The sequence below is a fragment of the Mirounga angustirostris genome, unplaced genomic scaffold (genome assembly GCF_029215605.1).
Source record: "Mirounga angustirostris isolate CCGP_5_RB_7025 unplaced genomic scaffold, mMirAng1.0.hap1 SCAF_4, whole genome shotgun sequence".
NCBI classification, from domain to species: Eukaryota; Metazoa; Chordata; class Mammalia; order Carnivora; family Phocidae; genus Mirounga; species Mirounga angustirostris.
The window spans coordinates 70171201-70459558 of record NW_026991712.1 but is presented as its reverse complement, the minus strand read 5'-3'; the positions used below and the strand labels follow the sequence as shown (position 1 = coordinate 70459558).

Below are 288358 nucleotides of genomic sequence, written 5' to 3'. Positions count from 1 at the left end.
GTCCAAACTGGGATGTGCTGTCACGAGGAAAATACACACTGGATTTCAGAAACAGCACAAAAAAATGAACAAAAGATTTCATTCATGGTTTCAATATTGATTATATGCTTAAATAATAATGATTTGGATATATTATGTTAAACAATGTATATTATTAAAGTCAATGAATTCAGTATTTTTTTTAATCTGGCTACAAGAAAATTTAGAATTCCACAAGTTTTAATCTGGCTACAAGAAAATTTAGAATTCCACAAGTTGCATTGTATTTCTAAGAGACAACACCGCTCTAGACCAAATTTGTAAAAAGTGTAACAATTGGCTCCACAAAATTCCTATAAAAAAATTCTATAACCTCTGCTTGAGTATTTCCAATGGCAAGGAACCCACAGCATTTTCATATTTGAACAGCACTTTCATATATTGAATCAAGATCTGCTTTGCTGTAACTTCCTGGGGTTTTTTGGTTTGTTTTCCCTTTATCCTGGTTCTGACCTCTTAAACCACAGAGAAGAAGGACAACTCTTTGCTTCATGACATTTCTGTAATACTGTATAACTTGAATCACTGTCAACAATGTATCTTATCTTTGTCAGGTGGAAAATATCCCCAGTGCAATAATACTCTGTCTTCCCTGGGCTGAAAATATCCTACAGTCTCCCCACCCCCACCATCATTTGTCCATACAATGCATGATTTCAAGAGTTTCTACTTTCCCGGTTACTCCATGCTAAATACTCTCCTCCTTGGCAATGTCTCTCCTATAGGAAACATGGTCCAAATCCTTGGAAATGGGCCAAACTGATTTCTCTATCCTCTCAGGGGAGCTCAGAGCATTGTTAGCAGATCCTCTGGGGTTATCTAATTCAATAGGGGTGTGCTCTTCTGATTGCCTTTGATTGTGGCTATTTTACAAATCTGTAGGGATAGACTTTAAGTTATAGAAAATGGGTAACAATGCAAATGTTCGCCCAGAGCCCATAGCAATGCAAATGATTACTGTTCGTGCCAATGCAAATGGGTTTTGTCTGGCAGAGGACATAAATCTCTGTTAAGTCAAAATCTCATTTTAAGTAGATTTTAATTAATGAGTTAAATAAAACACTTAACACCTGTTTGTTTTCTTTTTGTGATTTCACCTTTCAGAAAATGATGCTTTAACACTTCGGAGACAGGCTTCCCAGAGCACAGTAGGATATACCAAATGTGGTCTGAGTACAGTGCACTCTCCCATGCCTGCCTGGTTACTGAACACCCCATAACTCCAGAGCTTTCTAACAACCTCATTAGCACTCATTAGCACCTACTGACACACTGAGTCTATGGTGAAACAGAACATTTACTTCTTTTCTTCACAGATGGCACTCCAGCCAAGTTTCCCCTATCCTGTACCTTTTGTTTTATAACTCAAATACTAGATTTTTTTTTTTGACATTATATCTTTTAAATTTAACGTTGAGAATTTGAGCACATCATTCCAGCCCGAGGATACCACTGTCACTTCATGGATCTTTTGATCAAAGTGCAAAACACACGCCAAAACCACTCAGAACTTGGGGAGGCTTTTGGTAATCAAGATCTAACTCCACGGTTAGGATGAGGGAGATGAAGGGAACTAGAAGCAAGTTCAAGCAGAGGCTGAGGAAGGTTTTGTGGGGCCTGAAACTTAGACGATTTAGGAGTGTGGGATCCTTCTCGGGAAGAATAATGCAAAATTGTCTACCCTTCTTTTATGTGATATCATACTTCAGTAAAATTACTGTCTTCAAAAACATATAAAATTAAGAATATGAAACTGCTGGAGCCTCTCCAAGAGCCTTGCAAGGGACGCCAGGAAACCGAGGGACCCTGAGCCCAAGCTTCTGCTCTGAAAGTCAGTTAGCTTATGGGCATAGAGAAAGTCAGTACCTGGTGCTGCTGACTTGTCCTCAGTACCTGGTGCTGCTGCTGACTTGTCCTCAGTACCTGCTGCTGCTGACTTTATGCACAGGTCACATTCATGTCTGTGGCTCCCTACCTCTTTCAAAAGATATGTATAAAACAACATGCACCTATTTTTTTTTAGAATCACTTAAAAATTATTCTGAGCTTATAAATAAGCCTCATAGATAGCTGTTTCCTAGTGCCTGAAGTTAACTCGGTTTTTTCCCCAGAGTAAAACCATAGGGAAATTGCTCTGAAATTGACAGGTAGGTGAAATTGAGGTGAAATGTATCAAAACAATGTCTTACTTTTTTTTTTTTAAGATTTTGTTTATTTATTTGACAGAGAGAGAGACAATGAGAGAGAGAACACAAGCAGGAGAAGGGGGAGAGGGAGAAGCAGGCTTCCTGCTGACCAGGGAGCCCGATGAAGGGCTCGATCCCAGGACCCTGGGATCATGACCTGAGGTGAAGGCAGACGCTTAACGACTGAGCCACCCAGCCCCCCCACCATGTTTTACTTTTGTAATTAAAAACACTCATAGGAATTTTCAAAAGAAAGGGATTCAGGGCCCTCCAGGGAGGCCAGAAGAGCATCCTAGTTCCCTTGGAGGTCACTTCCCATGCAACATTTGTGGGTGATGATGAGCCAGCAAAACCAGCCTTCTCACCCTGTCCTATTTTCACCTTCCAATTCAATATTTATCAACACATTAAAAGAAATATTCGAAGGCCCTGAAAGTAAAGACAGGTCACAAAAGGAAGGCTAGAAGGGCGCCTGGGTGGCTCAGTCGGCTAAGCGTCCAACTCTTGATTTCTGCTCAGGTCATGATCTCAGGGTCCTGGGATCCAGCCCCACAGTGGGCTCACCTTCACCACTTGTTAGTTGTATAACCTTGAAAGATTACTTAAACTGCCTGAACCTCAGTTTCCCCATCTGTCAAATGCTGTAAAATAGGGATAATAGCAACATTTCCCTTATGTGGTAATGGAGATAATACGTTTAAAGAGTTTAGTGCACTGCCCAGTATGCCCTGAGTGCTTAGGAAAAGGTTAAGGGCTATTATAAAGTTTGTCACTTGTCATTTTGTATTACAGTGACTTTTTAACAGTTACATTGAAATATAATTTACATAACATAATATATACTTGTTTAAACTGTACAAGTCAATGGTTTTTAGTATACTCGCAGAGTCATGCAAACATCACCATCATCTAAGTAGAGAACATTTGTATCATCTCAAAAAGAAATCTATTAGCAGTCACTACCATTTCCTTCGCCTGGAAGAACCTCCAGTACAATGTTGAATACAAGTGGTGAGAGTGGGAGGAAGTTCCCTTCTATTCCTAGTTTGCTAAATGTCTATCATGAAAAGGTGGTGGATTTTGTCACCTATTTTTCTGGGTCTATTAAGATGATCGTGTACTTTTTTGTCTTTTATTCTATCAATAGAATATATTACTAATTTTATTGATTTTCTGATATTAAACCAACCTTGTGCTCCTGCAATAAATCCTACTTGCTCATGGTATATAATCATTTTTATATTTGGTTTGCTAGTTTTTTGCTGAGTATTCAAAGATAAGAATGTATGCCTTAATTAGGTCCAAATAGCTAGGTGCATAACACACATTGTAACATGTGTCCAGAGGAGCTAAAACTAGAAGTCACATCCTGCTGTTAGTAAAGGATAAAAGGGCCAAACTTACTTAGAGCAGAAACTCTCCCTGGAGTAATTATGTTAGAGAAATCTTCTGGGTTTTGCATTATCAGAACTACTAGGCACCGCTTTCAAACCTGGTATAAATAATGCAAAAATGTATTTGGTAAATTAAATATATATATATATACATATATATATACATATATATATATATATACACACAGCTATATACAAAGGGCTCTCTGTGAATATCAATTGATGGTGTTAAATAATGTAAAGAGAAAAATGCCTGAGAAAAAGAAAGAGATGTCTAGGCCTTGAGAGAGGTTAAGAAATAGAAATAGTGGTGAATCGAACATCGATTCATTCATTTTAAAAGCATTTGCTGATCACCTACTTGTGCCAGACTCTGAAGGGATAACAGAAAGACCAAGATACAGACCTTGTTCCCAAAGACCCATAGTCTAGTGTGGAAGGCAGAGTGATAAACAAATAATTACACTGCAGAGTAATAAGCCCAGAGTTGAATATGTGCAAGGCTCAGAGGCAGCCCAGAAGAGGGAGTAAAGAAATAATGGGCGAGATCTGGAGAAATGAGTCAAGTAGGCCTTGGTAATCAGTCCATAAGTTTATTATTTAAAGAAGTTCTAGAACTTCATGACTATGTGACACTGAGCTTTAGAAAAGCATATTTAACCAATGCTTATATGGCACTTAATTGCTAAGTGCCAGTTACTGTTCCAAGCATTCTGCAATTATTAATTCAATTACAATCCAGTGGGGTAGTACTATTATCACTCCCATTTTACAGATAAGAAAGTTGCGTCTCTGAGAGGTTAAGAAAGTTGTATGATTTCGGGGCACCTGGGTGGCTCAGGCGTTAAGCGTCTGCCTTCGGCTCAGGTCATGATCCCAGGGTCCTGGGATCAAGCCCCACATCGGGCTTCCTGCTCAGCGGGAAGCCTGCTTCTCCCTCTCCCACTGCCCCTGCTTGTGTGCCCTCTCTCGCTGTGTCTCTCTGTCAAATAAATAAATAAAATCTTTAAAAAAAAAAAAGAAATTTGTATGATTCATTTTGTTTATCGGTGAACCTAGGCATTCTAGCTGCAGGTTCCATGATTTCACTGCTATGCTGTGCTGCTATAAGAACTTGAGTTTTAATCTAATCTGTTTCCCAGGAAGTACTTCTAAAATTAGTTCCCTAGCAATCTTGTTAAAAAGCACATTCAGATTTAGTAGGTCCAGTTTGGGGTCTGATATTCTGCATTCCTTTTTTGCTTTTTTCTTCTTCTTTTTTTTTTTTAATATTCTGCATGTCTAACAAACTCCCAGATGATTCTAGTGCTGGTCTTCCAAGAGACTAGGATCTGCTGTAGTTTTTTGTTTTTTGTTTTATGATCTTATTTATTTATTTGACAGAGAGAGAGAGCACACAAGCAGGGGGAGCAGCAGAGGGAGAGGGAGAAGCAGGTTCTTGGCCAAGCAGGGAGCCTAACATGGGGCTCCATCCCAGGACCCTGGGATCATTACCCAAGCTGAAAGCGGACGCTTAGTGGACTGAGCCACCCAGGCACCCCTGTAGTTTTGGGTTGTTTTAGTATGATATATTTATAGATTTTTTTTTTCTCCACGTCCACTCCTGTGCTTGTGGGGAAATTATGTGCCAATTTCACATCACCAGCATGAATACTTTTGGCTCCAACCAACAACCTCTAGCACCTGCATGTCCTGTGTTTAAGCACACGAATGGAGCAAGCTAGTCAACAGAGGGAAAGATCTCTTAGGCAAAACGCAGGGACAGAATCGGGGAAGCAGGAAGAAGAAAAGAAGTTTGGGAGTAGATACCAAGGCTCTTGTGAAAGTTTGATGTGTGGGTGTTTCTATATGTGTGTATACATCCCTTTCTGGGTTTCAATTCCAAAACGGATAAACTATCTCCAGGTCTTATAATCCAAGCGTTCATTCTATACACACATGTTCCTTAGTCTACTGGAAACTATTGCTATTGCTAACATGAGATGAGATCATTGTGAGTATCTGTGCATCATCACTGGGTACATATTCATCTCCTCTATATGGATTACTAGAACTTCGATCACGATTTCCGTTGACTAACAAAACTGACTTTTCCACAATACCTCATTTATTTTACAACTGCACTTCTTCCAAAGTTCCATTAGTGATTCTACAGTATCCTCATTTCACCTTGTAAACAGGCAATTTCTCTTTTCTTGGCATAATTCAAATTTACCCCCAATCTTTGACTACAAATGATTTCTGAAGGCTTTGCATGGGGAAATCTTACTTCTTTTGAGGAATCTGAGTCATGGACCACTGTCTAAGAATCCAGTATATGCCAGTGGGTTATTTCACAACTCATGGCAAATTCCCAAAATTTAAATGAGAGAAAACAGTTGTAGCTCAAGAAATCATTTTTATTTGATTTGATTATTTTTTAAAGATTTTATTTATTTTTTTATTTGGGAAAGAGAGCGTGAGCATGAGCTGGGGGGAGGGGCAGAGGGAGAGGGGGAAGCAGACTCCCCGCTGAGCAGGGAGCCCAATGCGGGACTCCATCTCAGGACCCTGGGATCATGACCTGAGCCGAAGGCAAACGCTTAACCAACTGAGCCACCCAGGTGCCCCAAGAAATCATTTTGATTTTAAAAAATGATTGCTTTATATTTGGCCAAGTGATATCGTGATGCGGTGGGTGAGGTTCACAGAATGCTCAAGCAGAGCCAGGTGCTGTTTTGCATATGTTAATTTCCTCATGCCTAAGCACCCGGCAGGACCGTGCTCCATGTATTCCTGATTGTTAGGCACTCTGAAACAGCTAACCAGCTCTAGTCCTTATAAATAAGGGACACATGCTTGCTGGTGCACAATAACTGTTATTGCCATCTAATTTTTGTTTGAGTAAGCAAAGGCAAAGAGAGGTGAAGCGAATTGCCCAAGGTTGCACAGCTGGTAACTCTGAGACCCAGAACCTAAAGCCAGGAAGGTGAGATCTAGAGCCAAGCTCGAAACCACCAGGTTTTGTTGTGTCTCAAGAGTGAACAAAACCAGGGAAGAGTCCTTATCAAAAAGAGAAATCGTGGCCTCATTTATAGGTAAACTGTGCCTTAAAGCCAACAAAGTAAAATGTGTAACGAGTCAGCCAAAGGTTTTCCTACAAAGCTGCAGGAAATGGAATCATTGCTTTTCTAAGAGCAAGAGCACCACAGGCCTGGCCTTGGCCTCTGCCCCGAATGAAGGGAACTAGAAGGGCTGGAGACTCCCATGGAAAAAAGCAGATGAGGTGTCCCATTGCTGGAAAGCAGCTCTGTAAGAAATGGAAGCGGGTGCGTGGAGAAGTCCAGAGGCAGCCCTCCTACAGACAGTATGAGCTGTAGGAGTTGGAGGGCTTAGCCAGTGAGTAAGGCAATTCATGAGGATGAAGCCTCCCCTGCATATAAATCCTCTCACTGTGGCCATTTCCCTCAAAAACTTGTTTAAATTCCTACCCTCCTACTAAACTGTAGGCATCTGGTTACTGTTGTTCAATGGCAGCCAGTTGTAGGTTTCTTGCTTTAGTCAGATTTGGTCAGTGGGAGGTCGGGAAGCCAATCCATGAATGCTGTAAGGAGACAAAAATGGTGCTTGTCCTTTGTTATCTATTGCTGATTCATGGATTACTCGAAAATTCAGGGGCTTGAAAAAACTGATCATCTCATATCTTCCATGGTTTGGGGATCTGGGCACAGCTTGGATGCCACCTCTGGTTCTGGCAAGGCTATAGTCGGGGGTGGGCTGGGGCTGCTGTCATCTCATGGTTCCACTGGATCAGGTTCTGCTTCCAGCCTCCCTCACGTGGCCGTTGGCAGCCTCAGTCCTTGCTAACTGTTGGTCGGAGACAGTCCTTGCTAACTGTTGATCCTTTTTCACGTGGACCTCTCCACAGGGTAGCTCACAACATGGCTGCCAGTTTCCCTGAGAGAGAGAGTCAAGACAAATCCAGAGCCTTTTAAAAACTTAACCTTGGAAGAAGCATCCCGTCACCTCTGCCCCATTCTGTTTGCTAGAAAGGAGTCCAAAAATCCAGCCTCTACTCAGGAAGGGGATAATAGGAGGCCTTGAGTACCACTGGGGCTGCCTTAGAGGCCAAAGGGAGACAGAGACCGTGAAAGATGTGATGAGGGAAACGTCTTATCTAAGCCTAAAATCATGATTTATAACACAAACACACTTCTCTGCATATCTAAGCTGCAAGAACTCAATCATATTATTCAAATATATAAGAAAAATGCATGATGTTTTCTTACCTTTTGTCTGAGTTCTCTGCACATCCTCAGCAATTTTCCTTCCCTGCTGCACCACTTGACTCTTGAGAGTCCCAGCATCGGTGACCTATCATTCGTTGAGCTACCAGTATTTGGGGCACGCATGTAAATAGGGTAGTAATTTATCATCCATATTGGGACATTTGGAGAGAATACTGTTCCTAATTATATAGGGACAACAGGCAAACCAGGATGCCTAGTCACCTACTCTTAGGCCAAGGCAGTGCTTTAGGGGGTGCCTCTCCCCCTTCCACTCCCCTTCTCCCCCCGTCCCCCATCGTTTCCTTCCTTCATTCACTCTTCACTGGATCTCTCCATACCACTGATTTTAAAGGTGATCTGCGGGGGGAGGGAGCACCTGGGTGGCTCAGTGGGTTAAGCGGCTGCCTTCAGCTCAGGTCATGATCCCAGGGTGCTGGGATCGAGCCCCATGTCAGTCTCCCTGCTTAGTGGGGAGCCTGCTTCTCCCTCTCCCTTTCCCTCTGCCTCTGCCCCTTCCCCCCTACTTGTGCTCTCTCTGTCTCTCTCTCAAATAAATAAATAAAATCTTTTCAAAAAATATATATAATAAATAAAATAATATATAATATATAATAAATAAAAGCAAGCTGGAAACAGAAGCATCATCCATGAGCAGCACTGCTGATTTATGCTCCCCTGGTCTGTAGGACATGTTGCTCTCAGCTCTCCTGGAAATCTTTTTCTCCAGCTGCCTTTGAAGATGAAGAGAGAAGCCCACACAGTGCTCCCCGCCATGACTTGGGTTCCAAGCCCCACCCTGTCCTTTCACTGTTGTGTTTACCTGACACTTTGGCCACTACTGGGCATGTCCTCCTTCCCATTGCCAATAACTCAGGAAGTGTATGTGTGTGTGTGTGTGCGCGCGCGTTCGTCTGCCTGTGACGTATGTACATGTGTAGGAGAGGTGTGCCTATATGTGTGGTGTGTGTGCATGTCTGTGTGTAGTATGGATGTGCAAGCGTGGGTGTGGTGTGTGCGTGTGAGACTGTGTGTCTGTGTATGTATGCCTGTGTGTACGTGGAGTGTCCCTGGTCAGAGTATCAGAAATTGGAAAGGATTAAGAGTCATACTGTCAGTATTGCTGGGTTGATTTTCTTTTTTTTTTAAGATTTTCTTTTTTTATTTTAGAGAGGGAGAGAGCGGGAGAGAGTGAGGGGGAGGGGCGGAGGGAGAGGGAGAGAGAGTCTTAAGCAGACTCCCTGCTGATCCGGAGCCCCATGTGGGACTCAATCCCAGGACCCTGAGATCACAACCTGAGCTGAAACCAAGAGTCAGGTGCTTAACCAACCGCACCACCCAGGCACCCCGATTTTCATTTTTATAAAGCATTTCTTAAGCATCTCCTTGAACAGAATATCTATTGTACCAACATTTTATGGTATTTTTTATTTTATTTTTTTAAAGATTTTATTCATTTATTTGTCAGAAAGAGAGAGAGTGCACCAGCAGGGGGAGTGGTGGGCAGAGGGAGCAGACATTCCGCTGAGCAGGGAGCCGGATGCGGGGCTCGATCCCAGGACCCTGGGATCATGACCCAAGCTGAAGGCTGACGCTTAACGACAGAGCCACCAGGCGCCCCTAATCTTATCCCTCTTTAAGGAAACAATTTTTTTCAAATTCTTTTAACTACCACCAGTGGATAGGTATTAGCCAGATTGATTTTAGATAGATAAAATTTAGGAAACCGCAACCATCAACTGAATTATTCATTAAAATAATACTATTTCCCATGTATTGTTAACTCTCCCATCTTTCTTAGTAAACATCCTTTAACTCATTCTAAGAAAGCATGTGCATGAACGGAAGAATATTCTCTTAAAACTGAAAAAGAAATTTCTTATGATCTTAATAGCAATCATTTCTGGATCATAAACTCAAGAGCAATCCAAATTGAAATTAACAATTACAGTTTCTAATGATCTAGAGAAACCATATGTCTTTTTAACTGTTCAGTTGTTCAGGACAAATGAGCACAAAGGTGTTTTTTTCCTTTTTCTCCACTCATCCAAATTGAATTGGCAACAAATATGAAATCATTTTTCAGAGCTATTACAGAGTGCACGTACAGTATTATCAACTATAGTCTAGACTGCTATTAGTTTTGTAGCAAGGAAATATTTCTATCATATGGTCCTTATCAAGAAACTTAAATAGAAGGATTGATAACTGGTGGATAATATCTTCTCATAAGCTAGCTTTTAAATGGGTCACATTGTTCTCCATTGCATTGGAAACTGAAAATAGATGTTCTATCAGCAATGTTTGTGAAAAATAGCACATTATCGGGAACTGGTAGGGGTAGGGGAACAGTATATTTCTTTACAAATTGAGTTTCCAGCAGAACCATAAAGTTTTTAAATCTGACAGGAGCTTTACAACTCATCCATTCCGAGCGCCTCATTTTCTATCTGAGGCAAATGACATCCAGAAATATTAAGGGACCAACGTAAAACAACCATTTAGTATCAGAATTATAATTTCAACTACGAAAATTCCTGTTTCATCCTAAATTCATTGTATATAATTTTTTTCTGAATAAAGACAGAGTGGAGAAAAAGAGTTTTCCCTTGGATTATCTTCTGCCATAAACATCCTTTAAGATTCTATAGATTCTACCCCTGATGATTCTTCACTATAATGGAAGTTGAAATGGGAGAACAAAGCAGAGAAACCATTTTTCCTCTAAATGAAATGGAAGCTGCTGTCTCTCCCCCTCCTGGCCCACAGGATATGGCCCCTGCAATGGTATCAGGCCATGCCCTTTCCCCTTTCCCCTCACCCCACAGGTGCTACTACAATTGTCCCTTCTTCGAGGACCCAAGGGGAACAGTGTCCTCAGCTTCAGCCACTTCAGTCTCCCTGCAGTCAGACGTTGAGGGACGGAAAAAGGAATCAGGAGAGACTTTTCTCTCCCTGCTCCAAAAGGACCTGTTCCTGCCTCCCTAGAACCAAGGTGACAGTCAAGCCCAGTCTAAAGCCAGCCTGCAAAAGCAGCTATTGACCAAGATCGAATACCCCTAGTACCAGACTGCTTCTGACCTCTAGGCTTCCCCACCATTTACTAAATACATTACAGGTTGTATTTCATGTATTTCAGGCCTGAAGGGGCTGAAAGAGTGAAAGCTTTGTGTTCAGAACACATTAAATCAAGTTCCAATTTAAAACAACCTTTTTCCGGTCTCCGGCTTGCTAAGAACCATTTTGGAAAAGCAAGAAAATGAATAGCTGGAAGGCTAAGCAATTAGTATTTTTTTTTCCCCTACATACTTGGTCTCCTGCATCTCAGCTCAAGGACATACAGGGAGACTCTGGGCTCTGCTAAATTAGTAGCTAGTGGAAGTCCCTTGATAAATTAAAAAGAAATGAATTAATATCAGCGCTTTGTAAGGTGAGGCCCGAAGCACCTCTCCGGCAGAGAGAACTTAGGGTGACCCAGTTATGATTATAATGAAGAGCTGAACAGGATGATATTCCCAACAGAATTTTAAAACTTAGAAGCCTGAGCAGTAATGGAAACCCATATATAAACAATAGCTAACATCTACAGAGCATGAAATGTCTGGCACACACTTTGCAAAGCTATTTACAAGCATTATCTCATTTATCCTCATTACAGCCCTGAGAGATAGGTTCGATTACTATCTCCAGTTTAGAGATGCTGAAAAGGAAGCTTGGGTAGGTTAACTAACATGACAGAGGTCACACAGCCTCGAAAGAGTGGAATCAGGCTTTGAATCTCTGCCATCTGACTCCTGAACCCACACTTTTAACTGCCACTCTAGAACTGTGATAAGTTGGAAGACATTTCTCAAGTTGTGATGTGTTCGAGCACTTTGAATATGCACAAAATTATTTAAAGACCGCAGTCAAAAGAGTTACAGTGGTTTGCACAAAAAGGCCAACTCCTAGGCAGAAGAGACGGTAGAAAAGTCTGCGCAGGCCCAGAGAAGATGATCCTGGTAGGTCGTTGAGGAGAGAAGGAAGCAAGTATAACACTCTTTGTTTTGTCATTCTCGGGAAAGCCTGGCATGAACTGTTCCTGCCTCCAACAGGCCCTAATGCCAAGTCAATAAATAAAACAAAATAAACTCCCACAATGAGCTCTCATCGCATTTCAACCTCATTATTCTTGTCCTTGAAAATGTAAGAAATGATTAAGAAAGAATTGGAAAGGGGAAGTCTGTGGGCCTCCCTCTCCAGAGTTCAAAATACGTGCCTGGGCATGGAAAATCTCCACTCTGGGTTTGGATCTTTTCACTGGAGTGAAGAAGACTGGGTCTTTCGCTCGGGAGAAAGTTCCAAAGATATTATGCAGCTGGGAGAATAGTGAACAAATGTTAGGAACAAACAGCAACCTTAAATTGAAATGAACCCAATTTTAACTTAAGGGGGAAAAAAATCACCTATTTTATTTGCCTGAAAAGGCCTGTTTCAAAGAATAGTAACAGCTTTGTCTCCAGATTGTGTCATTCGTGTTGTTTAATCTCGGTTTTGCGTATCTGAGCAGTTCTAAGATTTAGTGTTATATTATGTAAATAGTTTCTAAACGTGAATAAAATAGGGTTTCACTGTGGCCGAGGGGACAGAACTCCCTGCACTCAGGCCATTCAGTTGAAGTATTCCCAAGTTCCATTTTCCTCCGCAGAACAGCCGTGCAGCTTAAGTAGCAGTGTTTGGACTAAAACATGTTGCCGGATCTTGTACCAAATCCTGGCAGCTTTATTACAGATTCAGAAACCAGAAAACCACAGGTATACATTTTACACATTTCTGATTTATTTAATGTCGGATACGCCAGTTGTCAGTTTGCCACAATTTCTTATTTTTACACGTTGAGGAGTTACAGGAGTAGACATTGGATTACAAATTGCTTTCCGACGATCCCTTTGTTAAAGGAAAAGCTACAACGTCGGAAATGTACAGTGTTCATTGGTGTACCTTCTTTTCGATCATACGTTGCAGCTTTTGCTGACTTAAGAGAGGCCAAGTGCCCCCGTAAACAGTCTGGTAATCTTCCAAAGCATTTAAGTCATGAATAGCAGTGCCTGAACTATGCTTTAGAGGAGCTGAGCTGGGCTTAGACAACAATAGCATTATTTCATTTCCAAAAGCACTTGACAGATTGGAAAGGTTTATTAACAAATACAGTTTGACCCAAATGAAAAAAAAAATTGTATCATTTTCAATCCACTATGGCAGAAATTGCAGAGGGATAAAGCAACAACAAGTACGTTTTGAGTGCCTTCTGTGGGTCAGGTGCTCTTCAAATGATTTGGACACTGGATACAGTGGCTTTCAAGATGCTTCCGGAAGGACCACCCCTCCTGGAGTTTACAGTCTAGCTGAGGGCTCGTTCGGGGTGGGGGTGGGGGAGGGGGTAGGTGGACAATTACAGCCTCGGTGGCAGGGATCTGTGTTAAGTGTTGTCATCATCCAAGAAGCACAGGCCTACGGAAGCTGTGTGCATCGCAGGGAAAGGGAGGAGAGGGGGGAAAGGAGGGGTAGGCCATCCCTACCTCAGCTTGTGATGTGGAGAAGGACATACACATGTGCTAAATAGGTTTTGTGCGTAAGCGTGATCTTAGCAAGGAGAGACTGATTGCAGTTGTGGGGATCAGAGAAGGTTTCTTCAAGGAACTGATATTCGAATCAGGTATGACAGGGAAGGATTTCCAACAGAGGGAAGACTTGGAAGCATGAAGACACAGGGAGAATTTAGGGCACAGCACGAGGCACAGATAGAGAGCACAGAGCATGCTGAGAAGCAGAACTGACAAGGCAGGTGTACAAGATTTCACATGGGTATTGGAACCCCAAGAAATGCAAAGCAAAGTTTTCCCTTAAGCGAAGATGTAAGTTCCCAATATGACTCACCTCAATCTTAAGCCATTAATTCAATATGAGAAAAATTGATTATTTTGCTCCTGCAATCTCTAACATCAGAAGTCTCCCAAAGGCACAATTCGTATTTGGAAAATGCCTGAAGCAATTCCCGTTCTCTTTAATGTTCTTTTCGCCATTGGATTATTTATTAGACATTCAGAGAGCTCAGTTGTTCTCCTCTAGATGCCTGAGGTAAAAGAATGTAGGCACCTCTTCTGCCATTAGCTTACAATATATTACAAGACCATCATTTTCTAGCACAGAAAACAGGAGAAGCCTTTGACATGTGTTGTAGCTACACCATACCCCAAGAGGTCAACGGGACATGCTCTCTCTCTCTAAGGCAATCATATAGAGACTTTTTTGGCTATAGGTCATTTTAATAAGTTCAAAATACAAGGCAGGGTAAAGTTTTACAAATCTTGAAACCCCAGAGCAGGTTTATCCCAAATAAGCAGGCTTTATCTGGTTGCTGAAACTAGGTAATTCTGTAACTGGCTCAAGGATTACTTTTCTCAGTTGAAATTACTCTGCTGTCAAGAATAGATTTCTCAAAAGCTGGACTTTTAGATATTCACCATCTTGACAGATTATAGATGTTACAAATACATGTTCATATGTTTTCCCTGCCATAAAATTGGTCTTATATATGACCAATGGCTTCTGAGAAAGATCACTTTGGTTTTTTTCCTCTCAAACACATTGGTCTTTTAAAGTACATCTTGTAAGATTTTAACCCATTATTATGAGATTCTGTGAATTGATAAAAGGTAATATTGAAGCTTTGAGTTTTCCTACAAAAATTGAGTTAAATTTTATTTAAAAGATGGAAGTTAGGAGCGCCTGGGTCACTCCGTCGGTTAAACACATCCAACTCTTGATTTCAGCTCAGGTCATGATCTCAGGGTCATGAGATCGAGTCCCGACTCTGGCTCCACACTGAGTATAGAGCCTGCTTGAGATATTCTCTCTCCCTCTCCCTCTGCCCACCCCTCACCCTAGTGTGCACTTGTTTTCTCTCTCTCTCTCTCTCTCTCTCTCTCTCTCTCTCACACACACACACACACACACACACACATAAAGATGAGGAGTAGTGGAGTTTTAAAGAAAATCACCTTCTCCTTCATTGCACTTTGCATGAGCCTTCTACTTTTCCTAATAGGAGATTTCTGTGATGCTGTTTTAGTGTTATTAAAACTGACCTCATCAATAAATGTATTAACTTCAGTCAACTTATCAACTCTCTAAAGACAACCAAACGAATTTTAAGTCAAATCATATTTCTACTAGGACTAAAACTGGATTTGTCCAGTTTAGCAGCTCAACAAGTGAAAAGATTTAAGAGTTCTAAGTATTATGGTAATATGGCCAAGGTGAACTATCTCTCAGACTTTTCAAGAGACTATCCTAAGAATGCATCTGCGACCCCTTTGATATAGACTGGAGCCAGCAACAGGAGGGGCATGAGGGCAGGGCTCCAGAGAAGATGGAAGCTCACGGCGTTCTTCTCTGAAGCTGAGAGTTGACACGGGCTATGACGTGGCGGTGGTTACTTGGGTCTTGGTAAGTGGCAGTCTGTGCTGTCTGGCCCATGCTTAGTCACCATGGTCACTGCATTCATGGGTTCACCATGTCAGCACCAGGATGATTCATAATAGAGATTGGCTGATATAAACCTGTTGGATCATTCTGTCTGCTCGGTTGTTTAGTGCTTTTTCTATGGATCCTCTCTCAGGGATATTAACATGGGATGCAAAGGTCTTCACATTTGGGCCCACTCCATACGTCCATCCACATGCATCTACGATCTTCCAGTCTTTTTCCTTCCACACCCCTGACCAGCTGGCCAAGCCATTCAGGATGTACCATGATTCTCATTATTTCCTAGCCATGGGCCACTTCTCTGTCATTATAAAGTGGGCGACCAAGTGTACTGCCCATGGGGAGGCGCTTCTCTCTCCACACTCTATCAAGGCCTCCTCCGAGGGACCCTGCAGTGTGGTTGCCATCCATTTGCAGTTTGCACCCATATAACAAGCTCACCCTCTATAAAGCAAGCGTGGGCCTTTTCTTCCATCTGTAGGATCCTCTGTAGAGCCAGAAGATTAGCAGTGGGAGCACTGTATAACAATCATGGACGTGTTTGGGACCTGGACAGCTGCTCACACCGTTTGCTTATGCCCACTAGTGCTGTTCATGCTCAGTCCTGAAGGCACCCAATTCACCACCTGCTACAGTGTATTCATGCTGGGCCAGTCTGACCTTATGATTTCCCAGGCCTGCCCAGCTCGTGATGGACAGATCCAGCTCAATGATCACTTGGGGTTCCTTGGTCACTCATTCTGTCTCTACCAGAGGCCAGTAACACAACAGGAAATGTTTTTAATTGGGACGCCTGGGTGGCTCAGTCAGTTAAGCGTATGCCTTCGGCTCAGGTTGTGATCTCAGGGTCCTGGGATTGAGTCCTGCATCAGGCTCCCTGCTCAGCGGAGAGCCTGCTTCTCCCTCTCCCTCAGCCTGCTGCTCCCCCTGCTTGTGCTCTCACACTCTCTCTCTCTCTGGCAAATAAATAAAATCTTTAAAAAAAAAAAAAAAGAAATGTTTTTCAAAAAGCATATAATTCTCTGCTGCTTGTGAAATGGCATTACTCCAGAACTCTGGGGAACTACTTTTTGATTCTCCCACGATGAGAGATCAATAGCCATCTTTTCCCACCACTGATAGCCTCCAACACCTGCTATAGAGACCTTTCCTACTGTGGCCATATTCACAGATGGTGGGTAGCCTTTTGCTCCACTCAGTCTTAGAGCTCGAGCAATATTCCCAACTGTGGAATATGCTGCTTCTGGAACCCAAAGAGGCCCTATAGGTATTGTGATTCCTTCTTTGTGGTAGAAAGAACAAGATGTAGTCCTTTGAAGAAGAGGTCCTGGCTCATCCCTAACCACCAGATCCCTAAAAATTTTACACATATAGCAACTGCTCAGTCTACTGTCTTCTGGAAGTGCCTAGCAAAATCTTCGCATTCCATATCCACAGACTCTTGTCTTCCCTCCATGTCAATGGTTTTCAAACTATAGAGTGCATAAGAATACATTTGAATGCTTACCAAAATTCTCAAGCCCTGCCCATGAGTTTCTGATTCCAGATATATCTGCATGAGCCCAGGAATCTGCATTTTGAGAAAGCACCACCCCTACCCCCTCCTGTTTCTGACAGACTTCAGGAAGCCCTGCTTCGTGCCTTTGAACGTGCTGTTCACTGCCTGTGATGCTTTCCTCCATTCTCCACCTGGACAATTCCCCCTCATTCTTCAAGACTCAGCTCCAACAAAGGTCACCTCTTTTGTGAAGCTGTTCCTAAACTCCCCCCAGGTTGGAGTTAGTCCATCAAGATACCACAGCAATTTTCATGCCTCTTTTAATTTCCATAGTTCTTTATGTGAAGTCTTGTGTTCCCACAAGGCTGTGAACTTCTTCAGCACAGAGATTTTCATGCACTTTTATGTCCAACAGTTATCCCGATGCCAGGCACTTGGTAGGCACTCACCGCATATTTCTTGGATTGATGAGTGCGTGAATCCTGGGGACATAAGCATGAACATTGCAACTGTGCATTGGTTCAGTTCCACATTATGAGCAGTTTGCATATCAACATTCATCCCTTTAATTTTCTCACTAAATGACTAACATATGCTTTCTCCAGAAATCTCATCATATACTTTCCTTAATCCCTTTATGGAGCTACAAGACAATGACCTAATCGCTTAAGGACCGACATTTGATGAGCACTTAAGTAGCTCTAAACAGAGCATAGCTTTTTCTTGGACAGTTCCAGGAAAAGTTTCCTATGAGTTTCCCACCCATTTCATGGTGAATTCTTTTGCTAATTAATTATTAAGTTGCTTGACCTGACCCATTTTTAAAGTGCTGCAAGTTCAGTCCTCTGGGGTTCCATGTTTTTAATAAACCACAGCATGACTGGGAGATACATCTTTGCTCCACCTTTGCCCTGTGAAATCCCACAAAGATGAATTTCCTTCAGCCCAAGCCAGATCAAGTTGTCGATGGTGGTGGTGTTAATGTGCTTTGTAAATGCTATGATCTGTTTTAGAAAACGGCACAATGCCAACACGTTAATGGAACTCCATATGGTGAATGCTGTTGGTGTTTGGAAAGAATGAATCAAATAAAACATCAGAGCAACATTTGATACAACTTGAGAAATTAAATGAATTCTTCAGGAACAACCTAAGAAACTAAGAACCTCTGACCAGAGTCTTGGTCTTGTATGATACTTACTACCTTCCCGGATCTTAGCTACTGAATTATGCTAGGTACACTCAACAAAAGCTATTAGGCACATTCTCTTTTATGTCACTAAACTACTTTTTCATATTGAAGAAGAACCCTGATAATTTGATCCACCCTATGAGAAGCTTCTGGTACATTGAAATAAAGTCATTAAAATTGGGTAACAAAATCAAAATACATATTGAGCTGTTGCTGTACAATGTATACTAAAAACTGTCCTAAAAGAACAAAGAAATGATAATTATTTTTTGAGAATTTACTCCTCTAAATAGAATTAAAGACAAAAGCACATGAAATGCTTCCTGTTCATTTGAATGTATACTACCTATTACCAAAAAGATAAAGTAAAATTTTCTTCTTAATAAAAACACATTAAATAACTTAAAAGATATGTAATGTAAAATCACACTAGAAAAGCTCCTCTTTATTTGAATAGTCTCCTCAATCTTTCCTTGCTTTTTATGAGTAGATACTTGTAATTAAAAAGAAATTTGAATTCCTAAAGAACAGGAAGTGTTGTAATGGGAATAGAGGACCAGGTACATTCATCGTGTTTATCACTAAACTTCTAAATGTTCCAACAGTGAGTAGGGATTGTAGCAAACTTTTTCCTAGTTCAGAAAGAAAACAATCAGCTATGGAAACATTTCCAGTATAATCAAGCAGAAATTTGCTGAAAGGAACCGTGAAGGATTTTTTTTAACAATGCAAGAAAATAGCCAGTGATTTTAATATTTATCAAATCTTTACAGTTTCTAAACTCTGCTCCTGTAATAGTAGGAGAATGGATGGAGTCTATAAAACTATAACTTTAAAAAGAATGAATCTTCCAGTAACCACATGGCGATTTACATTGACAGTTTGTCAGATTAATCAACAATCCCTTGGGCTAAATAAAAATAATGCCATTACAGAGATATATTCTTCTACTCGTGATTCTGATATTTTTCACCCTCTTACCACCAAAATGAATATACCTTTTTATAAACATATATACATAGACTTGGCAATGGCAGTAAAGCACACGTTGGAAATTAATTACTTTTTTGTTAAGGGCATCCTCCTTGTGGACCAACTTTAAAATTAAATATTCCTAAGAGGAGTAACGTATGTTATTATCACCTTACTGAAAAGTTGCTTATCACATCCTTCTTCTCTGTGACCAGGTTGCAGGAGAGGAAGTGGGAAGGAGAGATATGAAGTAAGTGTACAAGAAGGGGAAGTAGTAGCCTCCAAGACAAACAGCCCTGCCACACAATGTTGCCAGCCCTAACAACCAGCATTTGGGGTGTTTGCAAATACTTAAGTGAGTTTCAGTTGCAAGCGTAGTTCTAGAGTAAATACCATTCATTGCCACCATCAGCCACTCAGAAGACAAAGGAAAGACCAAATTCTTGTCTTTGTGACAAATTTGGGCATGCATGCACTAATAACTGTACACAATAAAAATTTTCTTGGTGAAACGGAAGAATGCTCTTGCTCTCTGCTATCTGATTTGCTCAGATCCCAAAAGGAAATACTTTATTGCTAGATGTGAACAGCACATAGCCTGTCCCAGGGATGGAGCATTAATTACTCTCTCAGCAGAAAGACTGATGTAGTGATGATGGTGATGGTGATGGTTTTCTTGAGACACAAGGGTCACAAGTTAGTCCGCGATATTGTACACTGATGACACAATAGTTATCTATGAAAATAGATCCAGGCAGCTGCAGATACTGTCTTTCTGTTCTAAATGATTTTATCGCATCGCTAAGGAGAGCTTACCCAGTGGAGCTCTGCCCTACAGCAACTACACCTGCAAAAGTTACTTTTCTAAAAAGTGTTCCAAGCTCTAGATGAGTATTTGGGGGGAATTTCGCCAGTTAAAGGAGAAGTGGCGGGTTTTGAGTAGAAAATTGGTACAAAGTGTTCAAAAGTCACTATCCCATTTCGACAGCTGTTTCAGGCCAAGTTCAAGTATACCCCCTAAGTCAGAATGGCCCGGAACCTGCTGTGGGGAAATATGGGCCCCTTATGACAGCTACCAGAGAGTTCCCACATATACGCATTTAATCTGGTTCTAGCGTGCCCTTATTGTTCTGCCATCGATACTTGGAAGATTCAAAAGGTAGTGATTTTTCTTCTAAAACACTGTCCTTGCAGTATATTTCTCTAAGCCTCGCCCTGCCGGTCCCCCATACCACTAATATGTTTGCTGGCATGGAGGAAATTCAGCTAAAGAGTAAAAGATGTTTGGATCTTAACCAGTATTTACACTGCCGCTGAGGGCGAGTCGTTCAGAGGCCTCAAAAATGTGCATAGTGTTGATCTACCAATTTCATTTCTAATAATTTTTCCAAAGAAAATAATGAGAGATTTGTGCAAGGATTTAGCTACAAGGATTCTTATTGTAGAGTTATTTTATAACATAAAAATAAGCAAAAAACCTGAATATACAACTACGTAAAATCTTTAAATAATCTCTGGTGGACCCAAACACTAGAATATTCTGCTGTCATTTAATAGCATGAACTATACCTAACTAGACGGAAAAATACTTGTAGTATAATGTTACGTGAAAAAGCCCGGAAGGCAGCATTTTGAACTGTATTAACTATAAGGGAGAAAACATTGGAAGACACACACCCAAACACACTGAGTGGGATTATATGTGAATAATGGACTAACTAATACCTTTTATAATCTTCTCTTTGCTTTTCTATACTTTCCAAATAATCTACATAGGTGTATAAGTTTTATATTGACAAAAGAGAAATTTCCAAAACAATGGAGTTACTTTAGAAGTGTAGATGCCAGGGGTTGGTTAGAAGCTCAGAGCTCAGGGAGAGCAAAGCTGTGAGCCTCACAGATATGTTGCAAATGTGTATGTGCCAACTTTGTAAAGTGGTGGATGGAAATGTGTGCTGTTGCTACTTCTATGTTAACAAATTACAATGCTTCCATTCCCTTCAGTGGTTGGGAACAGATTTTTTGGAGAGCAATTTTGGATGAGTACTTAATGTTACTAGTGGGTTGAAGCAAAAAGCTAAGGAATGAAATGTTGGCCAAGGAGTAAAATGTAGGCAATGACACTAAAATTTCCTGCAGGTGCTGTGCTCAGAATTTCTGGGAATAAGAACAAAGGTTGAGGGCGCCTGGGTGGCTCAGTTGGTTGGGCGACTGCCTTCGGCTCAGGTCATGATCCTGGAGTCCCGGGATCGAGTCCCGCATCGGGCTCCCTGCTCGGCAGGGAGGCTGCTTCTCCCTCTGACCCTCTTCCTTCTCGTGCTCTCTGTCTCTCATTCTCTCTCTCAAATAAATAAATAAAATCTTTAAAAAAAAAAAAATTCTAAGTCAAAAAAATTTTTAAGTTAAAAAAGATAGATGAGGGGCACCTGGGTGGCTCAGTTGGTTGAGCGACTGCCTTCGGCTCAGGTCATGATCCTGGAGTCCCGGGATCGAGTCCCGCATCGGGCTCCCCGCTCGGCAGGGAGTCTGCTTCTCCCTCTGACCCTCCTCCCTCTCATGCTCTCTCTCTATCTCATTCTCTCTCAAATAAATAAATAAAAAATCTTAAAAAAAAAGAACAAAGGTTGACAGTTCCTTTGGCCCTATACAGGGACTGACTTTTCCTTAGCCCCCAGCATCCTGTTGTCCATACTTCCAGGTGCTAGAAGCGCTCATGCCCTCTGGGTTCAGGAAAGTGGGTGAAATGGTGGCTGGGAAGTTCAGAATACCCAGCACTGATCTATTAAGAAGCGCCAGTCCAAAGTGCTATGCACCAGTGCGGTTCAAACTCAGGAGTGGAAGAAATGTTTCTCAGAATGCAAATGGCTGAAGTAGAAAATATAAACAATAGGAGACTATAGGAAGGAGCAAAAGAACAATTTTAAACTAGGTTTTGGGGGCAACAAAGCATTGAAATCATTAAACTTCACCGAGTTGGGTGGCTCAGTCGGTTAAGCATCTGTCTTCTGCTCAGGTCATGATCTCAGGGTCCTGGGACCAACTCCCATGTCGGGCTCCGTGTTCAGCGGGGAGTTTACTTCTCCCTCTGCCTCTGCTCCCCCTCCCAACCCCACCATGGGACAGCCCATGCGCTCTCTCTCTTAAATAAATAAAATCTTTAAGTAAATAAATAAATTCCATCGAGTCGAATCCTGTCTATGCCACTTACCTACAGAAAGTCCTTAGGCATCTGACCCTAGGCCTCAGCTTCCTCATATGTGATACAGAGACACCAAATGGGTCTCATATTCACAAGAGTTATGTTCTATAAAGTTGCTATAGACACTGAGTTAGTGAACCCTGAATCACTGAACCATCGTCCTCACGGGAAATACAGGGTTAAGTTCCTGCGAAATTCTGGTCACAGTATTTTTGTCCACTTGTCAATACCTAGGCTTGTTTTATGTGTGTTTAAAGACACCTTGCTTAATATTGACCTCACAGTCAATAGCCTATAACCCACACCTGAACAAAGCTTATCTAACACACCCATTTTCTCCGCAAGGCACATCATGGCATTCCTGTTCTTAGGAACACCGGACAGCATGTCAGCACTTTGCTTGGGGGCCATTTTAAAACAAGGAAATGTCCAACATAAAACACAAAAATACAAAAAAAAAAAAAAAAAAACCCCAGTGCTAACTAAACCACAAAAAGAACACTTGTTTACAAGTATCACTTGTTTCAAAGTGATACTTGTTATAGTGTGAGAACTGAAACAAGAAGGCAGAGCATCACCTTGTCCGACCTCACCTGGGAACATGTGCATCAAGCAACTCAAATTTTTGCCTGCTTTGCACATGTGCATGTCCACGGGTAACTGCAAAATACCACAAGTATTGACTTGTGGTTACAAACAAATTTTAGCAAGTAGGTGAATTTCCAAATACACAAGCCCCACCCACTAAAGATCAATGGTAGTAATAGTACCTACTTCAGCAAGTTATTGTAGAGGTAAATGAAATATTTCATGTCAGGCACTTAACACAGCATTTGGTACATGTATACCAAATATGTGCTGGAAAAAATGACTCTTTTTTTTGTGAAATATTTGAAGCTCCTGTTAAGGTGTTAAGTAACTGTGCGTATTCCCATGTACTGTAAGAGAATACTTTAGAAAGAGGACTACAAAACAACTTAATGTTAAAAATTACCTAATAGACTGGTACGATTTTTTGTCAATGACTTTTTTCAAATGCACTTAAAAGAAAACCACTTAAAATAATACCATCTATATGTTTTCTGTAACAGGTTTGTTGCATTATAATTAAGACCTCTGGGAGACCTGGAAGTGGGGAAACAGGGAACAAATTAATTGTTTTGTAAGAAAAACTGCCCTGACGGAGATAATTAACCCTTACTCAGAAGGAAATATTACTATTTCCTCAATAAAAGATTAATAGGACTCAGTAAAGGATGCTCCAGTGTAATTTTTTTTAAACTGTAAGAACCACGTTGTTTGGCATTTATTTCCACTTAGTTGTAATAATAAACACAAGGGATCCTCTTTATTTGGCATGGAATTTCCTTGCCAGAAAGTAAATATTTGATGATCATGTTAGGAGCTGTAAACAGAATTTCCTGAGAGATCTAGGAAGAAGTTTACCTGCCTAGCCAAATGGATTGAGAAGATTTAGAAGCTAACTTTCCAGGGCGCTTGGGTGGCTCAGTTGGTTAAGTGTCTGCCTTTGGCTCAGGTCATGATCCCAGGGTCCTGGGATTGAGTCCTTCATGGGGCTCCCTGCTCAGCGGGGAGTCTGCTTCTCCCTCTCCCTCCCCCTCCACCCTTCCCCTCTTAACCCTGCTCACGCTCTTGCGCTCTCTCTCTCAAATAAATAAATAAAATTAAAAAAAAAAAAAAGAATCTAACCTTCCTTCCAAATGTGGCCATGTGGGCATTTTCTTCGAATTTATTCCTCACAACTCTGCAGCAGTTGAACATTGTCTCTCTACAGCTTGGAGCTCGAAACTTTGCTGAGCCTTTTCTTGTGGCTGTCATTACTTCAAGTATTTGTAGAGTCCTATCTATCATACCTGGACCATCTCCCTCAGTCATCTCAACTTTCGTCCCACATACCTCACTCTGTTTATGGGATCCCCATTCTTGCAGTTGCCCAGGCTTGGATTCACCGTTTTCTTCTTCCACTTCCTTGCCACATGCCTGTGCCATCCAGAGACTTCATCCTAAGGGGACCAGTTTGCAGTGTTTGCCACATCCACCCCCATCTCTCCATTCCCATTGCCTTTTTCCTAGTTGAGTCCCTCGATCTTATTGCCTAAGCCAAGGCGATCGCTTTGTAACCACCCCTCTGTGATCTTCTCCCCCAAACCATTCTACTGGCGGCTACCAAATTCACGTTCATAAAAGACTGTCTTATTATCACACCCCCTAGCACCCACAAAATAAATGCTAACTCTCCTTTGCTTGGCAGAGAGAACCTTCAGGGCTTATCCGTGATCCTCCCTTGCAGCCATATCTCCCATGTAAGGAGACAGAGAGATAGTTCTTAAAGTACCGTCTCCTTTGGGATTAGTGCAGGACGATTTTATTCAGTGAGCTAGCAGGCAGGGGCAGGGGGCTTGACACATTAAGGAGCTAATACATATTTTGTTCCTTAGGCACTTCTGTTCCACTGGGCATGCCTAGCACATCAACACGTTAGCGCATAGGTTGTATGTTCCAAAAAATGATGGAAAATCCCACCCACAGAAAGAGATCTTAGTGTTATCATGAGCTAAAGGTAACTTTAGGGTGACTCAGGGGGCCTCTGCCCAGGTCCTCAGCTCCAGTCCGGCTCAAACTGGCTCATGCAAGGGGGCATCCCGTGGAACACCTGCCATGTGTCTCCTTGGTAGGATCTTCCCCTGCTTTTGTTCCCTCCCCCTCCTTCCCTTTGTGGATAGCTTTCAGCCCTCTGATCTGAGTAACTCCCCATTAATTAGGTCCTAGCTAACAAAATACAACCTTTTTTATTTTTCTCCAAGCAGTCATTTGCTGTAAGGGAACAGAAGAACAATGCCCCCCCTTTTTTAATATATTTTATTTATTTATTTATTTGAGAGAGAGAGTGCGCACAAGCGAGAGAGAGCACAAGCAGGGTGAAGGGCAGAGGAAGAAGCAAACTCCCTGCTGAGCAAGTAGCCCAACGTGGGACTCAATCCCAGGACTCCGGGATCATGACCTGAGCTGAAGGCAGACGCTTAACTGACTGAGCCACCCAGGCACTCTAACAATGCTCCTTTTAAAGAGATTTCTCTAATCCATAAGAGAGGCATCCATCCTTATCTAATATTTTAGATAAAATGGAAGACTGTTTTGGCTCTGAAAACACAGTTACAAAGCTGCAGGATTTCTGATGAAAGGGTTCATGGTTAGGTACCTGATGTGGTAAAGAGACTATTTCCATTCCTGGAGGGAACCAATGACATGGTATAAAGTGAGGACCTGAAATGCCTCAAGGCAAGGTGGGTGTGCATACTGAAGAACTGAAACTCCAGTTGCTGCCTGGCAAGCAACACATTCTATGGAAAAGGACAAGATGGGGAAAGAATTTAAATAGAATGCAACGTGTTTGAGAGGTTGCTGGGGTCTGAATGTTTGTGTCCCCCTAAATTCGTATATTAAAATCCCAACCTGCAAAGGTGATAGTATGAGTAGGTTGAGACTTTCAGAGGCGCTTTGAAGGGTGGAACCCTCAGAATGGGATTAGTGCCCTATAAAAGAGGCTCCAGAGAGACCCCTTAGCCCTTCTGCTATGTGAGGACACAGTGAGAAGGTGCCAGGTGTGGACCAGAAAGAGGGCCTTCACCAAACCATGCTGGAGCTCTCAGACTTCCTGCCTCCAGAACTGTGAGAAATAGATGTTTGTTGTTTATAAGCCTCCTAGTCTATGCCATTTTGTTATAGCAGCCCACAGACCAAGACAGAGGTGTTTTTCCATTTTTAGCTAATGGCTTCGAGAAAGAATCATGTTCAGAAATAGAACAAGTTATATAAGAGAAACTTTTTACATGTACCAATTACTAGGGGGCAGAAATTAATTCTTCTCGTTGTTTTATAAATATCTCTCCGATATAGATCTAGATATAAAGACCACAATGGCAATGGTCATTATTTTAGGAGTAGTGGAATCACCCTTTTGGTCTGACTGTAGTTTTCCACTCTTTCATAACAAATAATGTTAACCTCTAGAACAGTGGTTCTCAATCTTGACTGCATCCCATAATCACCACGGAAGTATTTCTTTAAATGTGTAAGCCCCACCCCCCAGGGATTCTGGTTAGTCGTGGTAGGACCCAGGTGTCAGTGTCCTTTAAATGTCCTCTACTGAGCAGACTGGTTGAAGATACTGCTTAGGAGTCCTTTCTTCCCTATCCCATCCCTTCACTCTATCATAAGAAAGAAGATCGTTCAGATGTTAGAAATAGAGACGAGGGGGTTGAAATGGGCAAATCTGCTCTCTGCTCTCCTCTGGCAGGTGCAATGGTTTCTCTTTCCACTGAAATGCAAATTCGCAGACTTACGTGTGTACGGTGGGGCAAGTCAGACTGCACAGTGTGCCTTGTTCCAGGCCAGTCATAGTAACCAGCCTTGGGGAAGCCTACCCTCCAAGGAGTTCCACCCAGCTCCTGCTGTTCTGCATGGGTGTTTGGAGCTAAAGCCCAACGAAAGAGAATGTAATTCTTTCCAATCTGATGTGTCTGTTATTCCCTGAAGTTAGGTCTCTCTCAGTAGCCTCAGGAGAAAATGGGATAGCTGGGTCCACAAAGAATTCAGAAATTTGTGTTCCTTAATTGAATATAGGTCTCCCCGCTCTCCAAAAGTTTGCTTTGTGCCACTTTGCTTTTATGAAGGACCTACATTCGTACCTGTTTTCGCTAACCCAAAGAAATTTGAAGAGGATTTTCACTTTCACAAAGTGGTAGTTGGTTCTTTGCTTCACGTCATTTCAGTTTACGAAAGGTTTCACAGGACCCTCACTTACGGATAGCAGGGGGGAGCCTGCACCATCGAGTGTCAACCCAGTGAAACTTGGGCTTTTCACACACATGCTTTGCTTATGTAATAAAAAATAATTTTCAGATGAGAGAAAATGATTGCTTATATCAGTTACCAGCAAATAATCCGGGGGGAAATCAACCATTCCCTGGCTACTGATGGTCCTAAAGTTATATTCATTTTACCGGGCAGTTTTTCTATTAGATTTAATGGAGATGGTATCTGAAGGAAAATGATAGAGGGAATAAAGAGAAGTTTCAGTAATGTTGGTGGAATCTGGGCTAATGACCGAAGAGCATGAAGGATGGAATAAAACAAGGGTAGGAAACTGCGCTTTCATCAAAAGAATATTAAAATATGGAGGAGGGGACCCTCCCTTAGAGTAATTATTTCAGAGAAGAAAACTCCAGGCCCTTTGCTGGCAAATGACTCTATGGAATGTGGAGCCTGTTACCTAAACACTAAGACAAAAGGGCCTAGTGCTCTTTCAATACTAAGGGCCCAATATACTCTACCAAAATCTAAAGGGTTATGTGAGGTTTGTTTGCCTAGAATTTTGAGTCACTAAAACTTGCTTAAAATAAGTGGGCCATCAGCCTGAATTTGAGAATTTTCCTATATTCCGAACATCGAATGAGTACTTTTGACCAGTATATATGACACTTATGTGACTTCTCTCTACCATTTATATTTTTCAGGTTGACCCATTTTCCTCCATATAATTTGTCAGAAATCCTTCAGATTTTTTTATGTTCAGTAAGAATAATGAAAGTAATATTACCATTTATTAGACATTTGTATACTTCAGGAGCTGTCTTAAATACTTTCCATACACTATTTCATCTGCTCTTAAAAGAGCTTTGTGAAGTAGGTGCTATTTTCTCCGTTTTGAAGATGAAAGTCAAGTTAGTCAGTGACATAACCGGACCTGTGTGTCTCTAGTAAACAAATATGGATCTTGGAGTGCCTGGGTGCCTCAGTTGGTTAACTGTCTGCCTTCGGCTCAGGTCATGATCTCAGCATCCTGGGATCAAGGCCCGCATCAGGCTCCCTGCTCAGTGGGGAGTCTGCTTCTCCCTCTCCCACTTCCTCTTCCCCTGCTTGTGTGCTCTCTCTTTTTCTCTCAAATAAATAAATAAAATCTTAAAAAAATATATGGATCTTATTAATTGCAGTAGCCAAAGTCTCTGGATTGAATTAATGAATAAAATCTTCTCTAACATAATAGAATCATAATCTACAGAAAAACTGGAAAGTAACCCAAAGTTTTCCCAATAAATCAAAAATTCATAGTATATTAGCAAAATCATTTTAATTGTTTTTGAAAAGACAACTGAGAACTCCGGAGAAAAAAATAACTTTCCCTAGTGTTGCACATAAAATTATGTATGTTAGATATAGCCAACTTTTAATTTTTCCAATGACCCTATGATAAATATTAATATCCCCATTTTAGAGGCTCCGAAGAGGTTGAATAAACTGGCCCAAAGTCACAGAGCTATTCACTGTGGTAGTTTGAATTCAAATCTTCAACTATGGAACTCTCCTATTTGAGTCATTAACTTCTGTAATGACTCTCAAATAGTTAATGACAGAGCAAGTATTAGAATCAGGGGAAGATCAGTGTTACTACAAAACAGGGTCTTGTTTACGGAAAAGATGAAACATTTAGGGAAACAGCATTTCTCTTTTCTAAACCCAGTCACACGGAGTAGCCCTATGGGTTTGGTGGAGTCCTGCTTTGAGGTTCACCAAAGTCAACCACCCTATAGGATATAGGAGATCAGATGAATGAGATGAGGAAGATGAAGGAGAAAAAACTCGTTGCTCAATAGATTTCATCATTTTCCTCCTAAAACTAAGAACCAAAGTTTAACACAGTGAACTCATTAAAAAGAGGAGGCAGAAACTTCAGGCCTTCAAGGAATTACAGCCTCTCAATCTCCACCAGCGTCCATAGTGAAAGAGTCAGAGAAGCTTAAAGGGGTGTTGTTGTAATTTGATATTGTTATTTTTGTTTTGATATTGTTCTTATTATTTGTAAAACCCTCTATGCAATGAAAAAAGTAATGATTAACTATATAGACAAAATACAAGACACCATATTTTAAAAATGTAGCTTCCATCCCAAAACCCATTGTTTTGGTACAGTTCCATGAAGAATCATGTGAATGCACCCTGAGAAGTATGTATCAGAGGAAGCGGACTTTGTTGTCAACCCCTGAATGTCTGAATTCTGACAGTGAACAACTTGGATGTGATTCAAAGAAAGTTCATGGTGTTGAGAGAACATAGTTCTATAATAATGCAGGAGAGCCCTATGAACCTGCTTCTCCAAGAGCTTATCTCCCTTTTGATGCAAGGTTAAATGAGGAGTTGATGAAATTCTGTGACTTAGGGCACTGAAAAAATAAAATTCAGACTTGGCAGTTCTTCCCATTTCCTTCTAAACTAAACTGGCCGCTCTTCTGGGTGCATTTTGTTTTAATTTTAGAATTAAAAAAAAAAAACCCTTAATTGTATATAGTAAAAACAAAGACTTTAGACAGATGTCTGTGCTCTGTGCTTGGTGATTTTTATATGTGTTTATTTTCAACCCACCGCTCCGAATTTAGACATTCCATCCAACTTTCCTATATTGCAAATTCTCTAAAACAGAAGAGTAGAGAAATAGAAGAAGCTGCCCCTGATTCAAAAACCTCTTTGAACAGTGATAGTAAGCATACGGAATCATTCGGTAAGTAGAGATGAAATATGATGATTTCTATTACCTGCAAGATACGATGTATCCTCCAAAAATGAAAGTATAACTAACTTGACTAACTTGAAAATGTTACAGATAGCCTGTATAAATTCTCCATTACCCCAACTCTAAGGCTGAATCGACATCTTTACTTCAATACTAAGTACAGAAAAGGGAGGAAGGACCTATTTATTTGGATGTCTGGACAAAGGGACAAAGAGAAATTACCCTTTCCCTAATCTCCTAATACTGGTCCTCAAATAAAGGAGTTTCATGACCTGAGACTTAATCCTCAGGACGGATATAACTGAAAACGCATGGAAAGTTATGGTGGCTCATTCTCTCCTCTTGACCTAGTACCTGACCAGGAAGACATATTGAGTCACTTGGCTTGTTCTTTGTGGGGAAGTTTTAGTGTCTAATTGGGTCACAAAGCAAGTCAGTTATGCAGGAAAGAAGCCCCACCTTCTGGCCACCCTTGTAAGCTTTCTTTCAGTGCATCCTCCCTACCCCTGTCCATTAGGGCAAGACTAGCTTTCCACTGGTCATTATTTCCTAAAGCAGGAAGCTTTCCCTTATACTTGGGAAGAAAAGATTTGGCAACAGTGGAAATCAAAATCTCTCTCTAGCCAGTGCAACATCATCTGTAATCCATTGTACCCTTTTAAGCCAAAGCACACTTGCTTCATAAGCCCGGTGCTTCTCTTTTTCATTGTAAGGGAGAAAATATAACAGTGTTCTCTGCTGGAAAGGCTTTGTACAGTCTGACAATTGCTGCAGCTTTTTCTTCTCAGCTCATGACCTTAGATAATGATTAACAGAATTTTTACATCTGTTTGCCAAGAACTTTTGCAAATACGACATGATTCCTGTTAGTGACCTTATTAATCAATTTATAACGCAAGCTGGAGCTTCATTGTGTCCAATGTATTTTGCATTTGTAATATAACACTGTATAAAGTATCTCTTAACTCTACTAGGTTCTGTTTGTCTACACAGTGTAGAACGAGGTCTACACAGACCAGTTATTTCCTTTTGCTATCTCACTAACATAAGCAATGAGATATAATAACCAGAATGCTTTCTGTTAGCCCCAGTGGAGAGGAAAATATGTAGGTTTTCAAGACTATAATAAGAAAGCTGGACTAGCATAAAGCTATGTAAGAGATACTCCTTTCATTTACACCCGAGTTTTGTGACAAAGGTAAATAAATAAACCGTGCTGAGTTGAGAACGACTACTATCCATGATAGTTGGTAATTAAGAGTAAGGGAGAGTTGAAGTGGGGATGAATTTCAGAGTAAAATGTGTTCTGGGAATGTGGGAATGGGTGGGGAATACATGGGAGAAGTCATCGCTCACTAAGATGCTATCACAGTGGGGAAAAATCAAGGACATGATACTTTCCAAGTCACATTGGAGTATTAGAGACATCTCAGTTTGACTGAGTGTGAATATGCCTTTTTGTACTCTCAATTTCTTAACAAAAATTGAATGCACATTCTTCTAACTATCGCTTCTTGGGAAAATTATCGCTAACTACTTTTTCACGTTCAAGAACCGATAGTTAAACAATGCGCATTGAAAGAACTAAGAAATCCTGACCAGCACTGTCCCGGCCGCTCTTCATTTCCTCCCTCCTCTTATCTCTCCTCTGACAGTCACTTCTCGGTTTCTTTCATTGCTATGTTTGAGACAATCATGAAGAGACTGTGTATTTTATGCTTTATTTTGATACATTAATCCTATTTCTGAAAAGGAAATAACTCAGTGAAAGAGAAAAATTCACAACCCAAGCAAGACAGATATCCAAACAAGTACAATAAGTAAGTGACAAAAACTATAGAATTGGTCTTAGGAATTTTCTTTTGCTATCTAATCCTGAGAGGAAAATTAATTCACCTTTTTTTTTTAAGATTTTATTTATTTATTTGAGAGAGAGAGAGAGCACAAGAGGGGGGAGGGTCAGAGAGAGAAGCCCCACTCAGGCTCCATTCTGGAACTCTGGGATCATGACCTGAGCCGAAGGCATATGCATAACCGACTGAGCCACCCAGGCGCCCCATTTCACCTTTATGTACCTCATTTGTCCATTTGTAAAAATCTTGTAGTATTTGTGTGTGTTTCTGTTTCTTAAAAGTCATAATAAACAGAATTATGTATCTAGTATTTGCCATTTACAATGCAATTAATTGTGCAGAAACATCGGGTGAGGCAAAGGTATTTATTCTCCCATTAAAGAGATGAGCAAACTGAGGTTATAGAGATCATGGTTTTGCCAGGGTCACTTCTGATTATACATCCTGGGTTCTCGTTCTACACTATACTGCTTCTAAGGAGTGGTTATTAATCACCAAGTTTTTTTATGTCACTGAGGGACCAGTATCTACTTTTTAACCCAATAGGCCATAGGAGAATGCATGGAAGACTTGTCTTCACATCTGAAGTAAAAAGAAGAGGTAGGGAGATGTCTTAGCTTGGGCTGCTATAATAAAATACCATAGACTGGGGGACTGAAACAACAGAAATTTATTTTTCCACAGTTCTAGAGGCTAGAAGGTCCAAGATCAAGGTCTGTCAGGATTTAGTTCCCAGTGAGAGCTCTCTTCCTCGTTTGCAGATGGCTGCCTTCCCCCGGTGTCCTCACACACGGTGGAGAGATGGGGAGGTGGAGAAGGGGAGGAAGAGAGAGAGAAAAAGAGGGTACTCTGTTCTCTCTTCTTCTTCTTATGAGACACTAATCTCATCATGTGGGTCCACTCCCCATGACCTCATTTAAACCTAATTATGCCTCACAGTCCCCACCTCCAAATACCATCATATTTGGGGTTAGGACTTCAATATTTGAATTTTGGAAGGGCATAAATAGTCAGTTCATAACATAGGTGTAGGGCAAATGTGTCTGCATGCTAGATTACAAAACACAATAGTTACTAGAAGTGTAGAATTATAAGCTGAACTCACATCCCCTGACACATTTTTCTCTTTACAGAAGACAAATGGGGAAAAAAAATGAAGTGATCTGCCCAACCATGGTCAGCTTATTATTTGTATTTGGTTTTCTCCCATTTTCGTGCCATAGCTCCTAGCTAAACTCATACCTATGTGTACTATCTTTCTTCCCTCCCTGTGAAATCCCTCAGCTTCCAGAAACCTGACATACACCTTAACCGTTGTACTGGACTGCATATTTCGCCAAACCCATCCTTCAGAAAAGAACCAGTGAGACACTGATTTCTCCAGGAACAGTTCCCTGAACCCCCAGATTGGTAGAACCAAGATCTCATTCAGAGGCTACCCACTCCTGAAGGGGAGATGAGCTCAAAGCCCCTGTGACAGACAGTGGAAATTCCCTGCCCCACCTCCCACTGCAGGGATCCCTGCAAAGTCCAGGAGTGCTTATGTTCTGGTCAACTCCACTGTCAAGTTCTTAGAGCCACTGCAATGACTCATCTTAGGGAATGTCTCGCTGAGCTGAGCTGCTTAGAACTATGTTCGCTCAGATGGGCTATGGAGATTTCTTCCTTGATATCCATTAAACACCACCTCACTCAAGACATTCGTGTGATTGGCAGGTTGGAAAGACAGAGGGATTTATTGGGTACCTTTGACAACAGCTTACTATCAGCTGTCGGCAGTGTCTCATGGCGAGGTCTCCTGTCCTCTTCCTTTGCTCCCTTCTCCCAGCCACCAGCTCAGCTACCAAGTGTAGCTAGCCACCCCCACCCCCACTGGAAAGCTCGACTATCTTTTCTGTTTCCTTATTTTCTTTTTTTTTTTTCTCCAATATGTTATTTATATATTTTAGAAAGAGAGAGAGACATCATGAGCAGGAAGGGCAGAGGGAGAGGGAGAGAGAGAATCTCAAGCAGACTCAAGCCCAATGCGGGGCTTGATCCCAGGACCCTGAGATCATGACCTGAGCTGAAACCAAGAGTCAGACGTTTAACCATGGAGCCGCCCAGGCGCCCCTGTTTCCTTGGCTTCTGCTAAGTCATGCCCTCTTCCCACACCATCGCTCACCTTCCACTTAAAGACAGTTCTCTCCCTAAGAGCAACTCTGGTACTTGCTATAAAGAAATACATGCTCCCCTCCGTTTCAGCAGGTTAATCTATGGGCTAAGAGCAGCTAGACCCTCTGATCCCAGCCACAGCATTTCTGGCATCTCTACTTCATTTAATGAGGGTCGTCGCTTTTTCAAACTTCTAAAAACCATCCTAGCAGAGTGTTAACAGTCTTCTGGGTCCCTTGCCAGGGTGCTGTTTACTGTGTTACCAGAGTATCCCGATGGTGACAACCTCTCCTTTGCCTCGATTTCTCTTCTGACCCTTTGATTCAGCATCCCCGGGATCCACTCCCAGGCAGACGCTTCCGGTTCCTGCTAGTACATATTACCAGACACTGCTGCTTTTTTGGCAAATATTTCCTCTCCTCCTGCAGCAGGTCCTGAGCATCCACAGTCAGGATACGCTGAGATTTGATGCTAAATACTGACTGGTGTCCAAGAGGGGAGGTAGAGGCAGATCTTAAGGAGGTTATGCATTGTTTTTATTTATTTATATTTTTTATTTTTTATTTTTTTAAAGACTTCATTTTATTTATTTGACACAGAGAGAGAGAGACAGCTAGAGAGGGAACACAAGCAGGGGGAGTGGGAGAGGGAGAAGCAGGCTTCCCGCTGAGCAGGGAGCCCCATGCAGGGCTCTATCCCAGGACCCGGGGATCATGACCTGAGCCGAAGGCAGACGCTTAACGACTGAGCCACCCAGGTGCCCCTGCATTGTTTTTAAAATGCCTGCCCCATTTGAGGCTTTTGCGGTCTTCAAATAAAGAGGAGCATGGCGGGGTCTATCTCCCAACAAGAGGCCATGGCAGGAAAGTTCAGGAGACTCTAGCCAGACAGCCCATCTCAAGTTTCGGAGCCCCATCCCTTCCCTATCAGCACCTTGACCTTGGTGTAAGAAACCTGTCTCAGATGAGAATGAAGAGTCTTCTGAAGGTCTGTCGTTCACAGTGCAATCCTGTGCCTGACCTTGAGCTTTCTTTGCCTCAGATGAAGATAATTGAGGCTAGGGCTTGGGTGTGGGGGTAGGGATCTCTTTAAATGTGCACAGAAGCTCTCCAATTCTCCCACTTCCCTGTAAAAATTGAGATTAACATGAGCCCGCCATTTTCTTTCTTCATGCATCAATAGTGTCCAGCAGAAGCCACACAACTCCATTGTCTTAAGAGCTCAAAAATCATTAGCCTATTCATTTCAAATTCAAAGTTTTCCTTGAAAGTTAAGGTTTCCAAAGCTTGATTCTATTATTCTGCTGATATGCCATATCATATGAATAAAAATAAAAAAGAGAACTATAAGGTATGATCTGGTATGCAATAATGAAAGCCCCTAAATCTCTGGGTGCAAACATAAATGATTCTTTAACTCTTAATTTAATTTTATTTTATTTTAAGTAGGCTCCATGCCCAGTGTGGAGCCCAGTGCAGGGCCTGAACTCACAACCCTGAGATCAAGACCTGAGCTGAGATCGAAAGTCAGGCACTTAACTGACTGAGCCACCCAGGTGCCCTGATTTAACTCTTAATTTTTTTTAAAGACTTTATTCATTTATTTGAGAGAGAAAGTGTTAGAGAGAGAGAAAGTATGAGAGGGGGAAGGGTCAGAGGGAGAAGCAGACTCCCCGCTGAGCGGGAAGCCCGATGCGGGACTTGATCCTGGGACTCCAGGATCATGACCTGAGCCGAAGGCAGATGCTTAACTGACTGAGCAACCCAGGCACCCCTAACTCTTAATTTTAAATCAAGGCATTTTCTTTGAGTAAATTCATAGTCCAACTACAACTCATTAACTATGGAATAGATCCTGTCTGAAGTATCATGGGTACAATTTCTTACATGTTTTGTTAACAGTAAATGAACGGAATGATTTTAGTTTATGTTCTCAGTTCTACATTTTAAATTTAACAATTGAGCCACAGAAAATATAAACCATTATATGATAACACCTACAGAAAAAAGAATGTCTTTTGTTAAATGTTGACAGATTTGTGCCTGAATACTCCATCCTATATCTTAAAAGGTGTCTTGTTCTAAATTATAACCTTAAAAAAAATCACATCCCAAAACGTGTACAGTGGGAATCCCAGAAAGAGAGGCAAGAAAGAGGAAAAGGAATATTTGAAGCAATAATGGTCAAAAGTTTCCCAAATATGATGAAAAACATTAATCTACACATCCAAGAAGCTCAATGAACTCCAAGTAGGATGAAAATAACACTGGCAAGGAATTAACTTTGTTGGGGATTTATTGTTTAACTTTGTAACTATATGAATAAAATTTCAAACTTAAGATGATTTTCTTCTAAGAAATTCTTATTTGTAATTGAATTACTTGTTTATTTTTGTCTTTACTATGTCATTCCATGAGGAAAGATTATATTCTGATAGTGTGTTGGGACAGGGAGAGGCTATAGAAGCTGAGATCAATCTAATGTCTAAAATCTAACATCATGGTGGCGGGGGGGGAGAGGAATAGGAAAAAATGTCATCTTCAAAATCCATATATTATTAAGAATATAGGATGAAAATAAATGAAAGCATTAATGTGTGTGCATATGGAATAAAAATCTGAGTTAAATTCACCTAAGGTTGAATTTTTTTAATATTCTGTAAGTAAGTTCATGGACCATGTTTCATTTGCGTAGCAACATTTCTGTCACGCTTCTAGTCATGGCCTAGAAGTCTAATATTTTGTTAAAGTTTTAGAAGACCCTTTACTAGGACAATTTTAGGGGTAATAAATTTTAAAGAACACAAAATTAGGAATTTTTATATTGCAAAACTGTTTTGAAAAGGATTCATAAATCTTATACGTTATAAGACACAAGAGCTAAAAGCCAAAAACTGCCTTGAAAAGTTGTGATTCAAAATGAGATCATTCAAATCAAAAATTAATTTTCCCAAATTACAAAGAATATTTACAGAAGCTGAGTGATTAACTTTTAGCTTTTGCTAATTTATCTTGACTTTTCTTTCACCAAAAAAATTGAAAGCTGTGGAGAATATTGTAGAAAGCGTTTTTGTTGTTTTTTTACTTAAAAAAAAATCCAACTTATTAAAAACTTAAAAGACTAGTATAAAGATTCCTGTATACCTTTTGCTCAGTTTCCCCAACTGTAAATAGTTTATACATTTGTTTTCTCATTCTGTCTCTCTCTCTCACACACATATGCATGTATAATTTTTTTCTGAACTAATTGAGAATAAATTGCAAATGTAACTCTAAATATTTTGGTAGATATTTCCTAAAATACAAAGACACTGTTCTACATAATCACAGGACCACCATCTATATAATGAAATTAACACTGATATATGATAACCATCTAATTCACAGGACCCATTCACATGTTGTCAAATTTTACAATAATTCCATTTGTAGAAAAAATAATTTCTACAGGTTCAAGATCAAATTCAGGATCACATGCTGCATTTAGCCATGAACTCTTTAGAATCCTGCAATTTAAAACAGTTACTCCACCTTTCTTTGACTTCCCTGAACTTAACATTTTTTGGTGAGAACTTGATATAATTTGGTAAGAACTTGACAGTTATTTTCTGTAATATTCCTTAATTTTTATTAATACAATGAAATAAAATTTTTTCTAAAAATCAGCAGACAGAAATTTCAAACTATTATAAAATAATCAGCACTCTCTCTATGCCCTATGTCTCACCTCAGTGCTGCAGCTTAAACAAGAAAGAGAAGAAAAAGAAGGAAGGTGAAAGAAAATTAAATCGATAAGAAAATCTTCAGAAAAAGAAAAATAACTTCCTGTAGCCACAATATTTTACTTAAGCCATAATAATCCCATAAATATTAAATCCTAGATCTAATTCAGTAAAAAAAATAAATAACCAATACCTATGCATAAATAGGGCACTCTAGTAAATAGTGCAATGTAGCTAGGTATCTAATGTCTCTTTCTAGACTTGAAATTCTGGCTTCATCTTTGTAATTTGCTTAGCCTAAAGCTTTTGCAAAACCAAACTATGAATGTCTCTCACCCAACTTCCCCATAGTAAAGTTTTCACTTTATTAGAACTCATCTCTTTTACTTCCTCATTGTCTGATTTTCAGCTGGTGTCCTAGCAGTTTAACTGTTGAGCATCTCAGCTATTTCATGACTGTAGTGTCATTCTGTTATCATTTATTTTGTTACTTATTTCTCAATAAACATAATTTAGTCAACAAGTAAACTTCTCTTCCATGCAAACATTGAGCATTCATAATCATAAAAATTATTTTCTGGGTGAAATTTTCCATTATGTATTTGTAGCATCAGACTACAAATTTTTGAGAATTATATACATAAAATCGAGGAATGCATTTGCAGCAGTGACATCATTACATTTCCCTCATATAAACATTCACATTTTATTATTTTTTAAAATCATACAGTGATTTGGGTCACCTGGGTGGCTCAGTCGGTTGAGTGTCCGACTCTTGGTTTTGGCTCAGGTCGTGATCTCAGTGTTGTGAGAGCAAGCTGCATGGGGCTCCATACTGGGCAAAGAGTCTGCATGAGATTCCCTCTCCCCTCTCCCTCTCCCCTGCTGCTCTTGTGCTCTCTCTCTCTAAAATAAATAAATAAATCTTTATTTTTTTAAAATTTAAATTCAATTAATCAACATATAGTGTATTACTAGTTTCAGAGATAGAGTTCAGTGATTCATCAGTTGCACACAATGAACACCACACCCAGTGCTCATTACATCAAGTGCCCTCCTTAACGCCATCACCCAGTTACCTCATCCCCCCACCCCTGCCCTCCAGCAACCTTCAATTTGTTTCCTATAATTAAGAGTCTTTTATGATTTGTCTCCCTCTTTGTCTTATTTTATTTTTCCCTCTCTTCCTTATGATCCTCTGTTTTGTTTCTTAAATTCCACATGAGTGAAATCATATGATAATTGCCTTTCTATGATTTTCCCTTAGCATAATACCCTCCAGTTCCAACCATGTCACTGCAAATAGTGAGATTTCATTTTTTTGATCCCTGAGTAATATTCTATTGTATATATAAATAAATAAACCTTTAAAAATAAGTAAATAAAATTATACAGTGATTTGATCAACATGGCAATGATTGATTAGGTTCTCATTTCTTTCATGAATCCTGTGGTTTATGATATATTACTCACTGATTCAATTCACCAAGACTTTGTAAAAATCTTTAAAGTATTATCTCTGAATCACATGGAGTTTTTATAAATCAGAATAATATTTTAACTAACCTAAAGGATATAGGCTAATTCCTTGGAATTTCCCTTGTAACTGATATGTTTTCTCCTTTTTTCCTGTACAGATTTATCATACAGCTCCATATGCCCAAAAGATGGACTAATAGAGCAGACAAGAATTTTTAAGATAATTTTATCCAACACTCTTATTTGGGAGGCAACTGAGAGGAGCACAGAGAAACTAAGTGTCCAGGTTTCCTGACATCAGGTCTGCAAACTTGCTATACTACACACAAAGGGACCTGCTATCTTCATAAAGATAATGTCTTAAGCAAAAACAAAACAAAACAAAAAACTGGCACAGAATATGTTCTGTATGTCTTTGACAGAACACGGAAGCACCCTCTATTTGGGAAGGCTGAACTCCTCACTGTGAATACCATTTGGAGAGGACTGAGATGATAAGTCAATTGTGATAGACATCACAGCCAGATCAGGCTCGGACACAGGTGAGCTGCCGAGGTGTTACTAACAACCTTCTATAGCCTCACCCTGAAATAAATATGTACCAATATTTCATGAATATCCATTTGAAAGGTCAGCAAATAATCAGAGGGCCCAAGCCCACATGTTTCCATCTAACCTGTGGTATTTGAGACCATTTCCTGTACCAGGGGGCAAAAATAGAAACGAGATGCAATTTTAACTAGCCGTTTAAGAAAATTTTTTAAAAGATTTATTTATTTGTGTAAGAGAGAGAGCATGAGTGGGGGGAGGAGAGGGAGAGGGAGAAAGAATCCCAAACACACTTCGAGCTCAGTACAGAGCCCACCACCCTGAGATCATGACCTGAACTGAAACCAAGAGTCAGATGTTTAATTGACTACGCCACCCAGGTGCCCTGCTATTTAAGAAATTCTAATCAAACCTTCCATGGGCTTTAACCAAATAAACAAATCCAATGTGAATTTTAAAAATTGTCTGAGAATTTAAAAAGCAAGGAAAGGATCTGAGAATTTAAAAAGCAAGGAAAGGAAATGGGAGACAGAACAGAATAGGGATATAAACATAACATAGAACAACCAGAAAAGAAATGGCAATTTTAATCAAGTAACTTGCTGTTTTGTACAACTGCAATTGGTTCAGTTGACATTTACTAACAGATGAGGCTTGCCTTTGCTGAAGTGATGTGAATAGACTGTTCCCTTCTGTGCCACACAGACATGATATACAGAGGAAGCAAGATCATAATTTGCCTATAAGAAGAGTTACATCAGCATCATCATGGTGGCAAAAGATGTCCCTCATTTTTGTCCCCCCCAATAACAAGAATTCAGCATCCATGAACAAAGGTGTCTTTGAGGTCACTGTAGGATCCAGCACCATCTGCTAAGGGATCAAGGAGAAGTCTCCCCGACCAGTGCATCAGGCAATAGGCAGACAGAACTTGGTTCTAGCTGTGGATCTAGTAGTAGCACATGAACTGGCCTCATCCCTCTTGGCTGTGGTGCAGAAGCTCCCAGAGAACACTGACTTGGACAAGTACCCATATATGAGAGAGCCTTGGTGGAAGTCCAGGTTTACAGAGAAGAAGTGTCAGCACACTGCTGCAGCAAAAAAATAAGGAGTTCCATTGCCTTTGAGTTGACAGTGAAGCCTGGAAGAGATGAGTGCTACTTCAGACGGGAAGTTAGCAATGCAAAATTTGAAGGACAGGAAAAACCAAGATAACATGGCACCACCAGGAGATCACAGTAAGCTTCCTGTAAGCAAACCCAAACACACGAAGATCCGCAGTTTATCAGATAAATAATTAAAAATAGTTATGTTAAGGAAATTCAATAAGATACAAGAAGACAAAGACAATTCAACAAAATCAGGAAAACAGTATAAGGTTACAATGAGAAGTTTAACAAAGATAAAAATCACAAAAAAGAACCCAGCAGAAATTCTGAAGCTGAAGCATGCAATGCATGAAATGAAAAATGTAATAAAAAGCATCAAAAGCAGATGAAAGAATCTGTGAGCTTGAAGACAGGGACTTCAAAATTATCCAGTCAGAAAAGATCAAAGAAATAAGATGAAAAAAATGAAGAAAGCCTTTGTAATCTATGGGAAACCATCAGAAAAAACAGTTTGTAAATTATTGGAAATTCCAGAAAGAGAAGAGAGAAAGGGGGAGCAGAAAGTTTATTTAAAGAAATAATGCCTGAAAACATCACCAATCTGGGGAGAAATTTAGATATCCAAGTTCATAAAGCTCATAGGTCACTAAACAAAATCGAATCAAAGTGATTCTCTCTAAGACACATAATAAAACCATCAAAAATCGGGGGCTCCTGGGTGCTCAGTCGGCTAAGCATCCAGTTCTTGGTTTCGACCAAGGTCATGATCTTGAGGTGGTGGGATCAAGCCCTACTTTGGGCTGTGCTCAGTGCAGAGTCTGCTTCAGATTCTCTCTCCCTCTCCCTCTCATTCTCTCTCTCTCAAATAAATAAATAAAATATTTTAAAAATAAATAAATAAAACCATTAAACATGAAAAACAAAGAATCTTAAAAGCATCAAGAGAAAAAAGGGAACCCCCTTACAAGGAACCCCCAGAAGGCTATTGGTGAATTTCTCAGCCAGAAACCTTGCAGACCAGGAGAAAATGGGATGATATATTCAAAGTGCTGAAATGTCAACCAAGAATTCTTAACCTGGCAAAGCTGTCCTTCAGAAATGAAAGAGAGAAAAATAAAGAATATTTATTCTTTAAGAATAAAGAAAAATAAAGAAAATTTCCAAGACAAATAAAAGCTGAGGAAATTTATCTCCACTAGACCTGCCTTACTGGAAATGCTAAAAGGCGTTCTTCAAGATAAATGAAAGGATACTAATTACTAATGTGAAAACATTAGTTAAATTTAGTTTAAAAGATAAAGATATAGTTAAATTTAAATTATTCTAATACTGTATTATGGTGGAGTGTTAATCACTGAACTCTAATAAAAAAGGTGAACAACAAGAGTATTAAAAATAACTATATAGCTGTGAGGTGTCTGGATGGCTCAGTCAGTTAAGCATCCAACTCTTGATTTTGGCTCAGGTCATGATCTCGGGGTCGTGAGATTGAGCCCCGGGTCAGGTTCTGCGTTGGACGTGGGGCCTGCTTGGGATTCTCTCTCTGCCCCTCTCCCACCTCCTCACTCTGGCTCTCATGCTCCCTCTTTCTCTTAAAAAAAACAAAAAACAAAAAACAAAACAAACAAAAATACCCCCACAAAACCTATAGCTGTAATAATTTGTCCATGAGTACACAATATAAAAAGAGAATTTCTGACATCAAAAACAAAAGAGAGGCAATAAAAAGGTATAGTTTTTACATGCATTGAAAGTTGTTGGGCGCCTGGGTGGCTCAGCTGGTTGAGCGACTGCCTTCAGCTCAGGTCATGATCCTGGAGTCCTGGGATCGAGTCCCACATCGGGCTCCCTGCTCAGCGGGGAGTCTGCTTCTCCCTCTGACCCTCCCCCCTCTCATGCTCTCTCACCTTCATTCTCTCTCTCTCAAATAAATAAATAAAATCTTAAAAAAAAAAAGAAAGTTGTTATCACTATAAAATACACTGTTATCTATAAGATGTCTCAAGTATCGCTTCTTGGACTTTTGGCTAAGATCAAGTGTAGTATAAGATGTCTCAAGTAAACTTTGTGGTAAAAACAAAGCAAAAACCTGTAGTAGATTCACAAAAGATGAAGAGAGGAAATCAAAGCATCCACCATGGAAACTTATCATTTCACAAAGGAAGGCAGCAAGAGAAAAAGAAAGGAACAAAAGAACTACAAAACAGCCAGAAAACAATAATATGGCATTAGTATGTACTTAACCTATCAACAGTTACTCTGAATGTAAATGTATTGAATTCTCCAATCAAAAGATATAAGATTTTTTTGTTTATCCACTAAGCTGGATAGACTAAAAGGAACAAAACCAAACTATATGCTACTCTTTTCAGCTTTAAGGACACACATAAACCCCAAGTCAAGATATAGAAAGAGATAGTCCATGCAAATGAAAACCAAGAGAAAGCAGGGGTAGCTATATTTATATTAGACAAAATAGACTTTAAGCCAAAATAGTAACAAGGCACAAATAAGACCATTAAGTAATGATAAGGGAGTCAATTCATTAAGAAGGTATAACAATCATAAATACTTATGCCTCTAATATTGGAACATCTAAATATATTAAGCAAATACTAACATATCTGAAGGAAGAAACAGACAACAGTACAATAATAGTAAGGGACTTTAATACCCACTTTCAACAATGCATAGATCATTCAGACTGAAAATCGACAAGGAAATGTTGGACATGTATCATATTTTTGACCAAATGGACCTAACAATTGACATATACAGAACATTCAATCCAACATCAGCAGAATACACATTTTTCACAAGTATACAAGGAATATTCTCCAGGATAGATCGTATTATAGGTCACAAAACAAGGCTTAGCAAATTTAAGAAGATTGAAATCATGCCAAGTATCTTTTCCAGTCACAATGGTATGAAACTGGAAATCAATAATAGGAACAAAGCTGGAAAATTCACAGATAAGTTGAACAACATACTACCGAACAACCAATGGGTCAAAGAAGAAATCAAAAGGGAAATAAAAAACAGTCTTGAAACAAACAAAAATGGAAACACGTATAGCAAAACCTGTGGGATCCTACAAAAACAGTTCTAAGAGGGAAATTTATAGCAATTAATGCCTAAATTAAGAAAAAAGAAAGATCTCAAATAAACAATCTAACCTTACATCTCTAGGAACTAGACAAAGAAGAACAAAGCCCAAAGTTAGCAGAAAGAAAAAAATAACAAAGATTAAAGCAGAAATAAATTAACTAGATCAGCAAAACAATATCTTTGGGGTAAATACCCAGTAGTGCAATTGCTAGGTCATAGGGTAGCTCTATTTTCAACTTTTTGAGGAACGTCCATACTGTTTTTCGGAGTGGCTGCACCAGCTTGCATTCCTACCAACAGTGTAGGAGGGTTCCCCTTTTCTCCACATCCTCACCAACATCTTTCATTTCCTGAGTGGTTAATTTTAGCCATTCTGACTGGTGTGAGGTGGTATCTCTTTGAGGTTTTGATTTGGATTTCCCTGATGCTGAGCGATGTTGAACATTTTTTCATGTGTCTGTTGGCCATTTGGATGTCTTCTTTGGAAAAATGTCTGTTCATGTCTTTTGCCCATTTCTTGATTGGATTATTTGTTCTTTGGGTGTTGAGTTTGATAAGGTCTTTTTTTTTTTTTAAAGATTTTATTTATTGACAGAGAGAGATACAGTGAGAGAGGGAACACAAGCAGGGGGAGTGGGAGAGGGAGAAGCAGGCTTCCCGCGGAGCGGGGAGCCCGATGCGGGGCTCGATCCCAGGACCCTGGGACCATGACCTGAGCCGAAGGCAGACACTTAACGACTGAGCCACCCAGGCGCCCCAAGTTTGATAAGGTCTTTATAGATTTGGGATACTAGCCCTTTATCTGATATGTCATTTGCAAATATCTTCTCCCATTCTGTCAGTTGTCTTTTGGTTTTGTTGACTGTTTTCTTTGCTGTGCAAAAGCTTTTTATCTTGATGAAGTCCCAGTAGTTCATTTTTGTCCTTCCTTCCCTTGCCTTTGGCGATGTTTCTAGGAAGAAGTTGCTGCGGCTGAGGTCGAAGAGGTTGCTGCCTGTGTTCTCCTCTAGGATTTTGATGGATTCCTGTCTCACATTGAGATCTTTCATCCATTTTGAGTCTATTTTTGTGTGTGGTGTAAGGAAATGGTCCAATTTCATTCTTTTGCATGTGGCTGTCCAATTTTCCCAACACCATTTGTTGAAGAGACTGTCTTTTTTCCATTGGACATTCTTTCCTGCTCTGTCGAAGATTAGTTGACCATAGAGTTGAGGGTCCATTTCTGGGCTCTCTGTTCTGTTCCATTGATCTATGTGTCTGTTTTTGTGCCAGGACCATACTGTCTTGATGATGACAGCTTTGTAATAGAGCTTGAAGTCTGGAATTGTGATGTCACCAGCTTTGCTTTTCTTTTTCAACATTCTTCTGGCTATTCAGGGTCTTTTCTGGTTCCATACAATTTTAGGATGATTTGTTCCATTTCTTTGAAAAAAGTGGATGGTATTTTGATAGGGATTGCATTAAATGTGTAGATTGCTCTAGGTAGCATAGACATTTTCACAATATTTGTTCTTCCAATCCATGAGCATGGAATGTTTTTCCATTTCTTTGTGTCTCCCTCACTTTCTTTCATGAGTATTCTGTAGTTTTCTGAGTACAGATTCTTTGCCTCTTTGGTTAGATTTATTCCTAGGTATCTTATGGTTTTGGGTGCAATTGTAAATGGGATTGGCTCCTTAATTTCTCTTTCTTCTGTCTTGTTGTTGGTGTATAGCAATACCACTGATTTCTGTGCATTGATTTTATAACCTGCCACTTTACTAAATTCCTGTATGAGTTCTAGCAGTTTTGGGGTTGAGTTTTTTGGGTTTTCCACATAAAGTATCATATCATCTAGCATCATTCTTAATGGTGAAAGTTTAAAAGCTTTTCCTCCAAGATCATGAGCAAGACAAAGGTGCCTACTCTCTCCACTCCTATTCAATGTAGTGATGGAAGAACTAACCAGAGCAATTAGGCTAAAAAAAAAGAGATGAAAGACATCCAGATTGGAAAGGAAGAAGTGAAATTGTTTTTATGGCAGATGATGTGATCTTATGTATCCATACTCCTAAAGACTCCACCAAAAACTGTTAGAACTAATCAAGGAATTCAGTAAATCTGTAGGATACAAAACCAACATATAGAAATCAGTTTGTTTTTAATCACTAAGAACAAAATATCTGAAATAGAAGTAGAGAACAGTCCCATTCACCATAGCATCAAAAACAATTAACATGCTTAGGAATAAATTTAACAAAGGAGGCAAAAGATCTGTACACTGAAAACTATAAGACTTTGTGAAATAAATTAAAGAAGTCATAAACAAATGGAAAGCTATCCCATGTTGCTGGATTGGGAAAACTAATATTGTTAAACTGGTCATACTACCCAAAGCCATCTATAGATTCAACATGATCCCCATCAAAATTCCTATGGCTTTTTTCACAGAAATAGAACAAACAATCCTAAAATTTTCATATAACCACAAAAGACTCCAAATAGCCAAAGCAGTCCTAAGCAAGAAAAACAAAGCCAGAGGCATCACATTTCTTGATTTCAAACTATACTACAAAGCTATAGAAATCAAAACCACATGGTAATGACATTAAAATAGACACATAGACCAATAGAACTGAATCGAGAGACATAAATCCACACACATACAGTCAACTAATATTTGACTAGAGAGCCAAGAATACTCAGTGAAGAAAGGATAGTCTCCTTAACAAAGGGTGTTGGGGAAATTGGATAAAGAAGATGTGATTGTGATATATCACATTATTATACTATATAGTAATGTAATATATATTGGACTATTATTCAGCCATGAGAAGGAAGGAAATCCTAACGTTTGTGACAACATGAATGGACCTTGAAAGCATTAGGCAAAGTAAGATATATCAGAGAAAGACAAAGACTGTACAATATTACTTATATGTGGAGTCTAAAAATACTGAACTCATAGAAACAAAGTAGATTGGTGGTTACCAGTGGTTGAGGGATAGGGGAAATGGGGAGATGTTGGTCAAAGGGTACAAACTTCTAGTTATAAGATGAATAAGTCCTGGTGATCTAATGTATAGCATGGTGCTTATAGCTAATAATTCTGTATTATATATTGAAAGTTGTTAAAAAAGTAAATCTTGAAGAGTCTCACCTGCAAAAACAAAAAAGGTATTATATGACATGTTGGAGATGTTAGCTGATGCTAAGGTAGTAACAATCATTTTGCAATATATAATTTTATCAAATCAACACATATATCTTAAACTTATACAGTGTTAGATGTCAGTTATATCTCAGTTTATATATATATAAAACTAGAAAATAAATAATTCATTTAGCAATTTCACATTCAGTTAACATTTCTTGATCACTTCATATTACTGATCATCTGCTAGATCCTTTTGTGTGTGATTTTATTTAATCCTCATAATCATTTAAAGAAATATGATTTCTGTTGTGTGTGCAAACCATCATCCTGGTTGCTATAGAGGTTAAGAGTCAGGCATAGGAAAAGGGATGAAAATGAAAAAATATTTACACATGAACCCTCATGTATATTTGTATTGGTTAACCATTTATTGGTGCATAAATGAATTCACTTAAAACTTAGTGACTGAAAAACAACAATAGTCCTTTATTATCTCTCACAGTGTCTGTGCATCAGGAAATCAGGCAGGGCATGGTGGATGTGTCTAGCCCTCCTCCACAATGCCGGTGGCCTCAGATGGAAGACTCAAAGTCTGAGGGTTGACATCACATGAAGATTTATTCACATACATCTGGTGGTTGATGCTGGTCTTGGGTCACAGATCTAGCCGAGTCCTAGGCTTCCTCACCTCACAGCTCTGGATTCTGTGGAGCATCAGGGAGGAAGTAGAAGGAGAGGAGCTCTCTTCCTTCTGCGACCCAGCCTCAGAAGTCACATGGGATCCTTTCAGCCATACTCCACTGGGGCAGTTAGGACAGTCACAAACCCTGCCCTGATTCCAGAAGAGGGACTATAACGTCCAGCAGCCCCATCTTGGGGTGGGAGGAGTGTCAGTCCTACTGTAAGAAGAATCTGGGATAGGATAAATACATAGAAGCAGCCATCTATGAGAAAAAAAATTTCCCATAGCCTTAAACTTTGTTAGACTTTAGGGTGAGCTTTGAAGTTAGTCAACACTAAGAAACATGTGTCATACATAGGGCTCCATGGGTCGTCAGAGACAGAAAGCATCAGATATGATTTCTGACAAAGGATTAAGGCAGGCTTCATAGAGGAAGCGACATTTGAATTTTATCCTGATTGGGCAGGATTTTGTTTTGTTTATTCATTGAGTGCCTACTTGTGTATGGATGGTAAGTGGAGAATGTAATGGAAATTCTACTACCAAAAGCACAAAGCTGAAGGTGATCTTTAGAGAGGGACTCAGGACTTCCCCAGTGGTGAACTATTCATTTGCACCCTTGTTTCTCTCCTTTCACTGCCATGTTCTTTCTGCTGTTGCTGGAAGTTCACAATGGTACAGAGATCATGAATCCTACTTCCCTGGCTTCCCTTTAGTCTCTGCTCCAACAGAGAGCAGGACCATGGGAGACATGGCACTAAGGAATTTGGGGACCAACCTAGAAACTGTTCCATATTTCTTTTTTTATTATTATTTTTTAAAGTTTTATTTATTTAAGTAATCTCTGTACCCAATGTAGGGTTCAAACTCATAACCCCAAGATCAAGAGTCTCACACTTTACCAATTGAGCCAACCAGGCGCCCCTGTTCTATATTTCTAAGGGAAAAAAATTATGTAAAACATTGAATGGCATGAAATAATCTCTTTGTATACTATTGAGTTGGCAGCTTTTAAATCTTCAAGGAAATCAAGTTTCTTATGATGTGTAAACTCAACAATTTAAAATACATAGAAACAAATATCTTTATAATTTCCATTTTCTGTTTTATTTCAATTTTTCTTATTTCTTATCTCTCCCTATCCATGTGATCCCACATGTAACAGTAATCAAAAGCTTTTACTTGTTCACGAGGAAATGCACAGAAAAATCTAAATGACATCTATAGTAATTAACAACAGGATCAAAGAAATTAGAAATGTCAAAGCCATGACTGAGATTTTTTAAATTCCGTCAATTTTTCTGTCCCTGAGCAAGTGAAACTTTCAACAATACTAGGACATTTTTTTTTTAATAGCTCCAAGTCTTGTATTTTATACAGAACAACTCCCTAAAGTAGGATATGCCCCACATTTATACATCAGCAGTTCAGTAAAATGTTCACTGTTTTTAAACCCATATATATAAAAAACTGACTTTGGAAACTCAGTGTAATTTCCAAGCCTCTCCTCTGATAATGAAACATTGACCATGAATCAACTGTGATTTCTTTCCTCATATATATGAGATTAGCTTATAACTTGAGACTTATCTTGAAAGTAGATCATCAAATACCTTTACAGTTAAGAACTTTGCCGATTTTACTTCTAATAGAGGATCAAGGCATGGTTTTTTAAAAACACAGTGATTTCAAAAGGCTAAGAGCTTCACAGGGTAAGGACATTAATTTTCTAGGTTGGAGAATATTTTTTTAACGCAGAGATGGAATGATCCTAAACTCCCATTTCTCCCTTCTAAAGCTCTTTAGAACTAGCTCAGAGATAAAGTTCAAATACAATAAAATTTAGATAAACCGGCTCATCAGGTTTAGGCAAATTCAGAGGCCTTCCGACTGTGAGCAAAACCCTAGATAGTCTGTAATCTCCCCTCTGCTTCAGAAGCAGCATTCTGTGATTCACATCAAGGTTTAAAAGTACAGAATGTTTACTAGGTGTGGTCTGAGAATCCCAAGGGAGCCACATATTTAGCATATGGTGATCTCTGGGGTAAAAAACATTCCCAAAAGAATAAGAACCTAAGAATATAAGGATATATTTTACGAATATATCAAAATAGTGGCGCCTGGGTGGCTCAGTTGGTTAAGTGTCCACCTCTTGATTTCAGCTCCGGTCATGAATCTCAAAGTCGTGAGATCGAGCACCGAGTCAGGTTCCGTGCTCAGCTCAGAGTCTGCTTGAGGATTCTCTCCTTCTCCTTCTGCCCTTCCCCCCGGCTCACACTCGCTTTGTCTCTAAAATAAATAAATAAAATTTAGGGGTGCCTGGGTGACTTAGTTGGCTAAGCATCTGCCTTCAGCTCAGGTCCTGGAATCAAGCCTCATGTAGGGCTCCCTGAGCAGGGAGCCTGCCTCCCCCTCTCCCTCTGCCGCTCCCCCCAACTCATGTGTGCTCTCTCTCTCTCAAATAAATAAATGAAATCTCTAAAAAAAATTTTAATAAATAAAATCTTAAGAAAAGAATATATCAAAATAATATAAGGATCTACAATAAAACTAGCTGATAAGAACCCCAAAATATGAGAAGTGAGGATGAACCAGCAACAGTGATAAGACCTACTTGGTGTCTGTACTTACGTGGGAGGAAATGGAAAGAGCAAAATGGGGCATCTGAGTGCCCTGAGAAAAGGGGAATCCAAAATCACCAACAGTTACTCTCTAAGCAAAGACTGTCAAGGGATTCTACGAGTTCTCATTCGCAGATGAGAACAAGGTAATCTGTGGAAAGGTCAGCAGGTGCTGACATGGTCTCGGTCCTTGGAATTCTCATCCTGAGCTCACTTCTAGAGCAAACCTCTCACTAAGGAAAAATTGGTGACAATCTAGGTTGCAGGACATCAGGGCAAAGAAAAAAGAAATCCAGGTAAACATGGGGGGAGAGCAAAGGAACCAGAGCTCAGAAAATGGGCCATGTTTTAATCATTTTCTAAAAACAACAGACAGAGGAGCTTTAGAGTTATGAAGCTAGAAAACATATTCTGGCTCACCCCTGCCTCTTAAAAACATAGTATAAAACCTGTCTCTCTGCCCCCTCTTTCTCTCTCTCTCTAAAAAAAAATTAAAAAATAAAAAGAACTAAAATAATTAACATAACTGTAGAAAGTAATAAGGAAGAACATAAATCAGAATTAGAAAAACTTGGAAATAAAGTGACTGGAGAAAAGGAATATTTGAAAAAGGTGATGGAACTAAAAAAAAAAAAACCATTTATTTATTTATTTATAAAAATTTTCAGGGGTGCCTGGGTGGCTCAGTCGTTAAGTGTCTGCCTTCGGCTCAGGTCATGATCCCAGGGTCCTGGGCTCTGCGGGAGGCCTGCTTCTCCCTCTCCCTCTCCCCCTGCTTGTGTTCCCTCTCTCGCTGTATCTATCTCTGTCAAATGAATAAATAAAATCTTTTAAAAAAAAATTTTTTTTCAAAAGAAAGAACATGCATACTTTAATAAACACAATACAAAATGCCCTAAAGAGAGTTATAAAATTGAAAGAACAAATATTTTTATTTTTTTAAGATTTTATTTATTTATTTATTTATTTATTTTTAAAGATCCTATTTACTTATTTGTCAGAGAGGGAGAAGGAGAGAGAGAGTGGCAGGCAGAGGGAGAAGCAGGCTCCCCACTGAGCAAAGAGCCCGGTGCAGAACTCAATCCCAGGACCCTGGGATCAAGACTTGAGCTGAAGGCAGACCCTTAACCAACTGAGCCACCCAGGTGACCCTAAAGATTTTATTTATTTATTTGAGACAGTGAGCGAGTGAGCGAGAGACCACAAGCAGGGGGAGTGGCAGAGGGAGAGTGAGAAACAGACTCCCCGCTGAGCAGGGAGCCCGATGTGGGACTCGATCCCAGAACCCTGGGATCGTGACCTGAGCCGAAGGCAGACACTTAACGACTGAGTCACCCAGGCGCCCCAAGAACAAATATTTTTAAAACAAAAAATATAATTTTTGAGGGCAAAGGAAGACTCAATATACATATATGGAGTCCCCGAAGAAATAAGTAATGGACGAGAACAAATAAATCTGTAATTTAAATATATTTTCCTGAATTAAAAAAAACTTGAACCTACCTTGGGTACTTGAGAAAATCGGCCCACAACTGTCAGTACTGACACATATTCCAGGAACACAGTCTTCAAAAGGAAAAAAAGAAAACCTTTGGGCATTCAGCAAAAATAGCAAGTCACTAATAAAGTAAAGAAAATCAATTGTCATCACACTTTTCAGGAGCAACACTATAGGCCAGAAGACAATGGAATGATATTTTAAGATATACAAAAAAAGAAAGTGCAAACCAAGGATTATGTATTCCACTAAATTGATCTTCAAGGGATTGTTTTTTTTTTAAAGGTTGATTGATTTGAGAGAGAGAGAGAGAGCAGGAGCCAGGGGAGAAGGAGGAGAGAAGCAGACTCCCTGCTGAGCATGGAGCTCAAGGCAGGGCTCGATCTCATGATTCTGAGATCATGATCCTGAGATCATGACCTGAGCCGAGATCATGACCTGAGCCAAAATCAAGAGTCAGACGCTTAACCAACTGAGCCACCCAGGCACCCCAATCTTCAAGTTCAAGAACCATATACTAATGGCTTTGAATTCCAGGAATATGGTTTAAAGAAATCGTCCCTAAGAATTTATTAAACACTGAGCTTCAGACAACCAAAATGGAAGGAGATATATTGATGTAATTAGTACTTGATGATGGTTGTGAGACAGAATAGTATTTATAATATGGTCTGATTATGATATAAAACAACTATCAAAGCTTGAGGGAAGAATGGCCAGAGTATATGAAAGTATAATAATTTTGTTTACAGGCATTAAGTAGTAAAAGGAGATTACATCAAATCGGATGACATGGAGATTAATAGGAGGAAAAAAAAGAGGACACCAGCTAATTTCAATATTGCTCATAGTGGGAAAAAAATGGACAATAACCAAAAAAGAAAGCACTAAGTGTTTTATATATAGATTAAAGGCAACCATACAAACCTTTCTAAAGAACATATTCATTTATATATTTAAAAAAAGAAAGAACATTTTAGTGGTCCCCAAAGAATGAAGGATAAAATAGGGTAGAGGGATTATTAGTTCTCTTTTGAAGATATCTTGTTTTGTAGATTTGACTTTGGAACCATATAAATATTTTATATAATATTAAAGCAAAATTAAAATTCTAAAAAGTGGTTTCTGGAGTTCCACTTCTGGGATGAAAACATGAGGCTCCATGGTCCCAATCTTCAGTGAAACAAGAAAAGTTCATGAAAATTATTTTTTTTAATTTTTAAATTTCTGGGAATTTCCTAAGGACATACGGCAAGTGAATCATAATTTAGTCAAGAAAATCTACTAAAACTTGTAGGAAAAATAAGAATGTGCACTTGGGCTATAACCAACCACCCCCACCCCCCACCCCAGCCCTCTGCCAGCTAAGTTTGACAGAAACTCCACTCCCAGCAGATGTGGCCAAGTCCCTTCCTCCTCAACTCCTCAGTTAAGGGTTAGAGTATCTCACTAGGAGAGGCAGTCTGCCAGCATTTCTCATCCCCACCAACTATAAGATGAAGAAGCTACATTCGTGGTAAGAACAGCTGAGAGGTCAGGGCTCCCTATCTCCACCTAGTCCATACTATAGGGCAGATGCTAACTCCCAGTCATAGCATGCCAAGAATATTGGAGCTCTGACCACCTTTAGCCCAGCTCACTTGTAGGGGAGGGTGCTTCGGGGAAATTCATAGCTGCAAAGGCCTACATTAAAACAAGAAGAAAGATCTTAAATCCACAACCTCACCTTTTACCTTAAGTCACTAGAAAAGGAAGAGAAAAATGAGCACAAAGCAAGCAGAAGAAAGGACATAAGGATTCGTGATGGAATTAATAAAACAGTATAAGAACAAAAGAGAAAATCAATAAAACCAAACGTTGGTTCTTTGAAAAGATAAAAAATATTGGCAAAACTTTACCTAGATTAAGTAAGAAAAAAGAAGTTTCAAATTACTAAAAACATAAAAAGGAAATAATACTACCAATACATAAAAAGAATTTAGAGGGATGCTATGAACAGCTGTAAGCCAACAAATTAGATAACATACATGAAATGGACCCATTCTAGGAGAAATGCAGACTACCAAAACTGACTCAAAAGAAATAGAAAATCTGAATAGACCCATAATAAGTAAAGAAATTGAATTAGTAATAAAAAAAACTTCAAACAGTAAAAAACCTAGGACTAAATGTCTTCAGTGATGAATTCTACCAAACATTTGAAGAACTAGTACCAATTCTTCACAAAAACTTCCAAAAAAATAGAAGAGGAAACAAACACTTCCCCGCTCATTTTGCATAATCATATATGAGATAAAAGACTTGTTTCCAGAACACATAAAGAACTCCTAAAACTCAATTAAAAAAAAGGGGCAACCTAATTTGAAATTGGGTAAAGTTTCTGAAAAAAACATTTCTAAAAGAAGATACATACATGGTCAATAAGCACATAAAAAGATGCTCAACACTACTAGCCATCAGGGAAATGCAAATCAAAAACAAAATTAGACACCACTTCACACCTACTGGAATAGCTATAATGAAAAAGACATAACAAATGTTGGCAAGGATGTGGAGAAATTGAAACCCTCATATGTTGCTGGAGAGAATGTGAAAGATGCAGACACTTTGAAAAACAATCAGACAGGTCCTCAAAAATGTCATGTGACCTGGCCGTTCCACTCCTGATACATGCTCGAGAGAAATGAAAACATATGTCCGCACAAAAACTTGCACACAGATGTAATAGACAATAAATAATTACCCAGCATAATTAAGTGAAACATACTTCAACATGTTAAACTATAATGGAAAATATAACTTGTAAGATTTGATAACTGGGAAAAATTCACAACCCAAACTCATTGCCCGAGTTCCAGAGTATCAATCTCTCTATAGCGATATGTGTATATATATATATACATATATTTTTTTTTAACTGTCTCAGGCTTAGGTTTGGTTCAGGATCCATGAGGCAATATTTTTAATATGAAAAATAGGTATAGCTTTGACAAAACAGACAGGAAAACAACTTGCAGCTTTGCAGTGTGTTCAGGGCAACTCATGAGGGACCCTCTGTACTTCCTGTTCAAAGTACAATAATCAGGGAGTCAAAATCATAGCCTGTAATTAAACTTCTTAGACAGTTGCTTCATTATGGCATTCATGTGTGCATGCGCAGTGTCACCTTTTTGACGTTAGAAGCTGAACTTCTAGAATATCTGACTAGCCAATATACAAAAGCAATTCTGAGGATTTTAACTGGAGGAGCACCTTCATATACAGAAATGCTGAGCAAGACGGAGCGGCTGAGTTGCAAGGGCCGAAGTATGAGGCTTGGCCGGCCAAAGTCAAGAGCTAGGTCCTGAGCAGCCTCAGAGACAGTCAGGGCAGCACCGCCAGCCTCCAGACCTCCAGCTGGACCCCCCCCCCCCCCCCCCCAGACAGCAGCAACGATAGATCTCAGAACAAGGAGAGCTCTGAAGAGCTCGTCCCTCAGGGGAGGGTCAGGATGCCCCCAACTACCCAGAGTTCGATGACAATTTTGAGGAGTCCTCATCCCCTCTAGGTCACTATGTGGCAATCTCCCACTTTGAAGGGTCCAGCGAGGGCACCCTCCCCATAGCCCAGGGCGAAGAAGACCTCAGTCTCCCTGAAGAGGACAAAGAAGACGCTGGTCCCTGGGCAGGTGGGACCAGGAAGTGAGGGCTAGGTGCCCACCTCCTGTCTCCGTGTCTCACTCATCTGAACCCTGCCAGAGGTGGGAAGACGAGGGCTGTCTGCTGCTGCCTGTGGGCCATGGGGAGCCCCAGGACCTGTGCACCTTATTTCTGCCCCTGTGGCTTCCCCTGAGACCTGGCTAATGCTGCCACCCCGACCCCTACCCCCAAATGGACCTGCTGTGCCTCCACCATCTGTGTATGTAGTCAGGTTCTATATCTTTTCTTCCTGCCACTGGGCTAGGCTCTTTAGCTTTATATTTTATATAAATATATATATATAAAATATGTAATAATATAACATAATACATAACAATGTATGTAATATTAGATAATTTTATATAATAAAAATTTTATGTGTATGTTTTCACTAATATATATATATTTAAATTGTGCAGTATTTCCAGAGCCAAGAAGTTTTAGAAGATGCCTGAATTTGGAGAGATGCAAGAGGCAGGGAGCCAAGGGAGAAAGCATTCAGATAAAGGGACCGAGCTCACTGCTGTACCACCTGCACGCTTCAATCAGAAAAGTTCCATTGGTGTCTACTTTATGCATTAGGGTTCTGAGTAAGATTTCTTTTGAAAAAAGCATTTCCTTGCTTTAAAAAGAGAAAGTCCAGGGGCGCCTGGGGGGGGGCTCAGTCAGTTAAGCGTCTGACTCTTGATCTCGGCTCAGGTGTTGCTCTCAGGGTCGTGGGTTCAGGCCCTGTGTTGGGCTTCGCGCTGGGCATGGAGTCTACTTAAAAAAGAGAGAGAGAGAGAGAGAGAAAGTCCCCAAACCACTAACTTAAAGAATGGATATGTTTTCAGTACAGTAGAGACAATCAGAAATTTGTAGTTAGTGGTGTTAAGAAAACTAACTCTAGAACTATTGCCTATACTTCCCCGTTGATTTAATTCCCCTCTCTCAGTCATTCTGGTACTCTATGGCTTATTAGAACGCCATCCTGCCTGTTAATAATAGGAAATGCAGTTGGACAGGCTGTCTTTTCAACTGTAGTATTCCATGTAGAAATGATCTCAGCTTCTCCTGGGTCACTAACAGACCAAACACTACAGTAACTTCTGTCTCCCCATCAACCCGCTGGCTTTCTCCATGGACCAAACCTCCTGACTAGCTAATTTCAATCTAAAAGTTGTGTCTCCTAATTCTGGCTGTGAATGCATCCTGGAATACGTGTCAATCTTTCTGTCCCTCCATGGGCGTGTGCATGGTCTTCCATTGAGTCTCCTCTCCCTGATCCCCTCCCACACCCCATAACCGTGATGCCAGGACTCCTCATTTCTTCACCAGGTTCCATGTCTTGTTGGTGAGACATGCCTAAATGCCTGCTGTACCCCTGCATCATCTCTCATTTTGTGCCAGCTACATTTCTCAACTCCGTAGTCTTCGCAAGTCCGAGAAAAATTGTACTCAGACTAAACATTAGTTAGCAGTAGAGATTTTTCTCAAAATTTCACAGGAGAAGTGGAAGAGAAAGATCAATCCCACACTGCAAAGGAAACTATTTTAAAACTCTTCATTGAACAGGTCAGTCTCCAAGGTTCAGTCCTCCCCACCATGCCTCTCCTCGCCTCACTCCCCAACCTCAGCTGCCCCCACCCCTGCCACTTTGGACATAGAGAAAATCATCCTTGCCCCATCTCTATCTTCTGCCTTCAAACATAATCTTCACAGTGTTTAGCAAGCAAAGGGCTTTCTGGAACCCAGGATCAACCCTCCTTTTCCCCCCATAAACTGTGCGATTATAAATTCTTTCTTAAGTCAGCCTCTGGGATGGATTTGGAATTGAATCCCAGTATTATATTTTGAGGGACGTCATGTGAATACTGATGCATTTAACCCCATGTAACAATAAGTTACAAACTTATTGTTTGCAGTAGGGTTAATGGGTTTGTATTACATCAAATCCATAAATGTTTTCTTAATAAAGAAAAACTTATTACGGGTACCTGCAGAGAATTCCTGACAAATGCCAACTATAAAAGAAGTGTTAACTGTGCAGTTAACAGATGGAATTTAAGAGATAATGTATTCCTGACTAACATCCCACTGATACACTTTTTTTCTTCAAATAACACACAGTAGTTTCCACTTTTAAATAATAATGACACATGAAAATACTATTACAGTCAGAGGATTGAAAGAAACCCAAAAGGGTGCTGAGTGACCACATTCCTTTACTTTCAGGCAACTTAAACTGATATCAGTTGCTTTCCAGAACCTCCCAATGGTAAAAGTCCCATAGAGTCATTGCGTTAGCTCTGGTGTCGTTCAAGTAGAGTCTGGTGCCCTTTCACGGAGAGAGCCTGGCTTCCCTGAGCTCCCAGCAATGTTGGCACCCTGTGTTCAAATTCAGAAGGGGAACTCCTCGGACTTTGAACACTCTACACTCTGTCAGGAGAATGAGTAACTGGACAAGACCACATCACCAGAGCTTTAGGTGTCAAAAGAGTACAAATAAAACCATAAGCAGTAAATACTAGTGACAACTTAATTACTTTCTCTGAGAAGGAGAACCATTTGAGACCATCAGGAAGCAAGTGAGATAATAATTCAACAAGAACTTTCATTATGTTAGATTCATTATGTTAGATGCCAGGAGTGTCTAGCAGATGTGCCCAACCTCTGCCCATTGTCCTCTACAGCTAAAATATGCCAAAGTCCTGTACAGGACACCTGGGACTCATTTACAAATGATTACAAATAAACAGATTCCTTTTCCGAACGGTTGGCCTTCTGACACCACTTATAGAACTTCTGTATGACCTACACATCAGAATGCTAGAATTATAAGAACCCTTGACAACTTAGGTATCACACTGGATAATAAGTTGGCAAATTGATTTACAAAACATGAAAGCCAAAAGTAGGACTGGCCACATACTGAGGAACGTTGTGGTCAGTATATTTGGCCAACATCAGCCCTACAAAGCAGGGCCAGAAGGACATCCTTCTTAGTGCTTGGGAAGATGGAGCCACATGTGGTTTTGATTCACAGTCAGATCCAGCCCCAGAGATGAGTCTATATCCTCATGGTTTCAAAGGGAAACTCAAGTCTTCTATCAGGGAGAACTGGTTGTGGAGCTCAAGCTCTTATGTGGAGAAAGATCTATGTCTGTTCTGACATGTGTACTCAGTCAGACTTCATGGAATAGTATCTGAGTCTCAGGGGCGAGGGGCTGAAAGCGGAAAAGGCAAAAGACAGTGTGACCCCAAGTCTCCCTGGTGCTTTGGGAGCATCCTTGTGGGACCATCCTGACAAGCAGAGAGCTAGTGTGTTGGCGGTGGGGGGGGGGGGGCGGTTGGAGAGGGGCCTCAGGGCATCCTTGTGGGACCATCCTGACAAGCAGAGAGCTAGTGTGTTGGCTGGGGGGGGGAGCGGAGAGGGGCCTCAGGGCATCCTTGTGGGACCATCCTGACAAGCAGAGAGCTAGTGTGTTGCCCGGGGGGGGGGGGGGCGGGGGGAGGTGGAGAGGGGCCTCAGGGCATCCAGGCAGTGGCACAGGGACTTCAGGAAGTACCCAGGGAACCAAGAGCACAGTAGCATCAGTAGGGAGCCCCCCGCCCCCGCCCAGCTTCTCAGGTAGGGAGGCCTAGGTCTTGGATTCCCATAGAGGTGGCCTGTTACAAAGACAAACTTAGAAAATACTGTTCCTGTCACCAGGGCAGGTAAAGGAAACTTGTAGGCATGTGAGTTCAACTCCTCTTGAGAAGAACAGCAACTCAGATGGAAAGGTGGGGCTCGGTACAGAGGCAGGAAAGACATCTTTATGCTTGGGCTACTGTTAGTGTTTGGGTGGGATCCTAAAGTGTTGTCAGTAGGGGCAAAAAATAGCCATGAGGTCTCAGAAGAAGATACAGAAAAGGCAGGGAAAGTAAAGGAAGGGGGGGAGAAGGTAGGGACTTGAGCAGAGTGAGCATTACCATCAGTGAAAGCGAGATTGAGCATCATTAGCAGAAATATGTCCAAATTGAGGACTACCTGCCTTTGCATACAACTTCTAGCCTTCTCAGGTCTAGGTTTTTAAACCAAATAGTAAAAATTCTGTTCTGTTCTCATGAGATCTCTTCTCTCCTCCAGTGCCAGGCCGCCTCCCACCTCCCCTGCATTGGCCCATGTCCCACACGGGGGAAGATGAACGCTTTCCTCTACATTTTCTCTCCTGGCCCCTCTCGGACACGAAACAGTCTGATGGGCTGGTTCCCCTATACTGATTCCCGTAGCAAATTTGTGTTACCTCAGACCCACTTGATCTTTAAACAAAGGTCTCCTGAAAATACAAAAGTGTCATTCTCAGGGATAAGTTTAAATCATGGCATTTCAGTCTCTGTAGCAGATTGGTGGAGATAGGGTTTCCCTCAAAATTCATTGTGAATTACTTCATTTGCAACCTCACTTTTTTCTCCTTAGGCCACCTTAATTTGGGGCTTAAAATAAATCTGTGCAGGGGCACCTGGGTGGCTCAGTCAGTTGAGTGTCTACCTTCGGCTCGGGTCATGATCTCAGGGTCCTGGGATTGAGTCCCACATTGGGCTCCCTGCTCCCTGAGGAGCCTGCTTCTCCCTCTCTCTCCGTCAGCTGTTCCCCCTGCTTGTGCTCTCTCCCTCTCTGGCAAATAAATAAATAAAATCCTTAAAATAAATAAATAAATAAATCTGTGCAAACAACAAGTCTGTGTATACCCCTGACTCCTACTCCCATCTGCAGTTATAGCACCTTCCATTAGAAAGCCCTGCCTCCACATATTTCTGGAAGGTTTTGTTGTTTTTATGGAGAAGGGAGGATGGCTCTTATTCTATCTGCTGCCACCCAGCACCTGTCATTTTATTGTGTTTCCACTCCTGTCCCCTTCTGTGAGGGCCCCAGTCTGCTGTCTGCCAAGCTGTTCAAGGCCCCACCCACTGCCAGGAATGCTGAAGTCACCTCCTGCCACTGAGGTTACACCCTGTGCACATTTTAATTGGTTCTAAACAACAACAACAAAAAAGTAATTAGTTCTGTGTTATTTCTTTATTTGGACTGAATCTAGTTCCAAGGGATTTAAAGTCCAAAAATATGTACAATGAAACAACATAACAAGTGGAGACTGAGTTTATAGAAACTTAAGAAGATAAAAATAAAGCTATCAGGGGCGCCTGGGTGGCTCAGTCAGTTAAGTGTACGACTCTTGGTTTTAGCTCAGGGTCCTGGGATCCAGCCCTGCATTGGGCTCCCCGCTGAGCGTGGAGCCTCTTGGGATTCTCTCCCTCCTTCCCCCTCTGCCCCTCCCCCCCCCACTTACACACATGCACTTTCTCTCTCTCAAAAAATAAATAAATAAGTAAATAAATAAGTAAAATTTTTTTAAAAACTGTCGATGAAATTAGTGCATAAAACACATGCCATAAAATCATGTACATCTGCTTGAGGTGGCCTGAAAATTTGACTCTGAGCTTTCTAACAGCCACTATAAAAAGGGAATCATAAGCAAAATCTTTTTTAATTCTCAGTATCTGAAATCCAAGACAAACGTCTCCTATCAATAGATCTTTATAAAGAAGTTTCTCTTTAATACCCTGTTATCTTCATCAGTGTTTTGTTGTTTTTTTTTTTTAGATTTTATTTATTTATTTGACAGAGAAAGAGAGCTCAAGCAGGGGGAATGGCAGAGGGAGAGAGACAGAAGCAGGCTCCCCACTGAGCAGGGATCCTGATGCAGGGCTCAATCCCAGAACCCTGGGATCATGACCTGAGCTGAAGGCAGACGCTTAAACGACTGAGCCACCCAGGCGCCCCCTTCATCAGTATTCTTATAGCAAACACAAGAATATGCACGAGTTCATTTGTAGTATTCCTTCAAGGTGTAGCTATGTCATGTTATACAAACTGGGTTCAGAAAAGTAATTTCAATGTAGGAAGACAAAAACAATGTGGCTTAGGTTTGGTGCAGAAATAAAAGTGAGAGTATCTAGAAAATAGGCCAATTAAAAGCCAATACATAGACTTCTATAGTCAGCTGAGTGAAGGGTGAGGTTGATAGGTTTTTGTACAAGTTGAGTCACCCAAAAAAGGTTGTATGTGGCATAGAAGGCCACCACTCCTTCACGGAGGCAAGATGAAAACACAGGGGGACACAGGCAAGATTTTCTGCTCCAATACGCAGAAAAATGAGCAGTTGAGTCTCAAAGCTCTGTTATTTAGAATGTGAAAAGAACATCTTTGTATGGAAAACTTTATGAAAATCTCAGCAAAAACAAACAAACAAACAAACAAACATAACCCTGATTGAAACACCAACTGAGCATACAGCTCCAAGCAGGGTAACTACTTACCCAACCCTCCAAGATAATTCCCTGAATTGACCCTAACATAATTGACTGGATTTACCTGTTTCGTGGGGCTGCTGTAGGTTGAGAGAGTCTAGTAAAAACTAAGAGACTTTTGTTTCCAAAGTCTTTCTTTCTGGAAGTATTTGCAAAGGACAGCCAGTTGCCAATTAAGGTCATTCTTTGTTCATTGAGCTCAAACATGTGATCTGCTTCTAATAAAATGCTAATATTTATTTTCATATCCTCAGGATGGGAATTTTATTGAGCCCTTTTCAATTGGGGTATGTTCAACTGAAAAGTAAACATTTCCTTCTACCCAAACTTGAAAAAAAATGTAGACCCCTTCCAAACCCAATTAAAAAAGTCTGTCCTTTTTTTTGAAGGCGCACATTAATAATTCAAATGTAAAATTTTCACATTAAAAATAATAATAATAAACCTCATTAGAAGTTGCTAGTCGGATACTGTGGTTTGACTCTGAGTTTAAGAAAACAAAAGAACTGACTGGTTCCAGAGCAAGGGGCTATGTATTTATTACTAACAGCTTCTGCAGACAGGAATGTTTCTTTTTCAGGGAAAAAGCTTGGGGTCATGACAATCTACAATTAAACACCCTCTCCTCAGTTTCATCTAATCAGTGGCCCAAAGTCGGAGGTATGATGAGGACCTATGTGGGGTTTCACCTTTCATCTATGAACTTGTTCAACTGTCTGGGGAGAAACTATGACAGTTTTACATTATTTGGCCTATTTTACCATCTTTCTATCTTTACCAACACAGAACAAGAGAAATGCTTATTTATTTTAAAGGTCTTAAATACAATGCCCCGGGATGATGTAAGATAGAAAAGATAGGAATTGACCATCTATGTTTCATATCTGCAAACTCTTTCATGCTGGTATCAGTTCTGGAGCCAGATTTCTATTCATCTGACACACCTTACCATTATCTCGTTGTCATTTATTAAAAGACTATGAAAGTCAGATATTTCAAATTATGAAAATTTGTTCCCATAATAAGTGATTTCAACATCATTTATGGGTTATGGCTTAGAAGAAGAAGATCACGTAATTGAGTTCCACTCCTAAATGTCAAAGCATCATAGATATAATCCTACTTTTGCCAATAAAGATATTAGGAGAGGGGTGCCTGGGTGGCTCAGTTGGTTAAGTGTCTGACTCTTGGTTTCTGCTCAGGTCGTGATCTCATGGGTTGTGAGATCGAGCCCTGAGTCGGACTCTGCGCTCAGCAGGGAGTCTGCTTGAAGATTCTCTCCCTCTGCCTCTCCCCAACTCACACTTGTGTACGTGTGTGTGCATGAGCATGCACGCATGTGCTCTCTCTCTCTCTAATAAATAAATCTTAAAATAAAAAGATATTAGGAGAGAAATTCAGGCCCTTTTCCAAACCCCCAAAGAGGGAAAATATATCCCAAAATTCAAGAACAAAGCCACCAAAATAGTCCAAAAAATACTGAAGACACAGTGACAAAATCGAAAATAGTATTGTTCCTTTAGAAGAGGTGACTCATAGAACTCTAAACATCAAACTACTAGTTTAATGTTGCTATACATGTATTTTACAGATGAACCAGTAATATTGGCTTAAAAAACAGATGAAATCTGGACACGTAATCAACACTTGAGATTTTGCCGTCATTTTAGGTCAGGACCTTCCAGAATTAGAACTTGCATTCATAGACAGTCATTAAGAATCCCTTACAGCAAGAGAGAAACCAACATCAGCTCTCCCTGCCAGAGTTCAGATTGATGTTTAAAACCCAAGACTCTAATACGTTCTTCTCTGATATATCCCAAGTTGAAGAAATACATGTCAAGAGAGCAGAAGACCTTTCAACTCGAGAGAACACCAGTGCTAGAATGAGAATTAAGGGAATTTGATTCTGACATGACCCCATCAAACCCCAAGCCTCATTTTGCTGATAGAGATCAGAAGGAAAAACAAAAAGGTGGAATCTACCCGTGTGTGCCAGTAAAAATTGTCCTGCGGGATTGACAGAGAACACTGGTGTATGGGAATGCATAGGGAATGTGGTTAAAATACCAAATAGAAGTTGGCAAGATTAAATTTATACTTCCAGCAGCTATTTCTTTTTTTTTTTTAAAGATTTTATTTATTTATTTGACAGAGAAAGAGAGAGCACAAGTATGCAGAGTGGAAGGCAGAGGGAGAGGGAGAGGCAGGCTCTCTGCTGAGCAGGGAGCCGGATGTGGGGCTCGATCCCAGGACCCCAGGATCATGACCTGAGCCGAAGGCAGCCGCTTAACCGACTGAGCCACCCAGGCGCCCCTATACTTTCAGCAGGTATTTAAGCAACAACAAGGAAAAAAAAAAAAAAAAAAACACACACAGTAAAAGCTCACTATTAGGAAATCTTGTTCCTATCAGCAGCATATCTCAGCCTGAGCTATCGTATTTGTTAGTGGGAATACACAACAAAAAATATCTATAGCAAGCAAGGTCTGGACAGCCGAGGTCTGCTTTTTCCATGAAGACCTTCCTCTTGGTCATTGTGCAAAAGACAGTCTTCCAAATGGGGTAACATGAAGTAAAAAAGGATCGTGAAATTTATGAATCATTTTGTAAACTAAACAATATGGTTAATGGGCTCTTGGGTCTTGTTTTAAAAACATTTCAAGAATGGTCTAAAAGCTTTCCATTTTGCAATACTGGTAACTCAAGAGGAATCACAAGTTTGCTTATATACAGATTGCACTTGTGGTCCTACTGAGTCCTGGAATCTGTGTTGGAGTTGAGTTAAATAATTTTACAGGCGACGCCTTTTGGGATCTCTCATAGTTCCCATGATTCCTAAGTCATTAGCCAAAATAAAGAAATAATTACCAAGGTTTGTGGTGGGAAATATGAATGTAACACCCAGCAAATCTGACTACACAGCTATTATGGGTTAGGCCCTGGAGATCCAAAGATGAGCCCCTGACCTCAGATGCTTTAGGAGCTAGCTCGGAGACAGACAGTAACCATATTTAGTGGCAATTATAAGACAGTGTTGCATGCTTCTTGTAATCAACCCAATCCTGTCTCTTGTGAACAACGGTTAGAGAACAAATGCAGTTAAATAGGGATGTCCTAGAAATGACATACAGAAATAGACTTAACATGGTTTCCATAAATAAAACTGAGGACATTGAGAGCAAGATGCTGAATCTGGAGTTTCCTAGAAAAAGGGTGAAAATTTTGCTTTAGTCTTTTGCACAACTCTGTTATCAACCAATATCACACGAAATCCAGAGATTATGTTAAGGGCTTAGACTGACACTTTCCAATGTAGGTTCTGTGCCATGTACACTTGAAATGTGGCTACTGACCAAATTAAGATGTAATTTAAATGTAAAATATATACCAGATTTCAAAAACAATATGAAACAAAGAATGTTTCTCGGGGCATTTGGGTGGCTCAGTCGGTTAAGCGTCTGCCTTCGGCTCAGGTCATGATCCCAGGGTCCTGGGATCCAGCCCTGCTTTGGGCTCCCTGCTCAGCGGGAAGCCTGCTTCTCACTCTCCCTCTCCCCCGGCTTGTGTTCCCTCTCTCGCTCTCTCTCTCTCTCTGTGTCAAGTAAATAAATAAAATCTTAAAAAAAAAAAAATGAAGCTTACTAATTAAAAAAAAAAGAATGTTTCTCATTAACAATTGCTTTATGTGGATGACATGTTGAAATGATACTGTTTGGGGTATATTGGTTAAATAAAACTTGTTTAAATTAATTTCACTTATTTCTTTTTGTTTTTTTAATACAGCCACTAATGTATTAATTTAATATACGGTTCACCATATATTTTTATTGGACAACACTAGCTTAGACTCTTGAACCAGAGAAAACTGAGTTCACATCCACAGATTATTAGCTGTGTAGCCTTGAGCAAGTTACTTAGCCTCTCTAACCACTTGCCACATAACAGGTACTGTTTGAATTAGTAGAGACACCTAAAAGAACTGTTTTTAGGACGAAGCTTACCAAGTGAGTTGTTCAACATAAGTCTGCCATTTTAGGAGCTATTTTCAAAAAATCTCAACTATGTAGTGACCTTTTTTTTTTCCACTTTACTGCTAGTTACCGCTTTAAAGAATCCCATGATCTAAATCAACCCAGGATCTTTACAAAGGAAGTGGTATTTTCCATTCCCATTTGGATTATTGTTTCCAACCTTCACTATTTGATAAATTTCCACTCAACCTTCAAGACCTAGCTCAGATACTTCTCCTGTAACAAATTTCCTGACTTTGCTGTCCAATGAATTATTCTCAACACAGTTCATCTAATGTTTATTTAACAAGTTTTTATTGAGCACCTACTATGTGCAAGCTCTGTTTTTGGTCAGCATTTAGACCAGTGAGGAAAGTAATGTTTTTGCCCCAGTGGTGCCTACCTTCTGTGGAAAAGACAGACAGTAAACAAAAACATAGCATAATGCCAGCTAAAGAGAAGGTTAACGAAAAAATGAAGTTGGTAAGGGAATAGAAAAAGAGTCAGAGAACAATGTTTTAGATAGTGTGGCCCAGAACAGTCTTTCTGGAAAGCTGACACTTGAGCAAAAGCATCAGATGACCCACCTAATACACTCAGCATATGGACAGATACTAAGGAAGGAAACATTCTTGTGCCTCGACTCTCTCCTCTGGAGAGGTATGCACACAACAGTGTCCTTGGACACTGGCTGGAAATGTCCCTGGAAAGCACCTGAGCAATTGTCTAAAGTCTTCCTACGTTAGAAATAACAGAGAAATCTGTGAAAACATCTTGCCCTTGAAAGAAACTGCCCTCTTGACTGAACCTGAGGATATTTTCCTGGCTTTATCAAAAATCAAGGACTGACTAGGGTTGCCTGGGTGGCTCAGTCGGTTAAGCATCTGCCTTCGGCTCAGGTCATAATCCCAGGATCCTGGGATCAGGTCCATCGTTGGGCTCCTTGCTCAACAGGGAGCCTGCCTCTCCCTCTCCTTCTGCCCCTCCCCCTGCTTGTGCTCTCTCCCGCGAATGCGCTCTCTCTCTCAAATAAATAAGTATAAAACAAAATCTTTAAAAAAATTAAAAATCAGGGTGCGTGGGTGGCTCAGTCGTTAAGCGTCTGCCTTCGGCTCAGATCGTGATCCCTGGGTCCTAGGATCGAGCCCCGCATCGGGCTCCCTGCTCAGCGGGAAGCCTGCTTCCCCCTCTCCCGCTCCCCCTACTTGTGTTCCCTCTCTCAGTGTGTCTCTCTCTGTCAAATAAATAAATAAAATCTTAAAAAAAAAAAAAATCGACTGACTAAAGCCTTTGGAGACCCTTGACCCAGCCACATACCCACATTAATATGTATTGCTTAGTGTCAGAAATGATAAATGACTTTTATAATTTAGCTAGGTACATTGTTGCCTAAAAACTAAAAGAATGAGCAAACTTTAGTTTTATCAGGTTATGTTTAATGTGATTTATCCATAGCATTTTTTTAACAAAAATGTATTTTTTAATTTTTATTAAGGTAACAAATGTCTAAATTTAAATAAGATAGAAAAGTTTCTAACAAAAAGCAACAATCTCTCTTCTAGGTCTTTATAGTCCTAATTCTGTTTACCAATGACACTATATTAGCTCTGTTAACTTCTCTGTTTTTAGTTTTTCTAGTGGCTGTGTGTTTCTCTAAATAACAGGCATATGTAGGTCACAATTGTTTGACCCATCAAGTCTAGACATCTATGGACTTCCTTCAGGACTGCTTCCCACCTTTTTTCTTCCCTCCTGCCAGGTAAAATTACTATTGTAAGTCCCTCTGTTGGTTGTCTTTCTAACTTAAAAGTATAAATATGTAAACATTTCTTGAGCTCTCATTTGGTAAAAAAAAAGATTATTAATGGCCTTATTCTGTCTTCTTTTCTCCCCACCCTACCTTGCAACTTCGGCTGCCCAGGACCTTAACTTTTCCTTGTTGATTTGGATAGCACTTACTTTTTAAAAATACATAAGTAAGTCTTCATTCCTTTGGGTATTGGTTAATGACTATGTAGTATTATTAACTGTGCAGCCAAGTAGTATATTATTGTTGCATTTAAAATTTTTGTTTTCCTTGAGTTTTTGGCTTTCTGCTCCTCCTTTCCATCCTCCTGTTTCTCCTTGTTTTTCTGCTTCTGTTTCTTCTTTACATTACTTTCCTTTATCAAATCCTTACTTTTCCAATATGTCAAGGATCCAGCAAATCTTTTTTAAGATCCCATTTTTCCTGATATCTTCCTCTTTGACCCTCAGTCTAAATTTAATGCTCTCCAGATCTACTCCTTATTGTAACCTAGAACTTCACTTTGTTATTCCTTCCTTTTTATTAAATTTTTTATTTAAATTCTATTTAATTAACATACACTGTATTATTAGTTTCAGAAGTAGTATTCAGTGATTCATCGGTCTTATATAATACCCAGTGCTCATTACATCACGTGCCCTTCTTAATGCCCTTCACCCAGTTACCCCATCCCTGTACCCACCTCCTTTCTAGCAACCCTCAGTTTGTTTCCTATAGTTAAGAGTCTCTTATGGTTTGTCTCCCTCTCTGTTTTCCTCTTATTTTGTTTATTAATTTTCCCTTCCTATGCTCTTCTTCTTCCTGGTTTATGCCCTGTTTGGCTAGACCATACCCTCTAAGTAACTTCCTAAAAAACTGTGTGTAACAGACAGTCTTTCTAAATCCTTACATATCTGAAAATGCATTCTATCCTCATTCTTGACTGATAGCTTTCCTGAGTATAAAATGTGAGACTGAAATAATTTACTTCATAATTTTGAAAGCATATTCCATTATTTGATGGCCATCTTGAGCTGCCAAGGGGAGGTTAAAATGACTGCCTGATTTTTGTTCTTCTATAACTAATCTTGTTTGTTTTTCTGTCTCCCTCTTTATAAATTTTTTAATGTTTTCTTTTATATATTTTCTGAAATTTTATAGGGCCAGGTTGAGATGAGTCTGTTACCTATTCAGTGTTCTGAGCAACTAGTATCATTCAGCTCTGGGAATTTATTTTTTTTACATCTTGATTTAGTTCTTGTCATTCTTTTTTTTTTTTTTTTGTTCCTGTTCTGTCTTCTGAAATTCCTGTTTGTCAAAATCTCAGATACGTTGGGTTGATCTTCTAGGTCTTTTTCCTTTTCATTCATATTTTTCATCTCTTAGCCTTGATGTTGTACTTCTTAAAAGAAAGAGTGAATGGATAGAGAGCTGGTCTTCGTCTGGAGGACCACCAATGCCAGAATTGCTTTGGGGAGGAAATGCTCATTCTCACTGCTCTGGCTTTGAATTTGTTCAATTTATTTATAGTAACATGTTTTGGTTTGTTTGGAGGTAAATTACTGACCATCAGGTGTTTTGAATATAGGTTTGAGTGGAAGTGGACTCTCTAATTTTCAATAAACCCTCTTGGTTTCAGATTTTATTTATTATTTTATTTTTTTAATTTTATTATGTTATGTTAGTCACCATACAATACATCATTGGTTTTTGATGTGGCGATCCATGATCCATTGCTTTCGTATAACACCCAGTGCTCCATGCAGTACGTGCCCTCCTTAATACCCATCACTGGGCTAACCAATCCCTCCTCCCTGCTCCACACTAAAGCCCTGTTTGTTTCTTAGAGTCCATAGTCTCTCATGGTTCATCTCTCCCTCCAACTCCCCCCCATTTTTCCCTTCCTTCTTCAAATGTTCTCCATGCTATTCCTTATGTTCCACAGATAAGTGAAACCATATAATTGACTTTCTCTGCTTGACTTATTTCACTTAGCATAATCTCCTCCAGTCCCATCCATGTTGATGTAAAAGTTGGGTATTCATCCTTTCTGATGGCTGAGTAATATTCCATTGTATATATGGACCACATCTTCTTTATCCATTCATCTGTTGAAGGACATCTCGGCTCTTTCCACAGTTTGGCTATTGTGGACATTGCTGCTATGAACATTGGGGTGCATATGGCCCTTCTTTTCACTACATCTGTGTCTTTGGGGTAAATACCCAGTAGCACAATTGCTGGGTCATAGGGTAGCTCTATTTTTAAATTTTTGAGGAACCTCCACACTGTTTTCCAAAGTGGCTGTACCAACTTGCATTCCCACCAACAGTGTAAGAGGGTTCCCCTTTCTCCACAACCTCTCCAACATTTGTTCTTTCTTTCCCTGTCCATTTTTGCCATTCTAACTGGTGTAAGGTGGTATCTCAATGTGGTTTTGATTTGGATTTCCCTGATGGCTAATGATGATGAACATTTTTTCATGTGTCTGTTAGCCATTTGTATGTCTTCTTCAGAGAAGTGTCTTTTCATATCTTCTGCCCACTTTTTGACTTGATTATTTGTTTTTTGGGTGTTGAGTTTGAGAAGTTCTTTATAGATCTTGGATACCAGCCCTTTATCTGTAGTGTCATTTGCAAATATCTTCTCCCATTCTGTGGGTTGCCTCTTTGTTTTGTTGACTGTTTCCTTTGCTGTGCAGAAGCTTTTTATCTTGATGAAATCCCAAAAGTTCATTTTTGCTTTTGTTTCACTAGCTTTTGGTTTCAGATTTTCCATAAACCCTCTTGGTTTCAGCCCAGTGAATCATTCTTGCCCTCCATCAAAATTGGTATAATTGAATCCCAAACTCCCCCGGGGTCCTACATACGCTAGGATGTAGTTTACCCCTCCCTGCAATCCCTCAGCCACTTTCTGTCCTCCAGAAATTTGTTAAAATCTCTCCTTTCTTTGCTGTTGATCGACTCCTGCTCTTTTCGATTTTGTGATTAATACCTTTAAGACATTTACTATAATTTTAATAGGGTTTTTAAAAAGAGAAAAAATAAATGAGTATGGTCAACCACTCATCTTGCACCAGAATTCTGTGACTCATTTTAGAATAAGACACATCTTATTTGTCTTGCACATCATGCAATAGATTTCTTTTTTATTTACTACATCTCAAAAAGCATCATTTTGGAACATGCTAAATCTCTTTGAAAAAAATGAAAAATAATAAAGAGAAACTTTCTGAATGAATTTTTAGAAGAGTAAAGGTCAGCAGGGACTGATGGGTGACCAACAGCACCAGGAAGGCCAAAAGAATGGAAGTATAAAATTCCTGCTCCAGAGTCTGATTGATTTTATTTCCATTTTAATTAATTTGTTTGTCCAATGAATAAACATTTATTGATTACTTAGTGTTTCAGTGTTCTTTAGGCATTGCTGTAAATTAATACACACACACACACACACACACACTTGCCCTTCATGAGATCAGAGTCTAATAAAAGGACATGATGCCCATTCTTTTTTTTTTAATATTTTTATTTATTTATTTGACAGAGAGAGCACAAGCAGGGGAAGGAACAGGCAGAGGGAGAGGGAGAAGCAGACTCCCCACTAAGCAGGGATCCCGATGCGGGGCTCGATCCCAGGACCCCAGGATCATGACCTGAGCTGAAGGCAGACAGATGCTTAACTGACTGAGCCACCCAGGTGCCCCCATGATGCCCATTCTTATACCATATGATGACTTAGAGCTATAGTAAAGGTTAGAGAATGACTCTTTCTTGAGCCAGAAAATCCTAAATAATTTATTAACTATCAAGTGGCTATTTAAGATATTAGCCATGATTTCCACCAGAAGGATTTACCATCCAGCAGTGAAAGAGATTCATGCATTCAGAGGTATGGCTTTGGAATCACACAAACCTGAATTTTCATCCAAAATTTTCCACTACTCACTAACTTTGTAAACTTACAGAAGTTGTTTTGTCTCTCTGAGACTCTATTTTCTCTTTTGTAATATGAGTAATAAAACTACAGTAAAAGTTCCCTTAACCAACTCTCCAGATTCATGAAGACTCTTCCTTCACCTTAAGACATATTGACTGTTGCTCAGTCATGCTGAAAGCACACAGTTCACAGGCTATACAAGATGATGCCCCTCCAACCAAGTTACACTTACCAAGATACAGTTGTGTTTGTTTTTAAATATATTTATGTTGGCTTTAGTTATTTTAATTACAAAAAAAATGAAAAATTTTATTACCGGTGAAATATGAAGGCAAAAAGTAAAAGATAAGTAACTTTTAAAAATACTGTCAAATTAGTTGGTTAAAATATATATGCGTGTGTGTGTGTGTGTGTGTGTGAGATAAAGTTGGAAAAAATGGTGTGGAGAAGTTGTAAAAATCTAGAAGGATTCTATACTCAAAATGTTTTGCAGGTGCAGTTACATCCTGGACATTTCAGATGTCATAAATAAGGCAATAGGTGTAGTTTATGCAAAAAAACTAAGGGAGTTTTAATCAATGGACTCATGATCAAAGATAAACCCTTGGCCTTATGGATGACATGTGAATAAAGTGTTATATGTTTAGGATTAAAATAAAATTTTGTGGAGTGATGGGGTGGGTTAATTAGAATAGGTATAGCATTTATTATAGTACCTGGCACATAGACAATCCATTAAGTGGTGGCATTATTGTTGGTAGCTAGGGACAGGTGTTATTTTATTTGATAAAATATTTTTAAGAGTCCACTCTGTGCCAGGCCCTGAGCATACAATGGTGAGGAAAAAAAAAAAAAAAAACAATCCTGGACACTGCCTTTATGAATCTTAGAGGGAGAGCATCTATTTGATGAAATCATCACATGAAGCCATAATCTCAATGTAAGAGAAGGGCTATAAAGGAAGAATACAGTAGGGGGACCTGATCTGTGTTGAGGGTCACCAGAAAGTATCCTTTAAACTGAGTTCTGCAGCAAGAGTTCAGTGAGGTCAAATCTAGCAGTCCTTTGCAGGCCATGAGAAGAATTTGGGGCATTAGCATAATGCAGTGCAAATTCAAAGGTGACAATCTACTTTAAGATCAAATTGCATAAAACATCTCCATTCCCTTTGAAATCCTATATTAGTTAGCTGCTGTAAGAAATCAACACCAAAATTTCAGTGGTCTGACACAAACTGAAATTGATCTCTTGCTCAGTAATAGCCTTCGGCAGATATTCCTGACTGGTGGGAGGCTTTCCTCCACACAGTGATTCAGGGACTCAAGCTCCTTCCATCTTATGACTCTACCATCCCACCAGAACTCATCAACCTCTGCACCTCTGCATTCAGCCAACATAAGGGAGAGAAGAGCAAGGAGTAGGTACACCCACTTACTGAACATCTGACTTACATCACTTCTGCTGACATTCCGTTGATGAGAGCTAGCCAATGAACACATCAGGTAAACAGAAGAATGTAGATCAGCTGCTTCCCAGGGACAGCTGCTTTCTATGGTAGGGGAGGACCATCTGTAGTACCCAACTCTGCCACAAACCACTTAACATAAATTAACATTTTTGCCAAGTAAGTTTTTCCTTTTATCTTGGAAAATCTCCCTTACCCCGGGCTCAGTCAGTTAAGCATCTGCCTTCGGCTCAGGTCATGATCCCAGAGTCCCGGGATCGAGTCCCACATTGGGTTCCCTGCTCAGCAGGGAGTCTGCTTCTTCCTCTGCCCCTCACGCCACTCTCAGGCTCTTTCTCTCTCTCAAATAAACAAATAAAATTTAAAAAAAAGAAAAAAGAAAAGAAAATCTCCCTTACCCCAATCTCAGTACATTGTCTGAATTTGAGTTAGTGTTCAGTAATTCATGTGGCTATTTTAAAAGGCATAGCAAATATTAGCTTTTTCTTTTAAATGCAATGTACCATAATACATGTTCATGTATTTGGTGGGCCTACTAGTCTGAAAACATAGTAGTTACCATTTTTGCTAGACCATATTTGGGTGGTCTGAATTCTTCTAATTTTTGATGTTCTACCATTAATGAAAATGTTTACTGTGTCCAACTAACATCACTCCTGATCATTACCAAATGAGGGATGGTGTCCTGAGTACTTCTTCCTTCAGCTACACCAAGCATACTTTAAAAACTTACACCAATACTCAGCAAGCCCCACATATATACACAACTACAATCTCCCCCCCCCAAAAAAAACAGTAAATTTTAAGCCTGTTGTTATGTATCTTTTCCTTTACCAATTTGTTGCCCAATTTTGAATGGGTAAGAGAAGAAAAACAAAAAGCTGTCTGTAAAATCTTCTTTAGATTCTCTAAACTCAAGCCCTCGAATGAAGAGGTTCAGATCTCCAGCTTCTTTCTCAAGTCTAATTCTTCCTTCAAATAGGTTTTGCTGGGTTTGGATCTTATCATTCATGTTCATAGACATAATGAAATCTAGCACATACCATATTTTCCTTTTGTAGAATAAGATAGGACTCTTGGATATAACATCAAAAGTACAGGCCACAAAAGGAAAAAAAAACCCAATAAGTTGGACTTAGTCAAATTAAAAACTTTAATTCATCAAAGACTCTACCAACAGAGTGAAAAGGCAGCATGTGATGGGAGAAAATATTTGCAAATCATATGTCTGATACAGGGTTAATATCCAGAATATATGAAGAACTCCTACAACTCAACAACAAAACAAACCAATTAAAAAATGGGCAAAGGACTTGAATAGACATTTCTCCAAGAAGATACATAAATGGTTCATAAGTGCATGAAAAGGTGCTCAACGTCGCTAATCATGAGGGAAATGCAAATCAAAACCACAAGATACTACTTCACATCCATCAAGATGGCGATTATCAAAACAAAACAAAAAAAAACAGAAAACAAGTGTTGATAATATGGAGAAACTGGAACCCCCATGCACTGCTGGTAGGAATGTAAAATGGTGCAACTATATGGAAAACAGTATGTGGTTGGTTCCTCAAAAAAGTACAAATAGAGTTTCCTTCTGCAACAGGTGTGGGTCACGCTCTCGCTCGCTCTCTTTCTGCCACCATCTTGGTTCCGCGTTCCCCTCACAAAAGGCCTGGTGAAGCCACAGAAACCGTCCCTGCTACAGAGCGGGAGCTGCCACAGCCCCAGGCTGGGACGGGGTCTGGAACAGAATCCGACAGTGATGACTCAGTACCAGAGCCTGAGGAACAAGATCCCACACAGGCAGCTGCACAACAGGCTCAGCTGGCAGCAGCCACTGGAATCGATGAAGAACCAGTCAGTAAAGCAAAACAGAGCCGGAGTGAAAAGAAGCCAGGGAAGGCTGTGTCCAAACTGGGTCTTCGACAGGTTACAGGGGTTACAAGAGTCACTATCCGGAAATCTAAGAATATCCTCTTTGTCATCACAAAACCAGATGTCTACAAGAGCCCAGCTTCAGATACCTACGCAGTTTTGGGGGAAGCCAAGATCGAGGATTTAGCTCAGCAAGCACAACTAGCAGCTGCTGAGAAATTCAAAGTTCAAGGTGAAGGTGTCTCAAACATTCAAGAAAACACACAGACTCCAACTGTACAAGAGAAGAGTGAAGAGGAAGAGGTTGATGAAACCAGTGTAGAGGTTAAGGACATAGAATTGGTCATGTCACAAGCAAATGTGTCAAGAGCAAAGGTAATCCAAGCCCTGAAGAACAACGGTAATGATATTGTAAATGCTATTATGGAATTAACAATGTAACCATCTGAAAACGAGGACTTTTTTTTGGTGTTTCAAAAGAATAACTGCAGCTTGGTTTGATATTTGTACTGTTTCTATCATTAATAAAGTTATGGCTTCTTGTTGGATGAAAAAAAAAGTACAGATAGAATTATCATGTGATCTAGCAATTCCACTTCTGAGTATAAACACAAAAGAATTGAAGGCAGGGGGCTCAAACAGGGATTTGTATATGCGTGTTCGTTCATAGCAGCATTATTCACAAAAGCCAAAAGACGGAAGCCACCCAAGTGTCTACCAACAGATGAATAGATAAAAATATGGCATATACATACAATTGAATATTTTTCAAAGCTTTATTTATTTTAGAGACAGAGAGAGCAAGTGTGGGGAGGGATGGGGGAGGGAATCTCAAGCAGATACTCTGCGGAGCGTGGAGCTGGACTTGGGGCTCGATCTCAGGACCCCAAGATCATGACCTGAGCCAAAGCCAAGAGTCAGATGTTCAACCGACCGAGCCACCCAGGCGCCCCCATACAATGGAAGATTTAATCAGTCTTTAAAAGGGATGAAATACTGATACCTACAACAACATGAATGAATCTCAAAGACGTTATGCTGTGAAATCACCCAGTCACGAAAGGACAAAGACCATATGATTCCACCTATATGAAATACCTAGAGTGGTCAAGTTCGTAAATACAGAAAGTAGAATAGTAGTTACCAGGGGCTGACGGGAGGGGAACGTGGGGACTTACACTGAGTTACTGTATGAGTACAGAATTTCAGTTTGGGAAGATAAAAAAGTTCTGGAAACAGATGGTGGTGATAGTTGTACAGCAATGTGAATGTGGTTATTGCACAGAACTTTTACTTAAAAGTGGTTAAAATGGAGGGCACCTGGGGGGGCACCGTCGGTTAAGCATCTAACTCTTGGTTTCGGCTCAGGTCATGATCTCAGCATCATGGGATCAAGCCCCCTGTTGGGGTCCACACTCGGGGCGTCTGCTTGAGATTCTTTCCCTCTCCCCCTCTGCTCCTTCCCCTACTTACATGCTCTCTTTCTCTCAAATAAATAAATAAAATCTTTTTTTTTTTTAAGTGGTTAAAATGGGAGGGAGGGAAGGAAAGAAAGGAAGAAAGGAAGGGAGGGAGAGAGGGAGGGAGGGAGGGGAAGGGGAGTGAAAGGAAAGATATGATACTTGAGACAAAGTCTGGTGGAAGCCATGGCCCCAAACAGAACTTGACATCCTAAGATGATGATGTCCCCTTTGCTACAATGGGCCAAAGCTTTCAGCAGGAAGTCCTTGGATCCCCTTATTAACCAATGACATGGACTTGTTTTGTTGTTATTGCTGAGCACAGGGCATCTGGAGCCTGTCATAACCACCCACCCACATGCTGAAGCTTGGGTCGGTTTGTAAAAACAGTTAGTTCAGTAGAGTTCATGCCAGTGTCCTTTATATGTTTTTATCTTTCTTTTTTTAAATTTTATTTATTCATTTATCAGAGAGAGAGCACACACAAGGGGAGCTGCAGGCAGAAGGAGAAGCAGACTCCCCGCTAAGCAAGGAGCCCAGCACAGGACTCGATCCCAGGACCCTGGGATCAATGACCTGAGCCGAAGGCAGATGCTTAACCAACTAAGCCACCCAGTCACCCTGGTTTTTTTATCTTTCTGACCAAAAAAGATAAAGAGTATATAATATTTAAGTTAAACTAAATATATATATATAGTAAATATAAAATATATATAAAGGTAAAGGATATACAATATTTAATTTAAGTTAATATTCAAATCTGGTCTATATTCTTATTCCCAGCATAGTTATTAAATCCGAGAAGAAGAAGAAGAAAGAGGAGAAGGAGAAGAAAAGACAAAGCCATGGATATCCCAGTGTTAAAGGCTGAGTCACAGTTCGAAGCATACCAGGTAGAAAGAAGTCTGTAGCGTTAACTGTCATTGTGTGGTTTGCAGACCTTAGAAGTTTCCATTGTTACCCATTTCTTATTGATGTTAAGTCCAGCCTGTTTTGTACTCTTCCACAGTGGAATAATACTTACGCCTTCCATGTATGTCCTTTCTACTAGTTGCAGTTGTTTTTCTACTATTATTTTATTTGCATAATTAACACACTGATTTGTTTTGTCTTGACAGCCTGGGGCAGTGGTACTAAGGGTACATATTTTTAAGTCAAACAAATACACGGACCTTTTGAAAATGAAGCATGCTAGATTCCTTTTCAGATTCTCTTGAAATCAGATAATAGAGATTCTGGGAATGATCCACTCGAGGCCAAAAAAAAAAAGGTTTTATAACCAATGATGATCAACATAAACTTTAATGCCCTTTAAGATCATCTGCCTCATACTATGTGCTGGTTAATTGAATTTAAATTTTGTTTTATTTTTTTTAGATTTTTTTTTTTTTTTTTTTTTTTTAATGACAGAGAGAGACACAGTGAGAGAGGGAACACAAGCAGGGGGAGTGGAGGAGGGAGAAGCAGGCTTCCTGTGGAGCAGGGAGCCCGATGCGGGGCTCAATCCCAGGACCCTGGGATCATGACCTAAGCCGAAGGCAGACGCTTAACCATCTGAGCCACCCAGGCGCCCCTGAATTTAAATTTTTAAAAAAAGGTAAAAAACATCATCTGCCTCACGGTCAGCTAATTTTTCTCAGAATGCCTCTGAGATGAATGTGTGTATACTCATATTTCAGCCAGTAATAAAGGCTAACAAGGTGTGACCCTGAAAAATACACCGACCAGGGTTCTCTACTATCAGGTTACAGGGGAGGGTGTTGGATTGTTCATAAAATGCTTTCGATCTTTGCTGAGACTATGTTGCTAAACCAGCCAGACTTCAGGATTCAGAAAACCTACTCTGAAGCCAATCTGAAATTCACAATGGTCCTGATGAAGGACCAGTAAGTTAAATTGGGTATGTAGAGGCCAATTTTTTTTAAATAAAGAACATTTGTGCAGAGTGATGCTGCCAACAGGATTTTACTTGTGCAGGTCTCCCTTTTAAACTTTGCCAATTAAACTGGCCAAATCCCTACAGTCCATTCCAGAACCTCACCAGGAACACCATCATGAATTAATAGTAAGTCTGAATTACGTGATCATTTGTAAATAGCCCTTCCTTAATTACTACCAAGAATTTGAAAAATCAAAACAAAACCAAACACCACTAATGGTGAACCACGTATGGCCTAGGAAAAACACTGACCACTTTGTCACGCACAAGTTGACACACAGCATATTCAAAGGGACATACTTCAGGAACGAGGTGGCCTGAGCCCTCATCTCTGTTCATTCTGTGCAGATTTATACAGGTCACTTGAGCTCTTTACTCTACTCTTTTCTCATTTTTTTTAAAAGATTTTATTTATTTATTTGAGAGAGAGAATGAGATAGAGAGAGCATGAGAGGGGGGAGGGTCAGAGGGAGAAGCAGACTCTCCGCTGAGCAGGGAGCCCGATGTGGGACTCGATCCCGGGACTCCAGGATCATGACCTGAGCCGAAGGCAGGTGCTTAACCAACTGAGCCACCCAGGTGCCCCTCTTTTCTCATTTTTTAAAAAGATTTTATTTATTTGAGAGAGCGAGAACATGCACAAGTGGCAGGGGAGGGCAGAGGGAGAGGGAGAAGCAGACGCCCCACTGAGCAGGGAGCCCGATGTGGGGGCTCGATGTGGGGCTCGATCCCAGGACCCTGAGATCATGACCTGAGCCAAACTGCCCAGGTGCCCCCCTCTCTTTTCTCATTTTTGAAATGAAGGGCATATGCTAATAATCTCTATATCCTTTCTGGCTCCCAAATTCTAATTTTACATCTCTAAATCATTTAAAGTAACACATTGTCTCTACATAAACTAATCTTGCTAAACTGATTCCAACATAACTTTAGTTGACTTGTTTAAGTAGGTTGAACATCCCCACATTAGGAGCTCTGAATCATGGCCTCCCTATTAATTTTCTCATAAATAGCACAGAAGTTAAGTTGCAACCTAGTTTTGCCTGCAATGTCATAAAATCTAAATTAGTTGAATTTAAATTGGTGAAGTGTGAGTATGTGTTAGATTAAAACCCAGTATCGACGAATTGTGCATGTTCTTTCCTGGGTCATTTCCTCTTTTTCAGCACGATCTGCCCGGGAAATTATAAATCGCCCACAGCTTCCACAGATATGCCTGACTCCTGAAAGTCTGACTCCGGACAGTTTCTCTCCTGAGCTCCAAACTCATATTTTAAAAATAATCTTCACCACTCACTGAGCGTCTCTTACAAGTCTGGTGCTGAACTGTCATTTTAACAACATGGTTTCTGCCTTGACAGTTCCTCTGCAGGGCAGACCTTGTTATCTCTATTCTAGATGAGGAAATTGAGTCTCAGAGAGACCTTGTAGCTGATCAGAGTCATGCAGTTGGTCATTTTCAAAGCCCTGATTGGAATCCAGGTCTTGCTACCTCAGAAATCCATGCCTCTGACTATTTTACTAGAATGAACAATATAGATTAGAAATGCAAGATACTACATCATGATAACGGTTCTGGATCAAAGTTTTCCTCTTGGCATAAAGTGGGGCACGTTGGCAGGAAAGGCATTCTGGCAAGGTGGACAAACTCTGAAATCTGAGATCAAGAGCAGAGGAAGGGGGAGCTATAAAGACAGGTCTGGGCCAGGCTGGGAAGAGCTTCCTCGGTCCAGAACGAGGAATGTAGGCTTCTATAGAACAACGTGGGTCATCACAGGGATTCAGGAGGGAGCTGGGAGTGATGTCTAGCGTCAGTTTCATATTTTAGCAGAAACATTCTGGAAACGACTTTAAGAATACTGTAGAAAGAAATAGAGGTGAGAAGCAGAAAGATCATTGAGAAAGCTCTTCTCCTAGCCCAGAGAGAGGCGATTCAGCCTGAATAGGACAATGACAGAAGGAAGGCATAAAAAAGGATGCAGAACTTGGCACACAATTAAATTGGATAAGTGGATAGGATGAGGTTATGTGGACCCCAAAGCAACTCTGATTTGTCTTTATCTTGCTACCCAGCAAAGTATGCCCCGACAGCACCCCTATTGCAAAGCCTACCATCTCCTCAGAGAAAGCCACTGCCCTGGAATGTACCAGAACCAAAACATGCAAAAATAGAATGTCTGGATCCTATTGAATTATTTCTGGTCTTTTCTCTATTTTTAAGAAGAGAGAGTCCATAAGACATGATTTCCTGTCATCGAATGCCTGTGTCTTCAGACTAGGGGTAGGAAAGAAAAGGAGTACAGAAAACTGAAAGACACCTTTGGAGTGTCCTAGTGCATATCTAAGTCCATGATCTGTGAAAACGATGACAAGGCCTACCTTAGGGGGAGCTTGGGTCTCACTCATTGCAGAGCCTAACCTCAGCTCCTGCCTCCATGTGCATGAACCGAATGTAGCCCAAACTCAATATTTCTAAATTTCTCACCCCCCAGCTCTAGGCAACCTCTGTCCGATACTTAAATTCTTACAGTCACCTCCTAATTGGTCTTCCCACATCCACCCAGGCCCCTGCCCTGGACCATTCTCAACACCAAAACCTCAGGGGCGCCTGGGTGACTCAGATGGTTAAGCGTCTGCCTTCGGCTCAGGTCATGATCCCAGGGTCCTGGGATCGAGCCCCACATCGGGCTCCTGGCTCAGCGGGAAGCCTGCTTCTCCCTCTCCCTCTGCCTCTCTCCCTGCTCGTGCTCTCTCTCTCTCTCTATCTCTCTGTATCTGTGTCTCAAATGAATAAATAAAATCTTAAAACAAACAAACAAACACCGAAACCTCAGACTTCTTAAAACCTCATTGGACCATCTCACTCTTCTGCCCAGAACTGCCCAAAGGTTCCATGGCCAAAGTCCTTCTGTGACCATAAGACCCTGCTGACCCTATCCCAGCCACCCGTGGCCACTGACCTCATCTCCTCCTGTTCCTTCCCCTCCCTTGGCTCCAGCTTCATTGGCCTCCTTGCTCCTCAGATCCACTAGTCACACCCTAACGCAATGCCTTTGTGCTGTTTTCTTCATTCTTCCCTCAGACATCTGTGAGCCCCATGCCCCCCTCTCCCCCGGGGTTCTGTCCAAATGTAGCCTCTGTAGTGAGTCATACACTGGGCCACCTTACAGAAAATTGCAAACCTCCCCACTACCCTGCCTCATGCCAGATGTCTCCCCAACACACACTGCTTTATCTTGCTCCAAGGCCTTACTACAAGTTAATGTACTATTATGGGTTGAACTATGTCTCCCCAAAAGATGCTGAAGTCTTAATCCCCAGTACGTGGATGTAACTTTTTGGGAAAAGGGTCTTTGCAGATGATTGAGTTAAGTTGAGGTCTTTAGAGTGGGCCCTAATCCAATGCAGCTGGTGTCCTTATTCAAAGGGGAAATTTGGACCCAGAGACACGGGGAGAACATCATATGAGGATGAAGGAAGAGATTGGGATGATACCGCTTTTTACAAGCCAACCAAGCACCAGAAGCTGGGGAAGAGGCCTAGAGCAGATTCCCCCCTCACAGCCCTCAGCAGGAACCAGCCCCACCAACACCTTGATGTTGAGCTTCTGTCCTCCAGCACGTTGAGACAAAAAATTTCTGTTGTCTAAACCACCCAGTGTGTCGTACTTAGTTATGGCGGGCCGAACAAACTAATACTATATGATCTGCCTCTTTTTTTATTTATGATCGGTCTTCTCCCCCAAAGGTAAGCTTCCCAGGAGCAGGGATTTGTTGATGTATCTTCACTATCCTATCTCTAGCAGTAAGTGAATGAATCGACAGTTGTGCCCCAGTCCATACTTCTAGACTTTTCTCCCACCTCTGTCCAAGACGAAATCCTTCTGACCTTCACCCCAAATACCATGGGCTTTGATACCTTCTGAACTCTGCTTATGCTGTTTTCCTCTACCCAGGCTGCCCGTCTGCCCCTTCTCCACCCCTTAACATCTCCTTATCGGTTAAGACACATCCATGTCACCCCTTCAGCGACGAATTTCCTCTGCTCCCCTCTTCTGCTTTATTATTCATGTGGTTGTGCCTCTCTGCCTGTAAACTGTGACCCCTTTCAGTTCTGGAATCATATCCTATTAGTCTTCCTATCCCCAGAACCTGGCCCAGTGACTGGCACACCAGAGATGCTTAGTAAATGTTTGCTAGATTGAATTAAATCTGTATCCCGCAGCTTTTGCTCTTGCTGCCCTTCCCTAGACTGCTAGCCACAGCAGGGTACAAGAGGATTAGACAGGACTTTGCAGAGCAGAACTCAGATTAGAGCATCGGAGCGCTACGGGGCTGCGCCTCTCCGCAGACGCTTTGTCTCCGCGATGTTGTACCCAAACCACTCAGCGAAGCCCCGGGAGACATTTGCCAGAATTCACAGCAACACAAACAGCTCAATCAAAGGAGAAGGTGTGCGAATCCTCTTCCTTTTTATAAACTAGAGCAAGGATCCTGTTGGGCAAAAAAGACAGTTCTTTGAGACAGCATTTCCCAGGTTGGTAGGCAAGAGGAAACCCTGGCTTTGATTCCAGGTAATGGGCTCATCAGAGTTCTTCTGCCCCTAGTTCTTTCCAGTGGGCAGGTGTTGTAAAGGCCTCGTGTGTCCACTCATCTTTGCAGAGAGGATGAATTGGAGTCAGCTCCAGAAATGAAGGGTGTGTTTGGAGTGGCCAAGGCTCATTTAACCTATTTGAATACTCAAGGGAATGTAATCTGAAAAGGCTAGGATAGACTCCACCCCCACCCCCACCCCCAGAAATTCAAACTGCATGGAACTCAAATAACAAACTGCATTCTAAGGAATCGCCATTGCTTCTCAGAAGGTTCTCTGCCCTCTTTTTTCTCAAAGGCATTCATTCTCAGAGTCTTGCGGTCATTACCAAAACAGCAGAGTGGGCCCTGGGAAATGTAGGGAACTTTAGAGAGCATTATTGAAGTCCTCATTCCTTGTAGGTACCATCTTGGTTAGGGTCAGCTTCAAATTCATGAGAATAGATGATTTCCTCACCCTAATTATGTGCATTCGACAAGAACACGTTTTCAAATGTCTAGCTAATTGTGTTCATGTGGGTCATTCATTCGTGGGCCCAGACTCAATGCCTTTGCAGTGCCAAGCCCTGTGCTCTTCTCAAATGCACGAAAACAAGGGGCTCCTCTTTTATGCGTAAAGTTGATTAAACAAGAACTTACTAAGCACCTCCACTATTCCCAGCAAAGTATGATAAGCTCTGTCATTAAGACTGAAGAATTGCACTCATATTGGTAATAATTCAACTCAGCCCTGCCCTTCGTCCCTTTAAATTCATTAGGGGCAATGTTTTGATCATTGTTTGTACATTGATCCCATAATACTGTGAGCCATTGTTGTTGTTGTTGTTGTTACTATTATTATTATTGGCAGTGGAGAGGCCCTCATCCAGTGAGACTAGTAGTTCTTAACATTTTGGTTACATTCACCTTTCAGAGCAAAGAATGTCAGGCGCCCCCTCTCCATAAAAATTCACATGTCTCATATATATTTCCTTTATGTGTAATTTCACAATATCTAAAAAGTTAACAGACCCTCTAAAGCAGGAGTCAGTAGACTTTCTCTCTAAAGGCCAGATAGTAAATATTTTAGGCTCTACAGATCAAGAGGCAAAAGAAGGAGTATTATGTAGATATATTTGTCCCCCCCTAATCTGTGAGGCATAGGTTCCAAGACCCCCAGTGGATGCCTGAAATCACAGATAGTACCAAACCTTATCGTACTGTTTTTTCCTATATTTACACACCTATGATAGAGTTTAATTCATAAATCAGGCACGGGGCGCCTGGGTGGCTCAGTCAGTAAGCGTCTGCCTTCGGCTCAGGTCATGATCCCAGGGTCCTGGGATCGAGCCCCACATCGGGCTCCCTGCTCGGCGGGAAGCCTGCTTCTCCCTCCCCTGCTCCCCCTGCTTGTGTTCCCTCTCTCGCTGTGTCTCTCTCTGTCAAATAAATAAATAAAATCTTTCAAAATAACTAAATAAATAAATAAATAAAGCACAGATTATAGAAGGATTATAACAATGTCCCATAATAAAATTTATGTGAATGTGGTCTCTCTCTCGCTTTTTTTTTTTTAAGATTTTATTTATTTGACAGAGAGAGAGACAGTGAGAGAGGGAACACAAGCAGGGGGAGGGGGAGAGGGAGAAACAGGCTTCCCGCGGAGCAGGGAGACCGATGCGGGGCTCGATCCCAGTACCCCGGGATCCTGACCTGAGCCGAAGGCAGACGCTTAACGACTGAGCCACCCAGGCGCCCCCTCTCTCTCGCTCTTAACGTTATGTGAATGTGGTCTCACTCTCTCACTCTTAATGCATCTAATTGTCCTGTACTCACCCTTCTTGTGATGATATGAGATAATAAAATGTCTACGCGATGAGATGAAGCGAGGGGAATGACGTAAGCGCTGTGACGCAGCATTCAGCGGCTACTGACATTCTGACCACATGTCAGACGGAGGATCTTCTGCTTCCTGGCCACCGTTGGCTGCGGGTAACCAAAACCGTGGGAAAGCAAGACCACGGATATGGGGTGGGACTACTGCACTTAGATTACAGGAGAGAAAACAAATGCTTGCAGTTTTTAATTGATAAAATCCAAACTATTACTTGAGTATGGTTTTGGCTTTTTTGTAATGCAAGTCTATTAATGAGAAGCAAGGAGCTCAGCAAGGGACAGGAGAAAAATATATCACTTCATTGTGGTTCAAAGTTAATATTCCCTATCATCAAATCGATTGAAAATGTTCATCTGTAAAAACCATCCCTAGGGGGTTGCTCAGTTGGTTAAGCATCTGCGTTTGGCTCAGGTCATGATCCCAGGGTCCTGGGATCCAGCCCTGAGTCAGGACCCCTGCTCAGCGGGGAGCCTGCTCCTCCCTCTCCCTGCCACTCCCCCTGTTTGTGCTTGCTCTCTCTCTCTTTCTCTCTCTCTCTGTCAAATAAATAAATAAAATCTTTAAAAGAACAAAAACCAAAACGAAAAACCATCCTTGGTTTGAGGACAGTAAAAAACCCAGGCAATGGGCTGGATTTGGCCAGTGGGCCATCATTTGCTAATCCATGCTTTAATGTTCACCCAAAGTAAAAGACCCAAGTCCAGAACGAAGGCAAGATAGCAAGGCTGCTTCTTTCGTGGTTCTCCACCGTGGTGGCAAGAAACAAGCTCACCCAGTGGCCTTACCTGGAGCCAGCAAGGATTCCTGGTGCAGTGCTCCCATTGCGAGGCGCTGGTTGGCAGCTGAATTGGGGTTGCATTCCTACTGCACGGAGCTGCAACCAAGAACGCATGGCATAGTAAATTCTATTAACCTACATTCTGTGACCTCGATAAAACTTTCTCAAGAATCAGCAAGAATAACAATGCATATGAAAAGAAATTCCTTTGCCCAGTGTCTGAAAATTGAAATGTAAAAAGCACATCAGTGGATAAGGCTTTTTAATGAATAAAATTATTTTCTTAATCTGCAGTTATCTTTCAATCAATACTCACTCTCAGAAATTCAAAAAAACACCATCTCGCAAATTTAAAAGAGCTCAGAATAAATCATAATAAACTAATCAAGAGGCAGTGTTCAGCCAAACTGATTATGCAGAAATTTTAGCCTTGAACTCATGCAGTTAATCATTTTCTACTAAAAAACATTCCATAGTAACAGTCAATCACAAGAGAAATGTAATTCTATATAATGTTTTCGGGCCTATAATGTCTGGAAAGCTTAGGCCACTAAGAAGAGCCATAAATGCATTTCATTGTCGCTTAGAACCCATCGTTTCATTTCAATAATGGCTAAATAAATAAATAGATAAACGCCGCCCCCTTGGCTGGCTGGCGGAGCGGCCCAATCTGAGTGGCAAACTTGATGCAAGTTCTCCACCTAGTGGATGCTTCCAAGATGTGCAATAAAATTAAAAAACTGCCTGTACTTGAGTATCCTACAGGTGCAGAGATGGACGGAGAGAAGTGGAGAACATTCTGTTTAGCAATCCGTGACGACATCCAGGACGTTCCTCTTTCTTTAGTTATATTTTTCCTCTTCCTTCTGCATCTCTTCCCACCTTGGGCCAGGTTCCCCAGGAAGGACTCATAGATACTTGCATGCGGGACCTTAATTGGGGAGGACTCTCGGGAAGGACACCGTAAGGGAAGGAAGGGAGCAGAACTGGACAGTGGAGGCAGTTGGACTGTGATGCCGTTGCCGCAGAGTCCAACGTGCCCTACCTGCCCCAGGTGACCGTTGGAGGGCTGGTGACATCCCAGAGCTCAGCCCCGCTCGTGGCTGGACACTTGCCGCGGAGCAGCCTCGGTGAGTGAGAGCCACGCTGCTGGACCCACACATTGCCTCCAGTCCTGCCACTCTAGCTACTCCATCTGCAGGCCCATGTGGCCAGCCTGGGTGGCCAGTGACGAAGCTTGTTGACTCCAGCTAAGTGAGCCATTCCCTATTTGTTTAGGGTCCCATGGATAGTGGATGCTCCCTGGTAGGCTCTCATGTGAGAAGCCAAGCCTGGTGCCCATCCACCTGCTTCTACCCCAGACCCACCTGTCCCTTGATGGTCCAGGCTTTCTCTTCGCGGGCCTCTGACCAACCAGCCAAGCCATGAGGGACACAATGGGAACTGGAAGGACAGGAGAGTAATAAGAATTGATCAAAGGAAGAAGTAACGGAGTTAGAGGGTACATCTGGGAGATGGCAGAACCAGCAGAGAATCAAAAACCTTTTTCACTTGCCTTCCATGCTTCATGCTCTCTGACTTTCCACCTACTTCTTCCCAGATGCCTTTGGTTCCTCATTTCCTGGACCTCTAAGCATTGGGGTGACCCACAGCCCAGTCCCAGGACCACTTCTCTTCCCTTTCCACACTGATATCACTCTGTCTTGTGGCTTTAAGTATCTTCTCTATGTTCCAAGTCCCAAATTTAAAACTCTAGCCCAGACCTCCCTATCCTGACTTCTTTCCCAGCTGCCTATTCACCACCTGACTCTGGGTGACTGAAAGGCATCTCAAGCTCAACAACTGGACCCCTGCACTCGGTTGCCCACAGCGAAGCTCCTCCCCCCCCCCAAGTCTTCCACATCTCAGGAAATGTCAACCTCAGTTTTTCAAGTTGCTCAGGCCAAAAACTTGGAGTCATCCTTGACTCGTCTTTTCCTCTCCTCCCCTCCATCAATCCATATACAAATCCTGTCGGGAATATTCTTAAAACATGTCCAAATTCCAACCACTTTCACCACCTCTGCAGCAACCACTGTGGTTCAAGCCACGATTCGTTCCGGCCTTCCTGTCATGTCTCAACAGATCTTGTCTCTCTCTGCCTTTGCTCCTTCCATTTGTTCTTCACACAGCAGCCAGCTCCAGGCTGTTGAACAGAAGTCCAGCTCTGTGGTTTCTCTACTTTAAGCCCTCCATCGGCTCCTCCGCATGCTCAGAGTAAAAACTAAGGTCATCACCTGGACCTGCGATGCTCTGTATAACCTGGCCTCTTTGCTCCTTGAACAACACTTGCCCTTCCCCCTTCCTGGAGTTCTCCTTCCCAGAAGTTTGCACGGTTCCCACTTCCTCTTCCCCCTTCCTGAGTTCTCCTTCCCAGAAGTCTGCACGTTTCCCTCCCTGGCCTCTTCCAGGTCTTTATTCAAATGTCACCTTTTCAGAAACATCTTCCTTATAACTTCTAATTTAAAATGGAAAAAACAACTCAACCTGTTCTCCTCTCTAGTGTGGTGGCCCCCCAAAAGATACATGTACCTCCTAACCTCTGGAATCTGTGATTGTGCCCTTATTTGGAAAAGGATCTTTGCAGATCTAATCAAATTATAGATACTGAAATGAGATAATCTTGGATTACCTGGGTGGACTCTAAATCTAATAAGTTTCCTTGTAAGAGACAAAAGACACAGACACCCAGAAGAGGGGAAGGCCATGTGAAGCTATATCACTACCCAATATAAAATTCATTGATCGTGTTTAATGACTTTCTACCATAGTAATCGATAAGCTACGAGAAGGCAGAGATTTTTATCAGTTGCGTTCACTGCTGTATTACTGGAATCTAAGACAATGCCTGGCTCCAGTGCCTAGTTAATGGTTAGTGTTCCATGAATATTTGTTAATTAGGAAAACAAAGGGATGAATACATTAATAAGTAATGTCATTCCTGATCATTGTGCCTGAGTGAAAAGAAGAATGATGGATCTATTGGTAAAAACAGGAGTGAAAGAAAGAAACCATAATTAGAACTGAGATGGGGTTAGCTAGACAAGTTCAGTGTTGGGTGTGTTCGGTTTGATGTGACTTAACTACAAATAGAAATGTACACACAGTCCCAACTTATGGTGGCTCAGCTTCTGAGTTTTGGACTTTACTTTTTGATGGTGTAAAAGCGAAACGTGTTCAGTAGAAACCGTACCTGGAATATTGAATTTGGAATATTTCCTGGGCTAGCGATATGCAGGATGATTTTCTCCCGTGATGCTGGGCGGGGGCAGCGGATGCAGCTCCCAGTCAGCCACGTGATCATAGGGTCAACAAGCAATACGCCATCAGCCACTCTGTCCCTACAACCATTCTGGCTCTCACTTTCAGTACAGTATTCAACACATTGTGTGAGGTAGTCAACACTACGATAAAATGGGTTTTGTGTTGGGTGATTTTGCCTGATTGTGGGCTAATGTAAGTGTTCTGAGCACGTTGAGGTAGGTCAGGCTATGTCATGATGTTTGGCATCTTAGATGTATTAAAAGCATTTTCAACTTAATGACATTTTCAACTTACGATGGGTTTCTCAGGACATAGCCCCCATCGTGAATGGAGGAAGATCTGTATATGTTTTCATTAATTTAGGATCTACTTATCCAGCCAATTCCAAAAGAATTTTGGAAGACTTACTCTATTTAATAAGATAATTAATGGGGCACCTGGGTGGCTCAGTCGATTAAGCATCTGCCTTCGGCTCAGGTTATGATCCCAGGGTCCTGGGATTGAGCCCTGCATCGGGCTCCTTGCTCAGTGGGGAGTCTGCTTCTCCCTCTGACCCTCCCCCTGCTTGTGTTCCCTGTCTCGCTGTCTCTCTCTCTGTCAAATAAATAAATAAAATCTTTAAAAAAAAAAAACAAACCTCTTATTTTGCAAGATTTGCAGAGGCGTGGGAATAGCCTTGCCGAGGCCAAAGGGCTCAGGTTGTTAAGCATTTAGTCCTTACCTTTATACAGAGGCGTGTCGTGTGGCCATGTAGGAGGCCCTGCGGGGGGACCTTGGCCCCCTCACACCAGCCTTGCACCCACCTCCCTCAGTGTCATTAGGCAGCTTCCAGCTGAGCCCCAGTGTGCTTTTGAAAACATCAAAGTTGAAAAAGTGCTCATGAAATCTGAGAAAATATGAGTTTCATGGATGAAATCTGCATTTAATGGACCTTGAGTGATGAGATGAAGCATATACATAAATATATATATTTATTTATTTATGTTTACCAGTTTATTAAATGATCTGAATCAGTAGCCAGATGAAAAGATACATAGGGTGAGGTCCTGAACAAAGGAGCTTGGGTCTTCATGGAAGTTGGGGCTTGGATCCATGGCACATGGAAGAGGTCTAGTTCCTCAAGCATGGAGGCTCTTCAAAAAAAAAAAAAGAAGAAGAAGAAGTGAGATGAAATATATTTTCTTGCAATATTTGAGCTATACTTTATATTGCAATACCTTGACATATTATGAAGGCTTTTTCTTTTTCCTACTTTTGACTTCATTTTAATTCCAAAGGTAAAACAAACTGGAAAACCTGAATTCTTCTAAAACGTTGTATTTTTCACTATGAGTGCTAGATGGCATGTGCATACTTCACACGGCCTTAGGCTGGTTTGCTGTTGCTAACATCTCGTTTATGACAAGAATGTTTAACTTATTTAAATAAAACATCTGGGGGCCTCCTGTGGAAGAAAGGTGACTTTTGACGTCACGAAATGTTTACAGCTAAAAGTAGGCAGTGTGGACTGTGGCCCCACCTGTTCTGCACTAGAGAGAAAGGAGGCAGTGCTTTATTATACAAGGAGCTGCAGACCGGGCGAGAAATAAGATGTTCTTGGGATTGAATTGTAGGGATAGTTTTTCCACAAAAAGGAGATAGAGAGAGATGGCTATAGATCTTTCTATATAATACAGATATAGATTATTTTCTTTTTCTGGGAAAAAAAATATATATATATTAAACCTGACTTCTCAGACCACATTTTAAGAATAAATTGTAGTTTTATTACGATATATGTTCTCCCTACACATAGGTCAGAATTTGGAATGTTCTTTCTGGTAAACATATGCTTTTAGCCCAGTAGAAAACAGGACTGTGAATTGATGTCAGCAAATCTTTTTTGAACGGGAGTTACATGCAAGGCATGGAGAAAAGCATCCTCAGAGCTCCCCACCCCCCAATCTAGTGCCCACATTGGGCTGCTCACATTGTCATTAATCTGGACCTGTGGACGCTGAGTTTCTTCCTTCTGGGCATTTGCTAGACTATACTACTTCACACCGTAGTGCTAACGGATGACGGTTAATGTGTTATCTCTTCAAGGGCATTTGTACTTTTGACAATTAGTTGATCTCTAATTGGCAGGAGGATGGGAATCCCCCAGGTGTCTGGTGAGCCCAGAAGAGACTTCATGAGCCGGGACATTGCTAACCCTTGTTTGAGGTCTTCTTCCCTAACTCTGATACTGAATCTGACTAAAGAATCAGGACTAGCCACCCCTGAGAGGCGGAGGTCATGAGCTAATCTGTGAGGAAGACAACCACAAGTGTCTATATTTCATTCTGGTGGAGTTGCGGGATTCGAGTATGGATTTAGACTCCTCTGGAATCAATTTCCAGGGGACGGTCACTTACTAAACCTTAAATCTGTGCCATCAGACAAGCTTTTAACTTCTCTAAACCCCTATTCTCCATTTGTAAAATATGGATAATATTGGCAGGGGTTTCTTTCTTTTTTTTTTTTTTTAAGATTTTATTTATTTATTTGACTGAGAAAGACATAGCGAGAGAGGGAACACAAGCAGGGGGAGTGGGAGAGGGAGAAGCAGGCTCCCCGCAGAGCAGGGAGCCCGACGCGGGGCTCGATCCCAGGACCCTGGGATCATGACCAGAGCCGAAGGCAGACGCTTAACGACTGAGCCACCCAGGTGCCCCTCAGGGGTTTCTTTAGACTTCAGAGAATGATATTCAGGTCTCAGCAGAGAGCCGACACAGAAAGTGCCCAATAAACGGTAGTTCGTATCATTTCATTTTAGGAGTCAAGGCTAATTAGCTCCGGAGTCACAACATCTCAGACTAAAAGGGACCTTCGAGTCCAATCCAACCGTGACTCTCCAGCACCCGGCCAAGCAGTCTCGTCTGCGGGGGATATCTCCCAAGATACTCAGCATTTGACATCAAAGCTTTCCATTAAGGTTATTGCCAATAAAGGGGAGGAAAGGGAAAGTGGTGTAGAGGTGTCCTTGCTAAAATGTTAAGAAGTTAGCTGATTTTTCTTGCAGGCTTGGTTTTCTGAGCATAGGACGGTTGCAAGTCATTCGACTGGAACAGAGTGGAAACTCCCACCTAAGGTGATACTTTCTGAAAGGCACTTTGAAAACACTCCCCCTCCCAAGTCTCTTATAAACCACAGCTGTTAAAATCCAGAGATACCCAGTTAGGTATTAGAGATGTCTTTCCAACACACCTAATAAATGAGAGGCCGCTAGGAAAACCTCGGCATGCATCGCTTAAGCCTGGGAGTTACGCTGTGACACTCAGCTGGTATCTGGCCCCGACAGAGATTATCATTGAAGCATTGAAGGTTACGCCAGGAATCACAACGTTGCCACCTGCGTTCCGGCTGGGAAGAATAATCCTGCCAGGAAAAAGTCGGTGCAAGCCTTGCATGCCGTTCCTCGGTGCCAGAGGCTGGAGGACACGAGATGTCGGCCCCACCTCCCACCTGCTGTTCGACCTTGGTCGTGAGTCCCTGTTCTCCGTGAGCCTCCCTCGATCATGGTGACAACCGTGATCGCCTACCTTCCTCACTTGATGATTAAAGGCTTGGATGAATTTCATTTTCACCCAGTGTCTGCATATCCTTGGCAGGACGTTGCTCCCCAGCCCCAGCAAAAGGAAAAAGCCATTATCTTTATTGACCTCAAAGCCCAAAGAAAGCCGCTTTCTCGGGCTTCCTTAATAAAGTCTTAGTATCAAGCTCCTATCAAGCTTTTCATCCCACCCGACCAAAAGCATCCCGAAGTTCACGATTTGGGAAATATGAATTTGGTGTTGCAGTTGCTTTCTGTGAAAGGCAAGGCGCTTTCTCACACATGCAGCCAGTTACAGTGAAGGCTCACTCCAAAGCTCCTCGGGACAGATGGCCAGAGCTGGCCTCTGGTGCGCAGTTCATTAAACAGTCTCCCTTTGACCAACAGGCCTCATTGTAAGGCAGCCCAGGCCTCCGCTGATGTCAAAAGCCCCATTCTGCCCGGCGTGGGTTGTGCTCACAAAGCATGCCCACACGCATCCTGCGGCAGATAGGGACGGGGCTGGCCCCGCAGATGTCCCTGCCACCACCACCACTGTCCCTTTTCGTCCCGTCACACGATCTTGGGGATCTTTCCAGAGACTTGCACAAAGCCCGATTCAGAGTTTGCCTTTGACCGATGCACACTTGGCTGCAGATGGACAGTGAAGAAGAAAAAAGGCGTCCTGGTGTTCCTCCACCCTCGCCTGGGAAAGCTTGGAAATTCCTGGCTTCTTTACCAGCGTTGACTCAGGCTGAAAAACAAATCAGCAAGTTGCCAATGGTTTCATTCAGTCTAGGGAACCAGGCTAGGGCAACTCTGTGAGGGAAACCATCAATGCACAAAAGTCAGGAAATCCAAGGGTGCCATTCCCACAGCCCGCAGGGGCCTTCCCCACACAGGTGACTCTGTGCACCCGCCAGGGCCCTCCACCGCATCCTTGCCAAAGGATGGAAGCCATCCCGGGAGTTCGCCAGCCGCAAAGGGGAAAAACACGGTCCCTGCATTCGTGACACTACTGTTTCATCTCTGAAATTATTGATGTATTTTTAAGCCAACCGCACCACATTGTAATTACCCGGCCCCACTGAGTGGACTGAGCCTTTCCTCTTTCCACCGAGCCATTCGCAGAATGGAAGCCGGGACCTGCTGGACACACAGCAAATGGGTGGATGCCCGGCAGGTTGGGTACTTGCAAGATTTCTGGAAAGTGTAAACTGTTCTATTTCCCTTCATTCTGTAACTATCACACACAGATGGCTGTCTGGAACTCCAACTCCCCCTTTCATCTGGACTCCCGTCCTTCTCACCTTCCTAGTAGATAGCCAGTTCTCTGCCATTCCAAAGGCAAATAAAAACTCTGCACCTTCACTCTGTAATTGTTAGCAAAATGGCTCTTCTCCTAAGCATCGTTATTCTCTCCGAGTCATGTCCAGATTCTACCATCACAATGGACCTTTCGTCTCGCCTCTCTCTCTTGCCCCCAAAAGCAAACATGGAGCAAAGAGAGCCCTTGGAAATAATATCTAGAAAGTGTGCCTGAGTGGGGCGCCTGGGTGGTACAGTCTGTTGAGCATCCCCCTCTTGGTTTCGGCTCAGGTCGTGATCTCAGGGTTGTGGGATCGAGCCCCGCGTTGTCGGGCTCCACACTCAGCGGGGGGCCTGCTTGAGATTCTTTTCTCCCACCGCCCCACCCTTAAAATAAATAAATCTTTAGAAAGAAAGAAAGTACATGTGCCTGAGACCCGCCACCCAGGGAATGATGGCATTGAGGCCAACCCCTCGTCGACATGGCCATTCAGCAACATTCAGTTCCTGCCAGGTGTGTGTACACACAATTATTTCTTGAGAAGGAAACACAACAACCAACCTGGGCAGTGACGGTGAGTGGGGAAAGCCAGCACAGCCAAGCCCCCCTCCAGGAGCCCTAGTGTCCTTGATGGAGGACATGCGTTAGATGCAGTCTTAGCACATGAGGCATGTCCTACATCCCAAGAACAGTCACATGGCAGAAGCACAGTCAAAATAAGGCAACTGAGTATGTGAAGAAACGTGGAGTAAACATTGCAGAGGACAGGGGAAGGAGAGAACTGAACAGTTGGAGATGAGTGGTGCTAACCAGGATGTTCCTCACTGTGGGAACACTTGAAGCATGTGGGGAGCATCCTAACGTGTCAGAATTTCATCCATGTTCAAAGAATCTAGAACCAGACGGAATAGTAGAGACTGTGTAAATCAAACGTAATCATATATACGAAGCAACTGACTTACAAGACTAACAGTGAACAACTTTCATAGCAGGGTCAAACATGACATCCATTATATAGTTTGATGTAAGTGTTATCAGAAGACCCGTCGCACCTCAAAATAGCCCCATCAGTGTCTATTAAGATAGTTCATATATTCCTGCCATTTTTTTCTTTCCTTTGGGTAAAGTTACTGTTCTTTCCAGAAAGTGCACCTTAAAAAAAAAAATCTGTTCTCAAACTGAGGGACAGTCTACAAAGTGAAGACCTGTAAAAGCATAAAGGTCGTGAAAGGCAAGGGAAAAAAAAAAAAAAAAAAGGCAAGCCAAGGAATTATTCTAGGTGTCAGCCAGAAAGGTTGGTTTCTTCTAAAGTCTTTTCCTTGGCTTGCAGATGGCTCTCTCCTCCCTGTGGCTCCTCACATGGTCTTCCCTCTGTGCGTGTCTGTGTCCTAATTTCCTCTTCTTATAAGGACACCAGTTATATTGGATTAAGGCCCACCCTAGTGACCTCATTTTAACTTAAATAGCTCTTTAAGGTACCTGTCTCCAAATTCAGTCATACTTTTGGGTACCGGGGGTTAGGACTTCAACATATAACTTTTGGAGGGACATAATTCAGCCCATAATAGAGACTTAAAAGGAGAGGAAGAGAAAATCCATATAGAGGTGCCTTCAATTCTAGAAACAAATATTCCACTGTCTGTGAAACACTATGAGTTTAGCTTCCGATGCTGCCTGTCTCACCTGCATCAACTTTTGGGAACTAGTCAGGTGGAGCCTCCATCCTAGCAAAGTTTCCAGAACCTGCTCTTATATAGAGACTCCTTGAGCCCTGCTGACCGTACCTTGATATCCTGCTCATCAGACTCTGTACCACCAAGGTTCAGTGTAATTCTCAGTGCCCAGGAGTATAAAACTCTTGTGCATAATATGTTGCCACTGCTGAACTCAACACTCAGCCAGTATGGCTAAGCAACTTGGAAATAATCCATCCTCTTAATAGCGGATATAATTTTAGTACTTTATTTACTACAAACATTGAATTTTGCCTTCAGGCCTCATAGAGAACAGCACTGACGACTCCCGGAAACATATTTGAAATTCCTCACATAGCATACACAGCTGACTAGAAGTGTTCCTGGTGCGCTGTGGCAGGGATGGAGAAGAAGAGGGTGTGAAACCGCTAATCTAAAATGAAAGCTCTCTGGGTCTCCCCCAGAATCCCTGACCCACATGACTTCTGCTTTAGGGCCCAGAGACCTGTAATCCTCAGTCTGCTGATGATTCTGCACAGGATTTAGACTCCTGTTTCTGTTTTCATGTTCACGAAGCAGGGATCAAAAATATATTGTTCTCTCCCCCCCAAACTGTGTCAAGAAGGTAAAAAAAGATGGGACTCTAAAACAAACTTGGTAAAAGTCAAAATCAAAGAAATAATGTAATTGTAATTCTTACCTGCGAGAGCCTATTTAAATCCACCAAATTTGTTGTGTTTAGTCTGGCAATGTCTACCAGTTCGTGCTCATTACCAAATAAAGACGGAGTGGCTTCCGGAGAACTTGGCCTTGAATCCCACGAGAAGATTCAGATCGATGCTTTCATTGTTCTAGATGTATCTTCACCGATTCTTCACAGCTCTAGGCTTCCATACTGTATAATATAAGACACAAGAGTAATCATATACCCCTGAAACTAATAGAATGTTATATACCAATTATACCTCAATTAAAAAAAAAAAAACCCACAGAATATACCATGACCTTGGTCTTCACAATAATTTATCATCAAGTTGCCGACATGGATGTACTTATTGTCCCAGAACTACATATTTTAAAACGGCTAAGCTGGTAAATTTTCTGTGATGTCTATTTTGCCACAGATTTTAAAAAGAATTTGTCATTCAAAAAAAGAAAGTTCCATACTGTAATTGTGATTTTACGGGGACTCCGGGAGCCGACTGTAGTACAATACATGACCACCAGGGGACAGCATAGACCTGATTCTGCTTTAGACTTCATGAGTCTTTGGAAGTGGGTTTTCTCGCGTCACAAAGTCCCCATCCTTCCCCCAGGAAAACCTCTCTGTGCTGCAGGATCTGGAAGTGCCCCCAGAGCAGTGGCATAAAGCCTCTGTAGCAGGCCTTGCCCTGAGGAGGATTCTAGCCCCTTGTGTCCTGTGCCTTGCCAGGTGGGGGACTCTGGGTGCTGTCAAGGCTGGTCCCGGGTAACATGTGTGGGTGAAGACGCCAGGCACCTGTCTCAATATACAGTATACAGGCATCAGAACAGACTGTTTCCCAGGCCCTGGCTCTTTCCAAAGTATCAGGGAGCAGGCACTGGCTGGGGGCTGGGGGTTGGGGGTGGTGAAGAGGCATCCTGGGGCAGGTATACCAGTAAGACTCCCAAACCTGGTCAGGAGAGAACAGGAGATCAGATAGGCCTTAGGAAAGATTATTAGTAAAGAGCAAGCAAGTGTTTCCTGTTTACATTAGTTGGTATTTCCAAAGTGTTTTATCCTCATTCATTGTTAGCTCCTAATTCTGAACCCTCACCCTCGCAAAGTTTCCAGAACCTGCTCTTACATATCCACAGACTCCTTCTTGAGCTAGAAGTGAAGAATGAAACTCCAGAAATCGGCACTTTCAGCAGAAAGCAGCACGGACACGAGGAGAACCCCAACCTCCCTGGGACCGTTTGTGGTTAAACACACCAAGCCTTGGGAAGGCATGCAACCTCTAAGGGGAAAAAGAAAACCCCAATCCGGACCCAAGATGGGATTGGAACCAAGGTGGAACAATCGTGTTACAACAGAAGCAGAATCTTCGCATGCCTCGGAATTTGTGTGGCAACCAGCATAACCTGTTCTGTCAAGCAAAGAGGAGGGCAGGCACCCGGGGAAGCCGAGGGACGGGGACTGGGGAGCATTGCAGGGACAGATATGTGGTGACAAGGTCAGCAGGGCCACAGTGTGCTCCCTGCTCAGCTCCTCCCGCCATTCCCACACATGGGCTCCCCATTCATGCCTGTGATTGATGCTCCTGGAAATTCTGTCTGTGAGCTCATTCTGGGGGATGACCTGCGTCGGCTGGGCAGGAGTGGGTGAGAGGATCGGTAGGTGAGAGTGGGCTATTCACAAGAGGGCAGCCTTTGATGGAGCAGAGCGGAGAGTTTGGCCGAAACTCAACACCTCTCAGAAGTACAGATTAGTCAAGAGGAAGAAAGGAGAACGCATTGTGGAAGTTTTCAAGAAGGAGACAAAGATGCCTGTGTTTTGTGTTGCTCAGCTGCCTCGAGAAAATGTCCATTTGTTTTCTTTACACTCCTTTTACATTTTAAGTGGAATCCAGTGAATGTGTCTTTTCAGGGTTCCCAATTTCACCGTTCTCACTACACCTCATGTTGCCATTTTAATGAAGCATCATTTTTCCAGAGGGTGTGGGAACAAAACTTATTTAATGACCTCTCAGAGCAAACACTGAGTTCTTCAAATATTTCCCTGAATGAAACTCCCCACCCCACAATTCACTTCCTTTTTAAAATACCGGTTTGCCAGTTTACTGCAAACCAATAAACAGGGCTTTTCTTTACGCTCGAGCCACAGAGTTCCTGTCGAGTCTCCCTGCCTGGGAAGTCCATGAGAAACCCCAGACTCCGGGGCCTTGGCCCAACCCCTGGAGGGCTCCTTGGCCCAGCAGCAGTGCCCTCCCACCCCCGAAACGCTATGCCACGTGCCTTGCACTCCTGTCACACACAGCTTTAGGGGGCTCGGTGGACCTGGGATGACCTTGCAGATTGTCTAGTCCCACCCCTCCCTTCACAGATGAGGAAACTGAGGCTGGCAGGGGGAGGCATGCAGAGGTCACCCGGGGCGTCACTGATAGAAGGGCATAAGCAGGGCTGGCCCCGAGTGGGTCCCACACCTTCTGCTCCAGCATCGCTCAGGGCAGCTGTGCGAATGCATATTCCTGAATCCCCTTCCAAACCTGGCATTTCAGGGGCCGGGGGTGGGGGGCGGTGGGGCAGGTACTAGGAATGTACACCTTAACACAGCCCCACCACTGTGGTTGTGATGCCCACTAACTCTGGGGAAGCACTAGCAGTGGTAGAAAAAACAGGCTTAGATCACACAGATCTGGGTTCGAATCCCAGGTCTGCTACTCAACTCTGCACATTTAACAAACTAAAGCCTCTGAACTCGGTTGCCTAATCTATACTTGGGCAGACTGCTGTGGGGGCTACTTGGGGCACAACTCAGGCCCCAGTGTCCCTGCTGGGACGCACTCAGTGTCACCTGTCACCTCGAGATGGCAGGATTCGAACCCCAGAGTCTCATTTATGGACTATATGAGCTTGGGCACATCATCTGTGTCCTCTGAGCCTCGACCTCCTCATCTGTAAGGTGGAGATAATAATATTAGCTCCTCCCAGGAGTGTTGAAAGGATCACTGTAACATGTTGTAGCAGCATGGACCGGTCATGAAATAAAACCACTTTAGGTCTTTCAGGTAGAATTCATTCAGGGCAGGGATCTGGTTCCACAGAAGGTGGAGGAGCTAGGGAGCCAGACCGAATAAAGAAGCCATCCAGGCCTGGGCGGCTCGAAGGTGGCTGGGAGTCAGGTGCTGGGACCATGGGGGGCGGCAGAGCTGACAAGGACAATTAGCTGCTGCTGGGTGTAGAGAGAGCACACAAGGCAGGTGGGAAGGGGGAGAAGAGCCTTGGCTTCTCTCATCCCCCCACCACCCCCCTGCAGACCCTGCCATCCCCTGCCAGTGCCTCTCCTTGCCCGGAAGACGTAGAGGTCAGAAGACAGGGGAGCCCGGGGAGCATGTTTCCTGGAGATACACAGCAGAGGGCAAGTGGACACCGGCCCTGTGAACAAACAAGCAAATGCGGACACGCGCATTGAAGACGCGTACACCCCCCAGACATAGAGGAGGTGCTCCTTCGGTGCTTAGCATCGAAACTGTTATCAACGAAACATAACAGCCCCCGGAAAGGCTGCTGGCAAGAGAAGCACGTATCAGTGGGAAGCCTGCCTTTCATTCGTCACATACAGACATCATTTCTCTGGGACTGGTCGCCATGGGGAAGAAAAGTCCCGAAACTAGAGTCCCAGAAAACGAGCCTCAACTTCTTCGTGTGGGAAAACATGAATCGTACACTGTTTCATAAAGTATCCTCAGGATGGGGGCGCCTGGGTGGCTCAGTCAGTTAAGCGGCTGCCTTCTGCTCAGGTCATGATCTCAGGGTCCTGGGATCGAGCCCTGCATCGGGCTCCCTGCTCAGCGGGGAGCCTGTTTCTCCCTCTCCCTCTGCCCCTGCTTGTGCTCTCTCTCTCTCTTGCTGTGTCTCTCTCTGTGTCAAATAAATAAAATAAAATCTTAAAAAAAAAAAGTATCCTCAGGATGTAATGAGCTCATAGACGTGCAAGTCCTTTATGCACATAGAGTCCTATACAAACGCAGGATGTGTTTGCATTCTCCGAGGAAGAGGAGATACTTTCAAAACACAGCAGTCCGATTCACCACGACCTACATTTCAATAGACTTAACTTTTTTTTTCCAACTGATTTTTCAAGTTCGTTGTTTTCTTTTCAGGAGTTGATATAGAACACAGTCGAAGTAAATACTATTAAATGTATGGTTCAGTATTACCAAAGCAATGTTCAGCCAAAGGCTCACCTGAGAACCTCTTAGCCAATGGGATGACACCTGCTCAGTGAAAAGAGGATTCTTTATTTTCTTTTCTTTAAAGATTTTATTTATTTATTTATCAGAGGGAGAGAGAGCACAACCAAGGGGAGCAGCAGAGGGAGAAGCAGGCTCCCTGCTGAGCAAGAAGCCCAATACGGGACTCGATCCCAGGATCCTGAGATTATGACCTGAGCCTAAGGCAGACACTCAACCGCCTGAGCCACCCAGGAGTCCATAAAAAGAGGATTCTTACGGATCTTCACAAGCTTGGCTGTCCAGTTTTGCTGTCTCCACTATCCGGCTGGTAAAACAATGGCTACATAGTAATAGAATAAAATATATTGTAGTGAAAACTAATATTTGACTAATCTTTTTATGTACTTTACATGCATTATCATTTATTATATAATAATAACTCTCATTATGATTACTATTTCCATTTCTCAGCTAGAAAATCAGCAACACTAAGACTGGCTAGTTATTTTGCTCAGGGTCCCTCAGCTTGTCACCAGCAAAGGCAGGATTTGGTTCCAAGTCTGACTGAGTTTGAAACTGAGTGTTTTCTGCCTCCCTACACCATTTGTCTTTGGGGTACTAGTCATGAAGGAAATGATTCCGTGTCATCAGTTACCGTGGAAAGCGCCCCAAACTGAGAACAAGAATATGTGAATTCTAGATGGCCTGCCTGTGTTCTCACCCACAAAATGATAGTTAACCCACAAAGTGGGCTAGAACGCAAACTTTATAGCTGTAATATATGATAAGTTTCATCAACTCTGGATTACTTACCAGGGCTTGGGTAACAAAAATATCACCATTTTGGCACAGGATCTGTGCATAGTTCCCGACATTTGGTATCTTCACAGTGAAATACTATTCGCTTCTGCTCTTTTTTTTTTTTTTAAAGATTTTATTTATTTATTTGAGACAGAGAGAATGAGAGAGAGAGAGCACATGAGAGGGGGGAGGGTCAGAGGGAGAAGCAGGCTCCCTGCCGAGCAGGAAGCCCGATGCGGGACTCGATCCAGGGACTCCAGGATCATGACCTGAGCCGAAGGCAGTCGCTTAACCAACTGAGCCACCCAGGCGCCCTCGCTTCTGCTCTTTTGGCTTCCTGTGCGTTGGTCGATTAGTGCAAACCATCATGCCAGGCATTGTGAAACAGCCTGAAATTGAGTCTTAACACACTTCAAAAAATCTTCAGTTTTCTGCACAAAGTATTACATTTTATATTGAGGCCCATTTTATTGTGTTGGTTTTAACAAAGACTGTGCTGGGACAGGGCGGAAGCGCCAATGTGCCCTCAAGTGTCATCGATCATGTAGCGGCTGGCAGAACTTGTTCGGGGTTGGAGAGCCCGGCGTGAGGCCAAGACCCAGGGCCCAGGGCCCAGCAGCCAGGGTGGCCCGAGAGCAGACAGAGAAGGGGGAGAGTGTGAGGCCAGTCCGGAAACACAGCCAAGGTGGGGCAATTGGAGCCTTGAGTAGCACCACAGATCAGTCCGGGCCTTCTGCATCAGCTTGGGAGGGCTCCCATGCAAACTCTGAAGAAGGAGAACTAAGCCCCAGATGTGCATGGCTTGACATTTGCCAAGAAAGGTGAAGGTCAATTGCATGGGAAAATGCCCAAGAGGCGCCAACAAGGAGATGCCAGGGATTGAAGGTGTTTGGAATTGGAGAGAATGACAAAGAGCCCTCATTTTCCCTGGGCCACAATGCAGAGAGCCAAAGGGGGTAACACTGAGGGACCATCCCCAAGAACATGGAAAAAGTTTGTCCCTAAAGAGCTAAACCAGCAAGTCTACACATAATGTAAGAAGTTAGTTATCTGGGAGGGCGCCTGGGTGGCTCAGTCGGTTGGGCGCCTGCCTTCGGCTCAGGTCATGATCTCAGGGTCCTGGGATGGAGCCCCGCATCGGGCTCCCTGCTCGGCGGGGAGCCTGCTTCTGCCTCTCCCCTGCCCCTGCTCATGCTCTCTCTCGCTACCTCTCTCTCAAATAAAAAAATAAATAAATCTTAAAAAAAAAAAAAAAGTTAGTCCTCTGGTTACTCCAAGAGACTGCTGAAATGTATTCAGAAACACCCGAAACACCCAAAAGAATTACCACAGGGAGCCCGGCTTGGAGTATGATAGCAGTTGGGTGAGCAGGACCTTAGTCCACTATATTGAACCCCATCGGGAGAAAGATGGAACCAGAAAACTCACACACTGAGTGGGTAACCTCGAAGATCCAGAAGAGGGTAGTACCCACACAGGCACTGCTGAAGTGAGGGGCGGAGTGGCCCACAGAGCCCAGCACTGCAATCAGTGGACTTGAACGTATATGGCTGCTGAAACCCCATGTGGTTAATTATCGAAGTCAGACAACTCCTTCTCTTTGCTCTGACTCACCAGGAAATCTCCTATTTTAATTGTACTCCCCAAGGAGAGCTGCCAAAAGAGAGATGATATGCTCATCATACTGACCTAAATATTTCAATCAAAGGGATGCTCGGAGTTCTCACTGCAAAATAATACCGCCACTTTGATTTATACATCAGTCTCTTGTCACCTAGGTTAATGAGAGTCTGCCCTTGAGAGCTGGATCCATACCAAGTGTGCTTAAAATTCTAAATGGTTGAGCTCCAAAGCTGAAAACGTGACCTGAGATAGTAGAGCATCTACAGAAGGTAAATGCCAGTTTAGGAGTCATGTGGGCATTGACACAACCAATCTTCCTGAATAATATCCCAACTAGCCGCATGCCATGCTCATATTTAAACAAGTAACAGTACTGAGTGTTCACGTGCCAGTTCACCTCAAATGCTCCACAAAGTAAAGCTGTTTTCCTCTAAAACGGGAAGAATTATTGTCTTGGACCAGATCTGTGTTGCCTGAAAGGATTCAAGGTCTTTGAACTGTCAATATATTCAGTAACATTGCGCTTTACGTTGTGAATAGGTACCAGGCAGTTTAGACATGATGAGTCATGGAACAATCAGCAGTTTTCTGTGTCACTCCAGCTACATGTCCTTCAGAGCCTCACTTACACACATGTCTGGGATTTCTACCATTTCTTAGCAATTCAAGCTGTGTCTGCCAAAAAAAAATCAAAGAGCACTCTGGCCACAAGCAGATAACCCACAATATCTGTTTTGGAATGGTGACATTCTAAAAGTTAAGAAAGGGGAGACGTTATCACTGGAGACAAATTAATCTGACCCATATAAAGGTTTTAAATTCCTGTGAAGGTAACTATCAAAATTAAAGTTGTAAAGGCAAACAGATTAGAAAAATATTCATAGCGAATATGGCAATAAAAGAGAAATTAAACATTTTGTTAAAAAATATCCAAATTTCCAGGGGTGCCTGGGTGGTTCAGTCGGTTAAGGGTCTGCCTTTGGCTCAGATCATGACCATGGGGTCCTAGGACGGAGTCCCGCATCGGGCTCCCTGCTCAGTGGGGAGTCTTCTTCTCCCTCTCCCTCTGCCCCTCCCCATTGCTCCTGTGCTCTCTCTCTCTCTCTGAAATAAATAAAATCTTAAAAAAAATTCAAACTTCCTAATAATAAGTGAAAGTGTGAAAGTGAAAAGAAAGAAATTCTATTATACATATATTTAAAAGTAAGCAAGAGTACCTAGCAAAGGGACGCCTGGGTGGCTCAGTTGTTTAAGCGTCTGCATTCGGCTCAGGTCATGATCCCAGGGTCCTGGAATCGAGCCCCACGTTGGGCTCCCTGCTCAGCAGGGCGCCTGCTTCTCCCTCTGCCTCCCTTAACCAACTGAACCACCCAGGCAGCCCTGCTTGTGCTCTCTCTTTCTCTCTGACAAATAAATAAATAAAGAATACTAGCAAAAATTAAGTTGGGAAGAAAATAAGATTCTCGCATGCTGCTGTTAACAGTGCATATTTACACAATTCTTCTCGACTTCATTACACATCAAGAGTAACAGCATCATTTACATTCTTTTACTATGAGTATGACTTCAAGGTTTTTAGCTTAAAGAAAAAAATTTAAAGGAGAAAAAAAGCTACACACATTAACATAATAAGGTTCGTATTATGTGTAGTAGAAAAAACTGGAAACAACCTAAATTTTCAACAAGTGAGAAACAGCCAAGCTGTTTATGATGCACAGCTCAGTAGAATGTGATAGTCATTTAAAATTGTAATGTTTAGGTCTGTGTAATATTTTGACAAAATGTTTAGGATATGCTAAACAAAAGTCTGAAGATCTGATTTTAACTATGTTACGACTACAGTTATGAAAATAAATGAGTGTGTGAACAAAGTCTGGGAGAGAAGAGGAAACAAGAAAGCTCTTGTGATGTACTTAAATCCCAGCTCTACCACTTACCAGCTGCAAGGCATTGGGCATGTTACTCAATGTCTCTGTGCCTCAGTTTTCCAGTCTGTAAAATGGAAATAATGATAATAATACCTACCTAGTAAAGTTGGTATACAGATTAGATGAGTTAATGTAAATAAAAATGCTTTAAAAACTTTGTATTTAGTGTATAGCACAAAATAAGTGCTACACAAATGTTTATTCTTTGTCATTAGATTATTCTTCATCATATTATTACCATAGCCTTTATAATACATAAAAATTAGAGAGGATAATTTTTAAAAAGATCCTTCCCTAATGCTTATACATGGTTGTCAAAACTTATTTTATTTCTCTTAAGAATAACTCAAAGAAAAAAAAAAAGAATATCCCATAGTATCCTTAGGAACATTTCAGTTCAATGCACCTGCTATGTGCCCAGCATCGTGTGGCCCCGCCCTCTTGGAGCTTGCTGTCAGTGAAAGCGTAAGGAGCCACACAGGTCAGTGGTGGTGTCCTCAGGTTTGCACACCACCTTCCCATCCCATTCCATCATTTCATCATTTCTTATCACTGTTAATGCACCCTGAACATTTTCTTTATATTTTATATTTATATAACTAGTCTTAAGGTTTATAAAGTCTGCCTCTGTGTTAAATGGGTTTTTATTCTTACTGGATTTGAACAAGTGTAGTGGTTTTAATGCCCTGTCAATATTTAACAATTGTCATTTCATTTAGGGATGAACACATTAAAAAAAAAAGTGGTATTGCAAAATATGTTTAAATCCCAATATTTTTTCGGGTGCCTGGGTGGCTCAGTTGTTAAGCCTCTGCCTTCGGCTCAGGTCATGATCCCAGGGTCCTGGGATCGAGCCTCACATCGGGCTCCCTGCTCAGCGGGAAGACTGCTTCTCCCTCTCCCACTCCCCCTGCTTGTGTTCCCTCTCTCTCTCTCTCTGTCAATAAATAAATAAAATTAAATAAATAAATAAATAAATAAATCCCAATATTTTTTGTATCTTGTCCTTTGAAATCAACACAGACTCTTGATTCTGTAAAGATACAGGGTATATCACATTCCCCTTCAACATACTAAAAATATTTTCCCAAGTTTTCAATCATTCAGTAAAAGTTTCTTGAGTATGTATTACCTACCACACACACACACACTACTAGGCACTGTGGATAAGAAGATGGTTTCTGTCGGGGGGAGAAACCCTAATCACAATGCAAAGAGTAAGAGTTATAATATTGTGTCCAGGGGCTGTGGAGCAAGGAGTAGGAGTCCAAAGGAAAGCTTTCCAACTTATTCTGAAGATACAAAGCTCATAGGGAAGAGTTCCAAAGAAGAAGTCTGGGAAGTCAATCTTGAAGGACACTGGGTGATAAGTAGGCAGATAAAGCTGGAAGGGTCTTCCAAGAAAAGAGCACAGACTATGCAAAGGTAAGAAGGCCTAAGAGAGCATGGCATGTCCCCAAAATGCTTAGGTTGGATGGAACAAAGCATGGATGGAGGGTGTTCAGTGAGAGATGAACCTCAAAGTGTCCCTACAAATCCTATTAAAGACATTGAGATTTATCCTTCTGGGGAGGGAAAGCCATTAAAAAAAAATGGAGACCAGGGAATGAAATCTTTAGATTTGCATCACACACAAAAAAATCTATCAAATGATTCGACAGAGGAGGGGGAGACACTGCAGAAAGAGACCAGCCAAGGGGCATGCAAAGCAGTAAAACTGTAAGTTAAGAAGGCCTGAACTTAGACAGTGACAATGGAGAGGATGGGATAGCACATAGATTCAAGGCAATATGGAAGACTACGCCTAAAAAGAAAAGCCACGGGGAGCCTGGGTGGCTCAGTCGGTTAAGTGGTGCCTTCGGCTCAGGTCATGATCCCAGGGTCCTGGGATCGAGCCCCGCGTCGGACTCCCTGCTCAGTGGGGAGTCTGCTTCTCCCTCTCCCTCTGCCTGCCTCTCTGCCTACTTGTGCTCTCTATCTATCTGTCAAATAAATAAATAAAATCTTAAAAAAAAAAAAAAAAGAAAAGCCACAACCTAAACACTGCATGAGACAAAACAATCGCTGAAATGCACGAACAAGGTCACAAGAAAGCAAAGGACAAGACTTCAGTAAAAGTAGACTAGAAGAAACTGCCATTAACAGAGATGACAAGGGAGCTACTCAGTTTTGGCCAAAACTGGACAGAAAAAATCCTTTTCTGGGAACATGAAATGATGGGCCTGCCCTCCCCTGAGTCTGGGGCTAAAATTTACACAATGCAAGGGTTCTGGAACACGAAACCTAAGGAAATAGCATACACCATAGAGCAATATGGAACAAGCTCTATATGAATAAAAAACAAAAAACAAAATAAAACAAATAAAGGAAGCTAAAAACATTATAGATAATAGACTACCACTAACATAGAAATTAGTACTACTTCTTGTAATACATGTTGTATTTGTAGAGACCATCTCTGGATTAGATTGGTGTGTCCCAGGCTCAGTCTTTGGTCCCCATCTCCTCTCTAGTGACACTCTGTTGGTGATCTCACCGAGTCCCAAGGCTTGAAAAACCACCTATGAACCCATCCCTCCCAAATTTGTATCTCTAGCTCACACATCTCTCCCAAATTCCAGATGTGAATATTCAATGGTCAACTCAAAATCTCTACATAGATGCCTAAGAAACATCAAAAACCCAAAACATTGCTTACATCCACTCAAGCCTGCTTCGCATCCTTCCCCATTTTTACTGACAATAAATCTATCCTTCTGGTTGTTCAGTCCTAAAACCTTGGTGTCATTCTTGACTCCACTCTTGTTCTCACATCTGTTCATTAGGAAAACCTGCTGGATAGGTCTTTGAGATATACCCAGAACCCCACTTCTTTATACATCCTCAACAGCCACCCCAGGCAGAGCCATCACCATAAAAATATCTGAAATCCTGCCCCAACTCCAGCAGGTCTCCCTGCTTCTACCATAGCACCACCGCCCCCACCCCCCGCCAATATACACACACACACAGCCTAATTTAAATTTAGAATCCAGAGTGATCCTTAAAAATGTAAATAAGCTCATGTCACCTCTACACCTAAAACCCTGCAATGTCACGGTGTCAGCCAAAGTAAACGCCAAAGTCCTTAGAATGGCTTACAAGAGCCTGTCTGATGTATGCCCCTGAGCCTTTCTGATCTCGTGCGGCTCCACGTTCCTGCACTTCACTCCAGCACATGAGGCTCCTTGCTATTCCTTGAGCATGCTAGGCATGTTCCTACCTCATACCCTTTGGTGTAAGCCATTCCCTTGACCTTGGACATGCACCTCCCAGTTACCTGTTTGCTAACTCCCTCAGTTTCTTAAATTGCATCTTGATCAAATCTCACCAAGTCATGGAGACTTATCATAAGCCCATCATTTAATACTGCAGCCTGCCCCATGCCCCAGCACTCCTGACCCTTCGAACACTGCTTTTCTTGCCCCCTTTTCCGTATTATATATATATATATAATATATATATATAATATATAATATATATATAATATATATATATTATATATATATATATATAATACAGATACATGAAGAATTGAAAACATAAAAAGAAAACAAAACAGTCAAAAAAGATTTTAAAAGGTTAAAAATGAAAACATCTAGAAATGGGAAATATTGAAATTTATTGAAATTTCAAACCCTCAATGAATGTGTTGAACAGCAGATCTGTCTTTCTTTCCAGATACGCTGGAAAATTCTGAGAAATAATCCACAGTGCAACAGAGAGTAACAAAGAGGTAGAAGTAGGAAAATTTTAAAAGGAGAGAATAGAAAACACAGAGGAGAGAAAAATATTCAAATAGATAATGGTTGATAATTTTCCAAAATTAATGAAAGAAAACCATTCAGATTTTAAGATACAATTCCAAACTAAGCAAGATAAGTAAAAATAAACCCATATCCACACACATCGGAGGTAAGCTGCAGAACAGCCATTAGAAATTTTATTTTTTTTTATTTTTTATTTTTTTTAAAGATTTTATTTATTTATTTGAGAGAGAGAATGAGAGACAGAGAGCACGAGAGGGAAGAGGGTCAGATGGAGAAGCAGACCCCCTGCTGAGCAGGAAGCCCGATGCAGGACTCGATCCCGGGACTCCAGGATCATGACCTGAGCTGAAGGCAGTCACTTAACCAACTGAGCCACCCAGGCGCCCAGCCATTAGAAAATTTAAAAGCAGGGGCGCCTGGGTGACTCAGTTAGTTGAGCTTCCAACTCTTGATTTCGGCTCATGATCATAGGGTCATGAGATCAAGAGCAGAGTCAGGCTCCACACTCAGCAGGGAGTCTGCTTGGGATTCTCTCTCCCTCTCCCTCTGCACTTCCCCCACTTTCTCAAAATAAATAAATATAATCTTAAAAAAAAAAAAGAAATTTTAAAAGCAAACAGTAAGTAAATACAGCTTACCAAAAAAGGAATAACAATTTAACCAACAACAGATTTCTCTTTAACAATAACAGAAGATAGAAGACTATTGAAAACTAGCCCCAAAAGTCTGAAAAAAAACCAATTATGTACCCAATTTTCATTCAAGGATTAGGGTGGAAGTAAAGACATTTTTGGAATAACAAAGTAAGTATCTGAGCTCTGGCTGCTATCACAAAACACCACAGACTGGGGGCCTTGAACAACAGACATTTATTCTCACAGTCTGGACATCGGAAAGTCCAAGATCAAGGTGCCAGCCATTCAGTTCCTGGTGAGGGCCCTCTGCTTGGCTTGCAGAAGGCCGCCTCCTCCCTGTGTTCATAAACTATAGACAGACAGAAAGAAAGAGTTCTGTTCTCTCTTCTTATAAGGATACCAATCCATCATGATCTCATCTACACCTAATCACTTCCCAAACCACCCCCCGTTCAAACACTATCACATTGGGAGTTAGGACTTCAAAATAATGAATTCTGGGGAAACACATTCAGTCCCTAACACGAAGACAAAAAATTTACCACTACTAGAGCATTAAAGAAAACATTAATAACAGATATATTCAGGAAGGCAGGAAGTTGAAAGCAAAATAAATTAGAAGTAAAAAAGAAATCACCAGTAAAGAAAGTAATAAACATATAAGTAAATCTAAAACAAACATTGTCTCATACACTGATTAAAAAGAATAAGAGTTACAAAAATAGGATGAGGGGTACCTGGCTGGCTCAGTCGGCTAAGTGTCTGACTCTTGATTTCAGCTCAGGTCATGATCTCAGGGTTGTAAGATCGAGCCCCACATCAGGCTCAGTGCTGGGTGTGGAGCCTGCTTAAGATTCTCCCTCTCTCTCTGCCCCTCCCCGCCTCTCTAAAAAAAAAAAAAGGATGGAACTACCCAACTGGATAATAACCTGTGAAACTGTGGGGTAGTGATTGGAGTTAAAGCCCTCCTAGAACCTTGTATTGTTTAGCAGGAAGGTGTGGACAGATATTAAGAGTTTAGTAAGTATGCATGTTAAAATGTGAACTAGTGAAAGAATGAAACTAAAGCCAGTTGATAAGGGAGAAATGGAACAAAGAAACCACTATTAGAAAAAAAGAAAACCCGGGACACCTGGTTGGCTCAGCTGGTAGAGCATGTGATTATTTATCCCAGGGTTGTGGGTTTGAGCCCCATACTGGGTAGAGAGACTGCTTAAAAATAAAATCTTTAAAAAAAAAGAAAGAAAGAAAACAGGGAAGTGACAAAACAGAGTAGAATAGAAAAAGGAACAACATGCTTTTTAAATTTATTTTTAGTTGAAGCTTATATATTGTACTAAAAACTGTATTTCATCAATTCTAACATGCTTTTTAAAAATTTATTTAAATTCGATTTAATTAACATATACTGTATTATTAGTTTCAGAGGTAGAATCCAGTAATTCAACAGTTGCATACAACACCCAGCACTCAACATGCTTTTTTAAAGAGAGAATGATTTAATGAATCCACATGTACTATTTCCCAGCTTCCACAATGGCCACATTTTCCAATTTTCTTTTTTTTTTTTAAAGATTTTATTTATTTGTCAGAGAAAGAAAGAGAGACAAGGCTCACACACCAGGGGGAGCAGGAGGAGAGGGAGAAGCAGACTCCCCGCTGAGGATCATGACCTGAGCTGAAGGCAGACGCTTAACCGACTGAGCCCCCCCCCGGCGCTCCTAAAATTTGCCAAATCATTTTAAGGCAAACACAGACATCATGGGGCGCCTGATCCCAGGGTCCTGGGATGGAGTCCGGCATTGGGCTCCCTGCTCAATGGGGAGCCTGCTTCTCCCTTTCCCTCTACCATCTCCCCCCACCCACTTATATCTGGCTCTCTATCTTTCTGTCAATAAATAAACAAAATCTTAAAACAACAACAACAAAAAAAAAACCCCAACAGACATCATGTTGCTTAAACTCTCAATACTCCAGAATGTAACACCAAAAACACTAACAGACAAAGACTTTTAAGAACATGAACCACAATATCATTATCTCAAATAACAAAATAAACATTATTGTCTCAATATCATTTAATACTCAATTTGTGTTCAGTTTTCCCTAAACGTCTCAAAACTTTTTTCATCTACTTGATTTGTTCAAATCAGGATCCAAAGGAAGATGTGCACATTGCGTTCAGCTGATGTCTCTCATATCTCTTTATACCCATCACAGGTTCCCCACTCTGTTTGTTATTTCTATTTTAATTGTTACTTAAAATTTGTTGGAGAAACCTATAGAATTCCTCATTTTGTGGATTCAGATGATTGCATTCATGTAGTATCAGCCAACACGTTCCTCTGTCTCCTGAATTTCCTATAAACTCTAGTTAAATCTAAAGATTTAATCAGAGTTAGATTAAATGTTTTCTTTGTCTATTTTCCAATCCTTTTTTCTCCAAGGATGTTTCGTAGGTGATACTGTGTACTTCCTCTTTCATCTCATGAAAAGCACTTAATGCTTAATTTCTTACTTTTAAAGAAATGAAGGTTGATCATTGGTTCAGGTGATGTCAGTCTAATCTGCCCTGTGTAAAGTTTCTAAGCAACTTTACACAGGATAGTGTTAAGAGCATCGATGACCAGTGCCTAGGTTCATTATTTCATTGGAGGTCACATAGCAATGCTTTTAAAATTATATCATTTTCCCCACACTGATTAGCTAGAGTTCTTCCATAGGAAGTTCTCCCTCAGCCATGTGCTTATTCTGAAAACCATGTAAACATAAGAAAATCAATATAAACGTTAAATTCCTTCTTTCTCTTTATCAGTTTTCAGAATAATAAATTAGTGTCCTAGCAAGTTTAAAAAATGATAAATCTAATTTTTACTTTCAGTTTATATTAAATTCATGGGTTTATATGTTTGATGTATCCATTCATTGGAGACATTAGTATTTTTAATTCTCTGTTTATTCCATCTTCGGCTATTTTTGTAGCAATTAAGAAAAGGACAGAGCTTTATAGGCATAGCAGGCACAAACCCAAGAACGAGCCTCAGAGATCTTGAGGTAGACTTTGAACTTCTGCAGAATGTAGGATGGGCATCAGAGTCTAACCTAACTGGATCTAAGCAGAAAGGAGACACAGCTCGTATCTGGTAGGCACTTGCTACCTGAATACTTTTTACTTCCCATTCATCACCATCTCCCCCAAATGCAAATTTCCCTGGTTAATTCCTACTCACTGTTCAGATCTCAATTTTTAAATTCCTAAAGGTCGTTCCTGACCCTCCCATGTCCAAGTTCGATATTCCTGCTCAGCTGTCTGATAGCACCTTATATATTTCCACACTTTTCACAATTATAACACATAATTCACTGACTTTCCCCCCACTAGATTCTAAACTCTATGAAGACAAGAACAGTGTGTCTACTATTCTATTTCTAACACAGAGCATCTCACTCAACACACAATAGGAACTCAGTATATATTCTTTAAAAGAGAAAGCAGGGGCACCCAGCTGGCTCAGTCAATAGAGCGTATGACTCTTGATCTCAGGGTTGTGAGTTCGAGCCCTACACTGGGTGTAGAGCTTACTTTAAAGATTTTATTTATTTATTTGAGAGAGAGAATGAGAGACAGAGAGCATGAGAGGGAGGAGGGTCAGAGGGAGAAGCAGACTCCCTGCCGAGCAGGGAGCCCGATGCGGGACTTGATCCTGGGACTCCAGGATCATGACCTGAGCCGAGGGCAGTCGCCTAACCAACTGAGCCACCCAGGCGCCCTGTAGAGCTTACTTTAAAAAATAAAATAAAAAGAAAAGAGAAAACAAATCGAAGAGGGGACAGGGCAGGGAAGAATGAAAAAGGAAGGAGACTATACCCAAAGCATGACATACTCCCCCTTTTTCAAAAGGACGGCCCAGTTTGGTTGGTCATGGTAGGGGAGAAACTGAAATCCAAATACTGACCCAAACCAAAGTTTGTTCAAGACACTCATTTCCCACCCAGGACTGATCTTTCAGAGTCATGACTATTGGGATGAGAAGTTGCAGAGGGCTTTGCACTGTTTCTAAGTAATGTACTGCTTTCCAACTTTACTCTCCAGATTATTCAGTTGCTTAGAGAACAAAGACACTAGAAAATTTAGAGACAAAGAAGGCAAAGAAATTTCTCCCCCATCTGTGTATTCCCTCCCTTTGTAAAGCCTCGCCTGGCCTGGCGATGGTCAGAGTCTCTTGAGTCCTGAGCTCAGAGGTCACTGGGGGAAGGGGGAGTCCCAAGACTGGAGCAGGGACAAATAGGAAAACCATAGTAGTATCACAGTTCAAATTGCCAAGAAGGGACCCCAAGGGTTGCAGGGGGATAGAGTTATATATCCTGAATATGAGGCTAAAGAGTTCAGTCCAGAAGACTTAGAAAGTGAGCATGAGCAGGCTTCCGAGGAAAGGAATTTATATAAATATTATTAAAAAATATATAATAGTGGATGTTGTTTAAAATACACAGCTACTTCAACCAATAGCATGGGCGGCTTGCTCTTGAGAGCCAGCCCAAATGTGGTGTGTGGGCAAGTCTGCCTAGATTTAAGCACTGGGGCGTGGAGTGAGTAATCACTGCTTTTTGTTCAACTCTTACTTTTCGGAGATCTGGATAGGCTCTCCTGAAGACAGCCAGGTCTGAGGGATTCTCACTGAAGTGTGTCATGGCAGACGAAAGTAATGATGCTTGCCGAGGAGGGTGGAACAACATTCCAGGGTGGATTAAAAAGAAAACTCATCTCCCGGAGCCCAGCCCCAGTGCTAAGAAACAGATACACGGAATCTCTGGCAATGGTTATTAGGAAATGGAGCCCCAGAAATTAAACTAATGATATAAGACAGTTGCATGGCCAGAAAAAAGAAAGAAAAAAGGGAAAAACCAGAAAACAAAAAAACAGGCCTCGCGAAGAAGGCTCCACAATTTCTCAGTTCCTAAAACAGTCCCAAGGCCCAAGTATCTGCACTTACAGAAAGTGAACTGCTTTGAGCGCACCGCACATCATCTACTGTCACTCTCCAATGGCCCTAAAAGGCACTGGACAAAGGCAGTCCACCAGTGGGAACCCGAGGCAGCCAGATGCGCTAACCAAGGAACTCGCTCTGCTGCCACCAAGGACATGACTGATGGATGCACATGAGAATCTGGGATCCTGTCATTTACCAGCAACAGAAGGCATGAGCTCTGAACTGACCACCAATGATGGTTCTTCTTATTTTATTTTCTGAGTGGGAGGTTTCTTCTGTGGCCATTCCAATTTTGTACCAGATGTGTAAGAAGTGTTCATCTTTAAATAGTCCAGAGGTTGCAAGATGGTGAGATATCAAATGTAGGCAAGAGCAAGACTGAATTGGAAGAGGCATGCAATTCGCCCTGAAATCATGGGCTCTGATCCCGAATAATAATCTCCATAAAAACTCTTTTGGATGCAGTGACAGAACATGACTTTAGGGTATCCTGTGTAAGAAAGGGGCATATACTGTATAGAAATGATATCTACATGTTCAGGTAGGTCATCTTAGGTGGGGGATCTTAAATATATGAAAGGGGAAAAAAAGGTGTCTGTGTATGGCAGGGAGAAGGTCTTATAGTTTTCCCAGCACAAACCCATTTCCCCAACTCTGGGAATGCCCTTTCTGCACCCTAACCTCATTGCCATCCACGTGGCCAGAGCAGCAGGGCTCCTGAAAGCCCTATTTGGACAAGATGACCACTCCCTAATGGGACCAAGAGAATACACCTGTTCCAAACTGAACCAAGGAAGTTGGAAATGCACTCAAAAGATCTCCACTTCAGTGTGGGTCCCTCCTGAATGGACGAAACGAAGCCCCAGGATTTGACTGTGGCCATGCTTTCCAATGTGAAGAATGAGAAGCGGTGGAAACCAATCTACAGAGAGAGGAATGTTCGAGCATGAAAGACCAGCAGAGGCCAGCACAGAGAGACATGTGATGGACTTCCAAGCTCTGGTTCCAGGTTACATCCCTGCCCTTGGATTTCAGGAGACAGTCCCTTACCTTTAAAACAAAGCCCCCCTCTTGGCTGAAGCTAGCTCAAATCAGTTTCTGTAATTTGCAACCAGTGGAGTCCTAAGGAATAAAGAGATTCATCCCAGGATTTGAGACATTCCCCTTTTTTTGTATAGAAAACCTTTGTTTCAAGACTTTTCTGTGTACAGGAGCAATCTAGTGATTGTAAACACAGTCTACGTGAAGAGACCAAATGAACCATTGATTACATCATCCCATTCCGACCATCTTTATCCCAGTCTATTTCCATCATGCAATTATAATTGCCTCATATAGTCACCCACCGTAAAAGCGGGTCTCAGTTTTCCCTCAAACTGTCTACCTTGGGACTGACATAAGGAGAGGGTGGGATTTGAGTGGCCAGGAGTAGACAGCTTCAATCCCACGCAGCCCTGCGCGTGCTCAGCTCTTGGTCAGTGTCCCGAGCAAGTCCGGGTGCACCTGCTTCCGAATCAGATAGCAGGAGCTGCACTTCTCACAGGAAGCAGCCCCAGGGAAAGCAGGAAGGCTCAGGTCCACAGGAAGGATTCAGTCTCTCAGAGGCTTATCCCAAGGAGTACTGGAGGGAAATACATTCATGAGTGTAAGGTGTGATTCTTGTTCCCCCCCGCCCCATCCTTAGAGTTCAGAGACCAATTCAAACAAGAAAAATGTGCTGAATTCCCATGACCTGTCTGATGAGGTCAGCATTCCGTTTATTGCTCGGCATGGCAGAAAACCTGCCTGACCTTCCTCAAGTGATGGGATGAACATTTGTCCAGAATCCAATTGTTTCTTTTAAAAATCATCTTAAGGGGTGCCTGGGTGGCTCAGTCAGTTGAGCGTCTGCCTTCAGCTCTGGTCATGATCTCCAGGTCCTGGGATTGAGCCCTGTGTGTGTGTTGGGGGGGGGGTCCCTGCTCAGCGGGGAGTCTGCTTCTCTCTCTCTCTCTGCCCCTCCCCACCCCACTCATTCTCTCTCTCAAATAAATAAATAAAATCTTTAAAAATAAAAAAATAAAAATAGAAATCATCTTAATTTAGTAATTGAGTATTTAAGGAATTAGTGAAGTTTAATTGCTGAAGAAGAGAGAATTTTTTTTCAATCATTTTGATTTGGTTATCATGAATTCGAGGAATTGAGGGAGTATCAATGTTGACATGGTAAGTAATGGCCTTCCCTTGGTCCAAAGTAGAAGTGAGTTAAATAAATATGAGTCAAAACTAATCCAGGGAATTAAAATGAGATATTTTAAAACATTGCCTATAAATATTATGTTGCGGAAATTTAAATACAAATGTGTACGAACCTTCAAAATTATTTCCATCTATTTACTTGATAAATACTGACTCAAGAAATTGCTGTGCTGAATTCAATCAATTCTCTTTAGGTCATCTAGTGACAGTTTAATTATCCTTGTGTGTCTTTGGCTTTTAAGTGCAAACATTATAGTCCTTTTCCCACACCCAGTCTACTACTCCTAGCATATGGTACAGTGCATGATTTACTAGAAAGCTGCCTACAAAGGAGGTCTGTAGAATGAAAATCTCTTCTGCTCCTGCTGCTAAGGCATATTTTGTAGATTTAAAATATATTCATGGAACCAAGTCTTCTGAGTTTTCGTCTTCTATGACTGGATTTCGCAATGTGCCAGGGATTTTTTTTTATGTTGCTCATTTTAGTAAACCTTCTTATGTCTCCTAAGTTCTCAATGGGATGACACCCTGCCCATCTGTTCTTCTGTCTGGCTCCTCTGTAAGTCCCCTGCTATGTTGCCAAGGCAACACTGCCTGCTATGACATCAATCATAACAAACGGTTATCCCTTCACTAGACTTCAGATATCAAATGCAACACTTGGCTTTCAAAACCATGGCTTCTTATCCGTGGGGTTAAGGGTTTTCTTGGGGGGGATACCTGCCGGCCGGGGTAGCAGGCATCCCCAAGAGTCCTCTTCCCACAGTCTCCTTAGCCAGGAGCTTCCTTCCATAGTTAGGAAACCCATAGCTCTCAGCCAGTACTATCTCATCTTTCACCTTGGCTGACTCAGTCTCTCATGGAAGCATCTAGAATTGCTGGGGATAGGAAGCCATGGGCAGAAGGACTCATAGCGTGGTTTTCAAACTTCACCGTGACTCAGAATACCCAGGGCTGCGTGGGAATTAACACCATGGCTGGACTCCGCCCTTCCTTGCTTCCGATTCAATAACTGGGGAGTAGAATCTAGGCTTCTTTTCCACGAGCCCCTGGGTAGATGTACAGCAGAGCTGGGGGGGAATTGACCTACATTTTCTTATCCAGGTGCCCCAGGAACAGTCAGTTCATGTTTTTGGATTCGCGAGACTTGGGTTACCTACGTCAGCATTGCTGGGATATTTGAAAATTCAGATTCCTGGGCCCCATTTCCTAAATCAGAATCTGAGCGTGGGATCCAGATATCCGTATGCCAAGCATGCAGGGCAATTGTAATGACACTAGAGAGACCAGCCAGACCTGGATCCAAATCCCAGCTCCCCCCACTGAGTAACCATAAGCACATTTTTTTAAGAACGTCTCTGTATCTGTTTCATCTGTAAAAACGAGGGTGATAATATCTATGCCATGAAGGGACAACCAGGGGTTTATTCTTCTGACCAAAAGTCACGCCACAAAATTCCAACATGGTTCCAGAGACAGACCACACAGAGAGCCACAGAAGTGAAAATACAATTTCAATCATTTCAAGCATCTATTGACACACAAAGTATTTCTGTATTTCATAAAAATCTGGATGCTGGAGAATGTGTTGCACCTGTATAATAATTCCAGAAGGGAAAAAGGTAAAGAACTTCTGCCTTGGAGAAAGGTGCTTGAACAAATATTCTTCCTCCTCTCTGGGTCACTCCACCAGCAGGATATTTCTTGGACTTGAGAGGAAGAACACTTCTCTGTAGCAGACTCTTGTTGCCTGAGCTTAGTCAAGTTAGAATCTTTCTCCAGCAGTCACAGACCGTCCAGGTTTCCAAGACCCTTTCAAAATGCTATTTTAATGATGCATCCATAATCAAGAATGACACTTACTCCCTGGAGATTTGCACTGGCCCTCCCAAAGATCTGGGGTGCAAAACTCAAGGCTATGGCCCAGTTTATCTGGAGTGAGGGTAGAAGCAAAGCATAACATTCTGATTCCTCTGTTTCCAATTTCAGCCCGGCAGAGTCCTGTTCAGTTAAAGGCTGCTGTTCATGTCTAAATGACCCTCTGAAAATAAACAACTCGGAGAAAAAAAAAGACTCCTCCAAAATGGCAGGGGTGACCTTCACACCCACAACCCTTCACACAGATCAACCTCCTCAACTTGAGGTGTATGGGGAACAGAGAGCCTGATGTTGAGAGTAACACTAGGAAGACAATTAAATAATTGGAAAATACAACCTTTTGGGAAGGGCTAAAGGAAATAAGATATTTAGCCTGGAGAAGAAAAGGCTGAGGAATGACCTAATTACAGGCTTCAAGTACATGAAGAATTAATCTGCAGCAGATGGTGACCAGCTGTATTCAATTCCCACTGAATACAGTACAACAGAAAATTGGCTTAGAGGGTAATATAAAGGATTTAGGATAGATAAAAGAAGGAATTTACTGGTTTTCGAGGGTCACAGAGGTTAAGAGGAGATAGGCGCTATGACTTAGGGAGGTGACAGTCACTCCTTCTCTGAGGTTTCCTGGTTTGGATTGGTTTGTTGCAGTGCACTGAGGGGGAAGGAGAGCTTTCTCCTGTGGTGCTGAGGGCTGGCCCCGTTCAATGGCTGCTCATCGCACCTGTATGCTCTATTCATATAGCTTCTCACGGCTGTCTTGATGTTTTCCAGAAGTCATTATGATCACACCCAGAGACATTCATCAAGTGCCATGTGTTTGCCAGGCACGGTGGAAGAAAACTACATAGTTTCCCCTTTGTCCCCTTCAAACCCTTCTTTGCCATTTGACAAGTATAAGCATTTAGAACCATCTGAGTGCCAGGCAGTCTCAGACACCGGGGAATACCCAGATGAATACAACAGGGTTGTTCGCAGCAACAGGGCAGACCGCGCGCGAGTGTGTTGGGGAAGTAGCAAGGGTGGTGTGTCATAATCAGTTGAGGAACTTAGAAAACACACACACCAAAGCCCTCCCTCCAGAGACTCTGATATGTCTTTAGTGGCATATCGTTCCGACACCTTCTGCCAAATCGTAATCATCAGCTGCAAGTTAAGAACCCCTATTTCTTTTACCTCAAAATTTGATGAGAGATTTATTTCTATTTTTAAAAATTTAAATCCAGTACAGTTAATATACAGTGTTATGTTAGTTTCAGATGTACAATATAGTGATTCAGTTTTATGCATTATTCAGTGCTCACTCATCATACGTATAACCTTCATCCCCTTCACCTATGTCAACATCCCCCCCCACCTCCCCTCTTACCAGAGCACCAGTTTGTTCTCTATAATTAAGAGTCTGTTTTTTTGGGCGCCTGGGTGGCTCAGTCGGTTAAGCGACTGCCTTAGGCTCAGGTGATGATCCTGGAGTCCCGGGATCGAGTCACGCATCGGGCTCCCTGCTCGGCGGGGATAAAAGAAGTTTTCCTGGTTTGGATTGGTTTGTTGGCAGTGCACTGAGTCTGCTTCTTCCTCTGACCCTCCCCCCTCTCATGTGCTTGCTCTCTCTCATTCTCTCTCTCTCAAATAAATAAATAAAATCTTTAAAAAAAAAGTCTGTTTTTTTATTGGTCTCCCTTTTTTTCTTTATTCATTTCTGTTCTTAAATTTCACATGTGGGTGAAATCATATGGTGTTTGTCTTTCTCTAACTTATTTCACTTCGCATTGTAGTCTCTGGATCCATCCATGTTGTTGCAAATGGCAAGATTTCCTTCTTTTTATGGCTGAGTTATATTCCATTGTATGTATATGCCACATCTTCTCTATCCATCCATCTATTGATGGACACTTGGGCTGTGTCCTTAGTTTGGCTATTGTAACTAATGCTGCTATAAACAGGGGTGCATGTATACCTTCGAATTAGTGTTTTCATAAGGAAATACATTTGAAACTGACTCAGTGCACACTTACATACACACACTCACACACACGCACATCACTGACAAAGGATTTCATAGAACAGTAATTTACTACTTCTATTCTATTCTATTCATTTTTAAAAAATATTGGTCAACTCCAACAAATTGATCTTACAACTTTCTAACTGGTCATGACCCAAAGTTTGAAAAACACTGCTGTGGGGAAAGAGGGAAGCTTTGCTCCAGGGCTGAGAGATAAGAATTCATATTTTTATGTTTCAGTCAGAGGGCAAAAAATAGGATGCGGGTCTAGGCTAGGAGAAATACGCCAAGGGTCTCTCAAGTTTCTCTAAACCTTAAACTAAAAGGGTTCATATGTGTTCCAGCCCAAATCACCAAGATAGAAGAGTGTGGGGACAAAAGTCCCAGTGGGTGGCAAAGCACCCTGGGATAAGCTTTGCTGGGATTGTCCTCTGTGCTCCATGGATCCTTTTGGAGCACTTTGCTAATGAAAGTTATGCAGATTTGGGGTCCTGCAAATAAGGCTATTCGAAGTCACAAAGACACCTAGTGTAGAGGAACTCTAGTGACCGGGAGAAGGGAATATTCGGTTCCAGTCCCACCCACTAATCAGTTCAGTCAATCCAAGCAGGCCAGTTAATGTCTCATGAGGCAAAGCAGCAGAGTCCGTGGTAATGACTGTAGGCACCAACAGCAGGCTCTGCGTGGAGGGATGGGGCCACTGTGGGTCTAGTGGTCACCTGACCTGCAGCAATGACACTGTCCTACTACCTGGGGAGCCTTTGCTTTAAAATCATGACCTAAGGGGCATCTGGGTGGCTCAGTGAGTTAAGCATCTGCCTTTGGGTCAGGTCATGATCCCAGGGTCCTGGGATCGAGCCCTGAGTTCGGGCTCCCGGCTCAGTGGAGAGCCTGCTTCTCCCTCTCCCTCTGCCCCTCCCCCTGCTTGTGCTCTCTTGCTCGCTCTCTCTCTATCTCAAATAAATAAATAAGCCTGGGTGGCTCAATCGTTAAGCGTCTGTCTTCGGCTCAGGTCACGATCCCAGGGTCCTGGGATCGAGCCCCACATCGGGCTCCCTGCTCAGCGGGAAGCCTGCTTCTCCCTCTCCCACTACCCCCTGCTTGTGTTCCCTCTCTCCTGTGTCTCTCTCTGTCAAATAAATAAATAAAATCTTTTAAAAAAAGAAAAATAAATAAATAAAATCTTAAAAAAAATAAAATCATGACCTAAGTCTGAGGGTAGAGCTTTTTGAGATGGTTATTGATTGGTTATCAATCAATGAGTTACAGATGAAGAATATGAGCTTCGATTTCCTCATCTATACAACGGAGATGATCTTATTCGTAGTAACAGGAGCAGACTCTGGCTCAGGCCTGGGCCAGGCAGTCACACAAGGGTCAGCATGTGTGATGTCAAAAGTCCCAGCTTTGTCTACACCTGCCTGAGTGACACCAGGTGGGTCAGAGGTGGGTGGGTCAGAAAAGAATATGGCTGTGGAGGCTGGGCAGTCCAATAGGGAAAAGATATAAATATAAAGACACATACATATTCATGTATTCAGATGGGCTAATACATTCGGACAAATCATAGTTCCTATCCTCAGAGAGCTCACAGACTAGTAGAGGGAGACCGAGGTGGAATGAACAGGTGAAGCACAGCATCTTGCAGGCCATGATGGAAATATGACCATCAGACGCTCTACCTACCCCCTCACTTCCTCTAATGCTGGTTCTCAATCCAGGGCCACGCAGCACCTTCCCTCCAAGGGGACATTTAGAAAAGTGTTGCATAATTTGGGTTGTCAGATGTCTTAGCCTATTAGGGCTGCTATAACAAAACACCACGGATTGGGTAATAGAAAATGCTACCAATGGAAATTCTTCTCTCACAGTTCTGGAAATGGGAAGCCCAGGATTAGGGTGTCAGCATGGTCAGGCCCTCTCCTTGTTGCAGACTTCTCTCTGCATCCCCGAATGGTGAAAGGGGCTGGCGAGCTCTGGTGGGGGAGGTAGAAAACAGACCAGCAGACAAATAGGTAAACAGTATAATATCAGACGGTGGGAAGTGCCAAAGAAAAATAAAGAGGGAGAGGGATGACTGTTTTAGATGGGATGGTCAGAGGAAGCCTCTCTGCAAACACTGGAATAAAGACTTATATTAAGTAAAAGAGTGAACCATGTACAAATCTGTGCAAAGAGCCTTTTAGTCAAAAGGAACAGCAGGTGCAAAGTCTCTGAGTCTGGTGTGTGCTTGGCAACTTGTAGGAACAAGGAGGAGGCTGGAATAGGATATACAAGTAGAAGAGGGATAGGCAGTGAACAAGGAATGTTAGCCAGTGGTTGATGGTGTAGGACCTTGTAGGTCACAATAAAGACCTTGAACTTTATATTAAATAGGATGGAAAGGCATTAGAAGACTTTGAGCTGAGAGTGACATGACCTGACTTATATTTTTAAACAATTAGTTTATTGAAAAGAAACGGAGCTGCAAGAGTGGAATGAGAAACCAGATTTGAAATGCCAAAGAGCATCCAGTTAGCAGAATGCACATCGTGTGCCTGCAGCACAGCTTCCAGGGTTAAAGAGAGCAAGAACCTGGCTTCCATAGTGGCGGGCACAGTTTTGACTCTACCAAGTCTCATATGATGACAGAACCCCCGCAAACAGGAGTGGGAGTCAGAGGCTGGAATGACAAGTGTCCACCACACAGCAGGCTCGAAGGACTTGGTGAGGAGATGGGGCAGGAGAGAGGAAGTGTAGGGGGACAGCCAGGGCTCTGGCATCGGGAGCTGGGTAGACGATGGCATTAGATTTCTTCGTCAAGCTAAGAAACACAGAAGGGAGAAGTATTTTGAGGGGACCAGAGTGAAGTTCCATTTCACTCATGTGAAGTATGTCCAGAAGGGAGTAGATGATCTTCATCTAGAGCTCAGGAGTATGGCCTAGTTGAGAGATACAGATGTGGTAAAATCACTGATACACAGGTCATCATTACAGCTATAACAGTGAAGGAGACCTATTCCAAAAGGGGAGAGAACAGGGCACCTGGGTGGCTCAGTCGGTTAAATGTTTGCCTTCGGCTCAGGTCATGGTCCCAGGGTCCTGGGATCAAGCCCTGCGTTGGGCTCCCTGCTCAGCGGGAAGCCTGCTTCTCCCTTTCCCACTCCCCCTGCTTGTGCTTTCTCTCTTGCTGTCCCTCTCTCTGTCAAATAAATAAATAAAATCTTTAAAAAACAAACAATCAAAAGGGCAGAGAAGGAGGAGAGAAGAGTTCAGAGCTCAGCTGCTAGAAAACACCAAAGTTTAAGGTGTGGGCAAAGACAAAGGAGCAGGCAAAGGGAATGAAAAGAAATAGAAAAATAGGAGAAGACCCAGGAGAAAAAAAAAGAACCAGGGCCTGGCCCATAGTATCAAATGCTACAGAGAGAGGCCCAGGAAGTCGCTATTGTTCCCTGTATTTCCTATAACGGAACACTTCACATGCTGTGTTCATGATACATGTCAAACGTGGAACTTGAGCTGTCCTCTTCCCATTGACGCATGGACAAGTACACTACCAGCATATACCTGAGACAGTATGCACAGAGTACCGCCCACCAGGGAAGCTCACCCAAGCCACTGGTGTTCAGTTTTACTGGGGCTCCCTCACATATTGTTCATGTGGTTGACCTTTAGTCCGGTGCTTCTTAGCGGTCAAGCTATTACCTTTAGTAGTCAGTCCTCTCTAGAGACAAAACTGATATGCCGTGGCCCAACACCCCAACATAAATCATACCGTTAGACTCTCTGGTGGCCTAAGCCTCCAGGAAAACAAAGACACTCCGATCAGGTATGACATTCTTAGGGCCTACAGATCATCTTCCAGTAGCTGAGGGTAAAGGTCAAACCTCTCTTTGGGTAAAGCTAATTCTTCACGATATACAAGGTGCTATGCTGATAAAGTGTGGAATAAAAAGAAGGGCAGGAGTTTACATAAGGAAAGTTTTGAATAGTTGGCATTGGGAATAAAAAGAGAGTCAAAGGCAAAGATCACCACGTAACAATGGAATGGTGGCCAGTGGAGATCATTTGGTTTGGGCAGGAACCAGCAGTTCAGATAAGGTACTTCTCAGAATAGGCCAACAGGTTGTGCATTGCATTTGCATAAACGATGACGTAAGTGACAGCCCATGGAGATGCTGTGCTGGTGCCCCTAGGTGGCTCATATGACGGGAAACCACCCATTCCATAAGCATGCCTGTCCTGTAAGTGCACCTATTTCATGAGAAACATGATCTACGGTTTGCCCGCTATAACTGTCAGGTGTAGCCAATTTAGGTGACCCTCCTAAATCACACCAACAGAGATTGAGTCACATCCACAAACATGTCTTAAGAACCTACTAAGAGTAGTACATGTGCTAGACTCTGCTTCCAACGGTGAAAATTATAGGATACCTACTCTCAAATAGTTCAAATCTGACTAGGAAGATAGCACCTACGCAAGTTGGGGTTTCTACAGAAAACACCAGGTCTAACTATGAAAAGAAGAAAAACTCACTATGAATGAGGCATATATATGATAAGGTTCAGGAAGACATTCCCAAGACTGTTTTATCCACTGTCATCAGCCAGCTCCTAGCAACAACTGGCACATACCAGGCTTGAAATGTGCCATTTGTTAAGTGACTAAATGAATGAGTGAAATATTATTAAACAATTGATTTAAATATATACACATATCGAAAATACAAGTGACAAAGAGGTGTAATTTCTTTACCAGGAGCGGTTACACAAGAGTCTGTTCTGAGATGGAACCAGATCTTCCTCCTTCCCAGCCTGATTTTTCACCCTCTAATTTACAACTGAGTTCCACACGGGTCTATTTCGGCTCTATTATCTTTGCACAAGGTTGTACCAGGCAACAGATGCTGAACACGAAACCTCACTTGGATAAGAGCATTCTGAATAAAGCCCCTCTATCTGCAAGTCTCGTCTGCAAACACTTTATGTAGCTGATGTGAGAGATGCTCTAAGATACTCTACTTTTTAAGGAAATGAAGTAAAGGATTTTTTCAGATTGCATATAGCCCAAATCTGTTCTGAGTATGTAGAAATCCTTTCTTATACAAAAGAGAATCATAAGGGAAGAGAGGAAAAAATAAAACAAGACGAAACCAGAGAGGGAGACAAACCATAAGAGACTCTTAATCATATGAAACAAACTGAGGGTTGCTGGAAGGGTGGGGGTGGGGGGATGGGGCTACTGGGGGATGGACATTAAGGAGGGCGTGTGATGTAATGAGTACTGGGTATTATAGAAGACTGATGAGTCACAGACCTGTACCTCTGAAACTAATAACACTTTTTTTTTTTAAAGATTTCATTTATTTATTTGACAGAGAGAGACACAGTGAGAGAGGGAACACAAGCGGGGGAGTGGGAGAGGAAGAAGCAGTCTCCCCACGGAGCAGGGAGCCCACCGCCGCCGCCGTGGGGCTTAATCCCAGGATGCTGGGATCATGACCTGAGCCAAAGGCAGAAGCTTAATGGCTGAGCCACCCAGGCACCCCCTAATAACACTTTATAGGTTAATTAACTAAATTAAAATTAAAATAATAAAAAAAAGAAATCCTTTCTTCTATGGGTGCATCATACTTTAACACTGAGGTACAGGGAATTTGCAATCAGACAGATTTAGTCCAAGTCTTAAATTTGTCACTAAAATAAGAATGACTTTGGAGATACTGTTAGTTAAAAAAAAAACAACACAACATATGAAATAACAATATAGTATCTATCTCTGGCTTGCATTCTGGCTCCTGTTAAGACTAGAAGAAAAGTGGGGAAAGGCCACCACCCCCACTAAAACAATGAGATTTTTTTAAGCAAAAAAACCTTACATATTTTTTTCATTAAAACTACTGAAGAGCTGAGCATGCAAGAAAGTATAAAATAACCCCATTCAGGAGTAAGGCTACCATTTCTAGGTGAGCAGAGATGAGCAGCTTTCATTCTTGGGTGTGTTTGTCTCGTCCCCACGCAGATGAACCTGGGAGGGGCAGGGGAGGGGTGCTGCTGGGATGGGGAGACCCCAGCTAAACTTTGATGTTCACATGTGGTGCTGTGATGGATTAGAATCTGGAAGAACCTCAAACTAAGATAGTCTTCTTCACTTTTCATCAACGTGAAAAGACAGCCCCCAGCATGGGAGAAAATATGTGCAAATTATATATCTCATCAGAGACTGGTATCAGGTTTGTATAAAGAAACGAACCATGAGAGACAATGGACTCTGAAAAACAAACTGAGGGTTCTAGAGGGGAGGGGGGTGGGAGGATGGGTTAGCCTGGTGATGGGTATTAAAGAGGGCATGTACTGCATGGAGCACTGGGTGTTATGCACAAACAATGAATCATGGACCACTACATCAAAAACTAATGATGTGGGCGCCTGGGTGGCTCAGTTGGTTAAGCGACTGCCTTCGGCTCAGGTCATGATCCTGGAGTCCCGGGATCGAGTCCCGCATCGGGCTCCCTGCTCAGCTGGGGGTCTGCTTCTCCCTCTGCCCTCTTCCCTCTCGTGCTCGCTGTCTCTCATTCTCTCTCTCAGATAAATAAATAAAAAATCTTTAAGAAAAAAAAAAACTAATGATGTAATGTATGGTGATTAACATAACAATAAAAAAATTTTTTAAAGAACTCTTAAAAGACAAATAATCTGACTAAAATATGGCAAATGATCTGAATAGACATTTCTCCAGAGAAGATATACAGAGGCTAATAAACATACTAAAAAATGTTCAACTTCATTAGTTATTAGGGAAATGTAAATCAAGACTACAGTGAGATACTACTTAACTCCCATTAGGATGTCTACTAATCAAAATGACAGATAATTAGATATTTACAAGTGTTGCAAAGCTTGTGAAGAAATTGCTGGTGAGAATTTAAAATGGTGCAGCTAGCTTGGCAGTTCCCCAAAAAGTTAAACCTAAAGTTAGTAGTATGACCCAGCAGTTCCATTCCTAGTATATACCCAAGAGAACTGAAAATGTAAGTTCAGGGCACCTGGGTGGCTCAGTCATTAAGTATTTGCCTTTGGCTCAGGTCATGATCCCAGGGTCCTGAGATCAAGCCCCGCATCGGGCTCCCTGCTCAGCAGGAAGCCTGCTTCTCCCTTTCCCACTCCCCTGCTTGTGTTCCCTCTCTCGATTTTTCTCTCTCTGTCAAATAAATTAATAAAACCTTAAAAAAAAAAAAAGAAAATGTATGTTCACACAAAAACTAACACCTGTTCATAGCAGTATTATTCATTGTAGCCCAAAAGCAGAAGCAATCGCAAACCAAATCTCCATCAACTGGAGAATCAATAAACAAAACGTGGTACGTTCATACAATGAACTTATTATGCACCCATAAAAAAGGATGAAGTTCCACATTGGATTTCAACAAAATTTAAAACATCTTATCAAAAGATGCCATTAAGAAAATGAAATGATAAGCCAGTTAGGGAAAAAAATATTTTATATATACACGTATATATAAATATATCCAGGGGCGCCTGGGTGGCTCAGTCAGTTAAACGTCTGCCTTCGGCTCAGGTCATGATCCCAGGGTCCTGGGATCGAGCCCCGCGTCGGGCTCCCTGCTCTGCGGGAAGCCTGTTTCTCCCTCTGCCTGCCGCTCCCCCTGCTTGTGCTCTCTCTCTGTCAAATAAATAAATAAATAAAACCTTTAAAAAAATATAGACTCATATCCAGAAGATATGATATATAAAGAATTCCTGCAAATCCATAAAAAGAAATCAAACAACCAATAAGATCATGTACAAAAGCCTACTGTAGACATTGCCCAAAGAAGATGTCTGAATGACCAATAAACATAGAGAAAGGTGCTCAACAACATTAGTCTTGGGAAATGCAAATTAAAGCTGCCATGAGATACTATCACACACTTTCCAGAAAGGCGAAAATTAAAAAGACTGATAATGCCAACGGTCAGCTAGGATGCGGAAAAACTGGAACTCTCACACATTGTTGATGAGAGTATAAAATCATATGACCACTTCAGAAAATTGAAAGTTTCTAATAAAGTCAAAAAGCCAATTTCCTATCTCAGGGGCTTATTGGCAAAGCTAAGTGAGATGATGAAACACTTGGTTCATAGTACATTTTCAATAAACATTTACGGTGGTAGTAATACTATCTTACACTTGTAAATATCTCCTCCAATTACAGCTGAAACTTAACTGACTGCCACAGTGTTGCTATTTAACTACTTCTTGACCACTGGAGACAGCTTACACCTGCAGAGTGGGAAATTGGAGGTTCTAAGTCTTCCTGAGCTTGGGTAGATGATTATGGAAACTGGAACATCTAAATAAATAGAACCCATGTCGTGCCTAAAGCCAATGAGTCAATTCGATGTATAAAGAAGAACACACAGTTTTCTGTTAATTTTGATGCGGTTGTTTTGGTAGATATCAAGCATTTAACTTTTAATGTCTTTATTTGCCAAGAATTGTACATAACAGGTATCTGCTCCCTAGAGGATGTTGCAAGGCTCAGGAGTGGAATGAGAGTGTGAAAGTCAGTGATACTTGCTCCAAATGTTACTTGTTAAAAAAAAAAAAAAGTCATATTCACATTTTGATGCACACAGATGTTCCCCCATTTCAAAAATTCTGCATTAAAATGTCATGTTTTCATTCTGATCACCTACTCTGTGAGGTGCTGATAAGCTCTTATGGATTCTATGAAGATAAGCAAGCTTAGTCCCTGCCACCAAGAGGCTTAAGTAAGGATGTATAGGCAGATACATAATTAACTATTCTCCCTGAGAATGAAACTCAGGGGACCAGATACCACATATGATCCCAGAGAGCCCCATCAGCTCAATAAATCTCAAGTTCACCATGCACACATGCAAGTTTCCTGGGGCCACTGGAGAGGGGAAATGTCACTGTCCTGACTTGTCTCAGAAGACCTTCATATCACCAAAAGGGCTAATAGTGCAATTTCTAAAGATTCTTTCAAAAATCCCAGAGGTTCAAAGAATCTATGAGCTCCCTGAAACTGTATGGAAAAAAATTTTTTATATCTTTAGGTGCATTTTGGGGGGAAGGAAATCTAGAACTTTCATTAGACTGTCATTTTGCTCTGGGACTTAAAACAGATTTCCTCTAAATTTGCTCTAATTATAATTTCAGTTTATCTATGACCTCCCATTAGTGACTTAACTGAGAGTTGGCCATAACATTAAAGGCAAAAATTATTAAAATCACAGAGATGAACAAACAATGTTAACCAGCTGACACAGTTCCATCGGTTGCAGACTACGGCTCCAGCATTCCTTGAAGTCTCTGAGTGCTCGACAGAGTCTTGATGGATCAGTTTGAAATTGAGCTGGCAATGCCAGGTTTAATTGTCTTTACTCCTAATTATGCATCTTAACAGTCATAATTAGATTTTACCTTACTTAGTAAATGGCCTAAACCGTTTCTTAACTATGTGCTTTGAGCTATTAAACTCTGTGCCTCAATTTCCTCATTTATAGAATAGGAACAGAAATCAAATCCACCACAGAGTTGTGAAGATAATTGAATGAATTAATATTTGTACAACACTGAGACTCGTGAAGATAATTGAATGAATTAATATTTGTACAACACTGAGACTTGTGCCTGGCACAAGGGAGATGAGGTAGAAGTCGTGAATAAATAAGTACTTTGGCTTTATTTTCGGAGCCTGTGGATTTACTGCAGTCTGCATTGTTAAATATGTGTAATTGAAGTTCGGGACAAACGCTCAGCAGCTCGCTTCATGTTAAAGCTTAGATGATAAGATTTCGTGTCCCAGGAAGCTTGTCTAAAGAGTAAGCGGTCCATCCACTTGTGAGACCGTCTAAATTATGTCTCTGAGCCAGATTCGGCTTCCACTGAGATTTACACTTTGTCACACTGTTTTGGCACTTAATAGAATTGCTTTTACTGAATTCTGCTTGTCCGATGTTCCTACCTCGCCTCCAGAGACCCTTGAAGAAACAGTTATTCAGATTCTCCCTATGTGTCGATTAGGGACACCAGGGGGCTGTTGTTTGCTCTCAGGGACAGTGTGGCACCCCACCCAGAGCCCTTCACCAGCCTGGTGTGTCCACCGATGCATTCCATCCCCAGCTGCTGTGCTTATCCAAACCCTTCTCCAGAAAATCGCAAGTAACTAGCAGAAGCCTTCTCACCTGGAGCTGTCTGGGAGCTGGGGGACTGCAGCCCACTCCGGTGGCAGACCATAGCCCAAGCTGACCACCACAGCCATGGAGAGCTCTGGAATCAAAGTGGCCCTTCAGAGTAGTCTCAAGTTGGGCTGAGAGAGCCTGCCCTCATACCCTTAGTTCCTAGAGACATGCCACGCTAAGATGGAGCAAGCTCTTGGGGAAGGCAGCTCTCCTCAGCTGAGGGGGATCCTGAAGGGGCTGACAGCGGAGGGCTGGCTGCCGGGACACAAATCCCTTCTTCCTGAAAGGGGACTGGAGCAGCAAGCACAGGGACACACGAGCAGTGGGGGGTGACAAAGCTTTGTCCCAGGCCCCACTAATTGAATAATGATTTCATAAATGTTAGCACCTAATCAGTAAGAACGGCTAGTTAAAATTACGAAGTTGACTTGAAGGAAGTTTTATCCTCTTGGCTCTGAGTGTCCAAACTGCTAGCTGGGGCTCTGCCTGGGGGCAATTTTTGGTGGTTGTGTCCTGTGGGAATTCTGAGTCATTCCTGGATGGCAGCAGTCTGGAAAGCGTGCCTACCAATCTCAAGGAGATAAAGATGAGCCAAGAGAGCCTGCAACCTGGAGGTATTTAGCGATGATCCCCCAAATTGGGGAGGAAGAGCAGGACCTTAGGGTGTAGGTGTCCAGCCAAGTCCTTTTTAGCTGAAATGTCTCTACCTCAACCGATGCAGGGTTTCCACAGAGAATGAGCTTAATCTTTTTCTGTAACTCACAGATCTTATGATTTCAAGAGAAAAGGATCAGATAGCCTCACGGTATGGGGTGAATGTGGGAGCGATGATACCATAAGTCAGTGTTGGAACAGCCACACCAAGGTAAAAATAAGAAAAGTCTTTCCTTCACTTTCCATACTTGTCATTACCTATGAGTCACAACAGTTAGCAGTGAAAGATTGATCATCACAAGAAATGTTGTTTTTTGGGTTTTTTTTTTTTACAAGAAATGTTTTTAATAGAAGCAGCTGGTAGGAGACAGGACTCAGAAGAAGTGAACTTGTATGAGTAGGGAATGAACAACATTATCACTGGAAATATAACATATTTGAAGAACCGTAGGTGGGGAAAGTATTCGGCTGATGAGTAGGTAAAGACATACAGTGAATAATTATTAAGACTTTCAGAGTTCATGCATGAATCTCTGATGAGGTGTTTGGGAATGGATTGCACATTAGAGGTGAAAAATGATTCACTATATGACCTACAAATCTGTAAACCTGTGGCTTCGCCAATATTCAGAATGCATTTTTGTTTAGGACAAAGTTTCTAACATCAGAGGTTTGTTGGTTGATTGGTTGGTATTGTTTTTGTTTTTGTTTTTGTTTTTTTTAATCAGAAAAAAACCTAGGATCAGGCACCTGGGTGGTTCAGTCAGTTAAGTGTCTGCCTTGGGCTCAGGTCATGGTCCCAGGGTCCTGGGATCAAGCCCCGCATCGGGCTCCCTGCTCGGCAGGAAGCCTGCTTCTCCCTCTCCCTCTGCTGCTCCCCCACTGCTTGTGCTCTCTCCCAGTCAAATAAATAAACAAAATCTTAAAAAAAAGAAAGAAAAAGAAAAATCCTAGGATCTATATTTTCAAGTTGTCATAAGTTCTTTTCTAATTGTACATGACTATGCATATAACTTTGCTCAATCAATTCAAAGGTTTGAATTCAAGGAATAGAAAATCCTTAATATCAATTTTTGAGTATATGCTATCAAATCAGGACAGTTCAGAAATAGAGAAGACTCTGTAGTTCAGAGGAATTTGGAGTCAGACAGACCTGGAGTCATTTCTCAGCTCCGCCACTTACCAGCTGTGTGGCTTTAGACAAGTTCCTTAATCTATCTGAGCTTATTTACCCATCTGTAAAGTGGCCATAACAAGAGTACCTATCACAGAGGGTTATCAAGGAAATTCAATGAGGCAATGTGGGCCAAATGGCTAGCACAGAGCTCGGAAATCAGCATCTATCTGTCCACCAAACAGTAGCTCCTGCTACCCTTCTGTTGCCATCATTGTTGTTCTGTTGGCATTATTCTGGTACTATCTAAGCCTAAAATGGGAGACCTCTGCAAGAAAGAGAAACATTCTGATCCATGCTTCAAGAAGAACGTGTTTTTTAACCTTTCAGAGAAATTATGCCATCAAGGAAAGGGAATTAAAACAAGATTAGTTAAGAATCCTACTTTTTCTGGGGCTCCTGGGTGGTGCAGTTGGTTAAGCATCCAACTCGTGGTTTCAGCTCAGGTCCTGATCTCAGGGCTGTGAGATCGAACCCTGTGTGGGACTCCGTGCTCAGCATGGAGTCTGCTTGAGATTATTTCTCCCTCTGCCCCGCTGCTTGTGCTCGTACTCTCTCTCTCTCTCTAAAATAAATAAATAAATAAATTTCTAAAAAAAGAATCCTACTTTTTCTTTTTTGAGTTTTTTACACTGGTTGAGTGAAAGGCAACTTGAGTACAGGGTTCTTCCCTAAAGCCCAGGATAGATTCAGAAAATCCAACTGCCATGCAGTGTTTCTGATTAAAAATCAGTAATGGGGCAGCCTGGTTCTCATGTAGCATGTGTGGGAAGCAAGGGGAGTCCCGTCTCAGCCTTATACCCGTTGCCAGATCGTGTGGCATGAGGTATATGGCACGTCACCACTGGCTGACACCACCCCCTGACTCCTGTTTACCTGGGGCTTCTCCTTTCACGCTATCTAGACCGGGAAGGAGATCTGTGTTGCTTTTGCAGCATGAGATACTCTTCCTCTCAATTCTTTTAGGACTTTAAACCTTTTGACATCAGCACAAGATGGATTCTTGGTACTAAAATGAGAACTGTGGGGCGCCTGGGTGGCTCAGTCAGTGAAGCGTCTGCCTTCAGCTCAGGTCATGATCCCAGAGTCCTGGGATAGAGCCCCGCATCGGGCTCCTTGCTCGGCAGGGAGCCTGCTTCTCCCTCTGCCTGCCACTCCCCCTGCTTGTGCTCTCTCTCTCTCTCTGACAAATAAATAAAATCTTAAAAAGGATACAAACATAATGATTCAAAGGGGAATATGCACCCCAATGTTTATAGCAGCAATGTCCACAGTAGCCAAACTGTGGAAAGAGCCCAGGTGTCCTTTGACAGATGAATGGATAAAGAAGATGTGGTGTATATGATATATATAATGGAATATTACTCAGCCATCAAAAAGAATGAAATCTTGCCATTTGCAACAACTTGGATGGAACTAACGGTATTATGCTAAGCGAAATAAATCAGTCAGAAAAAGACAAATATATGATTTCACTCATATGTGGAATTTAAGAAACAAAACAGATGAACATAGAGGAAGGGAAGGAAAAATAAAATAAGATGAAAACACAGAGAAACCATATGAGACTCTTAACTCCAGGAAACAAACTGAGGGTTGCTGGAAGGGAGGTAGGTGGGGGGATGGGGTAACTGGGTAATGGGCATTAAGGAGGGCACTTGTAATGAGCACTGGGCATTATATGCAACTGATAAATCACTAAATTCTATCCCTGAAACTAGTAATACAGTATATGTTAACTAAATTGAATTCAAATGAAAAAAAATTTTAATTATATGGAAGAAATGAAAATTTATCTATGCCAAAATTCAGCTGTAAGGTATTCATCTGAAGGAACACCTGGGTGGCTCAGTCATTAAGCATCTGCCTTCAGCTCAGTCATGATCCCAGGTTCCTGGGATCAAGCCCCTCATTGGGCTCCCTGCTCAGCAAGAAGCCTGCTTCTCCCTCTCCCACTCCCCTGTTTCTGTTCCCTCTCTCGCTGTGTCTCTCTCTGTCAAATAAATAAATAAATAAAATATTTAAAAAAAAAGATATTCATCTGAATATGGTTTTCAATTTTTTTTTTTTTAAAGAATTTAAATGTATAATAACAGGGCATTGAGTAAAGCAGTATATCCTATCTAGGTCAGATTTACAGTGAAGATAATGAAAGTGAAGCTTTAGGACCCTCAAATAATGACTATTTGAATAATTTTATAGTCTTTTCTTTAAATAGGGCTCTCCAAATTGTATGCTTTAAACTCCTCCAAACCCAGATCTCCTCTGGATGTATTCATATAGTTATAAAAATAAACTTGTGTTCAATAAGACCAACAATTACCCCCCCAATGGCCAAATGATTTGAATGGGTATTTCATCACAGAAGAGATACTGATGGTCAAGGAAATGCAAAATACAACCCTAATAAGATACCACTTCTCAGAGAGGAGCAAGATGGCGGAGGAGTAGGAGACCTGGCTTTCGTCTGGTCCTGGGAATTCAGCTGGATAGGGATCAAACCATTCTGAACACCTACGAACTCAACAGGAGATCGAAGAAAAGAATAGCAGCAATTCTCTGAACAGAAAAGCGACCACTTTCTGGAAGGTAGGACGTGCGGAGAAGTGAATCCGAGGCGATATTCGGGAGGATAGATGGTGGGGAGGGGGCCTCCATTGGCCGCTTCTGGCAAGTGATAGAGCCGCAGAGCACAAAATCGGAACTTTTAAAAGTCTGCTCCGCCGAGGGACGTCACTCTGGTGGCTAAGCAGGGGGTGGAGCCCTCACAGGACACTGTGGTCTCAGGACCCTCGGGGTCACAGAAAGATCGGGGGTGCCTGAGTGTGGCAGAGCTCCCAGGTAACGGAGCAGGGAAGCCGGCTGCAGAGGCGGAGCCCAGGCGCGGGCCCTCAGCTCCCGGTTGCCATAAACCGTGATCCCCGGCACAGTCGGGCCCCTGCTCCTCCAGCAGAGACCCAACAAGCGGCAGATCCGGGGAGACTCACCTTCCTCTCCCGGGAGGAGCCGCGCGGGAGTGCACCGCAGGGATCTGCTGGGTTTGGAGACTCCACCTGGGGTCGGGTGCCAGAGACAGAAAGGCTGGGTCGCAGGCCGGGTGAGCACAGAGTGCGGCCGGAGACCGGGGAGACGGGAGTGACTGATGGCTTTTCTCTGGGGGCTCACTGAGGAGTGGGGCCCCGAGTTCTCGGCTCCTCAGGGGCGGAGATTGGGAGGCCGCCATTTTCACTCTCCGCCTCCAAAGCTGTATGGAAAGCTCGCAGGGAACAAAAGCTCCCAAGAGCAAACCCAAGCAGATTACTTAGCCCGGACGGGCAAGGGCGGGGCAATTCCACCTCCAGCAAAGACATCTGGGAACCATGGCAACAGGCCCCTCCCCCAGAAGATCAGTGAGAACAGCCAGCCAAGACCAAGTTTACCGATCAATGAGAACGGCAGAACTCCAGTGCTAGGGGAATACTGCACATAGAATTCATGGCTTTTTCCCCATGATTCTTTAGTCTTTCAAAGTTAATTTTTTAAATTTTCTTAATTTTTTTCTATTTTTTTAGTTGAGTTTTTCTTCTTCCCTTTTTCAACCAACATCTTATCAATTCCTTTTTAAAAATCTTTTTTAATTTTCATTTTTACAGTCATATTTTATCCCTTCATTGTATTTAACCTTATTTTTTGTATATATATATAAGTTTTACTTTCTTTAAAATTTTGGGATACAGTTTCTTCTAACAGACCAAAATATACCCTAAATCTAGTGTATGATGTTTCCTAGTCTCCCGCCTGATAACATTCTCTTTTTTAAAAATTTTTTTCATTCTTTTTTCATCCAACAGCTTATCAATTCCTTTTTTAAAATCTTTTATAATTTTCATCTTTACAGTCATATTCCATCCCTTCATTGTATTTACCCTCATTTTGGTATATATATAAGTTTTTCTTTCTTTAAAGTTTTGGGAGGCAATTTCTTCTAACAGACCAAAATACACCCAAAATCTAGAGTGTGACTCTGTTCTATTCACCAGGCTAATCATATTCTTTTTTTTTTTTATTTCGCTTTCTATTCCCCCCAGTTTCAGGTCTCTTCTGATTTGGTTACTGTATATTTTTCCGGGGTCATTATAACCCTTTTAGCATTTTGTTCTCTCATGCATCTATTCTCCTCTGGACAAAATGACAAGATGGAAAAACTCACCTCAAAAAAAAGAACAAGAGGCAGTACCTACTGCCAGGGACCTAATCAGTACGGACATTAATAAGATGTCGGAACTAGAGTTCAGAATGACGATTATAAAAATACTAGCTGGGCTTGAAAAAAGCATAGAAGATACTAGAGAATCCCTTTCTGGAGAAATAAAAGAACTAAAATCTAACCAAGTTGAAATCAAAAAGACTATTAATGAGGTGCAATAAAAAATGGAGGCTCTAACTACTAGGATAAATGAGGCAGAAGAATTAGTTATATAGAAGACCAAATGATGGAGAATAAATAAGCTGAGAACAATAGAAATAACTACTGGATCACAAGGGGCGAATTCAAGAGATAAGTGCTACCATAAAGTGAAGCAACATTAGAATAATTGGGATCCCAGAAGAAGAAGAAGAGAGAGAGGGGCAGAAGGTATATTGGAGCAAATTATAGCAGAGAACTTCCTTAATTTGGGAAAGGAAATAGGCATCAAAATCCAGGAGGCACAGAGAATCCCCCTCAACATCAATAAAAATAGGTCAACACCCTGACATCTAATAGTAAAACTCACAAGTCTCAGATACAAAGAGAAAATCCTGAAAGCAGCTCGGAACAAGAGATCTGTAACCTACAATGGTAGAAACATTAGATTGGCAGCAGACCTATCCACAGAGATCTGGCAGGCCAGAAAGGACTGGCATGATACATTCAGAGCACCAAACAGGAAAAATATGCAGCCAAGAATACTATATCCAGTTAGGCTGTCATTGAAAATAGAAGGAGAGATAAAATGCTTCTAGGACAAATAAAAATTAAAGAATTTGCAAACACCAGACCAGCCCTACAAGAAATATTGAAAAGGGTCCTTTAAGCAAAGAGAGGGCCTAAAAGTAACATAGACCAGAAAGGAACACAGACAATGTACAGTAACAGTCACCTTACAGGCAATACAATGGCACTAAATTCATATCTTTCAATAGTTACCCTGAATGTGAATGGGCTAAATGCCCCAATCAAAAGACACAGGGTATCAGATTGGATAAAAAAATAAGACCCATCGATATGCTATCTGCAAGAGACTCATTTTAGACCCAAAGACACCTACAGATTGAAAATAAGGGGGTGGAAAACCATTTACCATGCAAATGGACATCAAAAGAAAGCTGGGGTGGCAATCCTTATATCAGACAAATTAGATTTTAAATAAAAGACTATAATAAAAGATAAGGAAGGATACCACATCATACTTAAAGGGTCTATCCAACAAGAATTGTAACAATTGTATATATCTATGCCCCTAACATAGGAGCAGCCAGTTATACAAGCCAATTAATAACAAAATCAAAGAAACACATTGACAATAATGCAGTAATAGTAGGGGACTTTAACACCCCCCTCGCTGAAATGGACAGATCATCTAAGCAGAAGATCAACAAGGAAATAAAGGCTGTAAATGACACACTGGACCAGATGGGCTTCACAGATATAGTCAGAACATTCCATCCCAAAGCAACAGAATACACATTCTTCTCGAGTGCCCATGGAACATTCTCCAGAATAGATCACATCCTAGGTTACAAATCAGGTCTCAAGTGGTACCAAAATATTGGGATCATTCCCTGCATATTTTCAGACCACAATGCTTTGAAACTAGAACTCAATCACAAGAGGAAAGTCGGAAAGAACTCAAATATATGGAGGCTAAAGAGCATCCTACTAAAGAATGAATGGGTCAACCAAGAAATTAAAGAAAAATTTAAAAAATTCTTGGAAACAAATGAAAATGAAAACACAACTGTTCAAAATCTTTGGGATGCAGCAAAGGCAGTCCTAAGAGGAAAGTATATAGCAATACAAGCCTTTCTCAAGAAACAAGAAAGGTCTCAAATACACAACCTAACCCTACACCTAAAGGAGCTGGAGAAAGAACAGCAAATAAAGCCTAAACCCAGCAGAAGAAGAGAAATAGTAACGATCAGATCAGAGCAGAAATCAATGAAATAGAAACCAAAAGAACAGTAGAACAGATCAACAAAACTAGGAGCTGGTTCTTTGAAAGAATTAGTAAGATTGATAAACCCCTGGCCAGACTTATCAAAAAGAAAAGAAAAATGACCCAAATAAATAAAATCATGAATGAAAGAGGAGAGATCACAACCAACACCAAAGAAATACAAACAATTATAAGAACATAGTAGGAGCAACTATATGCCAGCAAATTAGACAATCTGGAAGAAATGGATGCATTCCAAGAGACCTATAAACTACCAAAACTGAACCAGGAAGAAATGGAAAACCTGAACAGACCCATACCCAGTAACGAAATTGAAGCAGTAATCAAAAAAATCTCCCAACAAACAAGATGGCTTCCCAGGGGAATTCTACCAAACATTTAAGGAAGAATTAATACCTATTCTTCTGAAAGTGTTCCAAAAAATACAAATGGAAGGAAAACTTCCAAACTCATTTTATGAGGCCAGCATTACCTGCGTCCCAAAACCAGACAAAGACCCCATCAAAAAGGAGAACTACAGACCAATATCCCTGAAGAACATGGATGCAAAAATTCTTACCAAAATACTAGCCAATAGGATCCAACAGTACATTAAAAGGATTATTCACCACGACCAAGTGGGATTTATTCCTGGGCTGCAAGGTTGGTTCAACATCCACAAATCAATCAATGTGATACAATACATTAATAAAAGAAAGAACAAGAACCATATGATCCTCTCAATAGATGCAGAAAAAGCATTTGACAAAGTACAGCATCCTTTCTTGATTAAAACCCTTCACAGTGTAGGGATAGAGGGTACATAGCTCAATATCATAAAAGCCATCTATGAAAAACCAACAGCGAATATCATTCTCAATGGGGAAAAGCTGAGAGCTTTTCCCCTAAGGTCAGGAACACGGCAAGGATGTCCACTATCACCACTGCTATTCAACATAGTACTAGAAGTCCTGGCCTTGGCAATCAGACAACAAAAAGAGATAAAAGGCATCCGACTCAGCAAAGAAGAAGTCAAACTCTCACTTTTTGCAGACTATATGATACTTTATGTGGAAAACCCAAAAGACTCCACCCCAAAACTGCTAGAACTCATACAGGAATTCAGTAAAGTGGCAGGATATAAAATCAATGCACAGAAGTCAGTGGTATTCCTATACACCACCACCAAGACAGAAGAAAGAGAAATTAAGGAGTCGATCCCATTTACAATTGCACCCAAAACCATAAGATACCTAGGAATAAATCTAACCAAAGAGGCAAAGGATCTGTACTCAGAAAACTATAAAATACTCATGAAAGAAATTGAGGAAGACACAAAGAAATGGAAAAACGTTCCATGCTCATGGATTGGAAGAACAAATATTGTGAAAATGTCTACGCTACCTAGAGCAATCTACATATTTAATGCAATCCCTCTCAAAATAGCACCAACTTTTTTCAAAAAAATGGAACAAATAATCCTAAAATTTGAATGGAACCAGAAAAGACCCCGTATAGCCAGAGGAATGTTGAAAAAGAAAAGCAAAGCTGGTGGCATCACAATTCTGGACTTCAAGTTCTATTACAAATCATCTGTAATCATCAAGACAGTATGGTACTGGCACAAAAACAGACATTTAGACCAGTGGAACAGAATAGAGAGCCCAGAAATGGACCCTTAATTCTGTGGTCAACTAATCTGCAACAAAGCAGGAAAGAATGTCCAATGGAAAAAAGACAGTCTCTTCAACAAATGCTGTTGGGAAAATTGGACAGCCACATGCAGAAGAATGAAACTGGACCATTTCCTTACACCACACACAAAAATAGACTCAAAATGGATAAAAGACCTAAATGTGAGATAGGAATCCATCAAAATCCTTGAGAACACAGGCAGCAACCTCTTCGACCTCAGCCGCAGCAGCTTCTTCCTGGAAACAACACCAAAGGCAAGGGAGGCAAGGGCAAAAATGAACTATTGGGACTTCATCAAGATAAAAAGCTTTTGCACAGCAAAGGAAACAGTCAACAAAACCGAAAGACAACCAACAGAATGGGAGAAAATATTTGCAAATGATATATCAAATAAAGGGCTAGTATCCAAAATCTATAAAGAATTTATCAAACTCAACACCCAAAGAACAAATAATCCAATCAAGAAATGGGCAGAAGACATGAACAGACATTTCTGCAAAGAAGACATCCAAATGGCCAACAGGCACATGAAAAAGTGCTCCACATTGCTCGGCATCAGGGAAATCCAAATCAAAACCTCAATGAGATACCACCTCACACCAGTCAGAATGGCTAAAATTAACAAGTCAGGAAACGACAGATGTTGGCAGGGATGCAGAGAAAGGGGAACCCTCCTACACTGTTGGTGGGAATGCAAGCTGGTGCAGCCACTCTGGAAAACAGTATGGAGGTTCTTCAAAAAGTTGAAAATAGAGCTACCATACAATCCAGCAATTGCACTACTGGGTATTTACCCCAAAGATACAAATGTAGTGAACTGAAGGGGCACCTGCACCCCAATGTTTATAGCAGCATTGTCCACAGTAGCCAAACTGTGGAAAGAGCCTAGATGTCCATCAACAGATGATTGGATAAAAAAGATGTGGTGTGCACACACACACACATACACACACACACACAATGGAATATTATGCAGCCATCAAAAAATGAAATATTGCCATTTGCAATGATGTGGATGGAACTAGAGCAAATTATGCTAAGCAAAATAAGTCAATCAGAAAAAGACAAGTATCATATGATCTCACTGATTTGAGGAATATGAGAAATAAGACAGAGAATCATAGGGGAAGGGAGGGAAAAATGAAACAAGATGAAACCAGAGAGGGAGACAAAGCATAAGAGACTCTTAATCTCGGGAAACAAACTGAGGGTTGCTGGAGTGGTTGGGGGTGGGAGGGATGGGGTGGCTGGGTGATGGACACTTGGGCGGGTATGTGCTACGGTGAGCACTGTGAATTGTGTAAGACTGATGAATCACAGACCTGTATCCCTGAAACAAATAATACATTATGTGTTAAAAAAAAAAAAAAGTCACCACTTCTCTCCTACTAGAATGGCTAACATTTTTTTTAATACTGGTGAGGATGCAGGGCAGTTAGAGCTCTCCTACATTATTGATGGGAATGCAAAATGGTAGCACTACTTTGTAAAACAATTTGGCAACTTCTTATACAATTAAACATATACTTACCATATGACTCAGTAATCTCACTCCTTGGAATTTATCTAAGATGAATGAAGATGTGGGTTCACAAAAAGACCTGTAGGAGAATGTTTATAGAAGCTTTATGAATGATCACCAAGAACTAGAAACAACTCAAATGTCCATCAACTGGTGAATGAATAAATAATCTGTCCTACACCCACACAGTGGAATACTACTCAACAATAAATAGAAACTTGTGATGCATTCAACAGCATAAATGAATCTCAAAGGCCTTATTGTAAGTGAAAGAAGTCGCATACATAAAAGGCTACATACTGTATGATTCCATTCCAGATGACATTCTGGAAAAGATCAAACTATAGCAATAGAAATCAGATCTGTAGTTGTCAGGGACTGGGGTTGGGAAAGGAAACTTGGGGATGACAGAAATGTTCTGTATCTTGGTTTTGTGGGGCTTACATGACTGTATATGGTTTTCAAAATCATCAAACTAAGCACTTAAAAAGGGTAAGTTCTACTGTATGTAAATTATACCTCAATAAATCTGACCTAAAAAATTGAAGTTGTCAGAAAATATTTAATGATATGAAATGGTGATCATGTAATATTAATAAGCAAAGAAAGCAGATTATAAAATAAGCTATATAAATCAAACATTTTGTGCATAGAGAGATAAGACATAATACATTGAACAGAAGAACATGTACCAACATTTCAGCTACAGTTATTTTTGAGGCATTGATTAATGGGTGAATTTTAATTTTATATTTTTGGTCACATATATTTTCTAAATTTCCTTTTTTCTAAATTTCCTTTGATAAGTACATATCTCATGTAAAAGTGGATTTGTTCATAGTGATAAGTTGAAGGTTTTAAGAAAAATATTAGGAGGGGGCATTCAGACACAGATTCTAGCCTATTCTGACAGGCTTTGCTATTTAGGGAGAAAGTTAGCAGAAAAGACTTCAGTTCAAGGATAGAATTTTTTGTTTTGTTTTGCTTTTTCTTTTAAGGTGAGTCTTTTCCTGCCATGGAAGAGTCAGAACAAGACAAGATACCTCTGCCATCAAGCACTAACATGATTCTCCCAGAGAGACACAGTCATGGAACAGTGTTGGGAGCAAGTCTTGATGATGCTCAAAAGCCTTGATGACTCACCTCTCTCTGAATAAAGCCACCCTAATTTTCCATTCAGTCTTTTTCCCTGGTACCCATCTGCACATACTCTGTGCCCTAGCAAAGGGGTTACTCACCATTCCCAACCACAGCCTGAACTTTCCTGATCCATGCCTCTTTTCTGTTCCTTCTGTCTAGAATGCTTATCCCTTTCTTCCCTCCAGTGGAAAGCAATAGTTAATTGCCTGCATGCTACAACAGGCCTGTTCCTCATTGACACTTTCCCCTAGGTATACTGTCTTGTCAGTTGTCTGTGACTCCTGTCTCCCTCATTGATCTTAACTCCTCAGGCTCTATATCTTCCATAGCATGGAACACAGTACAATCAATCAATCAATCAATCAATCAATCAATCAATAAACTTGAGAGAGGGAGAGATCGTGAGCAGGGAGGCAGGAATAGAGGGAGAAGCAGAGTCCCCACTGACTGCTGAGAAGGGAGCCGGATGCAGGACTCCACCCCAGGACCCTGGGATCATGACCTGAGCCAAGGCAGACACTTAACCAACTGAGCCACCCCAGTGCCTTATAAATGTTTGCCAAATTTTAGTCCAACCATAAATTGGAATACTTGTATAGTGGACCGATTACTAAGATCAGTCCCAGATTTGAACCAATTATAGGGGACAAAACCATATTGGGGGCCCATATTAGTGCATAAGTCCTTACACCTTGAATCTAAGAAGTGATATGACCAGAAATGGTCCTCTCACACAAAACTGAAGTATGAATATAACAAAGTTAACAAAAATTGTTATATAAATAAAACGAAATTAGGATTTATGAAACAATGTGTGTAGTCAATTTCTTTTTCTTTTTTTAAGCAAACAGATCTTTTAGATCTTTATTTTCAGGGACAACTACCAGCTTATTTTTATGATTGAGTCATGTCCACATGCTCTGTGAGAAAGGGTCCAGCTGGACATTGTTTTTATAGGAATGGGTGCTATGGATCATGAATTGGTCAATTGGGTTGTTCATTTCTTAACTATAAAAGTATAATTATGACAAAATGCAGTTAATAGAAATATGCCAACCATATCTATACTTCTTATAACTGAGTGAGTGACCTGGAAGTCACTGAATTCATATTCTACAGTGACATATTTTAAAGGTTCATGTAAACTATTCTTGTTCATACAGCTAGTCAGCCTTCCCCTATCTTTTGGACATTTTGGGGTTCTACTACCTGGGTCATTCTGGAAATATAGAAGTTGCCATGAATGTGTTACAGTTAGCTAGAAGCAGAAGACTCTCAGGAAAGTGAAACAAGGAAGACCCAACTAGCTTTAGGATAAAACCAGTGGCTCTGCCCATGGTGGGTAGGAGTCCTACTAAGGGCACAAAGCCTGTTCAGACCACAGGTGTTGTAAAGGTTTCTTAGCTATATGAGTCAGAGTATTTAGAGATTTGGGGGATCACCAGCCTGAAGGTGGTGATTGAAGTCATAAGAGTAGATATGATCATCAAGGGTAAATGAGTAGAGAGAGAGAAAGGGGAACAGGATGTTCAAGTGATAGTAGGGGAAAGAAGATAGCATTGGAAAAGGCCAGAGAAAACTTGTCAGAGATCAAAAAACCAAGGGACATGTCATATCATTTGTGGTGAACAGTCCCAAATGTCAAAGAGAAGATGAGGCAGATTGAAGATGGCCACAAATTATTCATGATGCTCCTTCTACCAAGAAGTGGGGTTCTATGTCCCCTCCACTTCAGTCCAGGTGAGTTTTGTGACTGTTTTCCCATTAGAGTACAGTGGAAGTGAGCGGAAGTGGTGCTGTGCCCATTTTCTGGCCTTGGTTTTAAGAGGCCAGCAGCTTCCAATTCCTGTCCCTTGCAGTGCTCCATCAGGGGGAAGACAACGAATGAAGGATAACTGGGAGAAAGGTAGGCAGGGAAAAGGGGTCCTGCTCAAAGAGGAAACCACCCTTAAAAGGATTTTATACCACCGTGGAAGGAGCCCCCTGACCCTTTCCCATATGGTAGGTAGATGACAAAAACCTGATTGGATGACAGGCACATGGAGGGTTAATCATATTAAAACAGCCCACCAACAAGCCCATAAAACCCCCTAGACTTAGTTACTCTGGTGGCAACCCTCTCAGGTCCCCTCCCTCTTCAGGAGCTTTGTTCTTTGCTTTGCTGCCCACCACCCTTCATCTGGTCTACCTCTTCATTCTTTGAAGTGGCATGACCAAGAACCGCAGGCACCAAAGGAAAAGAAATCCTGCAACACAACCAACATGCAAGAGGTCTGACTTCCCTGGAATCACTACACTCTGAGAAAACCCAAGCCAGCCGGAGAGAGAAATGGTGAGCCAGCCTCGGCTGCTCCAGCCAGCCCAGGCTGGGCCACAGCTGCTTTCTCCCTGCACCTGCATGAGAGACCTCGGGTGAGGACCAATCAGCTGAACTCAGTCAATTTGCAAAACTGTGAAAGATCATGATTTTTAAATTATTTTTTTTAAGATTTGTTTATTTATTTGGGAGAGAAAGAGCACATGGAGGGAGAGGGAGAGGGAGAGGGAGAAGCAGACTCCCCGCTGAGCAGGGAGCCCCATGCAGGACTTGATCCCAGGACTCTGGGATCATGAACTGAGCTAAAGGCAGATGCTTAACCGACTGAGCCACCCAGGTGCCCCAATTTTTAAATTATTTTAAATAATGGGGTATTCTGATGGTTAATTATACAGTAGTTCATTTCAACTCCATCTGGGTGTACTGCAAGTCAATTCCGACACGATCCATCCAGAGGTAGCACAGATCCCACAGGTTGAGGGCAAAGGCCCCCACAAGACGGCCCTCACTTCAGATGCTGGCTGCAAATCTTAAGAGGCCCCCAGGCCACGCTCACTTCTGACTAACTGAATACAAATTCACAGGTTCTCACGACTCCCTCACGTCCAATAATTTACTAGAGTAACTCACAGCACTCAGGAAAGTACTCTACTTATTATTACAGTTTTATTATAATGGATACATATAGGACAAGGTCTGGGAGGGTCCCAAATGCACAGCTTCTATGCCCTGGCCCCAAGGGATGAGGGCCCATCGCCCTCCTGGTACATCAATATGTCCACCAACCAGTAAACTCCTCCAAACTTCTGTGTCCAGAGGTTTTATTGGGGTTTCATTACATAGGCACAATTGATTAAATCATTGGCCACGTGCCTGAACTCAATCTCTAGCCCTCCTCCCTAGAGGCAGCTGAATGTCCTAACCCTCTAATCCTGTGGTTGCTCTCTCTGGTGACAAGCCCCCATCCAGAAGCTTTCTAGGACGCCCACCATGACTCATTTCATTAGCAGAACAAAGACACTCCTGTCACATTGGAAATTCCAAGGATTTGTGAAGCCCTATGCCTGGAATCTGAGACAAGACCCACATTTGTTATTATACCACACACAGCCATAGATCACTAGAGCTGAAGTCAAGTAAATTAAGAACTGAAACATATCCACTGGATTTTGCAATGTCTACCCACATTAAACAGAATGATGGGCTAAAGGGATGGAGCCGATAGAGAGTCAAGACCTATCCTTTCGTTACCTGCAGCCCAAACCGTCCTAACACAATTCAGTGATGAAGCCTGTGTGTATAACCAAATCATACACATGTGTGTATATATAAACCAAGAATACTTTAGAAGCTACATAATGGGAAAACACAGGGATACAACAAAAAATTGCTGGGACAGACAAAGAGTATTTACATTTTATCTTGAAGTATCAGTAGGATTTCATCAGATAGAGAGGTCAGGGAAGCATGATGCAGATAATCTGGGAGTGCAAAAATACTGAGTGGTTATAGAAGATGGAATATTCTGGCATCAGTGAGAAGTTTGGTGTTGCTGAAGCATTGTCCAGAAGCGAGGGAGTCAGAGACGGGAAGCTAAGGATGGGGGAGGAGGGACCAATAGCAGATGCTTGTAAATGCAGTTTAAGACCTGATTCTGATAGGTTTAGTGGACCATGGTAAGGGATTTAGACTCTCACATAGGTAATACGTGGCAGTCATAGACTTTTCGCTTTGTGATAAAATGTACTTACCATAAAATTTCCCATTTTAACCTGGTGTCAGATTTTAAACATAGGAGTCACATACTCAAATCTGGTAAGCTATTAAATGGATCTCAAGATAATAATATTATTAAAACAAATAATAATATAGTATAATTTCTTAATAAAACTACTGAAGGAAAACTTAAAATGGGGGCACCTGGGTGGCTCAGTCGTTAAGCGTCTGCCTTCAGCTCAGGTCATGATCCCAGGGTCATGGGATCGAGCCCCGTGTCGGGCTCCCTGTTCCACAGGAAGCCTGCTTCTCCCTCTCCCACTCCCCCTGCTTGTGTTTCCTCTCTCACTATCTCTCTCTCTGTCAAAAAATAAAAAATCTTAAAAAAAAAAAAACTTAAAATGAACAGCTCAGAGGTGTGTGGTAGACGTGGGGAGGTATATTGCCAAGAGCCCTTCAAGGAAGGATGTGCTGCCCAGCTGTGGGTTGTAGAATCATCAGAAGGCCTCCAGCTGGCAGCCACTTTGGGGCTGGTCTCAGCTGCAGAGAGCCACCCTGTCTGAGGACATGCACTTCCTGGGTATATTATTCTCCAGAGAAACACAACCAATAGGAGAGATATATATCCCTCTTTTTTGTTCTGATGGAATGATGCCCACTCACACTGAAGAGGGCAGTGCGCTTCCCTCACTCTACCAATTCAAATACTAATCTCATCCAGAAACACTCCCACAGATACACCCAGAAATAATATTTAAACAAACACCTGGGCACTCCCTGTCCCAGTCAAGTTAACACAAAATTATCCATCACACCAGGGCCGGCTGCTTCCTGTGCCTGGGTGAGGCAGAGATGCAAGGCCCCGCCATCCACCTGAAGGGCACCCCTCACAGAGGTTTGTTCCAGGGCTCCTGCAGGACCATGGAGGCCCACATTCCAGCACAGCTTCTCCATCTGCCTAATCCTGCTTCTCCCCTTCCTTTCATGAGTGTTGATCCCTAGTAAATATCTTGTACCCCAAAAGGGGTCTCTGTGTCTTCCCCCAAAGACATATCTTCTCCATGTCTGCCTGACCTGTGACAGTAGGGCACCAGGGAAAGCACATAAATTTTTCTTTAAAGATTTTATTTATTTGACAGAGAGAGAGCATAAAAGGGGGGAGGGGCAGAGGGAGAGAGAAGCAGACTCCCCACTGAGCAGGGAACCTGATGCGGGGCTCGATCCCAGGACCCTGGGATCATGACCTGAGCCGAAGGCAGACACTTAACCGACTGAGCCATCCAGGCGTCCCTGAAAGCACATAAATTTTTCTTTAAAGGTTTTATTTATTTATTTGACAGAGAGAGAGCATAAGCAGGGGGAGGGGCAGAGGGAGAGAGAAGCAGACTCCCCACTGAGCAGGAAGCCTGACGCGGGGCTCGATTCCAGGACCCTGGGATCATGACCTGAGCCAAAGGCAGACGCTTAACCAACAGAGCCATCCAGGCGTCCCTGAAAGCACATGAATTTTGACCACAGACCCACCTGGGTTCAAAGCACAGTTCTCCCCTTTCTGTGTGATCTTGGAAAGGTAATTCAACCTCAGTGTTCTCACCTGGAAAATATGGATAAAACCTACCCACCTTGCAGGGTTGTCATACAGATTAGAAATATAACATATGTGACATCTCTGGTACATGGAAGGAACTCAGTAAATGGAGCTCATGTTGTTTAGCAGAAGACATCATTGGGTGTCTGTCCAGGACATGTAGAGATTTCTCTGGCAGTCATTCCTCCCTTCAGAGGGAAAGCCTGGTAAGATCTTCCTGAGATAATCCCCCAGCAGGATCTGATGCCCAGGAACAAGGCTGGTGCCTGCAAACAATAAGATGTTAGCAGGGATGGTGCATCAGAATCCAAGGATCCCATGTTAAGTTCTCCAAATAGTTTTTAAAATCCCTCTCACTGGACTAGATGTGAGAGAGGAGCATCCCACCCCTCCCCCCCGCCCCCTCAGCCATGATGGGGAGAGAGGACAAGAACACCTGCATCTCTCCCCTGAATGGTGTGGAGGTGGATGATCAATTAGCAATGGTCAGGTCACCTTTGGACCAATCTCTTTGGCAAATTCTGCACTGTGGCACCTATGGTTAAATTATCAATCACTTAAGCTTCTTCAAAACCTCTCAAGTGCAAAAAATTAAATTAAATTAAATTAAAAGATAAAAAATAAAGTGACTTTAAGTGTCTGTTCCACAATGGTTAGCAAAAAAGACAAAAACAAAAAGATCCCTGTTTTCTTGGATCTTGGAGTTTGTTGAGAGAGAGAAAACAGTAACACATATAAATATATCATCGTAAACAATGATGAGTACTATGAAGGAAAGGTTCACTGGATGGGTAGACTTGGGTGGCCCCCAAGGAATCATGCCTCCTGGTATTTTTCCCGTGTGCAACCTCCCCTTCCATGATGATACTGGTTTGGCCTCAACTAACTTTGACTATTGGAATATTACAGATTTTTTTTTTTTTTTTTTTTTTTTATTTGTCAGAGAGAGAGCACACATGCACAAGCAGGGGGAGCGGCAGGCAGAGGGAGAAGCAGGCTCCCCGCTGAGCAAGGAGCCCAATGTGGCACTCGATCCCAGGACCCTGGGATCATGACCTGAGCAGAAGGCAGACACTTAACTGACTGACCACCCAGGTGTCCCAGACTACTGGGACATTACAAACACAGTGCAAGCAGAGGTTTGATGTGCACCTGCACAATGGGACTAGACCCCTTGGAATGCACTTTCTTAGAAGCCAGTTGCCATTCTATGAAGAAGTTCACTAGTAGCGCATGGTCCATGTAGGGGATATCCAAAGGCCCTGGCCAAACACCCCAGGTGAACTCCCGATCGGTGGCCAGCACGGTATGCCAGCTTCGTGACCGTTCAGTTATCTCAGCACCTCAGTCAAGACCACATGAAGCAGAAGAACCACCTGATCCCAAGAATCACGGGAAATAATACCGTTAGTATTTAAACCATTGAATTTCAGGGTAGTTGGTAACCCAGCAATTGATAACAAAAACACAAGCCTATGAAAACAAAAACAAAAGGTCCTATCTAGTCTGCAAAACTGGGAGGGCTTCCAGAAAAATTGATGCTTTACATGGACTCTGAAAGAGAACTAAGTGTTATCTGCCAGACAGAGGAACAGAATGTACAAAGACCTGTATTTGAAAGGCAAGAAGATGCACTAGAATGAGGGGCATTATACATCTTTACCTAATTATGAAACATATAGAAAGGCAAACATATGTGTGCATACATATTTTATTTATTTTACGTAGCAATAGTATATTTAAGAAGGAAATGAAAGCCCAAAGCTAAAACTGATATGTCTATTCTTGCTTATTAATACAGATTTGCTATGACAAACCATCTGTGACATGAACACATTGTACAGGGACCATCTGTAATGTTCCTGATCTAATGGCTTCAATGATGGCTCATGCTCTCATTAGCAGATATTAGCGCCTCAAAAAACATTTGTTGGAAACAGCAAAGTGCTGATCCCTTCAGATACTATCGAGTGGCTATACAGTAAACGAATGCACGAAAGTACAGGAAGAAAGGAAACATGCATTGAGTCCCTTCTGTGGCCCAGGACATTTAAGATGTTTTGTATCCATTCTCTCATTAATCCACTCAGTAATCTATCAGGTAGCTATTATTCTATTTTTTCTTATTCAAGAAAATAAGGCTTTTAAAGACTCATTAACTTGCCCAAGATCATACAGCTGCAAAGAGGTAGAGCTAGGATTTGAACCCCAGGCCCTCCGCTTCTGAGATCTGTGATATTTAGAGTAGCTGTTGCTAGTTGCTCCCCTTGCCCCTGCTTACCCCCTCCTTCCAGATTCTTGTTCAGATATCCATATTCTCTTGGGGTGTTTTCCAACCCCACCAAGCAGTTCTGCAATGCTCAGCAGACATCAACTGGGTGTCCTACCAATCTAACTCAATTCCGACACTATCTACTTGGAGATGCCATCAGATCTCACAGTTTGAGGGCTCGGACTCACCAGACCGCCCCCACTTTAGACGCCAATTGCAAGACCCAGGGCCACCTGTTATGGCTGACTGGCCAAGACCTGCTCCTCAGGTCTGATAACTTGCTAGAATGGCTCACAAAGCTCAGGAAAACATTCACTTGCATTTATCAGTTTATTATAAAGGGATACTACATAGGAACACCTGGTCGAACGAGATGCACTCTCAGGGCGCCCCCGGCCCCCAGAACCTCCACGGGTTCACTAACACGGCAGCACATAGTATTTCTCCTTGTTCAAGGTTTTCATAGGGCTTAATTTGCCGCACCTCCTCCCTTCCTAGAGGTTGGTGGGTGGGCCTTCAAACCCGCCCCCTCTAATCACCCGGTTTTCCTGGTGCCCAGCCCCACCTGAGGCCATGTAGGGACCCCCCCCCCCCCCACCTTAAGTCACTTCATTAGTGATGTGGAGAACAAAGGCAAAAGAAATAGAGAAAAAATTAAATTTCCTTATAACTTACAGCCCATTAACAAGTACTTGGGACAGGCAGAGTGACCTTTCTCCAGGAACTCAACAGCCTCCAGGTTAATACTTTGCTAGAGGCAAAAGGCAACCCTAGCTTGACATTAGCCCGACCTCCAGGATCCCGTGTAAGGCTTCTTTAACATATAAAAATCCCTTTGGAAACTTTCTTTATCTCTACCCTGCCCTGCCAAGATATATGTTAGCAATCGTCTTCCAAACATATGGCCCACTGATATACACCTGAAGGGTCTCCTGACTAAGGTTTTACTAGACAGTAGTAAATGACCCCTCAAGGTCCTGGAAACCTTGCCTCCTAAATTCCTTAGAGACTTATGCTCTCGCTAAACCCCCTCCCAACTTGAAAGTATATAATCAGTCTCTCCTCACAACCCCAGTGCAGCTCTTTATGCCCACAGGTCCCGTCCCCGTGCTTTAATAAAACCACCTTTTTTTGCACCAAAGACATCTCAAGAATTCTCCCAACATTTCAATCAATTAGCATTATCTGGTGTGATAAAAGGGGCTCCTTATAAAAAACAAAAGACACTCCTATTGCTCAGGAAATTCCAAGGGTTTTAGGAGCTCTATGCCAGGAATCAGGGACAAAGACCAACTGTATGTTTCGTTGTACCACACCTCCTTATGAAGCCAGTGAAATTCAAGGGTGGGCCCCTTTGTCCGCAGCAGCATTTCTTAGCCCTGGCCACAACTGCTATTTCAGGCTGGCCAGTTCTTTACTCTGCAGGACTGTGCCATACATCTTAGCATGTTTTCCATCTTGGCTTCCATGGGAAATCATTCTAACAACTCAAAATATCCAACACACACCTGCATGTCAGTGCTCTGCTTGAGAATGGCTGTGTCATGGGGAGTCCCGTGCCTTCTGCCCGTGATGGTTCAGGAACTTTCCCAGGAGTTAGTAAGCCAAGCACGGAACGGAATTTCCCCACCACAGGGAACGGTCCAGGAACGGGAAAGCAATTTGGGCCCACGGGATGCAGGAGGAGGTTTGCTAGCGAGTTCTCGCAAAAGAGGCCCACCCGGAGGAAACAGCTTGTTTGCCCTGGAACCTTTCATGTATGGTGGTGCACCCTGGAATTCCTCTTGGGGCTGCCAGCCAAATCCTGGAGGCAAGCGGAGCTGAAAAGCTCTTAGAAAGGCAACGAGGCTACAACTGATCACTCACTCATCTCTGGACTTTCTCAGTTGAGCGAACCAATAAATCACCTTGATTCCTGAAGCTAAGGAAGTTAAATAATAAGTCCCAGATGTTGGGCTTTCTGTTGTTTACAGAGGTCAACATCCCACCTGATATATCTTCTTTAGGCTTTGAGGTCCTACTCCTCTACTTAAAGCAGAGAACATGCTCCTGTAGGCTAGCCACAGCAAAGGGCCAGACAAAGGTGTAGATTTCAATTTGGAAACTTTCCTTTCTGGTTACTACTCCAGCATTCTTTCTGCACCAGCTTGTGTCATTCCATCCTCAGTAGAAGCAGTGTTCCAGTTTCAGTCCAGGGTGTATTCCTCTGCTTGCCCTCTGGGTCCCCATGCTTCCTGCTTCCTCACACGCCTCTCTCCATCATGTATTTTCCCTCTCTCTTGACTGCCCGACCTCTCCCTTTCTACGGCTCTTTGTGCAAAGCACACACACACTCTATGCCCAGACCTCTTTCCTACTAACCCAGCCCTCCCTGAGACTAATGCACTTTTTATCCTTGACACCCTCCTCTCAAGCCCTTCACAGCCAAGCCCCTTAAAAGTGATGTCTACATTTATTTCTCCACTGCCTCGTGTTTGCACTCCCCTCCCCCATGCATCCTGTTATCTGGATCCTGCTACTGTTATCTGATTTATGCCCCCAACTGCTCTCATGAAACCGCACTGTTCGCTGATGACCTCCTGAACAATAAACCCCATAAGCATTTTCATCTTTATAATGTCTAATCTTTCCACGAAGGGCATGAGTCAGTTTCTCCTACAAAAATTCTCTCTTCTGGGCACCCGGGCGGCTCAGGTGGTTAAGCGTCTGCCTTCAGCTCAGGTCATGATCCTGGAGTCCTGGGATGGAGTCCCACATCGGGCTCCCCGCTCAGCAGGGAGTCTGCTTCTCCCTCTGACCCTCCCCCATCTCGTGCTCTCTCTCACTCTCTCTCTCTCAAATAAATAAATAAAATCTTTAAAAAAAAAATTCTCTCTTCTTTTGGTGTCTGTAGTACCATCCTTTGATAGTTTCCTAATGTGGGGTCTGTGAACCACATAGATTTGGAAAAACTGCATCTTTATTTGTATTAACTCTAGCTGAAATGTAACTATCTTCAATTACGATTGTTGTCAACAAACCATGGTGGTATATTCGTAGCCCTTTCGGCTTTTCACCAATAGAAATACAGATGTTTTCACTATACAGTAAAATTGGTACAAACATCTTATCATATTATTTATGCTCATCCCAACTGCCAAACTATGGTCATTATTAGACCTCATGTTAGATCTCTTTAATTAATGTATTAATAAAGAAGCTCATACATTACTCTAACACAAATTTGGGGAATACTTGGGTAATAATTCCAAAATAATTTAATTTTTTGTAATCCGCTGTATTTTATTTTGTACCTTTATTTTTTTAAGATTTATTTCTTTATTTTAGAGAAAGAGAGAAAGAGAGTGAGTAGGGGGAGGGGCAGAGAGACAGGGATAGAGAGAGAGAAGCGACTCCCCACTGAACACAGAGCCCGACGCAGAGCTCAGTCTCACAACACTGAGATCATGACCTGAGCTGAAATCAAAAGTCAGATGCTCACGGATGCCTGAGTGGCTCAGCCAGTTAAGCAGCTGCCTTCGGCTCAGGTCATGATCCCAGGGTCCTGGGATCGAGTCCCACATCAGCCTCCTTGCTACTCGGGGAGCCTGCTTCTCCCTCTCCCACTCCCCCTGCTTGTGCTTGCTCTCTGTCTCTCTCTCTCTCCCTGACAAATAAATAAAATCTTTAAAAAAAAAAAAAAAGAGTCGGATGCTCAACCTATTGAGCCACCCAGGTGCCCCTGTTTTGTACCTTTAAAATCATTATTTTGAGAAGGCATCCATGAGCTTTACCAAATTGCTAAATGGGGGTGGTTACAAAAAAAAAAAAGAAGAAGAAGAAGAAGAGGAGGAGGAAAGAAAGAAAACACGCATAATGTTTCCTGCCTAATTTTTAAAAATTTCTCTAACTGCTTCTCTATTCAATTTTGAAGCTCATGTTACAAAGCCACTGTCCCATTTTTTTTAGCTTCAAAACCATCTGTGACTGCCATCATAGTCCCTGGGTTTTACAGCAAGCATTCACCTCAGAACTTGGAAATACATTTGTACCTTGAGAATTAATGTTAAAATTCAGCATATAATGATGATAATAACCTGAAAGCTTCCCCATCCTGGGCCCTGCACAGTAACCCTATGACTTCCCCACTTTGCAGATTAAGAAACTGAAGTGTAGACAGAATCAAAGACTTGGCTATGTCACGTGGTGGGTAATTAATGAGACTGAGGCCTTAATATACTGCAAAATAAAGTTATGGGAGTGACCTAAAGATCCAGATTGGATCCCAGGGCTATGGCTTGATGGTAATTTGATTGAATTTGTTAAAGTGTCTGAAGTGACCATATATCAGAAGGAAGGTTGGTCAGCCTTTGAGGCTCAAAAAAGGAAGATCTTAGAGATAAAAATTGGCATTCTCTACTGAATACTACTTGGGGGAGTTTTTCACTCATTGAAGTGTTTCATACTTTGTCAGGCCATTGGGCCAGGGTTATAAATGCTATCAAAGGCCAAACAGATACATCATGCAGGTCAGGGAGAGACACAATCAGAGGATGAAATGAGAGATCGAATGAACGGATAAGCCAGATGTTCTTCCCTAGAAAGATGATCCCAAAAGTGAGATGGATGTCTCATATCCTCTTAGCTTAAAGTTATTAAATATTTCCATACACTTTATTCATTGTCCAGAAGAAGCAAAATCTAGTTACATGGATTTTACATATTCTTGTTTCTGGGACAGTGATTTCTCATTGCAATTTGACTTTCTGCATTTAAAAACCAGACCCATAAACTAGGTTAATGGGAGTCCATTCCTGAAAGATGGAGTCACTCTTGATGTGCAGAAAAATCAGGCTTCTAATCCTGATTTACTATATATACCATCCTGTGAGTTCTCTTGGGAGACCCAATATATCCCTTCTTAGTGAGCAGAAAGCATCCATCACCTCCTTGTGGAGGACAAATACGTTTTTTTTAGGTGTTATGTGCTGATGACTTCTAAATTTGTGTGTGGAGGTCAGAACTCTCATTAGACCCATATATCCAGCTTCCAGCTCTGCCACTTACCAGCTGTCATGACAAGAGAAATTATTTAATCTCCTTAAGCCTCCATCTCTTTCTCTATAAAATAAAGATTTAAAAAACTATCAGATTTGTTGTGAAGATTAGGTGATTTGGCATGGTTTGTCACATATTTTCAATGGTATTAAGCTGATAGGGAATTTTTAACAATAATTGTCAGAGACATGATAGATAAATAAGTAGATGATACAAATATATAATCTGCAATGAAGGAACTCCAAATACCTATCAAGCACTTGAGAAAACATTTGTCCCCAACGATAGTACCAGCTATTGGGTATTTCTCTCTCTGGCTCAGACCACCCCTCACAAGCTCCAGACTCAAATGTCCAGTTGCTCATTGGACATGTCCACTTGGATGCCTGTTGGCATTTCAATTCTGTATGCCCAAAAGAGAAGTCTGATTCTCTCCCCTCTTTCCCACACACACCTGGTCTTCTACCTCAATTAATTATATTACCCTGTTCATCAGGAAAGATACCTAGGAACTGTGCTTGATTTTTCTCCTTCCCAGTCCTTCCAAATAAATACACTGTGTCAGCAAGCTGGGGCTAGCTAAACTTGGACTCTTCGGTAGTACTTGGACCTACCCAGAAGCCAGAGAAGAGTGACCTGGTCAAGTTCCTCAGGGAGCCAGTATGGGCACCTGCCTTCTTTCTTTCCTCACAAAAATCAATCCCCTTCTGGAACTTCACCTCTCAAAGCTACACCAGCTGAGCAGAAGAGAGGGAAAAAAGAGCAAGTGTCTAGGGACACTGATCTGCCTAGACACCCTCCTGGGTAACTTGGGGTGACCACCTGGACGAAGCTCCACATTCCCTGGCTTCCATGGGCTGGGTTATGGCTTTCTTCCTAACCCAAACACTCTCTTCTACTCTCATTTACTCTCCTCTGGCCTCAGGGACAGCCTCCTTACACATCCTCCTCTCAGTGTCTGGTCCTCTGCCGGTTACTAAAATTTTCCTATGAGGTCAAAAAGAACATTCACAATCTCTGTGCTTCAGTATTTGTTTTTTAAAAAAGATTTTATTTATTTATCTGAGAGAGAGAGGGAGAGCATGGGGTGGGGGGTGGGGTGCAGCCAGAGAGTGAGAAATGGACTCCCTGCAGAGCAGGGAGCCTGATGCAGGGCTTGATCCCAGGACCCAGGGATTATGACTTGAGCTGAAGGTGGTTGTTTAACTGACTGAGCCACCCAAGGGTTTCTGTGCTTCAGGATTTGTAATGTGCAAGGTGTTCTCAAGTAGAGGGATCAGGGCAGGGCCCTTCTCTTCTGAGTCCAAGACAGGCACTGAGCCTCCTTATTACCTCTTTTCAAAATTTACTTCTTCCTTGTAATAAACAACTGGTGTGTTCCATAAGACCCTTTGTTACAATTTAATTCTCCATGACAGGATACTTTTTATTAATTTTATCACTCATCTTTATTACTTTTATTGTACAATCTGTTAATATTTTATGAATGCTTTGTTTTTAATAAATAAAAACCTCGAAGTTTCTAATAAATAAATTAGGAGTCTGTAATTTTGTATTAGTTTTAATCAAAACATTGCAGTTAAAATGGTGTATTAGAGCTGTGTCAAATTTTTGAATAAATTCTCATTTTATTTATGCTGGAATTTTTCTCCCAAGTCTTCGAAGAGACATATTCTGAGTTGAAAACCTTTGGGACACCTGGACTCTTGATCCCAGGGGTGTGAATTCAAGCCTGGCCTTGGGCTCCATGCTGGGTGTGGAGCCTACTTTAATTAATTAATTTTTTAAAAAAGCTTTATAAGAGGTACACCTTCCACTAACCCACATATGTCCAGCACTGGGCAGAAATCTAAGATGGCCCCCAAGCCCTCCACTCCATTCTATACACAAACCTTCTTCCAGTTGTTCATTCAAATACTCACTTAGATGAAGCAGTGAAGGGATTTTGCAGATGTAATTAATGTCCCAAGTCAGTTGACTTCAAGATGGGACAATTATCCTGGGTGGGCCAGACCCAATCAGCTGAGTCCTTTAAAGGAACCGGCTCTGCCTGACAAAAATAGATTCAAAACATGAGGGACTAAAAATGAAAAGCAGGGGTGCTTGGGTGGCTCAGTCGGTTAAGCGTCTGCTTTTAGTTTGTGTCATGATCCCAGAGTCCTGGGATCGAACGCAGCATCAAGCCCCCATCAAGCCCCGCATCAGGCTCCCTGCTCAGCAGGGAGTCTGCTTCTCCCTCTCCCTCTGCTCCTCCCCCCTGCTCATGCTCTTTCTCTCTCAAATAAATAAATAAATAAATAATCTTTAAAAAGGAAAAAAAAATGAAAAGCAGATTCTCTATTGTTGGCTTTGAAGATGGAGTCAGCCTTGTGACAAGGGATGCAGGCAGCCTCTAGTTGTTAAGAGCGGTGCCTGTGTAATAGCCAGCAAGGAAATAGGGATGTCAGTCCAAAGCAGCAAGAAACTTAATTCTGCCATACCACGTAAGCTTGGAAAAGGACCCCAGATGAGAATGCAACTAAGCTGACACCTTGATTTTAGCTTTATGAGACCTTGTGTAGGGAATGCATCCTCACCATGCTCAGACTTCTGCCCTGCAGAATTGTAACATAATTAATAGGTATATTTTTTGCCATTAAGATTCATTTGTTTGTTTGCTCAATAATAGAAAACGAATCCAGTAGAACTTGCTTATATTGAGATATGATCTCTACACCATATGATGTGGTATGAATCAGCACAATAGGGATTGCAATATTCCTGAAAACCATTTCTACAACGGACAACTTGCAATAATTCGGCTATACACACAAGTGATGGAGTAAGTGTATCCTCTGAGGCCAAATGTGTCCCACCCAGTTCAACTCTCCCTCAATCACTACCAAATAATAATAATAATAATAATAATAATAATAATAATAATAATAATAATTGTAGATACTGTAGTACCCCCAACACAAAGGCAAATGTGATAAATAGGAAGTCTGAGTGGAAAGTGACAACCGAATTTACTGATTAAGGTTTAAATATCTTACTTTTGCTAATTTCACACCCCTCCCCCAAAGAAACTTAGCCATGTGAACATATTCGCCTTGGAAGGGTTTCATGCAAGTAAGGGACCCTGAACTTCAGCTCTATTAGCTTCATGGTAAATCTCTTTCTCTTTCTGTACTCTTAGTACCTGGCATAGGAATGGCAGGTCTCAAATAATTCTTTTTCATGTAGCTATATTAAATTAATCATTAAATAGTTGCTTACTTCATTAAATAGTTGCTTACCCCGTACAAGAATTTCCCCCATAAAATTACATATATGCAAACACATACAACATTTTGCATACTATTTCTGGAGGATCCCAGAGCCCTCAGCGTGCATTCAAGGACTAGCTAAGGAACCACAGAAACTAAAGTAAGAATCTGTGGATTCCACTATTTCAAACCACCCCTCTCTAGCACAAAGAGAGTCTAGTCTACTTTAAGGCAGGGTCTCTCTTGGGCTCATGGGCTTCAGTGCCTTCAAAATTTTAAGTGAATAAATGTTCATTGAGGAATGCCTATCTATGGAGTCCACTTTCTATTTCTTGTATCCTGGGTCACTCATAATAAAACATATTATATATATTGACTTCCTCATCTCGGCTTGTTTCCAAGAAAGAAAAGGTAAGTAATTCAGTTTGGGAGTTTCAATTGGTAATTAGTTATCAGTCTGTTCTATAGATAAGCAAAATGGCTTATCTCTGGGTTCAGATGAGACCATCTCATATTTCGTGTTTGGATTTAATGTCTTTGGGATGAAGTGAAAGATAACCTTCCAGAAATGCATTCACTTGATTCAAAGAGAAGACCCCTCTAGTTCCAAAGAGGGTTCTGCCTATAATCAATTTTTCAACAGGAAAAATTAACAGAAAGTATAGTATATCAATGCCAAATAATCTGCTCTTGCTAACAGACACTTTTGTGCAATTTGTGTCAAGTGCGGTTTCAGGAAATGTGAATACCTATTTATTAAGAGTAAAAAATGTTCTCCATTAAGTCTAGTAATAAAAACTTCAAAATATGATTTCAAAATTGATGTGAGCTTGCAGTTCTTCTAATGAAGATTACTAACCTATAGTATCAGAAAAGACTACTTTCAGGAAATTAGATGATAGTCAAACTTCTACTTGTTTGTATCTTAAACTTGCTTAACTAAAGGCTTCCCCGACCTCCGCTTAATCTAGATTTTTTTAAACTTGAAACTTAAAATACATAATCAACCGCTGAAATATTTGGGTACAAGAGTTTTTGTAGGTAGAAAAATATTGAGTTCCCATAAAACCATTCAAGAAGTTAATGAGAAGTTGAAAATAACATGTTTATTCTGTTGAAACGCATGAATCATTAGGGACTTGGGGTGGGAGCAAATAGCAACTTTAAAAAAAATCCTATTTTGGAGCTACTTTGTCATTATATTGTGTCCTCAAAACAACTGTTCTGAAATAGTTTTTAATTTTTTTATAGATTTTATTTATTTATTTGAGAGAGCGTAAGAGAGAGAGGCCACGAGAGGGGAGAGGGTCAGAGGGAGAAGCAGACTCCCCCACTGAGCAGGGAGCCCGATGTCGGTCTCCATCTCAGGACTCTGGGATCATGACCGGAGCTGAAGGCAGATGCTTAACCAACTGAGCCACCCAGGCACCCCCATAGTAAAATTTTATTGTAGACATGTTAAATGGACCTGGTTTGACCCCAAATGTGTCTGATTTCAGATGGTGAGACATTTATTAGATACCTGTTTTCACTTCTTGATCTCTTCAGGTTGTGATGCTTCTAGGGTGACTTCTAAGATAACTCTCAGTGGTCCTTGCCTCTAGATGTTAATGCCCCGTGTCGTCCCTTCCTATATTTTTATCATAGTGCATCTATGGGACCAAAATAATACAGCAGAAGCGATCGCATGTGACTTCTGAGGCTAGGTGATAAAGGACACTGAGGTTCTGGCCTTGTGATCCACTGCTGTGTCATGAGGATACTCAAGCAGTCCTAGGGAAAGATCCATGTAGGAAAGAGCTAAGACCTCTCTACCAACAGCCAGCAGGGAGAGAGCCAGCTTGGAAGTGGATTCTCAAGCCCCAGTGAATCCTTCAGAGGACTGCAGCCCTGGCTGAAAGATTAACTGCAACCCCATGAGAGATCCCATGCCAGAACCACCCAGCTAAGCTGCTCCCTGACTTCTAATGCACAAAAATTGTATGAGAATCAATGTTTATTGCTGTTTTAAAGTTCTGGTGTACTTTTTCATAATGTTTATCTGAAGAGGTTCTTCTTTTTTTTTAAGATTTTATTTATTTTGAGAGAGAGCCCACGCAAGCAGGGGGTGGGGCAGGGGCAGAGGCACAGGAAGAGAGAATCTCAAGCAGCCTGCATGCTGAGCATGGAACCTGACGCAGGGCTCGATCGCATGACCCTGAGATCATGACCTGAGCCGAAATCAAGAGTCAGGTGCTTAACCAACTGAGCCACCCAGGTGCCCCTCAAGTTGAGAATTTAGAAGAACAGAAGTGCAGAAGTAATTCTTGGCAGAAACCTAAATTAGCCTTGCAGGTTATTAAATGTGAGAGCCTTTAGATCTCATCTCAATTTTGAAGAAGATATTTGTTCTTTGAATCATTTTTATTTTTTAAAAATAAGAAGGTGTGGGAAAATATATTTCTGTGTTCTCCAGATTACAAGTGAAATAATGATTCTGTGGTGGTCATTTTCCCCTCTTTCAGTCTATATGTTAAAAATTCTGACAGTGAGATTGTTCGAAGCAGAGATAAAGAGTGCATCTGAGGGAGGGGGGATAGCCGAGGGGTGAAATGTGATCTCATGATGCCCTGTACCACTTACTTTCTATGTTCTCTTCTCACTCAAAAGACATCAGTGACAGAAGGTTCTCTGTGTCTACATCTCCCACTGGGACACAGCCCACTTATCATTTCCTCAAAAATGGAGAGAAAATGGATTTCTCTTTATCAAAATTTGAAGACCTTCACGGATAGAGATTAAAAGAAATTGAGGCACTCATGGGACAGGAAGTGGTTCTGTCTTCAGCCAATGTGAGATACACACCTCATGCATCCCCATTCACATTCCAACCCCAAATTTGCCAAAACAAGGAACACTTACCAGTTAACACAAGACTTACAGCACATTAGAGATAAATGGAGAGTAGAGTTTGAAGCAGTTGTATGCTGTAGTTTCTGCTGACGAAAAAAACTAACGTTGCAGATAATAAAATACTGCTGATATTTCACTGTTCTGTAGGAGTTGGTCTTTTATTTAGTTATATACATTTGCAAAAAATCATTCACCTGCAATTTCGCATCTATGCTTGCTCCTGGGAATGACATGCTTTTCAGAGTGCTCTCACGTCTACCTCTCAGCAGTTTTATTATGTAAGCAACCAGAATTATTATCTCTATTGAACAGATGACAAAAAAGTTTGAAGAGGATTTTCTCAAAATCAGCTCGTTAGCAGCAGGGAAGACTGTAATTCAGGCCTCCTGGAATTCAACATTAGGCCTTTCTCTAGACCACTTTCTCTGCTGAAAACACCAGGCAAAGGTAAAGGACTTAGAAAAGTAGTTAATTAGAGCGCCTGGGTGGCTCGGTTGGTTAGGTGTCTGCCTTTGGCTCAGGTCATGATCCTGTGGTCCTGGGATGGAGCCCTGCATTGGGCTCCCTGCTCAGTGGGGAGTCTGTGGTGGGGAGTCTGTTTCTCTTTCCTTCTGCCCCACCCTCTACTTGTGCTCTCTCTCATGCCCTCTCTCTCTCTCAAATAAATAAATTGAATCTTTAAAAAAAAAAGTAGTTAATTAAGACCACTGTCCTGGGTTTTAGCTCACTTTAAGGTTTTTTTTAAATTAATAATTCAAAGTATTTTATGTAGTTATACTTTTTAATCTACTATTTTATAACGTGAGCTTATTATTCTAATATTCACTGTTTCATCTGTGCACTTATGTAGGTCTCCTTTATTACAAATGATCAGTCCATTGGTAAAAAGAATAGCCTATGTATAAAAGAAAGTTTCTTCAAACACCTACACACACATTGACTAAGGATATGAATTTGTGATCATTAAATTTATATTCTTCAAGTAAACTTTTGAAGGATAAGCAGAATGAAGTGGAAGAGAGAGAATAGTCATTTCTGGCTTTGACAAGGGGTCAGAAATAGGCCACAAATAGAAAATAAAATAGGGAGGGGGGGCCTGGGTGGCTCAGTTGGTTGGGTGACTGCCTTCGGCTCGGGTCATGATCCCAGGGTCCTGGTATCCAGCCCTGTGTCTGGCTCCCTGCTCGGCGGGGGGTCTGCTTCTCCCTCTCCTTCTGCCACTTTCACTGTTTGTGCTCTCCTGCTCTCTTGTTCTGCTAAATAAATAAAATTTTAAAAAAAGAAAACAGGGAATATTAAGTGTGTTACCCAACTAGAATATAAATGGTAGATGAGGTGGATAAGCTGAGTAAAGAACAAAGGGGAGGGCTGTTGGAGCATCTGAAAAGAATCAGTTAAAGCAATAACTATGAAAGATGATGCCCTTTAAGGCCCAACTTAAATGACTCTCCCTCTGTAAAAATCTACTCTCATTTCCCAGAACAAAATTCTGTCCTCTAAAATGACACATTACCTCTCCTGTGGACTTCATCAGGCCAAAGCTACCCATGACTTAGCACAAAGAGAGTCTAGTCTACTTTAAGGCAGGGTCTCTCTTGGGCTCATGGGAACTCCTAATCATTCTTAGTGACAGGTTGGAGGTGGAGAACAGGGAAAGGATGAAAGGAAGGAGGAAATAATTTTAATGTTTATTTAATATCTACAATGAGTTTGACATTGTGCTAGAAACTTTGTGTCATCTCCTGAGACAACTAAGGCTTAGAGCGTTTGGTAATTTATCCATCAATTTATCAACTGATAAGTACTAAAGTCAGGATTTGAACCTAGTTCTTTCTTTCTCTAACACTGACACTGAGCTGATTAAGTATTTCCTGGAAAGTTAGTTCCATCATGGCATTTACAAATGGCTGAAAGAAAACATTTCACAGTGGTTCTTAATGATTTCTGGGTCACAGCCCCGTACAAGAATTTCCCCCATAAAATTACATATATGCAAACACATACAACATTTTGCATACTATTTCTGGAGGATCCCAGAGCCCTCAGCGTGCATTCAAGGACTAGCTAAGGAACCACAGAAACTAAAGTAAGAATCTGTGGATTCCACTATTTCAAACCACCCCTCTCCCATCCCACCCACCCCACTGCTTCTTCTTTCCACAGTCTGAGAGCAATCAAAACCAGAGAAAATGTAAGCACAGAAGTTTGATTGGGAACAGTAAATGCAAAATTTCAATATAATACTGTATTTTAAAAGTCGTGGAGAACTTCAATGAGCAGACCTTAGAGAATGTAGTCTAACAATCTTTAAACTTCACAGTTTTGACCTTCAGACCAAATATGATGTAAGACTGAGAGATGAGGTTATCAGAATTCATGCCCAAGGGAGTGAAATAGCTGAGAATCAAACTGAATGGAAAATCCCAGGAAGTACACTACCACTTAGGGGAAAAGAAGTTTATTTCTGTCATTTTGCCTGAGGAATTTTTCTTGAAAAATGTTTTTGGATTTTGGGGGCTAAATCAAATGTTTCAAATGAAGCTTGTGGTTTTTATTTATGCCCTGTATTGTTTCAAAGAGGATTTAAGACAGCATATAGGCATAGAGAAAATATAACAAAATATTATGAATTAAATATAGAAAGAAAATAAAGGTAGAGACCTAAAGCCAGGAACGGAGCTGATTTTAAAACATGAGTTCTTGGGGCACCTGGGTGGCTCAGTGGGTTAGCATCCGCCTTTGGCTCAGGTCATGATCCCGGGGTTCTGGGTCTCCTCCCTCTGCCCCTCGCCTACTTGTGCTCTCTCTCTTGAGTAAATAAAATCTTAAAAAAATAAAATATGAACTCAAGGTAATTTTAATTATTCAGTACTAAAAGTTATGTATTAAGTATGTATTTTTCATAATTTATAAAATACCTCCACATACAATATCTTATTTGATCCTAAATTGACTTTGTGAGGCAGTTATTATCTACATTGTCCAGATAAGGAAAATGAGGCTCAAAGGACTTGAACATCGAGTCTTTGCTGTTTTCATCAGATTATACTGGCAGGTAGCAAGCTATCATTACAACTCCTGTGCATCTCAGGAATGGAGTGATGCTGTTCAGTACATATCCTCTACTACATTAGAGGATATGGGTTGGTAAATGAGCTTCCTCAAGCAACTTTAAATTCCATCAACCGAGCCATGAACTTTGCAGACTCTGCTCCTTTGCCTGAGCTTCATCTCTCATTCCCAAACCTTTGTCCTTTCGACAAACTCTTACTCGTCATCCATAAGCCTGGTTCAAACAGCATCTTCTCTAGGTAACCTATCCTAACACTTAAACGAACTCTACTACCTCCTCCTTGAAAACTGCTCCTTTGAACAGGGTCTGCCTTCAGTTGCAATGCCTAGCAATGCAGAAACATAGTATGTACTTAATAAATGTTAGTTGAATGAACAAAAAAGTTGCTTTGTTTTTTCCTTTAAACATCTTTTTTCAATAGGTAATTCATGAACACTGCAAAAAAGTTCAAACTGCACATGAAAAATTCAGGGAATAGTAGATCTTTCCTCCATGCCCACCCACCCTCCCCTTGGTGCCAGTTGTGTTTCCTTTCAGGTTGACTACACACATACGGGTATTTTGGTGCACCCTTGTCACTTTTTTTTTTTTGTAAAATGGTAAAAATATATGTATTATCTATATGACAATAAAATATAATTTACAAATATATGAACACATTTAGCATAACATAATAGCATAATTACAATAACTATTTAGCATAACATAATTGTTATATATCTTCTAGATAAGTAATACATATAATATAAACATGCATGTATGCACCGATTTGTGCCTTGTTTTTGCCTGTCAGGCTTTTTTTTAAGAGCCGTGTAATATTCCACCATAGGGCATACCATAATTTACTTCATATTCTCTGATTTACGGTTTGCAGTTTACAAATAACTCCATTTTCTCTGTCAAGCCCTGGTCCCCAAACACGGAGATATCATCGCCCTCCAACCCACCATTTTCCAACACCTCTTCATAAGCCCAGGGCGGGGCCCCGCACCGAACGCGACCTCCGCCTTCCCACACGTGCCCCGCGCCCCCACTGCAAGGCGGAAAGACGCGGCGCCCATGCGCGTCGCGGCGACGGAACCGAACGTTCCACTTCCCTGCCCTCCCCCGGCGTCTCCCGGCCGCCGGCGTCGCCCGCTCAAACGTGCCGGAACGACCGGCGCCGGGCCTCGCCCCGGCTCGGGGTGGACGGGGCGCGGCCGGGGCGCGGCCGGCTCGGCGCTGGGCGGGGCTCCGGCGGGGCGGGGCGGGGCTCTGGCTGGGCGGGGCTCCGGCCGGCGTGCGGGGTTCCTCCCCTTTCCTCCGCGGCGCCGACGGCCGCAGCACTTCCGGGTCGACGCGGAGGCGGGGCGGAGGCGCCGCGGCGGCTGTTATTGTTCGACTGAGCTCGGCCGGGAGCTGTCTCCATCGGCTCTGCGGGTGTCAGTTTGTCCGGCATCGTCTCGGCCCCTCACTCCCGGCGGCTGACGGCGACGGCTGCGGCGGGCGGGGCCTGGCGTTTCGAGGCCGAGCGGCGCCGGGGTGAGGGGCGCGGAGGAGGAGGAGGAGCAGTAGCAGGAGGAGGAGCCGTGTGCCCTGGCACCGAGCGGCCGCGGCCATGGCGTACGCTTATCTCTTCAAGTACATCATCATTGGCGACACAGGTGAGGGCCCGGGGTGCGGCCAGGCGGGCGTCGGCGGCCTCCGGGCCCGGGCCGAGGGGCAAACGGCGTCTGGCAGGGGTGCGGGCGCCAACGCCGCCCGGCGCCTCCCTGCCGGCCGCGCCGCTCCATTTCCGCAGTGCTGGAGCTGGTGACGTGGGCACTGCGAGCGGCCGCGGCCTGGCCAGGCCCTGTCCGCGGCCCCCGCCCCGGGCAGCCCTGCAGCTGGGGGTCGCGGCAGCCGTTTGCGGCTTAAGATCTAGGAACTGTGTGACAGGAGGAGCGGCCCAGCCGAGGGCGGTCAGGGCCTGACTTAGATGATTGCACCCGCTCGCCAGGGCCCCTTACCTCACCTTGGGCCCCTTCGCCGCCCTGGAGAAAGAAAAAGGCAGGCAGAAGAGAGCAGGAGGTGATGGGAGGAGGGTCTTGGATTTCCTGATCAGTCCCACCTTTTCCGTCCCACACGCATCTGTCAGGGGCTGGGCAAAGTGCTCCTGGTGGGGACAGCCAGCTGAGAAGGAGAGCAGGGAACCTTTAAAAAATTTTTGTTTAACACCCTCAGATCCCAAGTCAGAATAAGTCATATCCCATCGCTTGGCGGCTGGGGAGTCCCTTTCGAGGTCATTAAAGCGTGTAAGTTCTGTCGATTTTGCCACGTGTAAACTGGGGTTATTTGGTAGTGATGCAAGGCCGTTCAGTGCTCTGGGTGTGTGCTTGCGGGTACTGTGCCTGTGCGTGTGTTGGGGGCACTGTGATTTCTTGGATATATCAGATTGAGGGTCGCAACTGCCAATTTTCAGGTGACCCGATGTACATTGGAAGCAGAAAGAAATTCAGCTGTTCTCACTTGAAATAACATCTGAGTATATTTCACAGATAAGTAAACAAACTCATTGTAAAATATTTAATACCTGTGATTTTGGCATTATTTTGAATCTAATAATAAAACTAAGGCTTGTTCAGGTGTTATAACTATTTATATACCAGAGTCTGATTTCAGTGAGGGCTCTTGCACAACTTTGGGCCCTTTGCACAACTTTGGAAACGTAAGCAGCAGCTTGTGGTTGCACTAGTGATGTAGCAGATTCAATAAGTAACACAGGAAGCATGTTGATTGCAGCCTAAAAAACTTGCTGCTGTAAACATGTCTTTTTAGCAAGGTTTTTTTGATGTGTGTCTGTACAGAGTCTGGATGGTTTTCTATGTAATGTCTTGGGTAGAGGAATGTTTTGCAAATGTTTATTAGCAAATGTATGTACTTTTTTAAAAAAAAGCTGTGGCATGTTTTGAAGGAGAAGGAATTGGGTCCAAAGCCTATTAGAAAAGTTTTATTTAAGCTGTAAACCCGAGTTGGAGAGGGACTTTATGTTAATTATGATATGAATGTGTTTGAGAGGTAGAAAGAAGAGTGAATGTAGACATTTAGCAGTGGTGAAGATGCAAATTATCCTTTGCAGGTTGCCTTCTTTCAGCTTATTAATTGAGCATCTGCTGTGGGTAGAGTATTGTTCTGGGAGTAGTGGAGCTACAAACTGTAGCAAGCTGGTGCTCTGTGCTCTTGGAATTTGCCCTCGTTCAAAAATAACCCCCAGGCAGTTTAAAGGGAAGACACTCCTTTCTTGCCATTGCTATTCAGCACTGAATACTTGACAGCCGTATTTTCTCCCCACCCCAGCCAGTCTAGTTTACTGTCAGATTAATCTTCGTGAAACCTGGCTGTTAGGAGACTGTTCCTCTGCTCACATTCTTTAGTTTGACCTTCCAGGAACTCCATTATTTTAGCCTCTGTTTTCTTTGCTAGCCTTCTTTCCCACTATTCCCTGCCTTCTGCCAGTGAGGCCCAGTGGCTGATTTCTGTGCTTTTTCCTGGTTCTTTCTGCTCCCTCTGCTTGGAGTGCCTTCTCTGTGGAAATTCTATCAGTCCTTCAAAGTCTAACCCAGGTCTTCCATAATGCTTTCAGAGTCAGCATACATTAAGCTCTTTTGATGTGTCAGGCTTTTTCTGGTATCCTGGCTGGCAGTGACTACTACTCCTTTATCTGGATGTTTCACACTTTGTATTTTTCTGATATTAATGCCAGACTGTTTTACAGATACTTGTGTAGACATCTGTATTTGATTATGTACCTCTGGAGAGCAGAAAAGATGTTTAGTATAGCTTTGCATTTCAGGAAGAGCCTAGTAGAAGGCCCTGTACATTTAGTTAAATTGATGCAAGAATAGCCAAACAGGCCACTATGTTCATGTTAATATACATTAATAACTTGACTGTAGGATTTTTTAGCCCGATTCTGCCACTTTTTTAACCGACTTTGGCTAAAATCCTTTACCGTGTTTCCTTAATTCCAAATATATGCACAGTTGTAAGGTACACTTAATGTGGCCCTCCCCACAAAAAAGATGATATTAAATCAGTAGTGTGATACCTATCCTGATGTCTTCAAAAGTCATAGTATGAAAAATATGTGTCTTAGAATGAGGAAAATTTCTACTTTTCCTGTTTCTCACTTTCCCTAGTTTATAATCGCTCATTTTTAACTTTTCCTTTTCTCTCAGTAATGAGATAAAATGAGGACAAATGTGAAAGTACCATGCACATTTTGTTTTTCAGAGTTCCAGCTTCATAGAAGAGATTTTTAAAAAAACTTTTCACATGATCATGATGATACTGTTGAAATATTTGTTTTCTTAACTCTGGGGCCAAATGCAGTTAAATGTAGCTTTAAAATTTTTCATTGGAAGTGTCTTGTTCCTGAAAAATCATTTAGGTAAACGTGTCATTTAAATCTAGATATAAAGTGGAAATTGGTTTTTAACAAGCCTGGCCTAATAGCATAACCAGATAATTATCAAATATGGAAAGAGAAAAATTGTAAGAAACCTGTAATTGTTGCTCCTAAAATTCTGGCAACTGCCTACCATTTTAACCAGATTACTAACCGTCCCTTCTCTTCTGTGCCACTCAACTAGGCACACAAAAGCTCAAACCCAGTTGTATTCTATCTGAAATGACCCTCTTGCCTTGCCCCCCCCACCCAAAAAAGAAGAAAAGGAAGGTTAGGTCAAAACTTTTTCACCTGACCAACTCTTGTTCATCCATTCTTTTAAGATTGTTAACAAACCCCACTACTCCCTATTGTGTCATACTCATCCCTTCCACTCTTCCTTCATTCTTTGTTTCCCCTTCTCCCCACTCCCACACGCTTTTATTTTTTTTTATTTTTCTTAAAATCTTTAGAGGACAAGTGCTATATAAGAAAATAAGTAAAATTTATAATAGATAAGTAGCTGGGTCCTTGGAGGAGGTGCTGCAAGGCTTTATTTGGGAGGTGATACTTGAGCTGAAATTAGAAGGATGCGAAAGGATTTGCCAGGTGGGCATGGGGGAAATGTCTGTAGGTAGTTGGAAGTGCATGTTTACTGCTTGATCAGTCAATCTCACATATACTACTTACTGGTGATTTTAGAAAATTAAAAATAGAGCCATAGTGTAAGCCATTTTATTGAAGACTGTGAAAGAGAGGGAAAGAGTGAGAAGTGAAGAGTTGACTGCAAGATCAGGCTGGCAGGAATGTGAGAGGGTGTTGAGTGTGTATGTGTATGAAGATAGGGCAGACCTGAAGTTGAAAGGTCAAAAAAAATGCAACATAGAGGCAAAATCCTAGAGGACTTGGGGAAAGATGGCATCAGATTCTCTAGAGCTTTAGAGCTGTGACAGAAGGAAGAACTGTCCTGTGGGAGACTCAAACTTGAGTTTCTTTAGGTTCTTGTGAATCACCTAGGGTGTTTTTTTCTTTTTTTAAAATAAAGATTCAGTGGCCCAAACCCCAGAGATTTTGATTCACTAGGTCTGAAGTGAAGCTCGTTGTTGCAAAACCTGAGGCCAGAAACACCAACAATTTTATTTAATTATATGAACAAGTTTGTTAGATTATCTTCTAAAAACAAACGGGGAAAAACTAAGAAATTCGAAGGTAGAAAAATTCCACTTATTTTATGATGAAATATAGCATGCATATAAAAAGCATATATATGTATATATTATGTATGTATAGTTTAATAGTTTTAAAGAACAGTAATGAATTATTACACACCCATGCTAAAGAAACACAGATCCCCGTCACCTATGTCTTCCTTTCCCAGGCTTCCACCAGCTTGAATTCTGTATTAATCCTTCCCTTGCTTTTCTTCATAGTTGTGGAACTTTTGCATCTCTATATTGTTTCATTTTGTCTGTTTTTAGATGTGTTTGTTTTATTCAGTGAGAGAGCTATAACATGTCTGAAGCATACCTTTTAACATCATCTAGAATTTAGACAGTATATATTTTTTTTAAAGATTTTATTTATTTGGGGTGCCTGGGTGGCTCAGTCGTTAAGCGTCTGCCTTCGGCTCAGGTCATGATCCCTGGCTCCTGGGATCGAGCCCCTCATCGGGCTCCCTGCTCGGCGGGAGGCCTGCTTCTCCCTCTCCCACTCCCGCTGCTTGTGTTCTCTCTCCCACTGTGTCTCTCTCTGTCAAATAGATAAATAAAATCTTTAAAAAATAAATAAATAAAATAAAGATTTTATTTATTTATTTTAGAGAGAGACAGCACAGGTGGGAGGGGCAGAGAGAGAGAGAATCTGATGCAGACTCCACGCTGAGCATGGAGCCCAACGCGGGGCTCGATCCCAGGACCCTGAGATCATGACCTCAGCCAAACTCAAGAGTCGGCTACTTAACTGACTGCATCACCCGGGCGGCCCTAGACAGTATATTCTGGTCTACTTAAATTGTTGCTTTATGCATATTATTTGTAGTCTTTCAAGATCTTTGACTAGCCCTTTCCTTTTCTCTTTCTCTTCTAACCAGTTTGTTTGCTGCTTGCTTCCCCTAACATGTATATTGCTACTGAGACTTCTGTTGAATCATAGATGCCATGGTCCTGTTCTTGCCTTTTTTTCCCTCATCTCTCCTGGTGAACCTGCCTCCTCATCTCAAATAATGCCCCTCTCTTCTTCCTCGGTGCTCTTGTCCCTTTTGTTCTCATTCTGTTCCTGCTCCACCATGAAATGAATTTTCTCCTCTATCTGCAGCTCTGATCCCTCTCTCCCATTTTATCTCCCCAGCTCATTGCCTCTTGCAATAGCCAGTAATTTTGCTGTTTTTTTTTTTTTTGAGCAGATCCTAATTTTGCCAGCTCAGCTGTTTTTCCCTCTCACTCTGGCCCAGCTGTGCTTGCTCCATTTTGTTATTCTTTGCTCATCCTGATCTCTGAGGCTGTGTCCTTTGCTACAAAAGCTGCAGCCGAATACTGACCTCCCTTGTCCCCCTTTCTAGCTTTTCTTTGCTTTCTATGTGAAACTTTCCCATTTGGTTCATTTATTTTCAAGTTTTAGAATACATTCTAGCTGCTGTTCTTCACTTAAAAATAAAAGACACCTGGCAAAAAGATGCTAGATTCCCTCTGCTATTATTCACATGTAGTCACCTCCCTTTTAATTCTTACAGAATTTCTCAATGCAAACAGCTTGGGTATTATCCTTGGAGATGCTGTTTAAGACGACCTGCAGTGAATCCTGGACATCTATATTTTTTAAAAGCACTATTTTTAATTTTTTTTAAAGACTTCATTTATTTATTTGAGAGAGAGAGCACAAGCAGGGGGAGAGGCAGAGGGAGAGAGAGAAGCAGGCTCTCCCCTGAGCAGGGAGCCCGATGCGGAACTCGAACCCAGGACCCTGGGATCATGACCTGAGCCGAAGGCAGACGCTTAACGACTGAGCCACCCAGGTGCCCCTACAAGCACTATTTTTAGTGGGAGTACTATGGCATTCCTCTGCAGGTCCGTCATGGGCCTTTGTATATATTTTTCTAGAATTTATCTTTTTTTTCCTATTGTCAAATTTTCTGCTCTCTGGAATTTTAAATTAATCCCTAAAGTATATCCAGGCTGAATCTATATGGAATTCTTCATCACATTAGTTTTGGGTACTGTCTATGGAGTAGATTCTTATGAGCCATTCTTCACACTTCTTCTAGTTTGTACACAGTATCAAAAGCCTTTCTTTTTTTTTTTAAAGATTTTATTTATTTATTTATTTGAGACAGAATGAGAGAGACAGAGAGCACATGAGGGGGGGAGGGTCAGAGGGAGAAGCAGGCTCCCCGCCGAGCAGGGAGCCCGATGCGGGACTCGATCCCGGGACTCCAGGATCATGACCTGAGCCCAAGGCAGTCGCTTAACCAACTGAGCCACCCAGGCGCCCAAGCCTTTCATTTTTTATTGCTTCAAAAGATATATGAGGTTACCATTTTGTAGATGAAGAAACTGAGCGTCATTTGGGGCAAGTTATTTATGTACTTCTTCCCTTGTAAGTTTTTACTCTTCACAGCTATGATGTAGCTCTTTAAGTTTCTCCCAGTTTGCTCTTCAAAATGTTCCTATTTTCAGGTGTGGCTGACAGTGTGTTTCTGGTCAAATCCGAGGGAGAAAGGAAGAAAATGAATATTGGTGATGCACACTGTAGTGAAGCTCTTGGAGCAAGACAGTGCCTGGCGCAGAGCTGGTGCTTCAGAAAATCATGAGTGTGTGCTGGGTAGCCTACTGGGTAGGCTACATGCATTGGCCAATTTGTTTCTTTTTGTTTCAAAAAGGATTTAAGGACATTTATATAAAAACTTATGATTGTTTTTATTCAAATCGGAGGAAGAAGGTACATTAGTTTTGCTACCATAACAAACCCCCATACACTAAAGCAGCTCAGAGAACACAAATTTATTATCTTACAGTTCTAAAGTTCTGTATAAGTTCATGTACATATCAGCATATGTCGGAAGTCTGACATGTTTCTCAGCAGGCTGACATCAAGGTTTCAGCAGGACTGGTTCCCTCTTTGAGGGATTCAGGTTGCTCTTTCAGGTTGTTGGTAGAATATACTTTCTTGCAGCTGTGGGGCTAAGATCTCCATTTTCTTGCTGGCTGTCGTCTTGAGGACTGCTCTCCGCTTCTAGAGCCCCCCGCATACCCACATTCCTTGGCTTCCGGTCCCCTTCCTCCATCTTCAGGCACAGCAACAGTAGGTCAGGTCATCCCATCTCTCTAACCGAAGTTGGGGAAGGTTCTCTGCGAGTAAAGACTTGTGTGATTAAATTGGCTTTATCTGGATAATCCAGGATAATCTCATCTCAAAGTCTGTAATTTTAATCACATCTGCAAAGTGGCTTTTGCCATGTAGAGTAACATAGTCACAGGTTCTAGGGATTAGGGTGTACATTTCTTTGTGGGGAGTGGCATTCTGCCTACAGCTGAGGGGCAAAGGAGAAACCGTAAATAGAAACAGTAAAGTCAAAAGCAACATTAATACTTGACTTTTTGTGTACACCTTTTTGAAGTGGGCACTTAAGCTATGCAGAGAACCCTGCTCATTTACTTTAATTATAGTATGCATTATTTTTTTTTTCAAAGCATGTATGCGTATACTTAATTATTCCTGATCATGGGTCTTGAAAGGCATTTTTCCTCTGATTCGTCTTTAAAAGGCTACAGGGTAGTGTAGTAAAGAATGTAAATATACAGCCAGTATATTTAAATATTTATAGGGCCTTTTCTACTGGTACAACTCATTGAATCTGAACAGTAATATCCATGATGAAGGCTCCATTTTATAGGTGAGGAAAGGGAGGCTGTCCGTCACACCACAGAGCTAGTAACTGACTAAGCTGGAATTTGGAATTTGAACCCAGGTCTTTCTGACTCCAAAGTCCATGCTCTACCATATCATGCGTATTTCTTGATTCCCACAAATTCCGTTCAGACCTCTTTTGTTGGCTTACCAACAGCTGCTTGGTTTGTTGAGTTGTTATGGGAGTACATAGTCCCTCAGTCCCGTTTACTAAAACAGACACCACATCCAGTCATGCAAAATGGGGATAAAGGATAAAACAACAATGAAGTCCTATATAAAACAAGAATAAAGTCCTTTCTCTGCTCCTTATCAGCTGTATGAGCTTGGGCAACATCTTTAATCTGCCTTGGTGTCCTCATCTATAAAATGGAATGAATAAATGAGATAAGATACATAATAGTGACTTGAATGAGAAATGGTTACTATTTTGTCTTAACTTTATATCCTGCTTCTTTGAATGTTACCGTAATTTCCCCCATGTGTGTTGAAAGAGTAACATGAACTTGACCAGTGCTGTATAGGTTTGCGTAATGCTGTTCATAGCAAAAATAATTTCTTTTGTCCTCTGTGTATCCTAATATGTTGATCTTTTCCCCCCCCACATCCCTGCTTAGCTTGCTAGTTTGTGGCCAGCTGATACTTTGAGGAGTCTAACATCCTTGACTCTTAATCGTTTCTTTCCTAACTATATTGGTGTTTTCTTGCACTTACTATATTTTTACTATATTTGTTTGCATGTAGCAGAAAGTTTTTATGGAAAGTTCCTTATTTTATCAACATTGTTTTAACAAGATCCAAAATTATTCATCAAGATTCATTCTATTCCAGATATATATATATATATTTAGCACCTTTGCTTAATTTAGTCTACATGACCATTCAAGTCCACTAATGATTTAGAAAGATTGTAGGGTTTTGTTCTGGAAGGACCTTTTTGATTATAAAGAATGGAAATCTACTCCACCTAGCTCAAGAAAACAAGTTTTGCTAATAATTTAAAGCGTGCCCGTAGGAAACTAAGAAAAATTATAAAGTGTTAGGGAACTGGCCACTCTGAAATGTTTTCCTGTCATGGCTTTTCTTTCGACCCTTGAGATAATTAGGGATGTGTGTTTTTTGGAGTTTTTTTTTGTTTTTGTTTCCAAAGATTCTATTTATTTGAGAGAGAGAAAGAGAGAGCCAGCACGAGCGTGCGAGCAGGGAAGAGGGGCAGAGGGTCAGGGAGAAGCAGACTCTCTGCTGAGCAGGAAGCCCGACCACACGGGGCTCTATCCTAGGACCCTGGGATCATGACCTGAGCTGTAGGCAGACGCTTAACTGACGGAGCCACCAAGGTGCTTTGTGTGTTTTTTGTTTTGGGGGGTTTTGTTTTTTTTTAAGATTTTATTTTAAGTAATCTTTATACCTAATGTGGGGCTCAAACTCACAACCCTGAGATCAAGAGTTACATGCTCTACCAACTGAGCCAGCCATGCACCCCATGTGTTTTTTGTTTTAAACATGTTTTTTTTTTCTTTTTAACAATGTTTTTATTATTGATTTCTGACTTTATTTCACATAGGTAAGAGCATGTAGATTGTGTTTATTGATTCTTCAGTTTTTGAAGCTAATTTTGTAGCCAGCTACTTGGTCAGTGTATGTACATATTCTGTGTGTGCTTGAAAAGTGTATTGTGTACATGGTTGGTTCAGGGTTCCATACATGTTCATGAGATCAGACTTGCTATCTGTATATTCTTGATAGTCTCTTGAGTTTTGGGGTAAGATGTTAGCATCTATTATGACTATGGTTTTGTTTTGTTTTAGTTTTAGTTTTGTCAGAGTGATTTTTTACCCCCCCTAAATTTGAGGGCTAATTTGTAAGGTGTATATGGGGCTCAGGTCTTTACATCTCACTGAAGAGTTCTTCTTTGTCATTAAGTTACCCTCCACTTTTTACATACTGTGGAGTTGTTTGTTTTTTACATATTATTTATTTGGTAGTGTAGTTGTGGGTACTCAAGTGTTTGATATTAATTTGGAATCTTATTTTTTGGTTCATATTTGCCTAGTGCATACTTTTTCATCATTTCTCCTTTTTTCTTTGGAAAAGAAAGAAGGGTTTATTTTCTTGTACTTTGTTTAGAAAACAAATATTACAGATACAGTTGAAGCCCCTGTATACCCTTCACTGCCCTTTGTCCCTGGAGGTAACTACTCTCCTGAATTTGGTGTTTATTATTTCTATGAAAGTTTCCAAATGATTACTACATATGTATGTGTGTATTTGTAAACAGTGAACAATCGTTTATGTATTTTTTTCAACTTTATATTAATGGAATTTTACTGTACTTGCTCCCAAACTTTTTTGTTCAACATTATTTTGGGAGATTTATCAGTATTAATATATTTTGTTCTATTTTATTGGTATTAATTGCTAGGTTGGTTTAATTTTAATTACATTCTGTTGGTTTAATTTTAATTATATCCTGTTGTTTGACTATACCACACTTTTCCCATTCTTTTCCCCTAAGGAAATTTTTGGCTGAGTTGTCTGTCATGTTACAAAAGACAGTATAGGGGTGCCTGGGTGGCTCAGTTGGTCAAGCAGCTACCTTTGGCTCAGGTTGTGATCCCAGGGTCCTGGGATGGAGCCCCATATTGGCTCCCTGCTCAGCGGGGAGCCTGCTTCTCCCTCTGCTATTCACCCTGCTTGTGCTCGCTCTCTGTCAAATAAATAAAATCTAAAAAAAAAAAAAAAAGGCAGTATACTACATGGATTATTTTTGTGTGTGCCTCCTTGAACATGTATGCTAGAATTCTGGAGATAGACCTTGAAGTGGAATTGTGGGTGCGGGGTGTGCACATGTGCTTTATCTGTGAATCTAAATCATTCTTGGGAGTAGTTATCAGTTAACTCTCATTCTTGTTCTTTCAGCCCTATTGTCATTTTTCTTTTTTTTTTTTTAAGGCCTTTAAGACCTTTTTCTTTTTTATAAAGCCCATTGCTATTTTATTAAAAGATTCAGTCTGAGAGGCTTTTACTAGGAGAATTTAATCATTGGTGAATTTATTTATTTATTTTTAAGTGGAATCCATCTCGGGGCTTGAACTCAGGATGCTGAGATCAAGACCTGAGCTGAGATCCAGAGTTGGACACCTAACCCCCTGAGCCACTCAGGTGCCCAGTCATTGATGAATTTGAATTAATTTATGCCATCAGGTCCCACCTTTGTTCAGTCACATGGGCAGGGATCAAGGCATAGATCACAAGCATGCCCATTTGCCATGGGCTTTCGGATAAGGCAGGCACTATGTCCTGTTATGTCCTACTGTGTCCCACATAGGAAGCAATATGGTGGTCAGATTTCCCAAGCATGTATAACGTCACCTCTTCTTTTTAGGACAATGTAGAAAGAGTCTAATGGAAAGAGGATACCTGTCACTAAATCTTATTTGCCCAAATGAACAATTAATTAAAATTCCTGAGTTTCCTGTTTATGAAACGAATATAGTACCTGCCAAGTACACCCTGTAGGCTTGTTCACCAATGCTGTGGGTTTTTGTTTTTGTTTTTTTTCAAACTTTATAGCTGTCTTTGAAATTCAAATGTCATTAATTTGTTTCCCTTCATTTATTTACAGTTGATATGTCAGTGTAAGTGGTGTATTCACGCTTGTTCTGCTGCCCCCAGTGTTATTAATGTCGATGAATGACTCCTTTAACATTTGTCCACCTTTAGCAATAATTACTATGCATCTAGGAGGCAAATACAGTTGACCCTTGAATAACATGGAGATTAGGGGCACCAACCCCCACACAGTCAAATCCACATACGACTTTGACTCCTCAAAAATTTAACTACTAATTGTATACTGTTGATCAGAAGCCTTACCAATAATATAAACAGCCAATTAGCAAATACTTTGTATGTTATATATACTGTATTCTTATGATAAAGTAAGCTAAAGATAAAATGTTATGAAGAAAACCATAAGGAAGAGAAAATACATTTACAGTACTTTATTTATTGAAAAAATCCACATATAAGTGGACTCATGCAGTTCAAACCCGTGTTGTTCCAAGGTTGACTGAAATATGTTATTCTAAGTTCTCTCTGGTTATTTTAGCTTAGACAGCACTCTTGAAAATTTTCGAAGAGCCTAATACTTGTAATTACAATATCTTGATTTGTTCAGAGGCTCCTCTGCTTGTTACCTTGGTGAAGTTCAAACCTCTTCAAATTCTGCTTTCTCATTCCAGAAAAAGACAGCAGGAATGCCTGGCTTGTATCTACCCCACAGGATTTTTGTATTTGAAGTTAAAAAAAAAAGTGTGCAGGTGCCTTGTAAGCTGCAAAGTGCTTTATTAATAGTAATATCTTAGAGATAATTTTTTTAATCTGTTGAGCATCCTAAAATTAAGTTAGTTGGGGGAGGGGGGAGATCTCGTCTGTAGAAAAAGCTATTCATTGTGCTGACTTCAAACTGTAAATTACTTGAGTTGAAGGAAATAAAATCACGTGTTAATATGCAAAATGGCGATTCTTTGATCCTGAAGTTTTCTTTGGACTCCATAAAGGAAAGTCATTTCCTATCTCAGATATCCTTATAGGCCACTTGAGATTGAGAATAATATCAAATAGGAGGTGCTCTTTCTCAGTAGTCTTCAGGGAAGGGATGTTAAGATCAATTGTTTCCTCGATTTCTTCTACATCCACTCTTGGTACCCTGATACACCTCTTGGATGAGTTCTCTCGATTTTGAACCCCTTTGGAAAGAGGCAGTTTTTTTAAGTCTACAGAAGTCTTCAGTATAATGAATCTGTTGATCAGAGGTTATCTTTTTATCTCCTTGGACAAAGTATTGTTAGTTCAGTGGTAGTCTTAACCATTTCAAAGGTCAAAGTAAATGTACACATTTCCAAAATCACTGTGCTCAAAGCTTTACTTAACTTGATTCAAAAATTAATAAATAGGGAAATAAGTTATTAATTATAAATTAAAGCAATAATTGTATACTTGGTGAATTGATTCACCTGTCTTCAGAGTAAAAGTATGTGTCAGTATAACCCTTGGTATAAGGTGAAGAAATTCTGGTTTCACAGCTAGGTGGGTTTTTTTTTTTTTAAGATTTTATTTATTTGACAGAGAGACAGCGAGAGAAGGAACACAAGCAGGGGGAGTGGGAGAGGGAGAAGCAGGCTTCCCGCTGAGCCCGATGTGGGGCTCGATCCCAGGACCCTGGGATCATGACCCAAACCGGAGACAGATGCTTAACCTACTGAGCCACCCAGGCGCCCCAAGCTAGGTGGATTTTTCAGTGGTTGAATAACTGTGTCCATAAAGGGCTGCCATTGTAGGCAAGCTGGAGGGAGCATGCTGCTGCATTCAGTCCTGATTTTTTTACATTTCATATTAGTAACAACTTGGATAAAATCCAGTTTGGTTAAAAGAGCTAATGTGTGGATTATACCAGATAGAATCCAAAATTACCTTAACAGGCAGAACAATTGGCTAAATTTAGCAAAATGGAAATTAATGAAATTAAAGCCTTATATTTACTTTAAAAACAACTGTACAGGGGCACCTGAGTGTCTCAATCAGTTGAGCACGCGGCTCTTGAATTTGGCTCAGGTCATGGGATGGAGGCCTGCATTGGGCTCAGTGCGAAGTCTGCTTGGGATGCGCATGTGTGCTCTCTCTCTCTCTCTGAAATAAAAAATATATATAAAATCTTTTTAAAAAAATAAAAACAACCATACAAATACAAGATGGAGGTCAGCTGGTAAATAGCACATGTCTAAACACTTAAAGTTTTACATGACTTCATTCAGTATGAGTCAGATGAGTAATAAAACCAACAAAGGAATATATGTGATGCTGGGTTAATAAAAGTATAATGTACAGACAAGGTAGATGATAATTCTCTACAATTCAATTATGGAAACTTGTTTCAGAGGGATATCTGAACATTGGAGTCTATGCTGAAGAGACCAATCAGGGTAGTATGAAGACTGTATCAACCATGACATTGTAGGAACCAACTAATGGAAACATTTTTTAAAAAATTTTTATTTATTTGAGAGAGAGCAGGGGTGGGGGGGGAGAAAGCTCACATGAGCAGGAGGGGGGGCAGAGGGAATGGGAGAAGCAGACTCCCTGCTGAGCAGGGAGCCCCATGCGAGAGTCTGTCTTAGGACCCTGGGATCATGACCTGAGCAGAAGGCAGACACTTAACCAACTGAGCCACCCAGGCATGGGAAACATTTTTGTTTTTAATTTTCCCTCCCCCTGCTCCGAAATAATGGAAACATTCTAACTTAAAAAAAGAGAAGATTTAAAGGAACATATAATAACGACTTTTAATACTTAGGTATTCAAATAAAAGAGATTTAAACCTACCCTTTGTAGGTTTTCATGGGCAGAACCAGGACCATGAGTAAAAGAGATACTTGGACTCCCTATGAAATGGAAAGGGGAGGGGGTGCCTGGCTGGCTCAGCTGGAAGAGCATGCAACTCTTGATCTTGGGGTTGTGAATTCAAGCCCACATTGGGTATAGAGATTACTTAAAAACAAAAACTTAAAAAAAAAAAAAAAAAAAGAGGGAAAGAATTTGTTAAGTGGTGAGTTGGTTTGATACTGGAGTTGTTCAGATAGAGGTTTGATTGACACATATTAGGGCTTGGAGGATGGAATTTATGCAAAGATTAGAGGATTTGATTAGTTTTTATTTTTTAGTATTGTTTTTTGGGTTTTTTAGAGAGTGTGGGTGCACACACGAGTGGTAGGGGATGGGGAGGAGCTTAGGGAGAGAAAATCCCAGGCAGGCTCCGTGCCCAGTGCGGAGCATGATGCAGGGCTCAATCCCACAACCCTAAGATCACAACCTGAACTGAAATCAAGAGTTGGACACTCAACCAACTGAGGCACCCAGGCACCCCTCATTTTGTTTTTATTTTTTTAATTTTTATTTACTTTTTAAAAAATTTATTTGAGGGGCACCTGGGTGGCTCAGTCGTTAAGCATCTGCCTTCGGCTCAGGTCATGATCCCAGGGTCCTGGAATGAGCCCCGCATCAGGCTCCCTGCTCAGCGGGAAGCCTGCTTCTCCCTTTCTCACTCCCCTTGCTTGTGTTCCTTCTCTTGCTCTGTCTCTCTCTGTCAAATAAATAAAATCTTAAAAAAAAAAAAAAGATTTCTTTATTTGAGAAAGAGAGCATGAGCGGGAGGGGCAGAAGGAGAGGGAGAGAGAATCCCAAGCAGACTCCATGCTGAGCACAGAGCCCCACTTGGGGCTTGATCCCGTGACCCTGAGATCACTACCTGAGCCAAACCCAAGAGTCAGACGCTTAACCAACTGTGCCACCCAGGCCCCCCCCACCTTGTTTTTGTTTTAAAAGAAATTTAAGGTACTATGTGGGCAGTCCTTGTGCTAGAGTTAGAAAAATGGACAGGACTATCTCATCCTATTCGGAAGACCAATTTGCCACAGAAATTACAAGATAATGTAATAGCACTGGGCACAAAGTACTGAAGGAGCATGGAGAGGATTCATTCTAATTGCAGTGAATGGCTTGTAACATACTCAGATTTTCAGCAAACATTGAGCACCAGCTGTGTGCTGAGTGCTGTGCTTTGGCTTTCATATTTGTTCTCACAGTAATCCTAGGTGCCTATTGACTTCATTTTACAAATTATATATCAGGTATGATACCATCAGACATGGTCTCATTTGTTTGAATAATTCCCCCACCTAACAATCCTGTAGAATCAGTTTGTACTTTTGCTCCCACTTTTATATTTGTTATGTGGAGAACAGAAAATTGAGCTGAGCTCCTCGAAGTTAGGTTATACAGAGTGCGGCAGGATAGGGTTTTTTTCAGGATTTTGTGGAGGCTTAACACTAAAGGAGATCTGGGGACCATACTGTGAAGAATACTGTGTGGCATAGTTTAAAGAGTTGGTTTGTTTCTCCTCTGGATAGCTTTACAGAAGCCTTATTCCCTATCTCTAAATGGTATAAATTTCTGCCCTTCACTCAGATTTCTGGCAGGAATTAGTGATCCCTTTCCACCTTTTAATCTTTTTTTTTCTTTTTTGACCTTTTCCCCCCATTCTTTCTGGCTTCAGGTTTCCTTTCTTGGAGAATTTACCTTAGAAATGGAAAAACCATGTTGGATTTGAGCATGAATATGTGAATTTTCAGTCTTAGCTATGAGTAAATCTTGTTAAAAAGTACTACTGATTAGTATTCTTTAGCGGCTTTTAGGAGTTTAAAAAAAGGAAATCAAAATCTTTTCATAGCACATTATTTTACTCACAGGCTCTCATGATTTTCTCCTCAGACCAACATTTAATGTAACTATTTTTGGTCACGCGGAAGTTTGCTAATTATTTAAAAGCCACATCAATATGGAGGTTGTTAGATGAGGCCGTAAAAGTATTGCTTATGTAGTGTTTGATGCTAAAATAGATCCTTTGAAAAACTTATATATATTTTTAATGGTGCAAGTGATAAATGCTCATGATAAAAAATGAAAATACTCTACCACCTTATGTAAGTATGGTAAAAGATGGTTTTGTGTATCCTTCCAGAAATTTTCTATCCATCTCTAAGCTTGCGTGTATGGGTGTGTCCCAATTTTACCAATAGCATTATACACTTAGTACTGTTCTACGTCTGTATTTTTTTCTCTTGAGGGTACATCTTAGGTGTCTTAACATATCACATATATAAATCTATCTCATTCTTTCTAAACACCTGCATAGCTCAACCATAATTTATTCAGTTCCTGATTCTGTTATTCCTTGTCTGTGGTAGCAAACAGCAGAAACCTACTGTGGTTAATTTAAGCAGAAGCTTTTATTAGAAAGATTGAATATTCATAGATTGATAGGAAAGCAATATAATCCAGCTTGAAAATGGCAAAACCAAGGAAGGCAAGGCACAGTCAAATTCCTGCTGTCAGTGCAACCTGCTGAAGAAGATGCTGGGGACATATCAGTGGTCTCTCATCTCCACTGTAGCCACCATAGATTCTCTCTTTAGGTCCCTGATACTGGAGCACTCCTTCAAGATTCCAGATTCTGGACAAGAGCATCTGTTTGGCTAGTCACGTGTTTATACCCTACCTTGCTGGGGAGTTCAAAGAAAAGTGCTCTGATGCTAGGTTGCCCAGAAATAACAAATGTTCACTTACGACCTGTTGATGAATATTGTTTTACACAGTATAACATGATTCTTGTGGATTTGTGTAAGAAGTAAAATCTGTGGCCAACTAGGATTTATATTTGTATTTTGATAGATACTGCCAAATCACCTTTCATTAAAAATAATGGACTTAGAAAGAATATCTCATTTTGAGTGTGGTGTATATTTTGTGTACTTAATTCAATCAACAGGCTAATCTCAACATTGTCTGTGTTGACTGATGCCTAGTCTTTGTTTAGGAATTTAGCAGTTTGATTTAGTTACTCTTATGTGCTTCCTTGGGCTCTTGCGAGTTTCATCTATCAACTGCATGAAATAGTTCTTTCTGCTTACAGTCTTTAACTTTGATATCATTTATAGCATAGCATACTACTTAGAGATCATGTACAGTAAATTTATTATATAATATAGTGTACAATAATATCACAAAACACCTTCCTTCCTTCCATTACATCATGGAAAAGTATCCTCTGCAAGCTACTTGATTGAAATGTGATTTTGAGATGCTGCAGTTCTTATTTGGAATCTTTGCTTATGAAAGGATTAGGAAAATGGTCAGATTAAAGTGTAATATACCTGGTATATTAACTGAAATGTTGTTTGTTGGGATAAAGTTAGCATCAAGGAAGTCGTATTTTTTTTAAACCTTTTTACATTTCTGCTCTATGAGTCATTTAGTTACAGAGTATTTCCTTCTTTCTCTTAGTATTGCTACTAATAATACTTAGAAAGTGAGATAACATAATTTTTCGTTAGGAAAGGTTTTGGTTGCCATCTATCTGAAAAGAATAAATTAAGGAGGTTGGGTGGTAGAGTGGAAAAATATGATTTAAGGGGCGCCTGGGTGGCTCAGTCAGTTGGGCACCAAACTTGATTTCGGCTCAGGTCATGATCTGAGGGTTGTGAGAACGAGCCCGCATTGAGCTCTGTGCTTAGCACAGAGTCCGCTTACGATTCTCTTATCTCCCTCTGCCCCTCCCCCCACTCACATTCTCTCTCTCTCTGTCTCTCTCTCTCTCAAATAAACATAATAAAAAGAAAACCCGATTTGGAATTTCAATTCTGCCTTTTACTTGAGGCATATCACTTAAACCTCAGTTTCTTCGTCTTTAAAAGGAGGTTATCATTTCTGCTTTACTAACCTCCTAGGCTTACTATTATGGTCAAATAAGATTGTGTGCGAGGAAGGAGCATATTTAGACTTTCAAACTGTCAAAAGCCTTGCAGATATTTTAAATAAGACAGAAGTATATTAGCATAACTTGATAACAGGACTCCTTAGATGCAATAAAAAAGAAAGGAAAAATATCTGTATTGAAGTGAGTCCTTTGGGTATTTGGCAGGTAGCATGTAGCCCAGCTATTCTAAGCCAGGTAATTGCCAAAGATACTAAGTGGAAACCAGGATAACTATGTTTTGAACTTTACCCCGTACTGTGGGGAAAACGTATCTCCAGTATTTTTAGTTGTGCCCTACCAACCATGTAGGGGTTTCACGTTAGTTATAGCTGAAAAACTAAACTGAAGAGGATTGGTCACTGAAACCAGCATTTTTGTTGGCTATATCTTGGGCACTGCTTCTCAAACTTCAGTGCACATCAGCAGCACCTGGACAGCTTGATAAAACACAGATTGCAGGGCTTCACCCCAGTTTCTGATTCAGTAGATCTGGGGTGGGACTGATTATTTGCATTCTAACAAGTTTCCAGGTACTGCATAAGCTTCTGGTGTGAGGACCATATTTTGAGAATCAGTGCTTTAGGGAAACCGTATAATTTATCATCCAAGCTGATCCATAATTTATTAGGAAAACAGGAGTTACTGAGCCTTCCCTGGCAAACCAGAGTGTAGGGTCATCCTAATTTCACCTAATGGAAAAATCTTTTTACAAAGAGGTTTCTGTAATAGAATTATCACCTGCTGGGTGACTCATGATACTTAAGTTCCTCTATTTGTGTAGGTATGTACATTAAATTGCCAACAGACGATTCAGTCAGATTTTTCCCTTGATCTCTGTCCTTTTAAATGTTAATTAAAAGAGAATATAGGTATTCTGGATTCTTCAGCTGATTTATTTTGCCATGAATGCTAGCAAAAGTATTGGAGATGAGTTCTTTCATTGGATGTGTGGTTGGATTAGACACTGGAGAGTAATTTCCAAGTTTGGTTTTGTAAGTCACGGTAATAGGTACATATTTGATTGCAGCCCAGGGTTAAGATATGTGTGTAAGTGCATATATGTCTTTAAAATAGAAGTCTCCAAATAGTACTCATCCTTGTATAGTACATACAGTCTCATATTTGCTATTTTCTAGGTCTTTTTTAATGCTGGTTGTGATCCACTAAATTGATTTCATGACCTAACTGGTACAGTCTACTACTGTTTAAAAAACACAGCCCAGAGGACCTCTATGGTTCCAGCAAATTGTGACACTCTTTAAGATTCTGAGAGGTAGTTGTACTTCAGCTTTCTTCATTCTGGTTCTTCTCAAACACTCCAGCCTTTTTCCACCATTAAAACAAGTGGGAGAAAGTCCCAGGAGTTGGGGAGAAGAAGGGAAAGGTATGTTATTTTTACCACAGGGTGCTATCTTACTTGCTATTAGATTTAATATTTTATCAATTATTTCCTGTGGAAATTAGCAAATGCTCCATTTTACTTTACAATTTTTAACAATTTAAATTGCATCTGGCTTTGTAGTTTTTGAAAATATTACACTAGAAAACAAAAAAAAAAACCACCTGGACCTTCCCTAAGAAAATCTAAACTTGCTTAGATTCAAAAACCTTCTACTTCACCAAATTAAATTTGGTTTGTCTTAATGAAGGATCTATTAACCATACTGGTTGGATCAGTCAGAGCCGAGCTAAGAGACTGAAACCACACAGGAATCTGCATAGGGAAAATCTAATGTAAAGAATCATTAACTATACCATGGGAATAGAGTAACAGGGAATTGGCTCAGAGGTAAAGAGAACTCTTAAAGAGTACAGTAACAGCAGATAGAGGGCACAGTCACTCCCCCAAGTCCCAGGCAGAGCCTGGAAGGAAGGAGCCAGTCTGGCATCCAGAGCTTTTTGGAGGGGCACGGCTGAGGCCCGCTCGGTGGCGGAGAATTTCACTGAGGGGCTGTGATGGATTGGAAGACTGCCGTCTTTGTGCTGTGGGAAGCCTTCCATGAGGAGGAGCTGTGTTGGGACCTTCGTGGGAAGCAGCCCGAAGGAGTGCCGGGGAAGTTGGCTGCGGAGAGGTGTGGAGGGCTGCCTTCTGCGGGTGACACTTGCTGTCTTGCCAGCTGGCCAGGGGGAAATGTTCTGGCCTCTCCGGCAGGGCAGTGAAGGTTTGGAGCTGGGAGGCCCTTGATTGGTAACTCCTGTACACACTGAAACGCTGAACTCCTCAAAGGAAAATCACACGTAAGTTAGGGGCCGATGATAATCAGAGATGGAATTCTAATTCAGCACAGTAAGGTTTTCATTCTCTGGCCTCATTTTCGTCTCTGAAAAATTCACTGTTGAGGAAAAAATTTTTATTTATTATTATTTTTTGAGAAATTGAATTTTTTTAAATGTAGACTAGAGTTTGTCATTACGTAGAAAAGGCTAGTTTCACTTTGTGACCTTTTCAGTGAGCATGCGGTACATTAAGCTAGTATTCACTGAGCATCTGCCTTCTAAATTGGGCCACAGTGCAGCGTGGTTTTCAAAATACAAAAAGGTGAATGTTACTGCTCCTGAAGGAAGAAGGTAGATGTGTAAACTGATAATAAAAGTATAATGTGATAAGTGCTTAATAAAGTATGTATAGAGTACTATGGCCTTAGCATGGGATAAAGTGTCAGCCTGCCTTTCAGCACTGGCGAAGGAAAAAGCAGCACAGACATGTGATCTGTGTGCTATCTCTTGTATTCCTCAAATAGCCTTATGAATAAAGTAGGTGGTATGATTACCATTACACAAAGAAGCAAATAAGGTCTAGAGACCTGAAACAGCTGTTCCTTCCAGTGTCACACACAGGATCCTAATCTAGTCCAGAAGATTTGTTATCTCTTAAATTAGTGGTGTACTTTGAAATGCAGAAGGCTTTACAGTAAAAGTTTCCAAATGTAAAGCACGGGACTACTACTGTGAAGGATTTAAAAAGTGAATTACATATGCCTCTGCTTTTAAGGGGTGTATAGTCTAGCCGGGCTGATTGAATACAAGAAGGGCTCTGATGGAGGTAATGGAGAAAGCTTGGGATTTCATGAGAAATTCCACAATCCAGAACGCCTGTCTTCCTTCTTGGAAACCTTATGGTAAGATGACATTTGAAAGAAAAAAATTTGAGCATTGAAAGAAAAGAGAAAAAAAAAAAAAGATGGCATTTGACCTGGTCCTTGAAAAATGGGTAGAGTTTAGACAAGTAGAAATGGTAAATAAGCAAAATGTAAAAATAGGGGGAAAAAAGTTGTCGTTTATCATGTATCTGTTAAGTGCCACACCTTGCACATTCCTCAGTATAAACCATCCAGTTTAACTATAGTAGAGTCTCATATCAAACAATTACTGGAAATAAGACTGGAAAGATAAATTCATTAAACATATTGGACATAGGTTGTGATAGAGCGTGGTTGAATTTGAACTTTATTCTGTAGGCAGTAGAAAAGGTAGAAGTTTTTTAAAAGAAGAGAGTACCAGACTGGAGTTATGATTCCATTAGAAACTAAATACACATATGTGTATATTCAGATTCTAATACAGTAGCAGAGACATTCTAGATGTTAAATGCAATCCTTTCCTTCTGTCTTCTTTTCTCATCCATCCCTGGTACAGTCATATGTAGGATAGATTAGGAAGCTGGAGTGTATATAGTTAGTTGGTTATTACAGTGGTCCAGGTAGGAGGTAATAAAGGTCTTAATGTAAGGCAGTGGTAGTGAAAATGAAGAGGTGGTTACTGGTGAGAGTTGGAATTAACAAGGTTTAGGGAAGGACATTGTAGGGAGTGAAAATAAAGATGAAAGTAATTTTCAGGCATTTTTCCATTTTAGAAGAGTACTTCAAATACAGGCTATTTTTCATTTATTTTTAAATATAAAAGTAATAAGTACACATGATAACGTTAAAGCACTGTGAAAGGGCAGAAGATTTGCTAGGGGCAGCAGGACATGGTGGTGAAAGATGACAACATAGAAAGAGAAACAGGTCAGTGGTTAAAACTTTGGTAAAGTCCACTCCCCAAAGGAGTGGGCTATGGAAAGAGTGTAGTGTGGAAAGAGAAGGAAACAGTTACTTTACAGTGGAGAAACCTGTCAGACTACCTCAGGCAGGTGATCAAAGTTAATGTCAACAATAGTCATGTCGATGGTATGTACCCTTGTTATGATAGTGGGTCCACCTTTGTACAGGTGAGAAAATCTACTTACCTCTGTGGTCTTCCCCCCAAATGTCAGTAACTCCAGTCAGTCATGGGGGAAAAGTCCAACAGATCCCAATTGAGGGACACTCTATGATGCCTTGACCAGTACTCCTCAGTAATCCTCAAAACTGTTATGGTCATCCCAAGTGGGATTTATCCCTGGGCTGCAAGGTTGGTTCAACATCCGCAAATCAATCAATGTGATACAGTACATTAACAAAGGAAAGAACAAGAATCATATGATCCTCTCAATAGATGCAGAAAAAGCTTTTGACAAAGTACAGCATCCTTTCTTGATCAAAACTCTTCAGAGTATAGGGATAGAGGGTACATACCTCAATATCATAAAAGCCATCTATGAAAAACCTACAGCAAATATTATTCTCAATGGGGAAAAACTGAGAGCTTTCCCCCTAAGGTCAGGAACGCGGCAGGGATGTCCACTATCACCACTGCTATTCAACATAGTATTGGAAGTCCTAGCCACAGCAATCAGACAACAAAAAGAAATCAAAGGCATCCAAATTGGCAAAGAAGAAGTGAAACTCTCACTCTTTGCAGATGATATGATACTTTATGTGGAAAACCCAAAAGACTCCACCCCAAAACTGCTAGAACTCATACAGGAATTCAGTAAAGTGGCAGGATATAAAATCAATGCACAGAAGTCAGTGGCATTCCTATACACCAACAACAAGACAGAAGAAAGAGAAATTAAGGAGTCGATCCCATTTACAATTGCACCCAAAACCATAAGATACCTAGGAATAAATCTAACCAAAGAGACAAAGGATCTGTACTCAGAAAACTATAAAATACTCATGAAAGAAATTGAGGAAGACACAAAGAAATGGAAAAACGTTCCATGCTCATGGATTGGAAGAACAAATATTGTGAAGATGTCAATGCTACCTAGAGCAATCTACACATTCAATGCAATCCCCATCAAAATACCATCCACTTTTTTCAAAGAAATGGAACAAATAATCCTAAAATTTGTATGGAACCAGAAAAGACCCCGCATAGCCAGAGGAATATTGAAAAAGAAAAGCAAAGCCGGTGGCATCACAATTCCGGACTTCAAGCTCTATTACAAAGCTGTCATCATCAAGACAGCATGGTACTGGCACAAAAACAGACACATAGATCAATGGAACAGAATAGAGAGCCCAGAAATGGACCCTCAACTCTATGGTCAACTAATCTTCGACAAAGCAGGAAAGAATGTCCAATGGAACAAAGACAGTCTCTTCAACAAATGGTGTTGGGAAAATTGGATAGACACATGCAGAAGAATGAAACTGGACCACTTCCTTACACCACACACAAAAATAGACTCCAAATGGCTGAAAGACCTCAGTGTGAGACAGGAGTCCATCAAAATCCTAAAGGAGAACACAGGCAACAACCTCTTTGACCTCAGCCGAAGCAACTTCTTCCTAGAAACATCGCCAAAGGCAAGGGAAGCAAGGGCAAAAATGAACTATTGGGACTTCATCAAGATAAAAAGCTTTTGCAAAGCAAAGGAAACAGTTAAGAAAACCAAAAGACAACCGACAGAATGGGAGAAGATATTTGCAAATGACATATCAGATAAAGGGCTAGTATCCAAAATCTATAAAGAACTCATCAAACTCAACACCCAAAGAACAAAGAATCCAATTAAGAAATGGGCAGAAGACATGAACAGACATTTTTCCAAAGAAGACATCCAAATGGCCAACAGACACATGAAAAAGTGCTCAATATCACTCGGCATCAGGGAAATCCAAATCAAAACCTCAATGAGATATCACCTCACACCAGTCAGAATGGCTAAAATTAACAAGTCAGGAAACGACAGATGTTGGCGGGGATGCGGAGAAAGGGGAACCCTCCTACACTGTTGGTGGGAATGCAAACTGGTGCAGCCACTCTGGAAAACTGTATGGAGGTTCCTCAAAAAGTTGAAAATAGAGCTACCATATGATCCAGCAATTGCACTACTGGGTATTTACCCCAAAGATACAAAAGTAGGGATCCGAAGGGGTACGTGCACCCCGATGTTTATAGCAGCAATGTCCACAATAGCCAAACTGTGGAAAGAGCCAAGATGTCCATCGACAGATGAATGGATAAAGAAGATGTGGTATATATATACAATGGAATATTATGCAGCCATCAAAAGGAATGAGATCTTGCCATTTGCAACAACGTGGTTGGAACTGGAGGGTATTATGTTGAGTGAAATAAGTCAAACAGAGAAAGACATGTATCATATGATCTCACTGATATGAGGAACTCTTAATCGCAGGAAACAAACTGAGTGTTGTTGGAGTGGGGGGTGGGGTGGGAGGGATGGGGGGACTGGGTGATAGACACTGGGGAGTGTATGTGCTCTGGTAAGAGCTGTGAATTGTGCAAGACTGTTGAATCTCAGATCTGTACCTCTGAAACAAATAATGCAATATATGTTAAGAAAAAAAAAAAGAAGAAGAAGAAGGTAGCGGGAGGGGAAGAATGAAGCGGGGGAAATCGGAGGGGTAGACGAACCATGAGAGACGATGGACTCTGAAAAACAAACAGGGTTCTAGAGGGGAGGGGGGTGGGAGGATAGGTTAGCCTGGTGGTGGGTATTTAGGAGGGCACATTCTGCATGGAGCACTGGGTGTTGTGCACAAACAATGAATCATGGAACACTTCATCTAAAACTAATGATGTAATGTAAGGGGATTAACATAAGAATAAAAAAATTAAAAAAAAAACAAAACTGTTATGGTCATCAAAAACAAGGAAAGTCTGAGAAACTGTCATAGCCAAGAGACGCCTAAGGAGACATCACCAAATGTAATATGGTGTCCTCTATGGGATCCTGGGACAGAAAAAGGACAGTAGGTGAAAAACAAGTGAAAAAAAAATCAAAACTTGGGGAGAGGTAAAAGCAAAGAGGTTCCATAAAGAATGCAGGGTAAGGAATAAGCTATGAAGATAAGACTTCTTCACTCACTATTATGTGTCCGTCATAGGTTCTCAGCAAATAGTGGCTGAATAAATAGTAGGGTTGGAGCTCTTCCTAAGCCTGTTTTTAAAAATGAATTGTGCTCCTCAGTGAGGCCTGACTTCATCTTTTGGTCTTGAGCTCAGGTCTAGAATTGGTTTCCTAGAGTCCATGCCACACCCAGGGCAAGTGAGGTCATCATAGAAGGCCATCAGTGTTCTTCCTCCCCAGCATTTACAGCAGAGGATATTGTTTTTTTCCCCTGAAACCAGACAGTTATATTATTTATTTTATACACACAGCCGGAAAGTCTCCATATTTTAAAGTTAGAAGAATACCTAGCTCACTTTGTGAAGGTAGGTTATGTATTACGGAAGCTTCCTAGGGGTTATGGCACTTGAGTTAAGTTGTAAAGATAAGTAGCTATTAGCTAAGTGGAGCAGTCAGTGAGTATTGGGGAAAGAACACTTAAAGTATGCTAAATAAATATGTGCAAACAGCCAGATGTGTAAGAAATACTGGCATTATCTGCTTTAGTCATTTTCATGGTTTTGGTCTCATCCCAGGGGTGTTTAAAGTACTTAGTGTACTTTAATATTTTAACACCAAAGATAACAGAAATGCGAGTAGATAATTTGCTTCAAGGGAAGGAGGACTGTATCCTGACAACTTCCTATTTCCTTTTCACTTTATCAGTTCTTTTCTTTCTTTAAAGCTTTATTTATTTATTTATTTATTTATTTATTTATTTATTTATTTATTTATTTATTTATTTATTTATTTATTTAAGAGTGAGTGAGAGCATGTGCCTGTGTTTGTGTGCTAGCAGAGGGAAGGGCAGAGGGAGAAGGAGAGAAGCAGACTCCCCGCTGAACACAGAGCCCCATGCAGGGCTTGATCCCGCGACCCTGAGATCATGACCTGAGCTGAAATCAAGAGTCCCGACACTCAACCGACTGAGCCATCCCGGCACCCCTCACTTGATTGATTCTTTAGCAACTCTTTCAGCCTTGTCAGCATACTTGTTTCCAAACCTTCCATTTTCAGGGAAAAGATACCTTGTGTTTTGAAAGCTACATGCTCTTGGAAACTTTCTTTAATTTCTTTATTTTAATTACTAATTTATTTTTACTAGTGCCTGGAATATAGTAAGTACTCCATAAATGTTTTTTGAGTATCTCTAACCTTTGCTCCTAGCCTTCACTGACGGATTTCTCAAATAAATGTTCTATATTTCCTGTTTCCTCTTCCCTTACTGCTCTTAATATTTCTGGTGTTTGAGGCACTTTACTGATTACAGTAGGAATTATTACAGATGACGTCAACAAGCCTGGAAGACTAACAACATAAAAGTCCCAGGAGGAGGAGGAATGAAAGATGACTCTTGATGAGTGTATTGGTTTCCTAGGGCTGCTGTAACAGATTATCACAAACTTGTTTTAGGGCTTAACACAACAAAAACCTCTTCTCTTATAGTTCTGGATGCCAGAAGTCCAGAATCCAGGCATCTGCAGGGCTACTGTCGTTCTGAAGGCTCCAGGGAAAATCCTTTCTTGCCTCTTGCAGCTTCTGGTGGCTCCGGGTGTTCCTTGGCTTGTCATAGCCTGACTCAGTCTCTGCCTCTGTCTTCATGTAGCCTGTCACCTGTGTATCTGTCTTTGTCTCCCCCTGCCTTTCTCTTATGAGTACGTTTGTCATTGGATTAGCCAAATCCAGACTGAAATTACCTCAGAATCCTTAATTATATATGCAAAGATCCTTTTCCTAAATAAGGTTACATTCACAGGTTCTAGGGGTTAGTGCTTGGACATATCTCTTTGGGGCCACACTTCAGCCTACTATAGTAAGGAACCAGATCAGTATCTAATTGAAGTAGTTGAGAGGACTGCTGTCTTAGATGTGAGGGAGGACGATGTAAGGAGAACCAATAGCATAAGAACAACTCTGAAATCATTTTATTTAAAAGAAACTTAGAGATATGTGAATATTTTCTTCAGTTAATTTTAGAAAATATGTATTTAAAATTTTGAACTCAAGATCAGATGGGTTTGGTGGGAGATTTGCTCCCTAGCTGTATTCATCTTGAAGAATCCTCAGCATTTCTATTAAAACTTCTGAATTTGCAAAATTTGAAATTTTCACATTTGAGCTTTATAGTATTCCTTTGAAGTAGGAATACTATATTTTCTTTTTCCATTTTATAGATGTGGAAATGGAGCATAGTTTCTGTATCTAATTTGTCCCAGTTCACAGGTTATGAAATGATACAGGTGGACTTGAACACTGGTGTTTCCACTGTAAAGCTTAGGTTCTTTCTAATACACTGCTGAGTTTATTAATTTTCTGTTTAAAAAAAGCAGACTTTAGGGCGCCTGGGTGGCTCAGTTGGTTGGGCGACTGCCTTCGGCTCAGGTCATGATCCTGGAGTCCCTGGATCGAGTCCTGCATCGGGCTCCCTGCTCGGCAGGGAGTCTGCTTTGCCCTCTGACCCTATCCCCTCTCATGTGTTCTCTCTCATTCTCTCTCTCTCAAATTAAAAAAAAAAAAAAATCTTTAAAAAAAGCAGACTTTATTGTTTTTTCATTACGTGTTTCTCCATTTGGAATGTTAGTGCAAAGAAGAATAAAATTTTCTTTTATTTTGCAAAATAATCTAATATTTCAGCCAGCTCACCACATTTCTGAATGATCTGTGTTGGAGGTCTATCAGTTTTTTGGTATGACTTTAAAACATACAGTTCTTAAAACAAAAAACCAAACATAACACCCCACAAAAAACAAAGAACGGTAGAACAGATCAGTGAAACAAAGCTGGTTCTTTGGAAAGATCAGCAAAATTGATAAACCTTTAGCCAGACTCATCAAAAGAGAGACCTCACATAAACAAAATCAGAAAAATAAAATATACAGTTCTTCAGTGGGTTACTTTTAGTCATTCATTCATGGAACTTTTGTCACATTTTGTTTTTGAGAGCCAAATGTGGTAGATGAAAATATGCAGCCATGATTTCAGAATGATAGTTGGACAAAATTTTTCTTCAGTGGTTAGGAATTGGCTCTGGGAGGGCGCCTGGGTGGCTCAGTTGTTAAGCGGCTGCCTTTGGCTCAGGTCATGATCCCAGGACCCTGGGATCAAGTCCCGCGTCGGGCTCCCTGCTCTACAGGAAGCCTGCTTCTCCCTCACCCACTCCCCCGCTTGTGTTCCCTCTCTTGCTGTGTCTCTTGCTGTCAAATAAATAAGTAAAATCTTTAATTAAAAAAAAAAAAAAGGAATTGACTTTGGCTCTGGTACTTTTCATATGAACCTCGGTAGACTACCTGGCACTTGAACTGCAGTAGAATACCTGGCACTTACGCCATTGTTTCTTATGGAGAAGAACACCTTGCCTAAAAACCCCTGGAGGGCTTATTAATTCGATTTTTGGTCCAAGCAAAGAGTTCCTGAGTCAGAAGCTCTGGGGTGGGGCTTTAGGAATGCAGTTTAATGAATATTACTTGTAATTGTTTGGCATTCACGTGGTACTTAGGTACTCAGTTCTCACCACAGTACTGTCCTACTGAGTGGATGGCAATGTGGACCTAAAGTAAAAGAAAAAGTTAAGGTGACTTCATGGTAGGAACTCTGACAGTGGCATTATTAAGTATATTTGTATTAATCAAAGAATGAATAGCCAAAGCGATCTTGAGAAAAAACAAAGCTGGAGGCTTCACCATGCTTCCTGATTTCAAACTATATTACAAAGCCGTAGTAAATCAAAACAGTATAGTATTGGCATAAAAACATAGACAACGGTCAATAGCATAGAGAGCCCACATAAACCACACATATATGGTAAACTCACTCATGACAAAGGAGCCAAGCATATACAATGAGGAAAGGGCAATCTCTTGAATAAATGGTGTTAGGAAAACTGGACAGCCACATACAAAAGCATGAAACTGGACCACCAACTTACATCATACACAAAAATGAACTCAAAATAGATTAAAGACCTCCTCAATGTAAGACCTGAAACCATAAAATTTATAGAAGGAAACATAGGCAATAAGCTCCTGGACATTGGTCTTGGTGATGATTTTTGGATGTGACACCAAAAGCAAAGCAATGAAAGCAAAAATAAACAAGTGGGCCTACATCTAACTCAAAAGCTTCTGCATAGCAAAAAAACCACAGAGGTCAGTGGTTCATCCAGGGCCACCCAGCTAGTGCTTTTAACCACTACATAGTGCTGGCAATTCATTCAGAACCTCTGGGGTTGAGACCTGTTTTGGATTTGGTGATTTTTTGGGTAAAGATCAAAAACTTCAAATGGGTAGAAAGTGGGAGCTACTTTACATAGAATGGTCAGGGAAGGAAGGCATCTGTGGTGGTGAAAAACCAGCCATGGGAGTCTGTCTGCGTGGAAAGAGAGAGAAGACGATGTTTGAAGGCCTTGCAGGTTCTAGATACAGAATGAAAACCAGGAGTAGAAGGATTGGGAGAGGACACTTTTATGTTTGTTTTGTTTCTGTTTAATTCTGCTATTACATAAAACAAACGTGTTTTTATAAAACATGTCTTTTTGCTGGTTCCTCTCTTTCTGTGGCTTTAAATACCATCTTATGCTGACAATTCTAATTTATATCTCCAACCTCAATATCTTTCCTGAAGTCTAAACTCATATATTCTATTGCCTACCCAGTTTTACCACTGGGATGTCTAATATCTCAACTCAAAATAACTGAACTGGAATTGATAGTCCTTCCTGCTCCACTTAAAATTTTCCCCATCTTCATTGATTCTTCCATTTGATCAGGCAAAAATATTGGAACCATTCTTAATGCCGTTCTCCTTCTCTCAAAACCCAAGTCCACACTGTCAACATATTCTCTTGCCTCTGCTTTAGAATGTTTATAGAATTCAGCCTCTTCAAACCCCTCCACTGCTACCACCCTTGTCCAAGACACCATTTCTTGCCTCATTGAGAAGCCTCCTTAACCAATCTCTGCTTCTCTCATCTGCATATACTTAACAGATCATTCTCAGTGTAGCAGCCACAATGATTATTTTAGAATTAAGGTCAAATTATATTACTCTTCTGCTTAAAACCCCCCCAAAAATCACCCATTTTATCACAAGTATTTTTTAAAATTCCTATGGAGTCTGCAAGATCAGGCCCTATGATGCCTGCAACCTCACGTCTTAGGGACAGGGCTCTCCCTTGCCTTCTGAGCTGTAGCCATATTTGGCTTCATGGCAGTTTCTCCAACACATTCCACATACAGCTTTTTCTCTAGCCCCCCCCCCCTTTTTTTTTAAGATTTTATTTCAGAGAGCCCACGTGTGAGAGAGAGCACAGAGGGAGGGAGAAGCAGGCCCGATGCTGGACTCGATCCCAGGCCCTGGGATCACAACCCGAGCTGAAGGCAGACACTTAACCGACTGAGCCCCGCTTTAGCCCTTTCCTTAGCCTAAAGTGCTCTTCTCTCAGTAATCCACCTGCCTGTTTCCTCACCTCCTCGAGTCTTGACTTCAATCTCACCTTCCCAGTGAGAGACCACCTCATTTAAATACCTTTTTCCTTTCCCCCAGTATTCCAGGTCTCATATATTTGCTCAGCTTTTTCTCCGTACCATAACACATAACACTCTGCACTACCACGTCCACTTCATCCATCCATCCATCCATCCATCCATCCATCCATCCATCCACACTCCCCACCTCCCCAGTATATACACATACATACAAACATGCACACACACATTTTTAAAAAAAAGTTTTTTCATAGTCTCTTCTCACTCCAGAAGGGCAGACACCTTTATCTTATTGTTTACTGATATTCCAGTTGCTTAGCCTTAGAACATAGTACATACTTAAATATTTCTAGAAAGTTTGAATTTTGGCATGCATTGGAAGTACATGTTGTGAAACTAAAAATGAATAAAATGTGCTTCTTGCTTTTAGGGAGCTTGAAGTATACATAGACATAGTAATAAGTAATAGCATTAATAGTAACAAACATTTATTGAATTCTTTATTGAATTTTATTATGTGCCAGATACTGTTTTAAGCACCTAATGCATGAACTCATTTAATAATCCCAATAAACATCTGGGATAAGTATTATTAGCCTACTTTTTACAGATTAGGAAAGTGAGGCCTTGAGAAGATAACTAATTTGAGGTTCTGTTGATAGTGATTGGCAAGGCTGGGGTTGGAACCCGAGGAGTGTGGTATGGCTTTGGAGTCAGAAATGATAACTGCTATGTTATGCTGTTCTTAAGCATTAAATGAGCTGACATATGTAAATTGCTTAAAACAATATCTGGCATGAGAGAAGCTTTATATAAGTTTATTTGTTGGGAATCATAAATTTTAAATATTTCAAAGTTCTTGACAGTACAGTTAAAATAACATGAAAATATTCATTGGCCACTTAAACTATTCTTCATTCTGTATCTTTTCTAAGTGTCTCCCCTCAGGAAAATCAACATATTTGACTATCATTCTCTATGAAAATGAAGGACGAATCAGTTACAAGTCCCGCAAAATATATAGGATTTCATGAAGTATGTAAAAATGTTGGAGCACTGCTTGAATTCCATATAATGCCATTGATGAATGGGGATCTGATATTTAGACTAATAAATAGCTGAAGAAGAGGAAAGATATGGAGGATGCTTTTAAAGAACTATCTGAATATCAAGGATTAAGAGAGGTTCTTAGGAAAATTGGTGAAAGAAGCCTTGGAGATTTTTGCCAATTTTATATTATAAAAAGGACAAGTATTAAATCAAAGATGTCCTGCAAAGGATGCAAATTACCCAAACCCTCTAACATGAAAGATACTTGATTACCTGAAGAAGGAATATGGAGTTTTTAAAGTGAAGAACCAATCACCAAGCCTTTTCTATATTTAACTAGCACTTGGTCAGAATAAGTGGTATCACTTAAAGTATCACTAAAGCAATACATGTTCTGTTGTGAGGTAAGAAAGATTTTTAGGCTCTTGTATTACTTAAATAATTGCCAGTCTGTTAGATTGTATTACTTAAATAATTGCCAGTCTGTTAGATGATTCTTGAGGTTTCACAATAAAATCAATAAATCACAATAAAATGTGATTTCTAATTATAATTTTTTTGTATACCACATGGGAAAATTTGGATGTTTAAAAATAGAAATGAAGAAAAGACACAGGAATCTTAAATACATGGTACTGAGTGAAAGAAGCCAATCTGAAAAGGCTACATATACTGCTGATTCCAGCTATATGATGTTCTGGAAGAGGCAAACTATGGAGACAGTAAAAAGATTAGCATTTCCCAGGGGTTGGGGGTGAGAGAGGGACTAATAAGCAGAGCATAGAGGATTTTTAGGTCAGTGAAACTATTCTGTATGATACCATAGTGGTAAATACATTATATATTTGTCAAAACCTGTAGAATAGACAACACCAAGAGTGAACCCTAATGTAAACTATGGACTTTGATAGTTATATGTCAGTGTAGGCTCATGGATTGTAGCAAATGTGATGGCTCTGGTATAGATAGTATTGGTGGAAAAGGCTGTGTTCCTGTGGGGCAGAAAGTATGTGGGAACTTTGTACTTTCTGCCCAGTTTTTAGTTTTAGTGAACCTAAAATTGCTCTTCAAAATAAAAAGTCTAAAAAAAAAAAAAGTCTACTTAAAAGGGGTGTGGGGCTGCCTAGGTGGCTCAGTCAGTTAAGCGTCCAGCTCTTGATTTGGGCTCAGGTCATGACCTCAGGGTTGTGGAGCCTGCTGAAGATTCTGTCTCTCCCTCTCCTTCTGCCCCCTCCCCCTCCCAATCTGGAAAAACAACAGCAAACCCTTGGGGCACCTGACTGGCTCAGTCCTAGAGCCTGTGGCTCTTGATCTTGGGATCGTGAGTTCAAACCTCATGTTTGTACTTAAAAATATTTTTTTTAAATCTTAAAAAAAGAAAACCTGAAGATTCGTATCTCAGATGTTCACTTATTTTGTACCTTCACACTTAAAAAATTATTTCCTTTCTATCCTAGATCTGAAAGGCTATTCAGAGGAGCTAGAAATCTGATAAAATGAGTTTGGCTTTACACCTTTTGTAATGTAAAAAAGAAATCATGGATAAAAGAAAAGAGAAGAAAATTAAGGTCAAATATGTTTATTTTTAGTTAAAACATTCAGAAAACTTTGAACAAATAAAGTATTTCCCAAAGCATAACCATATACACACACATTTCTTTGAGTTGTTTACTGGGCATTTTGACAATCTTTGTAACATTTGACACTAGGGCCAATCATTCAGCAAAATCATTAATTGCCTTATCTCTGCCATAAGACAGCAAGGTATTCATTATCTTCTCTCATTGAGTTTATAATCTAGAAGACCTTGAACAGCTTAGTTTAAGTGTCACTTCTTCAGAAAGACCTCCAGCCCTTCAGTCTAAATTGATCTTGTTACTCTTCCTCATAGTCCTCTCTTCTTTCAAATGGCAGTTATAATTATTTCAAATTACAGTTCATATAGGTTATTTGTCATTCGTAATGTTTAATTTTTCTACCTGTACTTGACTGTAAGGAAGGAAACATTCCACATGATTGTATCTTCAGGTCCCAAGTGCAAAGCACAGTTAGCATTTCAGTAAAGTCTTTTGAGTGCAAGATTGAGTGCAAGAATGAAGGAAGCACAGGATGCTCTCAAGTAAGCAGAGTTGGTTGAGTGTGAAGATAAGGGCCTGCAAATGAGTAGGAAGATGGTGTGGTATTCAGTTACCAGTTCTCAGAGGATGAGTAGGATGAATACAGAAAATTTATCTTTAATTAGGGCTGTGGAAGTTATTCATGACCTTAGGGAAGTGAAATTTGGTGATAGAGTGAAGGGATGCAATTCAGATTAGAGTTGATCCTGGGGGCGCCTGGGTGGCTCAGTTGGTTAAGCATCTGCCTTTGGCTCAGGTCTTGATCCCAAGGTCCTGCCAACATTGGGCTCCCTGCTCAGCGGGGAGCCTGCTTATCCCTCTGCCCCTCTCCCTGCTCCTGCTCTCTCTCTCTCTCTCTCTCTCAGATAAATAAAATCTTAAAAAAAAAAAAACAGAGTTGATCCTGAAATGAATTAGCCAGAAGATAGAGCAAAGTAGATCCCCCACATTTAACTGCCAATTTGGTTGGTTGGTTGGTTGTAGGAAGGTAAGATAAACTACAAAAAGAGATTACTTTGTTTTTAAATATTTTCACTACTACACAAAAAAACAAAGGCATTAACCCTTAATTGCTAGAGTACTGTGGTAGGGGCTACTAGGGGGACCTGCCTGGTTGTCTCCTAAGAGTTCTTGCCAGTTTTATCTTTCAGATTAAAATGTCGAATGAATAACGAAGGATGAAAAGGTGTTTTGGATTGGTTAACACCTTCCACCTGAATCATCAATCCCATAATTTCCCAGGAAATCAGAGCACCGAGAATTTCTGGTTAGATTGTTCACAGAGCACCAGAAACCCTAGCTGCCTCTTTTCTATGTGCTTTCGTAAAGTGTTTCTTAATTTTTGTGAGTTTTGTCTCATAATATATATTTTTTTTAACTTTCAGGTGTTGGTAAATCATGCTTATTGCTACAGTTTACAGACAAGAGGTTTCAGCCAGTGCATGACCTGACTATCGGTAAGTTTTATACAAGAGATGAGAAACATTCAGAAGTTTTGGGTAGTAGAAATGGAATGTGCTAAAGGGGGTCCATTCTATTGATGATGAATCAAAAAGAATCCATGAACTAGATTTGTTGCTGTGCAGTTTCATCCCATCACTTTTTAAAAATATGTGAGTATGGTAAAAATATTATCCAACTTTGTAAAAGTGGTCAGAAAACAGGAAGACATAAATATTTTAAGATTTTGATTGTATTTAACAAACAAATGATTGCAAAACAATATAGCATAGGGGTATGATCAGAGACTAGACCAGCTTGCCAGGATTCAAATCAAGGCTGTGCAACTAACTAGCTGGGTAAGCCACATTACCACTCCATGCCTCAGTTTCTTTTATCTGTAAAATGAGAATAATAGTGGTACCAATTTCACAAAGTTATTGTGAGCAATAAATGAGTTAATAAATGTGAAGCATTGGAACAGTGCCGGGTAACATGGTAGATGCTTTAGGTTTACCTATAATTACTAATTGAGAAAAACTGCCAGCAGGCATTTTTAGTGTCCTAAGTTGCAAAGAATAAATGAGACAGTTACCAGTAACTGTTAGACTGAAATCTACTTTGATTTTATAACTGATAGCTTGGTGTGTCTTCTCAGCCGGTGACTGCTTATTTTCTACAGATATCTTTAAATCATCCTTAAAAGCAAGTTGAGTCTCATGCCCTGTGTATTTTTAGAATATCAAATCAAACATAGAGTTTGTTAATCACATTATTAGATGAATTAATAATTTTCAGCCAAACCACATGTACTTTGTGGATATATGGAAATCTTTTCCCAAGTGGCTACTATCAATGAGAGTATTCAGATTCCATTTTAATTTTACTACTTTTAAGTATATACAGTAATGAAGGGTAAAACAGGTACTATTGTTTCATGCTGGTCCTTATTTCATTTCATAGTTTAACTTCTGTGAGCTCAGTTTTGTGTAGAATCTGCTCTTTGCCCAGATGGTCTAAACCTGGGTAGCTGTCTCTTAGGCCTGACTCCGTTGGTTTTAATATAGGGAACTAACCGAAAGTGTCTCCCTTTTCGTGAAGTTTCCGTATACATTTCTAAGGCACCTTAGAGGGAGAGGGTGGGCTTAAGCCTGCTGTCAGAAATCGGCAAGGCCTGTACTTGTGGAGAGAGAGGAGGTGGACCAAAGGGGGTTGTTTGGAACTGTAAGTCCTGCAGCCGTACCAGCTGGCTTCCCTCTGGGTTTGCTGGTGGGTGGCTTTGGGAGGTCGGAGGCTAAAAGCAAAGGGAATCCAAGCGTCTTCTTTTCTCTGTCTGCCTGGATTAACTTTATGTCCTCCAAGACTCTAGCCCCAACCTCTGGTGGTGACAGGCCCACTGATGGTCTGGCTTCTTAGGTCTGCCAACCCCAGATTCTCTGTTCTCCCAGCCTCGGGATGGTAGCACTTTTCCCGCTGGTGTTAATCTCTCGGCTTCTTCACCATCCCTTCTTTGAGCTTCTTAGCTCTTTCTTTCCTGTAACTAACTCCCTACATTAAATTCCCTCTGTTTTAAATATTGAAATATGGTTTCTGTTTTTCTGGTTGGACCCTGACTGCTATACCTTATGACACCCATCATGGCAATTTATTTTTCAGGTTAGTGGCATGTATTTGTTTTAAAGGAACATTGGAGTGTTTGCTGAAATAGGCATAAGACATTATCTTGATTCTGCTGCATACTTTCCTTTGTGTGATGAATAGAAGAAGGTGAAAAAGCTAAGGTCGGGTCATGACTAAGAAGTATTAAACAGGGGAGCAGAGAAAGTAAAACACAAGGATGAGTCTATGAAATACCCCTTACCCTTTGACTACTGTCTCAGTGAGAATTGTTAACGTAGGAATCAAAGAAGCAGTTTACAAATAGCATCCTGGATCCAGTTACACTGAAGGTCTAGACTAGAGCCTTGCTACTCAGAAGGTGTGTTCAAGCGCTATTGCACTGACCAGCAGCATCAGTATCCTGTGGGAGCTTGTTAAAGAGTCTACGGAGTCAGATTTTGCATTTGAGCAGGATCTCCAAGTGATTCATATGAAAAGTTTGAGAAGCACTGGAGCAGTGGCTTTTAAATATTGATTACCCAGCTAGGAATTTGTTTTATATTATTGACTTATGCATACATGTGAGTGCACCCCCTCATGCCCCCCCGCCACACACACACACATCCTGGCCTCTCAGTTGCTTTACTTCCTCTCCTCCTGTGATCTTGCTTCCCCTCTGCCTCAGCTACTCACTGCCATAGTCACGCCCAGGACCTGTTCATTACCAGTATCCGGAAGCACTCCAGAATCTCACTTTCATGCATCTGGCCTTTTGACTGTTCTCCCATCCTTCCAGCTCACAACCTCTAGTTGCTAACACTATTTATTTGGCCCATCAGTCCTATAATCCATTGATCCTACTGTCTTTCTACTCTCACACCTCTGGTGGTCCTGCTTCCCTTCTTACCCAGCTTTAATTCTAGCCACTGTAATTAAGTCATTCTAATCACTCCTGCATGCGCCCTCAATCCCCCGCCCCCTCCTTTGCTTCATCACATTCTTGTGGCTAACCCATAAGTAAAATCTGACTACCCACTCCATCCTGCTTGGAGAAGAACACAGAGCTATGCTAACTAATGTCCTGTTAATTTCTTAGACACTAACTTCCAGCTGCTTGACAATTACAATTTATTTCCAGTCCATTCATTTTCCACTGTCCTGTACAACTGTGTTAGACCTTCTTGCTCTTGAAGCATGCAGCACCTTTCTTTCTCTCATATAATAACCTTGGTCTCTATTTCAGAAAATAGAGGCAAGCAGAGGAGCATTTTCACAAGTCTCCATCACCACATAGACCTACCTACCTGTGTTGGGCCCATAAACTCCACCTTTTCCTTGCTACCTGGATGAACTAGGAGATGCTAGCCAAGGCCTGCTCAAGAACACTGCTTCAGCAGTTCTTTTTTCTCCTAGGTGTCATTCATTTTTCCCTTTTTGATTGTCATTTTTCATGACTTACCTTTTCCAGCTTTCAATCCTTTTGTTCCCTTTTAGCAAAAATCCTCAGAAAGAATTGTTTGTATTTTCTATCTCTCGTTTTTCTCCTCCCCTCATTCTTTTTTGAATTCACTCCGACTAGGCTCTCTCCTCCCCATGTGTACATATCCAGCTGCTGCCTCAACATTCTCCTTTCTCTTAGATGATCATTTAACGTGATCCAAACAGCTCCTGATTTTTTTCCTGCTACATCTTCGCAAGTGTACCTGTATGCACGCACACACCCTCATACCCATCCTCTCGCCTAGATTTTTCTCCTTAACTTTTTATGTAAGTGATTATAAGTGTATATTGTCTCCCTCCAGTATAAAAGTTAAGTTCATGATAGCACAGTTATCTGTTTTGTTCATTGCTGTATCTCCAGGGCCTGGTACATATAAAGATTCTATATTTAGAATATACTATCTGTCTGGGTAGAAAGCTTCATAAAGTAACATTTAACATTACAGTTCTTGATGGGTACATTTGTTTAATGCTGTTTAATTACATTGTATAGAGATAATTCTAGTTACAGCCCACTAATTCCCACTACCATTTATTTGACTACCTACTAATGGACAGTTTGACAAACACTGGTCTAGAGGCCAGGCCATTTATATGTTGATGCCATCTTCCTGCCTATCTCCCCCACGTCCTTAAACTAGTCATCCTATAAGAAATGACTGAGAGTAGTCATTGTGGGGAAAGGTGGTAGAATCAAAGCATTATTTCTTGTATCTGGCTTCCCACAAATCAGTTAAAAACGCACCTCATTTATTTGGGATTCAGTTTTCTGAGATAACTCTAGTTACCTAAAATAACATTGCCAAGAACTAGGAAGGTAGCTTAGAGGACCTGTGAACATCTAATTTAGAGCTCACAAAGTCTCTGTTACCTGAATAATAAAATGTAAATGTATTTTCTTGACAGGGTGTGGTTATTATGAAAACATTGTTAAAAATCCAGAGAAAGTTAAATTCCCCGTATGACTTGCCTTTGGCCCTCCAGCATCCACTGGTGTGTATGTCGCCGTCTAGAATTTTAAAATGTATTCATAAACAATCACACAAAGCTGTTCTGGTTTGCACTCCCTCCACCGGAGTACTGAAAAAAGTACCTGTTGCTGTTTGTCCTTGCCCTTCGCTGCTGCTTCTGTGTTATTACTCTGTGAAATGGAGAGAGAAAAGTGGGGTTTTTTACTTTCCAGTTCCTGAATTTTTAGTGAGGCTGAGCATTTTTTATATGTTTAAGAACTACTTCTATGTCTTTTCTCTTTGAATTGCCTGTTTTTATCTTTGCTCCTTCTAGTACTAGTTTTTTTGTTTTGTTAGATCCTTTGATGTTTTTCTTTATATCTTTCAGGCCTTATTAAGGAAGGCTCCCCAATACAAAACTTATATAATATTCTCTTAATTATTTTTCTTTTTTTTTTTTTTGAAAGATTTTATTTATTTTTCAACAGAGAGAGAGAGAGACAGCGAGAGAGGGAACACAAGCAGGGGGAGTGGAGAGGGAGAAGCAGGCCTCCTGCCGAGCAGGGAGCCCGATGCAGGGCTCGATCCCAGGACCCTGAGATCATGACCTGAGCCGAAGGCAGACGCTTAACGACTGAGCCACCCAGGCGCCCCTCTTAATTATTTATAAATTTGTACCCTGTCTGGTATATGGCCATGTATATGATTTTCTTTAATCCACATATAACATGTGGCCCCATACTATTAATTAAATAAGCCATCTTTCTTTCCTGTTTGAACTATTACCTCTATCCTATACTAAATCTCCATATGTAAGCAAGCCTGTTAGGGTGCTCTCAAATCTATTCCATTTATGTTTAGGGGTTTTTCTTTTTGTTTTGGGGTTGTTTTTTTTTCCACCCTCTATTTCATGAGAAAATATCACAGTGATATTTATAGTAACTGTAGTCTACTTAATTTGTGATGGGCATTTTTCCTTTTCTAAGTTTTCTTGATCATTCTTGTGAATTTGTTCTTCCAAATGAAATTTAGTCTCAGTTTGCCAAAATGCAGAATTTCTAGTGAGGCTTTTAAAGGTTGAGAAGAATTTTATTTATGGGTTAATTTGGAGACAATTTACATTTTTTAGTATATTAAAATCACCTGTTTTTATACACATGTGTTTTCATTTTTTCCAACTTTTTTAATGCCCTTCGGTAAAGTTTTATAATTTTCTTCATACAGACCTTGTGCTTTTTTTAAGTTTATTTTGGTATTTTATAGGTTTCATTACTATTGTGGATAGAGGTTTTTTTCCACCATTATTTTTGTTTACTTAGTTTGCATGCTCTGGGTAGCCTGGTCATATCTGTAAGTCATAATTTTTTCTTTAGGTAACATTTGCACCTTTTAGTTTTGTTCTTGTAATTTGTGACCAAAATCTGTAGAATAATTTACAAGTTGAGGGCATTATAATCATTTTCTCTGTAATTTGAATTCCTCTAGTGGTTTACCTTTAAGTATGGCATGTGCTGTTCATTTTTCATAGAAAATTAGGGGAACTGGGCGCCTGGGGGGCTCAGTTGGTTGAGCGACTGCCTTCGGCTCAGGTCATGATCCTGGAGTCCCAGGATCGAGTCCCACATCGGGCTCCCTGCTCGGCAGGAAGTCTGCTTCTCCCTCTGCCCCTCCCCCCTCTCATGTGCTCTCTCTCATTCTCTCTGAAATAAATAAATAAAATCTTTAAAAAAAAAAAAAAAAGAAAGAAAATTAGGGGAACTACTCTTTAATATCTCGTTTTCCTCTTGTTTCCAGAATTAGGGGAATAAAGTCTTCTTCCCACAAGTCCCTGTTTTGAACCTCTGTAACGTCTAGGTCCTGGAACAAGTCCATATGTTCTCTTGCTGGTCTACCTCTGCTCTCTGCTTTGGCAGCCCCACAATCACCTGGCTCCAATAGGTGGCTCTTTCTCAAACAGGCTGTCATCATTAGTTTATATGAGTGGTGGTTTAGAAATTTTGGTGTACAGTATGGAATAATAATAGCTCACACATACTGAGTACTTACTGTATGCCAAACACTGTTGTGTTTTTGTGTGTAATAACCATTTTAATCTTGAAAAAAATCTTAGGAGATGGGTATCATTAATACCATTTTACGATAAGAAAACTATGACGCAGAAGAGATTTAACAATTTGCCCAAGGTCCCACAGTTAGTAGGTATCGATCATTGAATGCTCAATAAATGGTTACTCTGCAAGGTTTCAAGTTCTTACTATGTAAGGATGATAATGATCTAGAGAGAGGTAAAAAGTGTATGTATTTACATTCAGAGTATTTTGTTCTGGAAGGTTGCAAGTGAATAACATATCTGAAAAAATCAGAATCGCTCCCTAACAATGTCAGGTAAATGAGGCCTTCTTGCATTTGGCTCCACAGACAATTTCTCTGGCAGCCAAATTGGCTGTTAATTGAAAATGTATCTGGGAAGAGAGCCTCAAGGGCATAGAGGATGATGGTTTATCCCTTGAAAAAAAGATAGGGAAAATGGGATTCTCAAGCATATGTATATACTTAAGGAAAAAGATTAAAAAATTTTAATAATGCAGAAGGGAAATAAGGTTTTCAGTTTTTTGTGTGTTACCGAGTCTTACAGGACATTTAGGTTTCAGTATTTTCTTTTGCCACATAGACTACAAAGGTAAAACCCACATTGAGCCCAGTTACAAGTAGGTAAATGAGAAAGAGTTACGGTTCTGAAGCTGAAATCAGATTGTTTTTGTTTTGTTTCAAACAACTTATTACCTTGAATAAAGAGATAAATGTACCAAAATGCAATTGTGGCTAAGTTAAGCAAAAGGGGATATATATTAGAATACCTGGAGTTTTATATAGAACCTACAGAAGAGAGAAGCCTTGGACTTGGAAGTGGGCAGGAATGAAGCATGTGAGGGGCCAGGAAGCAGGAGCTTTTCTGCGCTTTTCATCTGCTGGGACAGAATGCATGCCGGTCACTTGTCATATCTGCGTCCCTGTGCTCAAGATGTCAGTTCCCGAGAAGGAGCATCTGCTTGCCCTTGCTTGCCTTGCCTGTCCAACCTTGGTATCAGTCCAAGGGTCTATTTCTAGTTTTTAGTTGTTGTTGTTGTTTGTCAAATTTGACATTATGCGTTGGGTTGAAGAAATCTTTAATCCCAGTGAACAATGCATCATTTTTGGATTATGGTTAAAAGCTCGCCTATGACAATGAAAGGAAAAACAGGATTTCTCTCTCTCGTTTGTGGGTAGAAACAATAGAGTCATGAAAAGGCTCCCACCTACTTAAATGTCTAGCTATGTAGAATTTTGTATATTAGTACATTCCTTTTAAATACTGACACCTCAAAGAACATTTGTATAATATTTAGCCACTGGTTTCTCCCCTCAGCTATTCTCGTTTTCATGTCATTAATGGTAAGCTGATGGGTGGTTGTTTTGTGTGTCTCCCACCCTGCAGCACAGAATACATGTGAATATATGTATGTATGTATTTACATGTATTTGTAATGAATATATAGTTAGGTAGATATAAAAAATGATTTTATATGGCATAATTTTGGAATTTTGCTTTTTTCATTCTAGTACATCATGACTCCTGAGCCTAGTCTCTACCTTTTCTTTATTTCTGAGGCTGAGAAACATACCATTAGTTTTTTGGTATTGACTATGTCCCTAGGATGGAATCAGTATTAAAATGTAGACTAAAACCTTCAAGTTACATATCATGAAAGGACAAATTACCTGTCTGTCCCATCCTCCTGATCATGGTTGGGGGAATTACAGGAGATGCTGAAGTGGAATTCTGACACTGGGCAGTATGCCCTTCCCTGGGCAACTAGAAGCTGTTTTTCTGCCAGGATGACATCTGGTTTCTGAGGACCATGTGTGTCTTCCCTTCACCCTGACTCTGATCTAAATACTGATAGAGCACACTTCAAGCAGTAATGACTTGGTGTAATATATGTGATAGACTTCTTTCAGAATCTCCTTCACAGCTGTGTGCTGTTCTGAAATTATCCTCTTTTCTCCTCCTCCTGTTTTGATGATTGCCTGAGTGCTTTCAAAAAAAGATGATAAATGAAGGGAAAAAGCCTAAGTGGTTAACTTATAAGTGTAAAGTATATACTCCCTTTGACCTACAATTCTGTTTCCTGTAATTTGCCTAAAATCATAATCATTGGCTGAAAAAAGTATGCAGAAAGTTCATTTCCATTTTAACTACTTAGTGAAAATTTGGGAATGACCTGAATTTGTAGCAATAGAGTACCAACTCAGTAAAGTTGGCTTATTATGCAGCCATCAAAAATAATGGCATAGTTTTATATATTTATTGATGTGTAATGAGATTTGTGATATGGAATAATGTTTATGTTATTGACTGAAAAGCAAATTGCAGAACAGCATTTATATGGTCCATTTACATAAATTGTATACTTTTGTGTGTATACATAGAATGTGCTACCTATGGAGCAATGTTTGGAAGTATGTTTAAACAGTGGTTATCTCTCCTGGGTAGATTTGGAGATTTCTTTTCTAGTTGATAACCCACACTGGGAACCAAAACTGTGATGTTGAAGTGCATTTATCCCTTCCAGTGATTTTTATACCACATTAATAGTTTTTAAGAAATTTTAGTATTTGTTACTAATAATTATGGTTCTTGAATCTCATTTCTAGTTGTTTTTATATTATTGAGCCTGTGAAACAGGAAGACCACAGTTTGTTTTCTAACTGTACTAGACTTGAATATCTTAGTATTTTAATTGTGTCTTTACCTTATGCTTTTTAGCACCTCTGCCTTCGATTATATGTTTTCTAAGGATAGGAGCGATATTTGTTAAAGTTTATCTATGTATCACCTGGCATAGTATGTCCTGGAAAAAGACATCCTTTTTAAAAAATCCTTAAATGTGAAATATAGTCCCTCTAGTTTGTGTAACAAATCATTTTTTGTCTGTTCAGGTGTAGAGTTTGGTGCTCGAATGATAACTATTGATGGGAAACAGATAAAACTTCAGATATGGGATACGGTAAGTATAGTAAATACATTGTATGCCCTCAATAAAGTTGTTTTGTGAAAGTATAGTATATGTTTTGTTTTGTTTTAATGTCATTTTATGCCTATTATGGTTTGTTGGATACCAACACCCCTGCAGTCATGAGATGAAATGTGGTGCCAGAAAAGATTAGGTTATCTTATGCAGCGTTTTTCAACAGGTGTACTGCAGGTGTTGGGTGTTAGTGAACATATCTGAACAAATGCTCAGGCTATGTGGTCTTAAGTGGAAATGCTCTAGAAACTATGTTTTTAAGAAAATAAAGCAGCAGCGTATTTAAAGTACACATATGAGATAAAATAACGAATGTAAACCCTGTAGAGTCACTTGATCTGACAGTTTGTTAATATTAAACGTTTGATTTAAAAATAGAAGTTTGCGAGGCACCTGGGTGGCTCAGTCGGTTAAGCGACTGCCTTCAGCTCAGGTCATGATCCTGGAGTCCCGGGATCGAGTCCCGCATCGGGCTCTCTGCTCGGCGGAGAGTCTGCTTCTCCCTCTGACCCTCCTCCCTCTCGTGCTCTCTGTCTCTCATTCTCTCTCTCAAATAAATAAATAAAATCTTTCTTTTTTTTTTTTAAGATTTTATTTATTGGGTGCCTGGGTGGCTCAGTCGGTTAAGCGTCTGCCTTCAGCTCAGGTCATGATCCCGGGGTCCTGGGATTGAGTCCCGCATCGGGCTCTCAGCTCAGTCAGGAGCCTGCTTCTTCTCTACCTCTGCCAGCCTGCCTGCCTACCACTCCCCCTGCCTGTGCACGCTTGTGCTCGCACTCTCACACACTCTCTCTCTCTCAAATAAAATTTTTTTAAAAAAATTAAAAATGAAAAGTTTGATTTAGTCCCAACCACTTGAAGCCACCTTGCTTCTCGCACTTACAGTCACTGAGTGCCTGTTCCATTCCCTGCCAGGCTGTATGGCCTTTTGTTTTTTCGGATAGAGAGAGCACAAGCCAGAGGGCAGTGGGGGAGGGAGAAGCAGGGAGCCCGATGCGGGGCTCGATCCCAGGACCTGAGCCAAAGGCAGCGCTTAACTGACTGAGCCACCCAGGCGCCCCCATGCACTACGGCTTCTGATCACAGTTTGTCATCTGAACCACAGAACAGGATTTGAGCGACTGTTTTCTCTATTCTCCCAACTTAAATTCATAAAAGAGAAGTTACTTTATTACATACAATGGATGCCTTAAGGTAGTGGTTCTGACTTTTTGGTCTCAGAATCCCTTTCTTTATGCTTTTAAAAATTAACGAGCACCCCAAAGGGCCTTTGCTTATGTGCCTTATAGCTATCAGTATTTACCTTAGTAGAAATCAAAATTGAGAAACTTTTTTTTTTTTTTTAGAGAGGGATAGGGAGAAAGGCTGGGGGAGGGGCAGAGGAGGAGGGAGAGAGAATCTCAAGCAGGCTCTCTGCCCAGTGCAGACATTTAAAAATAACCATAATGGGGCATCTGGATGGCTCAGTAAGTTAAGCGTCTGCCATTGGCTCAGATCATGATCCCAGGGTTCTGGCATCGAGTCCCTCGTCGGGCTCCCTGCTCATCGGGGAATCTGCTAACCCCCTCTCACTCTGTCCCTCCCCACTTTGCCGTGCACACTCGTGCTCGTTCTCTCTCTCTCAAATAAAATCTTTTAAAAAATAAGCATAATAAACTCATATGTTAGGATAAGCAAAGCAGTTTTTATGGGAATTGACTGTGTTTTTCCAAAACAAAAAATTGACTTTTTCGAAAACAAAACTTTTATTTTTCTAGTGAGAAGTGTTGGTTTGTTACATTTTGAAAAATCTCTTCACTGTCTACTTAACAGAAAACAGCTTAGATTCTCATATCTGCTTCTTCCTTGAGGCTTATGTGTGTTTAGTTGGAGTGTAGAAGAAAATACACCCTCACACAAATAGGTAGTTGGGAAACAGAGGACCTTGTGGACCCTTAAAGACTCAGGGACTCCGAGGGGTCCTGGGATCACACTTTGAGAACCACTGCTGTAGGGCAATTAAGATTTTATTCTTCACGGATCCCCAGTTGAGAAAGATCAAAAAAGGTCACCTGTTAGGACAAAGAGCATATTCTCTAAACTATTAAATGAAATATAAAATATGGGGAATTTTGGGGCACCTGGGTGCCTTCAGCTCAGGTCATGATCCCAAGGTCCTGGGATCGAGCCCCACATCAGGCTCCCTGCTCAGCCAGGAGCCTGCTTCTCCCTCTCCCTCTGCCCTTCTCCCTTGTGATATCTCTCTCTCTCTGTGTCAAAGAAATAAAATCTAAAAAATAAATAAATTTAAAAAGTAAAATATGGGGAATTTTATCATTATATACCCGTTGTTTTTTTTTTTCTCTTGTCACTCAGTCTTGGTTTCTTACCTGTCACCTATAATAATTACTGAAGGAAGCAACCTTGGAGAATATTCAGTCTCACAGACTTGATTCTCAAGAAGACCAAGAAAGTTGCTGCAGGCTGTCGTGAGACCGAGGTTTCCTTACCCTTTCTGCGTATCACATAATCGTCCCTGAAATGGAAAATCCTACATCTCTATCTTGCTCTGTCCCAGAGTTATACATTGGACTCTAGGTTCTTGTGGTTTCTCACCTCTTCTTTTTAAGTGGAGATTTATGCTTTTACTGTTTCTTAGGGTCCCTCCCCGACCCTGAGCCTGTAGTGTCTCATAACCTTTTTGATTTATATTCTCTCAGGCAACATGATTTCAAAACTGCATGGAAAAGAGAAAAATGAAATATGCAAAGTCCCTTCCTCCCTAGAGATTTAAAATTAATGCTCTCCAGCCAAAAGGAAGTATTTTCTACTTCTATATTAAAAGAGTTTACTCTTCTTTTTCAGAACTGATTGTTTTGCATAAGCTAGGTTGCTTTTTTACCTAATAAACCAACCAGTACAGTGAAGTGTGAACCAGACTACTTGCTATTCTATAATAAACACGTTTTTCATACCTTGTACTGTGCATGAATACTTGCTTTACTCGAAATACTTTACTCCCTTTTTCCATTTAAGACCAGCTCAGATGTCAACTGTTGTGGAGCCTTTCTGACACCCATGGGTTAGCTGAGTCTCCCCATAGTATTTTATGCATATTTTTGTTGGAGCTCTGACCCTGCTGTTACTATAGTTGTTTGTTTACCCTCCTCAGAATAAGCATGAGGGAAAGGACCATCTGTATTGTACTCAGCTTTGTGTCTACATTCATAGATTGTTGACTGATAAAATGTTTGGTAGATTTTATTGAATGAATGAGTAAAGCATCTCATTCTAAGCAGCTGGTAGGATCATTGGATATGTTCAAGAGACATCATTACTGGGGTGCCTGGGTGGCTCAGTCATTGAGCGTCTGCCTTCGGCCCAGTCATGATCCTGGGGTCCTGGGGTCGAGTCCTGCATCGGGCTCCCTGCTCGGCGGGAAGCCGCCTTCTCCCTCTCCCACCCTCTTGGTGTGTCTCTCTGTCAAATAAATAAATAAAATCTTAAAAAAAAAAAAGACATCATTACTAAAGTACATAGTTCCAGAGGGAAGATTGATACTGTAATGAAAAGTATGTGACATTAGAGGCACAAACGACTTCATTGTAATTTATTCTAGTGTATTCAGTCATTCTTCTATCCCTAAGGTGTTCTATTAAATAATCCCCTGCCCTCCAATTTTTGAAACTTGAACAAGTCATTCATTCCCCCAGTTGTTTCTTTTATAGATTAACTAGTCCTGCCTCCTCCCCTCCTTAGCTTATGAGTTGATTATTTTATACTGCAGTGATCTTTCAGAAGAAATCTGTAGTAATTACTTATTTTGGACCAGTATGAACGGGAAATAGAGAAGAAAAAAAACAAACAAACCTTGCTCACATTTCCTCTGTAAAGGCAGAGGAAGTCTTCTCTCGATCTAAAAGAGAAGACTAGTACCTTTGAAGACATCATGACTCCCAAAAAAGAATTCCGGGGCTTCCACATGGAGGGTGCTAGGAACACAGTAGCCTGTTTCAGATTTTAAACAATGTTCAAACAACTCTGTTTATTTACTTTTGAAAATTGCTTCTTGAGTCTCTGCCTTAGAGGTTTGCCTCTTACTGTCCATGGTTTTCTTCTTACTTTCACCTAACTTCCAAAACTCTCTAATAGACATTATCTGACACACATTAAGGTTGGTTCCACATTTAGTTTTATATCTGAATGGAACACGGTTTCCCATATCATCAAATGTCTATACCTTTGGATAGGAAACTACATTTTTAGTAGCAAGGATCATGTCTTTTTCTGGCCCAGGACATTTACAAAACCATCCTAGGATCCTTCAGACAAAAATTTGCCAAATATTATTGTTTCATCAGCCTTAAAAAAATGATTTTTTTCCCCCCAGTGACTAAGTCCCAGTATCTTGGGATGTTTGTCATCCACTGTATATCCATTTCCATTCACAAAAAGTAAAAATAAGTTTTCCTTGCAAGATTTCCACATCCACCATCCAGCATCTTTGCTTTGTTTTGATAATAGTAAGTATAGTTGCCAGCAGATCCTCCCCAGAGGCCTTGCTGCAAGCTGTGGTAACAGTTTATCAGTGCCTCCCATAAAGCACTTTCCTTTGGCCCTGTGTAACTTTTTTTCTTTGGTCGAAAGTCAAATGTGTGATATTTATTCTTAGTCTCTGTCAGGGTGAGTCAAAGAAGAAAACAAGTTGCACCCAGTTCTTCCTCCTTGACTGATGGAACGAGGGCCTAAGAAGTCCATTCTCACTCTTAGACCCTCATCCAGCCTTTCCCCGCCTTTTTTTATTACTCTTTTTGTTTTTTGTCAGATTTTCAGTTGCCTTCCTAGTATATCCAAATAAATTTTATTCTCTCCCCCCAGATTTATAGTATGGATGGTTTTTTTTTTTTTAAGATTTTTTTTTTTTTTAATTTATTTGAGACAGAGAGAATGAGAGACAGAGGGCATGAGAGGGAGGAGGGTCAGAGGGAGAAGCAGACTCCCTGCTGAGCAGGGAGCCCGATGCGGGACTCGATCTCGGGACTCCAGGATCATGACCTGAGCCGAAGGCAGTCGCTTAACCAACTGAGCCACCCAGGCGCCCCAGTATGGATGTTTTAAGTCCATGTTTCTGCTCAACTTCCCTCAAAATATTTTAGATTTACCAATATTTCCCCCCTCAAATGAGACATTGGAACTGTATAAAAATAGTTGTGTGCGACCTATATGCTGAAAGTACCTTCTCAGCAAATCACAGGCATTTTTTTGGTCCTTTGTAAAATGTATCCATTTATACCCAACTTCTTACCCCAAACAATGAGTGTTTTTATATATCAGTGGGGTGCTAAGGATGGCTGACCAGAATTCAGTGTGACCAGGGAAAGGGCCTGGAACCAAGCACCAGGACCCAGTTCCACCTCTGCCACTCCTTTCCACTCCCAGCCCCACAAGCCCAGGGGTGGAGAGGCTTTGCCTCCTGCGGCAGCTTCTCTTGAACAACTACAGGGACGGGAAACTATCTTAGACATTTCATTCTACAAGAATGTTTACTTCCCACCTGTAGTCTCCAGTTTCTCTTATTACGGCAGTGTTAAAAGAATCTGAAATCCTTTCTTTTTCAAAGTAAATATGCTTAATTTTTTAAAGAATTTAAAATCGCTGTTCTTTCTAGATATTAACAATCCTGTTTCTCTTCTCAGGGTGATCCACTTTTGTTTCTGCAGGAGACTCCCTTAGAAAGCCTAGACTTAAATAGTCCAGGTTGACTTTTTATCTTGCTGTGGACCCAGGCAGCCTAAAAATCACTTTGACTTTTACTAATGTTATTGTCATCCAAAAGAGAAGTCTTGTTCATGTGTGTTCATTTCAAAATCTTTTTTCCTGAATGATAGCAGTTACTTGATTATAGGTCTAGATTTTTAAGTTGAATCTTTAGTAAAAAGTACCCAAGATTTTATTCTTGGGCACTGGACAACTTACTTGGCTACTTAGAAGTCCTTTTCTTCTTTTTGGTTCTTGGCTGGGTTCTTTGTAGCTGGAATTGTTAGATAAATCATCAACAATGAAAGTAGAGGTATTATCTAATACTGATTCTCACAGATTTTGATTTTCTAACTTTATTGGCCCTTTGGGATCAGTCAGGATAACATAATGTGAGTGCCTACTGTATATACTTGAGTATTCTGAGTTAGGCTATCCCTCAAAGAGAACTAAAGAGGAAACAAGACCAGCATTTGAGCAGCGTGTACCTTTTATATAATCAATAGTACTAGAACCAAATGATCACATGGAAGTGCTCTTGGGTTTGTGAGGAGAAATGGGTAACTATGGGCTATAGTAGGCAAGCTTCCTAGCTTTGTGAGAGAATCAGGGAGTTTGAACAGGTCCTCAAGGAGAAGGGAAATTGGGTAGGTGGAGGAAAATAGTTTCTCAGGCAGAGTTACAAAAGCCCAAAAGCAGGAATATTCAGAGTACGGGCAGGATATCAGTAGGAAAACAGATTGGCTTTATGAACAAGACTTTTATTAAAGAAGATAAGGTTCTAGAGAAACAAATAGCAGATTCCCAAGAGCTTAAGACTTAAAACCAGGGTATTTAGAAATATCTGAGCAGTAGCTCACTGTGTATAAAGTTGTATGTTATGGAGGTAACAGGAGAGGAAGAGGAGTTAAATTCCCAGCCGGGTTACCACAAAAATTGTTGGCAAGAGAAAGACTCAGGCAAATGGGGAAGTGAAATTGGGGGATCTTTATTAGGCAGTTGGAAATCACTTTTAAAGGTACAGGCTAGGGGTGCCTGGCTGGCTTAGTCAGTAGAGCATGCTACTCTTGATCTTGGGGCCATGAGTTCGAGTCCCACGTTAGGTTGACTTAACTGGGCAAGATTTGTTTCAAGGCTATCAATACCATTAACAGAGAGACTAGGCCAGTGTGTGGGGTGTGTTTCTTACCAGGCAGGTCTCAAGAATTCAGAAACTACTCTGAATACTGATCTTTGCTTATTTTACAGTAATCATAGATTTTAAGATGCATGGTTATGTTCATAGACCTTACTTGGAATGTTTGATTTTTATTTGCTCGAGTATTTGCTTAATTTGTAATGGTAGGCAAAACCAGATTGAATGGATTCAGTATAAAGTGATCCATTATATACAGTATTTTCATATTATAACATGTTCTTGGTAAAGCAATACAGGAAGAATGAGAATGGTGTATAGACATGTGCTTTTCTCCTTTTTAAAAATCTGTTTTCCCAGGACGCCTGGGTGGCTCAATCGGTTAAGCGTCTGCCTTCAGCTCAGGTCATGATCCCAGGGTACTGGGATCGAGTCCCGCATTGGGCTCCTTGCTCAGCGGAGAGCCTGCTTCTCCCTCTGCTTGCTGCTCCCCCTGCTTGTGCACTCTCTCTCTCTGACAAATAAATAAATAAAATATTAAAAAGAAATAATAAAAATGTGTTCCCTTTTACTGTTTTTATCTGAGCTATAAACACAGAAGTTTTAAATCTTACAGTGGTGTTCCTCTTGACAGTGTATTCATTTTAACTCATTTCACAAAATGTCCCTGCAAGATTGTTTTAAAGGACTTTTGCCTTTTCTCAATATTTAGAGCTCTAAACCTGATGATTAACTAAAGAAAAAATTACCTTTTTTGTATTACCAAGACTCCTTAGTTGGTATATGTAATTCCCAGTGAAATAAATCTCTTAAAAATGTAGTCCTTAGTTTTCCCGGGCTAAGCAATTAAAGAAATTCCCATAATGCTTATATTTTGAACTTGGATTCATTAAAAGAACTTTTTGGAAAGATACATCTCAATAAATTATATAAAAATAATTTTAATGAAATGTCGTGCTTCCAACTAGTATCATCTAATGTTTTAACCTCAAACTATGAAATGAGTTGGTTATTTGTACAGTTCTTTTGTGTGATGGCTTTCTCAGTTTTTCGTTTAGCCTAAGACATTATTTGAATGTGCCCGAATTGCTTGCAAGTTACCAAGAGAGGGCCTAAGCTTTAGTTTCCACTTAAGAGAAGTTATTTTTACTGTATCTTAGCATGTTAGTATTTACTGATGTCCACTTATTTAGGTGGGATGGGAGTAATGACCATTTTGTGCACTTGATTAAGACATTAGGATTCATTCTTTCATTGGAAAGGCTTTCTCTGCATGCCTGCCGTGTGCCATACCCAGTGCTAGGCGCTGGGGTGGGGGGTATGGGAGGGAGAGGAGAGGGTATGTTGCCAGGGCCAAGAAGAACAAGGAAGTACAGTGTGGAGTGTTAGAACAAGGCAGAACTTGGTCTGTGTGAGTTCTGAGGGGTGGAAGGGCTTTGTAGTTACACTGAAAGATCAAAATTCAGCATACAAATATGAATGTTTTCCAGGTTAGTGGATTTGAATACAAAAATTGTGAAAACTGGCTTTGGGTCTACTTCATTTACATATTTATTTTTTTCTCAAAAGTAGAAAAGTGATTAAAAATGCAGAAGTATTTTTGATAAGAGCCGTCTCCATTTTAAACTCAGAGGCAGTATGTATATTCCTCACCAGCCTCCTTAAAAACCAGAACATTGTGCCACCAGTAAAAGAGAGAAATTAACTAATTTTGCATAATCTCTGAAGTCTGTTTTCACAAGTGGATATAAAGATGACTTCTACATCCTGTTGCCTTTTGACAAGCATTATATATCACATACAGAGGAAATTGATTAAGTGTGGAGAAAAAAATATATAAATTAAATTCAGAACCATTTTCTGTTTTTCATAATAAAATGATTGCTCAAAGAATTCCATCTGATGACTGTTGAAAGCTCACTGCAGTTTATGATATAACTGATAAAATCTGCATCCTTGGCCTTCCAACAACCTTTACACCAGCAGATGGTGGGCGTAAAGATGTCATTCATCATTTATTTACAATGGACTTTATTTATTCTAGTGTCAACAGCTGCCCCAGGGAGTGGGTTATTGAATTCAAATGTGAGGCTCTGGGTTATTTGCTTCCTTTCAAATTTGTCTTCAGAGCTTAGTTGCTAGGAGTCCATTCTGTGTCCTAATAATGATTCATGTATTGTGAAGCCATTCAGTAAATTGGGTTGTCAGGGATTGCCAAAAAAGGTTTAGAGGTCTTGTTGGGGGTGGGTGGGGGGTGCATGTGCGTCTGGTTGACTTTGAGCAATAGTGGTATTTTGTGACTTTTTCCTAAGACTGGTGAAGTTAAGTTTTCTTTTCCTTTACACGCTCATTCCCTACATGCCCATATCCTATATATGAATAAAAAGAAAATGTAGATGACAGTTTTTATTAAAGAAAACTCTCAACCTTTTCTTTCCTCACAGGCAGGTCAAGAGTCCTTTCGTTCCATCACGAGGTCATATTACAGAGGTGCAGCAGGGGCTTTACTAGTGTATGATATTACAAGGTGAGAACTTGAAAATGTATCCGTTCATTTGGTCAATGCAGAGACTTTCTCTAAATAAACATGATAGCCTCATCTAAAACTAATGATGTAATGTATGGGGATTAACATAAGAATTAAAAAAAAAAAACATGATTGCCAGTTATAAAAGTATGGTTTTGCCTTTATTCCCTGGCTATCTGACTTTAAAACTTGTGTGTCTTTTTTTTTTTTTTTTTTTTTTTTTAAAGATTTTATTTATTTATTTGAGAGAGAGAAAGAGCACATGAGAGGGGGGAGGGTCAGAGGGAGAAGCAGACCCCCTGCCGAGCAGGGAGCCCGATGCGGGACTCGATCCCGGGACTCCAGGATCATGACCTGAGCCGAAGGCAATCGCTTAACCAACTGAGCCACCCAGGCGCCCAAAACTTGTGTGTCTTTAATTTAAATTTACTACAGAGATCTGCAACGAAATTGTTTTCTTATATAAATAAGCACCCACAAGTTAATCAATTTGGTAATATGGTTTATACATTGGAATTTTCCAAAGCAAGGTTACATTTAATTTCCAGATACTGTACTTGAGATCTGTTTCTCATTACATAAGTGGATATGGCTAAAAATAGTTACTTTTAATGGAATGTATACTGTTCATTGTACACTACTGGGGAAACACTTTGAAAGTAGTAATCAAATTTTCTTTTATATTTAGGAGAGATACATTCAACCACTTGACAACCTGGTTAGAGGATGCCCGCCAGCATTCCAATTCCAACATGGTCATTATGCTTATTGGAAATAAAAGGTAAAAAGACTAATTTAAAACTTTTTGTATTAATGATGAAGACTGTGGATAGCTGTTTATGCAATAACTGTTTATCTTACATGTTTGTCCAAATGTAAGTTATTGGTTTCTTAAATTACAAAATTTTGAAAATCCTGAGGTGGTTCTTTTGGTTTTTAAAATACAGATAATAAGCTTTGTTGGAAATCATTATCATCATCATCATCATCGTCGTTATTATTGTAAGAAATAGTTTTTGTTGGAAGGTAAACGAAAGAATAATCTGAAGGAAGTTCATCTGATTAGTAATTGAAAGAAAACCCACTGATTAATTTGGTGGATGGGTCACTGTTAAATATTGTCCAAATTACTTTAAATACTTCACAGTTGAAATACATGTGCAGAACTCAGAGAAATACTTTTTCTCTTTTTTATGACTTAATGTGAATTACGAGTTCGTGCAGTACATCTCTTAAATCAGGTTTATTTCTACTTAAAGTTCTGAAATACTTTTAATATTGTTTAGTAGTAAGGCTTTACATTAGTGTCATCCTGATGTTGGTTTTTTGTTTTAATCTTATTTCATTTTATAACTCCTGAGAGCATTATTTGCAATGAATGTCCTTGTGCTCTACATTTAAAATAATAGTACATGGGAAAAGAGTTTTTTGGCCATAGTTTCTCTAAACTTTAAAGATTGTAGGAAACTTTTCACTAATTTTAGTTGAAAATTACAGTGGCAACAAATAAAATTAGCACTTTTAAATGTTCATACTTTTATCTTACCGGTGTTTTCCTTGTGTGAAACATGGTGAGTAACATCTTACTGATGACTTAAAATTCGTTGTTCCCCATGAGGACCTTATAGTCCCAGTATGAAAAAAGAAAAGCATAATATGTACAAAGATGTTTCTCACTACAAAATGAAATAATTATGTGATGTGATGGAGGTGGGAGAGGGAGAAACAGACCCCCTTTGGTGGTAATCATATTGTGTTATATAAATGTATCAAATCAACACGTTGTACACCTTAAACTTACACAGTGTTATATGTCAATTATATCTCAATAAAAAATAAATAATCCCTCGGGCACCTGGGTGGTTCAGTCTGTTAAGCGTCTGCCTTCGTTTCAGATCATGATCCCGGGGTCCTGGGATCAAGTTCTGCATTGGGCTCCCAATGGAGAGCCTGCTTCTCCCTCTCCTTCTGCCCCTCCCCCCAGCTCATGCTCACTTTCTCTCTCTCTCTCTCTCCCTCTTTCTCAAGTAAATAAAATCTTTAAAAATAAATAAATAATCCCTAAATAATTTTTAAGAAAGTATTTTTTTCACAGCTATTTGATCCCCCAACTGTAAGCTGTAGTTACCACAGTCTTCCTAAACTTCCTATGTGAGATGACTACTTTCTGAACTGTAGAGTCCTTCAGTCAAAAACAAAAACAAAAACAAAAAAACCCTGAATTAATGGAAGGATATACTGTATTCATTGATTGGGAAACGAAATATTTTTAAGATGTCAGGTCTTCCCCAATTGACCTAAAGGTTCATTGTAATGCCAGTCAGAATTCTTTAGGCTTTTTTTAAGGAGGTAAAAATTAACAAGCTGTTTTTAAAATTTGTATGAAAATGCAAAGGTCATAGAATAGCCAGAGTTGGGGGATTTATTGGTTTCACTATACTGATTTCAAGGTTTATTATAAGGTACTGTAATCAGTTTTGGCATAGAAAGAGGGAAGTCCAGAAATATATTCATACACACACACACAGTTAATTTTTTGACAAAGGTGCAAGGGCAGTTCAGTGGGGAAAGGATAATCTTTTCATCAAATGGTGCTGAAACAATTGAATAGTCATGTATCAAAAAATGAACCTTGACCCTTACTTCACACCATATACAAAAGTTAACTTGAAGTGAATCATGGACCTAAATGTTAGAAATACAAATATTTAAAAATTCTAGAGGAAAACAATTTTAGTGACTCTGGTTTTGTCAAACTTTTTTTTTTTTCTTTCAAGATTTTATTTAAATTCAAGTTAGTTAACATACAGTGTAGTATTAGTTTAAGTGGTAGAATTTAGTGATTCATCACTTGCATATAACACCCAGTGCTCATTACAAGTGCCCTCCTTAATGCCCATTACCCATTTACCCCATCCCCCTACCCACCTCCAGTCCAGCTACCCTCAGTTCCCTGTAGTTAAGAGTCCCTTATGGCTTGCCTCCCTCTCTGTTTTTATCTTACTTTATTTTTCCTTTCCTCCCCCTGTGTTCACCTATTTTGTTTCTTAAATTACCCACAAATGAACTCATATATGGTATTTGTCTTTGACTGACTTATTTCACTTACCATAATGCCCTCTAGTTCCATCCACGTTGTTGCAAATGGCAAGATTTCATTCTTTTTTATGCTGAGTAATATTCTATTGTGTGTGTGTATATATATATATATATATATATATATATATATATACATATATATATCCATTCATCCATCAAGGACATCCGGGCTCTTTCCATATTTTGGCTATTATGGACATTGCTGCTATAAACATTGGGGTGCATATGCCCCTTCGAATCATCTAGTAGTATAATTGCTGGGTCATAGGGTAGTTCTATTTTTAACTTTTTGAGGAACCTCCATACTGTTTTCCAGAGTGACTGCACCAGTTTGCATTCCCACCAACAGCATGAGAGGGTTCTGCTTTCTCTGCATCCTCACCAACATCCATTATTTCCTGAGTTGTTAATTTTAGCCATCTGACCAGCGTGAGGTAGTATTTCATTGTGGCACTTTTGTTTTTCTTTTCTTTTTTTTTTCTTTTTTTTTAGATTTTCTTTATTTATTTGAGAGAGAGAGCAGGGGAGAGAGGGAGAAGCAGATCTCCTGCTGAGCAGGGAGCCCAACATGGGGCTTGAGACCATGACCTGAGCTGAAGGCAGACTCTTAACTGACTGAGCCACCCAGGCACCCCCTCGTTGTGGTTTTAATTTGTATTTCCCTGATGATGGGTGATGTTGAACATTTTTTCATGTGTCTGTTAGCCATTTGTATGCCCTCTTTTAAGAAATGTCTGTTCATGTCTTCTGCCCATTTTGTACCTGGATTGTTTATTTTTTGGGTGTTGAGTTTGGTAAATTCTTTATAGATTTTAGAGACTAGCCCTTTATCTGATATGTCATTGCAAATATCTTCTCCCATTCCATTGGTTGCCTTTTAGTTTTGTTGATTTGTCAAACATTTTTTAAATGGGACAGAAAAAAGGCATAAAAGGGAGAAAAAACAACTATACTTGACCCTTGAACAACACACAGTCAAAAACTTTGTAACATGTAACTTTGATTCCCCAAAAACTTAACTGCTAATAGGCTACTGTTGACTAGAAACCGGAGAGCAAATAGTCGATTAACACATATTTTGTATGTCTTATATATTGTATTCTTACAATAAAGTAAGCTAGAGAAAAGAAAATGTTATTAAGAACATCATAAGGGAGAAAAAATACATTTGCAGTACTATACTGTAATTTGGGGGGAGGGGCAGCGGGAGAGAGAGAGTCCTAAGCAGGCTCCACACCCAGTATGGAGCCTTATGCAGGGCTCAATCTCACAACCTGGAGATCATGACTTGAGGCGAAATCAAGAGTCAGACACTTGACCAGCTGAACCACACAGGCACTCCCCTGTACCATACTGTATTTACTGAAAAAAATTCACACGTAAATGGACCCTTGCAGTTGAAACCCATGTTGTTCAGGGTTCAAATTCAACAAAATTGAAAACTTTTGCTCTTAAAAAAAAAGTTTCTCTTTTTTATTTAAAGGTTTTCTTTTTTCTTTTTTTTTTTTAATTTATTTGACAGACAGCGAGAGGGAACACAAGCGGGGGGAGTGGGAGAGGGAGAAGCATGCTTCCCACTGAGCAGGGAGCCCCATGCGGGGCTTGATCCCAGGACCCTGGGACCATGACTTGAGCCAAAGGCAGATGCCTAACAACTGAGCCACCCAGATGCCCCCCCCAAAAAAAGTTTCAAAAATGAAAGAGAAGCTACAGACTAGGAGAAAATATTATAACATAAAACCTATATCCGACAAAATGTTTGTATCTAATATGAAGAATTGGTACAATTCATTAATAAAAAGATAACCCAGTTTTTTTAAATGAGCAAAAGATCTGAACCAGCACTTTACTAAAGAAGATATGTATTGTTGGCAAGTAAGCACATAAAAATATTTAACACCACTAATCATGAAGGCAATGCAGATTAAAACCTCAATGAAGGGGCGCCTCGCTGGCTCATTTGGTTGAGTGTCTGCCTTTGGCTCAGGTCATGATCCTGGAGTCCCCAGATCGAGCACCTCGTCAGGCTCCCTGCTCAGCAGGGAGTCTGCTTCTCCCTCTGCCCCTCCCCTCCACTCATGTTTTCTCTCTCTCTCTCTCACTCAAATAAATAAAATCTTTAAAAAAAAAAATAAAACCTCAATGATATATATACCATTACGTATTCATTAAAATAGCTAAAATTAAAAAGATTAACATACCAAGTGTTGGCAAGGATATAGAACTGAAACCCTTATACTGTTTTTGGGAATGTAAAATGATAGAACCACATCGCAAAACAATTTGGTGGTTTCTTTAGAAAGTAAACATACATCTAATGTACTACCTGGGCATTCCATTCCTAGATATTTATCTAATATAAACATGTTTTCATAGGGCCACACACAGAATTATACACAAATACTCTCCCAGCTTTGTTTGTAATAGCCCAAAAGTGGGAAACCAACCCACATTTCAAATAATAAGTGAATGGGTAAATTGTGATATAGTCATACAATGGAATACCACTCAGCAATAAAGAAGAATGAGCTATTGATACGTGCAACAAAGTGGAGGAATCTCAAAATAATTATGCTGAGTGAAAACACCCAGACGAAAATGAAGACATATCAAGTGATTCCATTTATATAAAATCCTGGAAAATGCAGAAAGCAGATCATTAGTTGCCTGAGATAAAGTGGGAGGAAGGGATGGATTACAGTGGGGTATGAGGAAACCTATGGGAGGTGAATGGCTTCATAGGTAAACATGTCAAACTCATCATTTTATATTAGATGTGCAGTTTCTTTTATGTCAATTAGACTGCAGTAAAGCTGTAAAAATAGTAAGATAGCAAATAGCATTTTACTGTATTGGTTTAATTTTAGAAAGAGTTATTTTAATAGAAATCAAGATTTGCTGTTAAGAGAAAATATTTACTTAAGTGACATTTCAATTGTAAAAGGCCAATTACTGATTACTTCTTTGTAACTGGAAATATCTATCATCTTGGCCTTTGCTCAAGGCCTTTGATGGTTATTCTTTCCTCATTTAAATTATCTCAATAAAGCTTTTAAGATTAAGACTATTGTAGGGAAACTTTAGTCTTTGTGATATAGAAGTATTCATACTACCATTCAGTGGTGATATGTGAAATAATAAGAGGAGAATATTTGGAGAATAAAGAGAATTTTCATACTTTTAATCTTACCAGTGTTTTCCTTGTGTCTCAAACATGGTGGGTGGCAACTTACTGATGGCTTAAATTTTGTTCCTGCCCATGAGGAGCTTATAGTCTAAATGTAAAAAAGAAAAAGCATATTATATACAAGAGGTGTTTCTAATGATTGTAGGTGGGTGGCCCTTATAATTAAGAGTATAGTAGCTATGGAAAGACATTTTAAGGAAGAAACTAGGAGAATGGAACAAAGAATGTATGACATGCAAAGAGTGAATGGGAATGAACAGAGATAAATGAGGTGATTATTATTAGATGAGGTGAATTGGGGTAGACATGGAAACAGGGAATAGGCAATTTTTGAATTAGATGCATTAAGCAGTAGGGAGCCAGTGAAGGGATTTGAGAAGGGCAGTGACCTAGTCAGAGTGACAGATGATACAGATTTTTCTTACTATGGCATTTTAAATTGGTTATACAAGAAATAGGAAGCAGAGTCTACAAAGATGAAAAATTCTTAATAGTCAAGGATTATAATACAAACCTTAAACAAAAAGGGGGTGTGAATTAAGAGAATGGTTTAGGAAAGAAGGGTAATTAAGTAATGAAAACAGTTTAAATGTTTTATTTATGCCTGGAAAACTGAAGAAACAACCAAAGTAAAGAAGGGTGTGATTAAAAAAAAGATCATGCATCTTAAATTGCCACTTCTTTTTTTTTTTTTTTTGAACAATCCCTCAAAGGTACAAGTCTTTAACCCTCTTTGCTAAGATAACATTTGCAAATGCAAATGTAATCAGAGATAATGGTATGGAAAACAGTAATTTTATCCCCAAATACAGTATTGTTTAAATAAGATACGGCATAAGCTTAAAATAGGATAAAGGGTACTTAAGGGGAGAGGTGTTTTCTTGAAGATTTTGTGTAATTGAAAGCTAATTTTCCCTTAAGAATGACTGTCAGATAAGGGGGCTGAATTCCAGGAGCATGTTACCACATCACTGTTGCTAGTGTTTTCCCCCCATTTTTTATTCTTACTAGAATATGAGCTCCTTGAGGCCTGTGGGGGTTTGGAATTTTTGTCTGTTTTGCTGAGTAGTCTGTCCCCAGATACAGGATAGGGCTTGGCACACAGGAGGCCCTCAGATTATAGTTGAGCATATTATCCCTACCTATGCTATAGTATTTGTAAGCTTAGTTTGTCTTCCTTTTTGTTCTCATCTTACCACTAGTATTTCATAGCATGGGCATCTAAACAGCATGTCAGATTCTTGTGGTTCCCTTTGTAATATTGTATATCAAACTTTCTAACATTTCAGGATTTTAGGAGTGTTTTTTGAGCACTTGCACCACTAAATGCTTAGATGAATTTTTATAAATTGTAAATTATTTTTAAAGTATAACAACTGTGAAAGTTACAAAATCACTCAAAAGTTTCAATTACATAAACAGTGGTTACTGATAATGAGCTAAGTGACAACTTTGTAAACATAATTGACAGCTCATCTGGTCAGCCAGCTTTAAAGGTATCCAATTCCTGGTGAATTTTGTAAAGTTGAAACAGTGATAACAACTTAACACTAGGTGGATAAGACTTTAACATCTTTGTTTTGTTTTATCCCTAATTTGTGTGATGTCAGTTTGCATAAAATACCACCATTCTTTATGCTCAGTAAAAATAGTATTGTAAAAGACTGCAAAATGGGAAAATGATCCACAATATACAGTAAGTGAAAAAAAGGCAAAATACAGTCGTGGGTATGAGCATCTTCCAGTAGGAAGAAATAGCCAGTAATAAAGGAATAATATAGAATTGTATTCAAGATATTAATTACCTGTGGAAATTGAAATTATGGGTAGTTTCTTTGTATTTTTCCATATTTGACAGAAACTTCTTCAATTATTATGAGAAGTAATCCTTGTAGAGCACAGTGATCCAGATGGTGATTCTACCTCCTCCATCAGCTCCTCCTAGACTGTGAACTTGGTGGTTTTGCCTATCCTCTGTTCTTTCATTTCCTCATCTGTCAAGTGCATTAAATGAGATAATCCATGTAAAACACTTCACAATGCCAGTTTTATACTTTATTCCTCATCATCCAAGGACATGGTTAAGTGAATTGTGATGGGATATTATTAATTAGTCACTAAAAGTCGCGTTTATGGAAAAGATACAATGATACAGACCCTAATATTAAGTGAAGAAAGGACATGAAATTGCAGATATAGCATGGTTATGCATATATGTGAGAAAGGTCACTCTCAGGTAGAAAAAAACAGGGCCGAAGAAGAAAGATTAAGTAAGTCAGTTTCAGGGTGACTACACTATAGAGTAACCTTCCTCCTCTCCCTGGCATTCCTGATTCTGCTTACTCTGCTTTTCCACATTTACCACTTTCTAACATACTATATTCTTTACTCAATATTATTGTCTGTCCTCTACTGGAATGTACACTTTTTTGTCTGACTTCTTCATTAATACATCCCAAGCGCTTACTAAAATTCCTGGCTTATAAAAGGCATTCAGTAAATATTTGTTGAATGAAGGAATGATTTCCTTTTCTTGGATTTTTCTGTATTTCTAATTTAATAATGATGATAATAGGCATTTATGAAACTAATACTGAACTAAAGGAAAATTAACATAAATGTACAATACCATTCACATTCATCAGAGTGGCATATATTAACAAGTGTGATCTTACCATGTGTTGGGGAGGATGTGATGCAATGGGAACTTTCACACATTGCCACTAAGAGTATAAATTATACAACTGTTTTGGAAAGACGCCTTTGTACTAAGTATATATAATCAAGTGCAGTGGCTTTTGAGCTTTCTGATTTGTCTTAAATACATTTTATATCATATCCTGGTACACAAATATATGTATACCTACATCAAAAACAAAAATTCCATGAAACAGTGGGTAATACACTCTGATATTTTCTGTCTTCTGTTCTGAGTCATGGCACATGTACACCAAATACTGTACTTGGAAAATACAGTACTTTCTAACATTTCACTATGTGGGAAAAGTTTTGGCATATGTACGTGAAAAAAATGTATAAAATTTTTATTGTAACATTGTTTATAATAAAAAATTATAAATAACTTTGTCAAATGAACAATTAAAAATGTGTTGCATTCATTCAGTAGACTATATAATATAGCAATAAAACACTAAGAAACTAGATCTACATATATTACATTGATAAATCTCAAAAGCATCATGTTGACCCACATCAAAATTAACACATTGCAAAGTAATAGCTACATCTGAAAAACCCTCTATTGTATGGCTATAAACATGAGTATACATATAAAAAACATGCATGAGAGTGAAAACACCAAATACAGAGAAGTGGTTACCTTTGAGGTGAAAGGGGGAAGAATGAGATCAGGAACAGACAGGTACACAGGAGGTAAATCAACTGTAACTTGATTTCATTTCTCCACAGTGAAGAAATCTGATATAAATGTGTCAAAATAATGTCAGGGTTAGATGGAAGTACATGGGTATTCTATTATTCTCCATCCTTTTTTGTGTGCTTAAAATATTTTATAGTAATAAAAAATACTTTATAATAAAGTTTTAAAATTTTTACAGTAAAACACACTTGAAAGAGACCACTACTTTCCCCCCACCTTACTAATATAGTTCCCATACGATAAAAATGAATACTGTGCTTTCCCCCAAAACTTCTAGCTTAGACTTTTGTTTCACTCTCTTTTTTTCTATTAACAGTTTTGCTAGGAGTTAAACCAAGTAAGATTAATAATCTAATTAATGTGTCTTTAGTACTTTGGATTTTATTAAGCAGTTTCCTAGAGCTTCTGGAAATTATGTGATTTATTTTTAAATCACATTCATAGAAACTCAGTCTGGCTGAACGATTAGACTAGTGTAGCTCTACTCTCTTGAATTATTATTTTGAGTAAAACGGTTCCCTTCTTTGGGAACCTACTATAATCAAGAGCAAGGTGTTGGGTAGATGTTCCATCTAGGTTTCTCTACTTTTAGTGTTCTAGGACTCTAACTCAGAACCTTCTCCTTTTGGATCGTTTGTTTCTTGACACTAAGCACTGTGTTCTAGCCATTTGACCTTCATAATACCCGGAATAATGCAGTTGATTATTACGGGTTAAAAATTAATTGAAAGAATAGTCAGCACAACTTTGAATCTTTTGGTACACTTTCCACAGATACCTCTATTTATACTGTAATGGTTAATAATACGGCCTTTTATTTCCTATGTTTAGTGATTTAGAATCTAGAAGAGAAGTAAAAAAAGAAGAAGGTGAAGCTTTTGCACGAGAACATGGACTTATCTTCATGGAAACTTCTGCTAAGACTGCTTCCAATGTAGAAGAGGTAAATAAGAGGCCCTTCTAAATGTTCATCATCTTCTCACTTAATTGAAATGTATTGTATACTTTAATATTCACTTATTGATACATCTTCCATAAGCTTTTTAGTCTTTGAATATCATAGAGTAGGAAAATTTCTTCTGTTTGAAATGCCTTGCCTTGTAACATTCATCTTAAATCAGATTCTTAAATAATATTCCGAGCCTTCTCTTGAAGCCAAAATTCTTTAACACATCTTTGCATATATTTATCTTAGAGGGAAAAAATGAACACTAATGAAATTTGGAAATGTATCAAGATACTAAACATTTGTAGCTATTTTTTCTACTTTTGCTTAAATAGGGAAGGTATTACATTATTTCTTTGTAACATACAAAGTGTGGGAATTCCGCCATCTTTAATAAAATTTAAAGTATCTCAGTTATTTCCATTGATCAGCCTGAACTGCTACAAGTTTTCTGAACACATCATGTTCTTTTTATGCTTTCTATATTTGGATATGGTATTTATATACTATACATAGATGAGTAGATAATTATCTCTAAGGTAAAAGTATTGCTACAGTCTATTTTGTAAAAGGCAGGAAAGATGCTAAAAAAAATAAGTAGTTTGCCTAGAGTAATGCTGTACTTCCCACCTTCTGGGTAAGTATCTTAGCAGCTACAAAAAGGGAATCTAGAAAATAAATGATTTTAAAATGTCATTTTTCTAAGGATAGCAGAGAATAAGATGTTAGGCAGCAGCTAACACTATGCCTTTAACATAGTAAACAGTGAGTAAATTTTTATTAAGAATATACTTGGGGCTCTTCTAATTAACTTTTGAACCTAGAAATTGACTACAGTAATTCAACAGCATTGGTATATTCACTGGAAAATTCTAAAGTATGATATTATACTTACCTATACTTGATGAGGTGCTCATCATTTCCTACAGCCACCAGTTAATGCTTTACTTATTGCCAGTAATTACAATTTGATAACATACAAGAGTAATATTGCACTTTGCACAATGAACCCAGAGAGAAATTTGTTCTCTTTGTTCAACTTAAAATAGGTCAAGCTGCCTGTTTCAGAGAGGTGTTGTATTTGGAAACCATAATAGCCAATGTGTTGTGAGGATTTCAAGACCTCTGAAACATATCCTTATGGATTATTATTGATTTTCTTATTGATTTTGAGAACCCTAAGGCCAAAATTGAATACATTTTGATTTAAAAAAACTCATACTATGAGGCGCCTGGCCGGCTCAGTCCGAAGAACATACAACTCTTGATCTCCGGGTTGTGAGTTCGAGCCCTATGTTGGGTGTAGAGATGACTTAAATAAATAAAACTTAGGAAAAAAAAAAAAAAACATACTATGAAGTCAAATGACAAAACATCAAATACTAGAAAGTAATCATAGATTTCTAGTTTTGTTTCTGATGCCTTTGTGTTCATTTTCTTTATTCTTAACTAGTAACAGTAGGTATTTGTAAGCAGCAAATTACTATTCTCATTTGGCTGAACACTTAAATAAATTCCATTAATGTTTTGGCAGCACTTATTACAGAAATTCTGTGTTAATAATAAAAATAATTGTTTAAATTTGATCTGGGCAGGAATTTCCTATACTCATGAGAGAACTTAATTATGTAAATTAATTTGCTTCTCAGAAACCAAGGATATTAAGAAATAATCTTTTTTAATCCCATTTTTAAAAGATTCATAGACAAGCATTATATAATATAATCATCCATGAGATTTTACCTAAAAGCTAAAAATATTTCATGATCAAGTATTCTGAGAAGGTGGAGGACCATTTTGTGATCCACAAAGGGCAAAATCAAATCTGAATCTCTACATGACTTAGGAACTGATTGAGCATGAAAGCAATAACCAAAGGGCTTCAGCATCTAGAAGAATGGAGTAGACTTCCTTTCACCTCTTCCACCTGCCAAGTACAGCTAGAACTCTGAAATATTGTATGTAAAACAATTACAAGAAGACTGAAAGGCAGAGGGAGGAAGGTTGACCAGCTTAGAGGCCTTGGGGTCTGAGGAAGGTGACACAGCAGTGATTTCCCTTGGTTTTCTTCAGATTGGGTTCTAGAGAAACTGGCAATCCAGAAAAGCCAGCAGGTGCAGGTGGAAAAAAGAAGCCTACTTTCTAGCCAAAGGACCAGGAAAGCCTAGCAAGACAGAAAGCTTTTAGAAAATAACCATTCTACTATGGCCAAACAAGGCAGAAAAAATTATGGTGCTGCTTCTACCATCAGCTTACTTTAATGAGGTTTTCCCGTACTCATCATTTTCCTGTGGGATTGGTGTCAGAAAAAGCCAGCAAAAGTATAGGTTTAAGTAAGATCCAGAGTCTCGTAACACAGTACCCAAAATGTCCAGATATCATTAGAAAATCGCTCTTCATACCCAGAACCAGAAAGATCTCAAACTGAATGGAAAAAAAAAAAATCAATAGATGCTAATAGCAAGATGACAGAGATGTTAGAACTGACAAAGAATTTTCTAGGCAACCATCATAAAAATGCCTCAACAAACAATTAGCATTGCCGGGCACCTGGGTGGCTCAGACGGTTAAGTGTCTGCCTTCGGCTCAGGTCATGATCCCAGGGTCCTGGGATCGAGCCCCGCATCGGGTTCCCTGCTCAGCGGGGAGCCTGCTTTTCCCTCTCTCTCTGCCTGCCGCTCCCCCTGCTTGTACTCTCTCTCTCTGTCAAATAAAAAATTAAAAATCTTAAAAAAAAAAAAAAATAGCATTCTTGAAACAAGTGAAAAGTAGTCTCAGCAAAAGTAATACAAATAAGAACCAGATAGAAATGTTAGAACAAAAAATATAATTAACATAAAAAAAAGCTCAGTGGATGGGGTCAACAGCAGAATGAAGGGGACAAAGGAAAGAAATAGTGAACTGGTTGATAGAAAAATAGAAATTACTCAGTCTATACTACAGAGAGAAAATAGACTGGGAAAAAAAATGAGCAGTGCATCAGGGACCTGTGGAACCATAACACAAACTCTAACATTGTGTTATCAGATTCCTAGAAGGAAAGCAGAACGAAGATGGCTCTAAAATACTCAATGACCAAAAACTTGCCAAGTGTGGCAGAAGACATAAACCTAGATTTAAGAGGCTGAGCTAACTCCAAACAGGATAAAACCCAGATAAATCCACGCCACGCCAAACTTCTGTCCACGGTCAAATCTCTGAAAGCTAAAGACAAAGGAAAAATTACAAGAGCAGTAAGAAACTTACCAATTCAAATGACAGCAGTTTCTCATCAGAAACAGTGGAGGTCAGAAAGAAATACACAGCAATTTCAAGAGCTGAAAGAGAATAATTTTCAGGATGGTAGAACTAGCAAAAATACCTTTCAAGAATGAAGAAAAGTGAAAACATTAATCAGGATGAAAGAAAGCTAAGAACTTATTAATAGCGGACCTACAAAACAATGGCTAATGGAAGTTATCTAACAGAAATGAAATAAAAGAAAGAATCTTTGAAGGAACACCAGTAACCAAAAGTATGGATAATTACGATAGATTTTTCTTAAAACATTTTAAGTCTTATAAATTGTTTGACAAATGAAGCAGAACAATAATGTCTAATGTGTTCTTGATGTATGTACAGGAAATACCATGGTGAAGAAGGGGCTATCAGGGGAGGTAAGGGTACTGTAATATACTATACTTCACCTGATTTGGTAAAATTGACAACATTGGTAGACTGTGATTAAGTTTTATATATATATATATATATATATATATATATATATATATTAAGTCTTATGTATATAAATGCAATATCTGGAGTAACTACTAAAAAATATACAAAGAGATACACTAATAAACAATAGGTAAATCAGTATGAAACTTTTAAAAAGGTTCAAATTAACCCTCAGAAAGGTAAGAAAAAGAAAACCAAAGCCAGCCACAAAAAACAAAGTGGCAGATGTAAGCCCTCACATTGTAATAATGACATGAAATGTACATGATCTAAATACACAAATCAAAAAAAATTGGCAGAGAGGATTAAAAAACATGACCCAACTATATGGGTGTCTATAAGAAACTCACTTCAAATATAATGATACAGGCAAGTTGAAAAGAAAATTATTGGAAAAGATATATCATACAAACATTAATCAGAAGAAAGCAAGAGTGGCTCTATTTATATCAAATAAAGTAGACTTAAGAGCAAAGAAAATTGCCAGAGATAGAGTGGGACATTATATGAGTCTGCCAGGAAGACATAGCAATCCTAAATATGTATATATCAAACAGTAGAGCTGCAAGATATGTGAAGCAAAAACCAATAGAAATCTGGAACTAAACTAAACAGTGGAATTAAACTAGAAATCAATAATAGTCTCCAATTTGTCTATTTCTCCTTTCAGTTCTATTAGTCTGGTTATCAATAAGCGATAACTGGAAAAAAAATCTCCAAAGACTTGGAAACTAAACAACGCACTTCTCTGTGTCTAGCGGACATCTTAAAGGAAACTTAAAAATACACTGAACAAATAATTAAACATGGGCAAAGGAGATCCGAAGAAGCCGAGAGGCAAAATGTCATCATATGCATTCTTTGTGCAAACTTGCCAAGAGGAGCACAAGAAGAAGCACCCAGATGGCTTCAGTCAACTTCTCAGAGTTTTCTAAGAAGTGCTCAGAAAGGTGGAACACCATGTCTGCTAAAGAGAAAGGAAAATTTGAAGACATGGCAAAGGCGGACAAGACCCGTTATGAAAGAGAAATGAAAACTTATATCCCCCCTAAAGGGGAAACAAAAAAGAAGTTCAAGGATCCCAATGCACCCTCCTTTGGCCTTTTTCTTGTTTTGTTCTGAGTATCGCCCAAAAATCAAAGGAGAACATCCCGGCCTATCCATTGGTGATGTTGCAAAGAAACTGGGAGAGATGTGGAATAACACTGCTACAGATGACAAGCAGCCTTATGAAAAGAAGGCTGCTCAGCTGAAGGAAAAATATGAAAAGGATATTGCTGCATACCGAGCTAAAGGAAAGCCTGATGCGGCAAAAAAGGGAGTTGTCAAGGCTGAAAAGAGCAAGAAAAGGAAGAAGGGGCACCTGGGTGGCTCAGTCGTTAAGCGTCTGCCTTCGGCTCAGGTCATGATCCCAGGGTCCTGGAATCGAGCCCCACATCGGGCTCCCTGCTCCATGGGAAACCTGCTTCTCCCTCTGCCTCTCCCCCTGCCTCTCCCACTACATGTGCTCTCTCTCTGTATCTCATATGAATAAATAAAATCTTTAAGAAAAAAAAAAAAGAAGGAAGAGGAGGAAGATGAAGATGAAGAAGAGGAGGAGGAGGATGAGAAGATGAAGAAGAAGATGATGATGAATAAGTTGGTTCTAGCACAGTTTTTTTTTCTTGTCTATAAAGCATTTAACCCCCCTGTACACAACTCACTCCTTTTAAAGAAAAAAATTGAAATGTAAGGCTGTGTAAGATTTGTTTTTAAACTGTACAGTGTCTTTCTTTGTATAGTTAACACACTACCGAATGTGTCTTTAGATAGCCCTGTCCTGGTGGTATTTTCAGTAGCCACTAACCTTGCCTGGTGCAGTATGGGGGTTGTAAATTGGCATGGAAATTTAAAGCAGGTTCTTGTTGGTGCACAGCACAAATTAGTTATATATGGGGATGGTAGTTTTTCATCTTCAGTTGTCTCTGATGCAGCTTCTACGAAATAATTATTGTTCTGTTAACTGAATACCACTCTGTAATTGCAAAAAAAAAAAAAAAAAAGTTGCAGCTCTTTTGTTGACATTCTGAATGCTTCTAAGTAAATACAATTTTTTTTTATTAGAAAAAAAACCAAAACAGTGAACTGGGCCAGGGTGGCTCAGTCGTTGGGTGTCTGCCTTCGGCTGGGGTCGTGATCCCGGAGTCCTGGATTCGAGCCCAGCATAGGGCTCCTTGCTCCGGGGGAGGCCTGCTTCTCCCTCTCCCACTCCCCCTGCTTGTGTTCCCTTTCTCGCTGTCTCTCTCTTTGTCAAATAAATAAATAAAATCTTTAAAAAAAAATATATTGAACTGAATGAAAATGAAACTATAGCATATCAGAAAATAACAGGTAATTCAGGTACAGAGAGGGAAATGTATAGCATTAAATGCCTACAATAGAATAGAAGTCTCAAAGCAAGAATCTTAGCTCCCACCTCAGAAACCCAAAGCAAATAGAAGAAATAATAAAGGTAAGAGCAGAAATCAGTGAAATTGAAAACAGGAAAATTATGATAGAGAAAATGAATGAAACACTGTGTTTTTTCAAGGTCATTAAAACTGAGAAACCTCTGTCAAGATTGACCAAAGAGAGAAGGCAGAGATTACCTTACCAGTATCAGAAACAAAACAGAACATAAAACTACAGATCTTGCAGACATCAAAGGAACAATACATAAATATAATAAATCACATAAAATGGACAAAAAAACACAGACTACTACAACTCACCTAATGTGAGATAGATTATTATTTTTTTTTAATTTGACTCTTTTTTTTTTTTTAAGGTTTTATTTATTTGTCAGAGAGAGAGAATGAGCACAAGCAGGGGGAGCGGCAGGCAGGGGAAGAAGCAAACTCCCTTCTGAGCAGGGAGCCCGATGCGGTACTTGATTCCAGGACCCTGGGATCATGACCTGAGCCAAAGGCAGACGCTTAGCCAACTGAGCCACCCAGGTGTCCCTGAGATAGATTATTTGAATAGTCCTATATAATTATGAAGGAAATTTGAATTCATAATTTTAAAATTCCCTAAAAGGAAATCTCTCTGTCCAGATGGTTTCACTGGAGAATTCTACCAAACATACAATCACTCATTCATTTCTTTTTTTCAAACATTTAAAGAAAGAATGAACACCAATTCTACAACATCTTTTCCAAAAAAAAAAAGAAGAAATGGGACATTTCCCTATTTATTTTATGAAGCTTATATTACACTGATAACCAAAACCAAAGAAAGTACCAAAAAAAAGTACAGACTGATACCTCTTATTATGTATAAGCAGAATTCCTTAACAGAGTATCAACAAATAGAATTTCAACAATATATGAAATCATACCCATGTACATACATAAAGTATATATATCATGGCCAAATGGAATTTATTCCAGGGATGCAAGGCTGGTTCAGTATTTGAAAACCAGTCGATATATTGGGCGCCTGGGTGGCTCAGTCGTTAAACGTCTGCCTTCGGCTCAGGTCATGATCCCAGGGTCCTGGGATCGAGTCCCACATCGGGCTCCCTGCTCAGCGGGAAGCCTGCTTCTCCCTCTCCCACTCCCCCTGCTTGTATTCCTGCTCTCGCTGTCTCTCTCTGTCAAATAAATAAATAAAATCTTTAAAAAAAAAAAAAAGAAAGAAAAAACCAGTCGATATAATCTCCATTTTAATTAGGTGAAGAAATAAAACCACATTGTAGCAATTAATGCAGAAAAAGCATTTGACAAAATTTAACACCTGTACATGTTTTAAAACTTAAAAAAAAAGGAATTGAAGAATACTTCCTCAGCTCGTTAGAAAGCATCTACAAGGGTGCCTGGGTGGCTCAGTCGTTGAGCGTCTGCCTTTGGCTCAGGTCATGATTCCAAGGTCCTGGGATAGAGTCCTGCATCAGGCTCCCTGCTCCGTGGGAAGCCTGCTTCTCCCTCTCCCGCTCCCCTTGCTTGTGTTTCCTCTCTGGCTGTCTCTCTCCCTGTCAAATAAATAAAATATATATATTTTTTAAATCTACAAAACAACCCACAGCTAACATTACACTTATGATGAAAGGCTAAATGCTTTTAGTCCTTGATTGGGAACAAGGCAAGGATGTCTGCTCTCACCATTTAAGATATTGGTGGGAAGTTCTAGTTAGTGCAATAAAGCAGGAAAGGGAAATAAAGGCAGACAACTCAGAAAGGAAGAAATAAAACTTTTTATTTGTGACTGACATGATTGTCTCTAGGAAATCCCAAGGAATTTACACACACACACACACACACAAACTAGTTAATAAATGAGTTCAAGAAAATTACAGGATACAGGGTGCTTGGGTGGCTCAGTCGTTAAGTTTCTGCCTTTGGCTCAGGTCATGATCCCAGGGTCCTGAGACTGAGCCCCACATCGGGCTCCTTGCTCCGTGGGAAACCTGCTTCTCCCTCTCCCACTCCCTCTGCTTGTGTTCCCTCTCTCAGTGTGTCTCTTTCTGTCAAATAAATAAAATCTTAAAAAAAAAAAATTACAGGATACAAGACAAATATATAAAAATCTATTATATATATGGGGCTCCTGGCTGGCTCAGTCAGTAGAGCATGTGACTCTTGATCTCAGAGTTGTGAGTTTGAGCCCCATGTTGGGCACAGAGTTTACTTTTTAAAAAAATCTATTTGTGTATATAGCAATGAACACCAAAATTTAAAATACAATGCCATCTATAATCTCACAAAAAGAAAATGAAATACCTAGGTATAAATCTAAAAATAACATACAGAACAGGACATATATGCTAAAAACTGCAAAATGCTAATGAAATAAAGATATAAATAAATGAAGAGATATACAATGTTCATTGTTTGGAGTACTCAATCTAATAAAGATGTCACTTCTTCACAGATTGATAAAGAGGTTTAATCCAATACCTATCAAAGTTCCAGTAAGATTTTTTGGTAGGTATCTGACAGTATTGTTATAAAATATAGATAGAGGGGCAGAGGACCTGGAATAGCTAAAACAATTTTGAAAAAGAATAAAGTAGGGGAATCACTCTTTGATTTCAAGCCTTAACGTAGACTGTGTGATATCAGTAAAGGAATAGATACTTAACAGCAGTGGGACAGAATAGAGAAACAATAAATAGACCCACGCAGATATGCCCAAATAATTTAACAGAGGTGCAGAAACAACTTATAGAGGAAGATAAGCATTTCAGTTAAATGGTGCTCCAGCAATTGGACATTCATAGACAAAATAAATGAACCGAGTCTCACATCTTATACAAAAACTAAAAACAGATCATGGAGTTAAATGTAAAACATTTAGCTATTTATCTTTTGGGGGGGGGGAGGAGAAAGTCTTCAGGATGTAGTGATAGACATGCTTGTCACTAAAAGCATGATCCATAAAAGGAAAAATTGATAAGTTTGCCTTTTCAAACTTTTGCTCTATGAATGAGCCTGGTAAAAAGATGAAAATGCAGGCTACAGACTGGGAGAAAATACTTGTAAACCAAATACCAACAAAGGACTAGTATCTAGAATAAAAAACTCGCAAAACTCAATAGTTTAAAAAAAAAATCAGTCCAATTAGAAAACGGGCAAAAGACATGACCAGAGATTTCATCAAAAAGGACATATAAGAGGCATATAAGCACTCGAAAAGATACTCAACATCAACCAGCTGTTAGGAAAATGCAACTTAAGACCTCTATGAGATATCACTATACGTCCGTCAGAATGGTTAAAATTTAAAAAAGTGACAACACCAAATGCTGGCAAGGATATGGAGAAACAGATCACTCATACATTGCTGGTGGGAATGTAAAATGATAGGGCCACTCTAGAAACAGTTTGACAGTTTCTTTAAAAACTGTACATTCAGGGACACCTAACTGGCTCAGTCAGTAGCGCATGCAACTCTTGACCTCAGGGTCATGAGTTCAGGCCCCACATTTGGGGTGGAGTTTACATAATAAATAAAATGTTAAAAAAAAAAAAAAGGAAAGAGAGAAACTAGACATTCACCTACCATGCTACCTAGCAGTTGCACATCTGAGCATTTATCCCAGAGAAACAAAGATTTCTGTTTACCCAGAAACCAGTACACAGATGTTCATAGCATCTTTATTCACAATATGGCCAAACAGTGAAAACAACCTAGATGTCCTTCTACGGATGAATAGTTCGACAAAGTTACATAGTACATCCACACTACAGAATACTACTCAACAGTAAAAAGGGATGAACTATTGATACATGCAACAACCTAGATGAGTCTCCAGAAAACTATGCTTAGTGAATAAAGTCAAACCCAAAAGATTGCATACCATATGGTTCTATTTGTGACTTTCTTGAAATGACAAAATTAGAGAAATGGAGAACAGGTTAGTCATGGCCAGGTTTAAGAGGGGGTGTCAGGGTGGAAGGAAAGTGGGTATGTTTATAAAAAGACCAACACGAGGGATCCTTATAATGAAATGTTCTGTATCACTTATCAACATTTTGATTGTAACAATGTGCTATACGTTTCCAAGATACTACCATTAGAGGAAACCAGGTAAAGGTTACACAAGATCTCTCTGTATTCTTTCTTAAACCTGCATGTGAATCTATAGTTACCTCAGAAAGTTTGATCAGAACACAATAATAATAATAACCACACACAAACAACTTTAAAGTTAACCTGTTGTTAAAAATCACAGTGGCAATTTTTTTTTTAATTAAAGATTAAGAAGCCTCACAGTTGTATTATAATAAAATACCAGTGTGAGAATATGGAGCATAGTTATAAAAGCTTAAGTGATATTTTTTGAATTTCCAAAAACACAATTTCTTTTTCAAAATATTAAGTTACTAATTTTTTAAGTATGGCTCTTTGGTGAGTCTCTGTCACATTTTTGCACAAAGCAAATTTTTTTTTTTTTTACAACAACCAGGTTTTTCCATGCTGAATATTATGTTTTAGCTTATGCCTAACAAATAATAAAGTCATTGTTGAGATTTTTATTATGCATACATAGACTTTCTTAGTAAGATTGTTCAGAAGTAACTGAAGAAAATTATACTAATATTCATAAAAGAGACAGCTGAGCTATATAGAATAAGAAAGACCTGGTTGGAAGATAATAATGAGTTTTATGTGGAGCAAAGTAACTAAGGGAAGAACTCCAAAATTGGGCAAAACATTAGATGTTTTGCACTTTCATAAATAATCTAGTATTTTTTTTTAAACAAACTGACTTCATTCATGACCTTTTCTGCATGTCAGACGTTAAAACCCAATTAAGTACATCATTAAGTAAAGAGAATTTATAGAACAGTATATGTTTATGCATTTTTCTACATCACCCATATTAAAGCATTTTGGTCAGTTCACAGTAAGGTTGGTGGTGCTATTTTAAATCAATTTAAATAGTTGTCACCACTTAAAAAAGTAAAAAGGTAAATCCATATATCTACCATCTGTCATCTGGCTTCAGAAGTTATCACCATTTTGACGATGTTTTTTATTATGTCCTCTTTTTTTTTTAAAGGAAATTCCAGAAATATTTTACCTATAAATATTTCAGTGGCAATAATTTAAAAAACATACAACCATGATACATCGTCCTATACTGTACTCACCTTTGTGATGATGTGAGACAGTACAATGCCTGTGTTATAAGATGAAATGAGGTGCATGACGTAGGCATTGTGGTGTAGCGTTAGGCTGCTCTTGACCTAACTGTACATCAGAAGGAGGATCATCTGCTTCTGGAGCATGGTTGACCGAGGGTAATAGAAACCATGGAAAGCAGAACCATGGATAAGGGGGACTACTGTATGTGAAAAAATAGAATGATTTATACAGAGCCAGTGTCCTGATCATGGACCATTTGACTAAAAGTTCTTTTTAGAAATTTAAACCTAGGGGCACCTGGGTGGACCAGTCGGTTAAGCATCTGCCTTTGGCTCAGGTCATGATCCCAGTGTCCTGGGATTGAGCCCTGCAGCGGGCTCCTTGCCCAGCTGGGAGTCTGCTGCTCCCCCTGCTTGTGCGCACACGTGCTCACTTTCTCCCTCTCTCTGACAAATAAATGGAATCTTAAAAAAAAAAATTTTTTTTAAACTACATCATTATTCATTAAGGTTAAACCTGATGGAGTGATGATTCCTTTCTGTTTATTAACTAGACCTGTTGCCTTTTGCTGTTATGCTGCAATCTATTTTTATATTTTAATCAAGATCTAGTTACTATAGTGCCAAATAGAGACCATGAAGTTTTTAACTCTTATACTTCCCTGGAAGAGATTGGTTAATTTGCAGCATCAGATGACAGCATTTTTCCAACATTAGTTGTGTTGTTGCTGGAAGTAAGTTTACTATTAGTCCATGGATTTACTACTCAGTTAAATGATTTCATCTATGAAGGATCTTTTGAGGGGAAGAACAGCCAAACTGGTGTTAGAGAAAAATGCATAGGATAGCTCCCCACAACAAAGAATTGTCTGGTGTAAATATCAGTAGTATCGAGGTTGAAAAACACTGAGCCAGAATAACAGGATACAGTTAAAATCAGTGAAGTGAAGCACGAACAACTCTGTGTCATACATGAATCCTCTTTATTCATTTAGAAGTAGGTGGGATGGTGTATGATGATCTTCAAAATGCTTTATTTCAGAGGGCCTGGGTGGCTCAGTCGGTTAAGCGTCTGCCTTCTTGTCCTTCTACCCCTTCCCCCACCAATCATGCTCTTTCTCGCTTGTGCTCTCTCTCTCAAATAAATCTTCTTTAAAAATGCTTTATTTCAGAAGCTCCTGGGTGGCTTAGTTGATTAAGTATCTGACTCTTGATTTCAACTCAGGTCATGATCTCAGGGTGGTGAGATTGAGGCCCCTCTCCCCCCCGGCCCCAATCAGGCTCCAGGCTCAGTGCAGAGTCTGCTTGAGATTCTCTCTCTCCCTCTGCTCCCCTCACCCCCGTGTGCACACGCTCACTTTTGCTCGCTCACTCTAAAATAAAATCTTTTTTAAAAAGTGCTTTATTTCAGTGACAGTCTGGGGAGAGAGTGAGGACAGAGTGCTATTAGAAAGTGACACCACTTCTGCTTCTGTTTGATGGGCTCTCTCTGACCTTTGACCACTAATACCATCATTCAGCACTGCTCTACTTAAAATACTTGAACTTTATTTTTTCCTTAACTCCACCCTCTCCGATACCAACTGTTTTGCTCTTACCTGAATTTATGCTGCTGATCTTCAGCTGGGATCTTAAATTTAAAATGATACCAAGACTGTACTTTCAAATATTATTTTTGGGGGGCACCTGGATGGCTCAGTCAGTTAAGCATCTGACTCTTGATTTCAGCCCAGGTCATGATCTCAGGGTTGTGAGATTGAGTCCCACATCAGGCTCCATACTGGGCATGAGCCTGCCTGGGATTCTCGCTCTCCCTTTCCCTCTGCCCCTCCCCCCCTCAAAAAAATATTTTTCAAATTATTTTCTAGAGAGCATAAAAATAAAATACCTTAAAAATAAAATTCCTCAGACAAGATCTACTATTTATAAAATCATATATAACATTAATACCACACACATATAAACATTTATTATCTACACACAAACAGCTTTCTCCATGTAAAACCTCTCTATTAGCAAACTACTACAGTATACAACTACTGTGTTTAAGTATATTGGTTTCCAAACTGTAAGTTACAATTTCTGAGTTACAAGTTATAATAAAGGAATTCATCCTTCCTGTGAAGTAGATTTTAGTCACTTCATAATACAACTTTGGATAGCTCTAAACGTGCTATTATAATTTGTCCTTTTTGTTATTCACTGAGGAAATACACCCATAAATGTGATAGTAGAAATACACCCCGGAGTTCATCCCCTAAATGTCAATGAAATCAGAAAGCCAATTTCAACCAAAACAGTCTTGTCTATATGGTATTCCCACGGTAATAGGAGACCAGAACTTAATTCTTTACACTTTCAGTTTCTAGTACTGATTTTTTAAACATGATACTTGAGTTCATAGCACATGGAGGGAAAAACCCATTTAGTTGCGTATGGTTTATTCAAGTAATATTTACGCTGAGTATACAGAGCATTTTAGGAAAATGAGATTTAGGCTCTTTTATCTCTGGCTGACAAAAAAGAAAAAAATTACTTTGACCTCCATTTTACTGCAGATTTTGCTGATAGGAAAATTAAGAATCAGCTGTGTGACTGGCAGTAAATATTTTTGAGTATTAGTTTTGATTTCTGTTTTCAACTGAGACCTGAAGGTCATTGAGGACGCCAAGATACCATGTGTACCTGGTAACTGTCCTGGCTCCTCATGGAAACACCTCCTCAGCTGCCATCCTCTGGCAGATCATTCTAGAACCACAGCTTTGTTTAGTGTCCTACTCCGCGGTGTCCCAGGAAAATCTGGCCTCTGTGGTCTGCCCTGTGACAAACTGAGGTGTTGGTATGAAGGTTACATACAAGAAGCTCCTTCTGTCACTCAAATCAGTGATGTGCACATATGTGGTGTCCGCATTTAGAAGAGTGTCTCATAAGTGGAAAATTTATTTCAGAAGAATTTTCAGGTGATTAAAACATGCCAAGTACCTGAAATAATGCTGTTGTATATTTGTATGGCACATTGTCAAAGTTCTTTCACATTTGTTATCCCCTTTCTATTGTGCCATACAGTAGAGAATAGCAGTATTGAAGACTATTCTATCCTTCTTTGAGGAGCATTAATTAAAACGAGCACCTCTATGGACACCTGGGTGGCGCAGTCGGTTAAGCATCTGCCTTCAGCCCAGGTCATGATCCCGGGGTCCAGGGATTGGGTGCTGCGTCAGGCTCCCTGCTCAGCAGGGAGTCTCCTCCTTCTTCCACCTCTGTCACTCCCCCTGCTTGTGCTCTCTCTCTCTACTCTCAAATAAATAAAATCTTTTTAAAAAATAAAATAATAAAATGATCACCTCTGCATAGGGTTCCGTGGTCAGACGTGTTTAGGAGGAGCTGGTGTGTATCTCCCTTATAGAAAACCAGAATTCACAATAGTTTATTAGTTTCTGAGAACCCCCTGTTAAGAAGCTTGTTCAGTTTTATTTAACCTAGAGGTTTCCAGTGTGATTTAACCATTCTCCCCCCGAAAATGGAATTGGGATAGGGGATATATAATATCTGAAAGATGAATGTCTTTCTTATTTTGCTTATTCTCCTACTTCATGGTAACATATGGGTTGCAGTTGGTGGTGTGGAGATTGCTTTTTCCTTAGCTCAGAATATCTTATAAAAACATTCTTTTCCAGGGGGACCTGGCTGGCTCATTCAGTGGAGGATATGACTCTTGATCTTGGGGCCATGAGTTCAAGCCCCACATTGGACATAGAGCCTACTTTAAAAAATAAATAAATAAAAATAAACAATTTTTTCCCTCAAATCAGTTGTATTTAGAGCTGTGCTTCTCAAACATTAATATGCACGCAGATCACCTAGGAATCCTGTTAAAAGGAAGATTCTGATTCCATAGGTCAGGGGTGTGGGCTGAAAGCCTGCATTTGGAACCAGCTGTCTCATGTTGTCCATGCTGCTCTCCTGGGCGGGCTTTGAGGAGTGTGGAGACTGAAGTTCCTTCAGCTCTATTACCTAACGGAAGAACCTGAGAGACTACTGTCTTTTTCTGTTCCTCAGAAACATTCCTTCAAATGATTTCATCCTCTCCTTCTCTAGGCTGTCAGCATATAATTACATAATCAAAGTTAAACCATTTTAAAACAAAAACCTGTCATTCCCAGTTCTGGATATGTTCTCTTCTAGTAAGATCCATCTCCATTTCCTCATTCATTTTCACACCGCAGTTCACAGGTCAACTTCCTCTACCATGGCCAAGGTTACCCTGGACTTCCTAAAATTGCCTATCCTAACAAATACTTTTCTGTTCTTACCTTAAACAGTTCCTTCCGGATATTAGAATCTTCAGTAGCCTCTGTCCTGAAGTGTTTCTTTTCCCCTACCCCTTTATAGTCAATTATAATGACATATATAATTCAGTGGTGAATATATATTGCTTTCCACTGTGTCTTGTGATTTCTACCTGTTAAGTATCTCCCCAAGTCGTTCTCTTCTATCATTGCTCTTGGATTCCCTGTCCTAATTTTTCAATCCTCTAAATTGTTGCCTCTGAGATCTTCATAAAAATGAAAATTGAATGTCACTCCCCAATTTTATTAACACCATGTGTAGTGGGCTCCTCACAGCTTCAGAATCAAACTCATTAGCTTGGAAAACAAGTCCCCTTATTGGCCATCTCCTTACAATGTGCTCTCTATATTATACTAAGAGCTCATCAGCTGGGTGGTGCTCTTTCAGCCCGCCTCCGCAGAAAGTATTCTCGACCCTTCAAATGCCCTTTCTTCCTACCTGATCCTTCAAGGCTATAACAAAGTCTCATACCTCCTCTTGGAATGCCATGACACACAACACACCCTCCCTGCCCCCTCCACCACCAGCCACCACACATGCACACATAGCAATTATATGCTCTCTTCTCTGTGTTCATTCCTAAATCTTCCTGAGCATGAATTTATCTTAGCACTCTGTCATGACGCTTGTTTTTCATGTTGGTTCAACATAAGGGCAGCATTCTTTGAAAATGGACTATCTTTTCATCTCTGCATTCCCAGCACCTAGCATAGTTTCTCCTCTGCATAGTAGATAATAAATGTTTGGATGGTTAAGTATTTATTTAATTACTTCTCTCTTGTCCTTTTTCCTTCAGTCTTTAATCTTTTATGCTTTGGTCCCACTTGGTTATATGTAGGTGGAATTCTGTCCTAAACCTTCTTTGCTCTAAGCATTCTAAAACTCATGAGATTTTTGAAAACCCAGAAGAACAGATTGGCTTCTCCTTTTATAGGAGCTTCCTTCAGTAGCTACCTAATGTCCTAGTAGTTGGAAAAGATTTTTTTTTAGACCCAGGAATAAATGTCACAAAGATTACAGCAGGCTAGGAAAAATGCCCCTTCCCAAAAGCCTCATGCTAACTTCATGAAAATTTCAGGATGCCCCAGAAGTGATGTATTACTGTATTATAATTATATATGTAACTCTGTTGTGTGTGTATATGTAGTTACATATATCCTTCCCTGTCTTTCTCTGTGTATTTTCTCTATAGAGTAAAATTCCATTTTCTCAGAGTTGTATATTACCAAAACTCAGTATTATATTCCCTCTAGGATTCCAAAGAGGATTGTGGTGTGAATTGTGGTTAAACTTGCCATTTGCTTAACAGTTGTCTCCTTATCAGATATTCTCACTCTCTTAGCCATTTGATGGGTTATTTTTCCCTATGTTCATCAATTTTACTATGGGAACCCAGAAAAATACATAAACATCAAACAATGTTGAGGCAAAAGTCTAATAACTTAAAATATCTTAAAAAAAACACCTTAAGCTCTTGGGGTACCTGGCTGGCTCAGTCAGTGGAGCACTTGACTCTTGAACTCAGGGTTGTAAGTTTGAGCTTCACGTTGGGTGTAGAGATTACTTAATATCTTGAGGGGCACTTGGCTGGCTCAATTGGAAGAGGTTGCGACTGATCTTCATCTTGGAGTCATGTGTTCAAGCCCCATGTTGGGTGTAGAGATGACATATTAAATGAATAAATAAACTTAAAAATCTTTAAATAAAATATCTTAAACTATTGAAAAATCAAGGCTGGCAATTCCTGGCTTAGCTGCTAAAGTACTAAAAGATAAACCAAGGGCACCCGGGTGGCTCAGTCGGTTAAGTGTCTGCCTTTGACTCAGGTCATGATTCCAGGGTCATATGATCAAGTCCCGCATCAGGCTCCCTGCTTGGCAGGGAGTCTGCTTCTCCCTCTACCCCTCCCCCTTGCTTGTGTGTACGCGTGCTCTCTCTCTGTGTCTCATACTCTGTCTCAGGCACACTCTCTCTCAAATAAATAAAATCTAAGCAAAAACAAAAGATACAGCCAAGATAATAGTTGGAAAGCATAGTCAACTAACTAGCTGGCCCTAAGACAGATTGCAGTAGCTTGCCGAACCATCTAAACTGACAGGATAGGTGGAGTTCTATGTTTAGGGAAAACACATGACTTGTGTAACTAAGAACACCAATTTCAAGGCCCCTTGAATATGCTCATGTCCTGTCCCAGTACCTCCAGACTTAATTTGCATTGAGAGCACATCTTTCTTGCCTTGGGCTGTATTAGAAGTGGTGGAACAGGTAATTCTATAAAGCTGGAATGTGGTGTAAACTGAAGGCTTTCTTGTCCCCTTCACCCTGTTCTCAGTGTCAAGGGTACCATACGAATTTTTCACTGGAAATTTGGCCTGACCGTATCAGGTTTCCAGCATCCTTGGAGGAGTGTTTAATAAATATTTATTACTCTCTTCCCCTAATGGGAAGATTTTGCTGATAGCATCAGTTTCTCCACCCCTTACTTGGCCATCACCCAACAGAACTTGGCATCCAAGCCAAACTAATTTTGAAAGTTACATCTGCTTTCTCTACTAAACTAAGGTAGCTGAACATTACTGGAGAAAGTCCTGCTGATATGTGCATATCACACACTTACATACTCACACATTTATAGTGCATATTCATATATAAGCACACAATTATCTAGATCACCAGCTACCAAGACCTTTCCTCTTGTATCTGACATAAGCATTGGAATTCCATGTGTCTAAAATAAACTCTTCATTCTCTCCTTGAAACCTGATTTTTTACCTTTTTATTTTTTTTTTAAAGATTTATTCATTTGTTTTAGAGAGAGCACTAGCAGAGGGAGGGGCAGAGGAAGAGAGAGAGAGAGGCAGACTCCCCACTGATCGCGGAGTCTGACACGGGGCTCAATCTCACAACCCTGAGATCATGACCTGAGCCAAAATCAAAGAGTTGGACGCTTAACTGACTGAGCCACCCAGGTGCCCCTCCTACTTTATGTATCTCAATTCATGGCATACCCTTCCGTGTCAGTCACTTTAGCCAAAAGTGGAGTCACCCTTAAATACCTTACCATTCTTTCCCTATTATTTACCAAGTCCTGTTAATTTCACCAAAGTAGATACTAAGATTGATCTTTGCTTTCCATTCTTGTTGCCACAGTTAATTTGTCAGGCCTTCATTTCTTAACTGGATTATTGTTTTAGACTCTGTACTGGGCTCCCCATGGCCAACCTTGCCTCCTTATAAATTCATCATAAAATAAAATGAAAACATAAAAAAATGAAAATTCCTTTGAGTTGTGTTAAAGATAAGTGATCCTGATAAAGGGAAGATAAATGTGGGCAGAATGTCAGTCCTGCTAATCTTGCTTCTGCTGCAGTTGTGCATGGTCTTGGACAAGTCTTTTCTCCTTCTGCAGCTCAGTCCTATCTATAAAGTGAGAGTTACTGTAAATCAGTAGATTTAGCAGTGGCCCTCTTTCTTCTAATGAAACACAGGAAACCGTATGAAAGAAAAGCAGAATGGGATGCCATGGAAGATGAGGGGGGAAAAGGGATTTCATTCTCCTTTTACTGGGTTCTCCCTACTTCCTACCTCATCCCAAGAGGTGGCCCCTGCAAGATGTCTGTGAGATACAATATGAAAGCCATTGTATTGGATGATGTATGTATGAGTTCTCTTACTGAAACTAAGTCCGATAGACTTTTTTTTAAGATTTTACTTATTCATTTGACAGAGAGAGAGACAGTGAGAGAGGGAACACAAGCAAGGGGAGTAGAAGAGGGAGAAGCAGGCTTCCAGAGGAGCAGGGAGCCCGATGCGGGGCTCGATCCCAGGACCCAGGGATCATGACCTGAGCCGAAGGCAGACACTTAACGACTGAGCCACCCAGGCGCCCCTAGACTCAGAGCATTTTAAAGCCAAAGAATTTGAAGGAGTTTGTGTTTAACTTCTAGTCTGGTGGTCTTTTCACAAGACTTTCCTGTCTTTGCATAATATTTAAGCCGTATCTCAGTATAGTTTATTTTCAGGGCTCACTGTACACGTTGTATATTGCTAATCTACTTTTCTAATGTTTAGTTTTTATTTAACCAAGTTATTTTAATTCACTGAAGAATATTGGTTACCATTTTTTTTACCTTTTTTTTAAAGATTTTATTTGAGAGAGAGACAGAAAGAGTGAGAGATACAGCACGAGTGGGATGAGGGGCAGAGGGAAAAGTGGTCTCCCCGCTGAGCAAGGATCCCGTTGCAGGACTCCATCCCAGGACTCTGGGATCGTGACCTGAGCCGAAGGCAGACGCTTAACCAACTGAGCCACCCAGGCACCCTTGATCACCATTTCTCTCCTTGATCCTGTCTGTCATGTTTCAGGACACATTCGCATTTCACATGTGTACCCTCTTTTGTTGTTCCCCACATATCATTGCACTCACACATTTATGATGCTGAAGGTTAACAAGCCATGAGTGCTTACCACTTGCTAAGCACTGTTCTCAGTGCTCTACACATTCATCCTCCCAACGATCCTATGAAGTAGGCACCATATTATCCTCATGCTACAGAGAGGCTAAGCAGTGGGTCCAAAGCAACATATCTAGTAAGAGGTGGTACTAGAATTAGAACCTACACAGTCTGGTTCTAGAGCTCCACCCTTGGCCATTCTGTTAATCTTACAAGGATAATTTCATCCCACAGATCTTCTTGGAAGCAAATGAAAGAAAATTAAAATGAATTTCCTTACTTTTATACATATTTTGAATTTCTTGCAGAAATAATGAAAACCTATGTAAATGACTTAGCATAGTGACCAGCCCATTAGTGAGTACTTAGTAAATATTGGTTATTATTAGCATCGTCACATGGACACCTGTAATGTTCATAGCACTGATTAGGAATTGAGAAGAAAATTAAACAACATTTTAGTTACCTCACATTTTCCAGTTCTAAGAAAATAAAGACTCACTGATTTCACAGGGTACTTTGCTGTTTAGCATCTATCTGTTCAAGATGTTTATTTATTTAAAGACTTAATTTTATGCAATCTCTACACCCAACATGGCGCTTGAACTCACAACCCTCTGATCAAGAGTCACATGCTCTACCAGCTGAGCCAGCCAGGCATACCCCTGTTCAAGATGTTTAAATGAAACTGAGATACTTTGATTTATTTGGAATTCTTACCTATCAGATGTTACACTTTTTATCTTGCCACCAGGTGGCAGCATGTGACATAAAGAAATAATTTAGATCTTTTACTCTGTTGTAGACAATCTATTTTCAGTATTTTGCTTTAAAAACTGTTAAACCGGGCACCTGGGTGGCTCAGTTGGTTAAGCGACTGCCTTCGGCTCAGGTCATGATCCTGGAGTCCCAGGATCGAGTCCCGCATCGGGCTCCCTGCTCGGCAGGGAGTCTGCTTCTCCCTCTGACCCTCCCCCCTCTCATGCTCTCTCTCTCTCTCTCTCTCTCTCATTCTCTCTCTCAAATAAATAAATAAAATTAAAAAAAAAAACTGTTAAACCATAATAAAAATGAAACATTGTTCGGTGTTCCCCTTTGCCTCTGTTCTCTCTCCTCAGCTGTGAAGGAAGGCCCTCTAAGCACATTGTCCTTGGCCTACATCTAGACCTGCCTCAGTCCTGCCCTGCACACCACTCCCTCTGTCAGTGCAGAAAGTTTCTTTTTCCTGCATCTTCAACAGAGATTTAAGCCCTTGTGCTTAGAATCTCCCAACTAAATTGTTGTAGTTCAGCAGCAGTAGGAACTTTATCCTCCTTTCCCCTGTATCTCCCATAGTACCTAGGGCTGTGCTGAGTCTAAGTAACAATTTAATAGGTACCCCTGGGTGAATGACAAACGATAGGATATGCATCAGCTTGTGTGTTGAATATTTACTTGAATTATAATGCATTTATGATTCTTTGTGATTATGTTTCTTTTAATTTTTGCTAGGGAAGTCACTGAAAATTGACTTAATTTTAGGTATTAGGACCATTCAGATGACTACTGCCCAGGGCTGAAAGATTAGTGTCTGAGCTGGAAGGCAGTTAATGGCCAATGAAGGTAAAGAACTGACCTTGGCAATTAATCAAAGTAGGGCAAAGGGGGAGAGTTAATGGTGAAATGAGAGAGTCAGGCCTCTGATCCTGGAGTAGAGTCCTGCATGGGAGAGCAAGAGGCTCCCCAAATTAAATTGGCTACACAGAAATCTGTTTCTACTACATAGTTGTGGATCTGCCTAGATATTGTTTCATGGTGCTAATAATGAAATCTTTCGACATCAGTTTCTCAGCAAATTTTTTTTTCCTGTTCTATAACCCATTTGTTAATATTCAGATTTGATTGTATTTGTGGAGTATAGAAGTATACAGTGTTGTTGTTTTTTTTTTTAAAGATTTTATTTATTTATTTGACAGAGAGACAGCGAGAGCAGGAACACAAGCAGGGGGAGTGGGAGAGGGAGAAGCAGGCTTCCCACAGAGCAGGGAGCCCGATGCGGGGCTCGATCCCAGTACCCCGGGATCATGACCTGAGCCGAAGGCAGACGCTTAACGACTGAGCCACCCAGGTGCCCCAAGTATACAGTGTTTTTGCTTACAGTTCCGACTTCAGTGTCACAAAACAGTGATCTTTAGGTTGTTATGCTTTGAAAGGATTGCACTAACTCATGCTAAAAATTTTCTGTAGGTGTGCCATCAACTTGCTTCATTTTTCTGATAATAAAGAAATAAGTATTCCAGGTAGATTAATTTACCAGGTTACAGCCTCTCTCCTTAATGACATGGACCATCATCATTAGCACTTGTACTCCGCCATCAGGAGCTGTTGAGTTGTCCACAAGTTTGCTGTCCCCACAGCTACCGCCATGTGCAGGCTCCCCCATTGCCTCTGCCCCTAATACTGCACGGGTTCGTCCCGCCTACCACTCACAGGCACGCCCTCATGCATGCTCCCCTTTCCTTTCCTTTCTTTCCTTTTTTTAAGATTTTATTTGTCAGAGAGAGCGAGAGCACAAGCGGGGAGCAGCAGGCAGAGGGAGAAGCAGACTCCCCCCTGAGCAGGGAGCCCGACCCGGGGCTCGATCCCAGGACCCCGGGATCATGACCCGAGCTGAAGGCAGACACTTAACCGACAGAGCCACCCAGGCTCCCTTCCCCTTTTCTTTATCCTGCCCCCTCCTCAGAATTTGTATAGCCTGAAAAACAGAAGTGAAACTGGTTAAAGTTATGTTTAGAACTGGAAGGAATTTCAAGTTAAGACTATGCTATGAGGGCGCCTGGGTGGCTCAGTTGGTTAAGCGACTGCCTTCGGCTCAGGTCATGATCCTGGAGTCCCGGGATCGAGTCCCACATCGGGCTCCCTGCTCAGCAGGGGGTCTGCTTCTCCCTCTGCCCTCTTCCCTCTCTCATTCTCTCTCTCTCAAATAAATAAATAAAATCTTTAAAAAAAAAAAAAGACTATCCTATGAAAACATGAGAGCTTTAGTGTAAAGGCTTTGTAGTATCTAGTTAAATTGTTGCTCATTTCCTCATTGTTGTCTGTGTTCTAGAGGTATTTCACATTAAGTCGCTACATTGAAAAACAAATGCGGGGATTGCTTTTTAGTGACTAGAGTGAAACGAGCAATTAAAATTCTAGCCAGTTATTGTAAGAGGCATCCCTTGTCTTTCCGAGTTCTTGAAATGCTTGCATCTGTAGGGATCAGAGACTGTCTGTAACACCCAAGGCTCTTCTCTTAGAAGTTTCATTTCATCTCTAATAAGCCTTAAAAGTATTTGGTTAATGTTCGTTATATTTGGGGATTCAGCAGTTTCAGTCGATAGCCACGGGCTTTTAGAACATGTGAACTAATGTCTGCATTTGTCACATCGGATTTTAAACTAAGGATTCGTTAAAATTGATCATTAATTAATCATTTAATAATACAGATTAAATATAATTAATTTTGCCATCATGTAAACAAAACAACCCATTTATATAATACTCTCTTTATAATGTGCCCAGAGGAGTGGAAGATATTTTATTTCAGTGTTCTCAACATATAAGCATGAGTTGGATGGCAAGTAAATGTAGCATTGTCTAAAGACTGTTTCATTGACATGATGAGAATTATGAAAGGAAATATAACCATTTGTATATAATTCAGTTGATTGCATGTTCTTCAGATGTAAAATACATCTTAAGTCCATTGGGTACAACTGTTCTTAAAGGTGTTTAATAATATTAAGTACTGTTCAGGTCATAAAATTAGTAGTGACTTAGAAAATTTCATATAGCATAGCTTTCTTGAGCCAGTTTTTACAGTGATTTCGTCAACAGATTAGCAAAAATGTCCACTTCTTTCCATAAATTGGCACATTTAATGTATTTTATAATACAGATGCTGTTTATATGAAGTTTTAACTCCTTTATGGGATCTTGTAGTTCTGTCTGATGTTCAAGGGAGATGTACACATGCGGGAGCCCCTTTAAGGATTTTGAGCCCTGTGAATTTATGTCTGTTGACTTCAATATTTAGTTAGCCTGGTTTCTAAGGCCATCACCGTAATTGACATGTTATTGGAAATAAAGTTAAGTTTTGCCTTATTTATAAGGGTAACTTCAATTTTGAGGAATGTGAATTAATTCAGAGTTGGCTGGAAGCCAATTTCTCCTTCACTGTAACTCCCGTGCACATGAAAAGCGCACTCGCTTCCTAAGTGCCTTGTGAATCTGCAGTGATTAATTCTTCTCATTATTTTGCTGCAAATTCTCATGACCCTCTCTGATGAGTCGATCAGCCACTTAGAGTTTATGCATATTCATATCTCTGTGCTCCTGCCGCAGTCACTCGCGTCTCAGACCGTCGCTGACTGGTGTGTTCTTGGTGCAGTAATTGAGCTGCAGTAGATTGATTACTCTGGGGAGCTGTAAGGCCTTTAAAGGTGAAAACAGATCAGTCCTGTTAATTAGGAAACAAAAGCTCCGGTGGCAAGTTCAGCAGTCAGATGTTTCCAGTGTGGAAAAGACGAGAGGTAGGATTGGTTCCTCTCCATGAACCTGTTTACTTTTTCTTTTTTAAGATTTTATTTATTTATTTGACAGAGAGAGAGAGACAGCGAGAGAGGGGACACAAGTAGGGGGAATGGGAGAGGGAGAAGCAGGCTTCCCGCTGAGCAGGGAGCCCGATGCGGGACTCGATCCCAGGACCCTGGGACCATGACCTGAGCCAAAGGCAGACGCTCAACGACTGAGCCACCCAGGCGCTCCGAACCTGTTTACTTTTTTTTTTTTTTTAAGATTTTATTTATTTATTTGACAGAGAGAGAGATAGCTAGAGCAGGAACGCAAGCAGGGGGAGTGGGAGAGGGAGAGGCAGGCCTCCCGCTGAGCAGGGAGCCCGATGCGGGACTCGATCCCAGGACCCCAGGATCATGACCTGAGCCGAAGGCAGACGCTTAACGACTGAGCCACCCTGGCGCCCCCTGTTTACTTTTTAAATTTGGAATTAAATCTGTGGCAATGCTAGCGGAGAATCGCCCTGTTTTATGACTTTTCAGAGAATGCTCACTGAAGAGGACCTGACTTAGAATGTGAATGCTATTATCTGTGCTCTCTCAGATGGGATAGTTTAGAACTTGAGTTTATAAACAACCTTCGGTAACATGGGCACTATTTGTATAAAACATCTTAATCTTTGGGGCGCCTGGGTGGCTCAGTCGTTAAGTGTCTGCCGTGGGCTCAGGTCATGATCCCAGGGTCCTGGGATCGAGTGCTGTGTTGGGCTCCCTGCTCCGCGGGAAGCCTGCTTCTCCCTCTCCCACTCCCCCTGCTTGTGTTTCCTCTCTCGCTGTGTCTCTCTCTGTCAAATGAATAAATAAGATCTTTAAAAAAAAATCTTAGTATTTTATTTGTATTTATTTGTGTTTTTAGTACTCTCTACCCTCAACATGGGGCTAGACCTCACAAACCCGAGATCAAGAGTCACATGCTCTGCCGACTGAGCCGGGTGCCCCCTAGTAGCTTAATATTTTACATAGATAGAGAATGCTTATGGATTCATTTGGTATTTAGAGGCTTAATTTGGTCAGTCTTTTAACACTGATTTTTTTGTGTATCAATTTAGTAGTATGCTATATGGGAAAAGGGTGAAAATTCATTCAACATGGCACAGAAGTTGAGCTGCTTTTTATGTCTTTATCATAAGCATCCTTTGATTCTTTCCCTCTTAAACTGTATATGAAGTAATACATTGCCCTGGTGAACAGGATCCTGTGTGGAACAGTGTCCTCTAAAAGTAAGCTAGTTTCAACATGGAAGTTTATGCAATGTATCAAACTGACATCTTTTTCTTATGTGTGCTGTTCTCACATTATGGTATCCCTGCCCGCTCCCTCCAGTGATGAATTCTTCTTTTGGAATATAGTTCATATACCATAAAATTTACCCTTTTAAAGAGTACAAGTCAGTTAAGTTTTAGAGTTTTCACAAGGTTGTGCAACCATCACCACTATCTGATTGCAGAACATTTTTATCACCCCAAAAGAAACCCCATACGCATTAGCAGTCATTCTGCATTTCCCTAATCCTTGGCAACCAATAATCTACTATTTCTCTCTCTGGTTTGACCTCTTCTGAACATTTCAATAAATGTAATCATGCTATGTGTGGTCTGTTTTCAAGGTTCATCCACATTGTAGTATGAATGAGTACTTCATTTTTTTTTATGGCTGAGTAATAGTGCATTATAAGGTTATACCACCTTTTGGGTTTTCTTCATCAGTAGATTAACATTTGTGTTGTTTCCACTTTTTGGCTATTGCTGCTAATAATGAACATTCATATACATCCTTGCCTTGTTCTTTATCTTTAGGAAAGCTTTCAGTCTTCACCACTTGGTATGATGTTAGCTGGGAGTTTTTCATAGAAGCCATTGAGGAAGTCCCCTTCTAATCCTATTTTGTTGAGTGTTTTTATCATGAAAGGTTGTTGGAACTTGTTAAATGCTTCTTCTGCCTCTTTTGAAGTGATCATATGGTTTTTGTCCTTTATTAATAAACAGGCTGTATTACATTGACTGATTTTCTTATATGGAACCTTATGATATTCTACAGTTTTTACATAATGTTCTTTTACTACTGTGATTTTAAATAATTCAAGTCAATTTCTCTGTATTTCAGGCATTTATTAATACAGCAAAAGAAATTTATGAGAAAATCCAAGAAGGAGTCTTTGACATTAATAACGAGGTATATATATTATGCATAAATAAATACTATTGGCTAGTATTAATTTAGAGTTGAATTTTAGCTACTACATGGATTCATGAGTTTATATTTTTTTTAATTCCTAAAATGGGTCTATGATGTCAGTTAACACATTATTAGTTTATAATCCTCTAACGAAAATTTGTCCTATGTTCTATAATAGGTAAATGTTTTTATGTTCTTAGTAGAGCATCACTTTGTGAAAATGGATTAAGATAAGTGACCATTTTGCAAGCAATGCAAAAAAAGATAAACCCTCCAAAGAGAGAAGAAAATCCACTTTCATCCATGCCTCCATATGGTGTCATCTGCTTTGGGGAATAATTTTCTAGTGTGCACATGCACGTACTATGTTACTAATGCAGGATGCTCTCTCTGTTGTCTAGTATGAAAGAGAGAAATAACCAGTTTGGAAATGACTCCCAGTATAGCATAGCATGTTTTCAGGAGACTAATATATATAATTGGCAATTGGCGTTGTTTTTGGTTGTGTCTCCTTTGTAAAATTACTTGATGAATATGATTAGGATAAAATGTAAAGCTTTGAAGCATGTAATTCAGAGTGTTTACCAAAGGTTATCATTCTGACCTAAATCCCCACCTTGCATTGATTTCTTTCAGAATGTTTGTGTGGATGTATGGTAGATTATTTGCTTTGACACAGATATTTCTGCCATTCCGTATTGAGACTGCTTCCAAGAGAAAGCCCTTAACCCTCCCACAGTCGCGATTAGGAATGCCTGGCGTTAGGGATCCCTTATTGCATGTGTGGCTCTTGGCCTGTACATACACGAGGCTCTTGGATACCTGCCTCAGTATTCTTTGCTGAAACAACAGTTTTGCCTAAGGTTTCCCAAAAGTGCTTGATCTTCTCATCTCTTTTAATTTGGAGTACTCTGTTTTCTAAATCCTACCTCCTGGGCTCCTAGGGCAGTAGATTCGGAGTTACTTTGAAGCCAGCCCCGTGCAGAGACTAAGGCCGGGTCAACGGAGCAGCGATCGGGCGTGTGTGTACGAGGGCACGCTCAGCGTTGCTGTCGGGTTCCATATAGTAGCTGACTGCTTTGCTGCGCGCCGTGCAGCTTCCATTGTACGGCGCTGTCAGGAGCCAACAGGCCGTGCGATTTATTTGGCCTGCTGCCAAGTCTGACTCCTTGATTCCTCAAGAAGTTGCTACCAGCCCAGAGGGGGCAAAACCAATGAGCCATAGGGCATGCTTTTTATTAAAGAGGAGTCAAAAGAGCGAAAAGAAACCACATCAGCTGCTGTCAATACCGAGCGAGTGCCAGAAACCCCCAGGCTACTACTGTTGCAGAGCAACTGCCAAGCGCTATAAATCTGAGATTTACTGTGACGTAAAGTTTCCTTAAGAGCTTAATTTCTGAAGCTACTGTATTACTTTTCTCAAAGTGTTGTATTTGTAGGTAAAACCCACTCGAGGGAGTGAGGGCTAAGACAGAAGTGTGAGTTTGATGAATGAAAGCACTACTCTGTGTGTGGGTTCTTGGCAAGCTGCCATGTCTTTGGGGATCATAGAAATTATTGATGACACAGAACACTCACATGCCCTCAGCCTGCACAGCTGATTCAACATGGACCAGAAGCGCTGTCTCGAGAAAAGCTTTGACGTCGTATTAGAGCGGCCTAGGGCTGGGCCTGTTTTTATCCTTTAGAGATTACTTGCAGTCATCGTTTTAAACAGCGTCTCCATCGTGAGAGCGCCTGGGGAAGTGGCACTGCCCGGGCTCTGTCCACGCACGACGGCCTGGGAGGGTAAAGAAATCTTTTCAGAAGGATTTCCACGGTATTATTTTTACAAGGAAGGAACATGCCCTCAGAGATACGGTTGTAATTGTCGCAAAAATCTGCTTCGTGTCTTTTTTTTTTCCCAAGTCGTTTGGTAGAAATTACATCATGAAGAATTCAGTGGGGGAAAACAATTTTTTAACACAAAAGGAATTCAGCGGAGTTCTTCAGATTTAGTGAAGCTGTACTGGTTGGACGGGTCCGGTTAACATTTGTTATCCCTTCCCCCTTCTGTTCCAGGCGAACGGCATTAAAATCGGCCCTCAGCACGCTGCTACGAACGCCACACACGCCGGCAATCAGGGAGGACAACAGGCTGGGGGGGGCTGCTGCTGAGCCCGTTTTTACTGTCTCGCTGCCCAGATGCGGCCACTCACTTCCTCTTTCGCTCTCTCCTCCTGCTCAGCTGAGACGTGAAGCTGTTTGAAATGGCTTTATGTCACAGGAGACTCTTAATCCTTCAAATTCTTGTATAACTTTGAATAAATGGTTAATGTTCACTTAAAAAGACAGATTTTGGAGATTGTATTCATATCTATTTGCATTTGATTTCTAGGTCAATTGATGTGATTATTTTTGTTAAATGTTGTCTTGTGCCCTTACCTACGAACTGAAAACTGTATTAAAACACTACAAAGTCATCTTGAGTATTTTAAATCAGTTTGTGTGGTTAGGTTTCACACCTGTGGTGACCTACTGTTTAATATTCTAGAACTGTCCTCAAAAAGTTTGTCAATTTCCAAGGCTATAAGGAAAACCAGAAGGACTCTTTTAATTCTGTATTTATCATTTCCTTTCTGTATATACAGTTTAACCTGCTTGGGTGTAATTTGCCAAGCTTGAATTCTTTAATGCATTTGCATAAATTCTATACTGTTTAGAGCTTAAAGCTACAGAAGCATTGTTAGGAATTGCTTGGACACTGAATTTTAAACTTTTTGACATTGTTAACAAGCATGTTCATCTTTTCTTGTCACTAGTCCAAGAAAATATGCTTAATGTACATTACTAAAGGCTATGTATGTGTTAACCTGTTTTAATGCCAAAAGTTTGCTATATGTCCACAATTTCTTTAAGACCTCTTCAGAAAAGGATTTGTTTGCCTTAATGAATACTGTTGGGTAAAAACACAGTATAATGAGTGAAATGGGCAGAAGCAAGAACTCCCTACACCTAAGCGACTCCAAGAAGAATGAATGTCCACATTTAGATGGCACATTATGAGGACTTTAATCTTTCCTTAAACACAATAATGTTTTCTTTTGCTTTTATTCACATGATTTCTAAGTATATTTTTCATGCAGGACAGTTTTTCAACCTTGATGTACAGTGACTGTGTAAAATTTTTCTTTCAGTGGCAACCTGTAATCTTTAAAATATGGTAAGCATCTTGTCTGTTTTGAAGGGGATCTGACAATAAATCTACCAGATGGAAAATCCTGTCAAAAGTAGAAAAGCTTTAGTAATTTACTCGGTGTGGTGGTTTTATCCTTTTTTTTTTTCTCCCTCTCCCTTGGTCTATAATGAAATTGTTACAGCAGTGCAAAATAAAATCCTATGTATAAAAGTGTTCCTTTTTTATTATGACCACATCATTTTTTTAGTCCGTCCACATGTATTTATTTGAGCATATTTTTTAAAGGGTCAGCCTGTTTAACACCCTTTTTAAAAACTTTGTTTAAATGTGATCAAACTCTTCACAATATTGAAATTCTTTTTGTGACTGATGATGTAAGCAAGTATTTCCTACCTCTCAAAACCAGCACAAAGGCGCATTCAAACTACGAGAAGGGTTTATAAAGAAGTTCTAAGTATGAAACACCTTTCAGTTCACTCACTGACTTCAACCTTCTGCGGGTCTTCCCTGAAGATTCGGCAATACTCTGTCAAAGCTCTGCCGTTACTCTTGTGGGAAAACACCTAATGTTATCTCAAGTTTGTTTTAACGAACTCCTGGAGGCCAGAGGGAGAGGTGAGAGGAAATCAAGTTTCTTGAGTATTGTTATTATAAACTTGTCTCTCCTTAAAGTGGTCATATAAAATTCACTGATCTTACCATTCACTGTCATTAATGATGAGTAGAAAAAGTTTGAACGACTAAGACTTGTTCTGCTCTATCCCGGGAAGGGGATGATTCTTTGGAAATTGTTCGTTTTAAGCCACCGTTAACTTTTCCAAAAGTTCAGTGTGTTTGTTTTCCATGCCATCTCCCGTAATTCTTTTATAAATCATGTATAGGAGGAGAAACAAATGGTAAAAACAAACAACAGCAGACTAGCACGTGTATTTTAATACCCTAAGGAAAGATGGAGCTCTCCTACAGCCCCTCCCACAGCAATCTTAATCCGCTTCCGTCTTGGGCAGCAGGGGTGAGTAGTAGACTTCTCTATAATTCATTACCACTTTCTCCACAAATCTCATCTACCGTTAAGGAATATGTGTGATGAGTCCTTTACTACGTCGGTTGACAAAGCAGTGTTAGTGTCTGGTTTCTCCTCTTTGCTCATTTTATTAGCCCTATCATAAATACTATAATATCGGCACCTATAATTGAATCTTTAATACCATAATTGAGTCTTTAATTAATATTTGATCAATTTTTGCAGCATCTGTGAACACATGTAAGAGCTAGAAAATCAGTCCTTAAAAAAACTAAATACAACTTTTAATGTCTTACCAATGTAACATTCCAAAGTCATAATCCTCATAAAGACAGAGCGTCAACTATTTGTCTTCTGAATTTAAGACAACTGAATCAGAAGCAAATTTTTGAAAGAGTAGCATATAATTTGATACATAATCCAAACAGCATGAGAGCTGAACTGAATCTTTATACACAGTTTGTTTTTAATTTTAAAATAGCCTGTTAACAGGAAAATAGTCCCTATTTATCTTCTCATAGTCAAGAGAGTGGGAATGTAAATGATACCAAAATGTGTCTAATCACTCAATGATTTATGTCTGGCTTTGGAACACATTACAAATCTCTCAGGTAATGGAACCCTTTCGAAGCTCAGTACTAAGGTTGACAGGATAGGGTTTGACTATATAAGCTAAAAAAAATAATATAAAGAAAATGTTACTTCATAATAAGAATTGACTATACAAAGAGACAAACAAATACCAACCTGAGTTTCTTAGGAAAAAAGAGTTTACAATGTGCTTTGGTGTTCAAATGAAAATGGAAACTAGCCCCATGGTAGGTTTCATATTACACTGGTATTTACTAGATAGTAGTACTTAACTTGGTTGAAGTCATGATGGGGAACTTTAAAGGGCCAGTGTGTATATTTCAGTATTCATAAGCTTTTTTTTTTTTTTAAGATTTTATTTATTTATTTGACAGAGACATAGCGAGAGCAGGAACACAAGCAGGGGAAGTGGGAGAGGGAGAAGCAGGCTTCCCACGGAGCAGAGAGCCCGATGTGGGACTCGATCCCGGGACCCTGGGATCATGACCTGAGCTGAAGGCAGACGCTTAACTGACTGAGCCACCCAGGCGCCCCTCATAAGCTTTCTAATGTCATGAGGCCAACTCCTACTAAAGTTGAAGGACAAAGGACCAAAATCCTGATAGGAAAAGAAAAAAAAAGGAAAAAGTTCACCCTTAAGATTTTGAAATATCCCTAAAATATAAAAATTCAAACATACAGAAATTAAAACATAACATTTCTCACCTGTGAGATTGGGAAAAGTTTAAAGTATGACAACACATTCTGTTGGCGAAACACTCTCATGTTGCCAGTGGAAGTGCAAACTAGTACTGCCTGGAGAGGAACTTGGTCATACCTAAGAAAACCAAAATGTACTTACTTATTGACCCCGCGATCTCACTTCTAGGAAAATACCCCGACAATAACCTTCCAACAGTGCAAAAAGCACACGCATAATGCACGAAGTTGCTCACTGCAATATTATTGGAGATGCTCTAAATGTCTACACATAGAGTGAGTGAATAAACTATGGTACATCCACCCAAGGGAGTCCTACACAGCTTACAAAGCATGAGGAAGAGCTCTATGAATTGATGTCATCATATCCAGGATATATTAAATGAGAAAAGCAAAGTGCAAGGGTGTCTACAGGTTACCATGATATAACAAAGGTAATATAAGAAAATATGCATGTATCTGCTCATTTGTGTAAAGAAACACGGCAAGAATAGAAACTAATGAGACTGTTTACCTACAGAGGGTGAGTGGGTTCAGTGTGGAAAGTAAGGAGGATTGGGAATGGGGTATTTGGGACAAGTGACCCCTTTTTCAGTATACATTTTTGTTTAGCTCTGACTCAGAACCATAGTAGTGTTTTCCGTAGTCCAAAAATAATTGAAACCAGCCATGGTGTTCAGGGAACTCAAAATGAAATAAAAAGTAATGAATGAACCTGCCTATATTACAAATGAGTGACATTACCACACTGAAGGGGACAGGAAAGAAAACTAGCATACAACCAGCAACTTTGAGAACAGGATGTGACTGTATAAGGCTAAAGACATAACAAACTATACACAATTATACTGTAGGTAGTAAAGGGTTATGGGTTAGCAATTCTAAAAACACCTTTAGCATATTTGGATTGAGCAAATAAATATACTGTGGATAATGAAAGATCCATAATGAAAACAGGTTTTCATTATTGGAGAAAAGGAGTCACAAAAGTTGAGAAAGACTAGAATGAACCCTGTGGTGTTGGATTGAAATAGGAGGTTTTTATATGTACAGATGCTTTGATAAATACAGACGGATGAGTGAGAATATACATATACCTTTCCTAGTTTTGTCCACTGAGAGAAGGGCCTAAAAGTAAAGACACCCCAGCAGCAGTGAGTACACCTAGTACACAAATACTGGTTTCTAAATACCTTCTATAAAGGGAACTAGGGCACCCTGGAGAAATGGTTGATTCCAGGGCTGGGGCAGGGAAGTCATAAAACAAGTCCGGAATATCTGTGATGCCAAAAAAGGGAGTGCTCATAAAATGGTGGGGATGGAAAGGGGGGCATGACAAGGGACTCAGGAGCCAACTTAATGCTTCTGATGGCCAAATCTGGAATGCTTTGAAAAAAATAACTCGGGACGCCTGGGTGGCTCAGTCCGTTAAGCGTCTGCCTTCGGCTCAGGTCATGATCCCAGGGTCCTGGGATCGAGTCCCGCATCGGGCTCCCTGCTCCGCGGGGAGCCTGCTTCTCCCTCTGCCTCTGTCTCTCTCTCTCTGTCTTTCATGAATAAATAAATAAAATCTTAAAAAAAAAAGAAAAAAATAACTCAATGCTAGCAATCAATTGTAAACCGTGCAACCAAACATCCATGATATAAGTGAATACTTGCATAAATAAATGAGGGAAAGAGACAGCTTTCCTTACAGTAGAATACCAATTAATAGAGCTAGAAGGCGTGATGTAAACAAAATCCTCAAAAACACAGTAACTGTTAAAGATAGGAATCATTAATGAATGTTAAATGCAGTGGGCAAAAGAATGACAAGATATGTACATAGGTTCAGCTCTGTGCTCAGGGTAGAGTCTGCTTGTATCCCCACAAGATATTATTGGAGACGGAAGAATACTAACTTGGTGGTTAGCCAACTTGACACCTCCTTCATCAAATGATCAATAAGATGTGAGGACATCGTGTACCATCTGATGGATGTGCTGAGAAGGGCATGATTCTGTGGGACTCTTGCCAAAAATGTATAACGTCAACCTCAAGACAAACCCAAACTTTGGCACGTCCTACAAAATAAGTGACTAGTGGGACACCTGGGTGGCTCAGTCAAGCTTCTGACTCTTGATTTCGGCACCAGGTCGGTCCTGGGATCGAGCCCCATGTTGGGCTCTGTGCTCAGGGTAGAGTCTGCTTGTCCCTCTCCCTCTGCTCCTCTCCCCACTCCTGCTCTCTCTCAAATAAATAAGATCTTTTTAAAAAACGACTAGCATTCTTCAAAAATATCAAGGTCATGGAAGATAAAGAATGAGGAACTGTCACAGATTCAAGGAGCCATGACAACTAAATTCAATGTGGGATGCTGGATGGACCCTGGAGGACGGTTCTGACAAAGGAGGGGTGCACAGGGGGCTTCTCTGGTACTAGCAAGATTCTGTTTCTTGACCTGAGTGGGGGTTACATAGATATTTGCCTTATGATTTTTTAACTATGCTTATATGTTTTACGCACGTTCTTGTAAATAAGATGTCTCATTAAACAAAAATGCTGCCTTATGAGTTGCCCTCAAATCTGTGAGGTTTACCTTATCCCCTAGTAATGGGTTGAACTGCACCCTCCCACCCCCAAAAGAATATACTCAAGTCTTGGGCGCCTGGGTGGCTCAGTTGGTTAAGCGACTGCCTTCAGCTCAGGTCATGATCCCAGGGTCCTGGGATCGAGTCCCGCATCGGGCTCCCTGCTCTGCGGGGAGCCTGCTTCTCCCTCCCCCACTCCCCCTGCTTGTGTTCCCTCTCTTGCTGTGTCTCTCTCTGTCAAATAAATAAATAAAATCTTAAAAAAAAAAAAAAAAAAAAAAAAAGAATATACTCAAGTCTTAACCCCAGTACCTTAGAATTTGTCTTTATTTGGAAATAGGATTTTTACTGATGTTAATTAGTTAAAATGAAGTCAGTGTGACCAGGGTCCTGAGAAGAAGGTAGCCATGTGAAGACACAGAGACACACAAGGGAGAAGGCCATGTGACGGTGAGGGTGGAGGCTGGAGTTCTGCAGCCTCAAACCAAGGAATGCCAGAGATGGTCAGCAAACCAGCAGAAGCTAGCATGAGGCAAGGAAGGGTTCCCCTCCATGTACCAGAGGGCGCACAGCCCTGCTGACATCTTCACTTGGAGCTTATTCTAGCCTCCCGAACTGTGAAAGAGTATATTTCTATTTTCAGCCACGTCATTTGTGGCCCTTTGTTACGGCCACCCTAGGAAATTGACACACCCCTTATATCTTGTGAATGGGGACATTTTTGGATGGGTTGTCTGTGTACCTTCAGTAAAAGGTCGCGTTGAATCCATGGGCTTATGGGAGGGTAAGAGCTGCTTCACGGCCCAGCACATGTAGAGCTCATCCTGAGAGAAACATTCGTCTCCGGGGATATTACATCTTCCTGCCTCAAATTAACTTAATCTACACATCAAGATGCTCTTCAGAACATGAAATAGTTGTACACAGTGATTGCATGAAAAATCATAGATAGAACACATAGGACTTTCTTGATAGGACATTAAAGATAGAATTTTTATCATTCCTTACGCCCGGAATTCAGCTCCAAATCGAAGCGGGTGTCAAAGGTATACAACTGATCTTCCGATGGGGATGATGATGAGATGCAAGTGGAGATAACACACAAATTCTAGAAACGATGTCCTTCCTGTTGTGGAAATAAATGAGAAAAAGAAAATTACAAAGTGGGTGGGAGCTGACCAAGAGGGTTGTGTTTTGGGTTTGAGATGCTGAAATCATTTATGATAATGCGAATACTGCTAGCAAACTACGGAGCATTGAGGACAGAAGGCCGGCACCTAGCGAGAGGGTGAGCTGGTCACCAGAGAGCAGGCCCGTGCAGTCTTATATCTGACAATTAATTTTGCATTAAAATAGCCACGTTCCAGTCCCCAGGAGCTGCTGCCCAGAATTCACATTTACAGGAACTTGGTAAAGGGCCACAAAGTCAACCCTCTGCTGCGTCCTTCCACACAGGCCCGTGCGTGACTTGGGAGCCGCTGGTGTACAAATCAGCCAGACCCCACGTTACAGCTTTCCCTCAAGCAGTTGCTGACTCATGTGAAAGCACGGATATTCCAACATCCTCCTTGCAATTAGTATAATAAAAGTACTTATGGAGGGGGCACCTGGGTGGCTCAGTCGGTGAAGCGTCTGCTTTCGGCTCAGGTCCTGATCTCAGGGTCCTGGGATCGAGTCCTGCATCGGGCTCCCTGCTCAACATGGAGACTGCTTCTCTCTCCCTCTCCCTCTGTGCTCGCTCGCTCTCAAATAAATAAATAAAATCTTTAAAAATAAATAAATAAAAGGACAGTGAGTTTATTCCATTGACCAACCATTGCACGATGGGCAAAGTATTTATGCAGACAATGGGCACATTAGGGATGAAAAGCAAGGATTATTAGATAATGTATCATTAGTTTGCTAGGGCTGTCATAACAAAGTATTAAAAACTGTGTGGTTAAGGGGCACCGGGCTGGCTCAGTCAGAGGAGCATGTGACCCTTGATCTCAGCGGTTGTGAGTTTGAGCCCCATGTTGGGTGTAGAGCCTACTTAAAAAAAAAACAACTGTGTCGTTTAAACAACAAATGCATTGTCTCACAGTTCTGGTGGCTAGAAGTCTGAAATCAAGATGTCACAGGATCGGTCCCTTCTGAGGGCTGGTGAGGGAGAATCTGCTCCCAGCCCCTCTCCTTGTCTTGGAGAAGGCTCTCTGTCCCTGTGTCTCTTCACATCATCTTCCCTTTGTGTCTGTCTTTGTATCCCCACTGCCCCTTCTTATAAGGACACCAGACATATTGGATTAGGGCCCACCCCTCTGACCTCAAATTAACTAGATTACCGCTGTAAAGATTCTATCTCCAGATAAGGTCACATTTGGCTGTACTGGGGGTTAGGATTTCAGCATATGAATTTGGGAGGTGGGGGAACACAATTCAGAGCATAACAAATGTGGTTGTGGATTATGGATTTAGAGAGTAAGAAAGAGAAGCACTTAGCCCTTTAATCGGCCCAATATGTGTTTATGATGAAGTTGGGATTTGGGGAACACCACATGGGACATGAACAAGCTGGCGGTAAAGAGATTTTAAAGAATGCTCCCTTAACGTTTCTTATGTTTATCTGTGTCTACTAAATCTAGACAGAAACTCAGCACATGGAATTCTCTTCCTGATTCCAAATATCTCACTACATAATCAAGACCCATTGGAACCCAGGCCTTTTGCCACTGGAGCTTCCATGACTTCATGGGGCTGGCACGTGTATGTCCCATGGGGTGGCCTGTTCCGAGGGCCTCGTGTCATCCTGTCAGGCAGCATCACCTGTCCGCATAACAAAATTTCTCAGAACAGGACATGTGCAGTGGTGCTGTGCTTTCCAATTCTTCTTGCCTTCCCACTCCTTTCTCAGCCTGAATGCTTTTTTCTTTCTTTCTTTGTTTTCTTTAAAGATTTATTTTAGGGGCGCCTGGGTGGCTCAGTCAGTTAAGCGTCTGCCTTCAGCTCAGGTCATGATCCTGGCGTCCTGCGATCGAGCCCCGAGTCGGGCTCCTTGCTCAGTGGGGAGTCTGCTTGTCTGCTTCTCCCTCTCCCTCTGCCCCTCCCCTCCGCTCCTGCTCTCTCCCCCTCAAGATAAATAAATAAATTCAAGATTTATTTGGAGGGAGGGGCAGAGGGCGAAAGTCTTCAAGCAGACGTCCCACTGAGCATCGAGCCCCACATGAGACTCGATCTCATGGATCATGAGATCGTGACCTAAGCTGAAACCAAGAGTCGGACGCCTAACCAACTGAGCCACCCAGGCACTCCTCTTTCTTTCTTTTAAACTGAGGTGGCATTGGGGCGCCTGGGTGGCTCATTCGGTTAAGTGTCCAACTCTTGGTGTCAGCTCGGGTCATGATCCTAGGGTCGTGGGATCAAGCCCCACGTCAGGCTCCTTGCTTAGTGTGGAGTCTGCTTGAGATTCTCTCTCTCCCTCTCCCTCTGTCCCTCCCACTCGTTCTCTCTCTCTGAAATAAATAATTTAAAAAAATAAACTGAGGTGACATTCACATAACATAAACTTAGCCATCTTAGGGTGAACAATTCAGTAGTATTTAGCACACTCACAGTCTATGCAACACCCCCATCTAGTTTCAAAACGTGTTTATCACCCCAAAGGAGACTCTATACCTATTTAGCAGTTAATCCCCATTAGCCCTTCCACCCAGCCCCTGGTGACCTCAAATCTGTGTTCTTTCTCTATGGATCTACCTGTTCTGGACATCTCCTATAAATGGAATCATACAATACGTGGCCTTCTGTGTCTGGCTTTTTTCATTCAGCACAACGTTTTCGAGGTTCATACACATTGTAGTGGATATCAGTACTTCATGCCTTTTTATACTTTAATAATCCACTGCATGTGTCCACCACACTTTACTCAGTCCTTCAGTCACTGATGGACATTTGGTCTGTTTCTACCTTTTGACGATCGGGGCTACTGCTGCTATGAGCAAGTGTGCGTGTGTATCAAACGGATTATCTAATGGCACTCAGCACCAGTCTAGTTCTGATTTTCCCACATCTAAATGATAAAAATATCCCTTCGGTCTTTTATTTAAAAATTACTAATATATGCACATCGCTTCCAAAAAGTCGAATAGTACTAGAAGGCTTATAATAAAAGTGACCATCCCTTGTCCCACCTGTCCCCACCTCATAAGTGACTCCCCAGAGTTCTCAAACCCAGCCTGCACCCCCTCCTTGGTACCCGCATCCACCGTCAACCTCCAGTTCCTGTGTGAGGAGCCATGGAGTTTGGACCCCTGGCCCTGCAGTGTTGAGAGGAGACACGGAGCCACCTTCCGTGGTAGCTGCACTAGCTATTCACGGACATTTCACTTTGCCAAGTCCACATGGTGGTGGCATTTCCTCTCCTCCTTGCCCTTGTGTATTTGCATATTTTATTCCTATAATGGCATTAATTGAGGTCTTGGGAGGGAGATAAAGGCATGTGCTCAACCCACCTTGTTTAACTAGAAGTCCAGGGAGTTCCTTCCTTCCTTTGTAAAGGAAGACAACAACGCTGTCTTCCTTTATAACTTGTTAAAATGCAGTGCCTACTGCAGTAAACAAAGAAAACAAACAAAAGGTGGAAAATTAAAATTAATCTCCAGGTTCGGATTCCCCACAAAGCCAACTCTGAGACAAGATTTAGGTGCAAGGAATTTGGGGAGTGCTCCCAGGAGCATAGTGAGGGCGTGAAGAAATGAGATAGGGAGAGGAGGAGAGAAAGCTAACAGGAGCGCCCGGTTAAGTGTGTGACTTCAGCGCAGGTCATGATCGCCAATGGAGCACCCCCTCCCAGTATCGGGCTCCATGCTCAGCTGGGAGTCTGCTTGTCCCTCTCCCTCTTCCACTTCCTCAGCTCATGCTCTCTCTCTCTCTCTCTCAAATAAATAAATAAAATCTTTAAAAAAAAAAAAGAAAAGAAAAAGCTAATAAAGGTGCATTGTTGGATGCATTACTACTATGTGTACCCCAGGGCTCTTTCCCATTGAGGACCCTCTGGGAAACTGACAAGGACACACCCCAGCAAAGGGTGACTTCTGTTGTTCCAGAACCCGGACAGGATCACCTGATGGAAGAACCAAGCAGCACCCGGAGATCTTGGAGGATCGGAGGTTTATTTAACACCAGCAGGCTCAGAGGAGAGTGATCTCCAAAGGTCTGAGCCCTGAGCACAAAGGCGGCAATTTATGCACTTCTACTTCCACATATTTGGCACTTTTGGCACGTGCGTGAAGCGGGGCAGGGAGAGGAAACTGGAAGCAGAGCAGGGAGAAGAACCCGGAAGAGCCCCGGGGCAAGGACTGAGACTCTCTCACTGGCTCAGTCAGCCATCTTAGGACACAGATTTTCCTTATCTCTGTCATTGGAGGGAGTTGCTCTGGGGACATCAGCTCCCAGCACTCTAGCTTGCCCCGTACACCACCAGACATGCCCTTAAGCAGAGAGACTAGAAAACTTATGGCCTGTGATAAAGGACTCCAGGTGATGACTTGGGGGTGGGGACCAAGGCACCACCAGCATCTGTTCAAATGACCTAGAACCCCAGCTCCCAGAGAAAACGACTTGGCATTTTACTGTATTTCTTTCCAGGTTCTTTCTATGATTATACACTCGTATGTTCTTTTATGAAAACAGAATCATACAGCATATACTATTCTTTTTCACCTATTCTATTATATAAATTTTCCATTGTTGTTACCTAATCTCCTCAATTGTAATGATTAGGAGTATGAGCTCAGGAGTCCCACCGTCTAGTTCTGACACAGGCACTACCACTTACTAGCAAGAGATCAGACCCCCTCCTTCAAGTTCTTCATCTATAAAATGGAAGTAATAATTGCCCTGCCTCATAGGGTGGCGGGGAGGTGAAATGCACCATTACATGGAAAGTTCTTAGAAATTACTTGGCATGTGGCGAGTACTCAATAAATGTTACCTCATTGATTTTCTACATCATTTTGATGGCTGTATAGTACTTCATTGTGTGGATGTGCTATAATTTATCTATTCCTCTCCTTCCGTTGACTAGGTTTATAAATAATTTAGACAGGATAATCAAGACTCAGTTAACATTCTTATAGCTAAATCTTTGGACACATAAACAATTATTTCTTTAAAATACATTCTTAGAAGTAGGGGCACCTGGGTGGCTCAATCGTTAAGCATCTGCCTTCGGCTCATGATCCCAGAGTCCTGGAATGGAGCCCCACATCGGGCTCCCTGCTCAGCGGGGAGCCTGCTTCTCCCTCTGCCTGCCATTCCCCCTGCTTGTGCTCTGTCTCTCTCTCTCTCTCTGTCAAATAAATAAATAAAATATTTTAAAAATAATATAAAATACATCCTTAGAAGTAGAAGCACTGGTTCATAAAGTATAGACATTTTTAAAGATTCTATGTATGTAATTTCTCTCCAGAAATGTATCAGTTTAGGGGGGGCACCTGGCTGGCTCAGTCTGCAGACCTTGTGACTCTTGATCTCAGAGTTGTGAGTTTGAGCCCCACATTGGGTGTGGCCATTGCTTAAAAATAAAATCTTAAAAAAGAAAAGGAAAAGAAAAAAGAAATGTGCCAATTTATATTCCAACTGGACCTCAAGAGTGTTCTGTTTTCTGTACTATATTCCCAACCATGGAAATTTTTATTTAAAAAAAAATTTTTTTTTTGCAAGTTGATGGGCCACCTCCAAATCTTTGGTTTGTGTCATTTATTAAGCAGTTCGTCTTTTCCTCATTACATCTAAATGCTTTAATTTCAGATGACAAAAATTTAATATGCATATTCGGACCTGTTTCTGATGTTTTTATTGTGTCACAGATTTTTACATTTCTGTTACCACTACCCCTCAAACTCCCCAGATTCTTTTTTTAAAAAGATTTATTTATTTATATGTGAGAGAGATAGAAAGAGAGAGAGCATATGGGGGAGGCATAGAGGGAGAGAGAATCTTAAGCAGATTCTACCCGGAGCGGGGAGCCCATTCGGGGGCTCGAACTCACCGCCCTGAGATCATGACCTGGGAGGAAGTGAAGGGTGGGTCGCTTGACCGACTGCACCACCCAAGTACCCCAAAACCCTCCAAACCCTATTGGAATTTTTTAAAATTGTGCTTAATGTATAGCTTATTTGGGGGGAAAGTTGATATTGTTGTGATATTAAATGTTCCCATCCAGGAACAAGAAATGTCTATCTGTGCAACAAGGACTTTTAAGATAATGATGTTCATTCTAAAAATAGAATTTTGAGGAGCTCAGTTTTTTCAAAATCTAAAATTAATCCCACTTCCGCATTTTCAAATTCAGTGCAACTTAGGGAGGAAACTTCTGCCCATTTTGCTTTTTGTTTGACCAGTCTAAGACATTTCACAATTTCTACTAATTTTTATCATTTCTCATCTACTTTTATTTTTCAACTGCTTGTTTTCTCTTTTATATATCTCTTAGTTCCTTATCCTAAAAAATAGCCTTTCTCTTCTTTTAGCTATAAAATGTCATCCAAAAAGAAACAGCAAATATTCACTCTGTATTCATTTCATTCAATTCAATATGAGTGAACTTTCCACAAATACTGAGTATTTGCCAAGTAAACAGAGTAAAATCATATTAATATGCTACTTGATAACATAATGTGATATTGTTCCATATTTAGTCCCCTAATTATTGAAAAATAATGACTATCAGAGTCCTCGCTTGTGGCTTAATAATCAAGTTTTCCACATGGTAGCCTGCCCAGCAGGCTGGCTCTTGTTGACCTTGTCCTCAAGACAAATTGCATTTCGTTGGCTCCATGGTCTATTCCTTCCTTAGAAAAGCTATAAAGATGTGTTCTTTCTGGAGACTGTCTATGGATCATATCATGTGCCCTTAGCCCTTCTTTCTCCTGCCTGTTTTGGCACCTCCTTCCAACTTTCTCGGCCCCTCTGGACCTGACTTCCTGCCGCTCCCTTACTCAAGCTTCTCTCTGGCTCCCTGGGATGTTTATTGCAACACTATGCGAAAGAGCAAAAAATTGGAAACAACTTAAGCCTATCAATACGGGAATTGTCAAGTCAAATTTTAATCTATTCTGTAACCGACCAGCAGCGTGATCTTGATTAAGTACTTAACTTTTTTGTAACTTAGTTTCTTTGATAAAAATGGGGATCTCGGGCGCCTGGGTGGCTCAGTTGGTTAAGCGACTGCCTTCGGCTCAGGTCATGATCCTGGAGTCCCAGGATCAAGTCCCACATCGGGCTCCTTGCTCAGCAGGGAGTCTGCTTCTCCCTCTGACCCTCCTCCCTCTCTTGCTCTCTCTCATTCTCTCTCTCGCAAATAAAAAAAAAAAATGGGGATCTCAGTAATATCTACTCCATGGGATAGTTGTGACGATGAAATGGGCTAATTTTTATCAAGCACTAGAAGGGTACCTTATGCACAGTAAGTAGTATATACTTGTTCATTAAATAGGAAGGAAGAAAAAGACAAAAAATTTATGGAATACTAAATAATGGTAAAAAAAATCAGGATTCTATATAGATGTATATGGCATCTTATTAACTAAAACCATTTATATAATATATAAACCTATACAAAATATATTGTTAAGTTAAAAATGTGATGGAGAATAATATATATATTGTGATCGCATACGCATATATACACACATATGCACATTGTATATGTATGTATCCCACACACAGGAAATTAGAGAAATACATCCCAACTTTTGACTATGATAACTAATTTCTTTTTTTAAAAAGATTTTATTTACTTATTTGACAGAGAGAGAGCACAAGCAGGGGGAGCGGCAGGCAGAGGGAGAAGCAGGCTCCCCACTGAGCAGGGAGCCCAATGTGGGGCTCGATCCCGGGACCCCGGGATCATGACCTGAGCCGAAGGCAGCTGCTTAACCGACTGAGCCACCCAGGTGCCCCTGATAACTAATTTCTGGGTGGAGAATTTTTATCTTTAATTCTTTACACTTCTACACTGTCTGAATTTTTAAATCATAATATTATATTAATATATGACTTGTGCAAACGAAAATTACATGAAGAGAAAATATAGGCAAACGACATGAGCAGACAATTCACAAAAGATGAAATACAAATAGCTTCCAAGCATATGAAAAGACATTCAAGATCAGTAAATATCAGTTGAAACAAAGAGATACACATTTTTGTCTTTCAAATCAGCAAAAAATAAAAATGCTTAATAACATTCAGGATTAAGGATCTACTTGTTCATGAAATGTTGATGGAATTTAAAGGGGGGAAATCATATATATGAGTGACTGTGTGTGTGTGTGTGTGTGTAAATTGACCAGATGATAACAATTCTAGTCTTCTGACTCTATCCTACAGAGGTTTTAGCACAAATGCATAAAGACGAGTATGTAGGATGTTTACTTAAACATGATTTTTAATGCAAAATTGTTTAAATTTCCACACCAGGAGAAGGGATAGATTAAGGAATACATTCCAGCCATTACAAAAATAAGGTTTAGGGACACCTGGCTGGTTCAGTTGGTGGAGCATGCAACTCTCTTGATCTCGGGGTTGAGAGTTCAAGCCCTATGTTGGGTGTGGAGATAGCGTAAAAATAAAATATTTTAAAGAATAAAGTTTTTATGCCTAAGCTGAAAAGTTCATAACATAAAGAAAACAAATTATGCTAGCAGGACACTATTTATGGTAGGATCCCGTTTTTGTGAAAATAAGGGCAAAACCCTACTTTTGTGTAAATATGCTTGCAAAGCATGGGAAAATGATGTCAAGCTTACACAGGAACTGAGTGATGACCAAGACAGGGGGTGGGACAGAGGAAATGATGCTTATGTAACACAGGTGTGCATTGTGTATACTTGTTTCTGTGAACTGCTATTGCTCTTGAATTTTAGAAGTTGTAGGGTTTTGGGCGCCTGGGTGGCTCAGTTGGTTAAGCGACTGCCTTCGGCTCAGGTCATGATCCTGGAGTCCTGGGATCGAGTCCCACATCGGGCTCCCTGCTCGGCAGGGGGTCTGCTTCTCCCTCTGACCCTCCTCCCTCTCGTGCTCTCTGTCTCTCATTCTCTCTCTCTCAAATAAATAAATAAAATCTTCAAAAAAAAAAAAAAGAAGTTGTAGGGTTTTTATAATCAACATTTTCATTAATAAATCTACATGTTACTATATTTTTATAAATGACAGCATTAAAAGGGACACCTGGGGCGCCTGGGTGGCTCAGTTGGTTAGGCGACTGCCTTCGGCTCAGGTCATGATCCTGGAGTCCCGGGATCGAGTCCCGCATCGGGCTCCCTGCTCGGCGGGGAGTCTGCTTCTCCCTCTGACCCTCCTCCCTCTCATGCTCTCTGTCTCTCATTCTCTCTGTCTCAAATAAATAAATAAAATCTTAAAAAAAAAAATTTTTTTTAAAGCGACACCTGAGTGGCTCAGTCAGTTAAGCATCTGCCTTCAGCTCAGGTCATGATCCCAGGGTTCTGGGATCGAGCCCCACATCAGGCTCCTTGCCCAGCAGGGAGCCTGCTTCTTCCTCTGCTGCTCCCCCTGCTTGTGCTCTCTCTCTCTCAACTCTGACAAATAAATAAATAAAATCTTTTTAAAAAGTGACAGCATTAAAAACAAATGTGGGGAGGGGTATATGGGAACCTCAATTTTGTTGTGAACCTAAAAATGCTCTAAAAAAATAGTTTATTCTTTAAAGCCAAATGCCCAAGAAGTTATGCTAAAAACATTTTTTAGCTTTGTGTTGTGATGTGAAATACGGTTTCCTAAACTGACGACCTCATATCAAGAAAAAAAATTACATGCAACATAGTATTTTAAGACAAAATGTTATGCTGCATTTTTTTTCTGCCTTCAAAATTTTACACAAAGGGAAGAGTTTCTTGAAGGAAAAGTGTAAAGGTTAAACATTTTTTCATCATGTGCTCCTACAATAACTCTCCTTAGCATTTACCCACATAAGTTGAAAATTTATGTTCACACAAAAACTTGCACACGAAAGTTTATAGGCAGTTTTGTTCATGATTGCCAAAACTTAGAAGCAACCAAAACGTCCTTATAATGGATGAATGGAAACACGAATGTGGTCCATCCAGATGATGGAATAATATATAGTGTGAAGAACAAATGAGCTTTTAAGCACAAAAAGACATGTATATCTACATATACATATAGCATATACATTAAATGTATATCACTAAGTGAAAGAAGAGAATCTGAAAAGGCCACATATTGTATGGTTCCAGCCATGTGACATCCTGGAAAAGGCAAAAACTATGGAGATAGTAAAAAGACCAGTGGTTGTCAGAGGTTCAGGGGGAGGACAGATGAATAGGCAGAGCACAAGGGATTTTTAGGGCAGTGAAATTATTCCATAGGATGCTACCATGGTGGATATATGTCATTATACATTTGTCAAAACCCACAGAACGTGGGGCGCCTGGCTGGTTCCCAGCAGATGAGCATGTGACTCTTGATCTCAGTTGTGAGCAAGCCCCGCGTTGGCTGTAGAGATTATTTAAAAAAAAACAAAAACAAAAAACCCTCACAGAATGTACACCACAAAGAGGGAACACTAATGTAAACTATTGACTTTAGTTAATAATCATGTGTCAATATACATTCATCAATTGTAACAAATTATCACACTAACACAAGATGTTAATAATAGAGGAAATTGGGATGGATGAGGGCATATACAAAAACTTTTCTATAAACCTCAAACTAGGGATGCCTGGGTGGCTCAGTTGGTTAAGCGTCTGCCTTCGGCTCAGGTCATGGTCCCAGGGTCCTGGGATCGAGTCCCGCATCGGGCTCCCTGCTTGGCGGGGAGCCTGCTTCTCCCTCTGCCTCTGTCTCTCTCTCTGTCTCTCATGAATAAATAAATAAAATCTTTAAAAAAAAAAAACCCTAAAACTACTTTTTTTTTTTTTCTAAAACTGCTTTTTTAAAAAAAGCCTATTAATTTTTAGGAAGTGTAAAGATTGAGGTCGATGCTTCCCACCCAATGTCCTGATCGGAGAGCCATCGGCAGAGACCCAGTAATTTATCATAGCTCAGTGGCTACCTTGGTTGAGGGGCACGCCCAGATACTGGAAGAATGAAGAAGAAAGCGTGCAAATGATAAACAGATTTAGCTAGTTTCTTTGCATGAACAGAAACCCTATTTAAAAAATTAAAATCGGGCGCCTGGGTGGCTCAGTTGGTTGAGCGGCTGCCTTCGGCTCAGGTCATGATCCCAGGGTCCTGGGATCGAGTCCCACGTCGGGCTCCCGGCTCAGCGGGAAGCCTGCTTCTCCCTCTCCCACTCCCCCTGCTTGTGTTCCTGCTCTCGCTGTCTCTGTCTCTGTCAAATAAATAAATAAAATCTTTAAAAAAAAAAAATTAAAATCACTCTCCTCTGCTCCTGAAGATCCCTTCCATCTCACCACCCATCTCTTGCACTTGTACTCACATCTGGATCAAACTCTATTGTCAGGCTCTGCTTCTCAAGTGCCGATGAGACCCAGACATGCAGTCCTTCACCTGGTCTGACTGGCGTATCCTCTGAGCAGTCCTGGGCATGGCAGGTGGCGATTTCTAACCTCATGTCCACCTTTGTACCCCTTGCGCCTGGAGGTCACCGGGGGGCACTTGGCTGGCTGGGACATCCTCTTCCTTTAGCTTCTGTTGGCTTCTCCCTTTTCATATGACTTGGACTTCTGTGTCCCAATTTCAGATTCAGTTCCCACAGGAATGTAAGTCCAAAAAGGCAGGGAATGGTGTTTGCATTGTTTTGTTCTCTGATGTACTCCTCCCACCTGGAACAATGCCTCATTCATAAAAGGAGTGTGGAAATACTTGGAAAAAAGTGATGGATGAATAAAAAAAAAGGAAAAATATATACACATATTTTTTCCCCTAACTGTTCCCTTTTGGGAAAAGCTCTCTTTTTTCTCTAAGATTATGTCCTTCTTACTTCTTTGGTGTTAAAATGGCTTTTCTCAAGTAACAGCAGTCACCTCTGTGGGAGAGACATTCACTTTGTACCGTCATCCTTTGTACATTTTGGTTTTACCTATTCAGAAAAAAATACATACAAATGTAAAATAAAGTAATTGATGTCCTTGCTGTGATGATGACAATTTTTACATGTCCAAAATGGGCAAAATCAAAATGTGTTATATTAATTTCCTAAATTTATTAAATTTTTTTAAATTAAGAGCAAACCCCCCAAATCCCAAGGCACTGAGTACAACTTGGCACTGAAGTATTGGATGAATAAGTGAACCACCTCTGTTTTGAAATGCTTGAGGTTAGTGTATAGAGTTCGCCACAATAAAAGTGTCTGTCATGACACTGTGAGTGAGGGCTCTTGTCACCTGTATTCTAACAACCAATTCCTGATTGCTTTCTCCACAACTAGGGTCTCCTGCTCAGATTCATTCTTATATACGCGCACGTGCACACAAACACACACACTGTCATCTGTCAGCAAGCACACTTGGGGGCCGCTCTGGGCGAGCTGGGAGGCATGGGGACCTCTGCTGGGATCCTGATGCCTCTGGCGGGGGATTGCAAGTGAGGCTGTCTGAGTCAGAATCGCTTGGGATTTGTTACACATCCAGGTTCCAGGGCCACGGAATCATCGTGGGGGTGGCCTGGAGTCTGGCTGGAAAGACACCCTGGGAACCCCTCCTGCTGCTCTCCCGTCTCCCTCCTGACCGGGATCTCCTCCAAAGGCCATGTCTTCTTCATCTCGGGATCCCCAGGTCTAGCAGAATGTGGCCTTACTTGGAAAGCACAGCGTTGTGGGTGAGGCCATACTGGAGTTGGGGGAGAGGGGGCTTAATGATCACCGGTTTCCACAGAGGAGGAAGAGAGCCCCAGGTGCGGAGGCAGGCACCCACAGAGAGTGCCATGTGCCGAGCCAGGCACGGGGCAGAGCCAGGCAGCTGCAGGCCAAGGATGCAGGAGCTAGGAAGACGCAGGGAAGGGCTATCCCCAGAGACTCAGAGGGAGCGAGGGTCTCAGACTTCCAGCCTCTGGAACCAGCGGATGCTCTGTCGCTGAAGCCAGCCGGCCTGTGGTACTTTGTCACAGCAGCCCTAGGAAACCAACACAGATCCGAAATGTAACACCTCTCCACCACATGACACCTGTGCCCACCATAGTGTTTCATTTTGTTTACCATGAAGGTGATCATATAATTTGAACTTTATGTATTGATTAGGCTTAGTAAGGTGAGTACTCTTTTTTTATCCCCCCACCCCAAATCTTTCCATTCCCTGGAAACGTAGGCTAAAATATAAAAGGGGGTAAAATATACTATATATAAGGGGGTTCCCACTTCCCCAGGGGTGGCACTCTTGGTTTATCTTCATTTGGGGGTGCTCTAAGCCAGGCTTCTCATATCAGGGTTGCCCTTGGTCCCCCAAAGACCTTGTGAAGATGCCGATTTGGATTGCAAAGGCCCAGATTCATCCTGAGCTTCTTCATTTCCAAAGCAGTCACCGGTCATATGGATGCTGCTGGACCCCAGAGGGGCGTGGAGCAGCAAGACCTTTAGCTCACGGTATGTCCAGGTCCTGTGGGAAATGGCGGGCTCCTTCAGCAGAGACAAGTGGATCTGGGGAGAGGACGAAACAGGTTTCCAAACATGGGTGTGAGTCGGGGGATAGAATCCGCCTGCTCTGGGATGCTCACTCTAACAGTGACGCAGAGGGCAACATCTCTTCGCCATGGTTATTAGTTTTATTTCCCCGGGCTTATCTTTTGGGTTTTTTAAATTTTTTTTATTTAAATTCAATTAACTAACATATAATGTATTACTGGTTTCAGAGGTAGAGGTCAGTGATTCATCAGTCTTATACAATACCCAGTGGTTAAAAGTCTCTTATGATTTGTCTCCCTCTCTGATTTGTCTTGTTTTATTTTTTCCTCTCTTCCCCTATGATCCTCTGTTTTGTTCTTAAATTCCACATATAAGTGAGATCATATGATAATTGTTTTTCTCTGACTGACTTATTTTGCTTAGCATAATACCCTCTAGTTCCATCCACGTTGTTGCAAATGGCAAGATTTCAATTTTTTTAAAGATTTTATTTATTTATTTGAAAGAGAGAGAGAGAGAGGGAAAGAGAGCACAGAGAGGGAGGAGCAGACTCGCCGCTGAGCAGGGAGCCCGATGCAGGGCTCGAATCCAGGAGCCTGAGATCATGACCTGAGCTGAAGGCAGATGCTTAACCGACTGAGCCACCCAGGCACCCCAAGATTTCAATTTTTTTGATGGCTGAGTAATATTCCATTGCATATATATACCACATCTTCTTTTCCATTCACCTGTCAATGGACATCTGGGCTCTTTCCATAGTTTGGCTATTGTGGACATTGCTGCTATAAACATTGGGGTACCCCGGGCTTATCATTTGGATTCTAACTCACTGATGAAGAAAAGGTTAAAATGCCTTGCACAAAATCATAGAGACTGTGTTTTCGGCTCCACAGCTACCTGCTTGCCCGTGCCTCTGATTTCTCTCTGGGATTTTAAAGCTCTTCCCAAGTCCAGATGCCCTAAATACTTAAAGATCCTTCATTCATAATAACAGTGGTGGTAATAATAATGATGACTACAACACCAATAAATCAAGTAACAATTTTAAAGGAAATCTACATTTTTTTCATTTGTCCAATATCTAATTATTAAAACAGAGAAAGTTATTTTGGGACACCTTAACCACCTCCTAGGAGTGATGGGGGGGTGGATAAAATATAAGCTAGTGTTGCTTTTTTATGTTAGCATTTGACAACGTGAGAAACAAATTTCATCAGATTAAGAATAGCCTTCCCAATATATCAGAAGCAGGTAGCTCAAACACACTTTTGTTCCTTCTGAGGATACGGCATTAAATTTAACCGGAACGTCCCACTTCCAACCCAGCAAGAAGAGCTGGACACTGAGGTGGCCATAAATCCCGGGGTGGCCTCAGCAGGTAACTCTCACCCTATGCACAAGGTGCACAGAATCATTGATTCTAGTTCTATAGTGGGTTTTATTACTGTGAAGAAAAGCTTTTTATTTCTACCACATAATTTGACACTAAAAATTATTAAAAAGAACTTAACAAACCAAAGCCACGACAAAAAAACAACAACAACAATGTGTTGTGTATGGATCATTTTTATGCTTGGGACCAGCTTTATTATTTTTGGAACGATTACAAGACTTCTGTTAAACATGTTGAATGTTAAGAGGAAACAGACTCTTGGCAAATGTGGAAAACCAATTACAGAAAACGTCTCTGCTAGAGCTAGAGAAACACAGGGAAGGGACGGGAAGAAGCTGGTCCGTCCCCTGCTCTTGCTGCCAAAAACACATAGACAGTGGAGTTGCCTTGAAAAGAATAGGACTGTTACATTGTTCTCGATATTTTTGTATTTACAGGCAAAAAATAGCAAAATGATACTTCTCAGTTGTAGTGGAGTACAACACAGAATTACTTTTAAGGCAAAGCTGATACAAGGAAAGCAGCATTTGCCAAATAAATAACCTAGAAAATGACTGTTACACAAAAGAAAAAGCTTCGCTGCTAATGAAGAAATCAGATTACCTTAAATTGTAAACACTTGAGGGGCGCCTGGGGGGCTCAGTCATTGGGCGTCTGCCTTCAGCTCAGGTCATGATCCCAGGGTCCTAGGATCGAGCCCCGCATCAGCTCCCTGCTCATTGGGAAGCCTGCTTCTCTCTCCCACTCCCCCTGCTTGTGTTCCCTCTCTTGCCGTGTCTCTCTCTGTCAAATAAATAAATAAAATCTTAAAAAAAAAAATTGTAAACACTTGAATTAGAAATATTAATTTACTCAAGGTTTGAGAGATCTGGTGTATCCAGTGTAGTAAAAGCATGCTACCACGTAAATGTTAATTAGAGGGTATCAATCATTTTATCTACATCAATATTGACAAGATTGAAATAAATGAAACTTCAATTTTGAATTGATTAAATTTTGAAAAAGCCAGACAGCTGATCTGGATAAAGAATCAATAAAGGAAATGGCGATCTGTATTTAGCTATTCCTTCATCATGTTCTTGTATGTGTTTGGCATGGTGCTAAGCACCAAGATGTGCAGATGAATGATGTGAGCTCTGACCTCAAGGAACCTCATTTTTCAAAGGGCCAAGCAGCAATTCCAATACAATGTGGTCAATGTTGTAAGAGACGCAGCCCATGTGGAAGGAGCCCAAGGAAGTCTTCATAGAGTTTTCCTGACAGAAAGAACAGCATCCTCCAGGGTCAAAGTGTGTGGGGGACAGTAGTAGTTTGCTGTGTGAGAGGGGGAAAAAAAACACAGCAGGGAAAGGCCACAGATGAAACTGGAGATATCAATAAGGGGCCACATCATGATGGATGTCTGAGGCAGGCCCCATCCAAGAAGGGAAGGAAAGGCACATTCACTTGGACTTTCGGAAAAGACTTTTAAGAAGTGTGGGCCAAGTGAAAGGAATCAGCAAGGTGAGGCATCCGGGGGCGGCCGCCATGGGAAGCCATCCCCACCCCAGGCTGAGGGGTTAAAGAAGGAAGATGGCGTGCCAGAATCTGGTTGTGTGCTGGAGCCCAGGAAGAGAGGGTGGCCACCTGTTGAGTGAGAAGTACTAGTACAAAGATACAGGAGTAGGTGCTTGCTATTAGATTTAAAATAGTTTTACACATTCATAAGATGTTTAAATATTTGGATTTGAAAAATATCAGATGGAGGGCATCTGGGTGGCTCAGTCGTTAAGCGTCTGCCTTTGGCTCAGGTCATGATCCCAGGGTCCTGGGATTGAGCCCCACATCGGGCTCCCTGGTCCGCCGGAAGCCTACTTCTCCCTCTCCCACTGCCCCTGCTTGTGTTCCCTCTCTCTGTCAAATAAATAAATAAAATCTTTTTAAAAAGAAAGAAAAATGTCAGATGGAAAGAGCTTCGTTATGGAACACTGTAAAACTACAATAAAATAAAAAGACAACCCCTGGCTAATGAGACCAGGCTTCAGTCAGACCTGCCCCTCTAGGCGCCTTAGGGACTAAGACACTGATGGCAGCAGGACTTGTGGATCGGGTCGCCCAAAGCTGGCCTGTGCTCCATGCTGCGCTGTCCACCTCCCTGTCAGTGTTTTACGGGAGATGGAGAAGCACTTGTTGGCCAAGGACAAAGAGCACTGGGTGCTGGCTGTGGGGCGGGTGGGGGCGGAGGACAGCTGAACACAATTCTTTCATCCCTCTCTGTCCCTGGAACCTCAAATCCTAGCGCTGATCCTTAATCACAAAAGTTAAACAGACTTAGGCAACTCAATTTTCAGTGATAATGAGCATCAGAAATCACATGGATTAATGAGTCGCAAGTGATCCCCTTCAGAATAATTTTATTTCTAATTTCTTAACCCTCCCGATACAGGCACCGTGAACAAGCAATGACAGGGAATGATTTGAGACTGAAAGCCCCTTTCCCCCGGACTTTGGCAGAGCTCCCCAGGAGCATGACCTGTCTACTGCCTGTAGCACCAGGTCTCTAAGGCCAAGGGGAATGTGAGAGGCAGCAACCCTCTACCCTTGATTGTCATGAAGGATGTGCCACTTCTCAGCCGAAGGTACAGACTGAAGAAGAAAGGGGAGGGGGGAATGTCTTGAAAGTACCAGCCCTTTCTCTCAGCTTTATGCTACTGAACCCCCAAATTCCTGTCACGCATTCTTGGTCTCCCCTCCTTTCTCTGTCTTCTGAAGAACTGAGTGACTTGGCAGCCTTCGGCCGATACTGACTATGGACACCAGCACCTCTGCTGGGATGGACACCAACCCGATGTACCCAACATGGCCAGCCGGTATTCTCGGGGTCTCATGAAGCCATAGGCCTGAAAGAAGAAAAAGAACAAAGAGAAAGAGAAAACACCGAAAAGCAGAAGGTGAGCAGACTTTCCCATGTGCTACTGTCCATGTCCATGTCTGGTTAAAAGAGAATAGAGATGCAAATTTCTGGGGGTGTTTCTCTTCAAAGGTGACAGACATGCTTGACTTTCCGCAGCAAACTAAGCACAGACGGCTCTCCGGCAGCCACAGGCTCACCTGAAATATAAAAGGATGAAAGGGCAAAATATTTAAATGTGTATCTGTTGAAAAAAATCTGATCAAAAGTGCATTAATAATCACACCCATAGAAATAACTAAGCCTGCTCAGGGATTGAGAACACATAGCCACATGACTTTGAGCAGAGTCAGACAGGATTCTAGGCCCGATTCCCAGCTCTGCCCCCCAGCTGTCTGACTTCAGGCAAGCTACCTAACCTTTCTGCATCTTTAAAATGGGGATAATAGGGGCGCCTGCATGGCTCAGTCCATGAAGCATCTGCCTGTGGCTCAGGTCCAGATCCCAAGGTCCTGGGATGGAGCCCCACATCAGGCTCCCTGCTCAGCCGGAGGAGAGTCTGCTTCTCCCCTTCCCTCTGCCCCTTATCCCCTACTCGTGCTCTCTCTCTCAAATAAATAAATAAAATCTTTAAAAAAATAAAACATATCCTATTTAATTAATTAATTAATTAATTAATAATAAATAAAATGGGGATAATAATGTACCTGCTCCCTAGGATTTTTGTGAGCCTCTAAGAAGATACTTAAAACAGTGCTTGGTATATACCAAGTGTTCGGTAAATATTATGATTCTATACAGCTTATTCTATAGTTACATATGGAATACCAAAGCAAAAGTCCTAAGGAAAAGACTTGCTGGAAAAGTCTCAAACTTACTTGGCTAGTCATTTCATGCCTTATAGACTATATCATACAACCTGCTGCTTATGTTTATTACAAACAGCTTATTTCACTCAGCTTAATCCCTAACTTTTAATCATTTATTCAATAACTTTCAGGTAAAATTAGTTTAATTCTAGAAATTAACAATTCAAATTCTAGAAGTTTAAGTAATCAAAACTAAATTCGCATCACTCACAGACATCCACACAACTATTCACGTTTCACTTCTGGAGACAGCTAGAATCTTTATGCCGATTATTTCTGCTTTTATTCCCATATTATGATGGGTGAGGTAGAGGAGATTGGAACAACTGTCATTTAAGGAAGTTGCAACAATGTTTTAAATTTTTCATTGTATCTCTTCTCTTTTTTCCTTTTCCATACCACAAAACAACAATGATAACAATGAAAAAACATATTAAATTAGTATAATTTTGAGGAAAGTCTGTACGATAAATTTATTTAACATCAAATCTGGTTTAGTGGAAATCCCTCTAATAAGGAATGAGGTCATGTCTCTTGCAATGAATCATGTCCATTAAATTTATCTTGTTTTCTGGATGTTTTCCTTCCTTCATTTGTTTGTCATTTCCAAGTCTCTAATTCTTGTTGATTGTTCAATTAAATGAAATCATTGACTTTTTTTTTTAATTTTGAAGAGGGCATTAAACTGAAGCTATAATATATTATAATCTACATTGGTAATGTCTGAAATTGTTGAATCACTATTTTGTACACCTGAAACTAATATAACACTGTATATTAACTATACTGGAATTAAAATAAAATCTTTAAAAAATTAAAACAGATTTAAATATATGCATATGTATACATATACATACATATATAAACACACAGGTAATCTGTATTAACACAAGTCTGCTTTTAACTCTACAATAATTTCTCCTACCCAGCTTTTTAAAAAGCAAATGCAACTTAGTTTTATTCAAAACTCTCCAAACATTTTCCATTTGTGTATCTCTTATTTCATATGTGTCTTCTTTCCTTTGCCATCTTTCTACTCCTTTGATACTGGGAACAAAATAGGAAAGACGGCTATTCTTTATTATAATGTTCCATTACCTAGAAAACTTATTTAGGATGAAAGAAAACCCTGCTCTTCACATTGACTAATAACTGATTGATCTCCATACATTTCTCCACTGCTCTCATTTCCCTTTACTCCAAAATTACACACTGAAAGATTACAACTCCACTTAAATAACTCCCACATACATTCAAAGATGATCTGAGAACTGAAATCTCCTCGAGGGCTCTTTAAAAGATCTCATTTATTCCAAGACCTTGAGATGTGATCCAACACACAGGACATGTCAGGAGTTTAAGTCTAGATTTAGAGTCAGAGTTATTTTAACAATAGAAACAAACTTGGAAAGCTACCAGTCCAGTCTTTTTTACAAATATGGAAACTAAGACCCAGAGAGGCTGTACTATCCAGAACAAAGTTATTTCATATACATATGAATATGTATTAATATACAGCTTAAAATTTCATAAAGGATATTCAGAAGAATTATCATAGGTCTTAAAGGACTCTTGAAGACAAAACGAATCCGTTTTTATGACAGTCGGCCCTTTTCAATTACCTTAATATTTTTAATTTTAAAGGAAACCTTTATATCAAACACAATTTTATTTCCTTGTTGAGAATGATTTTGTATTTTGAAACAGCACCTTTTGCCATTCTCAGAATCCGTGATCTCGTAAAAGTTACGTTTTCCCACTGTGGTGTTCCCACCATCGAAGGCACTCCCCGGCCGCGGGCACCTTGGCGACCGGAGCCTCGCTCCGCACCCATCTTGGTCTGTGGAAGGGCGGCGGGCAGGGACAGAGACGGCCGCGACCAGACAATGTCCTGCATTCACGGCGGCCTCGGCCAATCACAGGCCGGCGCCTCCCGGCCCCGCGCGGCGCCACCGGCCACGGCTCGGGCCCGAGAAAACCCATCTGCGGCCGTCCCGGGGCAGGGCGCGCCGCGCTCCAACGGCGCCCCGCCCGGAGGAGGGGGCCCATGGCGCGGGCGCCGCGGCGTCCCCTCAGGACACGGGTCGCGCACGGAGGGCAGGATGCGCCGCCCATTCCGGCACGAACTCGGCACTGTCCCTTTAAGACGAGCCTCCTCCCGGGGCCTAGAGGAGCGTCGGCGGCCCCGCCGCGGGGGGCAGCGACATCCGGGCTACCGGGCTGGCGACGACGACGGCCCCTCGGGCAGCTCCCAGTCCCTGCGGGACGCCCGACTGGCCGCGGCTAGGGAGCGCTGCCGGGGCAAAGGGGGGGGGGGGCCCTTCGGGGCCACGTGAGTCCCCAGCCCGGGTACAGCCCCGCCGCCGCCGCCCGCCCCCACCTCGCGGACGCCCGGGCCCGGACGCTGAGGCCGGCACGCGGGTCACGGACGCTTCGCCCGCGGGACCGCGCCGCGCGCGCCCGCTTCGGGGCCCGCCCCACCTCCTGCGCGTGCACAGGGGCGGGGCGCTGGAGAGACAGCCAATCAGCGCCGGCCGGCCAGGGACCGCCTCTGAAGTCCTCGCGGGGGGCGGTGCGGGAGGGAGAACTTCGTGGGGGGCGCGGCGCCCGAGGGCGGGCGGGGAAAAGCAGGAGTGCGGGAGGGGCTGGGAAGCTAGGCTTGCGGCGGTCCGGCTCGGATCCTGAAGCACCGAGGAAGTGAAAGGGGTGGGAGCGGCGGGGTGGGCCGCGGGCGGTGCGTGAGAACCGGCGCGGGCGGGCAAACGGGAGGAGAGGGGGAGGCGCCGGGAGCAGGTGGTGCGGCCGGAGGGGGGCGGGGGAAGGAGGGAGAGGGACGGGGGGTGGGGGAGCGATTAGGCACGTCCTCGAGATAGGAGGACTGGGGATGGACTTGCCGAGTTAATAAGCGTAAAGCCAGAATCTGTCAAGGTTTATTTATGCAGCTCAGAGAACTTGAAGAAGTTGTGAGCTTACTGGTGGAGATAGGTTCTTAAAATTTTCCTCTATCCGAATTTTTTTAAACATATTTTTAGTATCTGGTGGTATTTGTTAAAACAAAGTTGATCACAGTATTTCATGAGGGTTGGGAGAAAAGGAACAAAAGGCATT

The 288358-nt window shown here is 40.9% G+C and overlaps 2 protein-coding genes, 1 long non-coding RNA gene and 1 pseudogene across 10 annotated transcripts; 3 read left to right on the top strand and 1 right to left on the bottom strand.

Annotated features, from left to right (window-relative positions):
* Positions 1-71412: 71412 nt before the first annotated feature.
* Positions 71413-75414, top strand: LOC123860219 (nascent polypeptide-associated complex subunit alpha-like). Its single transcript, XM_045899000.3, has 2 exons — positions 71413-71470; positions 74593-75414. The coding sequence occupies exons 1-2, from the start codon at positions 71413-71415 to the stop codon at positions 75303-75305; spliced, it is 771 nt and encodes a 256-aa protein (XP_045754956.2). The 3' UTR covers positions 75306-75414.
* A 90787-nt stretch (positions 75415-166201) lies between these two features.
* RAB2A (RAB2A, member RAS oncogene family) lies at positions 166202-260825 on the top strand. 6 transcript variants are annotated; one of them, XM_054512600.2, is made up of 9 exons: positions 166704-166937; positions 167091-167161; positions 201330-201401; positions 210414-210481; positions 219818-219900; positions 220589-220681; positions 230418-230529; positions 257363-257431; positions 259496-260825. In XM_054512600.2, the coding sequence occupies exons 1-9, from the start codon at positions 166846-166848 to the stop codon at positions 259589-259591; spliced, it is 756 nt and encodes a 251-aa protein (XP_054368575.1). In that variant the 5' UTR covers positions 166704-166845; the 3' UTR covers positions 259592-260825. The 6 variants fall into 6 exon arrangements, with proteins under 6 accessions (XP_045752464.1, XP_064444357.1, XP_064444356.1 ...); XM_045896508.3 differs by lacking the exons at positions 166704-166937; positions 167091-167161 and adding an exon at positions 166202-166531; XM_064588287.1 differs by lacking the exons at positions 257363-257431; positions 259496-260825 and adding an exon at positions 233560-234019 and having other exon boundaries at positions 166686-166937.
* On the top strand, positions 235056-243690 carry LOC129046429 (high mobility group protein B1-like; annotated as a pseudogene). Its single transcript, XR_008507701.2, has 2 exons — positions 235056-235624; positions 235811-243690. The product of XR_008507701.2 is annotated as a high mobility group protein B1-like (transcript).
* Positions 260826-262750: 1925 nt separating the features above from the next.
* On the bottom strand, positions 262751-287868 carry LOC123859043 (uncharacterized). 2 transcript variants are annotated; one of them, XR_006794352.3, is made up of 9 exons: positions 286961-287868; positions 282095-284581; positions 279927-280113; positions 277960-279592; positions 269984-270079; positions 267104-267260; positions 266505-266622; positions 262933-263044; positions 262751-262825 (listed from the first exon to the last, which is right to left on the bottom strand). It is a non-coding gene; the product is annotated as an uncharacterized LOC123859043 (long non-coding RNA). The 2 variants fall into 2 exon arrangements; XR_010410693.1 differs by having other exon boundaries at positions 262800-263044; positions 286961-287867.
* Between the last annotated feature and the right edge of the window lie 490 nt (positions 287869-288358).

What these genes read in the sequence shown, in the direction of transcription:
- LOC123860219 (XM_045899000.3), top strand. Translation starts at nt 71,413, where the DNA reads ATGATTTCCACCAGAAGGATTTACCATCCAGCAGTGAAAGAGATTCAT. An exon ending in AGAGATTCATGCATTCAGAG is followed by an intron (nt 71,471 to 74,592) that starts GTATGGCTTTGG and finishes CTTCTGCAACAG; the next exon opens with GTGTGGGTCACGCTCTCGCT.
- RAB2A (XM_054512600.2), top strand. Translation starts at nt 166,846, where the DNA reads ATGATTGCACCCGCTCGCCAGGGCCCCTTACCTCACCTTGGGCCCCTT. An exon ending in AGTGCATGACCTGACTATCG is followed by an intron (nt 201,402 to 210,413) that starts GTAAGTTTTATA and finishes TTGTCTGTTCAG; the next exon opens with GTGTAGAGTTTGGTGCTCGA. An exon ending in AACTTCAGATATGGGATACG is followed by an intron (nt 210,482 to 219,817) that starts GTAAGTATAGTA and finishes CTTTCCTCACAG; the next exon opens with GCAGGTCAAGAGTCCTTTCG.